The 288,358-nt window shown below is 42.8% G+C and overlaps 1 protein-coding gene and 1 non-coding gene across 4 annotated transcripts; one reads left to right on the top strand and one right to left on the bottom strand.

Moving 5' to 3' along the window:
• Nucleotides 1-106,458: 106,458 nt before the first annotated feature.
• On the top strand, nt 106,459-274,763 carry NCK2 (NCK adaptor protein 2). Of its 3 annotated transcripts, XM_066267858.1 has the most exons (6): nt 106,459-106,777; nt 193,052-193,262; nt 193,863-193,992; nt 217,471-217,712; nt 237,787-238,508; nt 274,472-274,763. In XM_066267858.1, exons 4-6 carry the CDS (start codon nt 217,487-217,489, stop codon nt 274,664-274,666), a joined length of 1,143 nt encoding a protein of 380 aa, XP_066123955.1. In that variant the 5' UTR covers nt 106,459-106,777; nt 193,052-193,262; nt 193,863-193,992; nt 217,471-217,486; the 3' UTR covers nt 274,667-274,763. The 3 variants fall into 3 exon arrangements, with proteins under 3 accessions (XP_066123955.1, XP_066123954.1, XP_066123956.1); XM_066267857.1 differs by lacking the exon at nt 193,863-193,992; XM_066267859.1 differs by lacking the exons at nt 193,052-193,262; nt 193,863-193,992.
• Nucleotides 141,085-141,160, bottom strand: TRNAG-GCC (transfer RNA glycine (anticodon GCC)). The gene has a single exon. It is a non-coding gene; the product is annotated as a tRNA-Gly (tRNA).
• Nucleotides 274,764-288,358: the final 13,595 nt, after the last annotated feature.

Here is a 288,358-nt window from a genome sequence, read left to right as displayed (position 1 = left end):
TAAAACCAGGTTCTGTATCCATCAGTTGACCAGATGCTCACAGGAACCTAATCATGTATTTCTCCTAAGAGCAATTGTTCCATATTCACTAAATCTATGTCTGCAGCAACTTTATAGAAGGCAACTTCTATGAATAATGAAATTAGACTATATCTATTCTTATATTCTTGTTCTTCAAGAATAAATTATTAGAGAGGTAGGCATAGCCTTCCTCAAAGAGCTATCAAGAGCCTACCCACCAGGTTTAAAAGATGACTACCTTTCTTCCATGTGAGGCAAGCAGTCAGTTCAGCTCACACTAATACTATATTCCCCTTGCTGATGAGCTTAAGCACCAGTTTTTTTTATGACTTTCCTCCTAGCTAGAGTGAGCTTCTTTCCATGGTTCTATGTCCCTGCTGAGAATTATCTCAGCCCTAAATTATGTCCTTATCTATAATCACATTTAATTATTGTGAAGCCAGTATCCATGACCACCATCACAGCCCTCTAGCCCATGCAGGTTCACATTGGATTCGGACAGTTGGAAAAGAAACAATGGAGCCAAAAACTGGTGGGCCATCATTTTTAATCCTAGCTTGCACCCGGTGGGCAAGTAAAAACACACACTGGGCTCCAAAACCCACTCATTCAGTGCTCACGAAGCTACTGACTTTATCCAAGTTTCCTAGAATCAAAAGTTTCTAGCTCACCAGACTTATTCACCTCTGTTCCCCATCTCTTTCCTTCTCCCTGCACAAACTGGCTTCTCACTCAGCCTCCTCCCCATGGCCTTTCCCTGCTCTGCTCTCTAATGCTAATCTCAGGAACGGAGAGAGCAAGCTCCCAATCTGCCCCACTTTATAGTGCAGAAATCAAAACCTTTAATCCAATATACAAAATAGGGAAGTCTCTAATACAAAGTTACTTATCTGAGGCATGATGAGATTGCACCACCCCACATCAAAAAGGATGGGAAAGGCTTAGTCCTAAAACCAAGCCCCAGGCTACAATGATTCTGCCTGCCCACAGCTCTCCCCCAACACAAATTAATATCACCTGGGCGATGGGCATCCACGTGGGCAGTGCCATCTTTAACAAAGTGAGCATAATATATTTTATCTGCTCAACAATTATGAAACTTGCCATGAGGTTATGTGAATCCATTGGAAGGAGTTATCTGGCCCAGTGAGATTTCTCTCATCAAAATATCTATTCTGGATTTACAGAAAAAATTTTTTTTTTATTAAATGAGAGGTGAGGAGGCAGAGAGACAGATCCAACTGGGATCCACCCTGCAAGCCCCCTACCAGGTGGTGCGCTGCCCATTTGGAGCCCTTACTCCATTGCTCCCCAACGGAGCTATTTTAGCCCGTGAGATAAAAGCCATGGAGCCAACCTCAGTGCCTGAGGCCAAGTTTGCTTGAACCAATTTAACCATGGTTGTGGGAGGGGAAAAGAAAGATACAGAAAGAGAAAAGGGGGAGGGGAGAAGAAGGGGTAGAGAAGTAGATGGTTGCTCTCCTGTGTGCCTTGACAGAGAATCAAACCTGGGACTTCCACAAGCCAGGCCGATGCTCTACTACTGAGCCAACTGTCCAGGGCAGAAAATATTTTTTTACATATTTTATTTACCTTCAATATTAACTATACTAATGCCAGCCATATAATTACTAAGAAATATTATCAAGTACTTGGCTTAAACTACAATCAAAACCAAAAATCCAAAAGTTCTGAGTCCATTATCTCTTGATGATATCGGGTAACTTAATTATTAATAATACAATCTGAACATACACTTTTATACAGAGTAGCCCATTTGCTTAGGGAAAATTTTCCTGCAATTATATTGCTATAAAATTTATTTTAGCTTGACCAGGTGGTGGCGCAGTGGATAGAGCGTCGGACTGGGATGAGGAAGACCCGGGTTCGAGACCCCGAGGTCGCCAGCTTGAGCACGAGCTCATCTAGTTTGAGCAAAAGCTAACCAGCATGAACCCAAGGTCGCTGGCTTGAGCAAGGGGTTACTCGGCCTGCTGAAGACCCACGGTCAAGGCACATATGAGAAAGCAATCAATGAACAACTAAGGTGTTGCAATGCACAATGAAAAACTAATGATTGATGCTTCTCATCTCTCCATTCCTGTCTGTCTGTCCCTGTCTATCCCTCTCTCTGACTCTTTCTCTGTCTCTGTAAAAAAAAAAAAAAATTTAAATTATAGTATTTTCAAAGTTCAAGTATCTCATTCTATAGACACTCAATATAAAAACAGGTAATAAGAATGTATTATAATTTCCAAAACAGGAAATAGGAATAAATAATCAATAAACATATAAAAACAAGACCAAATTCAGCAATAAGGAAGTAACATGTGAATTTAAACTAGTTATAGTCATTCATCTATTATATTGATAATTCTGCTTATGACATAATATTAAACTATTTTATGGAAAGTATGGGCAAAAGTTGGTGAATAATGGGCCCATCCTTCTGAGGGAATTTAGCAACATGTGTAAGTACTTTGAGTAATGTAGACTTTCATAAATGTATTCTGAAGAAATAGCCATCAGTCATTTGGCTAAAGAATTATATACAAGAATATGCAAGGAAGCATTGTTTATATAATGAAAAATTGGAAACACTTTTATGTTCAATAATAAGGGAAAAATGAACAAATTATGGCCTCATTTTTGGATGGAATATTATTATGCATCCATCAAAAATTGTTTTTGAAAAATGGGCAAGGTTAATTAAAATCATAGTGATATTCCATTTTATACACATCATACTGGGAAAAATCTAAAAGTCTAATAATCTTGTGCATGAATAAGGACATGAGGCAACCTGAATTCTATGCATTGCTTGTGAGAATAAAACTGTTGCAACCACTTCGGAAATCAATTTGGCAATATCCAGGCAGGTGGAACATGCATGTGACAAACAATGCTACTCCAGGTATATTCCCTAGGACATGCTCACATATGTGAAAAAAAGACATGGCCAAAAACATCAACAGCAATGACGTTTACAACAGAAGAAATGCTGGAAACAATGAAAGTGTTGTGAGTAGGATACTGGATACATTGCATCACCTTCCTGCAATGGTGCAAAGAAATGTATAGAACAGTGATCACATCAATCTTAGTGGGAAAATGAATTAAAACTAGGAGGAGGACACAAGGGTATCCAGTTCCATTAAGATATTTTATTCTTTGACCAGGGGATGGCTACATTGATGTTCTTTCTATCTCTTTGTAAATAATGCATGATTTTTAAAAAGAGTATGTGACGGTATGAGAAGATGCAATATAATATCACCCAAAAAGAGAAAATATGAAAGTACATTCAATAGAATTTTACATATGTGTGTGTGTATATATCACATGCACATACATACACAATACCATAATGTTCATCGGCATTATTACCTCTATATATTGAGATTATGAGTGATGTTTATTTACTTTTTACATTGACGCCTTTCTATATTGAATATATATATACTATTTCCATCTCCAGAAAAATTAATTTTTCAAAAAATTTTAAATTTAAAACTTGTATCCTATTGGCCTTTGATTGGCGTATGTCTTAATCACAGTTTGGAGTTACATTGCAACCTTCCTAGGAGCTCTCAGTAAATGTCTGTTAAAGTTAGGCTTCCATATTGCAGACAGGTCCTTGGAAGGCTCTCCACTACAAAGGAGTAGTCCCCATGGAGACAAAAGTAATTATAGCAGTTAGAATTGGTGGAAGACCCCTACTAGCAGTTATCAGTCTTGGAAAAGCCATTCGTTGTGAGAAGGAACAAGTACGTTGGAGGGAGAGAAAAGAACTCTGATTTCGCATATTTTGCATTCCTGCACATATCTCCTGGGAAGGAGAGGGAGCAGCTTCTGAAAGCGTGCCTGTGCTGTTTGCACTTGGTACTCTGTGCATTGAAGACAACACTCAAAATGCCTTTCGGTCTTTTTTCCCATTGTTCTTTAGCATCTTTTTTAAAAAAGCTTTCACATAGAAGAGGATTGAAAAAAGAGAGGAGTTATTCAAGGCCAAGCGTTATCTAGGAGTGAGAAGAAAAGGTCAGAATCTTATCTCCTGAGTAGCATTTGAGATTGGATGTGGGGAGCTGGGGTAGTTGGACACACAGCAGAAAGATGAAGCGGTCTCTTGCACATGCTTGTTCAGCACTGGATAGAAGCCTCCTTCAGAATTCTGTTTCAGAATATGTGGGCCATGCCAACAAGCAGAATGATAGGGTTCAGTTCACTCTGCTTCTGACCTGCAAATGTTTCCAGCAAGCTAAAAATGTATCAGAAAGAATGGAGTGAGTGCTTGCTTGGTTTTCAAATCCCTGTAGTGAAATCTGAGATTTACATTCTTGGGAAAGCAACAGTATTTGCCTTTAATTTCTCTGAGTGCTGGTATTTCTAATGGTGAAAAATGGCACCCATAGCACAGGTCCTCACCTCTCCCAGCCTCCCCCTCACTTATCTCAGTAACGATGGTCAATTAGAAATCCACGACACCCCAGAACAGTAGATTGGATGATGGTTGCGGTGGTTATGTGGTTGCTGGTAATGGCGATCACAGGGCCCCCAGAGATGCGTCCCCAGCAGCATTCCGCTGCTCCCTGCTCCGCTGGCCAGAAGTGAGGTCAAAGACCCCCTAACGGCATAACTAGAAGTCCCAGAACTAAATGCTCTGTGCCAGAGTTCTGTTGTTTTGGCCTACAGACCTGCTACACTACAGCAAATGTTTTATCCTCGGCTACTGCACCTAGCTATGTAGGTGCTGAGGATGAAATGTCCTTCTCGGCATGTGACCCCATACTTCTCTGGTATGCAGCTGCATGCGGCCGCGTGTCATCGAAAATAGCTCCACGTGTCAGTGCTGACACGCATGTCATAGGTTCGCCATCACGGGCCTAAGGCTTAGTTTTAAGACTAAGCTTTTCCCTACACCCTTGACTGATTGCATGATGTGGGGTGGTGCACTCTCATGAGGAATCCCATTATGCCTCAGATAAGTGACTTTGTATCAGAGACTTCCTTGTTTGTATATTGGATTAAAGGTTTGGATTTCTACACTATAAAGTAGGGCACTGGGAGCTTGCTCTCTTGGTTCCTAAGATTAGCATTAGAGAGCAGAGAGCAGATAAAGGCCACGTGGAGGAGAGGAGAAGCAGCCAAGATGGCAGAATGCTGAAAGAGAAGCCAGTTTGTGCAGGATTTGTGCAGAGAGAAGAAGATGGGGAACAGAGGAGAATGAGGCTGATGAGCTAGAAACCTTTGATTCTAGGAAACTCGGATAAGTCAGTAGCTTTGTGAGCACTGAATGAGTGGGTTTTAGAGGCCAGTGTGTGTTTTTACTTGCCTGCTGGGTGCAAGCTAGGATTAAAGCTAATGGCCCACCAGTTCTTGGCTCCATTGTTTCATTACCATCTGTCCAAATCAAATGCAAACCTGCATGGGCCAAGGGACTGTGATGGTAGCCATGGCTACTGGCTTAACAGCCACCAAGGCTCAGGGTTGGCCTATTAGAGCAGCTAGTTTTACTGTAATACCCAGGCATTTCCTTTCTCAGGAGATTTTAGCTTCCCTACATATTTTAGCCATTTCAGCAAGAGAAACATTTCTGGACAATCTCACTGAAGACAGAATCTGTGAAGACGAGCAAAGATCTATACCTAGAGTCAAGTCTAGCTGCTCAAAGAATGGTCCACAGGTGGGCAGTATGAGCATTGCCTGGGAGCTTCCAGAAGTGCTGAGTGTCTGGACACACTTCAGAACTACTGAACAGCATCTGCCTTTTCATGAGAGCCTCAGGTGATTGGTGTGCACATCGAAGTCAAAGTGTGGTCCTGAGCACCAAGCTTGTGCTCTTTGCCAGCTGAGGAATCTCCTTACTCTTCAGATATCTCCTACCATATGAACGAAAGTGAGCCAGAAAGTCTGTCTAGCTCTAGGAGCATTAGAAGTGGATGTCCTATTCCTCACTTTATTTATAAGTGAGATCATTCATAGAAACCTGGAGAGAAATGGCAATTGTAAGGGAAGCAACATTTTAGAGGCTATAAGGTGTGCTTTACTAAACAAGTAATGCCTGCTGTCATGATTGTATGCTTGAATTTTTTCTGTTAAGTTTTTGAAACTTAGGCTTTGTGATGTAACCACTTGCCACAGAGTATATGTGACACTTTCCTTCATATCTCCTAAAAGTTGATTTTTTGAGAGTAAACCCTTCTCAAAGGTAGAGTGTCATGAAGAACATCTCCATCACACACACTTATGCTGGGAGGTGCCTCTTCCACCTGATTGACAGTGGGTGGAAGGGTCCTATAAATATCTGGTGGCGTGTTGTACTTGAGAAGTATTTGTTTTGCCTTTTGTTTTTAAAATATGTCTCTGGTATACAAAGTCCTCTTCATTTTAAAAGTACATGAACATACAACCCGAAATATGGACCACCAACCTTGTGCCTCTTTCAACCACCAAGTGCTATAGTGACAGGGCTATTGCTTCATGGCCCTTTGTGGAAAAAATTCCCTCGTCATCATTCTGTAGACTATCAAGGGCTCTCTGAGAAACATGTTCCTCTATAAGGATAATATTTTATGCTGCTGTAATATAACCTGTATATCAGTTCTTAGATAGTGGTTGGTGTGGTTTTTGTGATGAACGTGTGTGGCAGCTCACCCAGTTATTTATTTGCTTACTTATTCATGCAGCAGAACTTACAAGTTTGCTGCCTGTCATTATTAGAATTTACTACTAATGGCTGTCAAAATTGCAAGAACTCTTGCTGAAGTATGGCATCAGAGAGCTGATAAAAAACTAAAAGAGAATGTAAAAATCACCTTCCTAATGCTTAGGGGTGAAGCAAAGAGTTAGAGAGAGAAGAAGGAAAACAGAGAAACCTGGGGTCAAATTCCTCTTTATGTGTGAAATACAAGAGACCCTCTGAGCCTATCAGCACCTAACAGGCTGACCGGCTGGGTCAGATCGCACTCTCCCCCTCCCCATAAACCAGGGATCGGGAATCTTTTTGGCTGAGAGAGCCATGAACTCCACATATTTTTAAATGTAATTCTGTGAGAGCCATACAACGACCCATGTACCTTATGCATTATCCAATAAAAATTTGGTGGTGTCCCAGAGGACAGCTGTGATTGGCTCCAGCCATCCGCAATCATGAACATGAGTGGTAGGAAATGAATGGATTGTAATACATGAGAATGTTTTATATTTTTAACGTTATTATTTTTTTATTAAAGATTTATCTGCGAGCCAGATGCAGCCGTTAAAAGAGCCACATCTGCAAATTCAGTAACTGCAAATCTTTATCTGCAAAGCTCGTAATTAATTTTGTCTCCAGTTATGCAGCCCAGAAATCAGCTGAGTGTTCAACTCAATCAACATCACTTAATTACTCATAGTTTTCTTTGTTCAAGTAATCCTGGATTTCCAAAACCATAGTCAGATATAGTTGGAATAATCTACATACTAGAGAATGAGAAATGGGTGACTAAAATATAGATTCATCTTTCTTTTTTATTTTTATTTTTTAGATTTTATTTATTTATTTTTAGAGAGGGGAGAAAGAGAGAGAGAAGGGGGGAGAAGCAAGAAGCATCAACTCCCATATGTGCCTTGACCAGGCAAGCCCAAGGTTTCGAATTGGTGACCTCAGCATTCCAGGTCGAAGTTTTATTCACTGCACCACCACAGGTCAGAATATAGATCCATCTTTAATTCAGAGTTCCCAAGATCATAACTCTCACTTTCCACATAAAAAAATACCTTGTTTTTAGAAAAAATAATTCTTTTTTTCATTAAAATATTACTCAAGCAATATAATATCCAACAGTATAAAATTCTTAACAAAATTTTCTATTACATGTGTAACTATGGATCAGAAGCTAGTAAATTTAATTTAATAAAAAATTAAATGAGAATAAATGTCTGTTCACAGAACTGGGGAAACACAACTTTGCTTTTTCTCTGAAGAGGGCACAGGGTTTTAGATAACCATATGTTTATTTGTAGCTAAAAATAGGACATGGCTGCCAAATAAAGCTAGTGTAATCTAAGCTGTATTAACAAACGTACAGTGTCCAGTAGAAGGGTGATAATGGTCTCACTGTTCTGTGTGCTTGCAGGAGCACAGCCCATCTGGGGTACTGAAGCCAGCTCTGACCACTGAGGCTGCCAGGCGTGGGCCCCGGTGTAGAACCCGGCGTGCTAGGAGGCCCGAAAGCATGTCAAGCAATGAGTAGATGTGTGCACTGGCATGTGGGGTGGCATGTGACATTCACACTCCAGCATCTGCAGAGTTGTGTGAGACACAGCTTCCACTGAATGTGTGGCTTCAAAAGACAAAATTTAAAATAAAACCAAAGGATAGAATTTTAAAGGAAGAAAATTTCAGTTCCAGTAACCAGGCCTTTTGGCCTTAGAGTGAAGGGGAGGCTAAGCCTTCCATTGGTCATGGGTGGTAGGGCTTCAGTACTGTAATTTTGAGGTGCTTAAATTCCTTAAGAGCATCTTTCTTAAATTCTTGTATTTTTTCTTTCTTTCTTTCCTTTTTTTTTTTTTTACAAGAAAGGAAACACAAGTGTTTACTAGGAGAATTTTAGTGTTGGAGAAGACCTTTACAGGTCATCTGAAACAATGTCTTCCCTTTCCCAATAGGAGCAGTGAGGCCTAGGGCAGTTACAACAAACACACACACTGGAGGAGTGACGTCATGGAAATGGCGCCGTGAGCAGCGCGTCCGACAGATCTCCCCAAAATCACAACAAATTTATCAACTAGAAACAGAAAAATTTATCCTCGGAGCATTCCGGAGTTCCTCACAAACTGAAAGCGAAAGGATTGTTATCACTTAAATCTGAGAGACGAGGGTGTGGAGGAAGCTAACTACCGCAGGGACGTTCATTCAAGCCGTGGAGGGAGTGCACCTGTGTGCTATCAACAAGACCACCCTCAGATGCCAATAAGAAAGAGGAAATCGAATATTATGGATATAAAAGAAAGAGAGGTAACACAAATAGATGTGGAAAAATCTATGGAGAAAAGACTTAACATATTGGAAGCCTTGGAGCTAAATGACAGAGAATTTAAAATAGAAATCTTAAAAATACTCAGAGATATACAAGAAAACACAGAAAGGCAATTTAGGGAGATCAGAAAACAACTCAATGAACACAAAGAATATATTACCAAGGAAATTGAAACTATAAAAACAAATCAAACAGAAATGAAAAACTCAACTCACGAGCTGAAAAACGAGGTAACAAGCTTAGCTAACAGAACAGCCCAGATAGAAGATAGGATTAGTGAAATAGAAGACAAACAACTTGAGGCACAACAGAGAGAAGAAGAAAGAGACTCAAAAATAATAAAAAACGAGAAAGCCCTACAGGAATTGTCTGACTCCATCAGAAAGAATAACATAAGAATAATAGGTATATCAGAGGGAGAAGAGAAAGAAAATGGAATGGAGAATATACTCAAACAAATAATAGACGAGAACTTCCCAAGCCTGTGGAAAGAACTAAAGCCTCAAATTCAAGAAGCAAACAGAACACCGAGTTTTCTTAACTCCAACAAACCCACTCCAAGGCACATCATAATAAAGATGACACAAACCAATGACAAAGAAAAAATTCTCAAGGCAGCCAGGGAAAAGAAGAGTACAACATATAAAGGAAGGCCTATTAGATTATCATCAGATTTCTCAGCAGAAACTCTACAAGCTAGAAGAGAGTGGACCCCAATATTTAAAGCCCTGAAAGAGAGGAACTTTCAGCTAAGAATACTATACCCATCAAAGCTATCCTTCAAGTACGAAGGAGATATAAAAACATTCACAAATACAGAAAAGATGAGAGAATTTATCAGCAGAAAGCCCCCACTCCAGGAAAACAAACACACACACTGGTAATCACATAGGTAGAGTGGAGCCTGGTCTTCTTTCCTGATCGCTAAGGCAGTGGCCTGCTGATCCCACAGCTTGACTGCTTTGTTTCACTGGAATGGACACTGTCTGTATCTCTACCTTCATGTTGAAGTGGAAGGAGGGTTAAATGGGAAGATGAATGAATTCAATTGAAGTTCCTGATATTTTCAAAGCATGATGACTCAGACATAAAAGAAAAATGATACCAACTCCTAGCACTGAAGAGTTTATAATCTGGTTGAAAAGAAAAGCAATTACATATGAGAAGGTAGAGTCCCATTGCAAGACAATCTGTAAGAGTCAGACAGTTGGTTTGGAAGCCACACTTCTAAGAACTCTGAGAAAGAGGCTGGGCTGGAGCAGTAAAGATAGGACTTGAAGGTCAAGTATGACACAAAGACTAAGTGAGGGAGAGGAGTTTACAGATAAGAGGGGTGAAGGGGGGCAGCCATGTCAGCAGCATTGCAAGTGTCTCCTTGGCCCACCATTAAACAGCCCTGAAGTCATTAGTTAGAAGTGTTCATGAGCAAGTAGCTAATTCGTGGTGTAGAGAGCTGTGTGGGCGTACTTCACTACACATTTCCACATCAGCCCCCTTCCCAGGGTTGCTCTGATAAGATCCTGGACATTTCACTAGGATAGTTTGACATCCTGGGTACCCTGTGCAGCTAGGCCCACGTAGCCCAGGTGAGTCAAACTGGACAAAGGGCTGACAAAGTAAAAACATTCACCTTCCCCCCTACTCCGTGCATGTGAGAAATAGGGGTTTGAGGCCCTCTGAAAATAGATTTTTGCAGGATTTTTCAAGGGGCTTCAGAAACTCAAATTTACAACTTTGGCTATTCCCAGCAAAAATGTGGAGCCTATTGAACATGAAGCACAGTGAAAGGAAGGCAATTAATCTGCCTTAGCTAGAAAGAGATTTTTTTTTATCTTCAAGGCAAAGTAGAGCATAAATACATCTGAAAATTAAGGCAAATAGAATGATCAGGAACTACTAGATTTGATCTTTGCCAGTGTGTTTCTCTTTCTCTAAATAGCTAGAATGAGAGCAGAGAGAGTATGTTGGAGACTACCGAAGTGGCCTCTCCTTTGTGTGACACTTTCTTTTTTCCAAACTGAGGGGACAATATTCATGAAGTAATGGCTGGAAATATCGTTCCATGCCAGCATTTTAGCTGATTTTCAGAACAGATAATCTGGTGTCTGTAAAATAGCTGTGAGCTAGAAGGAAATTCTAAAAGGCAATGGATCAACAAACTCCAGGTGAACAAACAAGGAATTCCACTCAGATGCTACTGCCCAGAGGAGTTAGGGGTTTTTCTCTAGGCAAAGTTGGTATTTTTAGTTCTGGGAACAAACTTTTGTTTATTCCTTCACATGGGTCTTCATAGGACCCTGAAAGGGGTGACTGTAGCCGTTGCACGTTTAATCCTTTGAGCTCCTTGAAGAGGACACTTTCCTCTATGTTTTAGTGCACTTGTTTCTATTTATCCCCAAGTGACACAGTACTGGCCTATTCACTGACAATCAAAATTGTAGTTTCTAAAAGGTCCCCATTCCAGGGAGAGAGAGCTCTATTGTAGTCCCTGTCCACATGCTGGACGCTCTGACAGGAAATTAATGACTTTGGAGACTGACATTTCTGCAACCCGAGGAAAAGGAAATTTCCAGTTTTTGCTGATCAGAAAGCTCTGGTGTGAGGTGTCTCTATCACCAATGAAACTGTCCTGCCACCAGGCCACCCCTTGACCAGGCACATGTTTGGTACAGGCCTGGGATGGTGGGTGACAAAGAGGCTCGGAAGAGAGCTTTCCTTGGTGATCATTCTCTGCATTTTCCCCTAAGGAGGCACTCACAGGGACTCCGTGTCCTGGGAGACAGGTCAGTCAGACTCCATGTCAGAGTCGCACTGCGACAAAATCATGTCAACGAAGGTGGCATAAAAAGTCACTTTTCTAGAGAAAAACAAAGTCTCAAACCAGGTGACTGTTAGATCCAGCTGCCTTCTTGAAAGAAGGGTCCTTTCTGTTCAACTTTTCCCAGAGGGGCGCACACAGTGATACACACACACACACACACACACACATACACACACACTTCCCAGGCTCTGGCTGTGCCCTGGCTCCTGGCTTTGGTGTCGCTTGCTGTTCTTAGGAACAAACCTGTGTTCCAAGCCACTCGTCAGCTGTGCTGACTCAACTGTCTGGACTCAGTTTCCTCCTGACTGAAATGGGAATCAACTCCCACCACACAGGCCCATGAGGGGCCATGGTGCCATGAAAGGCACCGTGCTTTCTAAGCTCTGACATGTTGGCACATCTGAGCAACTATTCTGGGAAATGCAGACCTGTGGGGTCAAAAAAGAAGATACCGGCCCTCCTGTCCAGGGCTGCCTAGCTCACACAGTCACCTTCAGCAGAAGAAAAGCCATATATTATGCTCGTCCTGTGGGCCTCTCAAGAGGCCGGGCCAGCCAAGGGCTAGGTCTCTTCTCAGCCTCCTGCACCTTTATACTGAGGTCACCTGTTTGCCGTGCTTTCTTGTGCAAATCGACCTTGCCCTGTGTGCAAGGGCATGAGGACACAAGGGCCACTGTCAAAAGAAGTCTCCAGGATGGTTTCTAGGCTCCCTGCTCTCACAACCACATGGACTGCAGGGAGTGAGGGGCTGCTGCTCCCCACTCCTCGACTCAGGCATCACCTGGAACATTTAGCTCCTCCTGTTTTCATCATCTGCTTTAGTAGAAGCCATGATATAGCTTCTGTGTCTTGACGGGTTCTGTTTGGAAAGCAGAAAGCCTGTCTTGATGGTTAACACATTCAGTCAGCCACTCCAAAGAGCACGTTTGTCACCACCATACCTGAGAGTGTCTTCAAGGACGTGCATTTTATCAAGCAACTCTTGGGCAGAGGGAAAAGGAAAAAAATTGCTCAGAAAACAACACTCTGTCATCACAATCTGTGCAAACTGCTGGTGAGATCTTATTTTGAGAAATTGTCTTTTAATCAGAAAGCCTTCCATTTCTCCTTGTCTGTAATTCAGCATCACAGTCTTGACTGTCTCCCTCACAAGAAATCATCAGTGCCAAATGGGGGGCTCCAGTGAGCTCTAGAAACTGCAAGGCATCTGCAGGCGGCCATTCCTCTGCTTGCCGTGTGAAGCCAGGGTTACTGGTCAAGATTCCTCTCTGGATAACCAGTTCCTAGAAGGCGAGTGGAGTGGTGGAGTCTTGTTCCTCTCTGGACGTCCATTGTCTAGCACATGTTTGGTACAGAGGAATGCACACACGAATAGGACTGTTGTTATGAAATAAAGGCAGAATCCAAACAGTAGCAAGCTGACGTCCTTGCCAATCAAAAGAGGCAGGATGCAAATGCAGCAGTCAACATGCCTCTTTAATTGTGTACCTACTATGTGCAGAACATGTTGCCAAAAAATGAGGGGGGGGGCTTTGAATAGTTCAGACATAAGTTTCACCAAAATATTGTAGTTTTCCTAAAGCATTTCTCTCACATCGGTTTCTCGCTGTGGCCTGGGAGAATGACCTGCTATAACGTGTGACTGATGTGAGCGAGGCAGCAAGCAGAGAGAAAGCACTGCGCAGCTACTCACCTGCTGCAGGGTCTAGTTTAAGACTCGTCGCACTGAACAAGTCTGCGTCATTCCTCAAGCTCTCAGCACACCTGGTTTGCTATGTGATGGGAATAGGACCTGCTCTTTTCCTCTCGTTGTGAGGGTGTTAGGGTGTGTTTTGTTTCCTCAGCAACCGGTAGGTAAACAGATCAAGAGCATGACCAACACTGCGGTAAGCTGTGTGTCTTCAGTCGGCCTACTTAGGGCCAGAGTGAGCTTCAACATCTCTCCACACCTAGGCGCTCACTGATCTCCAGTGCCCAGATAATGGACAAAAGGTGGAATGTTTAACATGGGCAGAAAGGATTCTGCAGCTTGGCTAAAATAGAAGAACTGGCAGTGTGACCTGTTCCCAGTCTGCTCAGAGAGAGTGTGGCTCTCATTTATTCTAGGACCTTAGCTATCTATCTTCAGGCCTGGTGCAGGGCCAGAAAGAGAGGCACAGATACCTCATGATTAGAAAAATTACTTGAAGTGAGGGCTTCTGGGGTCTGTCCCATGCTTGGCCTCTCCACCTTCTGTTTGCATGCCTGAAAGTCTCTCAAAGCTACAGATTTATAGTTAGAAAATGGGAAGGGAAAAGTGCTTTGCACAAAGGACAGGTTGGTTGAACTGATCACTTGCAATGATCCTGGGGTATCCAGCATCCCTGGGCCAGCTGTTCAGTCCAATGCAGTGGTTCTTGGACTTCAGCATGAATTCATCTCAATCACAAGAGGGCTTGTAAAGACACAATGTGTCAGCCCCTCACCCTCAGATTTCTGATGCAGCAAGCATAGGGCGAAGCTGAGAACCTGCATTTCTAACAAGTTCCTAAGTGATGTCATTGCCGCTGGCCCAGGACCTCACTTAGGTGCCCGTGTCTGGTAGGAGAGTGGCAGGAGTGGGGTAATCACTAGTTGAAATCCAGCTCCTCTGCTTTCTGGTGATGTGATCTGGGCCAACTTTTTTCTCTTCTCCCAGTTTCTTTATCTGTGGAATAAAGATAATTATCCACTTCATTCATGAGGAGTTTGTGAGAATTGAATAAAGGATTGTGAGTAGAGTCTGACCAGTGGTTGCTTAGTGGCTAGAGCGTCAACCTGGAATGCTGAGGTCACAGGTCAAAACCCCAAGGTTGCTGGCTAGAGCATGGGCTCACCAACTTGAGCACAGGGTCCCTGGCTTGAGCGTGAGGTCATCAACATGATCCCAAGGTTGCTGGCTTGAATAAGGGGTTACTGGCTCAAGTTGAGCTCTCTGGCAAGGCACATATGAGCAACAATCAATGAACAACTACAGTGCTGCAAGTTCAAGTTGATGCTACTCATCTCTCTCCCTTCCTGCCTCTCTCTCTCTTTCTCTCAAAAGAAAAACAAATTGTGAGCAGAGCCCAGAGCCTAGCACATGTTCAGAAGTCAATACCATTTATGACTCTTGTCTACCACCTTAGCTAAGAGTTAGAATCTGAGAAATTTTAACAACTTTCATGCTCACAACTGAGTTCAAATGTTACACAAGAATTTTGTGCTTAAGGAGTGAGTGTGAAGGAACCCAAGTTGGGGTCTCTGTGTTTGGTGAGGCTTATGATAAGGAGGACATCATTTGCCTAGAGAATGACAAAAACAAGGAAGGTCTAATTCCCCAGGAGCCCAGGAAGTTACAGGTGGGAGTCAGAAACCATGTCATGTCTTCTACTAAGCAGATGAGGAACTTGAGTATATATAGTTGAGATTATCCATAGGCAAAACTTTTCATACCTGTCCACTTATTTGCAAACCCTTTTTCATGCATTCCAAAGAGGGACCTGTCAGGGGAGCCAGCTGTGAACCACAGCTGTGCCGTAAACCCTGGGGTGGGGCATGGGGAGGGAGTGGGAAGCATATAAAAAAGTAAATAAATCATCACCTTTACTTAAGCATCTGCCTGCACTGGTTGCTTTACAGAGAAAATTACAGAGCGAGGCTTAATGAGTAGCAAAGACCACTAAGGAGCCTTAATTTGCCCTGATGCTGGGCTAACCTTCAGGAGGCAGGAAGGTCAAGAACCCAGTGGGATAGAATGTGACAACACATGGGGATGGATGTGCTGCAGTGCCATCGAGTGTGGCCCAGAGCTCCTCACACTGCAGTCTCAGCCTGCACAGAAGCACCACAATTGTCATCTCCTCGTTAGGTTTCATCATCAGCCTGCCTTCCCATGAAAGCACCTGGTGCGTGTGTGTGTGTGTGTGTGTGTATCAAATATCGATCCTCTACCTATATTTCTGTATGTATCTGTCTGAGGTGGGGGCCCCTCCCCACCTTTTCCTTCTTTTCTTGTTTTTTCAGGAGCACCAATTCCTATATTTATAAATACTTCAGACTAATTTGTCATGACCAAAGAGTCTAAAACTAAATCTTATTAATTTTTTTTCCTAACATGTTCATCCAACTCCTGTCCCATTTCCACTTTTTTTTGCATTCTGGAATAAACATAGTTCACCTCCCACCTGAAATGGGCTCTCACTCCCTCCTCAGGCCTCGGGGTTGGTGGTAGGATTCAGCCAGTTCACACCAATTGGTTCGGCAGAACCGATTCCTAATTTTTTGTTGAGTTTGGCAAACTGGTCAGTAAAATGGCACTTGTAATCAGGGTTCTCTCTAAGGTGGGCACCTGGGCAGCCAATGTCGAAATCACAAATTTACATTCCTTACTCTTTTTTAATGTTCATCTGTACAACAGCGCATTCTAAGCGCCCGTAGTAATGTTCATTCTATCCATAGGTGAAACAAATTACAAGTGAGGGCGCCAATCAAGAAGCAATATAGAAATGTCTTATAACAGTTTCATTGGTTTTTATCAGGTATTATTTAATATTTTTTATTAATATTTTAAAATTCTTATAACACAATCTAGTTTTGTGTACCTGTTTTATTGTTCTTAAGTATTAAATGCATGAAATAATAAACTACCTTTTGGTATATATTTTTTTATACTTAAAACGGTCATTAGGGCAGAGAACTGGTTGTTAAATTATTTGATTCCCACCACTGCTCGGGGGCCTGCCCCTCCACCACCCCAGCTCCGTACAAGATCTGATATGGCATTCCCCATGGATCTCCTGTCCTTCTTTGGTAGCACCACATACATAACTCTTTCCTGACTCACTGTCACCTACTCCTGAACCAGATTGTCTGTCTCCTGTGCAGGACCCCTCCTCTGACTCCTGTCTCTCGGTCTCCTAATCTCCTCTATCATCTGCCTACACTGGCTGCACTTCTCAGCTGGTTCCATGCCTCAGTTTCATGCCTGTCTACTCTGCCTGGACATTTTCTTTGCCCCTAGTCCTCCCAGAGCCCAGTGTTCCCTGGGAAGAAGCTCTCCTTGGTGGTGGCAGCCAGGGCCACCTCTCCCTCCTCCTGCATTTGTCCTCCAGAGCCACCGTTGGCTCTCTGTGGTGTGTGCCCCATTCCTTCTGCACCGCTCAGTGGAGCATGCGCTCACATGTACAGTTACGTCCAGGCAGGTAGACCTTTACTATCTCATTTCATGCATGCATATGTCTTTCTCAACCAACTGCTTTATCAGTCCCTCCAGAGCTGCACTTTCTAAGAGTTAGCACAATTGTGAAAAAAATAACAATCACGAGATAGAGATATGTGGCACATTCAGGCAATGGAATATTAGTCTGGGCTGGAGGAACCTTAAAGACATATTACAGGAAGTGAAAGGAGTCAATCTAAAAAGGTTACCTACTCTGTGAGTCCAACTGTATGACATTCTTGAAAAGGCTGAAATATGGAGACAGTGCAAAGAGTTGAGGTTACCAGAGATGGGGGCAGGGAGGGATGAATAGGCAAGGCCCAGAGAAATGTTAGGGTGGTAGAACTAATCTGTATGATACTATAATAGTGGGTATATGTTATTACACGTTAGTCAAAACCCATAGACTAGACCACAAGGGAACCTTAACGTAAATATGGACTTTGGGTAACAATGATGTTTTTACTGACCCTTCCAAGTCAGAGACCTAAACCAAGGTCCTACTGCCCTGTGGGGCAGCTGTGTTAGGCTTATCAAGGGTTTACAGGCTGCAAGCACTTTGCTCATTAGTGCGTGAGCACAGCAGAGGCACATATGCACAGCCTGTATAAGGCTATGGGTGCTTCTCCCGGGCAGCCATTCTCCCAGATCACTCTCAGCCACTGTGAGGTGTGGTTTTCTTGCTCCCTTCCCCTTACTGTGAATAGCAGATTTTCCTTTGTTTATTACCTTTTCCCCTTTTGTTGTTTATTTGCTCACCTATCCTTGCAAGCCTCCAGTAAATGGGTATGGCTCAATGCTTTCTGGCTCCACAGTTCCTCTACCGTCTGCCCTAATCCAATGTGAACCCGCCTGGCCTCAACCATTGGCATTACATGCCCAGTGCTGTCCACACCAATAGAATGAAACTGTGTTTGGTAAAGCAGAGCTGAAATTTTATTTTTTCATCAATGAATGGAGGAGGGTGAGTTTATGCCTAAAGCACCTATTCCCGACTGTGAAGAAGCCTCTGGGCTTGTAGGCTGTGGTGTGGAGTGATTACATTCTTCTAGGCACGAGTGGTTATTCAGCTGTTGCATTCAGCCCTTTGACACAGACCTATCTGCCCCATTGTTATCTTGGCTTTTGTAGTCGGCACATCCTTTTCAGTTCCCATAGGCAAGCATGACTTGTGACATACTCTAGGTATTGAGAAACATTAGGGTCGCTTCAATGGTAGCCTGGTGACAATGTGTCAATATAGGCAATAGAGTCTAGCAAATGTGCCACTCTGTTGGGACTGTGCACAAAATCTGCACCTTCTACTCAATTTACTGTGAAACTAAATCCACTATAGAAAATACATATTTTTAAAAATAATATAATAGCTGACATGTTTTGAGGACTTCCCTATGTCCTCATATAAGCCAATCTCCATATATTACCTCATTTAATCACAGCAATGGCTCTGTTAGGTGGATACCATTATTAGTCCTATTTTACAAATATGGAAACTGAGGCTCAGAGGAATTTAGAAACTTCTTTAAGTTCACTCAGAGAGTATCAGCTCCACTAGCTAGAAAAAGTGACCTTTTTTAAAGACCCCTGGGCCAGGGTTGAGACAGCAGAAGGTTCTGGAAGCATTTGCTGCTACTCTGTGTGTGTGACCAGTGCCCAAATGTGCTGTCTCCGTGGGCTGTAGCTGAGGTTTATTAACAGAAAGCTCAAAGTATCTGGTACTCACTGTCGGTAAACAAACAGTGAGTCCCTGACGACAGAATGGTGGAAATGAGAGCAGCAGCCACCATCCGGTAAACAAGCATGTCTCATCCGGCCATGACAGTGGTTCAGTCTGAGCAGAGAGCTAGAATTTCTATTCCCACCAGACCTAACCTGTATTTTCTGCACTGTCTGCTTCTCCCTGTGGTTTAGGGTAAACAGCTTCTGAGGTGGATTAGCCTGCTCATGATTACTGTTGACAGGTATGTTATCTGGTATATTTGGCATTCGGATTTTCTCTCAAGTTTTACTGGAAAGTTCTTTTCCAGCTTTTTTAGTTATTAAAACCTAGTGAGTAAAGTGCACCACCCCAGTCAGTCCTTCAACTTGTCAAATTTGGGCATACAGCCAAGCTCAAGGCCCAAGAAGGGCATAGCCAGGAGTGTAGAGGGAGGACCAGATGCATCCGGTTGGCCCTCACAGGCCCGGGATGGAAGGTACTTAGACCTGCCTGGTCTGTGGTTCTCACTTCTTAAAAGAGACCAAGGGCCCGGGAGGCTTTCTGACTTTCATGTGCCCTCTGCTCGGTTAGAATACAGAGACAGGTTTAGAACCCAGAGCTCTAACTCAGTCTAGCTCAAATTATCCTCTGAATTGGTCCCACCTTCTAAGGGGCGAGTTTGAACGCTAAGCCCGTTAACTCACCTGGGCAGCTTACCTGGTGCAGCCAGTGGTACCTGCCCCTCCCCCACTTGTCTCAGCTTCCTGTTCCCCAGCTGTCTGGGGAACAGTACAAGTTTCTTAGCCCTGAGAAATGTGGTCTCACCAACTGCTGAATGAGCCCCCAGAAGGGGAGTCCACCTCCACCACACACAGGTGAAATGGAGGAGTAGAAAGGCCTGGCTGGCTGACCCAGATGTTTGCTCCTGGTCTTCCTTCTTCCTTTGCATCGTAAAGCCAAGGAGAGAGGAGTTTATTCTACTCAGCATAGAAACAAGCTCCTATAAAGTGTCAGCACAAAAATATCTCTGTGCCACAAAGAAGCACCGAAATTGCCCTCTCTTCACTAGGTTTCATCATCAGCCTGCCTTCCCTATGGAAGCACCTGGATGTGTGTGTGTGTGTGTGTTGTGTGTGTGTGTGTGTCTCACTTGATGGGAAATTTCTTCTTTCTGTGAGAAACTAAGCACCAGGAAGGAGCTGGTCAGCTAAGGGTGTGGGCTGGGACGGCTATACCCCAAGAATTACAGGACTAAGAGAGATGCCTCTTTAAATGGAAGCATCAGCTAAAAGGCAGAGACAATGTTGCCTGGATGTTCAGACTGTTGGGGGCTTCTAGTTCCTAGAAATGGTTTGATCTTAGATGAATCCAAAGGAATTTTCTGCTCCCCCTTGGAGGCAGCTGGAAGAGGAAGTTCACCCACTAAGGGACTTGATTTGGGTTGGTTCCACAGCTCCTTTCCCCTCCCCCAATTCCATCCCAACATCTCAAGGGTGGGCATCCCTCTGACAGTTTGAGTCTTTCCATGGCAAAAATATAAATTCTTTAAAGACTCCTCTAGCCACCTCCCTGTACCTTTGTCACCAAAGATTTGCCATGTGGCTTCTATCACCTTCTGTCACCGTATCCCTCACCTCTCCTGCCTCCTGCTGCCCCAGAAGTTCTCATCCTGTTTTTCTTTTCCTCCAGGTTTCTTACTGTGGAATGAGACATGGTAGAAGCCTCATGGCCCATTAAATAAGGATGACAGTTCTTGACTCATTAACTCTGAGTTGCCTTTAAATACTATTTATTTATTTGTTTGTTTGTTTATTTTTAAATTAAAAAGGCTGAAGATGAGTAGGAGAAGATTCTAAATTACATTCCAAAAGTAAGTAGAGGATGACTACTTTGTGTTGTGATTGTGGAATTTAAGAAGTATGAGCTACAGATGGGTCTTAATTTTATGTACCGTGTGTACATGTGTGTACATGGTATAGTTTATGTAGTGTGCATAGTGTGTGTGTTATGTAGTTTATATAGCGTGTGTATGCATCTATAGGTGTATGTATGTGATTGTATAATATGTTTATATATGTGTCATAGTTTGTACAGTATGTGTATGTATAGTATGTGTAATATAGCTTATATAATGTGTGTATTTGTGTGAATCATGTGTATATATATGTGTGTTATACAGTGTATACAATGTATATATATGTATGTATATACCGTATGGTTTAGATAGTGCGTGTGTGTGTGTGTGTGTGTGTGTGTGTGTGTGTGGTGCAGATGGTTGGGTGGTGGGTCATTCTGTAGGGGCTGTAAGATTGAGTCACAGCCTCCTGGGAAATGGATTTCTCTAACTGAGAGCAGGTTCTCTACTGGAACCTGAGACTTCTGTCTGCCAGAAGTTGCATGTCCTGAGGCCCAGAAAGATAAGGTGTCAAATGAAAATATGCTCTGGGGAGCCAATCGCATGGAAGCAGATGTGGTTTCTGTAGATAAATGAAACCATGTCCTCTGACCTGTGGTGGCACAGTGGATAAAGCATCAACCTGGAAACACTGAGGTTGCTAGTTCAAAACCCTGGGCTTGCCTGGTCAAGGCACATATGGGAGTTGATGCTTCCTGCTCCTCCCCCTTCTCTGTCTCTGTGTGTGTGTGTGTGTGTGTGTCTTTCTCTCCTTCTCTCCTCTCTAAAATGAATAAATAAATTAAAAAAAAAAAAAACCATGTCCTGGCAAGATGACCTCCATGAGATTATCTGCAGAATAGGGAGATGAGTTGGCTTAAGAAATAAATAAAGGCGAAGGTGTCCTGAGTTTGTAACCCCCTGCCAAGGCGATAGTAAAGTATCTGAACCTTGTTTTCTCTTCAAGTCAAGTTTTTGGTGGTATTCTCATTATCCTAAAATATAATATTATCAAAAACAAGACTTCTCAGTTAGATTGAGGAAATATGTCTGCAATGATAGAAGGTCAGTGATGGAGAAAGGGTATTTTGTTTATGACTGTTTACTTTTTTTTTTTTGCTAACATTTATCTGTAGATTCCTCTTGATTTCCAAATGGCATTCTGCAAATGCCAAATCTATTCTTGGTGACTAATATCAGAACACTCTGGCTGCTGAAACTAGTATTGGTTGGGGAGTGACAGGACAGGCCTTAAAGAAAACTTAGGTAAAACCCAGCTTTCTTTTGTGATTTTTGTTTGTTTGTTTTTGTTTTTGTTTTAAGTGAAAGGAATGAAAATAGTGATACAGACTTCTACATGTACCCCGACTGGGATCCACTCAGCAACCCCTGTCTGGGGCTGGTGCTCTAATCAACCGAGCTATCCTCAGTGCCTGGAGCCAATGCTCAAGCCAATCTAGCCATTTACTGTGTAGATGGCTACACAGGGGAAGAGGGAGAAAAGGGGGAGAAGAGGGGAAAGAGAAGCAGATGGTCACTTCTCACGTATGCCCTGACCAGGGATTGAATCTAGGACACCCTCGCACCAGGCTGATGCTATATCCACTGAGCCAACTGACCAGGGCTTTTTCTTTTTTTAAAATTGATTTTAGAGAGACAAGGAAAGAGAGAGAGGGAGCAAGATCATAGTTGCTTCACTTTAGTTGTTCATTGATTGCTTTTCATTTGTGCATTGACAGAGGAAGCCTGGAGATTTGAACTGCCATCCTCAGTGTTCAAGGTCAGTGCTCTACTCACTGAGCAACCAGAGGTCAGGCAGAAACCCAACTTTCTTTACACAAATCCAGTTGACTTTTGAGACACTTATGTGGCATTATGACCAGAAGCTATAAACTAAATTTTTAAGATTTATACTTTTGTGCAAATCTTAATGTTTAGAGAAGGTCTTTGTGGAGACACTTTGTTTTTCTTATGGATATGAGAATTTTGACATCAAATTTCCATTCCCGTTTAACATGCTCCTATGTGTGGGGCAAAGGCTCATCTTAGTCTGACTACCTTCTTCTCTGACATAGAGGCCTAAGCCTTTGTCCTAAAGCTGTATTGCATTTTAGCTAAGTATTTGATAAATAATGTTTTCTATAGCATGTTTTCTTTCTTGTCTGAAATTTAACATATGCTTTTAAAATCAATTAAATATGGAGTTTTTCTTGTATAAGCATATGCTTAAATATTTGGAAATATGTATAACTCATAAAAATAACTAATATAATTGTCTTTATAAATTTCCTGCCACATTTTTTGAAGGGTACTTTAAAAAAGAATTCCATGTTATAATTCAATAAGGGAATAAATATAGAATGCACTTTAATAAAATAAATCTCTGAGATTCATAGTAATATATTTTTTAAAAAGCAACTTCTCAAATCTACTTTACATGAGTTTCATGCTAGTAAAATATCATAATTACATGGATAGTCTAGTCCTTTTTCCATCTCACTGAAAAATAATACTTACCTTAACATTGTAATTAAAACTCCTAGGAAGCAAATATCATATAATTACAGAAAAGTATTGCCTCAGAAAGAATGACTAACACTTTCAGAAACAAACAAAAAAAAATTGAATGAGCCTGACCAGGCGGTGGCGCAGTGGATAGAGCGTCGAACTGGGATGCAGAAGACCCAAGTTCGAGACCCTGAGGTCGCCAGCTTGAGCGCAGGCTCATCTGGTTTGAGCAAAAAGCCCACCAGCTTGAACCCAAGGTTTCTGGCTCCAGCAAGGGGCTACTCGGTCTGCTGAAGGCCCGCAGTCAAGGCATATATGAGAAAGCAATCAATGAACAACTAAGGTGTTGTGACGCACAATGAAAAACTAATGATTGATGCTTCTCATCTCTCTCTGTTCCTGTCTGTCTGTCCCTGTCTATCCCTCTCTCTGACTCACTCTGTCTCTGTAAAAAAAAAAGAAAGAAAGAAAAAAAATTGAATGACTCAAGGAATTGTATGTATTATAAATTGTACTTACAAATGGACTGTTTGTGGTTCCCTAAAATTTATATGTTGAAATCCTAAAGTTCAATGTAATAGTGTCTAGAGATGAGACCCTTGGGAGGTGATTACGTCCTGAGGATAAAGACCCTCATGAATGAGATGGGTACCCTCATAAAGAAACCCCTGAGAGTTCCCTCTCACTTCGTCATATGAGGACACCCTGAGAAGACAGCCATCTCTAAACCAGAAAGTGGGCTCTCACCAGACTCTGAAACTTCTGGCCCTTTGATCTGGGACTTTGAGCCTCCAGAAGTGTGAGAAATACATTTCTGTTGTTTATGAGCTACCTGGTTTATCGTGTTTTGTTTCAGGAGCTTGATGAACTAAAACAGTATTTTAATTTCACATTTTTCCATGACATCATGCAAATAAAGGTATGGTAAGTCCTAGTGTTTTTCTTGGGTTGTGAGAGGAGAGAAGATACAGGTCCAAATTCTCTGCAATGACTTGTTTGAAAGACCTGTGTCTTATAGGAAAAGGTTGGAAAATGATTGTGTGTAGGATGACATCAGACAGCATCATCCTCAATCTCTCTGCCCCCAAATATGAACTTGGAAGTTCTCTCTAATGAGATGAGGGCACACAACAATCATCAGCAAGGTGCTGACTGTGTGTGTCATTGCTGAGCTCTGGGCTGTGGCAGAGGCATGTAGATACTATGTGGTTTTCTGCCAATGCAGAAGGCAGGGAGTAGCATCAATGGAGCTGGTTTGACCAGAATCCCAAACCTCTGCAAATCTTGCAGTCTTAGCCAGCTTCTCCTGCCATTACAGAAGGGAGCTTACACTGAAACTGCATGTGTAAAGGGGCCAGCTGCCAACAGCAGTGCAGTAGGAGGCAGAAGACCTTGTCTCCAAAGCCTTTTCCAGTACTTTGGGCAAGAACTTTACTCTTGGGAATCTTGGCTTTTTAATCTGTAAATTAGTCCCTGAGGGTCTTTCCAGTGGTAAAATTCAACTCTACTTTAAAAGAAACAAAATCTGAAATTAGACAGTAACTAGAAAGGACCTAGTTGCTGACTGATCACTTACTGGACAATAAGTTCTAAGCTATTAATTTATATCTATGTTAAACTTGTTAGATGTTAACTTTCCTCACCTAAGGTGAAAGCTGGAAGGCCAAGAGTTAATTCAAGGAGGCGTAAGTTCTACAAAGAAAGATAAAGGGGTCAGTTATTCACCCCAGGAGCAGAGGCACCACATCCCGCATTTGGGGGATAGAATATATGTGTTCTTTTTGTTTTGTTTTGTTTTGTTTTGTTTTGGTATTTTTCTGAAGTTGGAAATGAGGAGGCAGTCAGACAGACTCCCGCATGCGCCCGACCGGGATCCACCCGGCACGCCCACCAGGGGGCAATGCTCTGCCCACCTGGGGCATTGCTCTGTTGTAACCAGAGCCATTCTAGCGCCTGAGGCAGAGGCCACAGAGCCACCCTCAGCGCCAGGGCCAACTTTGCTCCAATGGAGCCTCGGCTGTGGAAGGGGAAGAGAGAGACAGAGAGGAAGGAGAGGGGGAGGGATGGAGAAGCAGATGGGCACTTCTCTTGTGTGCCCTGGCCAGGAATCAAACCCGGGACTCTTACACGCCAGGCCGATGCTCTACCACTGAGCCAACTGGCCAGGGCCAAATATATGTTTTTATTGTAGGATTCATTGCAGTCTTTCAGTTAGAAGGGTAGTAGTTTTATTATTGTTCCAAGATCTGTTATCTCATTAACCATTGTCTTCAGCAAATAATTTTTCTGTTTAAAAAATGTAAGTTTAAAAGAATTATATATCATAGCTATGTGAGATTTATTCCTGGAATGTAAAGCTAGTTTAACATATAAAAATTAATTCATGTAATATGCCCTAATAACAGAATGAAGGAAAAAATCCACACAATCATTTCAATTGATGCAGAAAAAACATTTGACAAAATTCAATATACTTTCATGATGATAAAAACAAACAAACTAGGAATAGAAGGAAACTACTTCAATATATTAAAGGCCATCTATCAAAAGCCCAGAGCTGAGTTCTTTATATATTATACATATAACTTAACAACAACAACCCCCTCCATATAACCCAATTAAAAAATGAGCAAAGTGCTTGTATAGACGTCTCCCCAAAGAACCCATACAAAAGACCAATAAACATATGAAAAGATGCTCAGCATCATTGTCATTAGGAAAATGCAAATCAAAACCACAACTATTTCACACCCTCTAGGTTGGCTAGTATAAAAAATATTAAAACAAGAAAAACAGAAAATAACATGCATTGGTAAGGATGTGGAGAAATTGGAGCCCTTGTGTGCTGCTGGTGGGAATATAAAATAGTGCAGCCACTATGGCGAACAGTCATAATGGTGCCTCAAAAAATTAAAAGCATAATTACCACATGATCAGCAATTTCATTCCTAGGTATATACCTGCAAGAATTAAAAACAAGGTCTCAAAGAAGTATCTGTACACACCTGGTCATAGCCACATTAGTCACAATAGTTAAAAGGTGGAACTAACTTAAGCATCTATAGAAAAATGAATGCAGTCTATACATACAATGGAATATTATTCAAAATTAAAAAGAAAAGAAACTGCCCTGGCCTGTTGAATCAGTGGTAGAGCATTGCCCCAGCGTGTGGATGTCCCGGGTTTGATTCCCAGTCAGGACACACAGGAGAAGAGATCATCTATTTCTTTACTCCTCCCCCTCCTGTCTCTCTCTCTCTCTCTCTCTCTCTTTCTCTGAGTGTCTCTCTCTCTCACTTCCTGCATTTATTCGAGTGAGTTAACCCCAAGTGCTGAGCATGGCTCCCTGGCCTCTGCCTCAGGCACTAAAAATAGCTTGGTTGTGGAGCAACAGAGCAATGCTCCAGATGGGCAGAGTATCACCGCATAAGGGATCGCATGCAGGAGTCTGTCTCTCTGCCTCTCCTGCTCTCACTTAATTAAAAAGAAAGGAGAGAAGAGAAGAGAAAAAAGAAAAGAGAAAAGAAACTCTGACACATGTTACAACATGGATGAACCTTGAGGATATCATGCAACGTGAAACACTGTATAATTCCACTGATATGAGGTCCCTAGATTAGTCAAATTCAGAGACAGAAAGTAAAATGATGGTTGCCAGAGGCTGGGGGAAGAGAAAATAAGTTATTGTTTATTGAGTATAGAGTCTCAGTTTTGCAAGATGAAAACAGTTCTGGAAGTGGGTTCCAAAACAATGTGAATATACTTAACACTACTGAACTGTACACTTAAAAAGGGTTAGGATGGTAAAATTTATAATATGTGTATTTTGCCCTAATTTTGAAAAATGTAACTTTCAAATATGTACTGTACATATATTATAGATTTTCAAATATGAAAAATCAGTCATCCCAGATTTTATTTTTTACATATTTTCTCCCAGTATTTTTGGCTGTATGTATATAACTTAGAGATAATCATAAAACGTTGCCATTGTGATTTTTTTTATTAACAATTTATCAGAATTTGTGTGTGTGTGTGTGTGTGTGTGTATAGTAGTGGTGGGATGTTTGGGTTGGGTTCTGTCTAGTAATCCAGGGATGGGATCTTAAAGATGCAGCTGGGAGAATACAGGTAACCAAACCTGATGAACAGTGAGGTAGGAATTACCAAGACATGGCCATCTGGCCATTCCGCTTAGAGCCAGTGTTTATTTAAAGTCACTAAATAAAGGGGTATGACGAAGAAAGCTTGAAGTCCATCCATCTTGGTTCTCAAAGAAAATGAATGTTGGTTATGGTGAAAAATTGGTTATGTAGTGGTGTGCTAAAACAATGGTCCTCAGGGGCCCAGAGTGATGTTTATCCCAAAGGCCAGCGTTTCATTATGAATTGGGGGTGTCTGTCTCAGACAAAGTGCTCCTTCCCGTGGCCCCATCACGTGGGCTCTCAAGGTTAAGGAGCAACTCCAAAGATGGCGACATGCAAAACCAGTGAGGAGGAAATGAGATTCCGGGTACTCCAGCATCTGCAACCAGAGAGCCTGTCCAGACAGCGCTGCCCAGAAATGTCCTATATCACTTGAAAGTCTATCTCAGGAGGAATTGTGTCTAATTTTAAACCTCCTACTTATTAAAAGGTCAGTTCCTTTATAAGATCCCTACTACTCTTCCTAACCCACTTCTACCAGACTCCCTAGGCTGCCAAAGAAATTTTTGAGAAAGTTAAGTGCAGAAATTATGGCAGCGAGGAAAACACTGACTAGAAACAGTGGACTCAAGGGAACTTTGAGGCATGAAGTAGCTTGTGGTCTATGGTAGGCTTGGGGTGGGGACAGTGGAGAGCATCATGGAGGTTTTCTGAAAAAGAGAGGCATGCAGGAGCGCAGCAGGAGAAACATTTTTTAAAAGACAACTCCATGCCTGCGTTGTTCCCTGCTTCTGCGGTTGTTTTCCAATGGCCAAACTACTAGTTAAGACATCCTGGAATTCAGTGAAATTGTATGTTTAATAGAATTTTTGTAACTTACTATATCCCCTTCCAGTAAATCCTAATCTATGACAGAAAGCAGATCAGTGGTTGCGAATTCATTCATTGATTAGTTTTGCCTGTACTTGAACATCATGTAAGTAGAAACACAGTATTTACATTTTGGTGTCTAGCTCCTTTTCCTCAACAGAATTATTTTGAGATTCATTCTTGCTGTTGCATGAATTAGTAATTCACTCTTTAACATTACTGAGGGGGAGTTTGCTATAACTTGTTTATCTATTTATCTATTGATATTTGAATTGTTACCAGTCTTTAGCTATTGTGAATAAATTGCTGTAAACATTCTAGTACAAGCCTTTCTGTAGAAGTGTGTTTTCCTTTCCTTTAGACAAACACCTAGGAGTAGATTACTGAGTCTTGGTATAGGTATATGTTTTACTTTGTCAGAAACTCTTTACCTTTACCATTTTAGCCTGGTACAAGCAAAGCATGAGACTCATAGTTGCTCCACATCCTCACTGCTAGTGTGGCCAGGCCTTCCAGTTTTAGCCATACAAATAGTAGGTATGAAAAAGTGGTTTTCATTGACATTTCCTTGGTGCTAAGCATCTTTTCATGAGCTTATTGTCCATGCATGTCTTCTTTAGTGAGGTATCTCTTCAAAGCTTTGGCTTGTTTCTTTTTGAGTTGTTAGTCTTTTTTTGTATTATTAATTTGAAAAAGCTCTTTATATACTCTAGATCTCCTTTGTCAAATATAGATATAGTGAATATTTTTTCTCAGTCTGTCACTTGCATTTTACCTTCTCAATGGTCTTATAAAGAGATCTTTAATTTTTATGAAGCTCGATTTATTATTTTTCTCTCCTTTACGGTTAATGCTTTTAGTGCCCTTTCTAAAAAATGTTTGCCAATACCAAGGTCATAAAATATTTTCTTTTTTTTCTTCTAGAAGCTTTAGAGTTTTAGATTTTAGGTCCAGACCTATACTTCTGCTCAAATAAAGTTTTGTGTGTGGTGTGAGGTAGGGCCAAGTCACCCCTATTCCTCTCTGTATCCATAACCACACACACACACACACACACACACTTTTATCCAGTTATTCCAGCATCATTCTTCTCCATTAAATTGTTTTGGCACATTTGTCAAAAATTATTTGACTACTATATACCAATATAACAGTCTTCTTTTTTTTTTTTTACTTCAATGACAGCTTTTATTTGTATATTTTAATTGATTTTAATTAATTGTGTTTACATAGATTATAGTGTCCTCCCGAAATGCATCACACCCACCCACCCCCGGTGTTCCCCTCAACATCTCCCTTGCCCTCCTCCCCACAACACCCTTCCCCTTTCCCTCCAGAATGATCTCATCCTATCATCCCTCTTCCTTCTGTTCGCTTTCTCTCTGGTTCCTTTGATCCCTTCTATGTCTCTATTTCATTCCTCTCAGTTCACATTGTTCATTGGATTCCTCAAATGAGTGAGGTCATATGATATTTTTCTTTCTCTGCGTAGCTTATTTTACTTAACATCATAGTTTCATCCATGTTGTCGCAAAAGGTAAGATTTCCTTCTTTTGCATGGTCCCATAGTATTCCATTGTGTATATGTACCACCGCTTTTTAATCCACTCGTCTAATAACGAAAATTGGGGTTGTTTCAATATCATGGTGATTGTAAACAATGCTGCCATAAACATGGGGGTGCATTTCTTCTTTTGAATCAGTGATGTGGTGTTCTTGGCATATATTCCTATAAGTGGGATGGCTGGGTCAAAAGGCAGTTCCATTTTTAATTTTTTGAGGAATCTACATACTGTTTTCCACAGTGGCTGAACCGGTCTGCATTCCCACCAGCAGTTCAGGAGGGTTCCCTTTTCTCCACATCCTCGCCAGCACTTATTATGTATTGTTTAGTTAATGAGTGCCATTCTGACTGGTATGAGGTGATATCTCATTGTGGTTTTAATTTGCACTAATCTAATTATTGATAGTGATGTTGAGCATTTTTTCATCTGTATTTCCTCTTTTTTTTTTTTTTTAATAGATTTTTATTAATGGTAATGGGATGACATTAATAAATCAGGGTACATATATTCAAAGAAAACATGTCTAGGTTATTTTGTCATCAAATTATGTTGCAAACCCCTCGCCCAAAGTCAGATTGTCCTCCGTCACCCTCTATCTAGTTCTCTGTGCCCATCCCCCTCCCCCTAACTCTCTCCCTCCCTCCCTCCCATGTCCTCCCTCCCCCCCCCACCCTTGGTAACCACCACACTCTTGTCCATGTCTCTTAGTCTCATTTTTATGTTCCACCAATGTATGGAATCATGTAGTTCTTGTTTTTTTCTGATTTACTTATTTCACTCCTTATAATGTTATCAAGATCCCACCATTTTGCTGTAAATGATCTGATGTCATCATTTCTTATGGCTGAGTAGTATTCCATAGTGTATATGTGCCATATCTTCTTTATCCAGTCTTCTATTGAAGGGCTTTTTGGTTGTTTCCATGTCTTGGCCACTGTGAACAGTGCTGCAATGAACATGGGGCTACATGTGTCTTCACGTATCAATGTTTCTGAGGTTTTGGGGTATATACCCAGTAGAGGGATTGCTGGGTCATAAGGTAGTTCTATTTTCAGTTTTTTGAGGAACCACCATACTTTCCTCCATAATGGTTGTACTACTTTACAGTCCCACCAACAGTGAATGAGGGTTCCTTTTTCTCCACAGCCTCTCCAACATTTGCTATTACCCGTCTTGTTGATAATAGCTAATCTAACAGGAGTGAGGTGGTATCTCATTGTAGTTTTGATTTGCATTTCTCTAATAACTAATGAAGCTGAGCATCTTTTCATATATCTGTTGGCCATTTGTATCTCTTCCTGGGAGAAGTGTCTGTTCATGTCCTCTTCCCATTTTTTTATGGGATTGTTTGTTTGTTTGTTGTTGAGTTTTATGAGTTCTTTGTAAATTTTGGATATTAGGCCCTTATCTGAGCTGTAGTTTGAAAATATCATTTTCCATTTAGTTGGCTGTCTGTTTATTTTTATATCAGTTTCTCTTGCTGAGCAAAAACTTTTTATTCTGATGTAGTCCCATTCATTTATCTTTGCCTTCACTTCTCTTGCCATTGGAGTCAAGTTCATAAAATGTTCTTTAAAACCCAGGTCCATGAGTTTAGTACCTATGTCTTCTTCTATGTACTTTATTGTTTCAGGTCTTATATTTAGGTCTTTGATCCATTTTGAATTAATTTTAGTACACGGGGACAGGCTGTAGTCGAGTTTCATTCTTTTGCATGTGGCTTTCCAGTTTTCCCAACACCATTTGTTGAAGAGGCTTTCTTTTCTCCATTGTGTGTTGTTGGCCCCTTTATCAAAGATTATTTGACCATATATATGTGGTTTTATTTCTGGGCTTTCTATTCTGTTCCATTGGTCTGAGTGTCTATTTTTTTGCCAATACCATGCTGTTTTGATTATCGTGGCCCTATAATAGAGTTTGAAGTCAGGTATTGTAATGCCCCCAGCTTCATTCTTTTTCCTTAGGATTGTTTTGGCTATTCGGGGTTTTTTATAGTTCCATATAAATCTGATGATTTTTTGTTCCATTTCTTTAAAAAATCTCATAGGGATTTTGATGGGAATTGCATTAAATTTGTATATTGCTTTGGGTAATATGGCCATTTTGATTATATTTATTCTTCCTATCCGAGAACAAGGAATATTTTTCCATCTCATTGTATCTTTTTCGATTTCCCTTAACAATGCTTTGTAATTTTCATTATATAGGTCCTTTACGTTCTTTGTTATGTTTATTCCTAGGTATTTTATTTTTTTGGTTGCAATCGTGAAGGGGATTATTTTTTTGAGTTCGTTTTCTAATATTTCATTGTTGGCATATAGAAAGGCTATGGACTTTTGTATGTTAATTTTGTATCCTGCGACCTTACTGTATTGGTTTATTGTTTCTAATAATCTTTTTGTGGAGTCCTTCGGGTTCTCGATGTATAGGATCATATCATCAGCAAAAAGTGATAGCTTTACTTCTTCTTTTCCGATATGGATGCCTTTTATTTCTTTGTCTTGTCTGATTGCTCTGGCCAGAACTTCTAGCACCACGTTGAATAAGAGTGGAGAGAGTGGACAACCCTGTCTTGTTCCTGATTTAAGGTAGAAAGTCCTCAGTTTTATGCCGTTTAATAGGATGTTGGCTGATGGTTTATCATATATGGCCTTTATCATGTTGAGATATTTTCCTTCTATACCCATTTTGTTGAGAGTCTTAAACATAAAATTGTGTTGTATTTTATCAAAAGCCTTTTCTGCATCTATTGATAAGATCATGTGGATTTTGTTCTTTGTTTTGTTGATATGGTGTATTACGTTAACCGTTTTGCGTATGTTGAACCATCCTTGAGATTCTGGGATGAATCCCACTTGATCATGATGTATTATTTTTTTAATATGTTGTTGTATTCGGTTTGCCAGTATTTTGTTTAGTATTTTAGCATCTGTATTCATTAGAGATATTGGTCTGTAGTTTTCCTTCTTTGTGCCATCCTTGCCAGGTTTTGGTATGAGGGTTATGTTGGCCTCATAAAATGTGTTTGGAAGTATTGCTTCTTCTTCAATTTTTTGGAAGACTTTGAGTAGAATAGGAACCAAGTCTTCTTTGAATGTTTGATAGAATTCACTAGTATAACCGTCTGGGCCTGGACTTTTATTTTTGGGGAGATTTTTAATAGTTTTTTCTATTTCCTCCCTGCTGATTGGTCTGTTTAGGCTTTCTGCTTCTTCATGACTCAGTCTAGGAAGGTTGTATTGTTCTAGGAATTTATCCATTTCTTCTAGATTGTTGAATTTAGTGGCATATAGTTTTTCATAGTATTCTACAATAATTCTTTGTATTTCTATGATGTCTGTGGTGATCTCTCCTCTTTCATTTTGGATTTTATTTATTTGAGTCCTGTGTCTTTTTTCCTTGGTGAGTCTTGCCAAGGGTTTGTCAATTTTGTTGATCTTTTCAAAGAACCAGCTCCTTGTTTTATTGATTTTTTCTATAGTTTTTCTGTTCTCTATTTCATTTATTTCTGCTCTGATTTTTATTATCTCCTTTCTTCGGCTGGTTTTGGGTTGTCTTTGTTCTTCTTTTTCTAGTTCCTTAAGGTGTGAAGTTAAGTGGTTTACTTCGGCTCTCTCTTGTTTGTTCATATAGGCCTGAAGTGATATGAACTTTCCTCTTATTACTGCTTTTGCTGCATCCCAGAGATTCTGATATGTCGTACTTTCATTTTCATTTGTCTGTATATATCTTTTGATTTCTGCGCTTATTTCTTCTTTGACCCATTCAGTTTTTAGAAGTATGTTGTTTAGTTTCCACATTTTTGTGGGTTTTTCCCCCTCTTTTTTGCAGTTGAATTCTAGTTTCAAGGCTTTATGATCAGAAAATATGCTTGGTACAATTTCAATTTTTCTAAATTTGCTGATATTGTCTTTGTGGCCCAACATATGGTCAATTCTTGAGAATGTTCCATGTACACTAGAGAAAAATGTATACTCTGTCGCTTTGGGATGAAGTGTCCTGTAGATGTCTATCATATCCAGGTGTTCTAGTATTTCGTTTAAGGCCACTATATCTTTATTGATTCTCTGTTTGGATGACCGATCTAGAGCCGTCAGCGGTGTATTGAGGTCTCCAAGTATGATTGTATTTTTGTTAGTTTTTGTTTTAAGGTCAATAAGTAGCTGTCTTATATATTTTGGTGCTCCTTGGTTTGGTGCATATATATTAAGGATTGTTATGTCTTCTTGATTCAACTTCCCCTTAATCATTATGAAATGACCATTTTTGTCTCTGAGTACTTTTTCTGTCTTGTAGTCAGCATTATTAGATATGAGTATTGCTACGCCTGCTTTTTTTTGGGTGTTGTTTGCTTGGAGTATTGTTTTCCAGCCTTTCACTTTGAATTTGTTTTTATCCTTGTTGCTTAGATGTGTTTCTTGTAGGCAGCATATAGTTGGATTTTCTTTTTTAATCCATTCTGCTACTCTGTGTCTTTTTATTGGTAAGTTTAATCCATTTACATTTAGTGTAATTATTGACACTTGTGGGTTCCCTACTGCCATTTTATAAATTGCTTTCTGTTAGTTTTGTATCTAGTTTGATTCTTCTCTTTTGTTTTTCTATCATTTGTTTTTGTTTGTTTGTGTTCCATACTTCTTTCCTCTGTTGCTACCTTTTTTAAGTCAAGTGTTTTTGTGGTGGTTTTTTTAAGGGTGGTTACCATTAAGTAATGAAAAGGGTACCTACCATATTCATTGTAGTACCCTATCTTATAAGTATTTCTGCACTTCATCATCCTTTGCTACTGTTAATCTCCATCCTCTCCCCCCTTTTTTTCCTTTGTTGTCACAGTTTAAGTTTGGTTTTATTGTGTTCTTGGTGGAGCTGTTACTTGTGGTGTTGTTTTCTTTTGTTCTTTGAATCTGGTTGGAAAACCCCCTTTAGTATTTCCTGGAGTGGGGGCTTTCTGTTGATAAATTCTCTCATCTTTTCTGTATTTGTGAATGTTTTTATATCTCCTTCATACTTGAAGGATAGCTTTGATGGGTATAGTATTCTTGGCTGAAAGTTCCTCTCTTTCAGGGCTTTAAATATTGGGGTCCACTCTCTTCTAGCTTGTAGAGTTTCTGCTGAGAAATCTGATGATAATCTAATAGGCCTTCCTTTATATGTTGTACTCTTCTTTTCCCTGGCTGCCTTGAGAATTTTTTCTTTGTCATTGGTTTGTGTCATCTTTATTATGATGTTCCTTGGAGTGGGTTTGTTGGGGTTAAGAAAACTTGGTGTTCTGTTTGCTTCTTGAATTTGAGGCTTTAGTTCCTTCCACAGGCTTGGGAAGTTCTCATCTATTATTTGTTTGAGTATATTCTCCATTCCATTTTCTTTCTCTTCTCCCTCTGATATACCTATTATTCTTATGTTATTCTTTCTGATGGAGTCAGACAATTCCTGTAGGGCTTTCTCGTTTTTTATTATTTTTGAGTCTCTTTCTTCTTCTCTCTGTTGTGCCTCAAGTTGTTTGTCTTCTATTTCACTAATCCTATCTTCAATCTGGGCTGTTCTGTTAGCTAAGCTTGTTACCTCGTTTTTCAGCTCGTGGATTGAGTTTTTCATTTCTGTTTGATTTGTTTTTATAGTTTCAATTTCCTTGGTAATATATTCTTTGTGTTCATTGAGTTGTTTTCTGATCTCCCTATATTGCCTTTCTGTGTTTTCTTGTATATCTCTGAGTATTTTTAAGATTTCTATTTTAAATTCTCTGTCATTTAGCTCCAAGGCTTCCAATATGTTAAGTCTTTTCTCCATAGATTTTTCCCCATCTATTTGTGTTACCTCTCTTTCTTTTGTATCCATAATATTCGATTTCCTCTTTCTTATCGGCATCTGAGGGTGGTCTTATTGATAGCACTAATTAGAATTAATAAAGAGTAAAAAGTAAAAAAAAAAAAAAAAAGAAAAAAAAAAAAGGGTAAAATACCCCACAAAAAAAAACAGTAATAATTTATTATTTCCCCCTTTTTTTCTCTCTTCTCTTTCCCTCCTCTCCCCTCCTCAGGGAAATATCGTGCCTATAATGGAGGGCCTGATTTGGGGTGAAGAGTTCAAGGGGCAAAAAAAAGGGAGTAGGTACCTACTAAATGCAAAAAAAAAAAAAGGAAGAAAATCTTAGACAAGCATAAGATGATTTGCTTGTAAGTGATGGTCAACTAAGAGATATAATGAGAGGGATAAGAGGGAACCAGAAAAAAGGACCAAAAAAGAATAATAAAGAAGAAAAAATAAAAATAATAAGTAAAAATCTGTTGTATTAAGTGGAGCGAAGACTAAATACAATGGAGACCTTGGGTTGGGAGGACCCAAAATGCCACAAAAATAAACAAACAAGAAAAAAAAATAAAAACAAAAGCAAAAAAGAGAAATAAAGCCAAAAAAAAGTCTTGAGTCCCAAATTAACTAATTTGTTCTTGATTGAGGATTATATGGGAGGAAAGTAAAATGAGAAAAGAAAAAACGAATAGAAAGGAAAAAATAAGAAAAAGAGAAAAACGAAGGAAGAAATAAAATAGGAAGAGAAAAAAACAAAGTAAAGCAAGACAAAAAAAAAAAAAGCAAAAGAGGAGAGAGTGAGAGTTAAGTGTTTTGGAGTATAACCTTAAAGGAGGGTGAGGATGAAGAAGAAAAATAAAATGCAACACTCATGGGTAGTGTAGTTCAAGAAAGGGGAAGCATAAGATGGGCAGAGAATAGAAGGACCGAGGTGGAGGAAATAAAGGCAAAAAGATAGAAGAAACAAACAACAACAACAACAACAAAAAATTAATGGATCAAGTTGTAAAGTCTGTGGGTTTTTCTTGATTTTGAGAGGTTAACTTCTTCCTTTTTCTTTTCTCTCCCTCTTCCTGGTCGGTGACTCTGTACCCCAGGCTCTGCCCCTGTGTCACTCTTAGGTAGGGATTTGCAGTTGATGGGATTCTATGGCAATGTCATATATTTGGCTTTAGTCTTGCTGGAAGTAAAGGCTTGTTGGCGTTTGCAGGGTCCAACGATGAGAGAGTTTGCTTTCCTGGATTCCCTCTCCTAGTCCCCCCTTTCTGAATTAGCAGCCTGGTGATCCAGCTATAAGGCTGCAACTGCTTCTGCCTGGGGAGTAAGAGGCTCAAAGAGCTGGGAAATCCCCACTCTATCCCCACTCAGTGCAAGGCTTTGGGAAAGGCTCTGGCAGTCAGGGCCCCAGTGTAATCAGGCGGGGGTGGGAGTCAATTGTTGTCAAGGTGACTGTTCAGCGCCTATCATTTAGTTGGACCTCTCAACCCAGGCTTTCCACACTTTGTAGCCTGTTTTTGCAGGGTAGAAGAGGCACTAGTCTCTGCTTACGACTAGTGTAGTATAGACCTTATTATCTGCCAAGTCCTTCTTGTTAGCGTTTATCCCTGAATATGGAGGCTCTATCAATCAGAAGTTGCCCCCGCCCCTTTAGCGAGAGGCACTAAAAAATATCACGCCTCTTGTCTTGGATCGCTGAACTGAGAGATCTTATCAATTAGAACCGAGGGTGCGCAGATTTCATGGGTTAAGCTAATTTCAGTGATTGGGTCGCAGCTGTGCTTCCGAAGGTATTTTAGGCTGCCTGCGCGTGCCCCTCCCCCAACGCTTGATTGTTAGCTTGAATGGCTGGGTGAGGTGCCCCGCCCACGGAGAGAATCTCCCAAGCCTCTCCCGCTCGCCCCGCCGCTGGCAGCTGGACCGCACCAGGCGCAGGATAATGGGGCCCCCTGGGTGTGCGGGCCAGCAGGGCGCCCTGGGCGCGTGGAATGCCCAAGGCACGCGCGTGAATGGGGCGCTCCGGGCACCGGTGGCTGGCGACCCCCACTCGCAGTGTGCGGGCCGCTGGGAACGTCAGCGGTGCTCAACCGGCCCGGGCGTGCGCGCGGCTGCTCGTGGCGGCCGCTCGTGGTGGCGGTTCGCTGCGGCCACTCGCGGCGGCGGCTCGCGGGGGCTCGCGGCGGCCGCTCGCGGTGGCTCACGGTTCCCAAGTATATGGGCTGACTCACCACAGGCGCACTTCCTTGCGGTTTGAAAGAACGTCCCTGTGGTAGATTCCTCCACACCCTCGTCTCTCAGATTCAAGTGATAACAGTCCTTTCGCTATCAGTTTGTGTGGAACTCCGGAATGCTCCGAGGATAAATTTTTCTGTTTCTAGTTGATAAATTTGTTGTGATTTAGGGGAGAGCTGTCGGACGCGCTGCTCACGGCGCCATTTCCGTGACGTCACTCCTGTATTTCCTCTTTGGAGAAGTGTCTTTTCATTTCTTTTGCCCATTTTTTTGATTGGATTGTTTATCTTCCTGCTGTTGAGTTTTACACGTTCTATATAAATTTTGGTTATCAACCCCTTATCAGACATATTGTCGAATATGTTCTCCCATTGTGTAGTTTGTCTTTTTATTTATTCTGTTCTTATTGTCTTTAGCTGTGTAAAGCTTTTTAGTTGAATATAGTCCCATTTATTTATCCTGTCCTTTATTTCACTTGCCTGTAGAGTTAAATCAGCAAATATATTGCTGTGAGAGATGTTGGAGAGCTTACTGCCTATGCTTTCTTCTAGATGCTTATGGTTTCACAACTTACATTAAAGTCTTTTATCCATTTTGAGTTTATTTTTGTGAATGGTGTAAGTTGGTGGTCTAGTTTCATATTTTTTGCAGGTGGCTGTCCAATTTTCCCAACACCATTTGTTAAAGAGACTGTCTTTAATCTATTGTATGCTATTATCTCCTTTGTCAAATATCAATTGTCCATAAAGGTGTGGGTTTATTTTGGGGTTCTCTATTCTGTTCCATTGACCTATATGCCTGTTCTTAGGCCAGTATCTAGCTGTTTTGAGTACAATGGCCTTGTAATATAACTTGATATCAGGACGTGTGATACCACCCACTTTATTCCTCTTTATCAAGATTGCTGAGGCTATTCATTTTCTTTTTTGGTTCCATGTAAATTTTTAAAATATTTGTTCTATATCTTTGAAGTATATTATTGATATTTTAATAGAAATTGCATTGAATTTATAAATTGCTTTGGGTAATATAGACATTTTAATGATGTTTATTCTTCCTATCCATGAACATGGTATATGCTTCCACTTATTTGTATCTTCCTTGATTTCTTTTATCAATGTTTTATAACTTTCCGAGTACAAGTCTTTAACCTCTTTGGTTAAATTTACTCCTAGGTACTTAATTTTTGTTATTTCAATAGTAAAGGGGATTGTTTTCTTAATTTCTTTTTTAACAGCTCAGTGTTGGTGTATAAAAATGCCTCTGATTTCTGAATATTAATTTTATATCCTGCTACCTTGCCAAATTCATTTATCAGGTTTAGTAGTTTTTGACTGAGACTTTAGGGTTTTCTATGTACAATATCATATCATCAGCAAATAATGATAGTTTTACTTCTTCTTTTCCAATTTGGATGCCTCTTATTTCTTTTTCTTGTCTGATTTCTGTGGCTAGGACTTCCAGAACTATATTGAATAAGAGTGGTAAAAGAAGGCAGCCCTACCTTGTTCCTCATCTTAAGGGAATTGCTTTTAATTTTTGCCCACTGAGTATGATGTTGGCTGTGGGTTTGTTATAAATGGCCTTTGTAGTTGAGGCATACTCTCTGTATTCCCACTTTGCTGAGAGTTTTGATCATTAATGGGTGCTGGATCTTATCAAATGCTTTTTATGCATCTATTGATATTATCATGTTGTTTTTCTCCTTCCTTTTATTTATGTGATGAATCATATTTATTGATTTGCAAATATTGTACCATCTTTGCCTCCCCAGAATAAATCCCACTTGATCATGATGTATGATTTTCTTCATATATTTCTGGATCCGGTTTGCTAATATTTTGTTGAGAATTTTAGCATCTAAATTCATCAAGGATATTGGCCTATAGTTTTCTTTCTTTGTGTTGGCTTTGCCTGGCTTTGGAATCAAAATTATACTCGCCTCATAAAAGGAGCTTGGAAGTCTTCCCTCACTTGAAAATTTTGAAATAGCTTGAGAAGGATAGGAGTTAGTTCTTCTTGGAATATTTGGTAGAATTCACCTGTGAAGCCATCTGGCTTATGACTTTTGTTTGTTGGGAGTTTTTTGATAACTGTTTCAGTCTCATTTGTTGTAATCAGTTTGTTTAGGTTTTCTGATTCTTCCAGATTGATTTTTGAAAGATTATATGTTTCAAGGAGTTTGTCCATTTCTTCTAGGTTGTCTAATTTTTGGCATACAGTTCTTCATAGTATTTTCTTACAATCCTTTGTATTTCTGCTGTGTCAGTTGTTACTTCACTCTCATTTCTAATTTTAGTTATTTGAGTCTTCTCTCTTTTTTTCTTGATGAGTCTGGTTAATGGTTCATTGATCTTGCTTACTTTTTCAAAGAACCAGCTCTTGGATTCATTGATCCTCTGTATTGTTTATTAGCCTCTATATTATTTATTTTTGCTTTGATCTTTATTATTTCCTTCCTTCTACTTCCTCTGAGCTTTACTTGATGTTCTTTTCCTAGTTCTTTTAGATGCAGGGTCAAGTTGTTTATTTGAGCTTTTTCTAGCTTCTTAAGGTATGCCTGTAGCTATGAACTTCCCTCTCAGTACTGCTTTTGCTATGTCCCATAAATTTTGAGTTGTTGCATGCTCATTTTTATTTGTTTCAAGGAAATTTTTTATTTTTTTCTTGATCTCATTGTTAACTCATTTGTTATTTAATAACATGCTATTTAGTTTCCAAGTGTTTGAGTGTTTTTTAGTTTTTCCATTGTAGTTGATTTGTAGTTTCATGCCATTGTGATCAGAAAAGAGGCTTGATATAATTTAAATCTTCTTAAATTGGTTGAGACTCATTTTGTGCCCTAACATGTGGTCTATCCTAGAGAATGTACCATGAACACTTGAAAAGAATTTATATTCTGCTGCTTTAGGATAAAAAGTTCTGAAGATATTTATTAAATCCAGTGGATCTAGTGCAGGGGTTAGGAACCTATGGCTCACAAGCCAGATGTGGCTCTTTTGATGGCTGCATCTGGCTCACAGACAAATTTTTAATAAAAAATATAATAACATTAAAATATAAAACATTCTCATGTATCACAATCTATTCATTTCCTACTGCTCAGGTTCATGGTTGTGGGTGGCTGGAGCCAATCACAGCTGTCCTCTGGGACAACACCAAATTTTTATCGGATAATGCATAATGTACATGGGTTGTTGTATGGCTCTCATGGTATTACATTTTAAAATATATGGCATTCCTGGCTCTCTCTGCCAAAAAGGTTCTCGACCCCTGACCTAGTGTCTGCTTTAAGTCTGCTGTTTCTTTGTTAATTTTTTTTTCTTGAGGATCTATCCAGTGATGTTAGTGGGGTATTGAAATCCCCTACTATTATAGTATTGCTGTTGATCTTACCCTTTATGTCCACCAAAGTCTGCTTTATATATTTAGGTGCTCCTATATTAGGTGCATAGATATTTATAGTGATTATATCTTCCTGTTGGATTGCTCCTTTTATCATTATGTAGTGACTTTCTTTACCCCTTACTGTAGACTTTGTTTAAAGTCCATTTTGTCTGATATAAGTATTGCTATCCCAGCTTTATTTTCCATTTCCATTTGCATGAAATATTTTTTCCCATCCTTTTACCTTCAGTCTATGTGTATCTTTTGTTTTGGGTGTGTCTTTCATAGACAGCATATGTATGAGTCCTGTTTTCTTATTTATGCAGCAACCCTATGACTTTTGATTGGAGCTTTTAATCCACTAACATTTAAGGTTATTATTGATATGTAGTTGTTTATTGCCATTTTATTCTTTAAATCTACATTTCTCTTTTACTAGATTGTTTCCCCCTTTGTTCTGTTTACAATAGGGCCCTTAACATTTCTTGCAGCATTGGTTTGGTTGTAATAAATTCCTTGAGTTTTTTTTGTTTGTTTTGTTTTGTTTTATTTTGTCTGGGAAGCTTTTTATTTCTCCTTCAATTTTAAATGAAATACTTGCTGGATAAAGAAGTCTTGGTTGTAGGCTCTTGTTCTACATTACTTTGAATATTTCTTGCCATTCCCTTCTGGTCTCAAGTGTTTCTGTTGAGAAGTCAGATGTCATCCATATGGGGGCTCCTTTGTAGGTGATTGACTGTTTTTCATTACAGCTTTTAGTATTCTTTCTTTATCTCTTAGCTTTGGTATTTTAATTATGATGTGTCTTGGTGTAAGTCTCTTTGGGTTCCTCTTTAGTGGGATTCTCTGTGTTTCTTGAACTTGTGTGACTTTTTCCTGCATTACTTTGGGAAGTTTTCAGTTATGATTTCTTCAATCAGGTTCTCTATCCCTTGTTCTTTCTCTTTTTCTTCAGGAACCCCTGTGATGTGGATGTTATTTCTCTTCGTGTTGTCACAGAGCTCTCTTAAAGTTTCCTCAGACTTTCTGAGCCTCTTTTCTTTTTGATGCTCTGTTTCTATGCTTTTGTTTATCTTGTCTTCTAAATCACTGATTTGATCCTCTCCTTTATCCAGCCTGCTTTTAATTCCTTCTAGTGTAGTCTTCATTTCTGATATTTTATTTGTTATTTCTGAGTGGTTCTTTTTTATGATTTCAATGTCTTTTTTGATGCTTGTTATCATTTTATTTAGGTGTTTATTATGTCCATTCATTGTTGCTCTAAGATCTTTGAGCATCCTAACGATCATTATTTTAAACTCTGCATCCGGTAATTTGGTTATTTCCATCTCATTCAGTTATTTTTCTGGGGATTTCTCTTGTTGATTCATTTGGATTACATTTCTTTGTCTTCCCGTTTTGTCTGTGTATACACTCTTCCTTTGGGTGTATTGTTTGTATAGCTAGCTGAGTCTAGGGTTGGTATTGTCTGCCTCCAATTTTCAGTTGTATTGTTTCTAGGTCTTCTTGGGTTGGCATCAGCTCTTGTTTGTAATCTGCTGTGGGCTACTTATCTGCTATCACTATTCTTTTTGCTATTTGTGTTAGCATTTTCTATGTCTTAGCTGGGTTAGGTGTGAGGAGTCCTTCCTTAAGCTACCACTCTAACAATGATTGTTAGGTCCTGAACTGGAGCTCTCCGTATCTGGCCACTGAATGTGCCTGCCCTGGACTTCCCTGGCCAGGGCCTGGTGCAGATCAGTGGGGTCACTGCCTATTACTGACTCTTATCAACCTTTTTGAAGCTACAGGAGATCCAGATCTTGTGGCTGCCTCTGTTGGGCCCAGGTGCCATTGTAAATATCAGCTGCATTCCTAGGCTAGCTTTTATCTACTATTGACCTGGGGGAAGTTCCTTTAAAAGTTCAAGTTCCCCTGAGATCTGCTTTCTGCTGCTTCTTATTGCTGGCTACTTGTTGGACTCAGTACTGTAATTCAGTGATTAGGTATGGTATTGGATATGGCTTGCTCCTTAGCCTCAGATGTCATTTTATCCAGACTTTTTATTTATTTTACTTTGTTTTTTTCTTCTTTTTTCAACACTCAGAAGGGTGTTGTCACAGGAGTCCAGTGGGTGTGGCCTCTGTGCTTCCAATGTGTGGTCTGTCTGCTGGCCCTCTGCAGCCGCTGTTTCCACCTCGGATGTTTGGGCTCAGGCACTGCCGGTGCCAGCCCACCTCCACAGCTGCCACAGCTTCTGACACCTTTGGTTGGCCTGCGTGCCCACTTGGACCACCTCCAATGTCACCTGGGCCCCCTCCACCTCCAAGGGCAGGCTCATGCCTAGGGCTGGACTTTCTGCGAGCTCGGACCTCCACAGGAGCCACTGTAGCTCCTGCCTCCACTCAGACTGCCTCCGCAATTGTCCAGGCTCAAGCTGTGGGCAGTCTTGAGCACTAGCTCTGGGGCTGAGGGTCCACAACTCACTGTTCCCACCTTCTGGGTGGGCCCATGCATGCTTGCTCAGACTGCCCTGTCTCCTGCTGCCTGCCCCACTGCCGCCATCCCGCCCACCCCCAGCCAGCACTTAGCAGCGTGGGGGGGCAGTGTAGCTCAGACCTCAGCACTCACTACCTGTGTCCCTAATGTGCTGCCTGACTCCAAGCATCTTCTTGTTCTTACTGGAGAAGGAGAGCCTCTGGTGTGCAGGGTAATTTCTTCCCTTTGCTGGTGTTGCTGCTTTGAGGGAAAATGTTCACTTTAGATTTGGGAAGTGATTCAGCCAGGGGTTAGGGTATCCATCCCTCAAAGTGTCTCCCCCTGTGTCTCCAAGACCATACTCTCCCCTGGCAACTCCAGTCTTCCTAGGACTCCTTGTTCTCAGAGCCCCAGGCAGGTGGCTGTGAGTGAGGCTCTCCGTGTGGTCCCTTTACTATGGAGCCTGGGTCTAAGAGTTCTGTCTCCTTCTCTCAAATAATATCTAAACTCCTTTCTTATCCAAAAACAGTCTGTTCACCCCTTCCAGGCTCCAGGGTTCGAGGCTGGGACTCCAGTTCTGGGGCTAAGGGCCCACAACCCACAACTTGCAGGGCAATCCTCCCCACCATGAGAGTCCTTCAAGGTCGCTGCTCACTCCCAGGAGCAGGGCAGCCCTTTCTGCATCTCCACCTTTCCTATCAGTCTCAGTGTGGGTTCTTTGGTGGTCCTTGGCTATAGAATCCTCTTAGTTTAGTCCAAAGTTGGTCTTTCAAGATGACTGTTCTCAAAATTAAGTTGTAATCCACTTTGGTTCTGGGATGTGGGAGTTGGAACATCTGCCTACTCCGTGGCCATCTTGTCTCCTCCCAATATAACAGTCTTAATCAATGTTGCTTTATAGAAAGTTTTGAGTTCAGATAGTGTAAGACCTCCAAGACCTCCAATGTTCATTCTTGTATTCAATAATTTGCTTACTCTAATCCTTATGCTTAGAACCAACTTGTCAAATTGTACAATAAAGTCTATGATATTTTGATTGGTATTGAGTTGAATTTATGGATCAACATGGAAATAATGATCATCTTATCAATTGTGAGTCTTGAATAAGCATGTTATACCTTTCTATTCATTTAGGTCATCTTTAATTTTTTTTTTTTTTTTTTTGTATTTTTCTGAAGCTGGAAACGGGGAGAGACAGTCAGACAGACTCCCGCATGTGCCCAACCAGGATCCACCCGGCACGCCCACCAGGGGCGACGCTCTGCCCACCAGGGGGCGATGCTCTGCCCCTCCGGGGCGTCGCTCTGCCATGACCAGAGCCACTCTAGCGCCTGGGGCAGAGGCCAAAGAGCCATCCCCAGCGCCCGGGCCATCTTTGCTCCATTGGAGCCTTGGCTGCGGGAGGGGAAGAGAGAGACAGAGAGGAAGGAGGGGTGGGGGTGGAGAAGCAAATGGGCGCTTCTCCTATGTGCCATGGCTGGGAATCGAACCCGGGTCCCCTGCACGCCAGGCCAATGCTCTACTGCTGAGCCAACCAGCCAGGGCCATCTTTAATTTTTTTAACCATATATTACTGTTTGCAGTATAAAGATCTTATATGTCTTTTGTTTAATCTAGTCTAAAGTATTGTACGGGTTTTTGGATGAAATTTAATATAGAAATAAAACAGAATCTTTATAATGAATAAAATTACAAAATAAATAAAATTGATTTTTGTATATTAACTTTGTATATTATGACATTATTATATTTATTAGTTTTTATAGTTGTTTTGTAGATTTCATAAGATTATTTTTTTACATAATCACTCAGCTGTGATTAGTCAGCTTCATATTTCCTTTTCAATTTTGTCTCATTTATTTTTCTTACCTTCTCACATTGACCAACAGCACAATGTTGGCTTGTTTCCTAGCACTTAATATTTTATCATTAAATATGATAGCTATAGTACATTTTTAGGTGTCCTTTATGAGTTTAAGTTACCTTCTACTCCTTACTTGCTGAGAAGTTTTTATCATGAATGATATTAGATTTTATTCAGTGCTTTTTCTGCATCTATTTGAAATGAGTATGTTTTTGTTCTCTAGTCTGGTAATATAATAAATTACATTGATTAACCTCCTGATGCTAAACCCTGATGGGACAAACCCCACTTGATCATGATAAATTTTCTTTTTATGTAAAGCCAAATTTGATTCATTAGTATTTTGTTAATGAGTTTCACATCAATATTCATAGGGAATATTGGTCTGCAATATTCTTTTCATATAATCTTTGCATAAAGTTTAGTATTAGGGATGTACAGGCCCATAAAGAGTTAGAAAATATTTCTTTGTCTTCTATTTTCTTAAGTTTTGTGTAAGATTGGCATTATTTATCTTTAACTGTCTGGTAGAATTCATCATTAAAATTATCTAAGCCTGGTAGTTTGGGGGTGCAAGTTTTTTATTATAAATTTGAATTGTTGACTTGAGTTATATCACTATTCAGATTTTTCTATTTCTTCATATACCAGTCATTTTAAGTTGTGTTTTCAAGAAATTTGACTATTTCATCCATGTTATCAAATATATTTGCATAAAGCTGTTTATAATATTCCCTTATTATCCTTAAAATGCCTGCATGCCTGTGAAGATAATATTTCTGATATTCATAATTTGTGTTTTATATAATTTCATCATGATTGTTCTTGTTAGGAGCTTATCAAGCTCATAAAATATTTAAAGAATTAATTTATGGCCTTATTATATTCATTATTGTTTAATTATGGTTTCTACTTCATTGACTTATGCTCTTTCCTTCCCTCAGTTGATTTTATATACTATATAATAACAGTTCTACAGCCTTTTGCTGCTAACTCCACTGTCTGAACCATTCCAGGCTTTCTTTCTGTTGAATATTTTTGTCCTTGGCTATGGTTTACATTTTTCTGTTTCTTCATATGCTGAGTAGTTTTTTTTAATTTATACTGAACATTATAGAGAATATCATATAGAAATTCTGCTTTCTGTGCTCTTCCTTTATAGAATATTTGTTTTGTTGTAATAGGCAATGAAAGTAGGCTGATTCCCTTGAATTTGCCAAGACTTGGTTCCATGTTTTGTCAGAGTAGACCTAGTATAGTTTTTCCCCTGGTATTAGGGTGAACCCTTCAGTCTTGGGACACAAAGTTTTCTCCTAACACATGACTTTCTTGGATTTCATTGGAGAACTCAAGTTGTTTGCCAGACTTCTCCAACTTGTCAGAACTTGTATCCCAAACTGTCAGTTCTAGAGGTTCACAGGTAAAATCTCTGGTCAGTTCGGTCAGCCTTCTAGCTCTTGTTTTCTACTGGACTTTTGGGAAATGCCTACAAGTGTGTACAGGTCAATAATCAGCCAAGGATTAGAAGGGAGTTTATGGGCAGAATTTAAGCCTTTTCCTTTTCCAGGGTTCTTTGTTCAATTCTAGCTGCTCTAGCAACCCTGATAAATTAAGCTGATCTGTTAGCAAGACTAGGATTTTGCCACTCCCAACTCATGGGCTGGAATGCTCTTGAAAAGAATCTTTATAAAAATGAATTTCACGAAGTGTGAATCTCTTCTTTGAAAACTCCAATCCCCTCTAGTTTCTCTTTGTTATTGGTTACTTTCTAATGCCTTCAAATAGTTATTGTCTTTAATATTTTGTTCAGAGTTTGTAACTGTTACCTGCAGGAGGGTTCGTCCAGTGTAAGCTACAGCACCACTTAATCATATTACTGAATTTTAAGGCATTCCGTCATGCAATGTGCATGGAAGAACTCCAGAAACAAAATACCATGGAATTTACAGAGAATTAATTTACACACACATTTCAAATAGAATTATATTCCCAAAACTTAGGTACATCTTATCATTTGAAAATTAATTTGGGTTTCCTTATAAAACTGCCTAAATATGTGTCAAGATAGCTAGATAAAAATACATGGATGTTCGTACTAGTTTATCATTACTGTACGACAAGTTACCACAAATTTAGCCACTTAATACAACACCCATTTGTTGTCTCATGATCTATGTGTTACAAGTCTGGGTATGCTATAACTGGGTCCTGTGCTTTGGGTCTCAATCAAAGTATTAGCAAGGCTGCAACTCTCCTCAGGGGCTTATGTCTCTTCGAAGTTTATTCAGATCATTCTGATAGCACTTCCATCTTCATTGAGGCCAACAGGAAGTATCTGTCTGAAGCTTCATCTTCTTTAACAGGGCTCACCTGATTGGGTCAGGCTTATGCAGGACTATCTCCCTTTCCCTTTTTTTTTTTTTTTTTTTTTTCTGAAGCTGGAAACGGGGAGAGACAGTCAGACAGACTCCCGCATGCACCCAACCGGGATCCACCCAGCACGCCCACCAGAGGCGATGCTCTGCCCACCAGGGGGCGATGCTCTGCCCCTCCAGGGCGTCGCTCTGCCACGACCAGAGCCACTCCAGCACCTGGGGCAGAGGCCAAGGAGCCATCCCCAGCGCCCGGGCCATCTTTGCTCCTATGGAGCCTTGGCTGCAGGAGGGGAAGAGAGAGACAGAGAGGAAGGAGGGTGGGTGGAGAAGCAACTGGGCGCTTCCCCTATGTACCCTGGCTGGGAATCGAACCCGGGTCCCCCGCACACCAGGCCGACGCTCTACCGCTGAGCCAACCGGCCAGGGCCTATCTCCCTTTCAATTAAGTCAAAGTTGGTCCTAGCCTGTTGGCTCAGTGAATACAGCATCGTCCTAGTATGCAGACATGCCAGGTTCAATCCCTGGTCAAGGCATACACAAAAAGTGACCGTTTCTCTCCCCCTCCTTCTCCTCCTTCTCTCTCTCTCTTCCCCTCCCACAGCCAGTGGCTCAATTGGCTCCAGCTTAGGCCCCGGGTGCTGAGGATGGCTTAGCTGATTTGAGCATCAATCCTAAATGGAGGGTTGCCAGTGGAACCCTGTCGGGGTGCATGTGGGAATCTGTCTCTCTATCTCCCCTTCTCTCACTTAAAAATAAAAGTTAAGTCAAAGTCAACTGATAAGTAACCTAAGTAGGCGGATTTACACAGTGTAGATGCCAGAAATATATCCTTCTTTTTTTTCCCCCCCTTCTTTTCCAAGTGAGAAGAGGGGAGATAGAGAGACAGGCTCCCACATGTGCGGTCTGGGACCAATGCTCTGCCCATCTGGGGCCATGCTCACAACCGAGTTATTTTTAGCACCTAAGGCAGGGAGAGACATCCTCAGCACACAAGACAATGTGCTTGAACCAATCGAACCATGGCTATGGGAGGAGAAGAAGAGAAAGAGAGAGAGGGGAGGGGGAGAGATGGAAAAGCAGATGGTTGTTTCTCCTCTGTGCCCTGACTGGGAATCGAACCGGAGACATCCTCAGGCTGCCCCGAGGATGTCTACCACTGAGCCAACCAGCCAGGGCCGAAATATATCCTTCTCTACATCTCAACACTGGGCCCAGTTTAGCTCACAAACCCTCATTTCTGCTGATGGCAAAAGAAAAATCTGCCTATTTTGGATGTGGCAATTTCAGGTTTCAGTTGAAATTAAGTCATGGTTCTGCCATCCCCTTGTTCTCTGCTTCCTTCTCCCTGAGGCAGAGGAAGTTCCTGGAGTGTTGTGTGTGCCTGGGCATCAGAGGATGGCAATGGTGCATGTTCTGCCTGGCCTACCAGCACTGTGACAGCTGTCACTCCTGACCTTGGCACTGACCTGCACTGGCCCTCACAGCACTCCTGACTCAGGCCTTATCAGGTCCTCAGGAATGGCACACTTAGCTTTTCCATTGTCCCCAGGAAGGAAGAGTCTGGGAGGCTGCCCTAGGAAACTTCTGTTCTGATGGAAACTTAGCAAGTGTTATACTAGGTACAGGACATTCCTCTGAAAGTCACAGCCTCCCAGTTTTCACCCAGAGAAACCAGTCCCTCCAGCTTCTCTAGACTTTCCACATCCTCCCAGGGGAGGAGCAAGGTCTGGAGGCTGCAGTCTGGTGCCCTAGCTGCTTGCTACCTCAGCATATCACCCCCATCTTATTCTTCCTATGGCCATGCTTTCCTCATTTTCTTTTCAGAGAGGACTTGATTGTTACCTGTCCTCATTTTTCTCCTTCCCGTCACTTTGGCTGTAAACATCCTGGTTTCCACGTAGAAAGAAACGAAAACCAACGAGCACTATGTATTCAGAGCAAGCTATAGCAAAGGAGTTGGCCTCTATCACTTAGCTTTGACAGAGGCTCAAAGACAGAGAGTGGGAAAGCATTGTGGTGGAAAAAGGGAAGGCTCAGCTGTGTCCTAAGTGGAGGCTGTTGGGGAAGCTGGAGGGGAGACCAGAGTAGGGTGTCCTATGGGATTAGTTAAGGGCATATTGGGCTTTCCCTGGATGGTCTTGAGCTGGACACAGGAGCAGAATCAGTCAGCTGCCAGTTATTAATTCAGCCCTGGCCATTTGGGGCTAGATATCTTAGGGGATATTATTTGGCTTTCCGGACATTACTAGAGGAGTCCTCTGACTTGCCTGGCTTGTGTAGGTTGTGGATCAGAGTTCTGATTTTATATGTGGTCTGGCCATTGCCCATTTCTAGATTCTGTCTTTCATAGCCTTCATTCTCTACACTCAAGGGCCTCTTTCTCAGAGCAAAGCCTGGCTCGTGCAAAATAAACTATCTTATTTGTTTTGACTTTACAAAATCTGCTTATCAGCATCACTCAGAACCATTCAGGAAAACAAAAAACAGCACTAGACATTTCAAACCTGCAGAATGTACAATAATACAAGGATTTGGTTATACAAGTGTTGGAAGGCTGACAAAGCAACCAGAGAGTGTAACCTAGGAAGCAGCTCTCAGCCCTACAACGGAGGGAATGTGTGGGAGAGGCGGTGCTGGCAGAAGGCGGGGCCCAGGCTCTGAGCCTGAAGTCCAGGCGGCTGGTGGTTCTGAGGAAGGGGCGTGACCTGAGAGAGAGGGAGCGGGACAGCTGTCTGGGCAGCTCTGCGGATGCAGCAAGGCTGGTGCTGGCAGTGCTGAGAGAAGCTTGAGGCTGGAGCCCTGCTCTCTGTCTTGCTGCCAGGCAGAGTTAGTAACACCAGTAGGAGGGAAGTCCCTTCTCCCACCACCAAGTTCACTCTAGACTAGAGCTTCACTGGCAGAAACCACCAGGAAGCTACTAGGAAAGAAGTCTGGGGACTGTAGTTTCCTGGGTCCCAGCCCCAGCCTCAGCCTCAAAGGCAGTGGTTGGAGCTGAAGGGCATTTGGTAAAGAAACCTGCATGGTAGTCAAGAGGGCAACTTAGATGGGAAGCAACTGTGATGGTCTTCGTAAGAGTGCCTGCAAGGGGCAGGGAGAAGCATTCTTCTCCATTCTCAAAACCTCCCCTATACATTTACATATGTATAAGCTGGTTGTATGTACACAGATTCCTATATACATAGAAAACAACTTGAAGAATATGCACATGATGCTAAGGGCGTCTGCCTGTGGACATCAGAGAAGAAAGGACGAAGATGTAATGTAGCTAATTAATATCATTCTGCATTGCTTGATTGATTTACAATAAGCATATTACTAGTACAACTGTTTAAAAACCTTAACAATGCACATAGCACTGCACATAGTGTTCCTCTCTGACTAGTGCCGCTACTGACCACTCCAGGCTGCCAGGGAGGATGTGCAGCACACCTGTGTGCAAGTGTTTGGAGCCAGAGCTCCCAGTGCATCCTACCCCTCAGCTCAGTTGTGCGGCGGTGTGTGCATCCCAGTGAGGAGAGGAAGGGGAACCAGGCTGCAAGCCCACATGCAGCGTGCCTAGAATATCCCAGAATAACCACAAGCCCTATGCATCTGCAGCTGACCAGAGGAAATTATGCATGTCTAGAGGGTTTGTTCTGCCGTGGCCAATTGCCTCAGTGGTAGAGTGTTGGCCCAGTGTGTGGATGTCTGGGGTTCAATTCCCGGTCAGAAGACACATAAGAAACGCCCATCTGCTTCCCCACCCTTCACCCTCTTGCTTCTCTTTCTCCCTCTCTCTTTCTCTTCGCCTCCCCTCCTGCAGCCAAGGCTCAATTAGAATGAGTTGATTCTGGACGCTAACAATGGCTCTACGGCCTCCACCTCAGGCACTAAAAAATGGCTCCAGTTGCAACAGAGCATCACCCCCTAGTGGGCTTGCCAGGTAGATCCCAGTCGGGGTGCATGTGGGTGTCTGTCTCTGTCTCCCCTTCTCTCACTAAAAAAAAAAAATTAAAAATTAAAAAAAAAGAAAAAGTGATCTGTTTGAAAGGAAATGTTTGTGAGAGATTTGATTTCTCTTTCTTCGGTTTTCCTCATTGTCCAGCTTTTCCCATTGCAATGTCGGTGGCTGAGGCCAGGCAAATCCACATTGGATTCGGGCAGACAGTAGAAAAACTGCAGAGCCAGAAAGGGTTGAGCCATTACCGTTTAATAAAGTTTCACATGCAAATCAAAACAGCAATGAGATACCACCTCACACCTGTTAGATTAGCTATTATTAACAAGACAGGTAATAGCAAATGTTGGAGAGGCTGTGGAGAAAAAGGAACCCTCATTCACTGTTGGTGGGAATGTAAAGTAGTACAACCATTATGGAAGAAAGTATAGTGGTTCCTCAAAAAACTGAAAATAGAACTACCTTATGACCCAGCAATCCCTCTACTGGGTATATACCCCCAAAACTCAGAAACATTGATACGTAAAGACACATGCAGCCCCATGTTCCTTGCAGCATTGTTCACCGTGGCCACGACATGGAAACAACCAAAAAGCCCTTCAATAGAAGACTGGATAAAGAAGATGTGGCACATATACACTATGGAATACTACTCAGCCATAAGAAATGACTACATCGGATCATTTACAACAAAATGGTGGGATCTTGATAACATTATAAGAAGTGAAATAAGTAAATCAGAAAAAAACAAGAACTGCATTATTCCATACGTAGGTGGGACATAAAAAGGAGACTAAGAGACATTGACAAGAGTGTTGGTGGTTATGGGGGGGGGAAGGGGAGGGGCACAAAGAAAACTAGATAGAAGATGATGGAGGACAATCTGATTTTGAGTGATGGGTATATGACATAATTGATTGACAAGATAATCTGGACATGTTTTCTTTGAACATATGTACCTTGATTTATTGATGTCACCCCATTAAAATTAATAAAAAAAAAGAATACTGAGAAGCCCTTTGTTGGATTTCTTGGGCCAGTATGTGTAAAGAATAAAACGCACTAGGCTTTTTGACAAAAAATAAATAAAAATAAAGTTTCACAATGGTGGACAAGCACACAGGCAGGGGAACCGCCTCCCAAGCAACCAAACAGTAAAATGGCCCCTCACAGTGGCAGGCAAGCAATCCATGCACATCCGCTATGCCCCATCTCTCTCGAGCACAAGCACCCATAGCCTTATATCGGCTGTGCACATGGGCCTCTGCCAGGTGCTCACATACTAATCAAGCAAAGTGCTTGTAGCTAGTACACCAGCGAGCAAGCCTAACACAGCTGGCCCACACCTATTCCACCCCCTTTCCTGTCCTCTTAGGCTCCCGATGTTCTCTTTTACTTTATGTCACTAAATAAACTCAGAAGCCAGGAAGTACATACCTGGAGAAGTGTTTCTCCAATGTGACTGTGTTTGACTGTCCCCTCCCAATGATTTGTTTATAAATACACATTCCTGGGCCTCCCCATTAGAGACCCCATAAAGGAGGGGTGGATGGGCTCAGGTATCAGCGCTTCAAACACCCTAAGTAATTATAAGGCAAATGCCCCCAACCACAATAGGAGAAAACTTCAGAGAGAAACATCAAAGTCCAGTTTGGGGCTCACCATGTTCCAACACATGACCAACATGGTTAAAACAGCCATCCCGAAGTTGTTGCCTCCTTCTCATTGTGAAAAGAGAGGTTATTTAATGTATTTTACCCTAAAACTCATGACTTGTCACTATATTTGAGCTACCTGAAGACACTACCACATGGGTTTGTGGTTGTGGCCCAGCTGTGTTAGGCTTGCTTGCTGGTGTACCAGCTGCAAGCACTTTCTTTGCTTGATTAGTGCATGACATGGCAGAGAAGGCTATATAAGGCTATGGGTGCTTGCTCTCGAGAGAGATGGGGGATTGTGGATGTGTGATTGCCTGCCTGCTTGTTGCTGTGAGGGACCATTTTGCTGTTTGACTGAGAAATGGTTTCCCTTGCCTGTGTGCTTGTCCGCCATTATGAAACTTTATTAAGCGGGTATGGCCCGATGCTTTCTGGCTCCACAGTTCCTCTACCATCTGCCCTTAATCCCATGTGGACCTGCCTGGCCTCGGCCACTGGCATTACACTAAGTCACCCCAGGGCAAGCAATTTTTGTGTGAAAGAGAAGATAATGAAATCCACTCTTTGACAAGTTGAGTTTAGATGACTATTTAACCCGGGTAGCCTCTAGGGCGTGAGGGGCCCTGGGCATTTTCTGCATGTGTGTGTACAGAGTCCATCTCCATCTCATCATGTGAGCCCCATCTGCCTGATTACGCATCCACCATAAGCCACGCTTCCTAGGGTCTGTTAGTGTAGAACACCATGCACCATCTTGCCCCTGTGGTTCCCTCACACCGTTTATTTACACTGGTTCCATGGTGACCTAGGGTGCTGCCTCATTGGCCTGCCATTGCCCATCATGTCCCCCTGACCCCCACCGCTGTGACCTCTCACAGGTTTTACTGCTTTTCAAGGATGATGGCCACATGAGGTTTGCCGGATATTGTGAGTGCTCACTCAATATCTGGTCATGTGGAATTTGCCACTCAGCATTTTATACTGTAAATGTGGAGCAACACGTCTCCCAATCTGGTCTTGTCTTGAATTCTTGAGGCCTCCATTGCAGCGTCCCAGAACAGGGTCTCCCTGGCGGGCCACAGCCTGCCTCTATGGGGCCACCAATGAGAGGAGGGTGGGCTGCTCTCCTGGGTCACCAGGCACTGCCCCCCCCCCACAGAAGCATTGGCAGCCAAATGTTCTTGTTCTTGCCATGTAAAAGGAGAGATATTTTTTTTATTTATTTATTTTATTTTTTTTGTATTTTTCTGAAGCTGGAAACGGGGAGAGACAGTCAGACAGACTCCCGCATGCGCCCGACCGGGATCCATCCGGCACGCCCACCAGGGGCGATGCTCTGCCCACCAGGGGGCGATGCTCTGCCCCTCCGGGGCGTCACTCTGCCGCAACCAGAGCCACTCTAGCGCCTGGGGCAGAGGCCAAGGAGCCATCCCCAGCGCCTGGGCCATCTTTGCTCCGGGAGAGATATTTTTAAATGGCTTTTTCTAGAACATAAATAAATGGTAATAGCCTGCTCAGTCCTGCAATTGTTTTCCCCAATCCTCTGAGGCATTTTAAAAAACACATTTCCATTTAACTTTAGCTCACTCTTGAATATTCAACTGATCATTTTCTAAGTGCCAGGGAAAGGAGTGCAAATAAGCCCTATTCCTCATCACCAGCATCAATCAACTTAAAACCCAGCTATTCATGTTCTGCCTACTCTTCCTTTCAGAGGCCGCAGAAGACAATCAGCTCTGAGTGCCACCAGCCGGGACTCCTGGGGCATTTGGGGCACGTTCCCACTCTCTGACGGTCTGCCACCCTTTAGCTTGAGTTCCAGCCTCTAAACGATAGGGCAGTGATTTTCAACTGGTATGCCCCAGGATTTTTACAACATGCAATATCTGATTATCTACTCAGGGGCACTGACCTCTTTTCCCTTAGATCATTAAATTAAAAAAGTGACAACAGCCAATACAATAGCCATCTGGTGTGAATGAATGAAAATTACACCTATTTTTTTTGTCAGATCTGCAAAAAATATATTTTTTTGTTGTGCCTCCAAATTGTAGCAATTAGTTTATGTGCCATTAGATGAAAAATGTTGAAAAGTGCTGCTCTAAGTTAATATGAGTACAAGCTGACCCCACCATCCAGTGCGAGGAGCTGGGCTCCAGCTATGAAAGCTGTGCCCTTGTCAGCTGCTGACTTCTAGCCCCACCGCAGTGAATAAATGCTTTCTGTGCAGGCAGTTGCAGACCTCTCCCCTTTCTTTCTTCTTGGTAAGAACTCAGTCCTTTAGGGATTGCACTTAAGTGCTCTATTGGGAAGCATCTCTCCCCTGCTGCCAAGCATCAAAGGACACATATGCAGCCACATGTCAGCTCAGTTGCTTCTTTTGTTTGTTGTAAACCTAAATAAATCACGCCAACTTTCCAGCCAATGGAAACATCCTGTGTCTCAATAGAACTCATCTTCAGTTTCACGTGAAGGAAAGTGTGATGTGGACAGGGAACATATTGTGCAAATGCTGTCTCCGCAGTGTTGACATCACTCTGAGAAGAGCAGGTCCTGGAAGATCTGCAAACAGGGTCCTGGGTCTCTCACTTCAGAACTCAGGAAATCTGACTCAGGGGTCTGACTGCTAAACACCAGCAGCATTTCCTGAGCCCATGTGTTACTGGGGGCTTCCAGTGTTAGCCTGGCCACTGTGGCTGGGAGTAACCCTCAGCACCTCCACTGAGCCAGCTTTCTTCCCCCTTTGGAACCCAGTGCCCTTGGCTCCATGATGAGTTTTGCTGCACAGCCTTCTTGAACATATCGTTCAAACAACTCTTAGGCTCTTCCTTTACAAAAGTTCTCCACTAACTATCCTGTAACTTGATTAATTTGTAGGTAATGGACCTCATGGTATTTGGTTTTATGAAATCTTGTTTTATCATTGTTAAAGAGCAAAGCATCTAACTAAAACATGGCCTTTTACATTTGAGCATTTTTCCTGGATCCCTGATCTCTGTAAATGGAAGCCTGGAAGTCTTATTGGGATTTCCCCAGAGCAGACTCTCAGAGAAGGAGGCTAGGACCAGTAGTTTATTTGCAAGACAGTGCCAGGGAAGGACCATGGAAATGGGACAGGGAGAACAGGAAGCCAACAAAGGGTGTGTGCAGTGGACTAAATGTGTGTGTCCTCTCCTTAATTCATCTGTGGAAACCCTAATCCCCAGTGTGCTGGTGTTTGGAGGTGGAACTTTTGAGAAGTAATTAGGTCATAAGGGTGGATGCCCCCTGATGGAATTTGTGCCCTTATAAGGAGAGTCATATCAGGGATGATCTCTCTCTTTCTTTCTGCCATGTGAAGATACAGAAAGAAGGCATTTGTCTACAAACCAGATAAAAGGCTTTTACCTGGATGACTCAAATTGGTTAGCACCTTGGTCTTGGACTCCCAGCCTCCTGAACTTTGAGTAATAAGTGTCTATTGTTTAAGTACATAGTCTATAATATTTTTGTCACAGTAGCCCCGGCTGACTGAGACAGTATGTTGTTATTAAGCAAGTTGCCATTGATGGCAACTGGTGCTCAAGTCATCGAAGGACTTTGGAGAGACATTCTGGAACATGTGCCTCTCATGAGAGTTAGGGAGCTGGAGTATTTCTCTACTAGTTCAAGTCAGTGGTTGAAAGTCGCTGGGTGCTGAGGTGTCCATTCTCTAGCTCTTCCAATCATTGGGGCTCTGAGTCCAGAGCAAGTCATCAGGCAGAGAGATGGAGGTGTTGAAGCTGGTGTCTAATGCTCCCACTGCAAGACCTGAGGGGATGGGGCAGGCCGACTGAGCTGTCTGCTACATTTCCATGTAGGTGTCGGTGTAACTGGTCAGTTCTGGGAGAGCAAGGACAACAGTGCGTGTGGGGTCTGGTGAGCAAGGGTGAGAGTCATAGGAAGTGAGGTCAAGTGGAACCAGCAGACTGGATCAACAGAGTCTTGTAGGTCATGGAAAGAACTTTGTACTGTTATAAAGTACCCAATTTACAATTCCGTGGGTTGTTGTAGAGGCACCAAGTCCAAATAAGTTTTTGAAGAGTTTTATTAAAGGAGGAAAGTTATTAAATATGTCAGCCACATATATCTTACATGGAGCAGCAGTCCCAAATCGTGTGTCTCATTAATATTCTAGGGGCTGGTTATATAGTCTTAATTATATATGGGTCGGGGAAAAGCCTGCCACCACGGCATAAGCTTATAACCTTTGTTTTCACCTATACAGGTTTGGGAAAAGGATGAAGGGAGGAATGGGACACAATTCATTAGCAAGTTTATAACATTTGTCTATAGGATCATAAAAAGGTGTTTCTTCATATTAAAACTTACAAGGTAACACAATAGTAAAAATGTCACTCTACATATTAAAAGATATTCCTTTATTTTCCAGTGCTCACCTGCCATTCCTTTGTTCAGAAGTACATACATTAACTACATGCTTTCAGGATGGGAGAGGTAGTTTCCATGGGGACAAATGCCTGTAAATGGCCCATTAATATAAGAAAAGGTTTAATTTAATCTTTTTCTGCCTGCACCTGGCTAGCTATTCACCCTATTTCCCCACAGGTGTGGTGGAAGGTCAGAGAATCCAATTCTCCTTCCCTTTTGCATTTACAACACAATGCCATCAGCCATCTTGGCTTTATGCTAATTACACAAGTACAAAGATCATTTACAAAATCTTTCTGCACACCTTGCTCAAATTAATAAAATGTTCTTTAAGCTTCCTAAAATATTAATATTAATTCTGTAACCTTTGATACCTTACAGCAGTACTCTGTGTGAAGTCACTGCAGGACTCTGAGCAAAGCAGGGGCATGCTCTGATGCACAATTTAAAGGTCCACTTGCATTGAAAATATACCTTAGGGAGCAAGGTTTAAAGCAAGGAGACCACTTAGAAAGTTATCGGACAGCAAAGATGGCTTGCCCTGAGTATAGCTGGAAAGGTCAGAAAAAAAGTGGTCCCATTGTGGTTGTGTTCTGAAGGACAATTGCTTCAGAAAATGCATCACAATATGCATGATAAGCTAACCATGGGGAAGGGAAGGATGGGACTGGGGGTTATTACAACTGGCTTATTATTAGTAGTAGTATTAGTATTAGTATTAGTATTAGTAGTAGTAGTAGTAGTAGTAGTAGTAGTTTAGAGAGGAGAGAGAGAGGGAGAGAAAGGGGGAGAGGTAGGAAGCATCAACTCCCATTGGTGCCTTGACCAGGCAAGTCCAGGGTTTCAAACCAGTGACCTCAGAGTTCCAGGTCAATGTTTTATCCACTGCACCAGCACAGGTCAGGCTATTACAACTAGTTTTTAGGAGACATGGTGTTAAGCCCCAAGTCAGCTCTCATTGATTTTTTGTTACATCATTTGGGTCAAATCAATTTATTGCTTTGAACTTCAGTCTTCTCATCTATAAGGCGAAAATGATCACTTCTGCTTCTAAAAGTGCATGGTTCTTTCTTATTAGTAGCTTTGCTCAAAGGTGAAACCAACTTCTGAATTCATCTCTGCTACTGAGATTGCCCACGGGAGAGAGCACTGTCCTGTAGCCCTTCTTCATGATTCCTGGTTATCTCTCATCTCATCTCATACACTCACTGGTGGCTTGGCCTCATTCTGACATAGGTACAGTTGAAATGAAATGTACACTGCTTTGTTGAAAGGTAAAACATCAGCTAGTCATACAAAAACCCACAGTTAGCCTCTAAGACATCACCCTTGGGGAGAGAGTAAAGTATTGGAGAAGAAATGGTGGGAGCACAGCACCAATGCCATGTCTTACAAGGTGGGCAATAGGAGATAGTGCTTGTGTTAGGTGGAACAAGAAACACACCAACAGAAGAAAGGAAATATGGACAAACCCTCCTGGGGGAACAGGAGAGGGAGACAGCTTGTGTAAGTGAACAAAATCCTTGGTAATCCTAGGAATTAACAGTGAAGTCTCAACTTGGAAAATAAAGAAAGCTTGGCTCAAGCTTATAACTCAGAGATGTGTTGGTGGCCACATGAATAACCCAAGGCAGAACAGTTATAGGAGGGGTGAGCCTGCGGCAGAGGGAGGGCAGCCTCGGGCTCTCAGGGACCTAGGAAGAACAGCAGCAGGAGCTACCCCCACAGGACAGCCACAAGGCCGGCTGTGCACGGGCAGCACTGAGCACTCTCCTTACCGGATACTTCTGGGGCAAGTAAATTCTGAAATTCAGAATTTTTCTGATTTTAGAACAGAAATAGGGTACCTACAGCATCTATTACCCAAAACGCTTAGCAGAGTATAGAGCTGCACCTCATCAACCGTGGGATATTATATTCAAAGCAATAAACAAAGAACAACTAGCCTCATGCTGAGTCAGGCCAGATTTTGCCTGAAAACTCTGTTTTCAAACACTTTGGATTTCAAAATTACAGATGAGAAATTGAAGAATATTAGTATCCCCATTTTACAAATTATGACATAGAGATGCAGAGAAGGTATGCAAGTGCCCAAGGTCGTGATCATAGGCAGAGCAGGAATGGGGATTTGAGTCCAGGCTGTTGGACTCAGACCCTAAGCTATGCTTTCAAACAAAACAAAACAAAAATTAAAAAACCAGCCAAATTAACATCTATAAATGATTCATTAAGTGTCTACAAAACATCCCATTGTGTTAACTTCATTAATTATTGAATTCAACATGCATAAAAATTTTAATACACTAAAAAACAATTTACACCTTTTTCACTTTGCAAAACTCCCCTAACAGGTATTATGATTGCTGAGTCACTTGAACATAAATCATTTCAAAAGTAGAATGATAAAAATTATTTTAATTTTTAGAGCCAAAAATTACATTTAATAGAATGTGGATGCATTTCAATATTTTTGACTATGGTACATGTCAAGAATTCCAAAAATAATTGTACCTAAAATCTATAAATGTCTTAAAACTTCTTTTGGAAAAAGTGGAGCAGGGAAATATTACATTTTATAAGTTTTTTATTCTATTTTATTTAAAAATTATGTACTATACTGAGGTTTTTCTTAAATCAAACTACTCTAACCTTTATATATTCCATGATGACTCAAAGGTGCAACTATGTCAGTGGAATAAATATTTTATTATATATGTATTTTTTTTCTTGCTGATTTTTTTTAGAGAGACAGAGAGAGGAAGGGGGGGCATTTATTTGTTGTTCCACTTAGTTGTGCAATCATTGGTTGCTTCCAGTGTGTGCCCTGACTGGAGATTGAACCTGCAACCTTGTTGTTTCAGGACAATGCTCTAAGCTAACCGGCCAGGGCATGATATATTTTTGATAGAATATTTTTAATTGCCTTATTGAATAACTCATACTGAATCTGTGAAAAATGATGGACTTTTTTTTGTCCCAGAAATATCCTGGTCACAGCACTCACGATATGCCTTAGATTAGTCTGGTCACTCACATTTCTTTCTAATTAACCTTAAAGCTTACACCAGCTGGAATATTAAATTCATTCCATAAAAACTGAAAAAATCAAACTTTTGTTGCCTGATAGACATTTGCTTGAGTCCCTTAAAGTAGAAATTGGGTTTTAACTATCATGGTATGACAGAAACAATGTTAATATTTCCAAGTACCTATGAAATCATCGATTGCATATTGAATTTGTCTCATGTCTCTCAAAACTATCTAACATGAAGGACAAATGTCAAATAAGCAACTTTGTCAGTGGAAACAGTGCGTGTGTTTTAGAGTACTTGACAGAGCTCCCATGCTACGACACAGCGTATCCTGAGTAACACTGTGGGTTCAATTTTGTACATAGCAAAATAGATCTGAAATCCATTTTCAGATCACCTCACTGGACACTTTTTGGGGCAAGTACATTCTGAAATTCAGAATTAATAGATCTGAAATCTATTTTGCTGAAATGAGGCAACTGGCATTCTGAAGTACGGAAGTCAAATGTGTCGACTAAGAGGTGAATAACTTCATACTGGCTTTCCAGACCAGATTTTGCTTAGAATCAAGTGTCCTTCTATTCTGGAAAAAGAGCTGCTGTCTTAGGGCATCTTTATAGGATGCTGCTGTGCGTCCCCTTTTACAAGCACCAGCTGAGTGTCTGGGACTAACCTCCATGTCTGAAATGCAGACAGAAAATCCCTGACGTTCATGGAGCTTTCCTTTTGGCTGGAAAGGGGACAAACAACCATAGTAAATATAACAAATAAAAACCACATTTGAGGTTTTCTGTTAGATGGAGATGGTGTGAAAAGAACATCTTAAAAAGTGGGTCAGAGAGATTAGGAATGGAGAGACCAATGTGAGCTGTAAGTGTTAAAGGAGGAGGACAGTCTTCCGAGTGGCATTGCAGCAGCGGCATGAATGAGGCGAGCCATGTGGGCATTTAAGGGAAGGATGGGCCAGGCAGAGGGACTGGCCAGAGCAAAAGCCCTGAAATCAGAAGTGAGGACATCATGGGGTGAAGGACAATGAGAGGCTGTTAGAATAAGGGATGGAGGGTCCTGGTGGGCTCAGAGGGTTTCTGGAATTTTTTAAGGAGTAGCGGGAGAAGGCTGGAAAGACAGGAGGTAGTAGTCAGAGTCTGGAGTGAATGCCCCAAGCTTCTCTGTGAAGAACTGTCAGCCTTTGGTTACCGCCTCTGTCCACTCATCTGCTTTAGCAGGACCCAGAGTTGTGTTTAGTGCTTGGTCTACATTGCTTAGAGCAGAGCCCAGAGAGATGACCTTCTCTTTGGGGTGAGAACAGCAAGGACCTGCGGCCTGAGGAACAGGAGGCTGGCTGTGGTGGGGCTGGAGGCTCAAAGGAGCACTCAGCTTCTCAAAGACACAAACCTTTTCCCCAAAAAACACTTCACTTGTTACCAAACTGGTTACTAGAGGCTTGACATTTTAGGGTTACCCTCAGCACCCTCTTCACTTGTTGGCCAAAACAAAGCAAAACAAAACACCAACTCAGGGTGAGCAATAGAAAGGTACAACTGGTATCTACTTTACTGGTCAGGTGAACTTCCGGATAAACAGGGTACTTTCTGTGCACTTCACTTGTCCTTCCTGATTCTGACACAGTGCCTTTAGTTCAATCGCAACTTATTTTCAATAAGTCATCTCCCAAAAAATGCAGGGGGCTCTGCTCCAAGTGAATAAGAGTTAATAGCAATTATTTCATAGTACTGTACTACAATAAATCATCCTTTCAAAGAAAATTCAATTATGGCATCTCTTCATGACTTGACATAGCCTAGGCTTGTCTGTTCACTTGATGTAATGCAACAAGGTCACCCTATTGGACTTCGGAAGTCCTCACCCCTAATTTCCATCAACATCACACCATGTACCAGTGGGTCTCCGCTATTGGCTTTGCAAGTTTCTAATATTTTTTAAATTGCTCTACCAGGCTGACCAAATAAATGTCACTATTGCCTGAGATGTGTTAGTCTCCATGGAATCAGGAGGAGAAACAGGGCTGGAGAAGATCTAAATTTCAAGAAATTTAAAATAATGCTGCAGATTTGGTGACAATTTTTATTCTTATTTAAATTCTCTGAGCTATAGGCTTTTCACTACTGAAGATTCTGCTTTGTATTTTATTAGGAGAAATTTCTGAATTTCCTGACATGATCTCTAATTGAGATACTGAAATTCTAAAATCAAGAGCTTTGTGCCCCATTACCGTGTTACATTGTCCCTTGAACCTTCTGGCTTTTGATCCTAGAAACAGAAAATATAAGTTTGTGGGTTGGTGTGTCAGCGCATGGACAGACACTTGGTCAGACGGGCCCAGGACAGAGTCCTGTGAAATAGTCTCTCTCTCTCTCTCTCTCTTTTCTGACAATCCCATCTGCATTTTCCTTTTAACCTTCAAAGAAGATGTGCAGACTTGAGGATTCTGAATGAATTTTGACTTTCAAATTGTTAAATCTGATCAGCCCAGCACAGAATTGAGGCTTTTCCCTTATCCACAGACCTGCTAAAGCGTAAAGGTGATCCTGTAGGCTTCTCTGGGCTAAAGTACCATCCATTTAAAAAGCTGCTTTTTATATAAAAACAACAAAAACTTACACATTAAATTTGGTTAGAAAACAATTATTTTTTTTATGTGCAGGGTTATTTATTTGGCTATGTTTATTGATTTGAGAGAGATCGTGACAGGAACATCCATCTGCTCCTGTATATGCCCTGACCGGAGATTGAATTGGCAACCTCCACGCTTCAGGATAATGCCCTAACTGAGCTAGAGCAGAATTTTTTTTTTAATTGAAGTGGTTGTATAAGAAAATCACTCATCTGGCCCTGGCCAGGTGGCTCAGTGGATAAAGCGTTGACCTGGCATACTGGAGGCTGTGGATTTGGCCCCCAGTCAGGACACCTATGAGAAGCAATCAATGAGTGCACAACTAGATGGAACTTAAGTGAAACAAAGAGTTGATGCTTCTCTGTCTCTCTTTATGTGTGTCTCTCCCAAACCAATTGTAAATTTTTTCAAAAATAGTCATATGTGTCTCAATTGTCTATGTTTTTTAAATAAAAGGAAAGATTAATTAGTATGTTTAAAAACCTTGTTAATTTTCTCTAAGCAATTAGTTCAGAGAGAAGAACTGGTGCTTCAGAGAACAGTAGAAATTATGAAACTGTGTAGCCCAAGCCCTCCTTTCCAGGGAAGCAGCCCAGTGAGGCACATCCAAAGGGGCCAGTGTTCAGGAAGAGGCCTGACCCTGCCTCCGTGCTCCAGTGTGATTCCAAACTAAGCTCTCTGCAGATCAAAGACTGCTCATAGATCCTGTGAGGACACTGGGCCATTAGCATCTCACTCCTGCCTAGCGGCCTGTAGTGGGACTCACATAGCTCTCCTCTAGCACATCAGAAACTCTTTTGAAACCACCATTCTGTTGGGAAAAAAGTACTGCACAGACAAAAAGAATGAAATGAGCAGACCTTCAACCACTGGAGGCTCCCTGGGTTCTCCATCCCCAAACCTGCCACACAAACTCACTCTTGTGGAGCGGCTGTGTCTGTTGCTGCCCGGTGGCAAACTCCCCCCTTGACCTCCATGGTGCATAGTCTTGTATCTCATAAAACAAAAACATTTATTTATTTTTTTATAAATCACAAATCTCATTTTGAACCAAACAATTCCAACTACTCTAAGATTCTTGACATTGTCCTTGAATGGTTGTTGGAGTGTTTCTGCTTCGCCCACACTTCAGGTCTGCCTTCCAATTAGTTTTCAATTTCATCTGGCTTCCTCACCGAGGGCAGCTGCCTGCAGGACAGATGCTGTTTAACACGCCCACATAAGCAGGGTAACTCGGTTCCTTAGAGACGTCGAGAGCATATTTTACCCAAGTGTCTGTTCTAGAGGATGCTCTGGGGGTCTTGATGCTCACTTTGGGGTTGTCTTAAAAACAATCATTTGCTTCCAGGCTCTTACAGTCTTGGTAGACATGTCTGAGTAGCTTTATCTGACAGCATTTTCATGAAGATGCAGGTAGAGCTAACATTCCCGGCCCTCCCCACACCACTTTTTCAACCTACCTTGACCCTAAAAAATAGAAAAAGAAGTGGAAATTTGGCAATTATCCAACTAATTTGATTCATATAGAGAGACCATCTGAATAACTTAGATGGCCAAGTGGATTTTTTTAGACACTCCACATTGTTAGAAGTATACATTCATCAAATTAAATGGAAAAATGCCATGACTCCATTGGATGTTGTACTGCACAGTTACAGCCCAAAATATGGGCTATACCCTGGATGGCTTCAGGTCTGTGGCAAGGATTGAAAGAGAACTTCAATTTTTGATCTATGCTTAAAATTAGCTGATCATTTTTATTTTTCCCAGAGGTTTTCAAAGTGAGTCTGAGTTGTGAAATTTTTTCTACAAAGGAAATTTTCAGGAAGTCTGGGAGGTAAAGATGGCTGCTCTGGTTGGCCACACAAAGCACTTTCTCCACCCTTAAAGTGCATTTGGAAATACACTGGCTTACAGAAAATTTATCATTGATGAAATCCAGTTATGCTATTTTTGAGGGTCAGGGAAAAGAAGAAAGGAAATAGATGGCACACTCAAATTAGGAGACTCCGAGGAGGTTTTGCTCACAAAAGTGTGGCACAGTGTGGGGAACCAGGTGGAAGGAGGACCAGGGAATAAATACTTTGATTCCTCTCTTCCTCCCTTCTTCCAGTCTCCTGCTGGGCCCCCCATTGGACAGCCAACCAGACTCCAGAGGGCAAGGAAACTCACAAATGCACTTCAAAAAGAGCAGCTTTGTGGGGAGAGAGCAGGGCAAGTGTAGAGATGGACCCGGAGCAGCAGACAGAAATTTTCTGTCAGCCTTGTCTTCACTACATCTGCTCTTCCTCTCCAGTCCCTTGCTGCAGCCTTGTGATGTAGGCTGTCACTACTGAATCGTTTCAATGGCTTCTTAACAGGCTTTCACACGTCAGTCTTTCTATCATACTACTGTGAAACTAATTTTCCTAAAACACATGGAAGGTCAAGGTTGGAAAGCTCCTTATGCTGGTCTAGATGATCTCAGTTATATGCTTGAACCCTGCTGGACCATTCCCACAAATGATGGCAAAGCCAATGCATAGGGACCTCTTTACTCTGCATGGAGACTATTTCAGCTTGGTGAAACTTGACAGTTTGATAGGTCTCCTGATGCTGTACTAAAATCTACTTCTCAGAAATCTCCACCCTCAACTCTTAGTTACAGGAATGCAGAGAGAATTGCTTCTCTTTTCTACATGAGGCCATTTCCTCCTGCATTCTAATACCCAGCTATCCAGCTATCTGGATGCCTTCTACCTGCCCAGCTGCTAGACAAGCCCCCAGGTGCCTCTCTGCAGTAGCCCTGCATGCTGCAACCAGACCAGCTGATTGTTCATAACTTTGACTTAATGTTCTTGGCACACAAAGAGCTTTCAACAGGTACTCATGAACAAATGAACACATCCTCCATGTGAACTCCCCTCTGCGGTATCCTCCTATTTCAATTATTTAAGTTAAGTAATGTGCAATTGCCACGTGAGGTTCCTGCTATTTTACCAGAGACCAAGATTGTTATCCTGAGTGTTATTCTGGACTCTAGTGATTTTTTCTTTAAATTTGAAGTCAAATAGCAGAATCTTTTTTTTTTTTTTTCATTTTTCTGAAGCTGGAAACAGGGAGAGACAGTCAGACAGACTCCCGCATGCGCCCGACCGGGATCCACCCGGCACGCCCACCAGGGGCGACGCTCTGCCCACCAGGGGGCGATGCTCTGCCCATCCTGGGCGTCGCCATGTTGCGACCAGAGCCACTCTAGCGCCTGGGGCAGAGGCCACAAAGCCATCCCCAGCGCCCGGGCCATCTTTGCTCCAATGGAGCCTCGGCTGCGGGAGGGGAAGAGAGAGACAGAGAGGGAAAGCGCGGCGGAGGGGTGGAGAAGCAAATGGGCGCTTCTCCTGTGTGCCCTGGCCGGGAATCGAACCCAGGTCCTCCGCACGCTAGGCCGACACTCTACCGCTGAGCCAACCGGCCAGGGCCAAATAGCAGAATCTTTTTTTTTTTTTTTTATATAAATAAATTTTTATTTTAATGGGGTGACATCAATAAATCAGGGTACATACATTCAAAGAAAACATTTCCAGGTTATCTTGACATTTAGTTATGTTGCATACCCATCACCCAAAGAGAGATCGTCCTCTGCCACCCTCCATCCAGTTCTCTCTGTACCCCTCCCCCTCCCCTCCCCCTTTCCCTCCTTCCCTCCCCCCACCCCCCATAGCCACCACACTCCTGTTCATGCCTCTCAGTCTCGCTTTTATGTCCCACTAATGTATGGAATCCTGCAGTTCCTGTTTTTTTCTGATTCGCTTATTTCACTCCGCACAATGCTACCAAGACTCCACCATTCCGCTATAAGTGATCCAATGTCACCATTTCTCCTAGCTGAATAATATACCATGGTGTATATGTGCCCCATCTTCTTCATCTAGTCCTCTATTTTTTTTACAGTGATTAAAAGCCTTTAAGCAAACTCTTGGCCAATACAGCAAGAATCCATAAATGAGTAGTGTCCTTAACATGTTCCCCAAGTCCAAGTTGGCTCCCTCACCATGCCAAATCCCTGAAAAATGCAACCCAATCACAGTTCAGTCTGTTAGGAGCTGTCACAGGGAGCAGGAGTCCAGGAAAGTTCCCCACAGGAAAAGTCCGTATGGCACTGGAATTGTTGTCACCATTCTATACTTTGCAGCTCATGTCCAAGTCCCAATGACCGCTGCTTCTAGCTGGTAATGATTCAGGTAGACTGGAAAAAGCCATTTGCAGCATGCGTGGATATGGAGCTTCTGTTCTCCTCTGCCTGGAGAGTTGAGACCAGGTTGCTTTTCCCTGGAGCTCTGTGACTGTGGCCTGGTAAAGAGAACCTTGGGATACACTAAGCTGGGTGGCAAAGGTAAATTCATAATACAAGTTGGCAAAAGGAGGAAAGAGAGCTCTAAGTTAAGAGTAGGTCCCAGCCTGAAATATGAGTGGGGCATTGAGGTAGGAGGAATAAAGGAAACACTATATATTAAGCAAAGCAGCAGAAAATAGGACTATCAACACCCACAACAGAGATCTTTGAGGGAAGAATAGAAAACCTGACTATTCAGGCAAAACATAGTTAAGTGGCCCTTGTGCAAATGAGATCAGTTTACCTGCTTCTTGGAAGAAATACCCTAGGCTCGTCCACAGTGTCGTAGATGGGGTCGACGGCCCTGGGCACCTTCAGCCTTCAGTGGCAAACCCCAGCATTCTGGGCAAGGTTAGGTCATAGGTGGCTGGAGCAGGCCTGGAAGAGACTGAACCCTCCCTTAGAGGAGCGAGGGGGAAGCCCACCTTCCAGTGTCCCTGTTTCCTCACAGCAGAGGTGTGTAAGCCTGGCAGGCTTTAGCTCAATGACCTTCCTTTCCACTATTGAAGCAGGACCCAGATGGCATCCTATGAGACCCCTTTGGGGTGCTGGAGCCTTTAAGGGTGTATCCTAAAAGCTGGTAGTTCCCCCTGATCTCTATTGGGCTTTTTCTGCCTCTAGGTATCTTAAAAGCCATTCTCAGAAGATCTCGCTGAGGGGTTTGAGGATCCCCATCCGTCTATATAAATCTTTTCCATATATCTGGAGCTATTTGGAAAAAAGACAGAACAGTGTTATTAGCTAGATCTAATAAAGAAGGTAGATTTGGTGTCTCCTGTTCATCAGCTTTCAAAAGAAATGTAAATTTTTTTTTTTTAAGTAAAAAGCATGATATGGTAGACCCGTCGGAGTCATTGGCCTGGTGTGCAGGATTCCCGGGTTCGATTCCCGGCCAGAGCACACAGGAGAAGCGCCCATCTACCTCTCCACCCCTCCCCCTCTCCCCCCTCCCGGTCCCTCTCCTCCCGCCCACAGCCAAGGCTCCACCGGAGCAAATCCACCCTGGGCACTAAGGATGGCCCCATGGCCTCCGCCCCAGTTGCTAGAATGACTCCGGTTGCAACAGAGCAACATCCCAGATGGGCAGAGCATTCCCCCCGGTAGGCATGCCAGGTGGATCCCAGTCAGGCGCATGCAGGAGTCTGTCTGCTTGCCTCCCCATCCCCATCCTCAGAAATATACAAAAAATAAATAAATAAAAGAAAAAATACAAAAAAAAATACAAAAAAAAAAAAAAAAAGGGAGGGGGGGCATTCCCTTGTGCTAAAGCACCAGGAAGCCTTGAGTGAGCTTGAGTATGTCCTATGAAACATGGAGCTCTATGTTTACATATAAGTCTTTGAAGAAGGAGGAACTGCTGAAATAGTTTGTCAGCATTTGTCCCTAAGACAGCAGTCTTTATAGTGGGAACACCATATGTAAATATTTGCTGTCTGTCTATAGATTAAGGGGGGAATATGGCCAATGCTGAAAAGCCATGATCTTTGTGCCCCTCCCCTCCCCCAACCCCCTCCCTCTCCTCCCCCCACCCTGTAACCCCAACACTGTTGTTCATGTCTCTGAGTCTCATCTTTATGTCCCACCTATGTGTGGAAACATATAGTTCTTAGTTTTTTCTGATTTACTTCTTTCGCTCAGTATAATGTTATCAAGGCCCATCCATGTTGTTGTAAAAGATCCTATGTCATCATTTCTTATGGCTGAGTAGTATTCCATAGTATATATATACCAAAGCTTTTTAATCCACTCATCCTCTGATGGACACTTGGGCTGTTTCCAAATCTTTGCTATTGTGAACAATGCTGCCATACACATGGGGGTGCATTTCTTCTTTTCAAACAGTGCTATGGTGTTCTTGGGGTATATTCCTAACAGTGGTATAGCTGGGTCAAAAGGTAGTTCGATTTTTAATTTCTTGAGGTATCTCCATATTGTTTTCCACAGTGGCTGCACCAGTCTGCATTCCCACCAGCAGTGCAGGAGGGTTCCCTTTTCTCCACATCCTCGCCAGCACTTATTCTGTGTTGTTTTATTGATGAGCGCCATTCTGACTGGTGTGAGGTGATATCTCATTGTGGTTTTAATTTGCATTTCTCTAATCATTAATGATGTTGAACATTTTTTCATATGCCTATTGGTCATCTGTGTGTCCTCTTTGGAGAAGTGTCCATTCATTTCTTTTGCCCATTTTTGGATTGGATTGTTTGTCTTCCTGGTATTAAGTTTTACAAGTTCTTTATAAATTTTGGTTATTAACCCCTTATCAGACGCTATGTCAAATATATTCTCCCATTGTGTAGTTTGTCTTTTTATTCTGTTCTTATTGTCTTTAGCTGTGCAGAAGCTTTTTAGTTTGATAAAGTCCCATTTGTTTATCCTGTCTTTTATTTCACTTGCCTGTGGAGACAAATCGGCAAATATATTGCTGCGAGAGATGTCAGAGAGCTTACTGCCTATGTTTTCTTCTAAAATGCTTATGGTTTCATGGCTTACATTCAAGTCTTTTATCCATTTTGAGTTTATTTTTGTGAGTGGTGTAAGTTGGTGGTCTAGTTTCATTTTTTTGCAGGTAGCTGTCCAGTTTTCCCAACACCATTTGTTGAAGAGGCTGTCTTTACTCCATTGTATTGTCTTACCTCCTTTGTCAAATATCAGTTGTCCATAGAGCTGTGGGTTTATTTCTGAGTTCTCTGTTCTGTTCCATTGATCTATGTGCCTGTTCTTATGCCAGTACCATGCTGTTTTGAGTACAATGGCCTTATAATATAACTTGATATCTGGAAGTGTGATACCTCCCGCTTTTTTCTTCCTTTTCAGGATTGCTGAGGCTATTCGTGTTCTTTTTTGGTTCCATATAAATTTTTGGAATATGTGTTCTATGTCTTTGAAGTAAGTCATTGGTATTTTCATTGGTATTGCATTGTATTTATAAATTGCTTTGGGTAATATAGACATTTTAATGATATTTATTCTTCCTAACCATGAGCACGGTATATGCCTCCACTTATTCGTATCTTCCCTGATTTCTTTTATCAATGTTTTATAATTTTCTGAGTACAAGTCTTTAATCTCCTTGGTTAGATTTATTCCTAGGTACTTTATTTTTTTGGTTGCAATGGTAAAGGGGATTGATTCCCTGATTTCTCTTTCTGACAGTTCATTATTAGTGTATAAAAATGCCTCTGATTTCTGAGTATTGATTTTATATCCTGCCACCTTGCCAAATTCTTTTATCAGGTCTAGTAGTTTTTTGACTGAAACTTTAGGGTTTTCTATATACAATATCATGTCATCTGCAAATAATGATAGTTTTACTTCTTCTTTTCCAATTTGGATGCCTTTTATTTCTTTTTCTTGTCTGATTGCTGTGGCGAGGACTTCCAGAACTATGTTGAATAAGAGTGGTGAAAGGGGGCAACCCTGCCTTGTTCCTGATCTTAAGGGGATAGCTTTTAATTTTTGCCCATTGAGTATTATGTTGGCTGTGGGTTTGTCATAGATGGCCTTTATCATGTTGAGGTATGTTCCCTGTATTTCCACTTTGCTGAGAGTTTTGATCATTAATGGGTGCTGGACTTTATCAAATGCTTTTTCTGCATCTATTGAAATTATCATGTGGTTTTTCTCCTTTCTTTTGTTTATGTGATGAATCACATTGATTGATTTGCGAATATTGTACCAGCCTTGCCTCCCAAGAATAAATCCTACTTGATCATGGTGTATGATTTTTTTCCATATATTGCTGGATCTGGTTTGCTAATATTTTATTGAGGATTTTTGCATCTAAGTTCATCAGGGATATTGGCCTATAATTTTCTTTTTTTGTGTTGTCTTTGCCTGGTTTTGGAATCAGAATTATGCTTGCCTCATAAAAGGAGTTTGGAAGTCTTCCTTCCTCTTGAATTTTTTGAAATAGCTTGAGAAGGATAGGAGTTAGTTCTCCTTTGAATATTTGGTAGAATTCACTTGTGAAGCCATCAGGCCCAGGACTTTTCTTTTTGGGGAGTTTTTTGATAGCTGTTTCAATCTCATTTGTTGTAATTGGTCTGTTTAGGTTTTCTGATTCTTCCAGATTGATTTTTGGAAGATTATATGATTCAAGGAATTTGTCCATTTCATCTAGGTTGTCTAGTTTTTTGGCGTACAGTTCTTCATAGTATTTTCTTACAATATTTTGTATTTCTGTTGTGTCAGTTGTTATTTCTCCACTCTCGTTTCTAATTTTATTTATTTGAGTCCTCTCTCTTTTTTTCTTGGTGAGTCTTGTTAAAGGTTCATCGATCTTGTTTACCTTTTCAAAGAACCAGCTCCTGGTTTCATTGATCCTCTGTATTGTTTCTTTAGCCTCTATGTCACTTATTTCTGCTCTGATCTTTATTATTTCCTTCCTTCTACTAGCTCTGGGCTTTACTTGCTGTTCTTTTTCTAGTTCTTTTAGATGCAGGGTTAAGTTGTTAATTTGAGCTTTTTCTAGCTTCTTGAGGTATGCCTGTAATGCTATAAACTTCCCTCTCAGGACTGCTTTTGCTGTGTCCCATAAATTTTGAGTTGATGTATGCTCATTATCGTTTGTTTCTAGGAATTTTTAAATTTCTTCTTTGATCTCAATGTTAACCCATTCATTGTTTATTAACGTGCTATTTAGTTTCCAAGTGTTTTAATGTTTTTCAATTTTTCTATTGTGGTTGATTTCTAGTTTAATGCCATTGTGATCAGAGAAAGTGTTCGATATGATTTCAATCTTCTTAAATTTGTTGAGCCCGCTTTTGTGCCCTAACATGTGGTCTATTCTAGAGAATGTCCCATGAGCGCTTGAAAAGAATGTATATTCTGCTCTTTTAGGGTGAAAGGTTCTGAAGATATCTATTAAATCGAGTTCATCTAATATGTCCTTTAAGTCTGCTGTTTCTTTGTTAATTTTCTTTCTTGCGGATCTATCTAATGATGTTAATGGGGTATTGAAATCTCCTACTATTATAGTATTGCTGTTGATCTCGCCCTTTAAGTCTATCAAAGTCTGCTTTATATATTTAGGTGCTCCTATATTAGGTGCGTAGATATTTATAATGGTTATATCTTCCTTTTGTATTGCTCCCTTTATCATTATGTAGTGACCTTCTTTATCTCTAACTATGGTCTTTGTTCTAAAGTCCATTTTGTCTGATATAAGTATTGCTACCCCAGCTTTTTTTTCATTTCCATTTGCATGAAATATTTTTTTCCATCCTTTTATCTTCAGTCTGTGTGCATCTTTTGATTTAAGGTGTGTCTCTTGTAGACAGCATATGTATGGGTCCTGTTTTCTTATCCACGCAGCTACCCTATGTCTCTTGATCGGATCATTTAATCCATTAATATTTAAGGTTATTACTGATATGTAATTGTTTATTGCCATTTTTTTTCTTTAAAACTGTTTTTCTCTTTTGCTATATTCTTTTTTTCCTTTGATCTGTTTACAACAGGTCCCTTAGCATTTCTTGCAGCCTTGGTTTGGTTGTAGTGAAATCCTTTAGTTTTTTTTTGTCTGTAAAGCTTTTTATTTCTCCTTCAATTTTAAATGATAGCCTTGCTGGATAGAGTAGTCTTGGTTGTAGGTTCTTGTTCTGCATTACTTTGAATATTTCTTGCCATTCCCTTCTGGCCTCAAGTGTTTCTGTTGAGATGTCAGAAGTCATCCTTATGGGGGCTCCTTTGTAGGTGATTGTCTTTTTTTCTCTAGCAGCTTTTAATATTTTCTCTTTATCTTTTAGCTTTGGTAATTTAATTATGATGTGTCTTGGTGTTGGTTTCTTTGGATTTCTCCTTAATGGAGTTCTCTGTGCTTCCTGAACATGTGAAATATTTTCCTGCCTTAATTGGGGGAAGTTTTCCGCTATAATATGTTTGAACAAAGTCTCTATCCCTTGTTCTTTCTCTTCTTCTTCAGGAATCCCTATGATGCGGATGTTATTTCTCTTCATGTTGTCACAGAGCTCTCTTAGAGTTTCCTCAGACTTTTTGAGTCTCTTTTCTTTTTTCTGCTCTGCTTCCATGCCTTTATTTATTGTGTCCTCTAACTCACTGATTCGATTCTCTGCTTCATCCATCCTGCTTTTAATTCCTTCCATTGTATTCTTTATTTCAGATATTGTATTTGTCATTTCTGTCTGATTCTTTTTTATTATTTCAATGTCCTTTTTTATATTTGTTATCTCTTTATTTAGGTTTTTCTAATGGCCATCTATGGTGGTTCTAATATCTTTGAGCATCCTAACAATCGTTATTTTAAACTCTGCATCTGGTAATTTGGTTATATCTGATTCACTTAGGTCCTTTTCTGGGGATTTCTCTTGGTTTATTTGTGTTGTATTTCTCTGCCTCCGCATTTTCTCTTCACGAGAGTGGCTGTGATCACGTGCTCGGGTGCACAAGGGTTGGTGGCCTTGGCCTTTGCCCCGCCCCCATGTGTGATGTTATGCTCGGTCCTGAGTGCACTGGCGAGCACCTTTGCTCAGCTGCGGGTCTCCGCCTGTTTCCGAGATTTCGCCCTGCCTTTGCAGGATGATCCCACTCAAGGAACAGCTGCTAGCCTTGGCTCTACCACCAGGAAAGGCTGCGTGCCCAAGCTCAGCTTCGTAGCGGAACTCCGCCTCTTCTGGGCTTTTGGCTCCACCCCCGCAGGAGGAGCCTGCTACCAAGTCAGACCGCAAGCCTGGGTTGCACAGGCGAGGCAGGGATGTGCTCCTCTGCCCTTGCTCCGGGGCTGGTTTCTACCCTTTCTGGGTTTCCCGCCCTTCTCCCGGAGGCTGGATTACAGGCTGCCGGCAGCTGAGCTTAGCCGCTTTTGTACGCCCCCTTCTCCCTAGCCGGGCAAGATTGAGCTCACATCTGAGCCCAGTGGTGGCCAGCCGGCTTCCGCCCCTGCCAGCAGAACCGCGCTTTTGTCTCCCGCTGCCGCCCGCTCTCCGGTGCGCCCTCAGCCGTGTGGGTGGGGGCGTTGCAGCTCGGACCCTAAGACTCACTACCGTAGACCCGAAAGCTCCCTCCTTCTATGCGACTCTGCTCTGAATGCCGCGGGGGAGCTTGTTTGGCTGCTCTCCTGCTTCCCTTTGCTGGTATTGCTGTTTCCGGGGGAAATATTCACTTCAGCTTTTGGGGAGTGACTCGTCCCAGGGGTTAGAGTGGCTATCTCCCAAAAATGTTTCTCCCTATGCCTCCTAGATTGCACTCTCTTCCTGTTACTGTGGTTCTCTCCCCTCTCCCTCCGTCTCCAGGAGCCCCGGGTGAGTGTTTGTGAGAGAGATGTTCTGCGTGGTCCCTTTAAGAGGGATCCTGGGTCTGAGAAATCAGACTCTCTCACAAACAGTATCCTGACTTGTTTCCAGCTAAATACTGTCCTTATGCTTCTTCTGGGCTCTGGGGCTGCAGGCTGGGGCTTTGTTCCTGGGGCTCAGGGCCCTTTCCCCTCTGCTAAACTCACTTCCCGCCACGCGAGTCTCTCCCTGCTGCCGTTCGCTCCAAGAAGCTGGGCAGCCCTCTCCGCGTTTCCGCTTTTCCTACCAGTCTCTGGGTGGCTTCTTCAGCGTTCCTGGGTTGAAGAGTCCTTTTAGTTTAGTCCAAAGTTGGTTTTTCCAGTTGATAGTTCATAAAATTAGTTTGTAATCCACATTGGTTCTGGGAGGTAGATGCTGGTACGTTCGCCTACTCCAGCGCCATCTTGTCTCTCCCCCAAATAGCAGAATCTTAGAAAGATTAAGGGTGTATCAGTTGGCTTAGGCTGCCATAATCCAATGCTGCAGATTGGGTGGCTTAAACAATTGAAATGTACTTTTTCACAGTACTGGAGGCTAGCAGTCCAAGACCAAGGAGTTGTCTGGGCCAGTGTCTCCTGAGACCTCTCTTCTTGGCTTGCAGATGGCCACCTTCATGCTGTGCCTTCCCATGGGCTTTCTCTCTATGTGTGCATGTTTGTGGTCAAATTTTCTTATAAAGATGCTAGCTATATTGGTCATTGAAATTGACTCATCACTGGGTTGGTCCCAGATTTCTCTTGGAAATAATTATAGGAGGGAATTATCTGGGGGAGGCTTAATCCCAGGTCTACTCATGAGGCTGCCACACAGCTTTGCGCAACACTAGCAAATACCAGCATTACCTGGAAACAAATGTGACAGCATGATCACCTTCGCCACCAATGAGATACTGAAAATGTTCAGACCAAACTTTTAGCAGGTGACATAGTTGATAGGAAATTCTCAGTGTATCTGTAACTGTGATTCTAGGCCATTTACCATTGTGGTTTCGGTGGTGTTCTCTTATATAAGACAGTCAATTACAGAACTATAACCTCCCATGTTGCATTCTGGTCAAACAGGAACCAAAACGAAAAGGCAATATTAATATAAATAATAAGGCAACATGTCCCAGAAAACACATTCCTGTTTACTGGGGTATGAATTAATGCTTTGAAGGTTAGTGTTTTGGAACATTTTATTGGTTTATACAGAGATCCAAGCCTGGGGTCACAGAGATCTTCTTAGCTAATTTGTAGACACTATGTAGCCTTGGTATTCTTGAAGCAACTCTGCCAGGTAGAATTTTGTTATCTATATCCTGCAGGTGAAGAAACTGAAGTTCCTGACAGTTCATTTCTCCAAGTCCATACTGCTGGCAATTAGCAGAGCTGTGACTCCAGCCCAGATTTGTCTTAATTCAAAACCAATTCTCTTCCCACCCTTCATCCAGCTCTACTGGATCTACAGAAATTAGGGAAAATTAGTATTCCATATTCCATGGCCCATTGGCTCTCAAAGGTAACCTATGGAGCAGCAGCATTGGCATCACCTGGGAAATATCAAGAAATATAAATTCTCAGGCCCACTTCAAGTTTTGATTCAGACATTCTTGGTGGTGGTTGTGGTGGTAGTGGGATGACCAAGCAATCTATGCTTGAATAAGCTGCCTGCCCTCAGGGAATTCCAATGCTCCCTCGAGAGTGAAAGCCCATAGACAGAAGGTTCCTTCCAATGCAGAGCAATGGATTGTCTGTTATTTCACTTCATCCAGGTAACAGAACACCCAGTGCATGAAAATGGCAAGGATTACAAATGGATAGTGAAATTCAAATATAGGCCTGGGAGTATTTTACCACAAAGAATTTTAACTTGTTTAAGATTGCATGGTGAGCCTGACCAGGCAGTGACACAAGTGGATAGAGTCAGCCTGGGATGCAGAGGTTCAAAACCCCGAGGTCACCAGCTTGAGCACGGGCTTATTTGGCTTGAGCATGGGCTCACTGGCTTGAGTGTGGGGTCGTTGATTTGAGTGTGGGATCATAGATATGACTTCATGGTCACTGGCTTGAGCCCAAGGTTGCTGGCTTGAACAAGGGGTCACTGGCTCGGCTCTAGCTCTATGATCAAGGCACTTATGAGAAAGCAATCAATGAATAACTAAGGTGCCGCAATGAAGAATTCATGCTTCTCATCTCTCTCCCTTCCTGTCTGTCTGTCCCTCTCTGTCTCTCTCTCTGTGTCTCTCTTGCTAAAAAAAACAAAACAAAAAAATTGCATGGTGAGTTTCACATGTGTAAGAGGGTTGACTCTGATCTAACTTTTAATTTTTTGTTTTTTGTTTTTTTGGGTTTTTTTGTATTTCTCCGAAGCTGGAAACGGGGAGAGACAGCCAGACAGACTCCCGCATGCGCCCGACCGGGATCCACCCGGCACGCCCACCAGGGGGCGATGCTCTGCCCCTCTGGGGCGTCGCTCTGCCGCGACCAGAGCCACTCCAGCGCCTGGGGCAGAGGCCAAGGAGCCATCCCCAGCGCCCGGGCCATCGTCGTTCCAATGGAGCCTCGGCTGCGGGAGGGGAAGAGAGAGACAGAGAGGAAGAAGGGGGGGTGGAGAAGCAAATGGGTGCTTCTCCTATGTGCCCTGGCCGGGAATCGAACCCGGGTCCCCACACACCAGGCCGACGCTCTACCGCTGAGCCAACCGGCTAGGGCCTGATCTAACTTTTAATTTAGCCAATTACCCTCTTTTCCCTTCCACACCCCCCACTGTCCTTTCCTGGAGTACATTACTCAGGCATCTGGCATTTACTTAGTGAATACTACCTTCCAACTCAGAGGAATGTCAATTTCATCAACAAACACTCCCCTGCCAGCTACTGTGCTCAGGCAAACTGGAATTTTGTCCAGAGATTTCGGTTCTGTCTATGCACTGAGTTCTAGGTGGATTCCTAGCAAAGAAGATGATTCACAGGAATTGACAACATAGCCATTGGATTTTCACTATTTGTTGACATTCTCTTGAGCACCACAAACAATAAGATGGAGTTCAGATGTTTAAACAAGACTCAAAGGCAATTTTTAGTCAGTCAGATGTCAACAATGGTAAAACAGATGAATATGGGAACTTGACATTTCATTGAAAAATGCACTGAAATTTTACACCTCCCAACCTCAGTAGGGGGCTGCAATACCCTGACACACCTCTATTAAGGATCCAAGGTATTAACTTGCTTATGTTGATTGAGCCAAAGTGGCAGAACATGAGTTGGTGAGATGGTTGGCAGAGTATCGATAATGAAATTTGAAGGAAATTATTTTCTGGAGTTATTCACAAACAGCTGGGGATTTCTAGGGGAGATGAGAGGAAGCTGGGAGACAGTAGCAGTTTTGCTGCTAATCTAGCTTCCAGGAATACTTTGTTTCATTTCATGTCAGGTTTTGACAGTGTCACTGGAGCATCATAATCACACAGGAAGAGTGTAAATAGCAATGAGGGAGTCACAGTTAATTAAGACCTGCCGGTTCAACAGGACTGACTCAGCAGGAGCCACTCTGTGTGTATGTAGGAAATGAGAGCCCTTTGATAGGGACGTTCACACCCTGCATGAGTAGGACTAGACAGACACTTGCAGAAAGGTAATGTGGTATGGTGGCTATAGGCCTGGACAGCCTGGGTTCAAAGCCAGCCTCTCTCGGTTACTGCCTGTGACCTGAAGGATGTTTGCCTCCCCTTTCAGTGACACATTTCTCACTGGAAGAGGGGATGATAGTCACAGTGCTGCCTCATAGGGCTGTGTTTAAATATACATTACATGCCTAGACCTAGGCTGGCCCTTTATCACCGTCAGCTATTATTATACAAATATTCAGCTGTATCATTTGAGAACCAGGCTAAGTGTTAAGACATCTTTGATATTGACAAAATCTTTACAAGCCACCTCAGTGTGTGGATTTATGAGATCAATAATACCTCAAATGTTATAATATTCCAGTGAAAAGAAGAAGGAAAATTAATATTTGCTGAGAACAGAGCAATGCAGGTACATGTGTGTTCCAAACTTTTAAATTCCTAAAGAAACAGAAACGTCAAATATTAAGAAATCTGTCTAGGTTCACAGAGGCAAGACTTTGAAGCCAGGACGCCAGCCTTCCTATTCAATGCCACAGCCTCCTCATGCTAGACATCTCCAAGTTCTGGCACATTTCCTTACAATGTTCTCATACCCACCTTCCCCTTGCCCTATCCCAGGTCCACCCAGTTACCTGATATGTAAACGAACTAGAGCTCAGAACTCTTTCCACCGTGTGCCCAAAAGCAAATACATCAATGACCTCTTAGGTTTGACTTGGAACTGAGATTCTTATCTAAATGTCCCAGTGCAGGCATAGTTTTTACTTGGCAGAAAATATACTTCTATCACTTTGGATTAACTTGTGAACTGGCTCATTCCAAAGGCAATGAGCATGTAAGTAAAGATTGGATGACAATCACAGCAGTACTTTTATGATAAAGCATCACTAGCAGTTGCATGCAAACTAAAAAAGGCAACATTCATGTCTTATATTGATAGCCAATTTTTTTGAAGTGAATTTTAAGAAAAAAAATGGACTTCAAAAATTTAAAAGTTGTTCAAACAGTGTAACACAACTATAGAATTTCTCAAAAACTTAACCCTAGCACAGCTCTTATTATTTTGGGATAGTTGCCTCCTTGAGTCTTTAGTAATTCAATCAAGAAACATAATAAGAACAGGGAGATAGGACTCAGCATTAGGGGCAGCCTGAGCAGTGGAATCAAAGGTACAGAGTGTGGGGCTATTTAGAGGAAGACGGGTTTGGATGAGCTGCAGAGATTGTGATGGGGACAGGGGCAGAAATCGAGCTAAAGAGGTAGCTCAGAGCTCACTGTCCACTCTGCCAGCCTATTTAATGCACCAAGGTCAGAGACATATTGCCCAGTACCTTAAGATTTTTCAGGGCCTCTGAATCCTGAAAGAAAATTATTAGCTCCAAAACAGGGGGAAAACTTCAATGAAAGTGAATAAGATCATTCTAAGTGGTCAATAGCAACTCAACTCAATCTTCAACAGGTCAATATCCATATTTACTTTTATTCACAATGCAGTATGGCCCTATGTTCCATGCTGCAGATGCCTGCATGCCCCTGTCTACTCAGCACAATACTGGATGTCTAGTAGGTGGATCAAATTCACATGTCCACCACAGTTGGTAGCAATTACATCCTTCTAGTTCTCACGACCGAAGACTTGAAGTTATCCTTGCCTTTTTTCTCCCACTCACAGATGTCACTAGGAAATTCAGTAGTACTACCCTTTAAAAGATATTTGGGATCTGATTACTTCTTACCACCCTGGTGTGAGCCACTCTCATCTGTCACCTGCATGACTGTAGGGTCCCATAATTGGTCTCCCTGTTTCTACTATTGCCTCTTCATTCCATTCTTAGCCCAGGAGAGAAACTCTTCTGGAACTCAAATCAGAGCATGCCCCTTCCCTACTCAAACACTGCGGTGCTGCCCCTCTCACTCAGCTCAGAGTCAGGATCCTTACAAGAGGGGGCATTCTCTGGCCCCCTCTCTCACTGCATCCCCTCACCCAATCTGGTCCATCACAGCCGCCACTGTGGGCCTTCAATGTGGCACGTGTAATCCCAGCTCACAGCATCTGCTGCAGCTGTTCCCTCTGCTTGAAGTGTTTTGTCCCAAATATTCACTTGGTGAACTCCATCCTTTCCTCTAAGTCTTTGTTCAGATCTCTCCTTCTCCTTGAGTTCCGGTTCTGGGCATCCTATTTCACACTGCTTCCTGCCCCATCTCACAGCCAACTGCCCTTGCAGTGTTCTGTTTCCCTTCCCCCTACCCCCACGCCCCCAGCACTGACCACCTTCTAATACACTGTATAGTTTAGTGACTTATATTTACGGTTGGTCTCCACTAACTAGAACACAAGCTCTGCAAGACCAAGGTTCTTTGTTCTGTTCAGAGGAGTAGGCCATGCTTCTAGAACTATTCCTGGATAGTGATTAACACTCAGTAAGTATTTCTAAAATCAACAATGAATGAATTAATCTGGCAAAAGTGTAGGTGATTTCCTGGAGAAGTATAAGGAGTATACAGGTAGGGATAGCCCGCTAAAATTCAGGACTGTACTGAAAAGACAGATCTGGGCTGAGATACAAGGGCCCGAATAAAACAGCAAAAGTAATGTAGATCTAGTTTGAATCTTCCTTTTTCCACTTAAAAAACATATCAGTCTTCTTGTTACTCAATGCAGTTTTCATAATAGCATTTAAAATAATGGCGTACTTACCTGGCAGGGGAGATACCATGATCACAAAAATAATGGCGTTATTCCAGTGAGTGGTTACAGAATAACTATCTCACTTTTGTTGGGCACCTTGATTCTAATTTTTCACTATTATTAATGATATTGCTATAAATATCTTTATGTGCATAGCCTTTGCTGTACTTTGTATTATTTCATTAGAATAGATTGACAAAGGCTAGCAAAATAGCATTCTAGATTCTCCAAAGGGCTGTGCCTAGTTTCATCATCTAATATTGTAGGAACGTACACATCTTACCATTATATTGGCAACATTGCCAATTAATATGGAAAAATATTGGCTTGTTATTTTCAATATATATTTCCTTTTCTGTATAATTTTTATGGGCATCCTTTCTTCACTTCTTCAGTTGAAGCTTATAATTTTTGTTTTATAGTTTGCTGCTGGGAACGATTTGTTGCAAGGTTCAGAAAACCTTGCTATATAGGCTGGCATGGCCAGCACGCTGGGACTGAGATGGCCAAAGCTTTGAAGGCACCTGTCTGTGTCCTGAGATGAACTAAGTAACATTTTTGAAAGTGTAACTCTTTGGGCTTTCTCCACAGTTTTGTTTCTAGTCTAGACACATGACTTTTGGTATCTCAAAATCACTCCTTTAGAAAGACTCCAATTCATCTTGCTGCCATAGGGCAGGACAATAATTAAACTCTCTCAGAGAAATACCATCTCTTTTCTTTTTAAAGTGCTTCAGAGAAGAATAGTTTGTGAGAATGTTACTGACTGGTAGAGGACTACACACTCAGGGAGGCATAAAGTTCCAGGCAGTTGGAATGGGAGAAAGGCTGAGAAGGGATTTACAGGGAAAGCTCTGAGGCATCTGAATGGCCTCAGAAGGACTTTGTGACTGTGGCCTTCTCTCAAGTTGCGGGAGCACCCCCGGTTGGAGAGCTGTGATCAGAGGAGGGTGATGTGACACCCACAGCATACAGCAGATGTTTCTACCATGCAGAGTCAGAAGGTAATTTCTAGGCTTGATGCATTTCAGCGGCTGCAACTTCCCTCATCTCTCTATCCATAGTCTATGGATGACTGTGCCAGAATGTTCTGGTGGTTGCTGCAGAAACGAGGCAAAGGTGAGCAGCTTTAATAGAGCACAAAGAAGGCCAAAGGAAGGCTTGATGCACCCACAAACCCTTTTCTTTGCCTGCCACAAGTTGTCCCCATTTGTGCTCAAAAAAGCAGATGACACAAAGAGCAGGGCCCCATGGGTGGGGGAGCGCAGGAATTGGGATTAGAGTCCGTGAAAGAATAATTGTGTTTTCACTTACCTTTAGATTTTATTTGAAATTTTGGAAAATTTAAACAGCTGAACACAAGAGAACAGTACATGTAATACATATAACAGTATTCATCAAAACACTAGGGGAGGAAGTTTCTTAAGCACAGAAATGACAGAGTAGTAAAACAAAAAGACCTGAATATATAATCATTTAGCACTTTTATTACAAACACAAGAAGGAAAACTATAGACTGAGACCAATTTGATAGAAAAATGCTTAATAATATATTTGTAAAGAGATTGTACAAGTAAGCAAGAACATTGAAACGTTGATAGGCAAATGCGAAGGAACACAAGAAGGGAATGTATGGGCAGGGACACAGGGTTAAAGATGGAAATATGAGGGAAACACAGCGATTCTCGATTGTAATTGAAATTAGGTCAATGAAAACAACAAAATGGCCACATTTTCCACTTTTCCAATTGAATTTTCAAACAGATATTACCCAGTTCTGATCAAAGTGTATATGCAATGCCACTGTATTGCATTTTTTAAAGGACTCTGGAAATGTGTATAAAGAGTAAAAAGATATCCATGTTCTCCATTCCAATAATCCCATTTGTAAAGTTCAAATTTAAGGAAATATTTTCAAATAGGAAAAAATGTATATACACAAAGATAATTACAAAAGAGTTTATGAAAAAGCCATGAGAAGCTCCAACAGCTGGATTCTGGCATCGTACATTAGTGGTGCACTGTAGATTGTAAGAAATATTATAAAAGTTATAATATGGCACAGAGAAAATGTTATTGAGTAAAACAAGTTGTGAAAAAGTGTATAGACAATAAAAAGTGCATCCAACTATGCAAATAAAATATATATTTGTAAAAAGCCTAGAAGATAATATGCCAAAAAATTGAAAATGGCTGGGTTGTGGCCATAAGATGATGTGAGAATTACTTCATTTTCAATATTTTTAGTATAAGGTTTATAAGATATCTAAATTTTTAAAACACACTTGTATAGTAAATGCCTCGAAAAATGGAAATCCCAGAAAGTGGAGGCACTAGTCATTCAGGTCACAAGAGTGTGTTCAGGTGGGGAGGGACCACCTTGTTAGACATCTCAGTGACTCTAAACCCATTTCTTTGGTCCATTTTTCTTCAGATCTAATCTAATTGCTATAAAATTGTTATTTCAGATGTATCAGGATATACCTGTATTAGTTTTCCACGAATGCTGCAATGAGTACCATGAATTTAGTGGTGTCAAACAACAGAAATGTATTTCGTTATAGTTCTGGAGGCCAGCAGTTGCAAAGTAGTCTCATGGGGCTGTCACCAGGGCTGAGTCCCCTTGGGGGGCTCTAGGAGAGAAGCTGTTTCCTCGCGTTTTCCAGCATCTAGAGTGTTCTTTGCGTTCCTTGGCTCCTGGTCCCTTCCTCCGTCTTCAAAGCCAGCATGCAGCATCCTTTCTGATGGCTTCCATCACAAGGCCTTCCTTTCTGTCTGTGGTCAAATCACCCTCTGCCTCCTTTTTATAAGGATACATGTGATTGCATTTAAGTCACTCTAAAAACCCAAGGTAATCTGCCCTTCCTCAATCCTTAATTTAATCACATTTATAAAGACCCTTTCCATATAAGGTAGTAGCCCCTGGGGCCATGATTCCACTACCACTCTTAGTCATTACAAATGTTGAAGACTTTTCTTGATAGTGGTGGATCTTTGGGTATATAAATGTGTCAGAACTTATCACATTGTACAGTTTAGACAGTTAAAATTTATAAAATGTAAATTATACCTCAACAAAGCTATTACTAAATAAAGTACTATTTCACACTCCGTGATAATCTCTGAGTAAATATGAAAACATTCTTTTGGAATCAGGTTTGTATTGTTTTAGGAAGTTGGAGAACTTGTAAGTATAACTTAAGACAGATGTCTATAGGAACAGCAGGTTAAAACCTGCATCTAGAAACCCACGGGAGTCCTAATTATTCTTTAACATAAACTTAAATCTCTTTGGGGGGGTTATAGTCCCACAGGTGACAGAAACTTAACCTTAATGGCTTCAGTATCCTCTCAGACAAACACATTATTTTCTGAAGTTTGTCTGCATATATAGTGTCAGGGCATGGTGACAGACCAGGGGAAGGGATAGATGACCTCTCTGGGTAGTGACTTCTATCCTGGCTGTCACTCAACCTGGAGTCAGGTTGCTGTGGAGTCCCCACCTCGAGTTTCACAGGGCCTTGCTGGGTCAGTCATCTGTTTATGTTATCTATTCATGCCATCCTTGTTGTGTAGGCTAACAGGCTGTTCCTTCACTGCTTTGGACTCTAAAGAGTATCTAAAAGTGATCTAGGGCTCCAGCCAGTACGCCCTAGATGGAAAGTCTTGGCACCTCTGGAGCTCTACCCAGGAAAGGGGGCTCATGACCTTTTTAATCTCCAAATCCTTGAACTTCTATGGGGTTTTCTTTCTGGTGCTGGGCCAAGCTCAGGAGAAGAGCAGGAGTCTTCCTCTCTCACTCTTTTCTCAACCTCCTTCTCTTTCCTGGGAGCCAAAAGCTACCGTATAAACTTCCAAGTCTATTGAGTTTGTTCAGGTGGCCTCAGATTTTGACATTTATTCCTGTGCTCAGCCCTCTGATCCTTCCCAGAGGCCATAAATGTGGAGAACCCTACAGCACATATGGGGACACAAGGAAAACAGGAGAATGGTTGGGGGCACCCTCGTTAGCATTTCACAATATTATTGACTTGTGATAGACAGTTGCAGGCACTCATCTGCACCTTCCTTTTACCCCATGAGATAGATAAATTTGAACTCAGTAGCTTGTAGAACAAGTGTCCATTAACTTTAAACTATACATCTATTGATCTCCACCAAAAAGCCAGAGATGATTCCATGGAAAGACAGGCCTTCAGAAATATTGAGTGGAAGACATCTGTAAACACAGTTTAGAACACAACAGTTGTAAACACATAATAGATTACACTCTTAAAAATTAGGCAAGTTGAAGGTGTCAGTTAAAAAACATTAATTCCTTATTTTGTCAATCCTGAAAATTTAAAGTTTGGCACTCATATTTACCTAAAAAGGAGTATAATTTTTTTTTTAAATCCTGTGTCTTTACTATTTTTGAGTAATAGTTTGCAATCTGGAGATAGAACATGGAGACACTTGGGAAGGGTTTTAATCATAAAGAGCGCAACACCAGCTCTGTGTCTCTTCTGGGTGCCCTGACTACTTGATCACAGGTCTGACCTTCATTCTCTCTGTGGTTTTACCACTAAGTTTTCTTCTTGATTTTTGTCTACAGCCTTCATTCAAAGTCTAAAGTAAATCTCCTGAGTTTATAACCAGGAGTAGGAGAGCTGAGTGTCTGCTATGCACTGGCAAAGTTTAGAAGTCAATAAGAATGCACATTTGAGGAATTGCTTGGAGAAGAATTCTAATATCTCTGATGCTTCATACTGAGGATCTGATTGAGGATATGCTGCCTGTTGTTTGCGTTAGAAACAGCTTATTACCTTTTTTCAGAATTCATGGATGTCTACGTCAAGATAGTTTCTAAAGACTGATAAAATGCTTAAAATGGAAGAGAAGGGCCCACCAAATTACTCTCAGCTTTAGTTTTAGGTTAAAGGTGAGATGAGTTTATAAATTTGGGCTAAAAATACGTATCCCTCTTCAGTCAATGTACAGTCTTAAAACACGTAGCTCTTGGCCAAGTCCTTCGTCCTCTGCAGTATGTATAATAGAAAGGGGGGCAGGTCCTGGCCGGTTGGCTCAGTGGTAGAGCGTCGGCCTGGCGTGCAGGAGTCCCGGGTTCGATTCCCAGCCAGGGCACACAGGAGAAGCGCCCATCTGCTTCTCCACCCCTCCCCCTCTCCTTCCTCTCTGTCTCTCTCTTCCCCTCCCGCAGTCAAGGCTCCATTGGAGCAAAGATGGCCTGGGTGCTGGGGATGGCTCCTTGGCCTCTTCCCCAGGCGCTAGAGTGGCTCTGGTCACGGCAGAGCGACGCCCCAGAGGGGCAGAGCATCGCCCCCTGGTGGGCAAAGCGTCGCCCCCTGGTGGGTGTGCAGGGTGGATCCCGGTAGGGCACATGCGGGAGTCTGTCTGACTGTGTCTCCCCGTTTCCAGCTTCAGAAAAAAAAAGAAAGGGGGGCAGATGAAACCTTAGGAAATCAAACTGCTGTTGCCACTACAGTCATTGATGTTCCTACCAAACATGGAAAGGTCCAATGTGTAGGTTTGTGAAGGCTGGAGAGACTGCGGTCCTAACTGAGCTTGTCAGCAAGAATCACCTGCTCTTGGAACAAGTCTGGAACCATACCTGTTTGAGTTATAATGCTGATTGATGAACTCCAGAGTTCTGCTTGCTCATTGTTCTCTGTCACCCTCCTTGAGTGCTGCTTCTCAGGAGGAGTGCCATTCCACATTGTCCCCAACTTGAGACTGTCATCTCCTCAGTCCCCTCTGCATTTCAGGATATGAGTTAACCTATCACATAAGTCTTTCCTTGTGAATAAACATTTTCCACACATATAGCCAGAGCTGTATTTAATCCCATGGTGAGGATGCTATTTTTATTAGCAGAGCAGCTGACAGGTCGTTGAGCTTCACCCAGGTGGCTCTGCATGCAGCTGCTGCTTATGGGTGAGGCAGGGGTTTGGGCTGTGCAGGGATCCTGGCACTGTCAGCTGCTGCTCTCAGTAGCAGCAGAAGCAGGCACTGCAGGAAACTGAGGCACACCAATTAGCAGGCCCAGAAACTGCCACAGCAAGGCACAGAAACAGGGCAGCCAAGGCTCAGCTGCAGTGCACCCGCTGTATGTCAACCCCAATTTGGGTAAAGAATTCTTCCAACCTTAAAAAGTCACTTTCTATGCAGTGGGCCATAATAACAACCTAATAGGCAGGGACCAGGCACAATTACAGAGGAAGAAAGGCACTCTGGGCCTCATGGGGTGTGCCCTGCCGTGTTCACAGAGCAGAACTGGCTTGTCATCCTGGTTCTGGTGGGGTACCCTGGGAGACATTGATGTCGGAGATGGCAAGAGAGGCTACATCCTCCTTCACTGCCACCATCTCCATGTTCTGACTTGGATGACTACAAAAAGGCTGGCAAGATGAGGACAGGGAAGCTGCCAGTTCCTTTTGATTTCAGAAACAGTGATTTCAGCCCCATAGACCTGCTTTTATGTGATCAGGCTCACTCAGGCTGCTCTCCGCTGTGCAGGAGCTGGATTTTGTGGGAACGTGGTGCCTGTGAAAGAAGTATGCATTTCCAACATAGCACCCTGTGGTGGGCAGACTCTGAAGTGACCTCCAATGACCGGTACCTGCTGCTGTTAGTACCTTTGGGTGCTGGTGGGATTTAATCACTTGCTCCTAATAAAGAGGAAATGACAAAAGTGATAGGATGTCAGTTTCAAGATTAGGAACAAACAGGCTATGGCTTTTGTCTTGTGCACTCTTTCTTGGTCCCCCTCTTGCTCATACTGAGGAAATTCAGCTGCCACCCTGTGAGTTGCATAGGGAGAGACCCTGTGGAAGGGGACTGAGGGAGGCTCCTAGCCAGTAGCCGGTGAGCACCCTGGGCCCTCAGTCCAGCAGCCTGCATGGAATTGAATCCTGACGGCCACCACACAGGTCAGTGCGGGAGCAGATCCTTCTCTCCCGCAGAGCCTCAAGCAATGCCACAGCTCTGGATGACAGCAAGACTGTAACCTCATTAGAGTCCTCGACTCAGAAGTGCCCAGCTAACCTGCACCAGGAATTCCACCCCGCTGTCACTGTGAGAGCATACATGTATGTTGCTCTAGGTGTAAATGTTGGGGCAATTTGTTACACAGCAAGAGATAATTAATACACCACCATGATCAGAGATACAGAGTAATTCAATTGTGTGATAAAGGTTTGCCCAAACTTTTCTCTCCCATGGGTAGTTTCATGTGGCAACATGAAAAATGAAAATATTGTCCCAGCCAATAATTCTAAGGATTCACTCCGCTAAGAACTTTTTATTAGAGTAACCAAAAAATTACCTGTTTTCAATTTTTGTTGTTATTCATAAATTATTCCATCTACCCTTCAGCGAAAGTCTAGATGAGCACTGAACTAGCCCAAAAGCAACTAGCTTGAGGGAAGAGAAATGAGGACCCCCAAACTGAATAGTCAGAAATGTTAGTATATCTGATTCAGATATTGACTGAGGAATGCAATTGGATAGTATTAGAGAAGGTAATAGTAAAACAATAAGACAAGAATGTGTATATGTGTATCTTTTGATTACATCTAATTTAGACAATGTTTCAGTCTTCAGGTTCAATGTCTTTTTTTAAAGAAAAGAGAAGTTTAAGTTCAAATTATAGGAATACAGTCTTTAGAAATGAAAGAACCTTAAAAATCAGTTAGTCTAAGGATTGTCAAAAAAAAAAAATTTAACCCCAGAGTGTATTACAAAAAATAAAATCTTAGAATTTTAATATGTAAAAGAGAAAATATGGTGTTTTGCTAGCATAAATTTATTTTACACATTCAAATCCATAACTCTTACTAATAAAGTAAATCACAGATAATAATCACATGAAAACAAAAGTTAGGAATTGGGACGCATGGATCACGGGTGCAGGCTTGTGTCCTCCACCCCTGGCAGTTCAGCTGCACAAGATGAAAACAATTTAATTCACACAGACAAGTATACTGCTCAGAAAAATTAGGGGATGTTTCAAAATGAATATGAAGCAATAAAAAAAAGCATTTGATTTTTTTTTACTAAACAAGAACATCAGAAAAGCAAATGACAAGTCAAAGAAAGTTGTTTGATTATGCAAATGAGATATAAAACCAACTTTTATTTCATTGGTCAGAATACACTATACAAGAGGCTGAAAGTACTGGAGTATCTGCAAGTTCCCTGATCCCCTAATTTTTGTGAGCAGTGTACTTCTAAATGTTAAAAAAAAAATTAAGATTTTCAACAATCTAGGATACACATCAGTTAAGCTAATTCAGAAATTTGACAGAGAAAAAGTAAGGTAATTTTTGTATAATAATATTATATAAGTGCTATTATGTCTTGATAGTTCTTAAATTTGGAGACAATCAGCCTGACCAGGCAGTGGCACAGTGGATTGAGCATCAGCCTGGGACACTGAGAACCCAGGTTCAAAACGCCAAGGTCGTTGGCTTAAGTACTGGCTCACCAGCTTGAGTGTGGGATTATAGACATGACCCCATGGTCACTGGCTTGAGCCCAAGGGGTCACTGGCTCAGCTGCAGCCCTGGTCAAGGCACATATGAGAAAGCAATCAATTAACAACTAAGATGCCGCAACGAAGAATTGATGCTTCTCATCTCTCTTCTTTCCTGTCTGTCTGTCCTTGTCTGTCTTCAACCCCCCTTGTTAAGAAATAAAAAAGAGAGTAAAGGACAAGCATAGCTAGAACAAAACAACTATGGGTATGAGCAATTCTTATTAAGGAAACTAATCAAGGGACAAAGGGGTTATGAACAGGAAGTAGATTACAGATTCTCTTCTTAGGCCCTGTTCGTGGAAGGTCAGCTGAGTTAGAAACATCTCTTTGCTACAAATTAGAACAATGACTGCAAATTTTTGAGTAAAGGAGGATCCCTTTTTACAGAAACATAATTTCTTCAATTATCTTCACATTAGTGTAGTAGTTTAAATATCCTTCAATTAGAAAACCACATGACTAAAAGCCACAATGAATTCAGTAACACTGCAGAATGAATTTGTACTATATTCATCACCACAGTATCTGCACATATTTGAAAAAGAGTAGTTTATGCATACGTGAGATGTGCAAGGTGTGTGGTTTGCTCAGCCCAAAGGCTGGGAGACTGCACTGCTTCAGGGACGCAACACAGTGATTCTTGGATGGAGAAGAACCTGAAAGCCGTCTGAAAGGTGGTTGATAGGAGGACCCTGACACTGCTTTAGATGTGTGCCCAGAAAATAAATCCCATGAGGCCTCCCTGAGATGAACTCCCTGGGATGTCTGTCTCCTGAATTCCTGCCAATCAGTTGGGATTAGTTGTGCACCCAGCTTGCCTTTGTGTAGAACAATGGTGAGCAGTTTGGTAGAAAGGAACTGGGTGTAGAAACAGCAAAGTCCTTTGTATTCACAGATGCGTTCTTTTAAGGAGAACGGCTCCCCACCCCACACCCGCACCCTCTAACCCAATGCTCCCCCACTCTGCCTCAACTTGATTCTCAAATTATGCAATCTAAGCCTTCAAGGAATTGGACCTTGAGTGCTGAGTGGCATTCTCTGATGTCAAGAATCCTTGCTTTGTCAAACCTGGGTGTATGTGTGTGTGTGTGTGTGTGTGTGTGTGTGCGCGCGCGCGTGCGGGTGCATTCTTTATAACAACTTTGAATTGGTCCATGACTGTCTTAATTTAGGTCCATAGATAAGGATTTGAGTGTAAGTAATTTGTTTGGTATCATTGACCAAATTGCCCATCCCGAATTCACATGTTGAAGTCCTAACGCCAGTGTACCTGTATTTGGAGACAGGGCCTTTAAAGGTCTACTTAAGGTTAAATGAGGCCAGAGGGTAGGGCTCTAACTCAACATGACTAGTGTCCTTATAAAAAGAAGAAGAGACACCACGGATGTAAATGTAGAGGAAAGGTCATGTGAGGGTTTGCAAGCCAAGGGGAGAGGCCTGAAGGAAATCATCCCTGTGGGCACCTTGATCTTGGACTTTTGGTCTCCAAAACTGTGAGAAAATAAGTATCTGGTGTTTAAGCCCCCTTGCCTGTGATGTTTTGTTATGGTGGCCCTAACAGACTAAGGCAGTAGGTGTTCCCAAGAAGTGCCAGGAAGGAGTAAGGATGTGAGGTGGGAAGGGAAAAAAGTAACCAGAGGGCCACTGCTACCGGGAACTGAGGCTCAGACCTGCTAGACTAGAAACCTCCCCCACTCAGAGTTGAGGAAGCCAGGGAATCTAGCTACAGACGCACCTCCCTGTTGGTTGGGTTGTTGAGGGTAGGCATTAATGCCCTATGTTCTGCCCTGCCCTCACATGAGGGCCAGGCCCACTCCCATGCCCAGAGAGGAAGAAGGGAGTTGCCGGTGTCCCCCAGGGAGGACACGGGCAGGGCACTTACAGCATCTGCTACAATCATCTGGATGAAACAATAATATCTACCTTTAGGTTACTTTGTGTTTATTAAATTATTAGAGGATTTAGACCAGTTTCTTCAATATCACATTTCCCCCCTTCTGCTTATACAGATTGGATAGAAAGGTGGTTTATTGGAGAACAACCAATGCTTCTGCTTGCTTCTACTCTACCTTGGGAATAAATTTACAAAGAACATAGGGATTTAGAGGTTGAAAGGTCTAAGGCAAATCACACTGGGAATATGTGTGTATTGGTAACATCAGGTTTAAACGGTACTCAAGGGCAGCTTGGATGAGAAGTTACAGAGGGGCAGCCTCGGCCTTAGGTGAGGCCTGAGATAGAGCGTTGTGGGCTTTGAGGTGGGAGCTGAGGGCCCTGGTTGGGAGGGGCATGGGAAGTATTGTAGGGTGTCACACGGGGAGCCCAGTGCTGCTGACCTACAGAATGGCTCACTGCTTAGCACCAGCAGCACTGGGGTGCTCAGACATGGTGTGAGCACCTCACATAAACCATCTTCAAAAGGCCTCCACAAAAGTTTTACAAGACCACCCTCTTTAGCCAGTCCCATGCTCCCTCCTTCAATACATTTGAGGAGTGACAGAAGGTTAAACCTGCAAATTTGATGGCTAACAGACACTGGAGTTCCCCTTGGTTGAGGAGATTCAATTCCTCTTTACTTCAGCTAACACCCACGTTGTTTCTGGACCAACTTAGACCAAGTACAAAAAGTCAGGAAAAATATGCCTTTTGTCCAAAGGCGTCGAGAGCTATGAAGTCAGTGAGACATTATGAGCCAATATCTGGGTGGAAATATTCTTAAAATTCTCAATTTTCATCCTTCCATTGCCTAACCTTACCAGATTCTTCAACTCCTATGTAGGCATCATTTCCCAAATAATCCAGCTGCTACGCAAACCTTTGTCATGGTTCTCCTCTTTTGAAATCCATGTCAGGACATCTGAGAAAGCTGCTGATGAGTCATAAGGAGGCAGAGCTGGGAGTCAGAACTCATTAGGTCAGAGTAGCTCTGCTTCTGACACTTTCATGGGGAGAGCAGGACAACAGAATACATACCCCTCTGTTTGAACCCAGCACGTAGCCAGTCACTGCATCTGCTCAAGTGACCTCCTCTGGACAGTACATGGCCCTTTTTTCCTGGTTCTCTCTACTATGACCATCACGGGCAGGCTTCCACCCATCACACCACTCTCCACACGGCAACCTCCACAGCTATAGTCTGTCCCCCGTCCACTGGTATGCTGCTACTGCCTGGCCAGTCTTCCAAAAATACTTGATCAAAATTAATATTTCTACTGATAAATCTAACCCACATACAGAAAACCACATAAAGGAATAGCTTAATTCATGATTATAAAGCAAACACTATTGTACCCACAGGCCTGGCTGCCATCCCAAAGCCCACCATATGCCCCCTCCCAAACACCATCTCCTCCCTTTAAGTTCTCTCTTTTCTTCCTTTTTAGTGTACAATATGCATCCCTAGATCCTATGGTTTGCCAGTTTCTTTTTAAAGAAATGTATTTTGAGTCTTTTAAAATACAAGTTGACAGTCTGTCTTTATTTTTCTCAGCAACATACGTGGAAGAAGCCAGATCTTTGGTCCTGCAGGGTATCTGTAATATGAATTTTACTGATTGCATTCTTGATACAGTTGGACATGTTCTCTGTCTCTTCTAATTCCTGTAATCTGGTTGCTGGATGCAAAACATCTTTTTACTCACGTTATGTCCTTGCTCAGGAAACCATCGGCTTCCCCAAATGCCTTCACCTGGCTCTACAGTGGAGCATGCAACTTCTGAATGCAGGTGGGCTTTGCCTTAGTGGGCCAAGAAAGTGTCTTAACTTCTGCTAACACATGATGCTCGTTTGGGGAAAGGAGCTCAGGGAATACAGGCAGGAAGGGGTTTCTACTTCCAGGTATATGACACACTCATTCCCTCTCCATGCCCCCTCTTCCAATGGCTCCTGAAATGAGAGTATCCTCCCTCCCTTCTTTATTCAGCACATGGCATCCTCATTCAGCCCCAAGCTCCATGGAACCCTCACAGGGATCACTCCTCTCTGTACTTACTTCTACATGACTTAAAGTCTGTTCCAGAATAACGGCCACTCAAAGATGCCCCCTCCCTGCCCCCCCAGATCCTGAGAATATATTACTTTACCCAGAAAAGAGACTTTGCAGAGGTGATTAAGAGCATGCAGAGATGATACTGGACTCTTCCGGTGGGCCCAATGTAGTCACATGAGTCTTTAAGAGAGGACAGCCTTTCCTGGAGAGAGAGAGAGAGATTCAAAAATGCACAAAGGGTCAGAAAGATGCATGATGGCTAGCTTGGAAGATGGAGGAAGGGTCCATAAGCCAAGCAATGTGGGCAGCCTCTAGAAGCTGGAAAAGAGAGTGGCTTGTTCCCTAGCCTCCAAGAGGTAACATAACCCTGCCTTGATTTTTAGCCCAAGGCTAACTGTGTTGGATTTCTGACTCACAGAACTACAAAAATAAATCTGTGTTGTTAAAGTCTCTGATCTTCTAGTAATTTGTTGTGGCAGCTCTAGGAAATTAACATTGAATCCAGTTGGCTCTGAGACCCACCTCAAAAGCTGTGAGTTTTCCTACAGGCTGCGTTTACATAGGTGAAGGTGTGAGAGACATTTTACTTCACCCTATACCCCATGACCCTGGTCATTAGAGTGAAATGAGAGACTCTCAGGAACTCTGTTAAGGAATCAATATAAAGGTGATTTAATGACAAAACACACACAATGTATTCACCTTGGTTATATTTCTCAGGCACCTTGTGAACCAGTATTTGTATGTGAGATCATAAGCTTTTGGGGCTTTTTAAGCCTCAGTCTCCTTACCTATGTAATGGGTGTCCTCATGTGTCCTTCACTGAATTGTGTGAATCAGATAATGTGCTTGCTAAGCAGTAAGAACACAATGAATGAATAACTATAGAATTAATAATAATTCACAACATTCGTAGCTAACTATGTTTGCATTAACAAAACTACTTCTAAACAATTTATTTTTAAATCTCACAGCATTCCTTCAAAAAGAAAAACATTATTAACTGCCAACTTTATATGAGATACTCTGGGGAATTCCAAGAAATTATTCTTCCTTGTAATTGGTTTGTGATCTTTAAATATCATATGGGCCTGACCTGTGGTGGCGCAGTGGATAAAGCGTCGACCTGGAATGCTGAGGTCGCTGGTTCGAAACCTGCACTTGTCTGGTCATGGCAAATATGGGAGTTGATGCTTCCTGCTCCTCCCTTCTCTCTCTCTCTCTCCTCTCTAAAATGAATCAATCAATCAATAAATAAATAAATAAAAATTTTTAAAATAAATATAAAAAAATATCATATGGACATATGTTACTATAAATCAGTGCACTTTGGGCTGAGTCCCCCAGCAGAAGTGTGGAGAAGGAGAAGAACTTCAGAAGAGAGCCTTGCTGAACACTGTGTGGGGGATACCATTTGGAAGAGAGGGCGCCCCAGACTACTAGGTATTACACTGCACAGGGTCATTCTTCAAACACAGCCAATTTCCAGTTAAACAATTTCCATCACATTCACAAACTGTAGAGCTGTTCCAGGCAGTGCCCCACAAACAACAAAGTGAGAAAGGTATCACATCACAGCGTTCTAAAACGTACTTTCTTGTTAACTTATTTGTCCCTTAGTAAAGAGTGTATTTATTAAAGAAGCATTCTACTCTTTACCTCAGGTTGACAATCTCTTTATATCTTAGAAGACTTTCTTTTTAAAACATGACTTTAAAACATTGAAGAACTTAGACTTTAAGTAATTTGGAGCTCTCATTAACTGGAAATCTCGTGACTCAGCACTCTCCTTTTGGAAAAAGAGAGCAAATGCAGGAAAACGCATTCGTTTTATTAACTTATAAAATACTTTTAGCACATGACTCTGATGTAGTGCAGATTGTACCCAATCTTCTACACACTTAGCTACCAGAAATGAAGATGTACAGAATGATGACTCTGAGCCATTATGGCTGCATTGTTTAAGGTGAAATATCAGCTTGCAAGGTATATATATGTGTGTGTGTGTGTGTGTGTGTGTGTATGTGTGTGTGTGTGTGTGTGTGTGTATTTTTTTGGTGAGAGGAGGAGACGCAGAGAGACAGACTCCCACAGGTGCCCTGGCTGAAATCCACCTGGCAACCCCACTAGGGGCGATGCTCTGCCCACTGAGGTCGTTGCTCCTTTGCAACTGGAGCCATTTCTTTTAACTTTTTTATTTTTATTAATTTTTAATTTATTGTGTTTACATGGATTCAAGCATCCCACTGAATATAACTCCCTCACCCCCACCCCTGTGTCCTTTTATACCCCGTTTGCCTCCCCTCCCCCTAAGTCCCTTCCCCTTTCCCTCTAAAATTTGCTGTCCTGTTATCTATATCTCTGTGTTATGTATATATAGTTTCACTAATCACTTTTACCTTCTATGATCCCATCCCCTCATCGCCCTTCCTCTGACTGCTGTCTTTCTGGTCCCTGTGACCCCTACTTCTGCCTCTATTCCATTCCTCAGTTCACTTTGTTCATTAAACTCCACATATATGTGACATCATATGATACTTTTCTTTCTCTGCCTGGCTTATTTCACTTAGCATAATAATCTCCAAGTCCATCCATGCTGTCACAAAAGATAAGATTTCCTTCCTTTTCACAGCTGTAGTATTCCACTGTGTATATGTACCACAGCTTTTTTTTTTTTTTTTTCATTTTTCTGAAGCTGGAAACAGGGAGAGACAGTCAGACAGACTCCTGCATGCGCCCAACCGGGATCCACCCGGCACGCCCACCATGGGGCCACGCTCCGCCCACCAGGGGACGATGCTCTGCCCATCCTGGGCTTCGTCATGTTGTGACCAGAGCCACTCTAGCACCTGGGGCAGCGGCCAAGGAGCCATCCCCAGCGCCCGGGCTATCTTTGCTCCAATGGAGCCTTGGCTGCGGGAGGGGAAGAGAGAGACAGAGAGGAAAGCGTGGCAGAGGGGTGGAGAAGCAAATGGGCGCTTCTCCTGTGTGCCCTGGCCGGGAATCGAACCCGGGTCCTCCGCACGCTAGGCCAACGCTCTACCGCTGAGCCAACCGGCCAGGGCTCATTATGGTTTTAATGTGCATTTCTCTGATGGTTAGTGACATTGAACATTTTTTTCATATGCCTATTGGCCATCTGTATGTCCTCTTTGGAGAAGTGTCTATTCAGTTCTTTTGCCCATTTCTTTTTTTTTTTTTTTTTGTATTTTTCTGAAGCTGGAAACGGGGAGAGACAGACAGACACCCGCATGCGCCCGACCGGGATCCACCCAGCACGCCCACCAGGGTTGCCCATTTCTTAATTAGATTGTTTACCTTCCTGGTGTTGAGTTTCAGAAGTACTTTATAAATTTTGATTATTAACCCCTTATCAGATGTATTGACAAATATGTTCTCCCATTGTGTGGGTTGTCTTTTTATTTTGTTCACGGTGTCTTTTGCTGTGTAAAAGCTTTTTAGTTTGATATAGTCCCATTTATTTATCCTGTCCTTTATTTGTTTATTTCCATCTCATTTCATTCTTTTTCGGGGACTTAGAGATGACAATAGCTCCTCAAAAGCCCCAAGCTCTGTAAGATTTGTCTCGACTTTTCAGCTTCTCCTCCTCTTCTTGCAGCTGCCTGGTCTTCCCACAGTCTTCTGTAGTAAGATTGTAGTGTGGGCTCAGATTGGCCTCACCCAACCAACCCCTCTACAGGTTGCACACTTGGTGGGTTAGGGCAGCTGAGGTTGTGAATGCAATATTTGTTGGACCCCCTACTTCAAGAGTTTCTTGGTCAGGGAATGTGGCCCCTACTCCAGGGCTTGATCCCTCAGCCACTGCTGGATACTCAAATTTTATTTCTCCCCAACAAGGTGAGCAGCAGGTGCAGACCAAGTGTGGCTGACAGTCCCCTCTGCAGAAGTTCTTTCAACTGGTGAGACCCCAGTCTCAGGGAGGAAGACTGAGAGAGTCCTCTCCTGGGGCTGATTGTGCCCCTCCCGAAGGTAGCTAAGCCCCTCGACCAGATCTAACAATAGACTCACAGGAATCCACACTTTAAATGTCCATGCTCCAAGCCTCTCTCCCTTCCCCCTGTGGAATCTAGCCCAGCAGGACAGAATGTCCAATGCCCTGGCCAGCTTCTGTGAAGCTCCACCCTATCCAATGCACATGGGCCTCTGTGCCAGTGCTGATCACAGAGAGTGAAATTCACCTCAGCTGGGCCTGGTGTGAGGAGCTTTTCCTTGGGATACCACTCCAGCAAAAGTTGTTAGGTCCTGACCCAATTCTTTCCACAGCTGACGCCTGGATGTGCCAGCCCTGGGCTTCCCAAGCAGGAACCCAGGGCAGATCTGTGGGAGACACTGCCCATGACTGGCCCTCAGCAACCTTCTTGGAGCTACAAGCAATCCAGAGTTTGTGGCTGCCTTTGCTGAGCCCAGGTGTATATGGAAAGACCAGCTGCACACCTAGGCTGGCTTTATCCTCTCTGGGCCTGGGGAAAGTTCCCTCAAATGGCCAAGTTTCCCTGAGTCTCGCCTTCTGCAGCCTGTATGCTGGCTGCTTCTTGAGCTCAGCCACTGCAAAAACCTCTGCTAGAGTCTAGAGCCTGTGGCAATTTAGCAATTAGGAAGGGTGGTGGGTGTGGCTCTGCCCCTTGGCCCCAGGTGTCAGTCTGTCCAGACTATTTTCACAGACCTCAGTAGGGTGTAGCCCCAGGAGTCTGGTGGGTGTGGCCTCTGAGACTCAGAGGTGCGGTCTTCCTCCTCTCCAGATAGTTTCTGCTGAGTCTCTTGTGAGGTGGGAGCACCAGTCATAGACTCAGGAGAGTGTGGAGGGGAGCTCCAGTCTCAACACCAGAAAACTGAGTCACTGACATGCCTGCCCCCGGCTTCCTGGCCTCTCAGAACAACCCGTTGCCATCCCTGGGGTAGGAGAGAGTCCTGAGGGTGGGGCAGCTGCTTTCCCCAGGCTGATGCCACTCAGAGGGCATTTCTCAACCCAATAAAGATGGCAACTGCAGTACTTGAGAATGATTCAGCACAGGGGTTCCAGTGGCTGTCCCCCACAGTGTCTCTCCCTGGGCCTGCAACTTTACACTCTCCTCCTGCAACTCCATTCCTCTCAGCTCTCCCCCACCAGAGCCCCGGGTAAGTGGCTGTGAATGAGATTTTCTGGGGGCCTTTTAAAACGAAGTCCACATCTGATAGGTGTATCTATTTCTTGTTAACGGAAACCCGGCTCTTTTCACTGCTAAATGCTGTCTGGGCACCTCTTCTAGGCTCTGGGGCTCTAGGCTGGGGCTCCGGGCCTGGGGCTGAGGACCCACACCATTCAGGGCAACCCACCCGCCGTGAGAGTCCCTCTAGGCCGCCGCTCACTCCTGGGAGCGGAGCAGCCCTATCTGCATCTCTGTCCTTCCTACTAGTCTCGGTGTGGTATCTTCTGTGACCCTTGGTTATAGACTCCTCTTGGTTTAATCCAAAGTTTGTATTTCAAGATGATTGTTCTTAAATTAAGTTGTAATCCAATTTGGTCCTGGGAGGTGGCAGTTGGAATGTTCACCTACTCCTTTGTGGTCTTTCAGACCCCTAGAGCCATTTTTTAGTACCTGAGATAGAGGCTGTGGAGCCATCCTCAGTGCCTGGGGCCAACTCATTCTAATTGAGCCTTGGATACAGGAGTGGAGGAGGAGGAGGAGGAGAGAGAGAGAAGAGAAAGAGAAAGAGAGGGGTGGAGAAGCAGATGGGTGCTTCTCCTGTGTGCCCTGACTGAGAATTGATCCTGGGATATCCGTATGCTGGGCCAATGTTCTATCACTGAGCCAACCAGCCAGGGCCTATGTATATATTTTAATTTCAAGTTATGTTTCTGCTGACAGGGCTTTCTTCTTAATCCTTGACCAAAATGAAAATTTAATTTAATAGAACAGCTCTTTCCTTAGGCATCCTGATTAATTGAGGGTTAATTGTATCTAATAGAAATATTTCATGTGATGTTCACTTAAAGGCAGACTTCAAAATGAAAATTTGAGTAAAATCCTCTTAGGTTTTCTAAAGTTATGGAGCTGTCTTAGTTTTTTTTCTATCTGAAATCAATTCTACCCTGCTACTTATAATAAAAAACTATGTAAAGTGTGATTGTTTTTATATTTCAGTGCATGGTTCTATTTCTTCAAATTTTAAAATTATGATGTATTCCTATCACCATAGCAAGTGTTTCCTGACAAAATGCATGCTAAAGATGGGATAGTGTTTGAGCACACTTTCTTTTCCCTAATTTTCTTTTTACCCTAAATTGGACCCAACATTATAGTATCTGAGGGAATGTATAAACTTTACCCTTTATTTGTGGTTAAAAAAAAACCTTAATCCTGTCAGCCACTGAGAGATGGAGTCTGTAGGTTTCTAGCTTGTTCCTTTTTTAATCTCAAGAAGTAATTGAAAAAGAACTTACGGCTTTGAGTAAGAAATTATCATGCCATCTCAAGACTCCTGTTTCTATCCCTTATCCTTAAGTAATGTATATAAAATTAAACACTGAAACCTGCAAGTTCACCACTATTTGGTTTAAAATTTTTATAGTGTGTTCATAAAGACCTCATTTTAGGTCTCTTCACTAATGCTTGCAGTTCCCCTTGGCAACTCATACATTGCTAAAGATTTGTTAAGTGGTTGCTCCCATACTGGGTGTGTAGGAAAAGAAGCCCAGGCTGCAGAGTAAAATCAGACTGGTTTCCTGCCTTCAGGGTGTTTATATCATGCTCAGATGGATGACTCAATGAAGGAGCAATAAGGCTCATTACTCTAATGAAATATTTAGAGCACTAATAGCTACTTTCCTAGCAGAAAGTCACCTGAGAGCAGGAACAGTAACTTGCCCCTTTCTGTACCTCCTGTAGAGTATTCTCTGTGTAGTAAGTTGGCAAGAGTCATTAAATTTAACTGCATATACAAAATCAGAACTGTTTATACCTCACAAACCAGTTAACCCCATTTTTGTATTTCTGATGTTGGCATCATCATCCACACCCTCCAATTATATTTGATGTCTGTTCTCTTTTTCTCTCCACAGCCAATCAGCTGTAAATTCCTTGTGAGCCTTTTATCTCAGTTTCTCCTAAACCATCTTCCATCCTAGTTTTGGTTGTTGCCTAAGTAATGCAAACTTCTATCTGCTCTTCCTCCCTCCAGGTGTGTCTGGTGAGTGTACCCAGTGAGTTCTGCTGCCAAGCCCAAACAATGTTCACACTTTATATCTCTCCCCAGGACCCCCTCCCAGCATCCTCTGCTTCATTTAGGCAAACGGGGCATTTTATATTTCCATGGAGTCCTCCCACAACCCCATTCTCTGGCCTCAGGATTCTAAGCTCCTTCCACTGGGAATTTCCTTCTTGTCTGTCTCCACATTTCAAAATCCTATAGTCTGTATCATTCAGGGGTTTTTGTTGCAAGAAGAGAAAGTGTGTCTGGCTACCTTGAACAGAACAAAAATTTACTGGAAGGATATCAAGAATCCTGCAAGGGGACTGGAAAAGCTGGGAGAAGAGAGGAGATCCAAGCAGGTTAATGACCTCTGTAGGAAGGTTCTGGGACTCTTCTAGCAACAGCCAAGTGAATCTAATCCTCCCTTCTTTTTGCCACCATCTTTGGTTTCAAAGTCCTGAGTGGGAGGGTTTTATTGGCCGATTCTAGGTCGTTCACTCTCAAGGGGCCTCTGAGAGTGGAGAGATGGAGGACTCCTCTGCCTTTAAATAAGGTTAGTCAGAGGTCCCCCTAAAACAGGGGTCGGGAAACTTTTTGGCTGAGAGAGCCATGAACGCCACATATTTTTAAATATAATTCCGTGAGAGCCATACAACGACCCACATACCTTATGCATTATCCCATAAAAATTTGGTGTTGTCCCGGAGGACAGCTGTGATGGGCTCTAGCCACCTGCTGCCATGAACATGAGCGGTAGGAAATGAATAAATTGTAATACATGAGAATGTTTTATATTTTTAATGTTATTATTTTTTTTTATTAAAGATTTGTCTGCAAGCCAGATGCAGCCATCAAAAGAGCCACATCTGGCTTGCGAGCCATAGGTTCCCGACCCCTGCTAAAATCAGGAATGAGGCTGAATGCCAGGAAGTCAAATTAGGGTCACTCCCCACCCTGTCATCTTTAAAGGTCCATTTCTAAGGCCACTGCCTAAAAACTAAAGCCATCTCTAATGTTCAGACACGTTTTGTTTGGTACTTTTCATATTTAGCTTTATGTTATCGTTATTTGTATACTGGTCCTATCCTTCCTCTAAAATTAAAAACTCAATTTATCTTTATTTCTCCTGAATTGATTCTTATGCCTTACAAAGAGAAATGTACTGAATATGTTTAATTGAATGGAGGGTTAAGGTAGAAGTTCATGGAAGAGCTGATGTGCTTACCATGTGGCATGTGACTTATCTCATGTAATCTTCACAACTCTCTGTACTTTGCTATCCGAGGCCCAGAGAGGTTAAGTGATCTGGAGTTGCAGGCTTGTAGGCAGGCTGTGAGCCTGTTACATCTGACTGATCTCACCTTGAGTCTAAGAAGAGTCTAAGGAGAGGTGAGAGGGGGGCTTGAGTGGACTCTGAAGGAAGAGGAGGGGGACAGGGAATTGCTCACTGTGTCTGCACTGTTGGAGGTGGAAGTCAGTGTGACTGCATAGGGCACAGTGGGGAGAGAAGAGTGCCTGAAGCAGATGGCTTATGTTGGGACAGGATAAACAGAAAGAGGTGATGCAGGACTAAGTTTGCGAGGCCATTGAAAGAGAAAGGTTAGAATTTAATTCTGATGTGGTTGATGTGATTTTGGGGAAAGGTTTATGGTTTATGTACTTTCAATACTTCATTGTTTTCTTTTTGTTTTTTTTTGTTTTTTGTATTTTTCTGAAGCTGGAAACGGGGAGAGAGTCAGACAGACTCCCGCATGTGCCCGACCGGGATCCACCCGGCACGCCCACCAGCGGCGATGCTCTGCCCCTCTGGGGCGTCACTCTGCCGTGACCAGAGCCACTCTAGCGCCTGGGGCAGAGGCCAAGGAGCCATCCCCAGAGCCCGGGCCATCTTTGCTCCAATGGAGCCTTGGCTGCGGGAGGGGAAGAGAGAGACAGAGAGGAAGGAGGGGGGGTGGAGAAGCAAATGGGCGCTTCTCCTATGTGCCCTGGCCGGGAATTGAACCCAGGTCCCCTGCACGCCAGGCCGATGCTCTACCGCTGAGCCAACCGGCCAGGGCCCAATACTTCATTGTTGAAGACATTTTAATGGTAAAACAAACATAGCTTATATTAATGGAATAGAATGCAGAAACACACTTTTACATAAAAAATAATCTTCAAAGAAATGTCTCCCCACACTGGGTCTTGTAGTAAGTTGAATGGTGGCCCCAAAAGATGTGTTCACCTGGAACCTGTGAAATATTATCTTATTTGGAAAATGGGTCTTTGTAGATGTTACAAGGCAAGGGTCTAGGGATGTGATCATCCTGGATTTGTGTGGGCCCTTAATGTAATAAGTGTCCTTAAAAGAAGAGAGAAAGGGAGAGGACACACAGGGGACCAGTCCATATGAAGACAAAGGTAGAGATTGGAGAAATGTTAACACAGTCAAGGAACACTTGGAGCCACAGAAGCTGTAAGCGGAAGGAAGGATTGTTCTGTAGAGACCTCAGAGAGAAGGTCCTGCTGACACACTGATTTCAGACATTGCAGACCCTGGCCTCCAGCTCTTGGAGGGAATACATTTATCTGTTTTAAGTCAGACAATTGGAGATAATTTGTTAAAGTGGCCATAGGAAATGAATGAATATATAGTAGGTCTCTTAGGGCTCAATTCCTCAGCCTTCCTAGAAGTACATGCTCAAGTCTTCTGCTGTCAGAGAACTTTTGAGGAACTGTGTGGGCAATGGGAGCCACAGGAAGTTCTTGAACAGAGGAGGTGCAAGATAAAAGCAACTTTTAAGAAGGATAGGGTGACACTGATATCCAGCATAAATTTGAGGGATGGAAAGAAGTGAGTAAACAGGAGACCAGGTGGAAGGCAATGGGGACCAGCGTTTACAAATTGAGTACGTATGTGCAATTCTGGTTCCAGCTCCTTCACTTACTGTTTTTTGTTTTTGTTTTATGTGTAAAATGAGGATAATACTATTATGTGTGAGTTAGAGCTCACATATGTAAAGAATTCAAAAAAAGGACCTTTAAATATTGTTAGTAATTATGTAAAAATTAGGATGTGGCATTGGAGATGAAAAGGAAAGTGCAAAAAGATGTTTAAGAATCACCGAGACTCAGAATCTTAAAGGCTTAGATTGATAGGGATTCCAAAGTCATCTAGATCCCTCTCCTCACTGTCTTTGGGGAGAGCTTGGAGAGAGGGAAGGACGACGTGAAGTGTAATGAGGTTTCTCCCAGGACATGAGGTGCCTGGCGGACTGTTGGCCAACCCGAGACTGAGAAGAGGACGTAGTTTAGAAAGGAGATTAAGTTTCATTTTGAATGTGGTGAGTTTGAAGAGGTGATGAGCCAGGCAGGGGTATTGTGGATAAGCTTGGAAGTTCTCTAAGACTATAAACCTAGGAAGTAATAAATAAACATCCAGTCTGGAAGCTTATAAAACATGATCGACTCTTAAAAACAACAACAATAAGACCACATATCAGAATAAAAACAAAGGATCAAAGTCTGCTTTGAGATATTACTGTTAGGGGTAGGGAGGACAACATGCCCTACAAAAGACAGAAATGGGTGGATCAGAAAGGTAGGTAAATGGAAAAAGAACCAAGTTTCAGGAAATAGCAGAACTGTCTGTCATGTGCTTCAAAAATTTTTTGTGGGATAAAGATTGAAAAAGAGACATTGGGTTTTTGATAGAGATGGTCTTTGGGGGCTTTACAAAGAATCAGAATGAAGAGGAGTTCAAGAACTATGATTCAATGAAAGTCTGTGTTGTTACATCTGTTTTGAGTAAACTAGTTTAAAATTGGGCCAGACATTGACTACACTTCTGATTTCCTTATCAATAAGAAAAGTTTTCACAAAAAGATGGACCAAGGTAGCTTCTTTCGCAAGGGAACAACAGAGAAGGAGACTGTCCCAATTTCCTGATCTTGGACCCATCCAATCCCTGCTCAGGACAATGCACTTCCTTCTAGCTAATGACTTAGTGAGTGCTGCCTATTGCCAGGGAGTGTGCCAGGGACTTGCAGAGGAGAAAGATCAATATTATCTTTCCATTTGAAAGGTTTTAGATAGGTTAAGAAACACCTGGGCAAGGTTTCGTAGTTGAAGAAGTAGTCAACCATTCAACTGTGACTTCAAAGTTATACTGGTGGCTCTAGTTACCATCTTCTGGTACTTCCTTATGGGAGTAAGGCAGGGGATAAGTGATTTCAATGATACTGTGATGTCACCTTGGGTATATTATTATTGCCTTAATAATAGTGACAAGCCAGGAGCCTAAGAAAGAAATCTCATTAACATGAACCCAGGCTATTTTGCCAGGAAATCAGAATCATTTGAATGGCAGGATTTCCTTTTGGGAAGCCATATGGGAAGGAGATTGGAGAACAGACATCTGGATGCATATGCCTGTGAAAACTCTTGGGGTTAATATTCCAAGTCTGTTCATAGGTAAGCCATTTCATGTAGCCAAGGTGACTGGACTAGTCCCAGTACTAGTGACAATACTCTCGGGGACCACATTCCTGCAGCTGCTTACAGGAATCTAACCCATGGTTGTACTTGAGCCATACTCAACCCATGGGAGGCAGCAGAGGTTGGGTTTCCTTTCCTCTTCAAAAGTGCTTCCGACGAGAATGGAGTGAGAAAGTGTCTGCTTGGGAAAGTAAATAGATAGAAGGCAAATAAATAAAGATGCCCACAAGCAATTAGAGAGGAAGAGACATTTTCATGGAAGTCACTTTTCTGATAGAAAGCAGGCCTGGCTTGCTGCGAGTGCCGTGGGAATACTTCCGTCAGGAGGGCGCTCGCCAACTAGAGCATCGTGATTAAAAAATAATAAAACAAACAAAAAGAGGATGGGAAGATCACCCACCGGAGGATGGAAGTTGTGGCCTTTATCTCCTCTCGTCCCTCAACCCTACTCCTGCCCCCACTCCCCCTGCAAGTCGTTTTAGGAATAGGGACCCTCTCCTCCCCTCGGCCCGGGCCCGCTTGGCGCTCTGGAGGCTGGACAGCCGCGCGCCCTGCGAACCGGGTGTCCCCCAGCACGGTCCTGTCCCGGTGTGGTTCCCAGAACGACCGCGCGTGGGCTCCAGAGCAGCCCACCGCCCCCAGGAGGGTCTGGGCCCCACGCGCCTCCGGAGCTGGGCCGGCCCCTAGGCGGTGTCACCGCGTGGCGGGGAGGAGCGGTGGGAGGTGGGGGAGGAGCACGGAGGGCGGGCGCCGCGCCGGGGGAGGGGTCGCCGCCGCCGCCGCCGCCTCTGCCGCAGCCGCCGCCGTCGCCGCCGCCGCCGCCGCAGCCGCCGCAGCGGAGAGGATAGTCAGGCCGGAGGCGCGCGGCTGAGCGGGGGGCGGGAGGCTTGGCGGCAGGGAGCTCGCGGCGCCCAGGCCGGCAAGGTCCGGCCGGGCGGGCAGCGTCCGCCAAGCGGAGCGGCGGGAAGACGGAGCGGCGCAGACAAAGAGCGGCGCCTGGGCGGGCGCGGCCGCCGCCCCGGGACCCGCGCCGCTGCCCTCCGGCCTCGGCGGGCGGCGGGCGGCGAGGTAAGCCCGGCTGGCGGGCTCGGAGTGGGGGCCGCAAACTTGGGCCGCTCGGTGGAGTTGGAGTGCGGCGGGCTCGTGGGGCGGAACGCACCCGGAAAGGGGTCAGGGGACCGGTCCTCTCCGCTCCCCACCGGTGCCCTCTGCCCGCCGCGGCCTGGTCCCGTGGCCGCGGGCTACCGGCACCTCCCGACTCCGCACCTTCCCCCTGCGGGACCGGCGCTCAGCTCTGGAGACCGGTACCGGGGCGAGGGGCGCCGCCAAGGCCGCGGGCGGGGGCAGGGTCCTGGGCGGCGGGTGTCCGGGACCGGAGAGCACCGTGCCTGCGGGCTGGCGGCGGGCCCGAAACCGGGGGCCTGTATGGGACGTGCAGTAGCCAGGGTCGCCGGGGCGCGAGTCTCCGGGAAGAATAGCTGCGAATCGCCGGTCCCGGCGCAGGTATGCGGGAGGCCGAGTGCGGCCGGCCCGCGGAACTTACTGTTTTTATTGGAACTATTTACGATCTCTCACAAAGCTGTTGTCACCTCGCATAAAGGAGGTCTTCGCCTGGGCGAGGGCGCTTTGTGCCGGGACTCAGGCTCTGCACCCTGTCCCACATTTACAAGACTCATACAGCCACCTGAAACAAAGTTTCTCATTACTCATTGTCCTCTCTGTTTATTCAGGATTATTTAACCACTGAGTGGTTCTGGGAGAAATTGGTGTGTGACTTTTAAGACGTTGACTGTAACTCCCGCGTAAGTGCGGTTAGCGCGTCATTTTGTGGAGGGATTTAATTTGCAAAACACTTTAATTTGTAGATGATCGCATTGAAAAGTCTACGAGGGATGCTGCCGGTCACTGGCTGATGAATTTTAACTAGCGTTGTAACAGCTTGAGGGACAAAGCGGCAACGTGTGTGGAGTCTGCGCCTGTCTCTTAAAGACAGTTCAGTTGGCAATTTCCTCTTTTTTTGGCTTTGTTTATTTTGCCAACAGGTGTAAGGCTGAATCTGCCAAGTTTGCATCTGTCTGCATGATGGGGTGAGCAGGCCCCAGTGCTAGGGCCAAGGACCCTAAACCCTTGAGCAGGCCCATTCCTTCTATTGACCCAAAAGGAAACTGAAGGAAGGGAGGCCCGTGGGCGTGGCTTCTCTAGGTGGCACAGGTAGGCGAGGCCCTTCCTGGCCCAGGCCCAGCCCTTGCTTCTCTCTGTTCTCTGGTTTCTCCGAAGGGATATTGGTAGGAATGAGAGTAATTCTGAGTGCCTTTCATAGCACGGCATTTGATTTCATTAGCAATAGTCCTTTTCCTTAAAATGACTGAAAATGAAGTTAATCTGGGCTACTTTAATTTATCACAACAGGTCTAAGATTTGCTCCTGAGCACTCCCTTAATTCACTTACCCATTGTTCATAATCTGGTAAGTTAGTAACGGGATTCAAACACCTGTGTATTTATATAAAGAGAATGGCAGTCGCTGGACATGTGGAGTAGAAATGGACTTACCATGAAGATTGGGCTGGAGTTGCAGTTTTTAGGTTTTGGAAAAGGAATTTCCTGGAAACAGGTGCTAACCATGCTTGTGAAGCAGTGACTACAAGGGAAGATCCTACCTTAATATTTTCTCCTTGAGGTTGGTTAGATGTAGCTTTGACCAGAAAACGTGGTAGGATCTCAGTGGTCTTCTGGCTGCACCTACATGAGACTGAAATTGAGAACTTTAAGCAGTGAGCTGGTTCTGCTGATTAGAGCATCGTCCTGATGTGCAGACATTGCTGATTGGATCCCTGTTTGGGAAATATACAGGAACAGATCGATGAGTCTGTGTGTCTGTCTGTGTGTCTCTCTTCTTACCCCCCAAATCAATTAAAAAAAAAACCCAAAGCAGTGATAAGTTCCTCCAGACCCCACCTGGGCTCTGAGCTTCCCAGTTGCCCCATAAACACTCACCAGGACCAATCATGGAACAAAGGATGAAATTGGGTGGCAGATTGCCTTTGGGAGAACTGCCTACTGCATCACTCCCGTGCCCACTTGTGAAGAAACTGTCCCTTGTTAAGTGGGTGGGGCTGGGTTAGGGTACTTTACAGGTAGCTAATGCTCAGTTTTCAGTCTTTGAGTTCTGCTTTATTATGTGCTACATATTTAAATTCTCTTCATCCTGATCTCTTGGACCCTGCCACATTACCAACCTCTTATTTCCATTGGGGGGATTATTTGAGTTTTCCAACAAATAGATCTTATGCATACAGTGTTTGAGAAATGTGTTAATATCCATGTTAAATACACCAGAAACTTCCCTTGCATGTGTACAAAATGGATAACATTTTAAAATACCCTGAAGACTACCTGAGTACCTAGAATGGCCTGAGTCCTTTACTTGCTCACTTGCATTAGGTTAGTTTGCCCTGGTGAGATAAGGCTGTGTTGCTCTCTGGGCCCACATGCTCTTAGCTGCCCCGACTAACTGGGGGACAGGGCTGTGAACATGGTTCCCTTAAAAAATGAGGCTGACCGGCTGAAAAGTTGTAGATTGTTTTCTGGAACTGGCAGGGCAGTGAGTGATGTTTGGGAAAACTAGTAAGCTAACTTTTTTTCACAAATGAAGTGGAAACTCCCCAGAACTCACCCCAGAGGCTTAGGAAATTAGTTTTCCCATCTGGAGGATTGCAAATGGGACTTTGAAATTGTTTCTCTTTCCTTTTTCTATTTTTTATTTTTTTTTATCTTTAGTGAGAGGAGGAGAGACAGAGAGACAGACTCCTGCATGTGCCCCAACAGGGATCAACCTGGCAAACCCACTAGGGGGCGATGTTCTGCCCATCTGGGGCCATTGCTCCATTGCTCTGCAATGGAGCCATTATTTTAGCACCTGAGGTGGAGGCCACAAAGCCATCCTCAGAGCAGGGCCATCTTCAGAGCCTGAGGCCAACTCTCTAGAGCAAATCGAGCCATATCTGCAGGAGAGGAGAGAGCGAGAAGAGAGAGGGGGAGGAGTGGAGAAGCAGATGGGCACTTCTCCTGTGTGCGCTGACCAGGAATTGAAGCCAGGACATCCACACACCAGGCTGATGCTCTACTGCTGAGCCAACTGTCCATGGCTGATGGAAACCCTTTAAGGCATGTTTTCAAAGGGCCTAACCTAAAAACTATATCATGTAGCATGTTGTTGGATGTTTGAGTTAAGGAAATTTAGAAGGAGGCCATGACAGCCTTTCAGCTGGTTATCGAAAATATGCAGCTAAAGTAAAAATAGTTTCTTAATTCTTTAGGCCACTACAGTAATACAATTTAAAAAACTGGTTTTTCTTTTCCTGCATTTCATATTGAACAGATCCCAAAATTTGTATATTTATTACCCCCCCCCCACACACACACACATTCAAACACGTAAGCCTTTCTCACAGTCTGCTCTAAGGTCTCTTTGTGTTTGTATCTTATACATGTGGATGCCCAACAAATACTGATTGAATTAATGAATATTCAATTATTTTATTTTTTAAATGAGCACTGGGAAAATAGAGAAACAGACTTCCACATGCACTCTGACCAGGATCCACCCGGCAACCCCTATCTTGGGCCGATGCTCAAATCAGGCCAGCTATCCTCAGTGCCTGAGGCTGATGCTTCAATAAAATGGGGAGGGGAAGAGGAGGTGGAAGGTGGAGAGAAGCAGATGGTCGCTTCTCTGTGTGCCTTGACAGGGAATCCAATCTGGGAGGTCCATATGCCAGGGTGACGCTCTATCCACTGAGCAACTGGCCAAGGCCATCAATATTAAATTTCTGAGCTTGTTGAATTATTAGGGCTATAGGTTCCCACTGAGAAGGAGTACTAAGTGGTCTCCAGAATCCTTACACCTCTGCTCACAACCTCTTTGACATGGTGAAATTCTTTTTCCCCCGGGATGTCCAGACAGTGGGAGAATTTGCTCTGGTAGCTTCTCTATTTGGTAAGTTCTCTGTCAAATGAAGTACTTATAGTCCTTAAGCTAAACTTAAAAATAAAAACAAAAACAAAAGCAAAACAACAAACCAAAGCAACTATATAATCAGCTGGTGGTACTGCTAAATACTTTACTTTCCAGTAGATGGTCTGTCTATGCCAACCTGAACTAGAAAGCTCTGGTCAGAATATTGTTATCCTTGCCTTTTACATTAGTTATTTGGTGCCACCTTACTTCTTCCTACCATTTGTATTTTTATTTATTTTTCTTTTTAAAAATAAGCTTCAAGTGCACTCAGAATTTAAATATTGCAATTTCCTCTTTTGAGGCAGTTTTGGAAAATGGACTGGTTTTGATGGTCAGTTGTTAATTAAGATCTAAAATGCCATTGATAAAAATTAAAGAGACTAATGCTTATATGGTAATTTATAGTTTACAAATTGCTTTTCACATATGCCATCATGTTTAATATTTGAAATAACATGGTAATATGGGCTTGAGGCCTTATTTTGGTGTGAAAAGACTGGAACTCAAGGAGAGTAATAAGGATGACAATTTTTTTTTTAATTCAGTGAGAGCAAGGGAGGCAGAGAGACAGACTCCCACATGCACCCTGACCAGGATTTACCCAACAAGCCCCTAGGGGATGATGCTCTGCCCATCTGGGGTGTTGTTCCATTGTTCAGTGATTGAGCTCTTTTTAGTGCCTGAGGCAGAGGCCACGGAACCATCCTCAGCACCCAGAGCCAACTCGCTCCAATTAAGCCAAGGCTGCAGGAAAGGAAGAGAGAGTGAAGTGAGAGAGAGAGGGGTGGAGAAGCAGATGGGTGCTTCTCCTGTGTGCCCTGACTGGGAATTGAACCCAGGACATCCACATGCTGGGCTGACGCTCTATCACTGAGCCAACCTGCCAGGGCTAGAGAAATCTTGAACTTGGGTGTAAGTCCTTTTCTTCTACACCCTGACCCCTCATTGAGCAGTCAGCAGCTAAAGAACACCAAATGGTGCTAGGTAGAGTTGTTTTTCTGAGGCTCCTGACCCACAGGCATGCCCTGATGGCATGGAGTGTCGTGAGCCTGGAGCAGTGCCATGTTGCACATGTGAGCAAATGTTGGCAGGGGTTGATTCTACATGTGAGTTGACTCTTTGAAGATGAGCGGTTTTCAGGGAGCAGACAGGAACAGTTTCAGTGAACTTTTATCCTTGCTTCACTATTAGGGGCCAGCAAGTTGAAGAGTACTTGTTTCTGTTTAGTGTGCCTATTGATGTGCTTGGGTTGCCATCACAGAACACCACAGACTGGGGATGAAACAGGCACTTGTTTCTCACAGTCTGGAGGCTGGGAAGTCCAGGATCAGGGTGCTGGCAGATTCAGTTCTTGGTAAGGCTCTTCCAAACTTGTACATGGCCACCTTCTTGGAGTGTCCTCACAGGTGCTTTTTTCTCTGGTGTTTCTTTCTCTTATGAAGGTCACCAGTCCTATTGGATTAGAGTCCCACCTTTATAACCGCATTTAACCTTAATTACCCCCTTAAAGGCCTTATCTCCAAATACAGCCACATCAGAGTTTAGGGCTTCAAAATGTGAATATTGGGAGGGGGCAGTCCAGTTCATAACAGTGTTTAAGTTTGTGTTCAAAAACAAAGCTGATTGTTTTTAGCAAGTCCTGTTACTTCCTTCATCCAGATCTGAGTCTGTGTATTTGAGGACACTTGCCAGAATCGTGACAGGGCAATCAGGAGTGAAGAGGAAACAGCAGCTTACTGCTAATTGGAGAACCTTGAAATAGGAAGAAGCCCTGGCATGGGGCTTCCGGACACTGGTCAGTTTTCTAGTAGAATGATGGAGAGGAGACAGCGTTGACTTGTTCATTTATGGATGCTGCCCCTCAGGGTAGGGGGTTCAACTACAGGCAATTTTTTTAGATAAGGGTCATAATAAAATATTGGATCAATAGAAAGTGTTGGACTTTGTGTGGAAGTGAAAGTGCATCCTGGCCCTAGATGGAGGGAGAGAGCTAAGGGAGAGGGTGAGGTTGGTTGCAACCCTAGGCAGAAAGGCCATGAAGGCTGGGCCTTCCTTCTGTTGCTTTGACTGCAATCTTTGCCATGTGAGGTAGTGTCCCTGACAGTGCTCACTGATGTCCACCTGGAGCAGTACGTAAACGTGTCCAAGCTGGGCCAGTTTGAGTTGGCCATGATGATTACTTAAGGTTGGGGATGTCTGTGTGACTGGCAGCTCTCCAGCTCCAAATCTTGTATATTTATTCATGATTCATTCATTCAGTCACTCACTCAGTCCATATAAATTATATAACTTTCTACTGATCATTTCCACCCAACAGTCTGAATGTCACAAGCTGTATGCACTGTCTCCTGATTTGCCTGTCTTCTCAGCTACTGTCCCATCATTGACTCAACTTGGTCATCCTTGAATTCTTGCTCACTCCCCCAAGTATAAATGGTATTGATTTTACCTCCTAAAGGTCTCTTACATCTCAGTCCTGTTGTACATTTTATTTTCCCCTCACCTGGACTGTCAGAATACCTTTCTAACCACTCTTGCCAGTTCATTCTGCTCACCGCACCCTCATATTCAAGTCTGGCTGCAATCCACATTGGTGGCTCTCCATTGACTTTGAATCAGTGTCCCAAGTCCTTAGTGTTCCCTGAGTCACTACAGTCACCTGTGGCTTCACGCTAAACGACAGTTTGCTAATTGTGATAACAAAATGCCAAAGTTTATAATCAGGGTATTTTTGAAAGACTTCCTTACAAATGGCACCATGATGCATCTACAGCTTTGCATCTGGAAACTGTGCGTGGCCCTTGTGGGAGGAGAGAGGTGGAGTGCAGTAAGCGCTATGTGTTTCTCAGTGTGGAGTGTCCGCCAGCAAATGCCCTTGAAGTGCTAGTTTGTTGAGAGCAGGGCTGTCCTGCTAAAAGAGAATGAGAGTCACAAATGGGGGCCACAAATATGACTTTAAGTGTCCCAGTAGCCACATTAAAAATGTAAAAAGAAACAAGTGGAATTAATTTTCATAATGTTTTATTTTACCCAGTATCTGAAATATAATTATTTCTACATGTAACCTATATGAAACACTACTAATGAGATGAGACACTTCACATTGTTTTCCTTGTGTGAAGTCTTTGAAATGGCACACGTCCCCATGCATGGCACACCCGCTCCCTGCCCTTCCACATGCAGGGTCAGGTGCCACACGGCCTCAGGGGTCGCTGCACTTGCAATCGCTGGTCTGCACATTTATGTGATTTAAATTTCTTAATTTAGTCTGTATTTTCTAAAGTTGGGATAGCTGAAAAGGCATAGAGGAAACAACTTAGAATAATGGTGATTCCCCACTATTTTTATTCTTTAGTGGAAAAGGTATAATCTATATAGTTGTAAAAATAATATTTCATGTACTCATAATTTTAGAATACTAAAATCGGATTTGGTTACATATAATGAAAATTCCTTGTACATTTTACAAATATTTTAAAATGGGTTTTGAATTCTTGGGGTTAAATTACTCCTAGAAGTAAGTCTTTAGTAAAATAACTCCTTTGGGCATTGGTATTCAGCACCTTTCTGATATATGTTAAGTATACTTAATTTTTAAGTACAAAAGATAAAATCATATTTTCTTTAGTGATCATTAGCTTTTCCCTTAACACACACCCATAAGCACACATTTTAATTACCATTCTAAGCACTGTATACAAAATAATAACTCATTGAATCCTCTAAAAAAATTAGTGTGGTTACTTTCTGTTTTTATAGATCGATATGGTAGAGACATAGCAGGTTATTTTGCCTAAGGTCACATAACTAGTAAGGTTATGTAGTAGATCTTAATTCAAACTCAGACCGCCTGAGTACTGAATTTCATCTTATCACTAAGCTGTGCCACTATCTCTTCATTAAGATAATGTCTGAAAAGATATAAACAGAACCATATCTTTTATTATGGTACAAGATTTGAGAAATGTTGATGGAAAGTCATTGATCAGAACTGGAGCCCCTCCTCTCAGCCCAGTGGTAGGGGACACACCCTGAACTTTAGAAGGACATAACAAGTAATTAAGAGCTGAATCAGTGGTCCTGGAGGAGTCGCTCTGGAGGGTCACAGAGGAGCATCACTGAGCACCAGTGGCCTTGCTGCTTGTCTCTCCCAGGGCCTCCTTACTCTCTACCATAAGCCGGTGGTCCTCACGGAGATGAATGCGCCAGCTCTGAGATGGGTATTGGCACCCCTGAAGAGCCACTTAAACCTCAGGTGGCTGGGCCCACCCACGTGTGTTGCAGAGGTGTGGGAATGTGCCTTTCTGATGAGTTCTCAGGTGACTTCTGTGCGATGGGCCCCAACCGTTGAGAACTGCTGCACAGGGGTTTGCATGATGATGGGGGAGGGGGAGGTTTTCTGTTTTGTAGTAACAGCATTTAATTTAATAATGTGCTGCAAGCCTGCTGTTCAGGCATTATCGCACAGGTCTGTATGATTGTGCCCCTTCATAAAGAGCCATGTGATAGATCCCCACCCTATCTTTACCACCACGGGGACTGGGCAAGCAGGAGTGACTGACTGTTGGAGATCCTTTGGGAGGCCATTTTTAGCTGCAGCTGTATTTCTTAATGAGTTTCCTGTTAGTGACACAAATGTGAGTAGGTAGGTGCTTGCAGAGAACCCCAGGTGCAACATACCAAATGCGTTTCCTTTGTGCTCTTACAACATCTGTGCAGGCATGGAAGCATCTCCCCCATGGCTTTGACCTGTGCTTCTCAGGTCATGAGAGGGGCCAGGTGAGGTCTTAGCCTGGATTTTTGGAAGATTGCTGTTACCACCTGAGCATTGGGCAGCCTTGCCCCAGAGCAGGTGGACCTGAGGAACAACCAGGAGTCTGGAGCCTCTGTTGGCAGAGGCTGCTGTATGTTCCAAGACTCAGGGACACTGACTTTCAGATGGGCTACTACTTGGGCAGCTTATTTCAGTTTGCAAGCCTAGATTTGCAGTCAGGCTGCTCTAGTGTGGCCAGCGCTGTCTATGTAGCATGTTCCAGGAGGAGGAGAAGCAAGGATTTATTTACTTAAAATAAGTTTAATAACTTCCCCAGCAATGGTGAGGCGACCAGCTAGTGAGAAGTGTTAGAAGTTGCCCATAGCCATCTTATAGGACAAAGCCCATCAGTGTCCACATCAATTTTCCTTAAAGGATGTGCTCCAGTTTAATATTTTCTGAATTTTGGCTGAGTATTAAAAGATGTCTGCAAGTCAACAAATATTTGAATTATGTCACTTGCAAGGCGGCTATAGAGGAGAAGCTGTCTCTCTCTTTCCCTCTTGCCAGCTGTGTTCACTTTAAGGACAATCACTTTAAAAGCTGTATTCCTGTTGCCGAGTCTGTGTGTTGAGGGAGGTCTGGATGGGTGGTAAACAGCTCTCTCATTGCTCTGAGTGATGGATGCCAGTGTGGGGACCCTGACACCTGACATAGAACCTGTAGCTGCTTAAGTATTTTTAAGAGAGCAAGAAATAACAGGGAATCGGTTATTTTAGAGACAGTTTCAGGAAATTTGATGTAAGTGAATAATGAATTTTCATCAAACTTTTTTTAAAGAAACATATTTAAGAGCAGAATCTGGTGAGACATATGAAAACAGATTTTTCTTTTGGGTCTCCCTTCTGGGTTTCACATTTGTCTGTGACTCACTTAATGTCCCCCCTACGCCCCACCCTTTGTCTTAAAGTCGTCTGTTTCCCATCTGTCTTCATTACCTGCACTCCCGTGGTTTCCCTCCACATGTTTTAGTTACTGCCTTCTTTAGACAGACCTAGCTTGAGTTTAGAAGTTCTCCTTTCCCTATTAAGCCATCTATCTTGCTTAATTTCCTTCTCGTAGTTTTTTTAATTGTTCTGTTTTATATGGTTCATTAGATAGGACCCAATGACAGCTGTAAAGAAACATGCCATTATTCTCTACAAAATGGGGAGCAGGGATAACAGACACTGCTGTTAGGATTCTCATTTTGATGTGTGGCTAAATGTATTTAATACTTTGCTACTTAAACTTGACTGTGCCATGCACCTACTGTACTCAACCCTGGTCAGGAAAGCTGAGCCTGCCTTCCAGAAAAGAAAAGTCGATTCTCTTTTCCTTCAAGTCTCAGGTTGGAGAGTGTTACATGTTGAAGGAAGAAAATATGTTTTCAACATACTGCTCATTAATACTTGCAAAATTCCCATTTGTTTTTGGATCTTACTAGCTTTTAGGTTTGGATTAAGGACTAAAATTAGTTCACTTTCTACAAATACAGAAGTACCTTTTTAAATGCTAGCATTAAAAAAAACTTAATTGAAACTTGAACCTTCACTTTTATATATTGATTAGTGGTTCTCAACTGGGGGCAATTTTGCCCATAAGGACACGGGGCGATGTCTGGAGATAGTTTCTGATTGTCCTGACTGGGAAGTACTCCTGGCATCTAGTTGAGGATAGGCCAGGGATGCTGCTAAACACCCTGCAATACACAGGGCTGCCCCACCACAGAGAACAACCTGATCCCAAATCACTGTGCCAGCAGCCTTGATATAACTAAATGCTGCTCTACTTAGCTTAAACATTGAAGTTAATGGCAAATGTATTCTTTCTTACTGTTTCCCCTTTGGAGATGGTCCTCCCACCCAGTTTTATAAACATGAAGAATAATACCTCTTAACATTACTAAATAGACCTGGCCAGTTGGCTCCGCGGTAGAGCAGCCCAGCACAGAGAAGTCCTGGGGTTGATTCCTGGTCAGGGCACACAAGAGAAAAGACCATCTGCTTTTTCACCTCTTCTCTCTCTCACTCTCTCCCTCTTTTCTCCTCCCGCAGCCATGGTTCAAATGGTTCGAGCAAGTTGGCTCTGGGCGCTGAGGGTTGCTCCATGGCCTTACCTCAGGTGCTGAAATATCCTTTGCTGAGCAGCGGAGCAGCAGCCCCAGATGGGCAGAGTATCGACATCACCCCCTAGTGAGCTTGCCAGTGGGTCCCAGTTGGGGTGCGTGCAGGAGTCTGTCTCTCTGCCTCCCTGCCTCTCACTTAATAAAAAGAAAGAGAGAGAGAGAGCTAAACACTTCAATTAACATCTCTGCAGTTAAGTGCATAAAGGAGACTCTTTATAACGGACATAACCATGGTTTTTTGGTGATATGGTTACCTATAGATTATGGCACACCTTGCTTTGTTTTCCACTTCACATTTGGATGATATAAATATGAAATGTTGATTTGTAAGGATTCTGTTGATCCCTGGCTGAACTGTGATAAAAATTCATTTCTCTTAGAATGTTCACTTACAAGGAAGTAATGGGGGTCTTTTGTAAATTGCTTTTAATAACTAATTGATCTTCAGAGTTCAGTCTAATCAAAGACATCTGTTTATTTAGCACAGAAACCTTATAAGTGGTGCTTGTCTTTAGAAAAATTTTTTTGTTATTACTAAAGCTCATGGGTCTAGGTTCATCCTGATTATCTTTGAGCTGGTCACATCTGTGTTAGCTTTCAAATGTGTTTCCTTCTTTGTATAGTTCTAAAAAATAAACTCTTTGGAAGAGAGAGAACAAAAATACCACAAATTAGACTTTCTCCAGGGAACAGGGAAAGGAAAATGACAGTTTGGCTGAGTCTGACTCCCAGTGACTAGCTCAGTGGCACAGTTGCTGGTTAGCCTGCCTGGAATAGGACGTTGATGCCCACACTTCTTTTCTTACAAGCTGGCTCTTTCTTACCCAGTGGGAGAAGCCTCAACATTCGGAGGGTTGTCAATTAGACATTTCCTTGGCTTTATCTTGATCTTTGTGTAAATCGTTTCCTGTTGTATTGCCCTTCCTTTTTACTTGGTTGCTTCTTATCTCTTCTCTTCCTATTCTGTTACTAGGATAAACACAAAACCAACACTTTGTAATTTTTGAACTAATCTTGCTGGAGATAGTTAAAAGTACATCACTCTTCTTTTTCTCAATCCTGCCATCCACAAGGGGACTAAGAAAGATCTTTTTTAAAAAAATTTTTCTGAAATGAGAAGCAGGGAGACAGAGAGACAGACTCCTGCATGCACCGAACCAGGATCCACCCACCAAGCCCACTAGGGGGTGATGCTCTGCCATCAGGGCCATTGCTCCATTGCAACCAGAGCCATTCTAGCGCCTGAAGCGGAGGCCATGGAGCCATCCTCAGTGCCTGGGCCAACTTTGCTCTAATGGAGCCTTGGCTGTGGGAGGAGAAGAGAGAGGTAGATAGAAGAGGGGAGGATGGAGAAGCAGATGGGCACTTCTCCTCTGTGCCTTGGCCAAAAATTGAACCCAGGACTTCCACATGCTGGGCCGACACTCTACTGCTGAGCCAACCGGCCAGGGCTGAGAAAGATCTTTAAAAAATTAATGGTAACTCTTTGGACAGACTTAAAATTCTGAAGTTTTATGTTGTAAAACAGTGCATACAACTAATTGTCATATCTGTCTATATCTTACAGCATTTTTTCTATAGAAACAAGTGTTGTTAGTTCGCCATTGTGTAGATGAGAACAGGGTAGGTCACAGGGCACACTGACTGACCACAAGGGGTCTTGTTGGTGCCTGGCCGAGGAGCAGCCTCAGGCCCATGAGCTCAGTGGTACACCAGGCCTGGGGTATGTGTGAGACGCCCAGATCAAAAGCTGCAGACACTGGACCTCATTAGGGCCTTGAACTTGTTATTAAAATCTCCTTCCTTAAAATAAAATATTTGCCTTTCACTGCAGTAACTTCCTGACTTTTAATTAGAATAAGGAGATAGATTAAAACACGCCCATTCTGAGCTTCATTAAAAGCTACTCTAAATTGGAACTTCCAACATCTTGCATCACGCGAGGGCTAGAGAGGTAGATTCTCCTTTTCACCTGCTGCTCATTTGGCTCAAGTTGCACAGCGCATTTTGTCCTTTCTTGACCTCCGTTTTGTCTTCTGTGAAACAAGGGCTTAGTTTTGTTTTGTTTTGTTTTTAAAAGGGGCAGAAATTATTTTTATTAATAAAATATACAATCCAAAATTAAGGCATTATAGTCATGAACATCAACGGGGCTTAGTTCCAGTGTTTTAAAAGGCCTTCATTGCTTCGCCATTCTGCATGTAAAAACTTGAACTGCACAGTTCTGTGTTAGAGGAGTTTCTTTGAAGCAGAGTGGCATGACGTGACTTCATCAGTAAATCGATGTTGCTCTTAACTTTTTGTGAATCTAGTTAGAGGGCCAAACAAGCCTGTGTGTGGAGATGTGGAAAAAATTGCACTGTTGTGTTCCTCCTATCTGACCTATAAGTCAGACTGCTGTCTCAGTTTTGCTATAACTAAATTGTCACACTGTTAATACCTTGGGGTGCCAGCTATGTGAGAGCAAACCTGCCAGGTACTACAGAAATGCACCAAAGTCCTACCCTCAGGGAGCTTATAGACCAATGTGGAAACATTGTACAGGTTCACAATCAAGTGTCATCTCAGTTAACAAGTGCACAGAGTGACTGCTGCTCGGTGTGAGGTCCTGGGAGACACAAGGGAAAACTCTTGGACAGTCCCCAAGGCCAGGTAGAATTTATTTCAGATTTTCCAAAGGAGGATAACATTTTCTTCAAGATCTGTGGAAACTCTTCAGTGTCCATGTACCCTGGAGACAGTGGGACACCAGCTGAGGGCAAATGTGCCCCCCACCCATGATTATAGACTGTGATCTTCATACAACTTCAGGTGCTTGACTCTTTGCGGACGGGCACGAAATTTCTGGTGGACCAGCACCAGTCACAGACCAGCAGTTGAAAAACATTGAACTAGCCCATAATTTTAAAACAGTGTAAACTTGATTTACATGTTAATTGCTTAAGTCCTGTAGGTTTTAAAAACTAGTAAAACTCCTGTCAGTACTCTTAATGGAGCGATACAGCAGGGAGCACACCCGTGCTTCCTTAGTCCTTTTTAAATTGATAATGACATCAATGTGTTAGGCCTTTACGTTTTAATCTAAAAGAGGCTTATTTTGTCAAATTATTACTTTGCCTGGATTTAATGAATATTGTAAATCAATCCTACCCAGGAATTTTACAGGTTTTTTATACTAATTGTCTAGTTTGAAGGGTTTCCTTTGAAACTTAAACTTTGTCTTAATTCATTATAGATGTTCTTTTTTGTATATTTTAAATGCAGTTGTTTCATATTGTCGATTTCTGCTTAATCTAGCACCCACATCATTGTGCCATTTGGCCAGTGAGTTGGTACAAAACTGTTTTCTGCAGGTGACTGATTTTGTTTTAGCTCCGTTTAGTATGTGGCAGCGACCTAATGCTGGCGTTCAAACAGTTAGGGTCATAATTAGCTGTTTGTTGTCCATTTACCATTAAATCAATCAGTTTCCATTTTCTTTACCATTTGATGTGGATTCATTTAAACTAGTTTTTGTGATGAACTGTAATTAATGCTTAGTGTTTAAATTAATTTGAGAATAATGAGCATTTAATATGTTTTGTGATGTGTTGTTAAAGATTGATTGGAATTCATTGATTCCTGGCTCTTGGGGACCTTGGTAGGAGGGAATTTAATATGGATTAAATAAGTTTGTGTTGGGTCTCATTCAGGAGAATAAGATCTCCTTTTTGTTTACAAACTCATGCAGTATTTTTATCATATTACATGCTAAAGTACACATATATGTTCTCTGAAGAACAGCAAAAATTGTACTGTTGCAACCATTGCAATAACCTTATCATGTTGTGTTAAGCTAGTCAGTAAGTGTGTAGCTCCTTTTGTTGAATATATTTTCTACTTACATTTCCAAAGTACAGTTTGTAAATGTTGAAAGTCATTCCTATTATGTTTTGCATATATGTATTTATGTATAAATAGGATATATATATATTTTTAAATCTGTAATTTTAGAATAGTTTTAGATTTACAGAACAATTTCAAAATTAGTATTAATAGTTCCCATATACCCCGCATTCAGTTTTCCTTATTATTAGCATTTACATTACAATAGTACATTGGTTATAATTTAGTATTGTTAACTAAAGTCCATACTTTATTTGATTTTTAAAAATTTCTGTCTAGTGTCCTGTCTCTGCCCTGGGACCCCAATCCTGGACACATTACATTCAGTCGTCCTGTCTCCTTTGGCTTCTCTTGGCTCTGCAGTTTCTCAGACCTTCCTTGTCTCTAAGACCTTTACATTATGGAGGAATGCCAGTCAGCTATTGTATGCGATGTCCCTTGGTTGGGATTTGTCTGGTATTTTCCTCTGGATTATACTGGGGTTACCGGTTTGGGGAGAAAGACCACAGAGATAAAGTGTCATTTCCTTGCATCATGTCAAGAGTACATGCTGTCAGCATGGTTATATCACTGTTGACAACCTTGACCACCTGGCTGAAGCAGTGTTTGTAAGGATTCTCCACTGTAAAGCTAGTTGGTTTTCCCTTTGTCTCTATTGCAGTCTTTGGAAGGAAGTCACTTAAAGAGCAAGGAGTTATGCTTTGATTCCTCAAGGAGGATGAATATAGTATACATTAGTTACAGTCATGCCGCCTTATCAACAGAGGATACTTCAAAACCCCCAGTGGATGCCTGAAACCACGGATAGTACTGAACCCTGTACATACTATGTTTTTTCATATATATACATACCTATGATAAAGTTTAATTTGTAAATTAGACACAGGAAGAGATTAACAACAATTACTAATCATAAAATAAACCAATTTTAACAATATACTATAATAAAAGTTATGCGAATGTGGTCTCCGTATCAAAATATCTCACTGTATTGTACTCACCTGTTCCCATCAAGGAAGCCTTTACGGCTTCTCTTTGGCATGTCTGAATTGGCAGCATCACTGTTCTAGCACTTGGGACCAATATTAAGTTATATAAGGGTCACTTAAACACAAGCACTGTGAGACAGTGACAGTGAATCTGATAGCTCAGACGGCTCCCGGTGACTGACAGCATCTGCAGTGTGGAGATGCTGAACAGAAACATGATTCATGTTCTGGGTGGGATGGAGTGGGAGGGCGTGAGATTTCGTTGTGCTATTCAGAACAGGTTGCACTTTTAAACTCATGAATTGTTTATTTTGGGAATTTTCTATTTTATGTTTTTGGTCCACAGCTGAATGGATGTAACTGAAACCGTGGGAGGTGGAACCATGGATAAGAGAGAACTGCTGCATTTGGACCACATGGGAGATTAGCTACTCCCCATATAGGCAGGAGATTTTCAGTGGTCAGCAAAGGCTCTGCAGTATGGCCCTGGCACTGCTCCTGAGGAGGGAAGCTGGGGGCCCATCTAGCCCCACTTGCTGTCCACAGCTCCTCCCTGCCAGTCATACTTCATCTCTGGTCTCCCCTGTAGAAGGCCTCTGTGCTGACCAGCCTGCCCACACTTCTAACCCCCACTTGTCTGAGTGGCTTACTTTGTGTAAACCCAAGGTCATTCTTTGCTTTCTGGGTAACCGCTTCCTTTATGCAACACCCTCAGAGTTCTAGCCAAGGGGGAAACCATGAGGTTACAGCTGTGAAACCTGCTGTGTAACCAGCCTGGTCCAGATACCAGGCTTGTCTGAAAATGATTTTGTCACACGTGTTAGTGTGAAAGAAAGCAAGTGAGTGTGTTACAGAGTGTCCTGTGGACTCTTCAAGTTTGGGCAAGTAAAAACCACCAGCAAGTTCTTATGGTTTCCATGTGTGCCCAATGCCACCAGCTTTGATGTGGCTGTTTGGCTCCTAGGCAGATCCCTGGTGAAAGTAGGAAGGCAGTGGCCTGGGCGCTGTCTCCAGCTAGAGGAAGCTGAGCCTAGGGGAGCCTGTCCTGCATGGTGTTATCCCAGGATAGGGTACTGCCTGCTAGACACAGGGCTAGTCTGCTGGCCTGAGTGCACTTTGCTGGCACTCAAGACCTGCCCAGGCACTATGACCCAGCTCCAGGTGTGCCTGTGAGTGGCACTCTGGGCCAGGTGGGAGTTAGCTCAGAAGCTGGTTCGGGGAGGTGCTCAGGAGAGCCCCTTTTTCTCCAGTGGTTGAACAGGATGCAGGTTGAAGGTTCCAGAGAGTCTTTCTGCAGAGGGATAAGAGTTACTGACCTTTCTCTTGGGGTACAGGAAGGGTGAGAGTGAAGCCAGTAGCCTATTTCACTTTACTATTTGTACTTCTCCCCAACAATGGTGTGCTTTGCAGGTGGGGGCAGGTGGGCCATGTGGGGAGACTGCGTCCTGTTCCACCTCCCCTGAACTACACAGATGAGTCAGCGCATTTGTTCATTATATGAATATAATTTGTATCAGTGCATTTTCTTTATTAAAACTGACTGAACACAAACATCTGCAGTGCCTTTTTGAACAGTTTTCTTTAAATCTGTAATTTATGATTTCTATTTTGACCTTCAGAGGCCTGATAATTTTTTTAATCTTGTTTTTTTTTTAAATTTTTGTTTTGACTAATTTGTTATGTGAGTTTTGATGGCTTTGCATGAAAACGAAGACTCCCACTTTGCTGGAAAACACAGTTTGAGGGCAGCATCTCTGGATGGGCTGGTCTGGGGTTTCTTTGTAGCAAGTCTGCTGGAGCATAGGTTTCCTGTGAGAATGGGGTTGAGCACAGTGATCCCTCTCTCTAGCTCTCTGCCAGCTCTCAAGATAGAGGAGACTTGCCCAAGGAAACAGCAAGTAACAAGCAGAGCATCAGACCAGGGGAAGGAGGTCCAGGTCTGGGCAACTCCCTCGCCTCAACAGGTGGTCCTGTTATTCGCAGCAACAGACAAGCCCTCCTGCTGTAAAAGGTGCCCTCTTCAGCCCTCTGCCCCAAGTCTGGACCCTAGGAATTTATTCAATCTGATGGCCTGGGTTCGTGACCTAATGTGACCTAAAGTTCTGAGTGATTCCCTAAACTCAGAGTCCTTAACCCAGGGGCCCTGCTATGAATGGATGGATTTCAGAGGGGTCCATTAACTTGGTGTGGCCCCCAAAATTACATTTTTATTTCATTAGCCTCTACCTGAAATTTAGTATTTCCTCCCATTGTGAACATAGGCAGCACACCTGTGGCAGGCATCAGGGAAGTAACCAGTAACATCACATCACATCGCTGTGGTTACAGATATCCATAACTTCATTACTTTGAAGTTATGGTTGTTATTAGGCCTGGTGTGCTCATAGCATAAAGGAGCATAGATTACTCTGTATCCTGGCTCAGGAGGGCAGGACCACGGTGGGGGCTGGGTATTGTCTTTTTGAAGAGCTGTTGAGACCTAGACCTTCCACCACAGGAAGTCTACACGGGCATTACGGAAAAGTCATTTAGTTTTGCTGCCTAACAGAATTATTCCTAGCAGCACAGTGATGACAAGACATCCCCAAAGTGGATAAAACAAAATTTGTTCTCTAAAAGAAAACTCTAAAAAGAATTTTTAAAAATTGAATAGAAAGCCTAATCATTGTTTCTGTAAATTTAACTTAATTATTTAAATTGTCATAATGGGAAAATATATATTCAGTTTAATAGCTAAAAAACAACTCTCATGTAAACAGTGTTCTGGGATCTGTGATTATTAATAGTGTAGTGACTCAATTAGGTTGTGGATTTGGCACATAGGTGTTTATACATAATAACTTCAGTATCAAGAAACTGACAGTGACTTTTAAAACTCTCTATATAAAAGAGTTTGACTTTTTGATTCTCAAGGGCATTATGGCAAAGTAGTCCCTGGAGTTTTTGACTACATATTTAACAAAAATGAGTTATAAAAAAAAAAAAGTGGAAAAAAATTGACATTCTCCTTGCTTGCAATGTGCTTCTCTATACATAAAATTATAAATACCAGCGACAGCAAATTTTCTTCCAATGATGGATGGTGTGGAGGAACATTCCTAAAGTATTAGTGTGACACTAATAATATCTTATTTATTGAGCACTTGACGTCTCACATGCATTGTCTAATTTGATCTTCACCACAGGTCTAGAGGCTGCCCTTATCCCCGGTTAACAGAATGAGCTAAGTGATTTGAGAACCTAACTGATGTATTCAAGTGATAGTTGTGGCAGTGTCTCCCTGGAGAGCTTTCATGTTGGTGTGTTATATTTACACACTTGTGCAGACACTTGGAATGGGCTGGCTTTGCATCTTCACTGTGCAGGTCAATGGGAGTGCACGGGCAGACTCCCACATCCCTAATTATTTCAGTGCTGAGCTTGGGTGTGCATGCCTCCTAATGGGTGTCTGAGTACTCTGAGTACTACGTCCCGGCAAAGCCTGCTACCTGCAGCTGCTTTGTAGTTGCAGCTCAAAGCAGCCTCCAGACTCAGTGACTGTCTCATCTGATTGAGGAACATAGGAAGGAAAATGACTCTTTTCTTCTGCTAAATCCTTTCCTTAATAGATTCCTCCAGAAGAGGTTGCAGAGTTACATGGTATGGACATCGTTATGTTTCTTGAGATATGTTGCCATAATGATTTCTATAAGGTTGCTCCAATTTTACATCTGAACTACACTGCTTCTGAAAGTCAGGGTCTCATTGGCCCCCCTAATAAAGGTATTCCCTAGAGGACTTTATCTCACAGTGATTATAAAACAGTGTCATTGCTGTTGTAACAACAGACTGACTAAATTTGTACATGCTGTGCACACTTCCATGTCCTTTAAAACAATCCTTGAATTTTAGGGACGCTGCCAGTGCTCACTGATTTTAGGACACCCTCCCAGTCCCAAGTCTGGGCCCTGCTTCCAATTCTTAAAGAGTTTATTTTTCTAGTGGGTGGTCTGTTTGTTCTCTGAAGGGATTCTGATAGCACATGGAGTACCCTCAGCCATAGTATGCTACTTTTCCTTTCAAGGGTGAGTTTAGTTTTTGTTCATAAGAGATTGTTGTTTGGAGCCATATTTGGGGACATAAAATGGCTGATAGAACTGGACTATCTCTTTTAGGTCACTGACCAAGTGAGACAGAGGTAATGGGACTACTACTCTTTAAATTGGTAATCTGATCTTTAAAGGCATTTTCAGAAAGACTTGCAAATATTTTTAGTAAATTTACCACACCTATAATAGGTAGAGGATCTCCCGAAGGTACTGCTCAGAATGGGTGAGTGTATAAGTCGCTATCTAGTTATGTATGTGAGCTCTCTCTGGCTGAGTCCCCAAGTTAGGAGCCCAAACTTCAGACCCACAAACACTGAGATGCTCAGTTTGTGATTGGACACCAAGTGGTAGATGACTTACTACAGTCTGCTAGTTTAACTTGTTCTTAATGCTCGTTGGTTAGACTTTGCTGCCAAGCAGAGCCCCTTGAAATTATAAACCTAATACTTTATTAGATTTTTATAAATCTGTTTGGCTCAAGATATAGTAGAAATCACATTGTTGTATACCCTTTAGAAAAGATTTTTAAAGGAAGTGGAAATAATTTTCTGGGTTAAATAAGGTGAAGGGATTAAGCAAAACAAAAAGATAAACAAATTATAGACACAGACAACAGTATAGCAGTTACCAGAGGGAAAGGGGGTAAGGGGAGAAAAAAGAAGAAAAGATATGATAGAATGTAGGGAGACAGTGGGGTAAAGTGGGGACGGTGAACATGGTGAGCCCCGTGACAGAATGAGGCAGAATGTGGGCATGCTTCCTGATGGGGAAGTGTCTGCATTGTAAAGTGAACCTGATGTTCTTTCTCTCTCTTACTTCACTTAGGTGTTCTTTTCCAGTATTCTGTTCCCTTTGTATTTATCCACCAGCCCCTTTTGGGGTGGTCTCTGTAATACAAACCAGGAAGCATTGTCTCCAGATGCACAGCCTGGCCAGCCCCCATTAAACCCCCCAACATGTCCTTTACTAGGCCTTCCCTACATCTGGTTTTGTCCCCCAAACTATTTCCATCTGTACTCAGCAATGTTAGTTAGATTTATGAGTTGTTGTTTTTTTCTTTAATTGAGAGCAGGGTAGGCAGAGAGATAGACTCCCCATGACCCACGGGGTAAGCCCCCTATGGGAAAATGCTCTGCCCATCTGGGGCGTTGTGCTGTATATCAGCAACTGAGCTATTTTTAGCACCTGAGGAAGAGGGCACAGAGCCATCCTCAGTGGAGGGGGGGTACACTCCAGGGGACAACTCACTTGAGCCAATCGAACCATGGCTGTGGGAGGGACGAAAAAGAGAGAGAGAAAGAGAAAGATGAGAGGGTGGGGTGTAGAAGAAAATGGGCGCTTTGCCTTTGTGTCTGACTGGGAATTGAATCTGGGACATCCACATGCCAGGCTGATGCTCTACCACTGAGCCAACTGGCCAGGGTCATAAGTTAATATTTTTAAAAGTTTTCAAATTATACTGCTTACAGAAATTAAGGGATATTTCAAAATGAATATAAAGTGATAAAATATCCCCTAACTTTTGTTAGCATAATAGTTTAATAACTGACCAGAGCCTTGCTCCATTTTCCTGCTGCCTATAGTATTGGTCAAAATTGGGAGTTGAGAGAAGGGTTGGGGTTGGTCACAAAGAGAACCACCCCAGTCTATCAGAAAAGATCTTCAATCTATATGCAAAAAATTGGACAACCTAGGTGAAATGGAAACATACAGTCTTCCAGAACTCAATCTGGAAGAATCAGAAAACCTAAACAGACCAATTACAACAAATGAAATTGAAACAGTTTTCAAAAAACTCTCAGCTAACAAAAGTCCTGGATTGGATGGCTTTACAGGTGAATTTTACCAAACATTCAAAGAAGAATTAACAGCTATCTTTCTCAAGCTATTTCAAAAAATTCAAGAGGAGGGAAGACTTCCAAGTTCCTTTTATGAGAGGCAAACATTATCCTCATTCCAAAACGAGGTAAAGACACTACAAAGAAACTATAGGCCAATATCCCTGATGCTAAAATTCCCCCCAAAACATTAGCAAACTAGATCCAGCAATACATCAAAAAGATCATCCATCATGATCAAGTGGGATTTATTCTGGGGAGCCAGGGCTGGTACAATATTTGCAAATCAATAAATGTGATTCATCACATAAACAAAAGGAAGGAGAAAAATCACGTGATTATATTAATAAATGCAGAAAAAGCATTTGATAAAATCCAGCACCATTTATGATCAAAACTCTCAGCAAAGTGTGAATACAGGGAACATACCTCAACATAATAAAGGCCATTAATGACAAACTGACAGCCAACATACTCAATGGGCAAAAATTAAAAGCAATTCCCTTAAGATCAGGAACAAGACAGGGGTGCCCCCTTTCACCACTCTTATTCAATATAGTTCTGGAAATTCTAGCCACAGCAATCAGTCAAAAAGAAGAAATAAAAGGCATCCAAATTGGAAAAGAAGAAGTAAAACTGTCATTTGCTGATGACATGATACTGTACATAGAAAACCCTAAAGGCTCAGTCAAAAAACTACTGGACCTGATAAATGAAATTAACAAAGTGGCAGGATATAAAATTAATATTCAGAAATCAGCAGCATTTTTATACACCAACAATAAACTATCAGAAAGAGAAATTAAGGAAGCAATTCCCTTCACTATCGCAACAAAAAAATTAAAGTGTTTAGGAGTAAATTTAACCAAGGAGGTAAAGACTTAGACATTGAAAAAAGAAATCAGGGAAGATACAAACAAGTGGAAACATATACTGTGCTCATGGATAGGAAGAATAAACATCATTAAAATGTCTATATTACCCAAAGCAATCTATAACTTCAATGCAATTCTTATTAAAATACCAATAGCATACTTCAAAGATACAGAACAAATATTCTAAAAATTGATATGGAACCAAAAAAAGGACACGAATATCCTCAGCAATCCTCAAAATGAAGAATAAAGCGGGGGGGGGGGGTATCACACTTCCTGATATCAATTTATTCTTCAAAGCCATAGTAATCAAAACAGCTTGGTACTGCCATAAGAACAGGCATACAGATAAATGGAACAGAATAGAGAACCCAGAAATAAACTCATGCCTTTATGGTCAATTAATAATTGACAAAAGAGGTAAGAGCATACAATGGAGTAGAGACAGTCTCTTTAATAAGGGGTGTTGGGAAAATTGGACAGGTACATGCAAAAAAAATGAAACTAGACCACCAACTTACACCACTCACAAAAACAAAATGGATAAAAGACTTAAATGTTAAGTCACAAAAACATAAACATCTTGGAAGAAAACAAAGACAGTAAACTTTCTAGTACCTCTCATATCAATATTTTTGCTGATTTATGTCCACAGGCAAGTGAAATAAAGGACAAAATAAACAAATGGGACTATATCAAACAAAAGCTTTTGCACAGCAAAAGACACCATGAACAAAATAAAAAGACAACCCACACAGTGGGAGAACATATTTTTTAATATGTCTGATATGGAGTTGATAACCAAAATTTATAAAAAACTTCTAAAACTTAACACCAGGAAGGTAAATAATCCAAATAAAAAAACGAGCAAAAGAACTGAATAGACACTTCTCCAAAGAGGACATACAGATGACCAGGCATATGAAAAATGTTCAACATCACTAATCATCAGAAAAATGCAAATTAAAACCACAATGAGATACCACTTCACACCTGTCAGAATGGCGCTCATTAACAAATCAACACACAATTAGTGCTCACAGGGTGTGGAGAAAAGGGAACCCTCCTGCACTGCTGGTGGGAATGCAGACTGGTGCAGCCACTGTGGAAAACACTATGGTGTTTCCTCAAAAAATAAAAAATAGAATTACCATTTGACCCAGCCATCCCACTTTTAGGAATATATCCCAAGAACACCATATCACCAACTGAAAAAAAGAAATGCACCCCCATGTTTATTGCAGCATTGTTTACAATAGCCAAGATCTGGAAACAACCTAAGTGTCCATCAGTGGACGAGTGGATTAAAAAGCAATGGTACATATACACAATGGAATACTATGCAGCCGTGAAAAGAAGGAAATCTTTTGTAACAGCGTGGATGGACTTGGAGATTATTATGCTAAGTGAAATAAACCAGGCAGAGAAAGAAAAGTATCATATGATGTCATGTATATGTGGAATCTAATGAACACAGTGAACTGAAGAACAGAATGGAGGCAGAGGTGGGGTCACAGGGAGCGGAGGGACAGCTGTCAGAGGGAAGGGAGATGAGGGGATAGGATCAGAGAAGGTGATGGGATTAGTGAAGTTATATATATATATCACAGAGATACAGATAACAGGACAGCAAATCCCAGAGGGAAGGGGGGAGGGAGTTAAGGGTAAAGGAGGGGGTTAATGGGGGACAAGGTGGTGGGGTGAGGGAGTTATATTGAGTGGGACACTTGAATCCATGTTAACAATAAATTAAAAATAATAATAAAAAAAGATCTTCAAGGAGCTGTACAAAAGGAAAGACTTCAGATAGAAGGCAGCAGGACAAGAAAGTTACACTAGGTGGGAAAAGTGTGTTGATTACTGCAAGGTCACATTCCTTTAGTGGATGGTAGGGAGTCCGTCAGGCAAATTCCCTAAGTAGTGCTGTTCAGGTGATTACTGATTGACTGGTTTAAAATTCCATTTCAGGGAGAAGCTGAACTGTAATTAAGTCTTGGTTTGGTGACCTGGGCTTAGCCTAAGTAACTCCATTTTGGGAACTGTTGTATTGTCTTTGTTTATATATAAGGCAGGGGTTGACAAACTACAGCCTATAGGCCAAACCCGGCTCCCAGGCTGTTGGAATAGAAATACAGCCAGGCTTTTTAGTTACATATAATCTGTGGTAGCCCTCAGACTACAAGGACAAGGTTGAGTCATTGCATCGGAGGGTTTGTGGCTCAAAAATCCTCAAATATTGACCTGGCCGGCTGGCTCAGAGGTAGAGTGTTGGCCAGGCATGTGGAAGTCCCATGTTCAATTCCCAGCCAGGGTATACAGGAGATGTAACCATCTGCTTCTCTACCCTTCCCCCTTTCCTTTCTCTCTGTCTCTCTCTTCCCCTCCCGCAGCTAAACTCCATGGGAGCAAAGTTGGCCCGGATGCTGAGGATGGCTCCATGGCCTCTGCTTCAGGCTCTAGAATGACTCCGGTTGCAACAGAGCAACTCCCAAGATGGGCAGAGCATCGCCCCCGGTGGGCATGCTGGGTGGATCCTGGTCGGGCATATGCGAAGTCTGTCTGTCTCTCAGCCTCCCCACTTCTCACTTCAGAAAAAAAAAACTCAAATATTTACCTGGCCGTTTCCAGAAAAAGCTGGCTGACCCAGGTGTGCAGAAAAGAATGGGATTAAGTTGAAAGCTGCTTTATATGCCTTTGCTGCTTCAGTGGCGGGAGGTTGGGTGCCTTCTGTGATAGGAGGAGGAGGTGTTCCCCTGTGAGGGTGAAACTATGCCGGTACTGGGTGGTTCCCAGCATGTAATCAACGGGCAAGAAATATTAATACTTTCTCCCCTTTATTACTCAACATCCCTTGCCCCCATTCTCAAGTAGTGGCTTGCTTTTTCTGCATGTGAAAATTTGAGTTGCAAAGTGGGTTTCAGTCCCTAAATTTTTTTAAATGATACCATCCAGTAGAAGTAGAACACAAGCTACAGTGTGAGCTAAATGTATAAATGTAATTTTTTTTAGTAATCACATTAAAAAAGTAGAAAGAAGTAGGTGAAATAAATATTAGTAATGTACTTTTTTTATTCCACTATAATGTCAACTTAAAATCAATATAAAAAATGACTAGTGAGATATTTGATTTTTTTTTTTTTTTTGACACAAGTGTCTGGAATCCTGTGTGTGTCTAACCCTTGTTGTAGGGCATGGTTGGACTTTCTCCATCTCCGATTCTCTGACACCAACTGGGAGTCATATAATTCAGTTCAATTCTGATCCCACTGCTGGGAGTTAGCACAGAGGTGAAGGGCTCAGTCCATCAGAATATCTTTATCTTTAGATACCAGTTACAAGTCCTGGCAGGCTTGTACTTTTGACTGGTTAGAAATTATCACATTATCATGTTTGATTATTTGCTAGAATGACTCACAGAATTGGGAAAGCACTTTACTATCTATCAGTGGTTTATTACAAAGGATGCATCTTGGGAACAAAGGATGGTTCTCAGGAAGCAAATGTAGGAAAAATATAGTAACATTTCTCAGGGAGCTTAGAGATACAAACTTTAAATGTAGCAAAAAAATTGTGACTTACAGATAGAAGAGATCGGTAACAGTGGTCGGCAAACTGTGGCTTTGAGAGCCACATGCGGCTCTTTGGCCCCTTGAGTGAGGGTGCAAAGGCCAGTTTAGGAGTATCCTAATTAAGTTAATAACAATGTACCTACCTATATAGTTTAAGTTAAAAACTTTGGCTATCAAGAGAAATTCCAATGGTTGTACTGTTGATATTTGGCTCTGCTGACTAATGAGTTTGCCGACCACTGCCTAGGACAAGGTACGGGGAGAGAGGGGTACCAAGCCTCTCAGCACATCCCTGAATATAGTTTTTACAACCCAATCTCCAACCCTCTCCTTCCCTGAAGTTGAGGGTTAGGGTTGAAAGTTTTGACCTTCTAATTATATGCCTGGACTTTCCTTGGCTAGCCCCATTCTGAAGCTATCCTAGGGCCAACCCTGTTACTTCATTAGCATAAACTTGGGCTGGTTATGGGTAACAAAAGCAGCTCCTATCACTCAGGAAATTCCAAGGGTGTTAGGAGCTCTGTGCCAATAACTGGGGACCAAGACAAAATATATATTTTTTATTATACCACATCAGGACAGCCCTAGACTGCGTCCCCTCCCTTCTCCCTCCCCAGCTGGCTGTACCCTATTTAAGAACATTCCTGTTCTGTAAAACAACTGATGCATTATTATTGTACATTCTTCTCTACCCTCTGTTGACTAATCATAACTCTAACTGTGCTGATAACTCCTCTAGTTCTTGGTTCTCAGGAAGCAAATGTAGGAAAAATATAGTAACATTTCTTGGGAAGCTTAGACATACAAACTGTTTAAATGTAGCACAAAAAATTGTGACTTACAGAAGAATAATTCAAGTGTAGAAGACAGGCCTCTGTGGCTGCAGGTTTCTAAGAAATGGGGTATGTGAATGAACTGCCACACCATCCCTTATCTTGTGAACTCATGGGGTAAATTAGACCTGGCTGAGGAGACCCCATAGGTCATTGCACCTCCAGCTCTCAGGAGTCGGGTGTCCATGTATCTCTAAAGCATTGAACATGTGAATCAAGGTATTGCCAATAAAACTAATTTAAAAGGAAAACTGAGAAAAATGAGGATTTTTATTCCTTACCTAGTCTTTGGTCTCCCTTCCTTACATGACATTCCTGTGTTTTATTTTTATTTTTTTTCTTTTATTTTTTTCGTTGGTTTTATTTATTGATTTTTAGAGAGAGAGAGAGAGAGAGAGAGAGAGAAGGGGGAGGAGAAGGAAGCATCAACTCCCATATGTGCCTTGACCAGGCAAGCCCAAGGTTTTGAACTGGCAACCTCAGTGTTTCAGGTCAATGCTTTATCCCACTGTGCCACCATAGGTCAGGCTTATTTTATTATTTTTAGATGAGAGGAGGAGAGATAGGCTGACTCCTGCATGCACCCCGACTGGGATCCACCAGGCAACCCCATCAGGGGCCAATACTCAAGTTCCGAGGTATTTTTAGTGCCTGAGGCTAATGTGCTCAGATCAGCCAAGCCATCCTCAGCACCCAGGGCCATGCTCAAAGCAATTAAGCCACTGACTGTGGGAGGGAAGAGGGAGCAGAGAGGGAGGGAAGGTGTGAAGCTAACAGTCGCTTCTCCTTTGTGCCCTGACCAGGAATTGAACCCAGGACGTCCATACTCCAGGCCAATATGCTATCCACTGAACCAGTTGGCCAGGGCTGATATATTTCTGTATTGTTTTTAGCATCTTCTTATAATTTTAAATTCAAGTTTCTACAATAGAACCTGAGGGCTTGAGTTCAGATCTTGGCCCACCTCTAGGACTGTGAGCCAGCCTGGTTAGCTTATTACCTCTTGGTGTCTTGGTTGCCCTCACTGGAAAATGGGTTGTTCTGAAGATTAAAATGAGTAAAAAACATTGAGAATGGTGCCTAGCATTAGACAGCATTTGTTTTATTACATCCTGTAAAGCACTACTGAAAATGTGTGGGGATAAGAGGGAGTTGATGGAATGTCCAGGAGCTGTGTGAGTGCGCTGTGGTCATGAAAGGAAATCCGAAGAATCAGAATTTTTAAAAATGTGATCTCTTGCACATGGGTTACTCAAAATTCTTTAAACTTTAAGGGCATGATGAAAACTTCTGTTAGTGTTACTAACTTCAGTTAGAAGTGACTTACTGGCTCTGTCTTATGTTAAAGATCTTTTTAAAGAGTGGTGTTTGTATCTGGCTTTTATCTTTCTGAGGTATATACATCAGTGATAAAATAGTGTTTTTCTGCAACTAGGAACTGCCGAAACTTCCTGTCTAGTGTGTGTGTAGGATCGGCTATGGTCACATTTAAAGTGATTTTCTTAGGAATAGAAGGCTATAGAGTATCTATCATTTCTAAAGGATATAGCTGTGCTCCAGAAACAGGCCATTGATTTGTAAGATGATAAGGTCAGGACTGAGAGTTTGGTTCATGTACTGAGTCATAGCAGGCTATATTACCTAGAATGTTGATATTCAGTAGTCTGAGTTATTTTTCATTATTTAACATCAGATGTCTTTATTTTAACAGGTCAAGAAAAACATTTTTAAAAATGTTTTTAGCCTTTTAATATTTCAGATATTCAAGGAAGTCATTTTGGGGAAGTAGGCTACATTGCATTAGTTTTTTTTAAACTGCTTATAATTCCAGTTTTCAGTGTTGACAATCCTGATATTATTATTACTATTTCTATCCTTTCATATTTTTCATTCTGACTTTATAGTAAGAAACATGAAACTAATTTATATCTTGGACATGTATTTCAAGAGAAGTTTCTCATTCTTTGCCATCATATAGCATAGGTGAAACTTTTTTTCTCATGATTAAAGGATACTTATTTTTAAAGCTAATATGTTTTAAATAGAGGCTGTCTTAGCTCCAGTTGTTATAACATAATCCCATGGGCTGAGTGTTTTAAACAACATTTATTTATTTCTCGTGGTTCTGGAGGCTGGGAAGTTCAAGATCAAGGTTCCTGCTGGTTGAGTTTTTGGTGAGGGTCTGCCTTCTGGGTTGGAGACAACTGTCATCTCATGGTGCTATCCTCATCAGGCAGAGAACCTGTCTCTTCCTCTTCTTATAAGGACATCTGTCACATCACGGGGGCCGTACTCTCCTGATCTCAAGCAGACCTATAATTACCTACCAAAGACCTTACCACCAGATATCATCGGCTCAGGGTTTCAACATACAGATTGTGGCAAAACAAACATTCTGTCAGTAATGAGACTTGCTCTGCCTTCATAATTCTTTCTAAAGAAAGTGCATGCCTGGTGTAGCACTGCTTGCCACTACTTCTAGCTTCCATTTTTCTGTTTGGAGTAAACACCTTCCAGGTGTCCCAGCCTCTGTGCCTTTGTCAGACCTGCTCATCATTCATACCTCTGCTTTTCCTCACAGCTGTCTAAGAAGCTTTCTTGGGCTGACTTTCTCGTTCCCAGGGAAGTTTGAGGGCCTTGACTTTCTCTTCTTCTCAACCACCCTCCAAAAATTAGGTGTTGTAGACATGTGCAACAGCTCTTCGGCATGACGTTTTTGGGAAGTACAGCGTGGAAGCGGCCCCCTTTTGGCAGCCTGCCTGCCACCCGCCATTAGCTGGCAGGGCAAGGAGTCCTGCACCTGGAGCAGGTGGTCTCAGACGGTGGGAGGGTGGTGTGTGAAAGAAGTAGCGAGTACTGCTTTTTCTTATCAGAATCTTCCTAACAGCCTCTTGGAGCTTCTTGCAAACTCTTGACCTTTCTGGCCCTGAGTTTATGAACCACAGATTCAGACTGTTGATTTTAACTTTCTCAAGGCCAGACTCAAACACTCAGCTTGCTTACTTAGTCCCCAGAGAGAGCCTTCGAACCTGTTGGAATGAATAGAATTAAGCGTCAGCCTCATCTGCCTGTGTTTTAGTTAACTTCTTTCTTCCTAGTGACTGCGGGCATTGTCCTGGTTCTCACTTGAGCCCCTGTCCACCATCCATCCCATCCTTTAGCTAGCTGGTGCTGTCTCAGATTCTCCCAGTGACTGCGTCTCTGGGCATGGGTCCCCGCCCCTGCAGTGGAGTCATAGCTGCACTGAGCTGGGGCGTGATTGTCACAGTGGGCCTAGCACTGAGCCATCCTTGTAGAGGATGCAGCAGGAAAACAGCTGCATCCTCTGCTAATTGCCAGGTGCTTGGAAGCATTCTGATTCTCTCCTAGAGTTTTGTTTTCTTCATTCTTCTCTCTGGAATTGGCATCTTCTCCCTTCCCATGTCACAGCGAGAACCCCGTAGTGTCATCTTGGAGCCAGTGTCCCTTCTAGCTATTACCCTGCACCTTGAGCTCCTGGTTCAACACATGCCCTTTTCTCCTGTCGTCTGATTCTGGGTCCCGGCTGCCTGGTCCCACAGACCTTTCTCACTATCGCACTTCCCACTGAGCATGCCAGTTTCCATCTGCCTGCTCATGCCACGTGCCCCCTTGTTTCCCGTGCTCTGCTGTGACCACCCAGAGTGTAACTTCAAGTTCTGTAGAAAGACTCCTGCAGTGCCCCCTCACACTTAAAATCTCTAAAATCTCTCATCTCCCTCCCCAAGCCCTATAGTGCTCAGATACCACAGACCAGGGCCCTGGTCAGCAAACTGCGGCTCGCGAGCCACTTGTGGCTCTTTGGCCCCTTGAGTGTGGCTCGTCTACAAAATACCAGGTGCAGGCGCTACCTCGATAAGGAATTACCACCTATATAGTTTAAGTTTAAAAAATTTGACTCTCAAAAGAAATTTCAGTCGTTGTATTGTTGATATTTAGCTCTGTTGACTAACTAGCAGCTTGTAAACAACTGAAACTTGTCATTCAGTTTTAGAGCCTGGAAGTCTGAGATCAGCAAGCCAGTCTAGTCAGGTGGGGGGCATCTTCCTGTTGTAGACCTCTTGTGTTCTCACATGGAAAGGGGCTAGGGAGCTCTGTAGGGTCACTTTTATGAGGGCTCTTCCCTTGTGACCTAATCACCCCAAAGGCCGCACTTACTAATACCATCACCCCGGGGGTTAGAATTTCAACCTGAATTTTGGGGGGACAGAAACATTCAGACTGTAGCAGAGTCCCTTGACATACTGTACCTCATCACATAAATACTGTAGCTTTTTAATGTGCAGTAGATTTTCCTTGAACGATTGGAAGCTTCAGTCACCCATTCAGCAAATATCTGAGCGCATGCTCTGCCAAGCACTGTTTTAGGCTCTTGCGACCCTGCAGTGGAAAGGCAGCCTAGCCCAGTGGCTCCTTGGGGAATGGGCAGGACTGTGGCTCCTATTTTCACTTTTATGTATTCTTTTGGGTAGCATGGTAATCATTTCTTTAAGTGATTTAGTTGGTTTGGGGGAAAAAGAGCCTCCATTTTGATCATAAGAAAAATATTAGAGATACCAAATGAAATACACATCTAGAAACCCTAAGTCTAGAGCAGTGTTTCCCAACCTTTTTTGTGCCATGCACCACCTTAATTTTTCTAAAATTTTTATGTCCCCCCTATGTAACATACATAATTTTTAACATTAAAAAATTGATTTGTTCACTTAATAAACATAAATGATAGGTTCTAGGAAGAAATCACTATGAAATTGTTAACAAAACACAGTAAGTAAAATTTCAAAACATATAATGAAAAACAGAAATTTAAATTCCAAATAATTTTAATACAGATTTTTCTATATTAATTTATTATTTTAATTTAGTGTGATCCTTGCACTTGATGCTTGCTGCACAGAGATTTTATATTAGGTTCCAATTTGGTTAGCTTTAGTCTCAAGTCTCCACGTTGTGTTATATCCAGCCGATTTCTTTTTTTTACCAGTAAATCATTTACAGCACTAAATCCACATTCAGCTAAAAATGAAGATGGAAATGGTAGCAATAGTTTTCTTGCACATTTGGTTGAATTTGGGTATTTCATTTCTGTTTCCTCACAAAGCCATGCCATCGCTCCTTTGATATTAAATAAAGCTTTAACTGACTCATCATTTTGCAGTTCTGCGAGTTCTTCTTGATACTGCATATTTGATATATCAGACAAATCCACGAACATTGGCTGCATCATCCATGTTGGGAAATCAATTTGTTTTAAATCAGAAACTCTTTCTTTTAAATCAGCCGATAGAATATTCAAATGATTGACAATAACAAGTAAAGCGGTATCAGTTACTTCACATTTTTGGAGCCAAAGAAACTGTTTAAAGTTTTTGTTGTTAATATGTTTCTGACATAACTCAATATTGGTAATGAAACCAAATATCTTTGCTTTTGCATCGACAAGAGTTTTATTTGTTCCTTGAAGTTGCTTATTTAATATATTTAGTTTTTCAAAGATATCGGCTAAATAACTCACAAATGCTTTACCATCTATTGTTAACAGATACTTCATTTCAGGTTTGTCGCTTAAAAAATCACTAAGAGTATCAACCAGTCCCATAAATCTTTTCAAACAGTTTCCTTTAGATAGCCATCTTACTTCAGTATGAAGTAAAAGTCTCACATGGTCTTCATTTTGTTCTTCACAAAATAGCTTGAAAAGACGCTCACATTTGGCACTAGCTTTAAAAGCATTAACACACTTTATTACTGCATGTAATACTTCATTCAGAACAGGCGAGATGTTTTTAGCTACCAAGTTTTCCCTATGAATAACACAATGCACAAGAATCATTTCTGGATTTGCATCTTTCATCAATTTTAAGCAGCCATTTTTCTTGCCCATCATATTGGGAGCACCATCTGCAGCACAAGATGTTATAGTTTTCATTGGTATATCATTGACATCTAAGTAGTTTTTTAGCTTATTATATATATCTTTGGAGGTAGTGGTGGTTTCTAATCTTTTACAGAACAACATTTCTTCAGCAAAATGTCCTTTATCAATATATCTTACATAAGTTATCAATACTGCCTCACTGTCTCTCAAAGTTGATTCATCCATTTGCAAGGAGAATTTTCTTGTTTTCAGCTTTCAATAAGTTGTTTTTCAATATCCTCACTCATTTCATCTATTCTTCTGCTAACAGTATTGTCACTGAGTGGCATAGCTTTTACAACTTTGTCATCTTTTTCAAGAACCGTTTTAAGAAATGCTGATATTGACGGTTTTATTAAATTCTCTCCTATAGTGTGATTTTCTCCAGTTTTAGCGATGAATAAAGAAATTTGATAACTAGCCTCAAGAACACGATTATTAGTTGAAGTATGAGCAGTAAATAGAGACTTTAATGTTGTTCTTTTTTCAAAATTTTTCTTTAAAGTTCTAAAGTAACTCAGATATGAATTAATATGAGCACTATGTTTTGCCTTCAAATGCGCCTCAAGACGACCTCGTTTCATTGATTCGTTGGTCAAGCATTGCTGGCATAAAAGACAAAAAGGAATCTGCTCATTGTGAACAGCGGGTATGAATCCAAATTTTAAATATTCCTCTGAATATTGACGAGTTTTTTTCTTGCTTGCACCACTCATTTTACTATGGGCTATAAGAAATAAAAATAAGATCAATTAAAAACTAATATTAAAATATGTGTTAAAATATATTCAATGTGACATAGAGTAAACGTATACTAAAAATTCATATTTATTTAAATATATATAACACAGTTACTACACTACCACTGCAAATCAAAAGGTATCTATATTTTTTCCACTTGACAAAATTTTCTGGAAAGTTATGCTTCTAAAATTAAAATTGTCGTGCATGCACTATTATAGCCCCAATAATATTTATAAAATATTAGTGCTTTCTAGCCCCGATGCAAGAAGTACTTAATAAAGAGTTTAATATTGATAAAAATAAAATCAAATACTTACCAATTATATCTATACAATATATATATGTATATTTATTAAATCAACGAGTTGGGATTTTTTTTGTAATATTCTGAAGCTAGAAACGGGGAGAGAGTCAGACAGACTCCTGCATGCACCCGACCGGGATCCACCCGGCACGCCCACCAGGGGCAACGCTCTGCCCACCAGGGGGCGATGCTCTGCCCCTCCGGGGCGTCGCTCTGCCGCGACCAGAGCCACTCTAGCGCCTGGGGCAGAGGCCAAGAAGCCATCCCCAGCGCCCGGGCCATCTTTGCTCCAATGGAGCCTTGGCTGCGGGAGGGGAAGAGAGAGACAGAGAGGAAGGAGGGGAGGGGTAGAGAAGCAAATGGGCCTTCTCCTATGTGCCCTGGCCGGGAATCGAACCCGGGTCCCCCGCACGGCAGGCCGGCGCTCTACCGCTGAGCCAACCGACCAGGGCTCAACGAGCTTTTACAACAGTTTTGACTGACACTTCTTTCAAATTAACACCAACTGAATGATGTGAAACACTACAGAAGTTGCAATGGGCCAATTAGGTGAGAATAACTGCGTTGTTTAGTGAGTTTTTAAAACGTCCGGGGTTCCCCGCGGCAGACGGCACGCTCTGCGGTGAACCCAAGATGAAGTTTACTTGACGACGCCAATCACCCAGTTGATATTTTGGTCTCGTCAAACGAAATTATACTTAATAATTATTTACCGCAATTATTTAAGAATTGCATTTTTTGTTAAATTTGGCACCGATATCTAGCATTACATTTAAATGGCCCGGGGCGAAAGAGTTAAAGTCGTGTCGAGTCCATTTTCAAATTGCCCCCCTTACTATCGAATTGTCCCCCTGTGGGGCGTGGGCCCCGCATTGGGAAACACCGGTAGAGGTATCTTAGTGAAGGATGCTTTAGGTCACCTGAGCCCTCGGTAGGCCGTTACTCTGCCCTATGTGATGATGGTTCTGCTGAATTTCAGTTTTTTGTTTGATTGACAACAAAACTGACTGGTCAGAATTGGGTAGCCCACCTGTGAAGAATATAGGGGTCCATTTTGTGTCTTGGTATGTGAGTCCTAGATTGGTATGTCGGGTCCCAGAGCCTGATACTATTGTCTGTTAGGGCAGGTGTCCAGGGTTGGTCTGGTCAGCTGTGGCCATGGGTAGTGATGCAATAACACACCTGACTGCCAGGCATGTCCACCATGGCCTGGGGGAAGGTAGGTGGTGGGTCTCAGGTTGTCTGGGGCTCCCTGGGCATCACAAATGTGTGCACAAGCACATCCTGTTTAAACTTACGTTTATTTAGCAATAAATAATATATCATCTAATAAAATATGTCTTAAGACACTTTATATGATGTCTGTAAGGTATTTTTCCCCGCGGAGAAGGAAGGAAGGAAGGGGCCGGAGCCACGAAGTGTGGAATAACAAAAGGCTTTATTGAGTACAGCGCATCCTGCTGGGCGAGGTTCCCTGGCCCAAAGGAAAGATGGAGGCCAAGGAAGTCGCAAGTGGTGACCCGCGTGGGAAATATTTAAAGGGTCCCTAGGGTGGTCGAGCTAATATGACGTGGTGAAATCTCACTGGCTGGCAGATGGTCGCTTTTCTCCAAAGGGCTCCTAGGAATTTTCTTTTGGCGTGCTTGGTTGTGGGCAGTCCTAGCCAAAGTTCCCGGGTCTGATCTTTCCCATTATCCACCAACCTTACAATGTCTAATTGAAAAAAAATGCTTTCTAAAATTGTCATCAGATTGATCCATTTAAAAATTGTCATGCCCTGTCATCTGAATACCTTGTGATCTGATTTTGACTTACCTTTATTTTGTAAAAAATAGTAAATGGCATTCATTGAGTGGTGGTGTTTACATGTCAGTCCTATGCTTAGTAATTTGCACTGTGTGTGGTACAGGAGTGCATATGTTGTGGGAATTTGCTTGTTTTTATATGGATTTTAAATTTTCCGTAATGGGAAACTTGGAAGTGTGAGGACGGTGTTGAGAGCTGGGGCTGCGCACTGTCTGCTCGGCAGGCTTGTTCATACGACAACCCTGGAGTTAATACTATAAAGCAAATTCCACATAGGTAGCATTTCTGGGTGTTCTATTTAATCAGAATGTAATTTTTTAATTTCACTTCAGATTGGTTTGTTTAAACTTATTTCTCCTCCGACTTGCTTAGTTTTCTCAGTTGTCGTTGTGGCACCCTTTATTTGCTTTCTCATCTCCCTGGGGACGCAACATTACTTATGAGTTTGTGGCTTACCTTAAATAGCGTTTGCTACGGGCAACAGAGCCATCTACCTCCTACTGCCTATCAAGGGAAAAATAACCAGCTAATTATATACCCTTTTGAAAATGAGTTGTTGAGTTTTTTCCTTTTAACCTCAGTGCCTGGTTTGCACACCCACCTCCGGATGTGTGTTTCAGGATCTACATCAATTCACTTAGATCCTCCTTTAATGTGAATTTTTTCTTTGTACTTTAATCGCACTCCTAATCTCATCTCTAAACTAGAGGCTTGGAATCACTAGTTGTCAAAGTTCCCTTTGGTTTTGTGGTTACAAAAACCATATAAAATAAAAGAGTATTAGGTATAATTGGTCATCAGTTGCTCAGGGAGATAATGCCTTCCACTGAGGGAGTAATTTGAAGCAAGTGGTCCCATTGTATTTTGGTTTGGGCCATTTGGGCCTAGCACTAAGTGCGTCCCTAACTGCAGGCCACCCTGGGGAGAAGTGGGTGTGGAGAAGGCCCCTGCAGCTGCCTGCCACAGGAGTGCCGCTCCTGGACCCTCCCCAGGAAGACTGGGAGGCCCGCTCTGCTATCTTTGTCACCTGCAGTGCTCACTTCCGTTCAGTGTCCTGGGTGGGAGCGAAAGAACCCAGCTTCTGTTCCAGGTATCACAGTCACACAGCCTGGATTTTCTCTGGCACACACTGCTTCTTCCTACCTTTCATCCATTCTTTCCATAAGCATTCTAAATAGCTTGAAATTTCAACATCATGTGGAAGTAGCCAAAGAAAGTCTGGGGCAGGGTTCAGGACTCTGTCAGTGAGTATATGCCAGGAGGACCATCTGTCTGCCTGGTGCAGGGTCATTCAGCTGCGGTCCAGGGCTGCTGCATGGTCACTGCCATCTGCTGGCCTCCCTGCCCACAGAGGACTGCTGCACTGTGAGTATCCGGGTTTGTCCTCTGGCACAGCAAGGACCTTTATGACATTGAGAGCATGTCTAGGAAAAGCAATTTGGGAATGTTCTTCTAGATTTGGATACTAAGTGGCTGATGCGGGCTAGCTAGCTGTGTTCCTTCTCTAGGGGCCACACTAGTCCTAGCTCCTTGGTCCTAGCAGGGTGTTGTCAGCTCTGCCCGGGCTTCAGGGACCTTCAGCAGCCGGACCACAGGTGGCAGGTGGTGAGGACTAGAACATCCCTCTGGTTTATGGTTGATTTCTGTTTTGCTTGACTGAAAGTCACCACTGCTGACCTCATTTTCAGAGGACCTCCGCTTTACTCCAGCCTAGGAGCCTGTTGCTGCCACACCCCCAGCCCCGGCCCCAGGCCCAGCCCCTGCCCCAGGCCCAGCCCCAGGCCCTGTCCCTGCCCCTGTCCCAGCCCCAACCCCAGCCCCTCTCCCTGCCCCTGTCCCTGTCCCAGCCCCAGGCCCAGCCCCAGCCCCTGCTCCTGCCCCTGCCCCTGCCCCAGCCCCTGCCCCTGCCCCTGCCCCTGCCCCTGCCCCTGCCCCTGCCCCAGGCTCTGCCCCTGCCCCTGCCCCTGCCCTGGTCCCCATTTCCAGGGCCTCTCTGCAAGGAAAATAAGTACATCTTAGGTATTTCAGACAGGTAGGATCTAATACACCGTGTGGCTACAGAGGTGTGAGAAGGGTGGGAGTAGCCATAGGGAGAAAACGTTGTTACTCAAATATTAGACACTCAGAGAGCTGCTGCTGTCCTGGGTGGGGAGAAGCAGGACAAGAACATGAGAGTTCCCCAGAGCCCAAGCAGGCACTCCCCAGCCTGCTGCCCCCCCTGCAGAAAGCCCAAGCTGAGGGTCCTGCCCCTGCCCCGCTTCATGGCAGCTGGAGCCGGCAGCCTCTTGCTGCAGCAGCAGCTGCCTGGCCATGAGCTGTTTCGGGAAAAGGCAAGGTTTGCCCTTCCTTGTGCCTTTTGATGTTGCACCAGGGAGTCCAACCAAGAATCCAGCTGGCAAAGGTCTGGGAAATTTAGCTTTCTGGTTTCCGGCCCCAGCAGTGCAGAAGAGAGCGTTGCTGGCAATGGTTCTAACACCGCTGGGCCACATCTAGTACAGGGACTCTCAGGAGTGTGGGTAGCATGAAATGACCCAGTACCATCTGGTATGTGGTGGGAACATTGGTGGCTGCTGTCAGTCCTCCCCACATGGATCAATAGAAATGGATCATGGGCAGATAACAAGCTCACCATGAAGTCTGTACCCACCTGCTAGGTATGGAAAACACAACAAATAAAATGTTTAACATGACCAGCCCTGGCTAATGGAGATGAGTGGGAATTGTTTCATTGCAGCTGGGTGGGTAATAGTGAGTGCACACCCATAAGAGTGTTCACATCTGGGGGCTCAGTGAGGGGCTGTGGTTCCCTCTGGCATGGAATGTCATAGATGGAGGGACAAAACCACTCTGTGGAGCCCTGGAGCAAATGCTCTCACTACTGTCCAGCAGTAGTCGATCACATGCTTTAGAAAATGCTGAGCTTTATGTCATAGCTTGCTATTGAAGGGAAGACTGACATTGGGGCAATAACCACGATTCAGGCAATAGCCATGGTTTCACTGGTCCATTCAGTCCCTGCTCCTCCTCTTCCAGTAACAGGAAGCTTTCTTGTCCTAGACCTGGGCTTGGTGCATCTCTCTAACTTCCTTTGCATCTGTTTTCTTCATCTTCTCCCATTGTGCTTGGAGGAATTGCCAGGGTGGCAGGTAACAGCAACCCTCTTGAGCTCCCTGAAGCCAGAGGTGAAGTTGTCCTGGGGAAAGGGCGTGGACAGGCCTGTGGGACTAGGCCTAGGGCTTAGAGGGTGTGGAAGGGCCCTGGAAAGCCCCCACCTCCCTTGCCTCTCACCTAGCCTCTCTGCCCTTTGCAGACTGGCTGTGTCTCCAACACCTGTAGTAGGAAGTGGCCTCCAGCAGCAGCATGGTGGGCGTGCCTCCAGCAGGGGCGCTGCGCTGTGTTCGACCTCTGAGGAGGGCCTTCTTTGGCCTGGTGTGGTCAGATGCCCACTTTGAGCCAGTCAGTGGGCCATCTTTGTGGGGAGGAAGTGGTGTTCATAACCATGTGCCTGGGGCTGGGGGGAAAGGCAGCTGAGGGCACAGGGGAAGTGGTTGGCCCAGCCTCCCAGTGGGGTTTTCCACAGCCCGCTTCTGTGAAGTCAGGAAAGGGCTGCGGGAGTCCCCATGCTTTCTCCTCAGGCTGCAGGCTGTGATGCCCTCATAACTGCATATACAGTGGGATGATGGTTATTTTCAAAAGAGCTTTACAAATATGCTCTAAACACGTATTCCTTTAAACTCATAAATTGGTTTTGTTATAATATTAAAAATTGAGAAATTATTGAGAAGAATTTTTGTTAGGAATGGTTAATAAAATTTGCTTATAAGAATCACTTCTGGGCTCTGGCCGGTTGGCTCAGCGGTAGAGCGTCGGCCTGGCGTGCGGGGGACCCGGGTTCGATTCCCGGCCAGGGCACATAGGAGAAGCGCCCATTTGCTTCTCCACCCCCCCCCTTCCTCTCTGTCTCTCTCTTCCCCTCCCGCAGCCAAGGCTCCATTGGAGCAAAGATGGCCCGGGCGCTGGGGATGGCTTCTTGGCCTCTGCCCCAGGCGCTAGAGTGGCTCTGGTCTTGGTACAGCGATGCCCCGGAGGGGCAGAGCATTGCCCCCTGGTGGGCAGAGCGTTGCCCCTGGTGGGCGTGCCAGGTGGATCCCGGTCGGGCGCATGCAGGAGTCTGTCTGACTGTCTCTCCCCGTTTCCAGCTTCAGAAAAATACAAAAAAAAAAAAAAAGAATCACTTCTGAAAGAACAAAAAAAAAATCAACACTCCGAGCATTTATTTATTTATTTATTTATTTATTTATTTATTTATTGTGACAGAGACAGAGAGTCAGAGAGAGGGACAGATAGGGACAGACAGACAGGAAGGGAGAGAGATGAGAAACATCATTAGTTTTTCGTTGAGGTTCCTTAGTTGTTCATTGACTGCTTTCTCATATGTGCCTTGACCGGGGGCTACAGCAGACTGAGTGACCCCTTGCTCCAGCCAGCGACCTTGGGCTCAAGCTGGTGAGCCTTGCTCAAACAAGATGAGCCTGCGCTCAAGCTGGTGACCTGGGGGTTTTGAATCGGGATCCTCTGCATCCCAGTCCAACGCTCTATCCACTGTGACACCGCATGGTCAGGCTTTTATTTATTTATTTAATTTTATTAATTAATATTAATGAGGTAACATTGATAAATCAGGGTACATATGTTCAGAGAAAACATCTCCAGGTTATTTTGACATTTGATTATGCTGCATTCCCATCACCCAAAGTTCAATTGTCTTCCGTCACCTTCTAACTGGTTTTCTTTGTGCCCCTCCCCTCACCCAATCCCCTCCCCCCCTCCCCCCCCCCCGTACATAACCACCATGCTCCTGTCCATGTCTCTGAGTCTCATTTTTATGTCCCACCTATGTATGGGATCATATAGTTCTTAGTTTTTTCTGATTTACTTATTTTGCTCAGTATAATGTTATCAAGGTCCATCCATGTTGTTGTAAATGATCCGATGTCATCATTTCTTATGGCTGAGTAGTATTCCATAGTACATATGTACCAAAGCTTTTTAATCCACTCGTCCACTGATGGACACTTGGGCTGTTTCCAGATCTTCGCTATTGTGAACAATGCTGCCATAAACAAGGGGATGCATTTCTTCTTTTGAAACAGTGATGTGGTGTTCTTGGGGTATATTCCTAACAGTGGGATAGCTGGGTCAAAAGGCAGTTCGATTTTTAATTTCTTGAGGAATCTCCATACTGTTTTCCACAGTGGCTGCACCAGTCTGCATTCCCACCAGCAGTGTAGGAGGGTTCCCTTTTCTCCACAGCACTTATTCTGTGTTGTTTTGTTGATGAGCACCATTCTGACTGGTGTGAGGTGATATCTCATTGTGGTTTTAATTTGCACTTCTCTAATGATTAGTGATGTTGAGCATTTTTTCATATGCCTATTGGCCATCTGTATGTCCTCTCTGGAGAAGTGTCTATTCATTTCTTTTGCCCATTTTTGGATTGGATTGTTTGTCTTCCTGGTATTGAGTTTTACAAGTTCTTTATAAATTTTGGTTATTAATCCCTTATCAGACATATTGTCAAATATGTTCTTCCATTGTGTAGTTTGTCTTTTTATTCTGTTCTTATTGTCTTTAGCTGTGCAAAAGATTTTTAGTTTGATATAGTCCCATTTGTTTATCCTGTCTTTTATTTCACTTGCCCTTGGAGATAAATTGGCAAATGTATTGCTGCGAGAGATGTCAGGGAGCTTACTGCCTATGTTTTCTTCTAAGATGCTTATGGTTTTACAGCTTACATTTAAGTCTTTTATTCATTTTGAGTTTATTTTTGTGAATGGTGTAAGTTGGTGGTCTAGTTTCATTTTTTCTAGGCTGTCTTTATGATCTTATGATCTTACCTTCTTTGTCAAATATCAGTTGTCCATAAAAGTGTGGGTTTATTTCTGGGTTCTCAGTTCTGTTCCATTGATCTAATGCCTATTCTCATGCCAGTACCAAGCTGTTTTGAGTACAATGGCCTTGTAGTATAACTTGATATCTGGAAGTGTGATACCTCTCACTTTATTCTTCCTTTTCAAGATAGCTGAGGCTATTCATATTCTCTTTTGGTTCCATATAAATTTTTGGAATATGTGTTCTATATCTTTGAAGTATGTCATTGGTATTTTAATTGGTATTACATTGAATTTATAAATTGCTTTGGGTAATATAGACATTTTGATGATGTTTATTCTTCCTAACCATGATCATGGTATATGCTTCCACTTGTTTGTATCTTCCCTGGTTTCTTTTATCAATGTTTTATAATTTACCAAGTACACGTCTTTAATCTCCTAGGTACTTCATTTTTTGGGTTGCAATGGTGAAGGGGATTGTTTCCTTAATTTCTCTTTCTGACAGTTCTTTGTTAGTGTATAAAAATGCCTCTGATTTCTGAGTATTGATTTTATATCTTACCACCTTAATGAATTCATTTATCAGGTCCAGTAGTTTTTTGACTGAGACTTTAGGGTTTTCTGTATACAGTATCATATCATCTGCAAATAATGATAGTTTTACTTCTTCTTTTCCAATTTGGATGGATGCTTTTTATTTCTCTTTCTTGTCTGATTGCTGTGGCTAGGACTTCCAGAACTATGTTGAATAAGAGTGGTGAAAGGGGGCACCCCTGCCTTGTTCCTGATCTTAAGGGTATTGCTTTTAATTTTTGCCCATTGAGTATGATGTTGGCTGTGGGTTTGTCATAGATGGCCTTTATCATGTTGAGGTATGTTCCCTGTATTCCCTCTTTGCTGAGAGTTTTGATCATGAATGAGTGCTGGATTTTATCAAATGCTTTTTCTGCATCTATGGAAATGATCATGTGGTTTTTCTCCTTCCTTTTGTTTTTGTGATGAATCACATTGATTGATTTGCAAATATTGTATCAGCCTTGCCTCCCAAGAATAAATCCCACTTGATCATGGTGTATGATTTTTTTTTTCACATATTGCTGGATCCGGTTTGCAAATATTTTGTTGAGGATTTTAGCATCTAAATTCATCAGGGATATTGGCCTATAATTTTCTTTCTTTGTGTTGTCTTTGCCTGGTTTTTGGAATCAGAATTATGCTCACCTCATAAAAGAAGCTTGGAAGTCTTCCTTCCTCTTGAACTTTTTGAAATAGCTTGAGAAGAATGGGAGTTAGTTCAGGACTTTTCTTTTTTGGGAGTTTTTTGATGACTGTTTCGATCTCATTTGTTGTAATCAGTTTGTTTAGGTTTTCTGATTCTTCCAGATTAATTTTTGGAGGATTATATTTTTCAAGGAATTTGTCCATTTCATCTAGGTTTTCTAGTTTTTTGGCATACAGTTGTCAGTTGTTATTTCTCCATTCTCATTTCTAATTTTATTTGAGTCTTCTCTCTTTTTTTCTTGGTGAGTCTGGTTACAGTTTCATCGATCTTGTTTACCTTTTCAGAGAACCAGCTCATGGTTTCATTGATCCTCTGTATTGTTTCTTTAGCCTCTCTGTCATTTATTTCTGCTCTGATCTTTATTATTTCCTTCCTTCTACTACCTCTGGGCTTTACTAGCTGTTCTTTTTCTAGTTCTTTTAGATGCAGGGTCAAGTTGTTTATTTGAGCTTTTTCTAGCTTCTTAAGGCATGCCTGTAATGCTATGAACTTCCCTCTCAGTATTGCTTTTGCTGTGTCCCATAAATTTTGAGTTGATGTATGCTCATTATACTTCGTTTCTAGGAATTTTTTATTTCTTCTTTGATCTCATTGTTAACTCATTCGTTATTTAATAACATGCTATTTAGTTTCCAAGTGTCTGAGTATTTTTCAGTTTTTCTGTTGTGGTTGATTTCTAGTTTCATGCCATTGTGATCAGAGAAAGTGTTCAATATGATTTCAATCTTCTTAAATTTGTTGAGACTGCTTTTGTGCCCTAATATGTGGTCTATCCTAGAGAATGTACTGTGGGCACTTGAAAGGAATGTATATTCTACTGCTTTAGATTGAAAGGTTCTGAAGATATCTATTAAATCGAGTTGATATAGTGTGTCCTTTCAGTCTGCTGTTTTTTGTTAATTTTATTTCTTGAGGATCTATCTAGTGATGTTAGTGGGGTATTGAAATCCCCTACTATTATAATATTGCTGTTGATATTGCCCTTTAAATCCATCAAAGTCTGTTTTATATATTTAGGTGCTCGTATGTTAGGTGCATAGATATTTATAACGGTTATATCTTCCTGTTGGATCTCTCCCTTTATCATTATGTAGTGACCTTCTTTATCTCTTACTATAGCCTTTGTTTTAAAGTCTATTTTGTCTGATATAAGTATTGCTACCCCAGCTTTTTTTTCATTTCCATTTGTGTGAAATATTTTTTCCATCCTTTTATCTTCAGTCTGTATGAATCTTTTGTTTTAAGATGTTTCTCTTGTAGACAGCATATGTATGGGTCCTGTTTTCTTATCCACACAGCTACCCTATGTCTTTTGATTGGATCATTTAAACCATTTACATTTAAGATTATTATTGATATGTAGTTGTTTATTGCCATTTTATTCTTTAAAACTGTATTCCTCTTTTGCTATATTCTTTTCCCCCTTTGATCTGTTTACAACAGGCCCCTTAGCATTTCTTGCAGCATTGGTTAGGTTGTAGTGAATTCCTTGAGTTGTTTTTTTTTTTTTTTGTTTTTTTTTTTTTTTTTTTTGTCTGTAAAGCTTTTTATTTCTCCTTCAATTTTAAACGATAGCCTTGCAGGATAAAGTAGTCTTGGTTGTAGGCTCTTGTTCTGCATTACTTTGATTATTTCTTGCCATTCCCTTCTGGCCTCAAGTGTTTCTGTTGACAAGTCAGAAGTCATCCTTATGGGGGCTCCTTTGTAGGTGATAGCCTTTTTTTCTCTAGCAGCTTTTAATATTTTCTCTGTATCACTTAGCTTTGGTGTTTTAATTATGATGTGTCTTGGTGTAGATTTCTTTGGGTTTCTCTTTAATGGAATTCTCTGTGCTTCTTGGATTTGTGAGACATTTTCCTGCCTTAATTGAGGGAAGTTTTCAGCTATGATATGTTTGAACAAAGTCTCTATCCCTTGTTCTTTCTCTTCTTCTTCAGGAACCCCTATGATGCAGATGCTATTTCTCTTCATGTTGTAACAAAGCTCTCTTAGAGTTTCCTCAGGCTTTTTGAGTCTCTTTTGTTTTTTCTGCTCTGCTTCCATGCCTTTATTTATCTTGTCCTCTAACTTGCTGATTCGATTCTCAGCTTCATTCATCCTGTTTTTAATTCCTTCCATTGTGGTCTTCATTTCCGATATTCTATTTGTCATTTCTGACTGATTCTTTTTTATTATTTCAATGTCCTTTTTTATATTTGCTATCTCTTTACTTAGGTGATCATAATGACCATCTATTGTTGTTCTAAGATCTTTGTGCATCCTGACAATCATTATTTTAAACTCTGCATCTGGTAATTTGGTTATATCTGACTCATTCAAGTCCTTTTCTGGGGGTTTCTCTTGATTCCTTTGTGTTGCATTTCTCTGCCTTCTCATTTTGTCTGTGTATAAGAAGGTTTTGGCTTCTGGGGTCCAATGGGTGTGTCCTCAGTGTTCCCTAGGTATAGTCTGTCTGCAGGCCCTCCAACCCCTCTGCCGCTGCTGCCTAAGGCATGTTGGTATGGGCGTTGCCGGTGCCTGCCCACTGGGGCTGTTGCTGTGGTTTCCTCCTCCTTCACAGGAGGGGCTGTGATTACGTGCTTGAGTGTACAAGCCTCAGTGGCTTCAGCCTTCGCCCTGCCCCCACGGGTGGTTTTATGCGCTGTGCCAGTCTGCAAGCCTTGGCCCTGAGGGCAGGGGTGAGCACCTTTGCTCAGCTGCGGGTCTCCACCTGATTTCAGGCTTTCGCCCTGCCCCTGCAGGAGGAGCCCACTGGTAGGATGGCTGTAAGCCTTGGCTCCACGGGCCAGGCAGGGCTGTGTGCCACGCTCAGTTGTGGGACTTTGCCTGTTCTGGGCTTCACTCCACCCCTGTGGGAGGAGCCAGCTCCCGCGTCAGGCCGCAAGCCTTGGTTTTGTGGGCTCCTGCGCCCTTGCTCAAGGGAGGGTCTCTGCCCCTTCCGGGGCTCCTGCCCTTCCCCCACAGTCTGTATTGCAGGTCAAGCTGGGCTTGACCACTTTCACACGTCCCCTCCTCCCCAGCCTGGTAAGACTGAGCTCACACCTGTGCCTCAGTGGTGGCCAGCCGGCTCCCGCCCTTGCCTACAGAACTGCGCTTCCATGTCCTGCCGCCGTCCACTCTCGGAGGAACCCTCAGCCGTGTGGGTGGGGGGCGCTGCACTTCAGACCCTAACACTCACTACTGTAGTCCTGAAAGCTCCCTCCTTCTAAGCGACTCTGCTCTGAGTGCCGCGCGAGAGCTTGTTTGGCTGGTGTCCTGCTTCCTTTTCCTGGTATTGCTGTTTCCAGGGGAAATATTCACTTCAGATTTGGGGAGTGACTCAGCCCAAGGGTTAGGGTGGCTGTCCCTCAAAGTGTTTCTCCCTGTGCCTCCCAGATTACACTCTCTTCCTGCTGCTCCGGTCCTCTCCTCTCTCCCCATCCCCTGGAGCCCTGGGTGAGTGGTTGTGAAAGAGGTTTTCTGCGCTGTCTCTTTAAGAAGAATCCTGGGTCTGAGAAAACTGTCTCTTTCTCACAAATAGTATCCTGACTTGTTTCCAGCTAAATACTGTCCATACGCCTCTTCAAGGTTCTGGGGCTGCAGGCTGGGCCTCTGTTCCTGGGGCTCAGGACCATCCCCTCTCTGCTAAACTCACTTCCCGCCACGCGAGTCTCTCCCGGCTGCCATTCGCTCTGGGGAGCTGGGCAACCCTCTCCACGTTTCTGCTTTTCCTACCAGTCTTGGTGTGGCTTCTTCAGTGTTCCTTGGTTGAAGAGTCCTCTTAGTTTAGTCCAAAGTTGGTTTTTCCAGATGGTTCTAAAAATTAAGTTGTAATCCACTTTGGTTCTGAGAGGTGGAAGTTGGTACGTCTGCCTACTCCATCACCATCTTGTCCTTTCCCTCATGAATGATTTTTGAGCAGGAATGTTCAATAGTAATTTCATACCTTACAAATACAGTCAGGGCCGTAGGAGGTGCTTCTTCCAGCTGGGCTCTCATCTTCTGGAGACTGCGGATTGCCTATTTATTTTTTATTTGCCTTTATTTTTAATTTTTTTTAATTTAAGTGTAGTTGGTATAGAACAGGGGTCCCCAAACTACGGCCCGTGGGCCGCATGCGGCCCCCTGAGGCCATTTATCCAGCCCCCACCGCACTTCCGGAAGGGGCACCTCTTTCATTGGTGGTCAGTGAGAGAAGCACATTGACCATCTCATTAGCCAAAAGCAGGCCCATAGTTCCCATTGAAATACTGGTTTGTTGATTTTAATTTACTTGTTCTTTATTTTAAATATTGTATTTGTTCCTGTTTTGTTTTTTTACTTTATAATAAGATATGTGCAGTGTGCACAGGGATTTGTTCATAGTTTTTTTTATAGTCCAGCCCTCCAATGGTCTGAGGGACAGTGAATTGGCCCCCTGTGTAAAAACTTTGGGGACCCCTGGTATAGAATATTATATTTGTTTCAGGTGTACAATATAGTGATTTGATATTTATGTACCTTATGATGTGCTCCTGATTCTAGGATCCATCTGTTATTGTGCAAAGTTATCACACTATTATTGACTATATTCTTTCCCCTTTACCTTTTTCACCCATTCCCCCATCTCCTCCTTCCTGGCAGCCATCAGTTTGATGTCTTTAAAATATCTCTTATATTAATTTAATTAAAGGAGATATGTTTAGTCAGTTGCCTTTTAATCATTAGGTAGTCCTTTTTTCAGAGTATATGGCGGTTCACCTTCTACTAAGTGAGATATGGCAACATCAGAGCTCAGCTTGGTTTCCAGGGACAGAACACGGTACCCTGAAGCCAGACATGGCAGAGGACCCAATCGTGCTCAGCCGTGTGACCAACATGGTGCACTGAGGGAAGAGACCACATACCTTCCGCCAATGATTGTGGCACAGGTAGAGAGGAAGGGAATAAAGAACTTAATTCCACTCATAGTGCAGTTTTTGACTTGTACCTTTTGAGAAGACTAGCCTGTAGTTTAAAATGCACACTCACACATATGTACCCGTATGTGGAGTCCATGTTCTGGAGGATGGGGTTAATCTTAACTGTGCAGAAGGACAAATGGACTTGAGGATACTGCCGCCTGCACAGACTGTGTGATCAGACCCCCACTATCTCATGTGACATTATATATGCCCCCAATACTTCACAGCTATGCAAGTTCTCTGCATCAGTATGTTTGCTTTTCCTCTATTACCTATTTGCATAAACCTCTCCTCCTCTTCCCCTTTATTTAGTTTGCCTTTTCCTTATGATATGGCATGATTCTAAATAAGCATAGTTTGGATGCATAAGAAATGAGGTATACACTTTTTATAGAAAAAAATTTTTGATTGCAAGGTTAACCAAAAATAATAAATATTTAGTGTAGAGATTTCAAAAAAAATGTGGCCCTGGCTGGTTAGTTCAGTGGTAAGAGCATCGGCCCAGTTTATGGATGTCCCAGCTTTGATTCCCAGTCAGGGCACACAGGAGAAGTGCCCATCTGCTTCTCCATCCCTCCCCCTCTTGCCTCTCTCTCTCTCCTCCTCCCCTTCTGCAGTCATGGCTTAATTAGAGCAAGTTGGCTCCAGGCACTGAGGATGGCTCCATGGCCTCTGCCTCATGTGCTAAAAAATGGCTCCTGTTGCAACTGAGCAAGGGCCCCAGATGGGCAGAGCATTGCCCCCTAGTGGGCTTGCCTGATGGATTGGTTGAGGTGCATGCAGGAGTCTGTCTCTGCCTCCCCTCCTTTCACTAAATAAATTTAAAAAATTTTTAAGGTAAAATTTTCAGTGTTAAGCCTTTGCTTCTCAGCACCTAGATTAAGTTGGGGCCTGACAGTCATAAATATTCAGTTATTTATGGACACATTTAATATGGTTTTCATATATGTAAATGCATCTAAAAGGCATAGAATTTCCAACCAGATATCTTATTTTTATGTGGTGATTATCTGGGTTAAAATTCTAATGGTATCCTCAAGTCCAGCTTCTACATCATGTCCAAAAGGGTATGGGATAGGTGACCAGACTTTTGTTATTTACACCAGGATACCTTTGAGTTTGTAAAGGGGTGCTGTTAATGATTATGCTGGAACATTCATCACAGATCAGAGTGTGGCCGATGGTCACTGTGGCCTTGACCGTCTGCCCTCTCTCCCCTGATTGCCTTTGTCTCAGCTGGCTGTAGTTGTCTTTCTGCTTGCAGACTTTTCTCCCTCCCATCAAACTCTTTTATCGTGGCAATGGTTGATTTTCTAAATTACAGATCAAATTGTTTCACTTCTTTCCCTAACAACACCTGATCCCCATCTCATCAAGGATCAATTCTAGGCTCTTTGTGTAGTTAAAAGGCATCAAAAATCTGACTTTTGCTTCATCTTTGAACACTTAGCCCTTGTAAATTTCATGGATACTGTCACACTGATTATTCCCAACTAGGTAGGCTGTGTACATCACCCCTCTGTGCCTTTGCACATACTTTCCCTGAGGCCTGGTCACCTCCCCCACCTCCACCACTGCTCACCTCCTTACCACAGTGCAGGACTGACAGGTTATCTTCCCTTTGAAGCAAGAACTAGTAGCTCCCTCCTAGGCCTCTTCTAGTTCATGCCCATCCATCTCTTAACCCTCATGCACTTCATTCTGGGAGGCGTCCGCTGGGGTGTGCTGCCTTACCCACACCCTGCAGCCACAGTGATGGGGACGGTACGGGGATGCCGAGCTTGCCGTGCATTGCGCATAGTCTCTCCTCTCTCACGGCGGCAACACCTGGAGAAATACATACTGGCTTCTTTGCCTTCAGCCCTCTGTTCTTCTTCTTCTTCTTCTTCTTCTTCTTATTATTATTATTATTATTATTAATTCATTTTAGAGAGGAGAGAGAGAGAGAGAGAGAGAGAGAGAGAGAGAGGGAGAAAGGGGCAGAAAGCATCAACTCCCATATGTGCCTTGACCAGGGAAGCCTAGGGTTTTGAACTGGCGGCCTCAGTGTTCCAGGCCGACACTTTTATCTACTGCACCACCACAGGCCAGGTCAGCCCTCTGTTCTTAAAGCCACCCTGTTCTCACAAATGTGAGATGGCCTTTCTGAGCATTCTTACAGGAGCAATTAAACTGACAATGTGTATTGGCTCAGGGATCCTGACCTCCCATAGCTCAGGGTCACAGGCAGCCTGTCCCCATGACTCTCCCACCACATTCCTCACAGGTGCTGGTGGGAACAGGCCTGAGGGTGGTGGGCTGAGAAAAGTCACCTTGAATATATGTGGGGACAACTCCTGCCTTGGGGGATGGAATAGAAGAGATTTAGATCATTGAAGATAGTCTTGGACAGCACTGAGCTTGGCTACAGAGAGAGGTCTCCCAAACAGGCTAGGGAAGGAGCCCCTGAACCGTCTCCACATTGATGGGTGTCCTCTGAGCATACAGTGTAACTGGTGTGCATTTTCTCCATGTGGTCTTTGTGGCCTGCCTGTGCATGCCATTGCTCTCTTCCCATTGTCTGTACCTGGGTAGGAACACTCAGCCACTGGCATCAAGACCCGTGTGCACTTTGTGGTCCCAGCTGTGCAGAAAGAAGCTCTTCAGAAAAGGTGGAGGTGGGTGGGTGGGCTGAGTCAGTGCACCCACCTGCGAGCAGTTGCCTGGCCGGACCTGGATGTCAGGGTGGGGAAATGGAAGCAGAAGTGGGAGACGGGGTAAGGGAGGGTCCACAGGGACACCTCCAGGCCTTGATTTGGTGGCCTCAGGGGGACTGACAGCTTGGATTGCTTCAGAGTGAGGGCACTAGACCCAGATGCCTGCTGGGCTCTCCTCACCCTCCACCACTGATCACCACTGGAGCCTTGCTTTTCCCGTCAGGACCAACATGGGTCAGTGACAGCAGGAAGTGCAGTAGTTCATTCATAAAGCACTCAGAGCACTGTTTGACCAGCACCGAGCACACGGACATTGGCTGATGTGCTTCTTAAGTTTTTGGTAAATGAGGTTGACACTAGGAATGTAGGGGACAGGATGAACCCCCAAAGACATTTTGAAAGAAGAACATGCTATAATGAGGGACTGGATGAGTGGATGTGAGGGAGAAGAACAAGGTTTTAAATGGACTTTTAAAACTCTAGTCTAGAAGATGGGAAGGATGGGCATGGTTGGCAATCTCTATATTAATTTGTTCCTGCTTAGCTGTTACCTACATGTTAGCTGTTCTGCAGGTTGATTTGAGTTATTTATGATATAATTTAAGGTGAAAGCCAGAGTGAATAAATGGGGCCCCTGATCTGGGATTCTGCCATGTAGCTCATCTTTAACATGTTTTTTATTTAGGGGAAAAATAGTGTGGTGCAGTTGACTATGAGCTGGCCTGCCTTGCTGGTTGTGAACTTCCCATACCTAAATGGCATGTGTTAATATTTAGTAGTTCTACAGTGGGTGGAATCACTAGGAAGGCAATCATTAGTGGAGAATAATGGTGTATTTTTTTCACCTTGCTCCTTTGAGGATTGTAAAATGCGCCTACACAAAGAAACCCAATAAATAGTGCAAGTAATGGTCCTACATAAATATGTTTGGATTACATTTTCTAGTAAAAGACTAAAAGTGAACCCCCTCCCTTTTTGTATAGTGAGCCAGTCAGGGGCTTTCACACAGAAGCGAATTCAGTAACAAGGATTTTTCTTTCCAGAAAGGACTCATTTCTCTTCTCCTTTTGTATTATAGCCTTGTAACGGCCAGAAATGTGAATATATTTGGAATTTCCAGGACAAGATGAAATCCCTGTCTCTCTATAGGACATAGAGCACCACTGAGTTAGGGTCACCTGGTAATTATCTCGATGCCCTTCAGCTCAGCTGTAATCCCCGCCTATAGCATGTGCCAAAATTCATTGGATGGTGTTTGACAGTGCTGTAATCTATCTTTATTCAGGAAAGTGTTTACTATGTTATTTTTAGTAGAAATTTGCCATCCCTGTTCCCAGTCCACTTGCGGTCACAGTGAGAAGTATTTCTACTTGCTGATAGAGTGTGGGATGGAGGGGAGAGGAGGGATTAATTTGCTAACATAGCAAGCTGATTAAAACAGCCTCCTCAGGCCCTGGCTGGTTAGCTCAGTGGATAGAGCATCAGCCCGGTCTGTGGATGTTTCAGGTTCAATTCCCAACCAAGGCACACAGGAGAAGCACCCATCTGCTTCTCCACTGCCCCCCCTTCTCTCCTTTCTCTCTCTATCTCTGTCTTCTCCTCTCCTCCTGCAGCCACGGCTCAGCTGGATTGAGTGAGTTGGCCCCAGGCACTGAGGATGGCTCCATGCCTCCGCCTCAGGAGCTAAAAAAAAAAATGGCTCTGGTTGCAACAAAGCAAGGGCCCCAGATGGGCAGAGCACTGCCCCCTAGTGAACTTGCCGGCTGGATCCCAGTCGGGGCCCATGCAGGATTCTGGAGTCTGTCTCTGCCTCCTCTCATCTCATGTAAATTAAATACATAAATAAATAAATACCCAGCCTCGTCATGCAGTAAGTGCTGTACTGGTTTTATTGAGTGTAGGGGCATGTTAAATTGAAGAAACACTGGTGTTGCTACTGTTTACCAGCCACTGTGCCAGGACTGCGTGCAGCAATGATAGGTCACTCCTGCCTTCCCACATTCCAACGGGGAAGGGTTGAGGGGCATGCAATGTAAAGAGGGATTCAGGTTTTCACAACATAGGTGAGCGTAATGTACTCTTATTCCTATGATGATGATGATGATGATAATTACTAATACTTAAATTGCACATTTATGTGTCTGGCCATTATGATTTCCATAGAAGATTCTCAGTTAGTATAGGGGAAACTATAGGACTGTCAAAATTGTAAACAAAGGGAAAGCGAAGTTTGGCCCCTGGAAGGGATGCCTGTCAACCTGTTTCAGGACCTAAAGAGTCTGCTGGGTGAGTGATCCCAGGTCCCCAGTGCTCTGACCTTTTCCATTTCAGGGTTCTTACAGTACACACAAGTATTTCATCCTAAATGCTAATTGTATAGGCACCTGGGTGAAGTTAGGAAACTACATGCGGTTGGGCATCCTCACAACACAACAGCTTTCTGGAACTGGCACTGGTTGTCGTGTCATTGGGAACCCAAGACGTGCGTGATGCTTGTCTCCAATCAGGAAAGAATCAGAGGAGGTCTCCCTTTCCCCACCAAAGAGCCTGTTTGAAAAGTTCCTTCTGAGACATCAGTAATTCTAGGAAAAAATAGTCATGATGTTGTCATGTAGAGGAACATATGAGAGAAATCCCTTTTACTCAAGAGATAAAATTAAAACAGTCAAAAACCATTCAATCCAAAGCAACCAATAGAAAACCATACTTTACTGCTGCCTGTTTTAGTTCTTATCACCTGAATGGACCCACAGATAGGGTTTCCTGCCATGAACGTAGGAAAGAAGATAAATTTAAAGCAGCACAATAGAGTAGAAGTTGTTTGATCTCATCTGACCAACCTCAGTGTCATTCAGGTGTGTCCTGTCATCTGAAGCAGCCCTCCTGGCCAGCACTGGGGTCTGCTGTCCCAGGGAGTGTGAGTGAAGCCCTCCCGGCCAGCACTGGGGTCTTCTGTCCCAGGGAGTGTGGGATACAGCCCTCCCGGCCAGCACTGGGGTCTGCTGTCCCAGGGAGTGTGAGTGCAGCCCTCCTGGCCAGCACTGGGGTCTGCTGTCCCAGGGAGTGTGGGATACAGCCCTCCTGCCCAGCATTGAGGTCTGCTGTGCCAGGGAGTGTGAGTGCAGCCCTCCTGGCCAGCACTGGGGTCTGCTGTCCCAGGGAGTGTGAGTGCAGCCCTCCTGCCCAGCACTGGGGTCTGCTGTCCCAGGAAGTGTGAGTGCAGCCCTCCTGGCCAGCACTGGGGTCTGCTGTCCCAGGGAGTGTGAGTGCAGCCCTCCTGGCCAGCACTGGGGTCTGCTGTCCCAGGGAGTGTGGGGTACAGCCCTCCTGGCCAGCATTGAGGTCTGCTGTCCCAGGGAGTATGAGTGCAGCCCTCCTGCCCAGCATTGAGGACTGCTGTCCCAGGGAGTATGGGTACAGCCCTCCTGCCCAGCATTGAGGTCTGCTGTGCCAGGGAGTGTGAGTGCAGCCCTTCTTGCCAGCACTGAAGTCTGCTGCCCCAGAGAGTGTGGGGTGCAGCCCTCCTGCCCAACATTGGGATCTGCCTCCCTAGTGAGGCTGGGGTCACCCTACCCCCACAGGTGATGTTTGCTTTGCATTTTGTATGCAAAAGCCTGGAAGAACTTGGTCACAAGCAAAATGTCACTCCTTGTGTTAGCAGAGCTTGGGTGTAGAATGCTTGATTCACAGTAAAGGATATGTCTTTTTCTTTTTTCTTTTTTTTTTATTTGGTGTGCTAGAGAAAATAAATGGTTGTAGTTGGTAGTGGTGAGATACTTCTGGTCCAGGGAGACACAAGTGATTTAAGCCCTGCCACCCTTTTTTCTGCATCCACTATCTTGTCTATTTTTTTTGTATGTTTTCATATATGTGGGTATTTGTTTACTCTTTGCCCATCTGTCAATTTTCTCATTTACCTTCTGCCTTATTTGCTTTATTTTCATGTCCCTTCCATTGTACATTTCTTTATCAGTTAACCCATTCATCCAGCCTTTAATTGATCACTTCTTCTGTCTAAGGCATCATGATAAGTGCTGTGGATGGAACAGTAAATTTCAGCCTCAGCACTCAATATAGAGAAGGAAGACAGATGTAAACAAACGGTTCTGATACCAAAGAAATAATATTTATTCTGAGTCTGTATGATGACAAGAGACATCACTAACTGAGCACTTGCTACCTGCCAGGCCTGGCTCTAAGCCTCATTTCATCTGGCTTCGAAACAGCAAATAGACGGGCTGGGTACAGAGTGGGTAGTGCTGACTCGGGCCTGTCCAGAAAAGTCTCTGGGTCTGGAGACTTTGTCTCCAGGCTTGGTGTTGACCTTGACCTCACTGGGGTCTTCTATTTCTTTGTAGGCACAAGATGCTAGGGAGTCCCTTCAGCTTAGGGTTGTGAACATTAAATAAATCCTTTTATAAAGGACCTAGTTTTGCCAGCTCCTAGTGAGGCTTACGGAGTGCTGTCTGCCTGGTCTGACCCACCTAGGTCTCATCTCAACTGCTACCTTATTTTTCTGCCTTCAGTCCTGGCCTCTTCCACCTTTGGTTTGCACCCTCCCCATTTTCCATCACTCACTTCTCCCCTGGGCTCTGGCCTGCTCCCTCCTGGTTGTTCCCATCCCACCTCGTAAAGAAGGCCAACAGTGAGTGCTGCCTTCTGGCTCAGGAAGGCCAGGTCAGTGAGGGGAAATGGTGGGACTCTGACCCAGGTCTGGTGCAGTTGCTTATGCTTCCTCAGGCCAACTCCCCATCTGGGAACGTTATGGCTTGAAAAGTGTCTTTCTCAGATTCACATGTTGAAGCCCTAATACCCAGGGTGGCTTATTTTGGGGACAGAGCCTCTAAGGAAGTAAAGAAAGTTAAGTAAGAACATAAAGGTGGGGCCTTAACCAAGTAGGATTGATTAGTGTCATGAGAAGAGCACTGGAAAGCCTGTTCTCTTTCTGCTATGTAAGGGTGTACAAGCCAGGAGCCGAGCCCTCATCAGGAATCAAATCAGCAACCCCTTGATGTGGGACTATGAGGAATTAAATTTCTGTTCTTTAAGCCACTCAGTCTGCAGTTTCTTATGGCAGATGGAGCAGACTAATGCAGTGAGCCTCACTGGCCTATCACTACAGGGGAGACGCCTCTTACGGGGAGCCCCTCCATGAGGGCATCATGCCAGCCAGGTTCCTTCATGCGGGAAAGAAAGACCTGCTCTCTCCCCTCACCAAATAGAGTGGGAGGGATGGGAGCTGAGACCTGTACCTGTGCTGCGGGCATAACTCGTACTTCTGGGTGAGCCAGGCCCCTCTGCGACAAGAACCACACGTACAGTTCTGACTCTAGGTCGTAGGTTCCTGGGACTCCTGTGCTCCTTTATCCCCCTCAGGGGCGAATTCAGTTTGGCATGAACTTCTTCCTAGATTGGATCTGCTTGTACCTGGATGCAAAATCAAGGGCACTGGCTATGTAAAATGTTCTCATACAACTCGGCACCAAACCAAAATCCAATTAGAAAATGGACAGAGGACCTGAATAGACACTTCTCCAAGGAGGACACACAGATGACTAATAAACATATGCAAAGATTCTCAACATCACTAATCATCAGAAAATGCAAATTAAAACCACAGTGAGATATCACCTTATACCTGCTAGAATGGCTATCTTGGATAAATCAACAAACAAGTTGATTTATCACTTGCTGAGGATGTGGAGAAAAGGGAACTCATGCACTGTTGGTGGAAATACAGATTGGTGCAGCCAGTGGAAAACAGTGTGGAGTTACCTCAAAAAATTAAAAACGGGACTGCCTTATGACCTAGCGATTCCACTTCTGGGTATATATCAGAAGAATCCTGAAACACTAATTTGAAAGGATATATGCACTCTATGTTCAATATAGCACTATTTATCATAGCCAAGATATGGAAACAACCCAAGTGCCCATCATTAAATGAGTGGATGAAAAAAGTGGTGTACACACACACACACATACACACACACACAATGGAATATTCCTTGGCTATAAAAACTAAGGAAACTTACCCTTTGTGACAGCATGGATGGACCTAGAGAGTATTATACTCAGTGAAATACCAGTCAGAGAAAGACAAATTCCCTTTGATTCCATTCATATGTGGACTCTAAAGAACCAAATAAGTGAACAAACACAACAGAAACAGACTCATAGACCCAGAGAACAGACTGTTGTCAGAGGGATGGGGGATTAGGAGGCTGGGTGACAAAGGTGAAGGGATTAAGAAGTTGAATTTGCTACTTAAATAGTCACATGGATGTAAAGTACAGCCTAGGCAATACAATAATATTATAATAGGTGGGAATATCAGGGGGAACACTTTTTAAAGTGTCTTTTTAAAGTGATTGTCTAACCACTATCCTGTACACCTGAAAATAATACAAAAGAATATTGAATATAAGACAGTAATTGAAAAATAAAATTTTAAAAATGGTCTTAGTGTTGCCTTTTTTTCACCTTTATTTGAATTTGGGGGGTTGGCAGGAAGGAGACCATATCTGAGTAAGATGAGTCTCTAATCATTTGGTGGATTGGCGGTAAAGGTCAGAAGAGCAGGACTGTTGCTGTCATTGGTGTAAAGGACTTTTGTGCCCAGAGACCGCGCTTAGGCGCAGCGAAAGGAGAGGGCAGTTCTGTAGCCGCCGTCTCTCCACTCCGTTTGCATGGCGGCTTCTCAATCTTTCACTTTTGTGTAGGTTCCTTTTTTTCCCTTTGGTTTATATACTTGTAATTACATTCTATCTAAAAATTAACTTTTCTCATTAACAGGGTAGATATTCTGAAAACTATCATTGTTTGTGTTCATTGCCTCTTGATAAGAAATGGAATATGTACTTTTAATATCTACCCATATGTATGTATATATAGTTGTGCTGTGTATTATAGTGTTACGTAGGTTATGTAAGACTTGTTGGCCAATGCAGACTTACCTTCCCAAGGTGCCTTTTCCTAGGGTTTCCTACTTGTTTGTTTCATTTCTGCATTCCTTATCTATAGAATGCATACTTTTTTTCTAGTTTCTCTTCATTCTCTTTCTTCATTCTTAAAGAACTTAAATCAGTTATAACCCATTGTAATTCAGTACTCCATGCTGTAGGATGGAAAGTCTATATATTAACTCTGTGTTTTTGATGGAAGAAGCCTGTAGTCAGGGCAGTGGATCTCTGTATACTGATTTGAGTTCTTTAAAAATGTACTGTAGTTGCATTCATGTTTTCAGAATTCTAAATGGACATAGACAAATTCCTGTTTAAAATACATCCTGACTGTGATCCAGGGAATGCACATGTTCCTGCCAGTCTGCCCCACCTGATCCCGGAAGCTCAGGCACTCCAGGGCTGAGCTTGTCTCACCCACCTTCCTTAGCTGATTTACCAGGCCCTTGGCTCCCATGGGGGATGACTAGGCCAAGGTTGTGGTCATATGTACATTTCACATGAAGTATTTAATAATATTTTTCATTGAGAAAAAATTAACCTATTTAAAAATATTTTTATTGATTGATTTTAATGAGAGAGGAAGGGAGAGAGAGAGAGAGAGGGAGACAGAGATAGAGACAGGAACATCTATCTGTCAGGGCACAGGAAATCAAACCGGCAATCTCTGTTCTTTGGATGATGCTCTAACCAACAGAGCTATCTGGCCAGGGCTAACCTATTTCTTTTGATCCAAATGAGAGAGTTCTTTGCAATTGAAGAAATGTTTACCTGCATTTTTCTGATGAAGGGGCTATCTTGCTAGGTAACAGCCTGATGTGGGTGATAAAACTTGTCCGAGAAGTACTTGTAAAGTTTTTGCTGTCTGCCGTGCTCCCTGGGGATCTAGCCCTGTGGTTCCTGGTTCTCAAATTTGAACTTGCTCCACATTAACCCCGAGGGCTTTTTACAGACTGCTATCTCCAGTTTTATCCTCAGGAGTTTGGGGTGGACCCTTATAATTTGCATTTTTAATATGTTTCCAGACACTGATGCTGCTGGTTTGGGTGCAAGGTGGAGAATCCCAGCCCCAGCTGCCAGATAACAAAGAACAGATTGGCTATGAGTAGCAGATAACTGATTTCCACAAAGGGCTGTTGACTTGCCTTTACTCACTGCTGAGAGGAACAGGTGAATCAGAGCCCTGAAGGGTAGCTAGTACATGTAGTCATATGGTGAATGCAGAGGAGCAGTCTGGCTTCCTTTCAAAACATTTGAATGTTTATTGCTTCCGCTATGTGACATGTTGTTTCCTATTTGTAGAATGGATAGAAGTAAAAGTTGATCTGTGAGCTAAAAATACAGCATACTCTTTCTTCAGAGTCCATCAATAGACCTGCACTTTTAGACATCAGAGTGAGCCGTGAGGAAGCAGTGCTCCTGCCCTTAGGGTTGTTGATCCGATTACAATCACAGGCTCTCTCATTCCTTCACTTCCTATGGCTTGCATAATTGCTTACCACCTATTTTTAGGAGATCTTGCACTGCTGACTCAAAGTGATATCCCATACTGAGCTTCCACTCTCAGTACCATAGACTGGCAGGTGTCCAGGCACTTAAGGCAGGTAAGGTTATCTGCCTGGGCACTGTGCAAGGTGGCATGCTAGTAAGTGGATCCCCGGGCAGGCAGCCTGAAACCTGACCACCTCCTTTGTCTCCTTCTGCTACTCAAGAGAAGCCCGGCTGGAGCCCCTATTTCCCAGCCCTTTGAGAAGTGTGCAGCCTGTCCTCACTCTCAGGAGAAGGTACTCAGCACCACAATGGGCTGCTGGAGCCCCAGCCTTTGGCTTCTTCTCTCAGTGCACCTGGGGTTAGAAGGGAACTAGGGTGGAGCTTGTCATCAGTGGGCTCAGCCTCTATATTTAAGGCTTCTTACTCTAGGTGGGCCTCTCGTTGCCAGATGGTGTGCACAGCAAGACACGGTGGAGCGGTGGAGCGTTCGATCCTGTTGCTCTGACTTCTGAGTTGGTTGTGGCTGGTCAGCAGCCCATAGCATGTGCTCCTGCCCACAAGGGTTCATACAGAATCAGCCAGAACCCAGCCATCCTCCCTTCCACTCTACCAGTTACAAGCCACTAGTATCAAGCTGTTGGCTTTAGACATTGACAAGAATGGGACCGCACTGCTTGAGTCTCTCGCCTCCAGCTCAGGGAAACTCAGGCAAATACCCTGGAGTAGCCTAACTGGAAAAGCCTCAGGCCTGGGTGAGCCCTCTGGAAGTGGAGGGGAGGGGTGGGGGGGCTCCTTCCTCCTTCTGTGACTTCATTGTCTCATTTGTTAAATGAAAGCTTTAGAGCGGAAGATCTCTAAAGATCTCTAATTCTTCCCTTCAGGATTTAAATTCTAGTGATTTGCAAGAGAAGGTTGATTTCATCTGGAGAAGCCTGGGGAAGTGATAGAAATTAAAGCTACACTGATAAGAAATTGGTCCTTTTTCATCTCTTCTCCCATGTAGCCTCCTGTGTCGGCCTTTCTTTCTCTTCACCTCGGAATAGTGAACTGACAGGAGAAGTTTTGAATTTCAGGACCTCTGTTCTTTGGGTTTGGTAGGTGCAGGAGGGAGTTAAGGGAGGCAGGTGTTTATGGTAACAGTTTAGTGAATTCATTTTCTCCCTCTCAGCCTCACCAGGCAGCATGCACAGCAGTTGTATCTTTGCTCAGTCCTCGTGTTCTTTACGTATATCAGCATAGTTTATAGCATGTTTGTAGAGTACTGTGCATTAAGTGGTTTTAGATGGCCGACTTCTCTAAAGTCAGGAGCATTCCTAATGGACTCACTTTATGATACAACTAATCATAGTGACCTCTCTAAGTAAGCGCTTGATCCATTTTCTAATTTTTATAATTTTGCAACTTACATACATCAGTGCCACATCAGTGCTTTTTGTTGCAGCCTGTGGGCCGGGTGGGTGCCCATAGTCGGACCAGTGTACACGTGGCACAGCTGCCATTGGTAGTGGTCTTGATAGGACACTAAAGGTTTTAATATCTGTTGTATATTTAACCTCTGAATACATTTTCAAGATTTCATCAAATGAACTGATTATTCTTGTGTGTGTGTGTGGGGGGAGGGGTAGGTTCAAAGTACCGAAACAACTTTAAAATTTTCTTTGAAACGATATTCAGAGTAAAAGGAAGAGGCGGTTGATTTTAGAAAGCGAGCTCAGGGGCAGTGAGGAGCTCTGTCGGGGCCCTCGGTAACTGGAAGCCCCGGGGCCACCTCAGTTCATCTCAGGGCTCCCACTCTTCAATGGGTGGTGGTTGAAGCAGGTCCCAGATATCAGGTCCTTCCGTCTGTAAATATTATAGTAAATATTTCAATGACAGTAACTCCTTAATATTATCAGATACACCCGTGTTTACATTTCCCCACCTATTTTGAAAACCTTATTTAAAATTAGGTTGTGAACCCAAGATCCAAAAAGGTCCATATATTGTAGTTGGATGATCTATTTCTCTACCCTCTATTTTTTAAATTTTAATTTTTTTTATTTTTTGAGAGAGACAGGAAGGGAGAGAGACAAGAAGCATCAACTCATAGTTGTGTCACTTCAGTTATTCATTGATTGCTTCTCATATGTGCCTTGACTGGGGGACTCCAGCTGAACCAGTGACCCCTTGCCAAGCCAGCAACCTTGGAATCATTTCCATGATCTCACATTCAAGCTGGTGATCCTGTGTTCAAGCTGGATGAGTCCACGCTCAAGCTGCGACTTCAGGCTTTTGAACCAGGAACCTCAGTGTCCCGGGTTGACCCTCTATCCACTGTGCCACCAGTGGTCAGGCTCCACGCTCGTATTTATTTTGTTTTTTTATTATTTTAACTATTATTTATTTTTTTAAAGTTGCAGATTGATTTGTTGGGGTAACCACGTCTTTTGTCCCTTGGGTTCCCCACAGCTGAAGTTGGCTATTTAGACCCCATGTAGCACGCTCCTCTGTCCCTGTGTGTCCTGTAGATTCTGGTCAACTCTGGAGCTGATCTGATTTTATATTTTATATTCTGGAGGACTTCTCCCAGTGCTGCGTGTGCTCCCATCAGGAGGAGGACACAGGAGCCAGCAGCATTGACAATCACGGCCTGTACCCATTAATTCATCAGGGATGCACAGTGGTGACAGTTGGGTCCTCTCCGTCCTTCCACACTCGCCGGCCACACAGGAGAGTGTTGAGGAGCATTTACAAAGGGGGTCCTGTCCTTTGCTTGGCAGTTTTCAGAATAAATATACGGCTCACAAAAATTAGGGGATATTTTAAAATTCGCTTCATATTCATTTTGAAATATCCCCTAACTTTTGTGAGCAGTGTAGTTCTGGTTCTTCAACATCCTCCATAAGCTACCAGTGAGGCTTTTGTTTATGTGTTCTTAGAGCAATTATGCACTGATGATTTTAGATATTTCTGAAGGCACTTCATGCAGCTGACAATCTTGCTGCCCAGGCTGGCCACCGTAGTCAGTGCCAGTGTCCTGCGGTTGCCACCACCTTCTGCACACTCTGTGGTCTGTGACAGTGCCTCAGCCGCAAGCTGCAGTGCTTGACTCCTTTGGTTAGTGCCCACCCAGGCCTCCGGTCCCCACTGGGAATCTGGGTTTAGGAGTTAAGGAGCTCACTGTCTTTTGGTGGACAAAGGTGGTTTTGTTTTAGCATAATCTGTTGTCAATCACACTGATATTTCTAATTCAAAATTATAAGATAGTTTACTTTTTTTGATTTTATATTTGTATCTCTTTTCTCTTACACTGAAAACCTTTGTCTCTAGGAACATTAACAAATTTACATATTTACTTGATTATCCTATTTTATATACAACATACATAAATGTTTAGAATAACTCTACCAATATTATTACCACCAATTTCACTGCTGAAAATAGCTGAAGCTGTTTTGTCCTTAGAGTTTATCCCACTGAGGAAATACAGTCAACTTGCTGTGTTTTGAAATCTTTCTGAATGATTCCTCTCTGTATTTATGCCTCTAACTCAATACAGGGGGTCCTCAGGTTATAACACAGTTGCATTTCTACCACAGTGAAGTAACCCGAATTTTGTTGTAAGTCAAAACACATCCTAGCCTAATTCACTTACCTATCCTAACAGAGTTGTAAAGTCATAGTCTAGAACAAAAAACAGAACTAAGCCATGGAAAGGGAATAGAGTGTATTCTGCCGTGCATAGCCAAACTAGTTCACCCACGTAGTCCATAATAAGTACGACGCTGGCAGTGAAAGCCAAAACATGGATGTCTCAATTTTTTTTAAGTTTTTATGGGAATGAACATCATAAACTTTAAACGTCATATGTCAAGACTGTCGTAACCCGAGGACCCCTGTACATAATTCGGTTAATGCATTTCCATTCTTTTGGGAGTGGGGAAGGGTGGGAGGTGGTGACATTGGTTAATAAAATTACATAGTTTTCAGGTATACAACTCTACAGCACATCATCTGTACACCGTATTGTGGGTTCACCACTGCAAGTCACGTCTCCTTCCATCACTTACCCCTTTACCCTTCCCCACCTCCCCCTCACTCCCCACCCTGCAGTCACCACACTGTTGTTTGTGTCAGAGTTTTCCCTTCTTTGTTTAATCTCTTCACCTTTCTGCTTTCTGTTTTCCATTCTGCTTTTGATATTTTTAAACTTTGAAAAATTAACATGGTTTAGAATTATGTAAAGCATTCACATGGTTTCAGAGCCAAAGGAAATGTCCTAATAAGAGAAATCTTGTTGGGCATTTTTTTCCTCTTCTCTCCCCGCCCCCCTTTCAATCACCGTTTTCAAAAGGATTTTTTTATTCCTCCTTTTACTTACTACTTTTAATGCAAGCAAATACATATGTCCACAGTTATATACTTTCTTTTAAAATTTCTAATTTTCAAAAAATAAACAATAGCATACTTTATACACTTTTTAAAAACTAATTACATAGTATATTATAACTTAATCATGACATGAGTTAAACTGAATGTGCTTATTTATTCAGTTACTTTGGAAGGCATAATTATAACAACTGCCATCTAAACATTTTAATTATATTCCAAAATTGTTAGAAAATGCATTAGTAATCCTGTCTTATTTTTGCTGTTGAAGAAGTAAAATACAAAAACTTGGTCTGTTTACTTACATGTATTCTAGTTCCATTGTTCTCAAAGGATTGATTTCATCCCCCAGAGGACATTTGGCAGTATCTGCAGACATTTTTGATCGCCATAGTCCAAGGGAGGGTGGAGGAATTATGGGATCCCCAATATCAATACTGTATGTCACTGGTGAGAAGCCCTGCTCAATTTCAACCAGGCATTTGAGAGCTGGGGTCACCTCTCTCTCCCTCCTTCCTCTCTCCTTTCTTTCTTCATTCCTCCACTCTCCCTTTCTCTCACTCCTGTTCCAGTAGAACTATATATTTACATCTAGGACTTTAGGAAAACATGAGTCATCTAAAATAAAAAGACATGAACACATCAGTGAGGTGTCCTTTACCAGGCTTGTCTATAAAGAAAAATAATTCCACACTTGAAACCTCTACTCTGGTTGTACACTGGTGTAAATCGTGTGTAACCAAGTATTTTAGGGGAAGCAAGTGTTGCGTATTTCAGGTCTCAGGAAAACAGTATTTCTTGTTAGATGCATGCACATGGAACACCAGCTAGATGGTGACAGAGGTTGAATTCTGATGTGTTGAAGGCACAATGGCTTCACAGTCAATCTTGGCATACTGTCCATTTATGAAAGATTTTTAGTCAAAGGCACATGTGAGTATTAGGTGATCAGTGGGGAAGTGGGCAGCTTGCTGCTCTATAAAGTCATTTTGTCATTGATGGCATCCCAGGTAGCTCTGAGGATAGTGTCACTTTTTTTTTCTTATTTCTGTACTTTTCATTGCCTCCCTTTAGTATCTTATAAAATACTCAATTTCAACTATATATAAAAAAAGTGAATAATTTCATTGTGGTTTTAATGTGATATGGATAGACGAGGGGCATGCTCCTTTTTTCATGTGGGAACCACCTGATGGGTTGTCAGTAGTTTGCACTTGATCACCTGCAGAGAGAGGGCCTGGGAGGAAGCATGCAGCCTGGAGAGCACATGCTCAGGGTGGACAGTGTACGGTCCTGTGATGTGAGCTTGATGACTTCCAGCTCTTCATTTTCCTTTAGTGTTTGGTAATGAAGAGGCCCCAGTAGCTTAGTGTTATTCCAGAATTCCCAACAGCTCTGCGCTTTTTCTTCCCTTGTATTTCCTACACTTTCATCAAGTAAATTAAGTGAATTTGAAAAAAACTGATCAGCACTTCTCTTGACACAAGTAAACACATTACAAATTTGATTCCAAAGAAAGGGTCTACAGTGTATATAATGAGAATAGTTATAAAACATTAGTTGTGACAGTTCACAGGTTTGCTGGCCCTCTTAGGAATTGGTTTGATAGGATAAATTTTATTAAACATCTTACTTGTGAGCTTCGGCATGTACTTGTGGTTGCTTTGGTGCCATTAGTGGGAGTGTAAATGTGTTATGATGGCTACATGGATGGCCTTTCAGGAATAGATTTAGTCTTCAAAGTCCCTCTTTCATTTTAACTTTATGGCCCTAAGATGTAAAACTTTATCATCCTTTCTAGGTCTTTGGCTTGCATCTTCTATCACCAACCCTTTTCTTTTCAGCATCTTCCCCTGCTCCCTCAAGAGAAATGTTGACATTGATTTCTGTGCCTTTTTACCTCACTACAGACTGAACCTTTGAAAACACCCTGCCTCAGCCTTTACACTAGTTTGGGGCCGAGGCCCTTAAATATTGGCGGGGTTCTGAAGCCTGGTCACATTTTATTCTGCACGGAAATAAAGCACAGTTTGTGCTGCTGAGGTCAGAGCTCTAGGGGACACAGCAGAGCAGGTGCCGTGTGCAGAGCAGGGGCAACTAGTGCTTCCTTGTCCTTGTGAAGAGGAAAAGCGATGCCCTAGTGGCAAGCTGCCAGTCTGAGGGGGCAAGTGGGAGTTCTTACCCACTGCTACACCTGTGTGAGGGGACCCCGCTAAGGACTGACTGGTCTCAGGGTTGAGGACCGACGGGGGCCGCCTGGAGACTCATCTTGTTGGGACTCCCATCTGGGCTGTGGTAGTAATGGAAAGAGGAGTCACTGATCTGCAGGAATTCCAAGCCAAGATGAGACTCGGGATTCTACCCCAGTCTTTCTTAACTGTAGTCGTGAAGACAAATCGCCCTAAATGCAGACCCCCTCAGCTTTTGCCATCTTGTGGGAACAGGATGCTTCTAGAAAAGAAAATAAGGTCACAAATTTGGCACTGAAACACTCAGAAATTTGGCATGAACTCATTAATTTGTAGTTTCATAGGTTTCTGGAGCTGCTGGTGCTAACTGCAGCTTTTTAGTCACTGTGGACCACCTAGGTAAGGTTGGTCTGTAGGGTGACAAGCGGTGTTTATCTGGTTCAGTTCATTTCCTAGAAGAACAAAGTTATACCTACGTTTCCATTAACTTATAGTTATGATCCATCGACTTCAGAGCCAACATTAAATTATCTTTTACCTCCACAAGATACGTTTTTAAACATAAGTGTGTATAGGATTTAATATTTGAGTTAAGATTAGCTTGTTTTAAAATGTGTTTTCTTCTATCTGTTATTTGGTGGGAAAAAAATTTTATTTGAAAGAGTAATGCATAGTTTTGTTTTGTGGAGGATTTTTTGTTTGTTTGTTTTTTTAAAGGCAGCTGAATTAACCATGAATGGAAGCCTTCCCCTGTCCAAGGCCCAAGAGGCCCCAGAGGCAAGGCTCACCACTTCGCAGGTGCATAGCCAGATTGCTCTGGAAATATCCAAGGAATAGGGTGCTCAAATCATTCTGTTTTTTTTTCTTTTTTCCTCCCTTTCTCTTATTATATGAAGAGCTCTCTCTGTTACTTTTTTTCTAAATAAGCAGAACCACTGAATTGTACACTTCAATTGGTGAATTTTTATGGTATGTAAATTATATCTAAATTTTAAAAAAGTTAACTGTAGGGTTTGCAGACTGATTTAGAGAGAGAAGAAACGAAGGGTGAAATGCTTTTATATTTATATCATCAGCTGTGAATAATGAGGTTGCCCAAAGATCTGTGTGGCTTGGATTAAAAATGTATTTTTATGAATTATCGAGATGAAGAAGCCTGTGGTGAGCCCACCAAGTTTCCTGATAGTTAACTTCATGTGGGTCATGAACCTCAAATGACAATAAACTTGGAGGCAGTTTAAGTAGATAGCAAAGTAGTAGTAAAACTTCTTCATAGAACAGATTATATTCAATCTGAAGTGTTCTTACCTTATTTTTCTGAGTTTGAAATTTGAAAAAATTTAGAATTTAGAGATATTTCTTCTGTCTTACAAGTAAAAAGCACTTTCAGTAGAGAGAGGTGACTTATTGAACTGTTTATTTTGATAGACATTTAGGCTCTTCTCATCTTGATGTCATACCAAATTGCTCTCCACAGAGCTGCGCAGTTTCGCAGTGTGTGAGAGGACCTGCTACCTCACCGCCTCAAAATATGCTGCTTTATCACACCTAACGTGTTTGGTTCATTTTTTTTTAAACTTTCATTTTTGAAATAAATTTTGCCTTACAAATCGTTGCCAAAACAGTGCAAAGGATTCCTCTAGTCTAGACCTTTCATCTAGTTTCCTCAGATGTTAATACCTTAAATTACCACTAAGGTCAAACAAGATGTTAACGTGGATAGCATGCTATCACCATACTTTCTCATCTCTGACAGTCTGATGGGTGGGGGTGAAAGTTTACAATGATTTTAGTTTACATTTATGTTAATATGAGAGAAGTCCAGCACCTGTTTCTATGTTTAAAAACCAGGTGTTTTCTTTCCCTTTTCCTTTTCCTATTATTATTATTATTTTGATTTGCTGGCCTTCTAATCAGTTTTAAGGAAGAGAGTAGCCATTTTTTCCTAACTTTTAATTTGTCTTTTAATTTGCCTGGGGGATGTTGTGCCATGTAAAAAAGTTTTTGTATTTATATAATTGAATTCATCCATCTTTTGTGGTGTCTGGATTTTTTAAAAAAATGTTATTTAGAGAATTAAATTTAATGGCTGACAGTGATCAAGTAGCATACACAGGTTTCAGGTAAATGTTTCTATAGCATTTGAACTGTTGATTATGTTGTGTACCCATCACCTAAAGTCAAATTCTTTCCATCACTGTTTGTTTGTCCTTCTTTACTCCCTTCCCCCCCCTCCCCCATATCCCCAGTGTCTAGATTTTGAGAAGTTCTTCTTTCAAGGTTATAAAGGATTGCTTCCATATATCCTTTTATACTTTTATTTTTCACATAAATCTTAGATGCACTTGGGATTTATCCTGTTGTAGGATATGAAACATGGCTCTGATTTCCTTTTTTTTTTTTTTAATTCAGTGAGAGGAGGGGAGGCAGAGAGACAGACTCTAACACAGTGTTTCCCAATCTTTTTTGTGCCATGCCCCACCTTAACCTTTCTAAAATAATTATGTCCCCCCATGTAACATACATAATTTTTAACATTAAAAAATTGATTTGTTCACTTAATAAACATAAATGATAGGTTCTAGGAAGAAATCACTATGAAATTGTTAACAAAACACAGTAAGTAAAATTTCAAAACATATAATGAAAAACAGAAATTTAAATTCCAAATAATTTTAATACAGATTTTTCTATATTAATTTATTATTTTAATTTAGTGTGATCCTTGCACTTGATGCTTGCTGCACAGAGATTTTATATTAGGTTCCGATTTGGTTAGCTTTAGTCTCAAGTCTCCACATTGTGTTATATCCAGCCGATTTCTTTTTTTTACCAGTAAATCATTTACAGCACTAAATCCACATTCAGCTAAAAATGAAGATGGAAATGGTAGCAATAGTTTTCTTGCACATTTGGTTGAATTTGGGTATTTCATTTCTGTTTCCTCACAAAGCCATGCCATCGCTCCTTTGATATTAAATAAAGCTTTAACTGACTCATCATTTTGCAGTTCTGCGAGTTCTTCTTGATACTGCATATTTGATATATCAGACAAATCCACGAACATTGGCTGCATCATCCATGTTGGGAAATCAGTTTGTTTTAAATCAGAAACTCTTTCTTTTAAATCAGCCGATAGAATATTCAAATGATTGACAATAACAAGTAAAGCGGTATCAGTTACTTCACATTTTTGGAGCCAATGAAACTGTTTAAAGTTTTTGTTGTTAATATGTTTCTGACATAACTCAATATTGGTAATGAAACCAAATATCTTTGCTTTTGCATCGACAAGAGTTTTATTTGTTCCTTGAAGTTGCTTATTTAATATATTTAGTTTTTCAAAGATATCGGCTAAATAACTCACAAATGCTTTACCATCTATTGTTAACAGATACTTCATTTCAGGTTTGTCGCTTAAAAAATCACTAAGAGTATCAACCAGTCCCATAAATCTTTTCAAACAGTTTCCTTTAGATAGCTATCTTACTTCAGTATGAAGTAAAAGTCTCACATGGTCTTCATTTTGTTCTTCACAAAATAGCTTGAAAAGACGCTCACATTTGGCACTAGCTTTAAAAGCATTAACACACTTTATTACTGCATGTAATACTTCATTCAGAACAGGCGAGATGTTTTTAGCTACCAAGTTTTCCCTATGAATAACACAATGCACAAGAATCATTTCTGGATTTGCATCTTTCATCAATTTTAAGCAGCCATTTTTCTTGCCCATCATATTGGGAGCACCATCTGCAGCACAAGATGTTATAGTTTTCATTGGTATATCATTGACATCTAAGTAGTTTTTTAGCTTATTATATATATCTTTGGAGGTAGTGGTGGTTTCTAATCTTTTACAGAACAACATTTCTTCAGCAAAATGTCCTTTATCAATATATCTTATGTAAGTTATCAATACTGCCTCACTGTCTCTCAAAGTTGATTCATCCATTTGCAAGGAGAATTTTCTTGTTTTCAGCTTTCAATAAGTTGTTTTTCAATATCCTCACTCATTTCATCTATTCTTCTGCTAACAGTATTGTCACTGAGTGGCATAGCTTTTACAACTTTGTCATCTTTTTCAAGAACCGTTTTAAGAAATGCTGATATTGACGGTTTTATTAAATTCTCTCCTATAGTGTGATTTTCTCCAGTTTTAGCGATGAATAAAGAAATTTGATAACTAGCCTCAAGAACACGATTATTAGTTGAAGTATGAGCAGTAAATAGAGACTTTAATGTTGTTCTTTTTTCAAAATTTTTCTTTAAAGTTCTAAAGTAACTCAGATATGAATTAATATGAGCACTATGTTTTGCCTTCAAATGCGCCTCAAGACGACCTCGTTTCATTGATTCGTTGGTCAAGCATTGCTGGCATAAAAGACAAAAAGGAATCCGCTCATCGTGAACAGCAGGTATGAATCCAAATTTTAAATATTCCTCTGAATATTGACGAGTTTTTTTCTTGCTTGCACCACTCATTTTACTATGGGCTATAAGAAATAAAAATAAGATCAATTAAAAACTAATATTAAAATATGTGTTAAAATATATTCAATGTGACATAGAGTAAACATATACTAAAAATTCATATTTATTTAAATATATATAACACAGTTACTACACTACCACTGCAAATCAAAAGGTATCTATATTTTTTCCACTTGACAAAATTTTCTGGAAAGTTATGCTTCTAAAATTAAAATTGTCGTGCATGCACTATTATAGCCCCAATAATATTTATAAAATATTAGTGCTTTCTAGCCCCGATGCAAGAAGTACTTAATAAAGAGTTTAATATTGATAAAAATAAAATCAAATACTTACCAATTATATCTATACAATATGTATATTTATTAAATCAACTAGCTTTTACAACAGTTTTGACTGACACTTATTTCAAATTAACACCAACTGAATGATTTGAAACACTACAGAAGTTGCGATGGGCCAGTAATGTGAGAATAACTGCGTTGTTTAGCGAGTTTTTAAAACATCCAGGGTTCCCCGCGGCAGACGGCACGCTCCGCGGTGAACCCAGGATGAAGTTTACTTGACGACGCCAATCACCCAGTTGATATTTTGGTCTCATCAAACGAAATTATACTTAATAATTATTTACCGCAATTATTTAAGAATTGCATTTTTTGTTAAATTTGGCACCGATATCTAGCATTGCATTTAAATGGCCCAGGGCGAAAGATTTAAAGTCGTGTCGAGTCCGTTTTCAAATTGCCCCCCTTAACTATCGAATTGCCCCTCTGTGGGGCGTGGGCCCCACGTTGGGAAACACCGCTCTAGCATGTGCCCTGACCAGGATCCACCCAGAAAGTCCACTAGGGGGCAGTGCTCTGCCCATCTGGCTGTTGCTCCATTGCTTAGCAACTGAGCTCTTCTTAGTGCTTGTACAGGCTGAGGCCATGGAGTCATCCTCAGTGCCCAGAGCCAGCTTGCTTCTATCAAGCCATGGCTGCAGGAGGGGAAGAGAAGAGAAGCAAGAGGGGGAGGGTTAGAGAAGCAGATGGATGCTTCTCCTATGTGTCCTGACCAGGAATCGAACCTGGGACATCCATATGCCAGCTGATGCTCTACCACTGAGCCAACCAGCCAGGGCCCATTTTTTCACATAAATCTTAGATGCACTTGGGATTTATCCTGAATGTGAAACATGGCTCTGGTTTTCTTTGTGTGGTCACCAACCTATACCTTCGCCATTTATTAAGAAGTCTTATCTTTTCTCTAGTGACTTGGATGAGCGCCCTTTAGCATGTACTAAATTCCCAGACATATTTAGGTCTCCTTCCTCATGTTCTGTTTGCCTGTCCCAATATATGTCATACCAAACTTGAACGGATGAGTTCTTTGAAAGCTTTCTATTATTTTAAAGAAAATAAAACAAATTAGTGTTATTATATCAAAGTCTACTAAGAAGCTAATGATTGTGCTTACAGATAAGTAAACAAGCCTGGAGTAGCCCAAAGGTCACTTGTGTGTTCAGGCATGGAGTGGAAGGCAGAGGGTCCCTCCATTGCAGGTCCAAACATGAGTAAATATATGTTGCAAAAAGTCATTTTGATAATCCTTACCTGGACTGCCCCTCTGCCATCTTGCTAGCTGTGTTCTCAGATGTGGGAGACAGGTTATGGATGCCTGGTGGGAAATTTAATTGAAAATAGTAACCATTTTTTTTTTCAAATACGGGGAGGGGGAACCACATTTTGAGAAGTGTGTAAGAATTCTCTGAAGCATTTTCTTAGCAGATTTAGCTTCTAGTATTTAGGAAATCGGTATCACTCAGAAACACTGTCTGTACTCACATGACAGTGTGAGCATCTCTTTTCACCAGTGTTGGACAGAGATCATCGCTAGTTTCTCCTGAAGCACGTGCTCCTTTGGAACAGTCAGGGTATCTGTTCAGCCAGCTGTACTGTGCAGTCTGGCACTCGTTGGTCTCTGGCACAAGGGGCAGCTTACACAGGATCAAGGCCAAGGCTTCCCAAGCCAGTAGCCTCCAATTTCTCACTGTACCTATGCACTCAACCCATCTGTGCATAGTCCCCAACTTCTTTGCTGTGAATGGGGATACTGAAACTCATCCTCGTGTTAGGACCAAAGATGATAACACATGAGAAGTGGTCACCTAGTCTGTGGTACCCAGTCAGTGCTGAGAGAATGATTGCCATTTATTTATATATTCATTCATTCATTCAGTTTATAGGTGACAGGAGGGAGATAGTGAGGCAGGGACCAATACTTGAGACCAAGCTATTTTTAGCACCTGAGGCGGATGCACTCCAACAGAGCTATCCCCAGCATCCAGGACCATGCCTGAACCAATCAAGCCACTGCCTGTGGGAGGAAAAGAGGGAGATAAGGGGGAGAGGAAGGGAGGGAGAAGCAGATGGTTGCTTTTCTTGTGTGCCCTGACCAGGCATAGAACCCAGGATGTCCATATACTGGGTTGACGCCCTATCCACTGAGCCACCAGCCAGGGCCTAATGATTGCCATTTCATTGGTCTGTTTCCTTTACTCTTTAGTGTGGGAAACTCCGAGGCCCATAGTCCCTGAATTTGTATGCTGATGGTGAGGAAGTATAAAGGCTGTAATTAAGTTAGGATTAAATAAGAAAGAGAAATGCATGTGTGTGAGTAGCACAGAGAAGGCTGAAGCTCAGGCAGGGTAAAGTTGGCCTTAATGTTCTAAGAGCTAAGAAAAAAAAGTGTCCTTTCTGTTTTTGGTCTGTTTAAGAAGATGGGCCAAGAATGTGGGTTTGGTGCTCAGTGTCAGCTAAGACGAGTTACAAGCACAGGATTGATCAACTTTTATGTACGTCAATTTTTTTGTTTTGTTTTTTGTCAAAAAGAATAATCTTCAAGATAGAATATATAGAACAAATGTCAACAAGAGGAACTGAAACTGAAATGGGAGAATAATGAGTAGAAGAGCATCTTGCCACTTTGTGTTCAAAGCTCTAAATTCAGGTGAGTTAAGAGCATTTCCAGGTAGAGAGCAGAGTCCCTGTGGATAGTCTTCAAATGGCCTTGAAGGAGAGGAGACATGCCAGGAGGTTGGAGACGGGCAAATGTTTGCATTTCCTAAATGGAGAAAGCAGAATCAAGAAAGCGACTACTAAACAGATCACTCAGTGGAGCTGAGAGCTGGGCCTCCAGCCTGTCGGCATCTCCCTTGCATTCAGTGCGGCTACGTGTCAGCAGGGTCTGAGTTTATAATGCTGCTCCACTTACATATGTGTCCCTTAAGCATATGTGTCCCTTAAGCCGATAGCGCTAATATACCTTCTCTCCTTGGGCCCTCCTGCTCCCTGATCATTCTGAGAAGCCTCTGCGCCACTGTCTCCTTGGGAACAAGTCTATGGTCATCAGCTCTCACCATGCTGTACTGGGACCCCGCCTACAACCTTGTCCATTGACCAGCTCGCCTGACTTGCCTCTGCTTGCCCTGAATCATCTGTACACGCAGCACTTAGAGGGGGACAACTTTGCCTTCTATGGTCTTTACACAGAAAACAGTGTGCAAACATGAACTGAAAGAGGAGGGAATGACACACAGAGACCTAAGTCCTCTGCTGGCTCTAGCTGAGCAGAGGGCAAGTGGCCAGAGGCACAAAGGAAGGCTAGTTGAGTGCCAAGTGGGTGGAAGGGGCGTTTCTTGCCTCTACCCTTGTCCTCTTATCTCCCACTTGGCTTCTCATCTAGTCTGTGGTAAGAGCCGGTAGTGCTGGTCTTCCCTGGCAGGTTAGGTGTTCGGGGCAGGATGGCCCTCAGCTCACTCCCCTTTATAATGAGAAGATAGTTGAAGCAACAACGTTGTGTTTTCTCCCATCCAAGTACTAACCAGGCCCGACCCTGCTTAGCTTCCGAGATCAGACGAGATCGGGCGCGTTCAGGGTGGTATGGCCGTAGACAACGTTGTGTTTTCTTTGAGCATCAGTTACATACTTGGAACTTACGTGGGTGCTTTTTATACTATTTGGTGTATATAGCACTTCTTCAAAATAATCCTTTACTCTTTCTCTTCCATTCTGGGGGTGAGGAAACAGCTGTAGAGATGGTAAGCCAGTTACTGAAAGGCTGAGCCAGTGAGAGGTGAAGCAGGCATCTCGTTCCAAAGCCAGTGCTGTTCACTGCTCCAGGAAGCAGCCCACTGCGGGCGGGTGGCCAGCCCTCTGATCCTCCCTGGGCTGGCCCTCTGATACGTACCGCCCTTGGCCATGATTTGTATAGCAGTTTGGATGAAAACCTGGAGACCTGCACATCAGATTCACAAGTGGCAAGTGGTAGGGTTGGAGTGACTGAATCCAGAACTTGGAACTCTTGAGAAGCAGAATGATGGACAGAAACTGGCATGGTTAAGTGGGACTGGATGGTCAGGGAGGTGCTCAGGCCCTCCGCTTCAGTCAGAAGTCACCTGCCTGGATACAGTATGCGAGGCCGGGACCTACTGTGCAGATGTGATGCTGCCTTAAAGGTATGGCAGCATAGGTGTCCTGAACGTGCATTTCCGTTTTCTGGGGTGGGCATCCTGTCTGATTACAGGTGTCACCTGCAGAGGTCATAGCATCCCCAATTCCTGTACTCGGCTGTTACTGTCTTATTGTCTGTTTTGTCTGCTTTGTGGGGGTGAAGCATCTATCTGTCTTGTCTGTTGTGTGTCTAGCATGCAGCACAGTGCTAGTAGGGACTCAAAACATATTTGTTGGATATCTAGACGAGATAAAAGTATTAGGATGATGAGGTTTAGGAAACCTTGTCATTTTTTAAGTAAGGGAGGTTTTGCTTGGGGACACTGGTTTCTCTGTTAGGTTAGTCTCAGGAAAGTATGGTTAGACCTGCTTTCTATTTTGTCAAAAATTATTGTTTTTATCTAAAACTATTGTATATTGTGTGTATATATATGTGTGTGTGTATATATATATATATATATATTGTTTCAGGATTTTTAAATTCTAAGGCAAATATTTGATATTTTGGAGGCACACATCTGTTTTAGAAGTTACCTAGAAAAATTTTGTTTTGTTTATTGCTTTTCCAAGTTGGGTAAGTTTTCTTATAGCAAATCCAATAACACAGCACTTCTGTATCCTCTCGTATTGGACTCAGCCCCTCATTAGACTGAGCTACTCGGGAAGGACAGCATCTGGCTGGGCCTCATTTAGGTCCAGCAGTGTGCCTCACATTTTCATTGAATAGGTGAGACTTCCATTTTATTCTACAAACAAGGTGATTGATAGTGTCTCAATGGAAACTTAGTCTCTGAGCTTAAGTAGCAGCTTCCACATCGTTTGAGAGTAAGTTGGAGGAGTGGGACTTGTGTCCGGTTTAAGCCAAAGTCCTTGTGTCCTTTATGTCACATGCAGAGACATAGCCAACTTTGCTACCTGGTTCTTTCAGATAACCTTGTATTGGAAGATGATAGGCCTTTCTTTATTTCCTCTTCTTTTCTCCACAGTAGTGGTTCACCATGGCTGGCATTACAAACCTCACTCACTGAGTCTGTCCCATTCCTCACCCTCACCATGAACTTTTGGCTTTGCTTGCCCAGTTTTGGGACACTAGAGGTATTTGTGGATTTCAGGGTTTACTCATGTCAAGCTGTATTCTGCACAGGGTTGGTTGAGTATAATGAACTCAGAGAAAGCTTTAAATATCCCCCTGACTCTTTTAACCCTGCACACAGACTTGCATTGTGAAGCCAAAGTTCATCATTTCATGTGTGTGAGTGATTGGATCAAAGCTTCCCTTGATACTTCTGCTGGGCGAGGGTTATCTGTGAAGATCTGGCTGGGCAAGGAGATGGGTTTGGCTTACTGCCAGACGGTCATTGAAATGTTTGTGTGTGTGCGCGCCCAGTTAAAAGGCTGGGCATATAGATTTTTATGCTCTTGTCCGGTTTTGGCTTTGGAAGTGCTTACACAGCTAATCTGGCATTTATGATTATTTCCGCTCTGAGCTCAGCAGGAGGCTCTTTGGGGATATTCAAACAGAAATGACTTAATTGGATTTCAGCCCAGACACAGTATATGAATGGCTTTATGGATGGCATTGATTGGGCTCTGCCATAGGAAGTCATATATATGTTTCTGAGCTTTGAAATTTTAAAGTGGTCTTTGATTCAGTCCCTCTCATTGGCTCATTGCTAATTTATTCAACAAAGGAAGTACTTGTAGAAAAATTAAGGAATGTGGTTTGTGAACGGAACCGTCATTTGGTTTCAGCATAGTTACGTTACTTTCTGGATTTAAGACCTTCACATTGACTCCTGTGGGCTGGCTTGGGCACAGTCTTGTGAGGATTCTTGGGATCTCTTGGATTAAAATTTGGGAAAAGAATTCTTGGCCCTTTGGCACTGGAGGCTGTAGGACTTTGGACAATTGCAACGCGTTTTATCTATAATTATGGAAGTAAAAGTTTACTGGATGGTAAATGTCTGATAGGAGCCATTATACCGAGAGCCTGCCATGTGCCAAGGGGTCATTTGAGTTCCCTTCTGAATGACTAGTGGGCTTTGGCTGCAAGGGCAAAGCTGTTCCCACTGTAGGGGAAATAGTGGGCATGAGGACACGGAGCTGTCAAAGGATCTGGCATTTGAGGAAAATGTGGGCAAACACACTTTGACCATTTTTGGAATACTAAAAACAGCTAGTCTTTAAAGACAGTGATATTAAAATTTCTGTTTAAATGCAATAATCATAAATTTGATATCTATAAGTTAAATTTTTATGATAGCCTTTTTAATGGAAAAGTTGAATTTATTCAACACTTTAATTCCACATTCTATGGAATTTTATGGAGTACATGTGTGTGATCCTACAAATGTGTATGAGCATCATCCCTACTAAAAAACAGGAGAAACAAATCAAGGTGGTTCAGCACCCGTCAGAAGCAAAGCAGAATAATATGCAGTAGGATTTCTTTTCACAGTTTCTTAGAAGCCAGTGCTTCTGTAGGACGCTTCTCAGCTACTAGTAATTTACAAAATTAAAATGAACAGACACCCTTTCACAAAATCTTTATCAGTCCTTTTCTCCAGAGCTTGATTGTTTCCTGGGCTCCCAGGGGCTTCTCAAATGCTGAAGGTCATAGACAACTCCCAGGCCTTTTTAACCTGTTACCTTCTTCTAATTGCCATAAAAATTGTATCCCCTCCCCCCATACATAGCTTTATCTTGGCTTCTTGAAGACCAGGACATGATCTAGAACTGAGGTGGGGTCCGAGTCACCTTTCAAATCCCTGGAATACTCAAACCTGCTCCCATTCATATAGCCTGCTCACTTTGGGACAAGACCCCTGGATCTCAGGCCCTGAATAACTGGAACAACTAACTCTGGAAGGTTCTATACTGTGGCTGACATACAAGTCAGCAGCAGGCTTAGCAGATTTAGTGTCCTTCTTCCTAAAGTTAATGTGTGACTCCAAAGTAACAGGTGCTATGCCTGACCCGTGGTGGTGCACTGGATAGAGAACATCAACCTGGGACACTGAGGACCCAGGTTTGAAACCCTGAGGTAGTTGGCTTAAGCACAGGCTCACCAGCGTGAGTGCGGGATCATCAACATGACCCCATGGTCGCTAGCTTGAAGCCCAAGGTTTCTGACTTGAGCAAGGGGTCAATGGCTTAGCTGGAGCCCCCTGGTCAAGGCACGTATGAGAAGCAATCAGTGAACAACTAAAGTGTTGCAACTATGAGGTGATGTTTCTCATCTCTCTCCTTTCTCTATCTCTTCCTTTCTCTAGCTCTCTAAAAAATTAATTAATTAATTTAAAAAATAACAAGTGTTATACTTGAAGGACAAGGAAAATAAAGGTTTCTGATATGACTAACTGCTATGAGAAAATCTGTCTATAAAACAATAGTAATGTTCTTTGTAGGAAAAAGCACAACTTTCATAGGAAAAGATTGCTTAGTACCATACAATTAACATCTGTATATAATTAGTGTCAAATGATGGCATTGTTTTTCTCAATAGGGTGGTCTGGAGCATGAAATAGTACTTTCTCATGCCACCTAGAACCCCTGTACAGCTCTCACCTGCCCCATGAGATGACTGTGTTCTTTAAACATTTTAGAAAGCACAAGAGCCCTGGCCAAGTGACTCAGTGGATAAAGCATTGACCCAGTGCTCCAGAGGTCACAGGTTCAGCTCCCAGTCAGAACACCTATGAGAAGCAATCACTGAGTACACAACTAAATGGAACAACTAAGTGAAACAATGAGTTGAAACCTCTCTCTTCCCCCCATCTCTTTCCCTTTCCCTCTTTCTCTTCCTTTCTCCCCCTATATCCCCATTTCTCTCTCTTCCTCCCCCCTTTCTTCCTCTATCTTCCCCTCTCTCCCCCTCTCCCCCCCCCAAACACTTTGAAATCAATGGGGGAAAAAGCAGAAGAACATTTTCATAGCAGTATTTTTTCTGCTGGATCTCCTTGGGCAAGGGAAACAAAAGAAAAAATAAACAAATGGGACTACATCAAACTAAAAAGGTTTTGGACAGCAAAGGAAACCATCAACAAATTGAGAGGACAATCCACTGAATGGAGGAACATATTTGCCAATGATACATCAGGTTGATGTCCAAAATCTATAACAACTTGTAAAATTCAACACCAAAAACTCCCCAAACAATTCAATTAAAAATGAGCAAAGGACTCAAATAGATACTTCTCCAAAGATGGTGAATAGACATATGAAAAGATGCTCAATGTCACTAATCATCAGAGAAATGCAAGTTAAAACTACAATGAGATACCACCTCACACCTTTCGTCAATAAGTCAACAAACAAGTGTGGAGAAAAGGGAACCCTCATACACTGTTGGTAGGAATGCAAACCGGTACAACCACTATGAAAAACAGTATGGAGTTACCTCAAAAAATTAAAAATGGATCTGCCTTATGACTCAGCAGTCCCACTTCTGGGAATTTATCCAAAGAAGCTCAAGACACTGATTTGAAAGAATATATGAACCCTTATATTCACTGCAGCATTAATTACAATAACCAAGATTTGGAAGCAGCCCAACTGTCCATCAGTAGATGAGTGGATAAAAAAGCTGTGGTCCATTTATACAATGGAATAAATACTACTCAGCTGAAAAAATAAGGAAAACTTACCCCTTGCGACTGGATGGATGGACCAAACCCGGAAAAAGACAAGGACCATATAATTACACTTATATGTGGAATGTAATGAACAAAAAAACTAACAAACAAAATAGAAACAGACTCAAAGAGAGAACAGACTGACAGGTGTAAGAGGGGAGGGGAGTTGGGAGGGTGTGAGAAAAACAAAAGGATTAGGCAAAAAAGAAACTCATAGACAGATTACTAGATGATAAGAGGGGTGGGGGGGAGGTGGAAGAGGGTAAAGGGAGTAGATGGTGATGGAAGGAGACTTGACTTGGGGTGCTGAACATACAATATAATACACAGATAATGTATTTTAGAATTATATACCTGAAAGCTATATAATTTTATTAAACAATATCACCTCAAATTCAATAAAAAAGCAGAAGAACATGACATCATTCAATGCTTAGATTATAACTTTTAGTCTTAAATTTATGTACCTTTTCCCAGTTGGAAGGCTAAGTGAAAGGAAGCACCATGCTCTGGACCCCAGGACAGATCCTGTTTAAAAGTGGGAGTAATGGAAGGGGATGGGGGGGGGGCTGCATCTGCTGATACTTCAGCACCTCCAGCTTGTTTGACATTTACTAAATCATTGATTAATTGGGTTGCTTCTCAGTACCAAGCCTATGGTCAGTGCTGGGTCCCTGCCCTTGAGAAAATCTCCCACTTAGGAGTCCCTGGTACTAACTGCCCCTTTACTGGATTTCCTTAAAAGTGACAGCTGGGTGTTGCTGGGAGTTGGCTGTAGGTCTATAATTGTTGAAGTTGAGTGTTAAGGTGCCTGGGAAGATGTAGCCTCTCTGTTTTGCATGTGGTTAACTCTCCACTAAAATGTAAAATACAATGATTATGTTACAGTTTGATGAATGCTCTTTGCACAATGGAGAGAAGCCAGACTTTCTGTGTAGAAAACTCAGGAGCTTGTTCCTAGAGATGATAGTATCTAAACTGGGTTTTAAAGAAAGAATAGGTGTGCAAAACTGGAGAAAGAAGGATGCACAAAGAGTCACCGTGGGTTTTCTGGGGGTTTTGTTACTGTTCCCCCCATTCATTCCTTCTTGCACCCATTTAGGAAGTTTTCAAGTTCCTATTGTATGCATTGTGGTGAAAACTCATGGGCTGATGGTCCAGTGAAGGACACGATGTGTTAGTAGCGAAGACTGCCATATCCAAATACCACAGACTGGGTAACTTAGTAGCAGATGTCATATCTCATAGTTCTGCAGGCTAGAAATCCAAGATCAAGGTGTTAGCAGCTTTGGTTTCTCCTGAGGCTTTTCTCCTTGGTTTACAGATAGGTGGTCACCCTCTTATTGCCAGTCCTCTGTGCTGTGCATTCCTGGTATCTCTTCCTCTTCTTCTTAAGGACATCAGTCATACTGGATTAGCAACAGCCTCATTTTAATTGAATCACCACTTTACAGATTGTGTCTCTAAATACTGCTGCATTCTGAAGTCCTGGGATTGGGGTTTCAACATTTGATGTTGTGGGGACATAGTTCTGACTGTAACAGATGGGATATACACAACTATATGATGGAATAAAGTGTTCCACATTGCTGAGGGAGTCCAGAAGGAAAAGCGTTTAAGGGACATTCTGGGAGGCATTGTAGGAATTCTCAGAGTCTGGAACAGCCTCTTGAAGGGGGTAGGATTTCACCCACCCACTGAGCACTAGGCATGGGATGGGTAGGGAGTAGAGAGAATTTGAAGGGAGTTCCCAAAGATGAATGGGTGAAGACAGGGTGGACTTTCCAGATGCCACGGTGAGCAGCCATTGTGGTGGAGGTCTGAGCTGAAGATGGACAAGGGAGGTTGAAAGACTCAGGGACAGTGGGGGTAGGACAAGAGGAAGGGAGGGAGGAAGGAAGGGGAGAGGGAGGGTAGGAAGGGAGAGAGAGAGAGGTGGATGAGAGAGAGGAGGCCCCAAAACAGGATTTGCTCTTCCCGTCCTGGTGCTGACTTCGGCCTTCTTGCCGTTTCCCTCATCCTTTCAGTTCTTTCTCTCCCAAAGGTATGGGACACAGATTCCAGCAAAATAATCTAGATGAGGCTTACATCCATAATGAGGCGAGACCTTTGGGTACCTAGTTTGCCTAAATGATCTCACCTAAGAATTCAGTCTCCTCTGATCTCACCTAAGAATTCAAACTTCTCTGTGTGTCTTCCTTTTTTGTCTGTTTTTCCTTCTGTCTTTTTCAAAAAAAGGAGTTTGCACCATTTTTATTCAATACACGCAGTTTAGTGTTTAAGATTTCTTTTTGTCACTGTGCTTTTTGTTGTTGTACAATAGTTACCTGAATGACAACTAAGTCCTCTGGATACTTAGTGAAAAAGGTTGGTGGACTTTAAAAAATGTTCTGTGTAATTAGGTTGTCTTGTTATGGTGTTGAAATGTGCAGCAAGGTGTCTATGCTGATTCCAAAAACTACAGTTTGGACTATTGGGAAGATCGTAAGAGTGACACCTTATTGGACCTTTGGAGACTGGAGTACTGTTGTATTTAAGAGTCTAGCATCAAATAGTTTACAAACATTATATACAAAAATTGTACAAAGCATTAGAAATTGTGTTACTAATCAAATACCTATCTCTTAGAATTTTTAGACGGCAGATTCTAAAATTTAAGTTCCTGCTAAGATTTGCATTATGACTTTCTTGTCATGGTATTTTAGATAAGCTTTAGTAAATTTTTAGCACCACATCATCCATTTTTGATCATTTTCAAATCTATTTCATGTGCCTCAAAGCTACAGAATTGGAGCTGAGGGAGCCTGGTTACAGATGAGGACACGGAGGCCTGTGGGCATCTGGGGCTGAGCCGGGGCTGAGCCAAGCCTGGGCCCTGTCTGCAGGACCCCGTCTCCTGGGGTGGGGCCTACTGCCACCGCTTCTCATCTCATGATGTTTGGCTAGCTCACCGCCTGCAGTTTGTTCAGTCCTGAAACACCTGAAGGCAGAATCGCCCTTGTTTCAGAACATAGAACCCTCAGAGAGCATTTGACCAGTTACTTCCCCAAACACCCTCCTCAACCACAGGTGACTTCTCTTGAGGCTGTTCAGAGAGTTAGAAATTAGTATCCTCTCCCTGTTATTATTAATTAATTTCTTATCAACTGATATAGTCAATGATAACTAGCTTTCTCATTTGGGACTGATACCATTCTAGCCTATTGCTGGAAAATGTGGTATTTTTCCTATTTGGGGCAGCTTTATCTTGAGTAAAAATCCTAATTTCAGTGGGACTTTCTGAACTTGGGACACTAGCCTGTGGCCTTCAGTATTCTCTGAGCTCTGGTCACTATGGACGGGATGATAAAAGGTAGCTGAGGTCATGTGCCCGGAAGCTTTTGAATGTCAGATTTATAAGCATTTGTAAACTGCAGGTATCATCAGTCCATATGGAGGAGGAAACCAGAGTTGAACTTGGCCAAACCATTCAGGGAAACTCTTGTGTAACTTTGTTCAGTGTCTGAAACCAGCATTTTTCTGCTTGAATAAAGTTTTCTATCAAGTAGTTGAGTAGGAATGAAATTTAGCCAGAGGACAGCCCTGGACCCATGATGCTATCTGGTCAGGCACGGACCTTCCATGTTCATTCTGAACTGGACACCCCACAGGTGATTGTGTGTCATGGGGGAGAGGTAAGACTAGCATTTGTGAGCTCAGAGGCCTACAATACAACCACATGGGTTCTTTTTAAATATAAGGAGAAAGACAGTTAGCTTAGATCTGTCTACAGATTAGGGGTCTGGGTGGTCCTCTCGATGTCTTTTGCAAGTATAAGATTCAGGTAAGATGCACACCTGACGTAACCTGCAAGTCTCAAGGCTATGTGCAGTAATAACCCAGTCAAATAATGTTACTTAGTAATTATTTTTTGCTGCGTTAGCATCTATGGGAAATGGTCCCTTTGGAAATCAAGGCATATGTGTGTTCCTGGGCTAAGCTCTGTGTCACAGCACACAGCCCAGCTTGGGCTGAGAGGCTCAGTGAAGCCGGCCTCCCTGTGTAGTGAGTCCCAGTCCCGACGGAAGTGGCAGCTGATCTTTGCCTGAGACTCAGGACTAAAGTCACCTTGAGTGAAGATCTTTGTGGGAGAAAGAGCACAACGTGACTTTGGCATCACAAAAATGTGGGTTCAAATAGTGGCTGTGGGACATCTGGTGGTGTGGCCTCTGAGCTGAACAGTAAATTATCTCCCAGGGTGGCTTGAGGACAGGTGAGGCTACAGGGACAGTGGAGCCCCAGTATGGTGTCTCTCTGTGACCAGGGCACGCTCTTCTCTCTGGCTGTTGCTCTGCATCTCTGACTTAGGAAGGACAGGTGGGATTAGCTGAGCTCTCTGAAAGTGAGCCTTTTGGCAATTCAGGTCATCTGGATAAATCTGCCAACTCTAAAGTAGATGGAGCAGATTGCCCAGTGATATTGTACCCAGAAGGCCTACTGTGTTGAGTCAGCAGCAGAATGAGGCGCCTACCCTCTTATTAGCCTTTATGGGTTCCGCTGGAGTAAAGCACGTTAGTGGTGGGTGTCAACCCTGGCCCCCTAGGCAGACAAAGGCCAGCACCACCCAGACGCTGTGTCCAGGTCTGTGGCCGGCACTGGGGATCTGGACTCGGACAGCTCTCCTCCTGATGCCAGGCACTGGGCCTGGGCAGGGAGTGCTACTGGGTGTATAGACCAAGGCACCAAGGCCCTCAGGCCCATAGCCACCCTCATGGTTGAGGTAGTCACTGCAGCTCAACGCCCCTAGAAAGCTGAGGGAAAGCCCATGTTTGTGGCTCAGGTGTTTTAAAGCACAGTTGAGAAAAAGATAATCTCAGTGTTACAGAGAATTTATGTAGATTAATCCCATGGATTTTGCAGTAGTAAATTTGGGTTATTAAGGGTCCAAATAAATGTGGACAGAGATGTGTTCCTTTCCACCCCACCCTCCTCCTCTTCAGTATCTACAGGGAGAGGCACATGGTGCTAGGGGAGAAATGTTTCTAAAGGAAAACATGCACCCCTGTTATTTATTGCCATTTGCCTGGAGCGGGCTGCGCAGAACGTTTTGAATTCTTGGACGAAGGCCTTCTCCAGTCTGAGTGATGTTGACCCAATCATGCTTGTCTCTCAGCCTGAGGTGGTTTTTTGCGAAGCAGTGTATGTTCTTCCAAAGAGTTTAGATCACTTCTTGTACGTAAGACCTGATTTGAAATGCTCGCCTTTACCAGAGGCTTTGAAGAAGCTAATAGCCCCACATAGTACATAGGCAGTGCGCAGACTCCATCCTATTATCTTCTATTTGATGTGTGAGCTCAGTGCCTTGGCAGCTTGCCAGGGAAATGCTGTTCTCAAGGAAAACACTGCAACCTTCAGTTTTCACACTTGAATCCCAGGTGGCCATCAGCAGTTTTAAATGAACTTAAAAGGATGTCAGTCTGATTGGCTCTCTGCTCCTGAGTTCAGAGCCTGCCCTTGCCACCCCTGTTCCACCTTGCCCCCCCACATCCGGTGCAGGGGCACTGAGCCAGAGATACGAGCCATTGTTCTTTCACTTTGAGCCAATAGATCATTGCTCCCAGGAGATTTGCTGTTGGTGTGGTGGATGTAGTGTTTTGAAGGCCTGTGTTCTTAACTCTATAGCCTATTAAGGAAAACCTGTAACGTCCCTTGGTAATTAACTCTTGTAAAAATGGATATTAATATCTGTCCTGGCAGGTTATTGGGAGAATTAAACATAGCACTCCTGAGAGCACAGCGTATGCAGTGGGAGGCCCATATCAGGACAACCCAAACACACACTAACAACCCCAAGCCTTGGGCTTGGTAGATTTGACATCAGGCAAATTCACTTTTCTGTTAAACATTTAAAAATACAACTTATGTCTAAAAGAACTACTGAATATACTAATACAAAGGTGACATTTGTGGGCATGGCTATATTTATTGGGTGGTTTTCTGTAATAAGTGGCATATATGAGGCCAGAAGGGAGAAGTAGGAACCCTTGGTCAGGGTATCAATCAGTCCAGATACCAAAACTCCTGTTTTGAAAGAACATGTCATTTTATTATAAACACTTAGCAGAGAGAGGGGTGTAATCCTCCTGGTATATAGTTAACATCTTGCCCAAAGCTAGTCTTTGGCAAGACTTTGGTTCGGTTATCACCTTTTCCTTGCCTGAAATTCTGTTCTTTTTAAAAAATCATGCACCCTTTAAAATAATGCTGGAGAATACATAAAAAGGATGAAGTTGTTAATAAAAATTTATGAACTTGCCTTATAACATTTTTATGATAGCCCTACTTGAGTTATTTTTTTCTACTTGGCTAAAATAGAATTCAGTTTTTCTATGAGGTATTTAACATTTGGGGTCGTAATCAAGCTAGGGATGAATTGATAGTTCCTCTGAGTGAACTGTCAGGACAGATCCTCTCTGGGTTTGAAATTAATTAAAAGTGTCAGTGAATTCACTTGGAGGTCCACAGACCTTCAGGGTCCCCTCAAAAATGTTAGGCAGAACTGAAAGTAGTTACCCCAGTGTAAGGGACACATGGTGAAAGCCAGCTTCACAGCCAGGAGGGAGAGGGTTTTAGTCCCCTCTGCCGGGCTTCTCAGTTTGGGGATGATGTTATTCTCAGATTTCACGAAGGGATATTTTTAGCACGAGGCTGTGTGTCTAGTAGGTGACCTCTCTCATTATATGGCCCTTTCAAGAGACCCAAGACAGGAACAAGCCTCTGAATGATTTTAGTGCTCTCTATAGTCCATCTCCCTGATGAGACTTCTTCCCTTGTGGCAGCTTCTGTTCTGTTTTCGGCTGTTTCTGAAGGGTGTGGGTGGGGAGTGGTGGGGTAGGAAGTCTGAAGAGGCTTGGGAACTTGGGGTCCCTGCTTTATGGCCTGCTCTCCCCACTCTCCCTGTCCCTTCCATCCACAAAGTGTGTGGCTGGCTTCCCTGGCCATTGCCTAGGAGCTGGTTCTGGGGTAGAAGGTGGAGAGGGGCATTTTGTTTCAGGAAAATAAAGTTATTTCTTAAGCAGTTTCTTAAAATCAAACAAGCAGGCGTCCTCATATGATTTTCTGTTTCTTTGCAGATTTCCTATGTTCCTTTTCAACAAGTGATTTCCCAGACCATAATTCTCCATGAGATTTGAGTTGGATTTGAGAACTTAAAGAATTCCTGTAGTTTTTTAACTTCAGAGGTGTAATCAGCTGAAAAATTCACCTTTTGAGGAGTCTGCATTCACCAGTCCTTCCTCGTAACTGAGCACCAAAGTTAGTCTGTGATTTTCTGCTTTGAAATAGGTGGGTGAAGTTGCTGCCTTTTCCTGAAATACTCGATTTGCACAGAAGGTTTTACGTTAGTAAAATGGCAAGAAATGAACCTCAGATTTGATGAGCCACATAATATTTCCATTTTCAAGGACTTGATTCAAAAATCATGTTCACTGTTCCTGTTTCAGGATGTGAGGGCGTTGAGCAGCTGGGAAACATGGCGCGGGCACCTCCAGTCTGGTGCCCTCGTGCGCTCTTCAGCCCAGCAGCTCATTCTTGAGTCTGTACAGTTGGGGCCTTCCACGTGCGGCGTTGGGAGCCCCAAGATAAGAAAAAATTGCCTTCAGGATGCTTTTAGTCTAACAGAGGTTTCACTCCAACTTTGATGCTGAGAAGTCTATATCAAAACATGAGAATAGGTAAAGGATTCCAAGGAAAAGTTTAACTGTTTGTGTTAGGAATCTACTTGTGTGCATGGTTCTGGCTGGTTGGCTCAGTGGTAGAGTGTCAGCCCACTGTGTAGAAGTCCTGGGTTCAATCCTGGCCAAGGCACACAGGAGAAGCGCCCATCTACTTCTCCACCCTTCCCCCTCTCCTTTATTTCTGTCTCCCTCTCTTCTCTTCCCGCAGCCAAGGCTCCATTGGAGCAGAGTTGGCCCCGGCTGAGAATGGCACCATGACCTCCACCTCCACCTCAGGCCCTAGAATGCCTCTGGTTGCAATTGAGCAACACCCCAGATAAGCAGAGCATTGTCCCTTGGTGAGCATGCCCAGTGGATCCCGGTTGGGCGCATGCGGGAATCTGTCTTTCTGCTTCCTTGCTTCTCACTTTAGAAAAAAAAAGAAAAGAAATCTACTTGTGTGCATTAAAAGAAAACTGCATTTTTTTTTAGATTTATTTGTTTTTTTTATTAGAGAGGTGAGAGAGAGAGGAAAGAGCTAGAACAGGGGGAGAAGCAGGAAGCATCAACTCTCATATGTGCCTTGACCAGGTAAGTCCAAGGCTTTGAACTGGTGACCTCAGCATTCCAGGTCAACACTTTATCCACTGCGCCATCACAGGTCAGGCTAGAACCACATTTATAATATAGCATGTGGATTCTGAGATCGGGGGCCCTAGAATAACAGATACTAGACAGAATCGTACTTCAGTATAACAAAAGTAGATCTTAGCCCCGACAGAGTGTTTGGGACATTTGATTTAGAGTGTAAGAAATGCTGTATGCACTCTGGCTAATCTACTGTTCCATCCCTGGCTGGGGAGGAAGAGATGCTTTATGAGGAGCACAATTCCACCCCCACATCACTGCTCACAACAGTACACATAACAAGTTAGCTTTTCTCTAAATAATAGAAGCTTGTTTTGCTTCTATTATTCATAAATTGTTTTAAACTGTTCTAGAATCTATAACTTTGCACTATTAAAATCTCTTGGTATGATTTCTATAAATTTATTAGTTTAGTATAAATTAGAATTTTCCATTTGGTCTAAAACAACTATTAAAAACTTTATAAATGGATTTTTTCTCCTTGACTACTTTTTTGGGGGGTGAGGCAGTGATTCTTAATTTCAATTTGTTCCCCTCTAATATGTGTTAACCAGAATGATACAGAATTAATATGCAGTATTTTATATTTTATAAGGGTACTAAGTGTCTGAACCTGTCCCTTATTTTCCTTTGTTGATTTTTTTTTTTGGAGAAAATGACACCTTGTCTGTTTATTTACGGTGTTGTTCACTGTGAGTTCCAGGTCTAGGCCCTGGTTGGAATGGAGAGCTTGGAGCTCCCTTTTGTAGGGCCTGACTCCAAGTCCTCCTCCTTTCTCCCTGACCCTGAACTTGCACTATTCTGACCACACCCTCCCAGGATGTTGTTGGCTCTAATTGAATTGACAGGGAACTCCCAGCTGCCTCCTCCAGACCTTATGTGAAACGAACACTTACTGGGGTGTTTCACATCTAACCCCAGGAAATTTCCATTCCTTACATTAAAAAAAAAAAAGAAAAAACTCCTACCAATGGGAACTCAATCTTTCTAATAGTCATTGCAGTGGAACTTTTAAAACTTGGTCATTTATAAATGCAGTCATATATTTCGTGGCAATATAAGGTAGAAATTAGTGCAAATCCTCAAATCCTATCATGAGAACTCATTACTAATTCATTAGTAACAGATTGACATTTCTTCTTTTTTTTAGGTGAGAGGAGGGAGACAGTGAGGCAGACTCCCACATGCACCCCAACCAGGATCCACCTGGCAACCCTGTCTGGGGCTGATGGTCGAGTACTGAGCTATTTTTTGTGCCTGAGGCTGTTGCACTCCCCATTTTACTCTCTCCAGCAGAATGCGGAGATTCCCTTTGCTTCACACCTTCCCAGCACTGACCATATTTTTCATTTTTTCCTCTAGTATAAAGGGTATCTCATTGTGATCTCAGTTATTAATGCAGTTGAGCTTTGCTGTGTTTTATGCCATTGTGCTGCCCTTCTGTGTAATGACATTGTCTTTTGCTTGCTTTTCAACTGAGTTGTGGGTCTCTTTCTTCTTGAATTGTAAAGGTGTTTATGTATTATAGATACCAGCACTTCATGAGCACATGTGCTGTTTACAGTGGTTTTTTGCAAGTATATCTTACTATGTTTTCATCTGTGAAAATTGATAACTCCTACGTGAGAATCCAGACTATATTTTAACTAGAACAGTCTTTTACTCTGCCAACAATGGATACTGCTGTTTATAAACTTGAATGTTTCATGTAAAAGGGATTCTTGTATTCTTATAGCTCTGCTGAAAGAGCCATATCTACTTTGGGGTTCAGTGTTCAACAACCTTTTTTTTTTTTTAATTTGGGGTTGAAAAAGATAAATACAAAGTTTTTATTTTATTTATTATTTTGTAATATTTATTGACTTTTAGGAGGGGAAGAGAGAGAGACAGAAACATCAATTTGTTGTTCCACTTATTTTGGCATTTATTGGTTGATTCTTGTATGTGCCCTGATCAGGTATTGAACCCACAAACTTGGTGTGTCGGGATGATGTTTTAACCAACTGAGCTACCCAGCCAGGGAAAATTCTGGAATTGTATTGACAGTACTTAAGTTATTTTTGACAGGTAAATAATCTAGTCTTAGACTGTGCTTCTCAGTGGTTTAATGAGCTTTTGCTAACCTTTTATCTTTTCATTATGTGTTGCTGTGCTAGTCAGTTGCTAGAAAGAGCAAGAACATTCACTTTTCATTATTGATCTGCATTTTATGAATATTTATATATATTCCACATACTTTGACCCTTTTACTTAAAGTAGTTGAACATTATAAAATTAAAATTTTTTTTTTTGTATTTTTTTTTTTTCTGAAGCTGGAAACAGGGAGAGACAGTCAGACTCCCGCATGCGCCCGACCGGGATCCACCCGGCACGCCCACCAGGGGCAAAGCTCTGCCCACCAGGGGGCGATGTTCTGCCCCTCCGGGGCATCGCTCTGCCGCAACCAGAGCCACTCTAGCGCCTGGGGCAGAGGCCAAGGAGCCATCCCCAGCGCCCGGGCCATCTTTGCTCCAATGGAGCCTTGGCTGCAGGAGGGGAAGAGAGAGACAGAGAGGAAGGGGGAGGTGGAGAAGCAGATGGGCGCTTCTCCTATGTGCCCTGGCCAGGAATCGAACCCGGGTCCCCTGCACGCCAGGCGACTCTCTACCACTGAGCAAACTGGCCAGGGCCTATAAAATTTAAATTTTTAATTGGAATTTTTCTATGGCTTCCATCATGAGTAAGGAGCCCTTATTATGTATAACAACAATGACTATAGCCAAAGGGGAGATAGTGTTAGGTGAAGCCTCTGACACTTGAATGTATCTGCAGTGAGGACTTCAGTAGGGGACATCAGCCCCCACGATGGGTTCTTGTGGAGGTAGCCTGGACAGCTACGCACAGGGCGTCTGTGGGCCCTCATCCACTTGTTCCTGCACGTCCTTGCTGCACACATCATAGGCTCAGGTCCTTCTAAGTGCTCTGTTCATGAGGAGACAAAGTGCTCATCCTCAAAGAATTACATCAGGTGAGAGAACATGGATGATCGATCGGTAAAATATGTAAGAAGTACTGGTCATGTTGTTGTGGGGGCAAGATGTGGAAGAGAGGCAGCCGCCACTGTAGACCCTGCAGGCAGGTGGGGCTGGGTGGGAAGGGTAGGATTTAGTCAGGAATGGGACCTGAGAGGGAGGGAGGAGCAAGAGATGTGACATTTGGCTGGAGGCCTGACGAAGTGAAGGGAAGTGAGGGGACCGGGACCTGTGTAAATGTTGAGGGGAAGAGCATTCCAGCAGCGTGAGTGCAGATTTTGTTCTAGAGTGATGGGAAGCTAGAGCAAGGTTCGAACAGCGCAGTAGCACAGATCACTGTCCATTTTCCAGCTGTCACAGGCTGCTGTTAAGGAAGCAGACTGGAGCCATGTGGAGGATGGAAATAGCGACCAGGCCAGGCTCCACTGAATAGCGTGGAGCTGGTCAGTGTACAAGTGAGGACTGGTTTGGTTCCAGATGTGTTCTGAAGGCAAGCGTCTAAGGTTTGCTGATGAAATGGATGGGGAGTGAAAGGGAGGGAGTCTTAAGGTTTTTGGCCTGATGACAACTGGGTGGTTGGCTATCTTCTATGTCTTGCTCAGAAAGAAATGCTGTGGGAGACAGGAGGTTTCTGCTGTGGTTATTTATTTGATTTGCTTTCTTTTGTTTTTGGTGGAGAGAGTGAAGAGTTCTGTTCGGACATGTTAAGTCTGAAGTGCACATTGGACACCCAGGTGGAGGTGTGGAACAGGCCATTGGGAGTAGCAGTCTGGCGTTCAGGCAGGAGTAGAGACCTACCTTTGGGAGCACCCTGCACAGAGATGGTACCCAGAGCCAAAAGAATGGACATACTCATCAAGGGAGTGAAAGGGGAAGTAGGCCCCCAGACAGCCCAGCTGCTCCTGCATCTGAAAGTCAGAAACACAGGTAGGACCCAGCAAGGACCCTGAGAAGGAACAGTCGGGGAGGAAGAACAGGGCTGTGTGAGCCTGGAGCCAAGTGAAGGGCGTGTTCGGGAAGGGACTGATGGACAGTGTCAGCTGTCAACTGGCAGGTACAATGATCTGCAAAGGGAAATATTCGTGACAAGTAGAGTGGGCGATAACTACAGGAGCAGATTCCTTCAGGAGGCAGCAGGGGTGGCATTCAGGGCACAGAAGACAGGCCTTGGCAGGGCATCCAGGCACAAAAGGGGCAGTGCAGGGTTTCCAGGTGTGGACAGATGTTTCCTTCTGACTGCTTCTGGTTTTCACAGTGAAACAAGAAGCAAAGTCATTCCTCAATGGAAACTGCAGGAAAGGGGAGGAGACATTAGCAGGTGGAAAAGAAAGATCCGAAGTAGACCCCTCACAGAGGGAGAAAAGGATGTGGAGCCCCTGACAGAGGGGCTGGCCAGAGGGGCTGAGCCAGTGATCAGACGTCTAAAACGGGACTGGTCAGCAGGTATTGAGAGCTTCCGTTGCATATTCAGGTGTAAATGCCCCCTTGGAACTTCTGGTACCCTTGTCAGACTCCTGATTTAGAGCGACTGAGATCTCTGTAAGTGCTCTTGACAGGTGTTACTTAGCTTTGGCTCACCTAAATCAAGAGTAAAAATAAGTAGGTAAGCTTGGAGTCATGTGAAGTGCATATAGCAAAGACCGCAGGTAGGATCAGGTCTGGCGCAGATTTCTGAGGAGGCAGGGATGGGACCAACTCTCGAGAAATAGGCTGCAGGAGGAATGGGTGGTGGGAGAAGGTGGCCATGGTTATGATGGGGGTGGGCTCGTCAGCAGGGTAGACCCTGAGCAAGTAAGTTAGGTCACCAGTGCAAGGTATTACTTAAAAGCAGCAGTAGGAAAGGCTACTCAGAATCAAATACCATCATTCTCATAGAGTAGCAATGTGACCCAGGAGGTGGACTAATATTGACATAGAACTCTCGTGTGCAAAATGTACCAAAAGTGAAATGTATTGTAGATAACCGCTGTTTATTGTAACATCAGCCATATTGATCCTGAGACTGACAGAAGATACAAGGTGAGCCTGGAGTACCTTGTGGTGCCAGAAGTAAGGAAGTGCTCAGAACACACACACACACACACACACACTCACAGAACTCACAGTGATGGTGCTATGTCAAAGGGACTCAGAACCCAACTGAAAGAGCACTCAATAGCCAATGTTAAAACAACTCGAGCAACAAAATAAGTATCAGATTATAGCCTAAAGAGTAAAGTAAATATAGTTCATACTGATATAAATAAGTGATTGAGTAAATTAAAAACGAAGAAAGATAGACAAATCTCTTGTGCAGAATTCTAGAAAATGTTGTAGGTAGTCTCCCTCAAGGTGACGAGGCATAGCTCTTAAGTGTAGGCTATGCTTGGATACGTCCTTCCAAAAAGCACAGTGTGAAAAAGGGGGAAAGAATGACTTCACAGTGGAAAGACCTTGCCAACACTACCTCAGTCAGGCAGTCCAGGTAGACATCAGCAGTGATAGTTATATAGGTGCTACACACCCTTGACAGGATGCATTGACAATGCCACTTCACATGTGGCTTCCTCTCCCCAAACCCATGGCTTCAGTCCTATGAGGAGAAAAACACCAGACAAATCCAACCCCTAAGGAGATACTCTGCAAAATATCTGACAAATAGTCCTCATAAAGGTCATCGAAACAAGGAAAGTCTGAAAAACTGCCATAGCCAAAAAGGGCTTGAAGAGACATGATGACCAAATGTAATATGGTGTCCTGGATGGGATCCTGGGTTTTACAAAAGGGGCATTAGATAAGAAACTACGGACACCTGAATAAAATATGGACTCTAGTTAATAATCTATCAATCTTGGTTTATTAATTGTAACAAATATACCATACTGATATAAGATGTTAATAATAGGGGAAACTAAAACAGTTCTAAAAAAAATGTATTGTAAAAAATCAGTACATATGCTAGAAATCTTTTTTTTTAATTGAGAGGCAGGGAAGCAGAGAGACAGACTCCCACATGTACCCCAATGGGGATCCATCCAGTAAGCCCCCTACTGGGATGATGCTCTGCCCATCTGGGGCCACTGCGCCACTGCTCAGTAACGGAGCTATTTTAGCGCCTGAGGCAAGACCATGGAGCCATCCTCAGTGCCCTGGCCAACTTGCTAGAACCAATCGAACCATAGCTGCAGAAGAAGAAGAAAGAGAGAGAGAAGAGGGAGGAGGGGTAGAGAAGCAGATGGTAGCTTCTCCTGTGTGCCCTGACTAGGAATTGAACCCAGGACTTCCACACACAGGGCTGATGCTCTACCGGCCAAGGCCATATGCTAGAAATCTTTATTTCCTCATTCTGTTTTCTTGGATGAGAGGGAAGATATCCTTAAAAAATTGTATGCTTGGGATAAATATTAGCATTTCTTTTTCCAAAAGCATCTGTAGAGGTACTTGTGTAGTGATTTGACCCAGAGTAACTCTTGTCCCCTCCCACTTCCTGGGTCCCTGCCACCCTGGTTCAGGCTCCCTGCTGAGATAGTGGCTGAGGGTGCCACCCCAGGTCAGTGTGCAGAGGGGCTTTCTGTAATTTCCCATTCTGTTAAATAGGGAAATCTAAAACATAGAATGCTTAGGAACATGGACATAAGCCATGTAGATCTGAAGAACTAAAATGATCTTGGTAGCTAATCGTGTGTGAAAAGGACGAGACCCAGATGATACAGAATGTGTGATTTTGATCTCTGCTTTTCATTTCACCCTTGTGTGTTTCAGAATTAGACAGAGAACCATGGCTAACAGGTGGTAAGGAGAAGATCAGGTATTAATTAATGTAGCTGAGTTCATTTGAAAGGATTGAGGAAGCTCATGACATTTCTATTTTGATGTGTTTAGGAACTAAATACTTAAGTTATAAAAGTTACAACTCCTTTTCTGGTTTTGGAAAAAAAATAGGCCTAATAAACACCTAAAAATGGTGACTGTTTCTCTACTTTGTGAGCAGTGGGTATGCATTTTAAAGGGGGTCAAGTTTCACCAGAGAGATCACTGTTTATTTTTAAAGATGGGTATTTTTTTTCCTTCATTTTCTTTTTTTTAAAGTTCAACTTTAAAAAAAACTTTTTAAAAAACCTTGTAAGGTATTTAAAGGGTACATCGTGGTGATTTGATGTATGTATACATGGTGAAAGAATCCTCCCCGTCTAGTTAATTAACACATCCATCACCTCACATATTTATCCTCTTTTTCAGTGAAAACATTTTAGTTCTATTCTCTTAGTAAATTTTAATGCTAAATAACCATGGTATCAACTACATAGTCACCATGTTTTACCCTGGGTCCTCAGATCTTACAGTTGAGAGCTAGTCCCTTTACCAACCTTTCCCTATTTCCCCCACAACCCTTGGCAACAAGGGCCACTGCTCAGCAACTGAGCTACTTCAGCACTTTTCTAGTCTGTTTCTATGAATTTGATTTTGGGGGGTATTTTTCCATTGTTGATATTTGTCTCTTCACTTCATTACTGTGATGTGTTCTAGGCTGGCATAAGACAATGTTGATTCCAACTTCAGTGTGGTTGAGTTTTAAATTGGCTTATTAAACTGACAGTGATTCTCCAAAATGATGGTGCTCAAATCACTTAACTTTCACAGCCTCCTTCCGAGTGCAGTGAAAGTCTAAGATGCCCATATGGAAACTGAGGAAGCTAACAAAGTTCAGCAACATGGACACTCTCATGGCTTGAGTGGTAAATTATGTGTAAAAATAGCATTTCCCAGATTCTAGCTGAAGCAGCATAGTTCCCAGTTTTATTTTTCTGTAAAATGTCCTAGGCATGAATGAGTTGTGTGGACTTGTAGTCTAGTCTCTGGAATACTGGTTGTGTCCTGACATTTCATTTAGTATTACTTAGTAAAATGAATTGCTTGGTGATTAACTTTGTTTTATTATTATTAAGTGAGAGGTGTGGAGGCAGAGAGATAAACTCCTGCATGCCCCTCCTCCCCTGACTGGGATCTACCCAGCAAGCCCCTTATAAGGTGTTGTTCTGCCCATCTGGGGCCACTGCTCAGCAACTGAGCTACTTCAGCACCTGATGTGAGGCCAGGGAGTCATCCTCAGTGCCCAGGGCCAGCTCACCTGAACCATTTGAGCCCTGGCTGCGGAGGGGAAGAGAGATAGAGAGAAAGAGAGAAGAGGGAGAAGTGGAGGAACAGATGGTGGCTTCTTCTGTGTGCCCTGACCAGGAATCGAACTTGGGATATCACATGCCAGGCTGATTCTCTACCACTGAGCCAACTGACCAGGGCTGATGATTAACTCTTAAAAACTGGTTGATAAACTCACATTTTAGGGTATTTTTATTAATGTGGTTTAATGGGGAAAGAGAGGTGATTGATCCCAGCATAAAGGATGAAAAATAATAGATGTTCACTTAAAAAAGTGGCCAAAGGAGTAGAGCAGAGGAGAAAACTCTAGATTTATTTTAAAGTATAAAATTTTATTTTTCTTGAGAATTGACATCTGCTAACAAATATTGTTCAGGACCCAGTAAAAGGAAGGTTCACTTAAGAAATTACGTGTGCGCCTGACCTGTGGTGGCGCAGTGGATAAAGTGTCGACCTGGAAATGCTGAGGTCGCCAGTTTGAAACCCTGGGCTTGCCTGGTCAAGGCACATATGGGAGTTGATGCTTCCAGCTCCTCCCCCTCTTCTCTCTCTCTCTCTCTCTCTCTCTCTCTTTCTCTGTCTCTCCCTCTCCTCTCTAAAATGAATAAATAAAATAAAAATTAAAAAAAAAGAAATTATGTGTGCCTCACACCCAGTCGGATGACTGCTGTCAAAAAAACAGAATCACACACATTGGTGAGGGTGTGGAGAAATTGTGTACTGCTGGTGGAAATGTAAAATTGTGCAGTTGTTACAGAAAATAGTTTAGTGGTTCTTCAAAAACTTAAAACTGGAACTACCACATGATCCAGCAATTTCACTTTTGGGTATAGACCCCCAAAGATTGAAAGCAGAGTCTTGAAGAGATTTGCACACCCATGTTCATAGCACATTGTTCACAAAGGCCAAAAGGCACAGCAACCCGTGTGTCCATCGATGGACAAATGGATAAACAAAACGTGGTCTATACTTATAATGGAATATTTTTCAGGCTTTTTAAAAAGGAAGGAAATTCTGACACAGGCTACAACTCAGATGAACCTTGAGGACATTATGCTAAGTGAGATAAGCCCATCACAACAGGGGAAATACTGTATGATTCTACTTACACAGCATCAGAATTAGAGACAGAAATGTGGGATGGTGGCCCTGGCCGGTTGGCTCAGTGGTAGAGCGTCGGCCTGGCATGCAGAAGTCCCGGATTCGATTCCCGGCCAGGGCACACAGGAGAAGCGCCCATCTGCTTCTCCACCCCACCCCCCCTTTCCTCTCTGTCTCTCTCTTCCCCTCCCGCAGCCAAGGCTCCATTGGAGCAAAGATGGCCTGGGTACTAGGGATGGCTCCTTGGCCTCTTCCCCAGGCGCTAGAGTGGCTCTGGTCGCAACAGAGCGATGCCCCGGAGGGGCAGAGCATTGCCCCCTGGTGGGCAGAGCGTCGCCCCCTGGTGGGCGTGCCGGGTGGATCCCGGTCGGGCGCATGCGGGAGTCTATCTGACTATCTCTCCCTGTTTCCAGCTTCAGAAAATTACCAAAAAAAAAAAAAAAAAAAAAAGAAATGTGGGATGGTGGTTGCTAGGGAGAGGAGGTTGAGGAGCTAGTTTGTAATGAATACAGAGTTACAGTTTTAGAAGATGAAAATTTCCAAAGAAGGATGGTGGTGCTGGTTATACAGCAATGTAAAAATATTTAATACTACTCAACTGTACACTTAAAATTTACCATTTTAACCAATTTTAAGTATTTTAGCACAATCTAAAAAGGAAATCCTGTGGTATATACTGATACTTCCTATAATCACTCTTTAAAAAGTGAATGTTGCCGTTAGGGAACTGGGGAGTGTCTGGAGGGGGCTTGTCTGGAGGGGGTGTGTCTGCTGGGGGCGTGTCTGGAGGGGGTATGTCTACTGGGATGTGTCTGCTGGGGGCGTGTCTGGCTGCCTGGAGCCAGCAGCCTGAGGAGTAGAGGCCTGGACACAATGGTCCTGCAGCCAGCTGGGGAGTGAGCTTCAGAGCTCCCAGTAAGGAGGGCTAGGAGGGGCCTGGGAAGGGCAGACATCAGAGGCAGAGGGCAGAAAGCCAATGACCCCCCTCACCCCTATACTGGGTACTTAAGTGTCTTTTTCACTTGCTGGTTCTCTGGAATAAACATTAATAGATATTTAAATTTTTATTTTGAAAATAACTTCTTTGTCTTTAAAATATATTCTAGTAAATACTATGGACACATGAAAATCTCTCTAGGCTGAAAAGCTGGTATCATTAGTATTCACTCCAGTGGGAGCGGGGATATACCCAGAAAGCCCGGGGCTCTCCTTATAACCCTTTCTAAGTAGGATTCACAGTACATTTTATGGCACTGCCTTGGAGCATTAGTCTTCCCGTGATTTTAGGTTTTCTCTCTCTTTGTTTTTTGGCTCTATGTAATCTACTGCAGATCTATTTTTGAATCCCTGTCAAAGCTTCATTCAAATCCCAACTCAGCATTACACAAATGTAGGAAGAGCAGGAATGTCTGACATTTATCCTACATGGACCGGGTATCAGGTACTTGATCTAGCCCTTGTCACATTTCATCCTCACCGAAGCCTTGACCCCATTTACAAAAAAAGAAATTGTGGTCAGTGAGGTTAAAACAACTTCCCCCCAAGGTCACTAGCCTCCATGCTGAGACTGAGTTTCAAACCCTGGCCATTTACTAGAGAGGAACACTTAGAGGAATGGGTCACCTCAGTGGCCACAAAGGGCACCTTCACAAATTCAAAGACCTAATAGAGATTTCACAGGCCACAGGCTATAACTATAATCCAATAAAGTTACAAAACCATAGAAAGACTTTCTTCAAAATAACTCATGGGGCAAAGTTCGCAGGAGTCCTAGTGATTCGAGCCTGTACCATTCAGCTGCCCTTTCAGCAGCGGCTGCAGGAAAGTGGCTGTCTCCCCACACACCCTGCAGTTTAGAATTAGGAAACTTTTACCTTTAAATCAGTCCAGTCTTCTTTTACCCTTTCTCTAATATTTAAAAACCAGCAATACGAACAAGTATATGCCAACAAATTGGAAAATCTGGAAGAAATGGATAACTTTCTAGAAATATACAATCTTCCAAAACTGAATGAAAAAGAATCAGAGAAAGACAACAGTGTGGGGGTTACAGGAGGGAGAAGGTGGTAAGGGAGGTGGAGGACGGTAGAGGGGAGGTAGGTCGTGATGGAAGAAGATTTGACTTGGGGCAAACACACAATGCAGTGTACAGATGATGTGTTACAGAATTGGGCACCTGAAACCTGTGTAATTTTTTAACCAGCGTCACCCCAACAACCTCAATAAAAATTAAAAAGAAAACAAAACAGATTACAACTAGTGAACTTAATGCAATTATCAAAAAAAATCCCAACAAAGAAAAGTTCTGGAATCAGTGGCTTCACAGGGAAATTTTACCAAACATTCAAAGAAGAACTAACACTTATCCTTCTCAAACTATTTCAAAAAATTTAAGAGGAGGAAAGACTCCCAAGCTTATTTTACAAGGCCAGCATTATCCTAATTCCAAAACCAGGTAAAAACACTACAAAGAAAGAAAACTATAGGCCAAAATCCCTGATGAACATAAGATTATAAAACCCTCAACAAAATACTAGCAAAGTGATCCAGCAGTACATTAAAAAAATCATACAGCATGATCGATTGGGATTTACTTCTGGGATGCAAGATTGGTACAATATTCACAAATCAGTAAATGTGATACACCCCATAAACAAAATAAAGGATAAAAACCACCTGATTATATCAATAGATGCAGAAAATCTAGCACCTATTTGTGATAAAAACTTTCAGCAAAGTAAGAATAGAGGGAACATACCTCAACGTAATAAAGACCATATATGATAAACCCACAGCCAACATCATACTCAACAGGCAAAAAAAGACGAGTGTTTCCTTTATGCTCTCAAGACAGGATTACCGCTATCACCACTCTTATTCAATATAGTACTGAAAGTCCTAGCCACAGCAGTCAGACAGAATGAAGAAAAAAGTCATCCAAATTGGAAAGGAAGAAGTAAAACTGCCATTATTTACAGATGACATGAACCCTAAAGATTCCACAAAAAAACTACCAGAACTGGTAAATGAATTCAATAAAGTAGCAGGAAACAAAATAAATATTTAGAAATCGGTTGCATTTTTTTACACCAATAATGAACTATAGGCTGTCCCGAGGTTACAAATGAGATAGGTTCCATAGGTTTGTTCTTAAGTTGAATTTGTATGTAAGTTGGAACAGGTGCATTTATCTATCACATGTGACTTAGATGTTTATCTTAACATAGCATTCATTTTTACCTTTCTGTGCATATAAATACTTAAACATTTTCAAATGCAACCTTAAACAATCTTGGTTAAAATAGAAGATGATGGACCTGTTGGAGAGGAGGGAACTGGTGTTAAGAGATTCTGCTGCTGCAGTCAGTTTCTTGAAGTAGGCATCAGGGAGGTTTATACACAGGTTTTCTTTTTCCCATCATAAATGGCCTTGTAACATCTCAGGCCTTTGGTAAATATACAGTAAGTTTTAGTGAACCTCTCTGTATAGGATCTTGCTCCTCTAATTTTGCCATTTCTGCTTCAACAAGCAGTTAACTCCTTTACAGAAAACTTTTTCAGTTCTGGAGTTTCTAGGTCCCTGTTTTCTTCATTAAATGCTATGTATCATCTGCTGCTCTAGTTCCAGGTCTTCATTGTTTAGTGCTTTCTCATGGGAGTTGAGTAACTCTATGATATCATTTTCACCAATGTCCAACTGCAGTTGATTACCAATATCCCTTATGGCACCTGGTTCATAAGTGTGAGTTGCACATAAGTCAGATATTTTTAACTCAGGGACTTACTGTATCAGAAAGGGAAACTAAGAAAACAGCCATATTCAAAATTGCTTCAAAAGAATAAAATACCTAGGAATAAATTGAACCAAGGATGTAAAAGAACTGTACTCAGAAAATTGTAAGTCACTGAAGAAAGAAATGGAAGAAGATACAAATCTTCTACAGAACATGGAACTGTATACCATGTTCATAGATAAGAAGAATTATCATTAAAATGTCCATACTACCCAAAGCAATCTATAGATTCAACACAATTCTTATCAAGATACCATGGTGTATTTCACAGAACTAGAATAAATATCTCCAAAATTTATATGGAACCACAAAAGACCCCAAATAGCAACAGCAATTTTGAGAAAGAAGAACAAAGTTGGAGGACTCACACTACCCGATATCAAACTCTTTTATAAAGCCATAATAACCAAAACAGCTTGATACTGGGCATAAAAACAGACATTGAAAAAAAAACAGACATTGAGATCAATGGAACAGAACAGAGAACCCAGAAATAAACCCATGCTCTGATAGTAATTTATTTTTAAGCTAGGGAGATGGTGAAGGGAGAGAGATGAGAAACATCAACTCAGAGTTGGAGCACTTAGTTGTTCATTGATTGCTTCTCATATGTGCCTTGATTGGGGGGGGGGGGCTCCAGCCGAGCCAGGACCCCTTGCTCAAGCCAAGCACCTTTGGGCTCAAGCCAGCAACCATGAGATCATGTCAGTTATCCCACAGTCAAGCTGGTGAGCCTGTACTCAAGCCAGATGAGCCCACGCCCAAGCCTGCAACCTTAAGTTTTCGAACCTGGGTCCTCAGCATCCCAGGTCAAAACTATTCATTGCACCATCATCATTCAGGCTATAGTCAATTAATATAGTGGTCCCTCATCTATCCTGGGTTAGGTTCTAGAACCCCTGCCATAGGCGAAAATCTTTGAAGCAGTGACCTTATATTTATTTTATTACTGTATTTGTATATATTTTAAGGCTTTATGAACCCTCCCCACACTTCTATAAACCTTTCCCAAACTCTTTTTATATTTTCAATTTTTTAGGCTAGAAAATGCTTATTTTACCGCAGAAATAATTAAAATAATAAATATATAAAAATACATACATACTGCAAAATCCTGTGATATAGTGAAAAATCCACAATACAAAATTAGATATACACAATTTAAAAATCCACAATACAGTGAGACTGCAAAAAATGAACCACAGTATGGCGAGGGATGACTATTTGACAAAGGAGGTAAAAACATACAATGAGATAAAGACAGTCTCTTCAATAAATGGTGTTGGGAAAATTGGACAGATAATGTGGGGAAAAAAAGAAACTAAACTACATTCTTACACCATACATGAGGATAAACTCAAAATGGAATAAAGATTTAAATATTAGATTCAAAACCATAAAACTCATGGAAGAAAACATAGGCAATGAAATCTCAGACATTTCTCATAGGAGTCTTTTTTTGATATTTCTTCTCAAACAAGGAAAACAAAAGAAAAAATAAACATCTGGGGCTACAGCAAACTAAAAGTTTTTGCACAGCAAAGAAAACTCAGCAAAATGAAAAGACAACCCATTGAATGGGGAAAATATCTTTGCCGGTACATCTGATAAGGGATTAATATTCAAAATTTATAGAGGACTTATAATACCAAAAAATTAAACAATTCAATTAAAAAATGGGCAAAGGACCTGAATGAACATTTCTCTAAAGAGGACATCCAGAGGGCCAATAGACATGAAAAGATACTCAACATCACTAATCCTCAGTGAAATGCAAATTAAAAGCACAGTGAGATATCCCCTGACACCTGTCAGAATGGTTATCATCAATAAATCCATAAACAACAAGTGTTGACGAGGGTGTGGAGAAGAAGGAACTCTCCTACTCTGCTGGTGGAAATGCACGTTGGTACAGCCACTGTGAAAAGCAGTGGGAGTTACTTCAAAAAAAATTTTTTTAATAATTTTATTTTTAATGGGGTGACATCAATAAATCAGGATACATATATTCAAAGATAACAAGTCCAGGTTATCTTGTCGTTCACTTATGTTGCATACCCATCACCCAAAGTCAGATTGTCCTCCCTCACCTTCTATCTAGTTTTCTTTGTGCCCCTCCCCCTCCCCCTTTCCCTCTCCCTCTCCTCCTCCCCCTGTAACCACCACACTCTTATCAATGTCTCTTAGTTTCACTTTTATGTTCCACCTACGTATGGAATAATGCAGTTCCTGGTTTTTCTGATTTACTTATTTCACTTCGTATCATGTTATCAAGATCCCACCATTTTGCTGTAAATGATCCGATGTCATCATTTCTTATGGCTGAGTAGTATTCCATAGTGTATATGTGCCACATCTTCTTTATCCAGTCATCTATTGATGGACTTTTTGGTTGTTTCCATGTCCTGGCCATTGTGAACAATGCTGCAATGAACATGGGGCTGCATGTGTCTTTACGTATCAATGTTTCTGAGTTTTTGGGGTATATACCCAGTGGAGGGATTGCTGCGTCATAAGGTAATTCTATTTTCAGTTTTTTGAGGAACCACCATACTTTCTTCCATAATGGTTGTACTACTTTACATTCCCACCAACAGTGTATGAGGGTTCCTTTTTCTCCACAGCCTCTCCAACATTTGCTATTACCTGTCTTGTTAATAATAGCTAATCTAACAGGTGTGAGGTGGTATCGCATTGCAGTTTTGATTTGCATTTCTCTAATAACTAAAGAAGATGAGCCCGACCTGTGGTGGTGCAGTGTCACTTGTCTGAAACCCTAGGTTTGCCCAGTCAAGACACATAGAAGCAACTACTATGAGTTGATGCTTCCCACTCCTACCCACCCTTCTCTCTCTCTCTCTCTCTCTCTCTCTCTCTCTTTCTCTCTCTCTCCTCTCCCTAAAATCAATAAATAAAATCTTTTTAAAAAATTAAAAATGGAACTGCCTTATGACCAGGGGTTTATCTGAAGAAACCTGAAACATTAATTCGAAAGAAAATTTGTATTCCTATGTTCATTGCAGTATTATTTACAATAGTAAGACTTAGAAGAAGTAGCCTGAGTGCCCATCAGTAGCTGAGTGGATAAAAAAAGCTGTGCTACACAGCTGGAATACTACTAAGCCATAAGAAAGAAGGAGATCTTACCATTTGTGACAGCAAGGATGGACTGGAGAGCATTATGCTAAGTGAAATAAGCCAGTCAGAGAAAGACAAGTGCCATATGATTTCACTCTTATATGGAATCTCATGAACAAAATAAACTAACAAAATAGAGACAGATTCATAGATAAGAGAGCAGGCTGACAGCTGTTGAGGGTGGCTTGGAAGGGATAGAGGGATTGAGCAAAAAATAGTTTTAAAAAAGGAAATCATGGACACAGACAACAGCATGGTGAATGCTGGGGGGGGAGAGGGTGTGGGGGTAAACGGTGATGGACGGAGACTTGGCTTGAGGCAGTAAACACACAGAACAGTGTACGTGATGTGTTGTAGAACTGTCCACCTGAAACTTGTATAATTTTTTTAACTGGTGTCACCCCAGTAAATTTAATAAAAGGACAAAAATGGGAAAAATACCCAAAAAGGTGCTTCCCAGATCATACCTGGAGAATCGGGGGCTCCAACCGTTGTTTCTCATTTAGTATTTTCACTTTCCCGCTTATCAAAATGAAGTTGAAACTCAGTTCTTGTTTATCAGCATCTACCTTACCCTGGGGATTCCTTTTTTTAGCTATGCTACAAAATTCTGCCCCCGAGGAATGCTACCAGGCAGGAGAGGGTAGCAGGTGAAGCCTGGGCTTGGTGATAAGACACTTCTAGTGGGTTTGGATCTCAGCTCAGGCCCTTTGTATGATAGTTTTGTGGGTTTGGACAGGCAGTCCCCTGAATTACAAAAGACAGATTTTGTAGGTTTGAAAATGGTTTAAGTATTTAGATGCACAGAAAGGTAAAAATAAATACTAAGACAAAAATCTCTCTAAGTTGCATTTACTAGGTAAACAAATGTACCTGCTCCAACTTACAAATTCAACTTCAGAAGAAACCTGTGGAACCTCTTGTTCATAACCTAGGGACAGCCTGTGTTTAACATCTCTTCGCCCGGTTTCCCCAGTTGTTAAATGTCTCTGTAGGTAATTCTGTTTCAGAGGTGTGCTGTGACCAGTTGGTGAGCAGGTACTGAGTGAGTGTTCGTGTCCCACACTATAGCCACATGCTCCTCACCCACTTCGGCGGCATCTGTGCTGGCTATGGGAAGAGGTGTGTTGAGCCTAGCACTGTGTTCATTTCCTCTTTTACATGTAGTGTATCTTTGTACCTTCGGGAAGTAGTAAGAATGACTCTTGTCACAGCTTAATGAACTTCCTCAGAATAGGGACAGCCGCTAGATTCCATATTGTATTCTACTTACAGCTGAAGTGAATTAGTTGTGATTAGTGACACTGCTTGTGAAAAGCCACCAATGGGTATTCTGTTGCCCAACAGGATGCCACAGATTCCTGCCAATCCCTAGTAGATTCTTTGGCATCTGACAAGTCTTTTATCTACAACACAACTTGAAACTTTAATAAAGAATGTATAAGGTAGCCTGATCAGGCAGACGCTGAGGACCCAGGTTCAAAACTCTGAGGTTGCTGGCTTGAGCGTGGGATCATAGACATGACCCTATGGTCACTGGCTTGAAGCCCAAGGTCGCTTGCTTGAGCCCAAGGTCACTAGCTTGAGCCCAAACTCACTGGCTTGAGCCCAAGGTTGCTAGCTTGAGCAAGGGGTCACTGGCTTGGCTGGAACACCCGCCCCCCAGTCAAGGCACATATGAGAAAGCAATTAATGAACAACTAAAGTGATGCTTCTCATCTCTCTACCCTCCTGTCTGTCTGTTCCTGTTTGTCTCTTTCTCTCTCATATGCGAGTGCTTAAAAAAAAAGTATAAAGTGTTTTAGTTGTTTCTGAGACTGCTTCTTTGAGGTAGGTCTCCTTAATGCAGATGTACTATTTTTAACTGTTTGCAAATATGCACCAAGAGAGGAAACATTGTAATGCATGAGGGAAAACATAGGGCTTCTTGACTGGCCTTGGCATCATTATTCCCACATTAGTTTCCTGCAGCAATGTGCTACAAGTCTGTCTCCAAGGAGGTGCTCCTTGTGCCCAGGGCCTGAGTCACAAAAAACCAGACACCTAGTCAGTCTTGCTCACCAAGGAATCCTACCTAGTGCCTTGGAAGACTGTGCTCTCTCTCTCTCTCTCTCTCTCTCTCTCTCTCTCTCTCTCTCTCTTTCTCTCTGTGTGTGTGTGTGTGTAAAGTGCTTAGTAAATCCCAACTAAATGAAGGAAGGAGGCTAGTCCAAGCCCCACCTTAAATTTATAAAGTGTGCTGTAGTGGACAGAGGGTTCTCATCCTTGTTTCCCTCCTGTGCTGGGTGGTGTGCTCAGAGCTGTCTCACAAGCTCCTGTGAAAGAGCAGGCAGTGGGCTAAGGCAGGACTCTGTTACACTCAGTTCCACCTTCTGAAATACTGCACTGTCACACTTATCCTGGGCACCTTGCGAGGCTAAGCGGTGATTGTTACTCCCATTGTGCAGAATAAGCTGGAGTCCGAGGTGGACATACAGATGTCTGAGCTAAGCTTTGAGTCCCAGATTTGCCATTATGACCAAGTGGTTCAACTTGATCCCCAAGGCCTCTTGGGAAATATCGGTGACCATTTGGTATTGTAGGAACACAGGATATCATGAGGAGTATGTCACCCAGCCATAACCCACTAGATACAGTTAACAGTATCATTTTTAGACAGAAAGCAGGGTTCTAAAAACAGTTTCCCAAGGTCTCAGGGGTCAAATCTGCACTCTTGCCCAACATGCAGTTCCCTCCAGAATGGGTCTCCAGCCTGCCTTTCCAGCCACTGTTGGCAAAGAGAAGAAAGATTAGGTGTTGGCAGGAATATAGGCTGATGGCTTGGGGTGAGGGGAGGGCACTTCACATTGAAATGGCTTGAAAAAAGAGAACATCCAGAAATCCATATCCTGTTTATACTTTTTATTTTAAATTATTCTCTGGAGTCCTGCGTTCTTCATTCTTCTGCTTAGCAGTGTGTTACCTCCCTGGTTCTTGCTGATCCCTTTTTGGCCTGCAGTGCCCTCCTTTGACTGTGTCCCGTCTTTCAAGACTGAAATCCGTTTCCTTTCCTTGTCCCTTTCCCCTAAGGCCACCTCTCTGTCCCCTCCATTCATCTGGTGGTTGTCCAGCATCACCTCCCTTCAGAGCACCTTCATTTGCTCCCTTCCACATAGACTAGACACCTTTCCCATGTCCTCAGGGTCGCTGAGGGTGGCAGCCCTGGCATGAAACAGCAGGAGCAATGAGCGCAACTCTCCACAGCCACGACTCTGCTTCTGAAAGAGCTGACCGTGTTCCTGGTCGACTAAGGAGGGTGTGGTTCCAACTCAGTCTCCCGTGCAAAGCTCCTTTGGTGAAGGTTTTTGGAAAATATGGGATCGGGTATTCGTTGAGTTTCAGAAGCAGAGATGTTCAAGGGTTGGCTGACCTTCAGCTGTATATGCTGATTACTCCAATGAGATTGCTATCGATTGGCTGACAATCAAAAGCACTCAGGTTGTTGTTTGGTGACTTTATCAGGGACAGATATCGTAGTTTATTGCTGGCCTTCTGTAATACTGGACTGAAGCACTTTCTGATAGGCCAACTTCTTGGAGTAAGTTGGTTGTTGATTGGCTGTCCCCTGAAGCTTTTATATTGATGGGAAGCTGTCATAAATCAATTAGAATTGGTTTAAAACCCATGCTGTGACTAAGGAAGTACCAGTCCTTTTGTTGGTACATAGGAACTTTCTGTTTTCACCTGTCATAGTATCGTAGATTTCCTGGGTTGGAATAAGTCCATCAGAACACAGACCATGCAGTAGGCCTTCACCCAACCAACCACCCCCAGAAGTGAGCACACAAACACAGATTTGGGAGTCAACAGACCTAGGCTTAAATCCTGACCCTGTCATTTAGCAAGTCACTTCATCTCTGTGATCTTTTGCATCCTGAAGGATAACAGCTCCCTCCCTGCAAGGGCAGTCCCAGACGTTCATTCAGTGAGTTCATGCATGTCAGGTGCCCACCATGCACTCAACATTTACCTTAGTAAACTCAACCTTTGAGTTTTGATCACAGTCCATAGGTCTGGTGACCAGGAATGCAGCCTGGGGACGCCATTTGGTGACTCTGTTCCATCTTTGTGGTTTTTCCCTTCTCAGGCTTGTCAGAAACACAAGCTGTAAATAGCTGATGCTCAGCCCTCCCTCCTAGAGACTCTGATGTAGCTGACCTCTGCGAGGCCTCAGGCACTGGTGTTGTTTGAACTCACGTGTTATGTTCAGTGTTCATTGAAGTACACTGTGCCTGGCCAGCTCCTCACCTAAAGCCATGCAGAAAATTAATAAGTTGCTTTGATCATTAAAAAACAAACAAACCATCTTTATGACTTTAAAAATCTATTCTGACAGAAAGGTCAGTTAGGATAAAGAGGCATGTGGTATGGACTTGAGATTTTCTGAAAGTAGATTACAAAACTGTCTACCTTTAGGAAATGAGCTTTGTGTAAACTCTGCCCTATTGGTCATTGTATACACTATACAAAAGCTTTATTAAACATTGCCTCCTTCCCAAAAGGTTCATTATCTCAATTTTGATTAATTTATGGAAGTGAACATGCATTCTTTATAAATTTTTATAGCATCAAGTAGAAAGTGTCATGTTATTTAAAAATTATATTCATGCCTTTGTGGCATCTGTGTGCATAGGCTACCTCTGTAATCCTGGAGTCATCCCTATAAAATCATGAGAACTCCTTTTTGTCAGACAGGAAGTGGGTTTTAGTCAGTGGTCTTTATATTTTTCCTTTTTTTCTAGTTTTGAGGAAACTTCTAGTCAGTTGAAGGACTGAATACAGAATTTTCTCGCTGAAAAAATCCTGGCCTATATTCTACCTAAGAGCATGTAGCTGCTAGAGTAAGTGACAGTTGTATTCATTTTAGTCATTCAGATGTGACTTTGCCACTTAATACTTCCAAAACTGATGTCTCTAGATATATAATATGCTATATTTATTTATTTATGTTAATAAACTTTTTATTTTGGACTAGTTGTATATTACAGGTCACCCTTTATATTGTACATGTTGTGGGTCTTGACAAATGTATATTGACATATCCCCACTATTAAAGTACCATGCAGCCTGACCAGGTGGTGGCGCAGTGGATAGAGCGTCGACTAGGATGCAGAGGACCCAGGTTTGAAACCCTGAGGTCACCAGCTTGAGCATGGGATCATAGACGTGACCCCATGGTCACTGGCTTGAGCCCAAAGGTCACTGGCTTGAAGCCCAAGGTCCCTGGCTTGATCCCAAGGTCTCTGGCTTGAGCAAGGGATCACTTGCTCTGCTGTTGCTACCCTGTCAAAGCACATGTGAGAAAGCAATCAGTGAACAACTAAGGTGCTGCAACAAAGAATTGATGCTTCTCATCTCTCTCCCTTCCTGTCTGTCTCTATCTGTCCCTCCCTCTGTCACAAAAAAATAATAATAATAATAATAAAGTACCACACAGAGCAGTCTCACTGACCTAAAGGTTATTTGTGTCCTTCCAGTTCATCCTTTCCTCCCTCATGTCCATGGAAATCAGAGGTCTTTTTACTGTCTCCATAGTTTTGCCTTTTCCAGAACATCTACTGTTCGAATTGTTAAAGAAAAAATATTGTCACTTATTAAAAGACAATAGGGCACACTTGCAGGGGCTGCAGCATGGGAGTTTGGCAGCGGGGAGAGAGGCCGGGCTCAACTCTAAACACAGGAAGGCAAAGTAGGAGTTTACTGTAGGAACAGATAGGGGTGGATGACTGGAGAAGTCCTAAAAGGAAACTTTAAAGGGGGTGTTCTGGCTAGGTTGACCTCACAGGAGGTCAAGGTGATCTTCACCTGGGTGAGGGTGGAGGATTCTGGGATAAACCACCTGAGCATGATTCTAATTAAAATTGAGCAATGCAGAGTCTGGTATAGAAGTACGAAAGTTGAGGCCTCATCGGGGGACAGGATTCAGAGGAGCCTGACTTAAGTGGTGAAAGAGAGCCTTTGTGAGAATCAGACAACATACGGCCTTTTCAGTTGGGTTTCTTTCCCTTAGGAACATGCATTGAAGGTTTCTCCATGGGTTTTCATGGCTTGAAAGCTCATTTCGTTTTATCACTAATATTCCATTATCTGGATATGCCACAGTTTATTTATCTGTTCATCTCCTGAAGGACATCTACATTGTTCCCAAATTTTGGCAATGATGAATGAAGCTTCTATAAACATCCGTGTGCAGGTTTCAAGAATAATTTTATATTTATAGAAATATCACAAAAGTAGCACAAAACATTCCTATATATTTTTAACTCAGTTTCCCCTAGTATAAACCGTGGCACCTTTGTCAAAACTAAGAGAGTGACATTGGTACCTTCCCATTAACTAGACTTTTTTGCGTTTGACTGGTGTTTCACTAATTTTTTTTTCTATTTGAGGATTCACTGTAGGATACCACATTGGAAGCCTGGTAGGTGCCTTTTGAGGAGAGAGTGTTCATCTTTTTAGTTTGTATTTTAAATGTTAACATTGTAACATTGTGCTAGTTGTTGGTTGTTGTTTTTTTAATCTCTGTAATTTTAATTTATAGGAAGAGTTTTGGGTGTGTTTTTTTATTATTATTAAATACGTTCATGAAATTCAGCATATAGTAAGAAAGTGGATGTAAACATACCAGCTCTAAGGACCTGGTGTTGCTTAATTGGACGAACATATTCATGGTGAACACATTCATGATATTATTGTTGCTTAGAATTTTTTGAAAGTTTGTTTTTGTATTTGGCAGAGCATGAAGAATTCCCAGTGCACAAAATTAAGATTTGTTTTAAAAGGCTGCAGTTTTTAAACAAAAAACTTATTGAAAGAAGGTCATGTTAAGGTTGAGTATTTCAGGACCCAGGAGAAAACCAGTTGCCAAGCTGTAATAAAAGCTGTCAATTGCATAATATTTCAAGTTGATGCAAAGGATGAAATGTTTGGTTGGTTCTTTAATGAGCATCTCCAAATGTTTTGCTGGCAGGAGGACTCCATGAAAGATGACAGAAGAAGTTATTGTGATAGCGAAGTGGGACTACACTGCCCAACAGGACCAGGAGCTGGACATTAAGAAGAACGAACGCCTATGGCTGCTTGATGACTCTAAGACATGGTGGCGGGTTAGGAACGCTGCCAATAGGACGGGCTACGTGCCATCCAACTACGTGGAGAGAAAGAACAGTCTGAAGAAGGGCTCTCTGGTGAAGAACCTGAAGGACACACTAGGTGAGTGTTTGTGGCACTGGGACCCAGGTTAGAGCTGAGCTACTTTCTGTTATGAAGAGTGAGGAAGCCTGGTAGGTGCCTTTTGAGGAGAGAGTGTTCATCTTTTTAGTTTGTATTTTAAATGTTAACATTGTAACATTGTGCTAGTTGTTGGTTGTTGTTTTTTTAATCTCTGTAAATTAAGAGACCGAGATGGAGAAATGTTGTGTTTGTCATTTCGTAGAGATTAGAGTTTGGAACCTTGTGCACATTGACACTTCTATGTGTTTCCAGTGCCTGCACGTGTTTCTCTCTCCTGGCGTCAGCATTCAAGAAGGTTCTGTGGTGGAGTCACCACTTCCAAAAATACCAACAGCTCTGCCTGTGACATTCCGTTTGATCTTCTCTCTTACAAAATCCTGTCCATTTAGCCTCTAATGCACAGAGAAGGAAATAGTGAGAAGCACTTTGAACCTGGATGAATTTCATACCACAGCCCTCGACAGTGTAACTGAGCGAGCACCAGTGTGATGTTGGAGGCTGTCTAAAGCCACTCCGGTGGGGGCTTCTGGGGGCTCAGCTCTGCTGGCGCGTCCAGCTTCCTTCCCACGTGCCTGTCTCTTCTCCAGTGTCGGGAGTTAATGGTGGCCAGCCTTGCCTTTGTATTTGTATGCATATCAGACTCACAGCAGTTACTGCTTCATGAGAAGATAACTTTAAGGGCCTTTTGAAAGAATAACGGAACTGCCCTGCCATTTAAAAATTTATTGCCTCCTTAGATGAGTATCATGTGGTTGTATATGAGGCTGCTGGTTATCACTTAAGAGTTTGCTATTGAGATAAGTCAATATTATCACCTATGTTATATTTACTTAAGTTTCTTCTTTTTATTTCTGACAAAAGGATTTTTTTTCATTTAGGAGAGAAGATGGGGAAACTAAAAAGAAAATTATACACCAAATGTAGTAGGTGTTGCAAAATATTTGTCTGTCATTCTTGAAATCTTGAGAAGTCTACTAACTCTTCAAAATAGTTGGGTAGTATTTTCGTGTGATTTTCATGTTATGTCCATGATTTGGAGAGGGAAGTGAAACACAGCCCTGTGTATGAATCACTCACCAGCTCTACAAGATTCTGAGCCTAATGTACAAATTCCATTTTTCATGAGCGGTCTGATCCTTTTTCCACTACACTCCATCCCTTTATCTTTGTTTTCCAAGCAAGTCACTATAAAGAAACATTGTCGAATGCTTATAACTCTTACTTAACTGTGGTAAAGAAATGTGGGTAAGATGAATAGATAAATACCTTAAGCCTGACCTGTGGTGGCGCAGTGGATAAAGCGTCGACCTGGAAATGCTGAGGTCGCCGGTTCGAAACCCTGGGCTTGCCTGGTCAAGGCACATATGGGAGTTGATGCTTTCCAGCTCCTCCCCCCTCCTCTCTCTCTCCCTCTCTGTTTCTCTCTCTCCTTCTCTCTCTCCTCTCTAAAAATGAATAAATAAAATTAAAAAAAAAAAGATTTAGATAAATACCTTAAGTGCCTAAGCTGAATTATTTTTTTCCAATTTTAGCTTTTCACATACCAGAGTGCTTTTCTTCCTTTTTTTTTTAGCTACTAAACACTGTTGACTTGTTTTGTTTCTTATCCATTTTTAAAAATATATTTGTGAGATTCTAGTAAAGAATGAAATGCCCAGAAACTGATTGAAATACTGGGAAGCAAAATAAGGTAAAACAAACACTCTGAATTATCTGAAAATTCCCTGAATACCTTGTCGTTTTTTCCTTCAGTTTTAGCAGGAGAGAAGACAAAGCCTCAGATTGAAACTGTTGTCCATATCTTTCCTGCTTAGTTTTTTACGAGCTCTGATCAGAGCTGTGACCAGTTAGTTCAGTATGCTAGTGTGCCAGGGGCCTCCGTGCAGAGGGTGCAGAGGAAACCAGCTTAGCCAGCACCCTTGTGCTGGGTGCTCGCCGCCACGCCCCGCCCCTGACAGATGGCCACCCAGCGCTGCTGGAACCCTTCTGCTTCTAAGGCAACCAGTTCCATTTTTGGAAAACACAAATTGTTAGAAAGCTCTTCCTTAAATAGAGTCCAAGTTTGCTTTTCTTTCCCTCTCCCCTGGGCTCCCATGTCCTAGGAGCTGCACTGAGTGCCTGATGCTCTTGTAGGGTGACAGCTGTCCTCCCAGCTTCAGTCTCCATTCAGGCACACACTGCCTTGGATGCTTGGTACTGAGTATTGGGTGTTGAAAAAATACAGATACAATTATACTTCTAACATCCATTTCTGTTAGGAGCAGTTGCTGTTCACAGTCTGAAGGTCGGTACTTCTATCACCGTAGAACACTGCCCCCTTTGTTGTGTGTCTTTCTGATTTGGTGTATCTGTCATGCTGTCCCACAGCCCTGCTTTTCCTGGACAAAGAGAGACTGTGTTACCTCAGCACGAGGTTTTCATTGCCTTCTTGAGTAGTATCAAAGAGAAGAGAGGTGCCCTGCCAGAATCACAGTGGTGGAGAGACTTCTTATATCTCCACGGCCAGACTTGACATGGCATCATTGTCAAGAAGGAACGTGAAGACTTTCTGCAGCCTCTCAAGGGTCTCTGTTGCTAAAAAAAAAATGGAGCTAAAGTGTTCATGGCTTTCCGTCTATGTTACTGTCACCAGTGTGCCTTCTGAATTACAGTATGATTTTAGATCAATTATGCAGTCAGCAGAACTGATCTCCACTGTGCATTAGAAGGAGTGAAAGCAAATCAGAAACTACAGTGCATATGTTAAGCTTCTAGTAGCTACTTATGGTGTCATCCACATTTGTAATTTGTATTGCTCTAGAAATCTACCTAACTCCTAAATACATGGTAAGATTTCCCTGGCAAATGTCTGGTTTGGAAAAATGTGCCAGGACTCCCCAGGAAAGTCATAAGTGTTATAAATGTGTGTTTGTATCTCTAATTGCTTGTAGATAACTCTATCAAGTAATCTCCTGCTTCCTTATACTCACTTGGTATGTTAATTTACTGATTTTGATGGTTGTGTTCTGGTTCTGGAGGATAATGCCCTTGTTTGTGAAGTAAATTAAATTAATTGCATATAATAATTGGTTAGAGTGACTTCGATGAAAAGATCTATCTGTTAGGAAAGGATGGCCATTCTTTCTTTCTCTTTAATAACTTATAATTGAATAAAACAATATGTACTCTTATTTACCCATGGGCTAAACACTTATATATACTGGATCTCCTCTCATATTCAACTTATGATCATGAACAAGAGAAGTTCTGCATAGACAACAAGGCGCAGTTGTTAGGAGCCCTTTCTGCTGGCTGAGCCCAGCTGATGCCCTGAAGGACTTCAGCTGCACAGCCCTGCAGCTTAGCTGGAAGACCATTCCTGGGCTACAATCTGGCCTTGACATTGCAGCCTGACTTATAAAATCAGAATGGTTAGATGTTTTAAAGCATTGTGCTAAATCTTTAGCTGTGGAGAAGCTGCTCCCAGAGTGGTGTTTTTCAAAGATTTGTTGCCACTTTATATAACAGCTAGAACCCACCCAAAGCCCTAAAGGTTAACTCTTCTCATGGCTAAGTCCAGGTGCCGACTTCTTTACATGAAATGATACAGTTTCATCTATAATCTCTGTTCCAAGGCACCATGCCCATTGCTAACCACTTCGAGCATCTAGAGCTAAAAGTGATGTGCCTCAGGGTTTGCTCCTTGAGCATTTGTCCCAGTGTGACCATCCCTAAGGTAGTTAGAAACCTGGAGTCATTGGAATCCCACCTCTGTGATTCCAACCAGACCTGGGGGCAGAGTGGAGCTGCCCTAGGGATTCCACAATGCCAGCTAACTGTAAAATAGCTCTGACACTGGTTTGAGCTAATGCTTTTGGATGAGGGGTGGGGGTTCCTATGAATGAAATTTACAGCCTTCTTAAAGGCATAGCCATGCTAGGGTTGACTTTAGAGTGGCTAAGTGACTTGCCCAAGAACACACTACTAGTCATAGATTTGAGACAGAGATGGGACTTCAACTCAAATTTGAGAGTTCTTTTGTTTTATTTTGTTTTTACTATACCAAGTTAAATATCAAGATTTAATAGATGGGCATTTGCTAGGAATCTGTGGCAGAGACAGGCACTTAGAATGTTAGAGGAAATTGTAGTGATAACAAGTTTTTGTATTTTAGAGCTAAAATACTTAGCAAAACTTGAGTGGGGTCCCAGACATAACTGGTAATTATGTATCAATGTTAATTTCCAGATGATGGTTGTATTGTAGTTCTGGAGAATAATGTCCTTGTTTGTGAAAATACACACAAAATGTTCAGGTGATGGAACCTCCTGTTGGCAGCTTATTCTCAAATGGCTCAGGGAAAATAATGTTCTTGTGCTGTTCTCATAACTTTTCTGTACATTAAAACAGATGGACAGACACATGAGTGGTTTGAAGACCACCTTAGGATATGAAGTTGGCACATAGCAGAGGGAAAGTAACTGGGGCTTCCGAGCTCTGTCCATGTGTTTATTAGATTTGGCATAACCCTTTCCGAGACCAGAGGGTGTCACTGAGAACCTGTTGAGATTGCACCTGAAACAGGAGAGTGATGCACCAGGCGTAAACATGTCCAACTGATTCTACATCGGAACGGTTTCCCCCAATTCTTGGCTCAGAACTTTTTCTAATCATCCAGTAGGTTCCATCCATATCACCAGCTTCCATGTGAGGAAGTGCCTGCTTCTTGTCAGGTCAGCCCAGACAGCTTTGAGCCAGTTCAAGACATGCTTTTTCGTTGTCACAGAGATAGGGAGAGTGATCATCCGACACGGTCTTCCGGGCTTACGGGCTCTGTGGTTGTGCAGGATGTGGGGGTTTCATTCAGACACTGCAGGATTGTGGATCTACTGTGACTATAAATATCCTTAGCAGACCTGAATCTGGGCAGGGTATTCGTTATGAATGAAATGTGGGTAACAAAACCATAGCCTGTGACTATGGGAACCAATGAGTTTCAGCTGTCCCTTGGCAATTCCTTGTAAGCCACTTCATTCCCTGCTGAGCGACCTTTGCAAGCAATAACCGAAGGCTTTAAAATAGAGGTGCACACATTATGTGGGGATCAGCACAGTGTAACAGGGTATGTTTGGATCAGAAGTGGGAGCCTGGCCAGACTTTATTTCATCTGGTGGGATATAGAGACAACACAAGGTTTAGTGCCTGGCTTTCTGAAGCTTGTCTGGGAAATGGCACAGGCACAAGCAAGCAGTCCTCACTTGAACAGTGGCACTGTTCCTGCCGGTCCCACTGGAACTGGTGCTGTATTGTGCAGGTCAGGCCTCTCTCCTGTCCTTTCAGAAGCAGCATAGTATGGTGAGGTGGGGGACCTATGTTCAAATGCAGGCTTTGCCATGTACTAACGGAGCGGCTATGGGCAAGCTGCTGAAAGCCAAGCTTCAACTGCATCATTTATCATGTAGGGTAAATGATTACTTGTCTCATGGAATGGGTGAGAATTGAATGTCGTCATTCATGAAAGAAAGACTACTTGGGGGGCTGAGTTGAGACTTGTGAGAGGAGGTGCGGCTTTCACCGAGGGAGGAATAACGCAAGCGAAGAAAGACGCTGGATGTCATGGGCCTGTTGAAGGACACAGAGCCAGCTGATGGAGGTAGATGAAAATGTTGGGGAGTCCTGAGTGGTTGGGGCGCACCACACTGGGAATGCCCTGACCTTTGATAATGGCATTTGGAAAGGGAACTCTCCCGCACAGGTGTCCCACATGGTGACAAAGGAGAGGACCTTCAGGGTGTCTGGTAGGTTTTCTGATTGTGGTCTTGCAGAAGGCTTGGAGGGAGCCAGTTGATCAGCAGGAGGCTCATAGCAACTCAGGCTGATGCTGCAAGTCCTGAGCTCAGCAGTGGGAATGAGGGTGACGGATCAGAGGGACTTTGAAGGAAGAGCCCAGGCTGTGTGTTGACTGGCTGTGGAATGAGTGACGCCATGGTTTGAGCTTGAGTGAATGACCAACACAATGAGTAAGAGAATTAGGGAAGTGGGAAGAGAAACTGGACCCTGAGGACAGACCCATTTGAGTTTGAGGTGATGGGCAGGGCAGTTGGTGAAAATGTTCATGACTCTCAAGTTTAGGACAGAAAATTTAGATTTTTGTTATAATGTACTTCCTATTTTTAAGTGAATTTTAGTGTTTGGACTTGTATGGGAGTAATTTTCTGTGGGGCTTGCAGCAGCAGAGACCTCACCTCTCTGAAGCAGCTGTGATGAAGCAGCCGAGGCTCCTGTCTCTGTGCTGTCCTGAGGGGCCCTGGTCTTCTGTCCACTTCCGAGGGCTGTCACCATAACCCTCTCCTGGCGGAAGGCCTACAGAGTCCACAGGCTTCCCAGCCAGCAGTCCCCGCGAAGCATGGCGCCCCACACCCCAGATCCAAACAAAGGCTAATGAAACAGAAAAAGTCAAATCAAAGCCTCAAAACTGATTTTCTTTGGATTTTCCCAGAGTGAACAGTATTAATGATTTTTCTTTGAGTGCCCGATTTGTGTCAGATACTGTTCCGGGAGTCAGTGCACATTTTTGTTTAATCTTCACAATAACCCTAAAGGGAACATAATCATTTTTCATGTAAAAAAAGTAATTGAAACTCAGAAGTTAAATAACACACAGTAAGTGATGGGCTTGAAATTCAAACCAGGTCTGCTTGACTTCAATCTCTGTTGTAGTTGATGGCTTCAGGAACTGGGGACTCAGATTGGGGGGTGGGGATGACCCCTGCTTGGCATTGATGTTGGCAAACTCAGTCACTCCCAGGCTTCCATGCACATAGCTGCTTATGTTTCCATCCTTTCTGTGGCCCCTCAAATTCTAGGGGACCAGCTCCTTCCATGAGTATTGTTTGCTCCCTGGCCCCATGGGAGTCCCTTAATAACTTTACCTGGTTTCTTCATGTGGAGGTGAGCAAGAGCCATTAGTTAAAATAACTCCGAAGCTGACATCTCGGGAACGTAGCTCCTTTTTCGTAAATTGATGTTCACTGTGGGACAGCAAACACGTACTGCAGGCTGCTGTGTGCACTCTATTTCAGGCACCTTTGTCACTCAAGCTTTCTCTGTAAGACACAGGCTTTTGCACACAGCTATTCCTCAAAATGCCTGGGTTTTTATTCATTTTAGACAGGTATACCTATAAAAAATTGAGGAGAATAAAAAAAGAAAAAACCAAATCATTTATGATCTTATCATCCAGAAATATTCCCTGTGTCTAAACATTTGTGTCTGTTTATTCAAAATCGCACTAATGCAATGTGGAAGCAACTTCTTGCTGTTATCAGTACTAGCTGTCCCAGGGCATTTAGTGAGGAAAATATCAAGCTCGTTCTACAGGTGCCGGACCTTGACACAAGCTGGAAATGCGATTTAGTGAGCAAGCTTGCATGCACCTCCTGGCTCATCAGAGGCTCGCATGTTTTGTGTATTTTATAAACCATGTAAGAGGAGATGCTGATTCTTTAGGGTTCATCTGACTTAGATGTGGTTTGTCTTCCTGGGTTGAATGTTCTTCAAGAACAGAAAAGTACTGTTAATCATCCTGCATGTTAATCATCCTTAAACAAACTTCCTAAACTGAGTCACTCTCTTAGCAACGTTCATCATTTCAAAAAAGAATACAAAGCCAGACCATTCTTCATGAAAAGTTTGTATGGAACACGTGAGAAGATTAAGAGACAGCAATTTGATTCATTGATGGATTGATTTTTTTTTTTTTTTGCCTAACAAATATGTGAAAAGGGCCTTGACAGTGTCTGACCCTTATTAGGGTGTTCTTATAACTGTAAATTAAAAAGACAATTTTACTTTGAACTAAAGAAAGGTATGTGGCTATTAATCATAGTTCGTACCACATTGCAGCTCTGTAGGTTGACACATTTAAAAGCAAAGCTTCAGCCCTGGCCGGTTGGCTCAGCAGTAGAGCGTCGGCCTAGCGTGCGAGGACCCGGGTTCGATTCCCGGCCAGGGCACACAGGAGAAGCGCCCATTTGCTTCTCCACCCCTCCTCCGCACTTTCCTCTCTGTCTCTCTCTTCCCCTCCCGCAGCCAAGGCTCCATTGGAGCAAAGATGGCCCGTGCGCTGGGGATGGCTCTGTGGCCTCTGCCTCAGGCGCTAGAGTGGCTCTGGTTGCAACATGGCGACGCCCAGGATGGGCAGAGCATCTCCCCCTGGTGGGCGTGCCGGGTGGATCCCGGTCGGGCGCATGCGGGAGTCTGTCTGACTGTCTCTCCCTGTTGCCAGCTTCAGAAAAATGAAAAAAAAAAAAAAAAAAAAGCTTCATGACTTGCTCACAATTTGATTTTAAACTTTAACTTCGACAATTTATCATCTCTTCACCACATTAAGAGAGGGACTCTGTGGGTCCTGGAGTTGCATTTAACACATCAGGTTTACCTTATTATTCTCTGTCATATAATCTACCATTATATGAACATGGATTACATGTTGGGTCTCATAATTCTTTAGAATTCTGACTGGGGAGATTGTTCACAGGAAAAATGACATGCCAAATATATTGCCCACATATTATAGAAACCTTTATAGTAATTGTGGTGGTGCCAGCCACCTAAAATAGACTTGATTTGTTTTTGTACATCACAAGCTTCCAAATGTTTAGAAACCAAAACTGTAAAACAACTGACAACAGCTTAGAGGAGGATAACTAGAAAACAGAGTCAGATTGTCAAAAAGGACACTCATGGGAGAGAATCCAGGGAGCCTGGGAAAGGATGAGGGTCTGTCTGCCCGTAGATGAAAGGAAGCGGTGTGCAGTTTCTGTGGTGCATGAAACCAAATTGCTCTGTTCCCTGGGCCACACGGTACCCCCTCGTGTCCTGTAGAAGGACAAGAACATCAGATCAAGTATTTCCCAGCAATTGGTATGTCATTTGCTTGTTACTAAAATGCTCGTACTTCCATTTTCTAAAAAGCACAGAAAACACCATCTCCTGATGAAGGAGTTACACAGGCGGAGCCTTCAATTTTAGAATAGGGAAACATGAATTCAAAATGTCTAGTAACCAAAGTAAAATCTTCTTACCAATGTCATTGCTGACTGCGTTTCCCCAGGTGGCGTGCTCTATTTTTTAAGCTCGATCCATATGTCTTGAATATTCCTTTTCTCTATTACATTTTCATGTCTGTCCCCTAGGGATAGGCCTGGAGGGCCAAGGGGATGTTTGTTTACTGGCATGTGCTGTAATGCTCCCTGCTGAGCCCCAGAACTCCATCAGGCCAGCACTGCACCTCCTGGTATTCTCCCCTCCGACCCCCATGCCTGGTGCTTACCCGGTGCTCACCCCTGCTCTTCCGACAGTAGGGCAGGTAGGCACCTACATGTCTCCTACCTGATCCATGATAGGCCAGGTCCAATCGGTGGACTAGCGGGGCAGGCCAGGTATTTCTCTGCATGTCAGCATGCATTTACTCCCTTACTCTTTTGTCTAGAAGTTTGTCCCTGTGATCAGACCCTTAGCTGCCAGTGCTTTCTCTTTAAATCCCGTCACTGCCCTTGCTGCTTCTGAGAATGCCCCAGATGGTTCCTTCTGGTTTTCACAGCCTGGGAAGTCACCTGAGGCAGCTCTTTGTAATATTTTAAGGAGGTGGCCACCCTTTTTTCTTGTTGAAGCAGGCCATCCTGTGGTGGCTGTTGGCCGGGCATCTCACTTGATTTTGTGTTTTTGGTTTTTTAAGAAGTAAAGCAGATGATGGCCTAAGTTGGAAATTTTACAAGTGGGTGTTTAGAAGTAGAGCATGGTTTCATAATGAAACTGTAGCTGTTCTTATTCTACAAATTTAGATTGACTCAATCTAAAATGCTTAATCTAATGTGCTAAGGAAAACCATGTGACAAAGGGTCCCTTGGTCTCCTGTGGTTCTTCTATGGTTGCTTTCATAGCCTTGTATGGACAGTTAAGTGACGCTCACTTGATAGTTTGGGCTATATGTAGAATTTTAGAATACTGGGAAGGGCCCTGCAGATAACCTGATCCAAAGGTTTTCTCTGAAAATTGGGCAAATTGAGTGACTTGTCCAAGGTTGCAAGGATTTTTCACAGCATAACCAGGAGTAGGCCTCTCAGTCCCAGGTGGGGTGCTGTCCACAAAGCCAGCTTATTAACAACCAGGAGCTGGAGGCAGAAGCCCAGTTACCTCCAAGACCTCCTCCTGGAGCAAAGGAAGGGAACACACCTATGACCCCTGTAGGGTGTGCATCTCAGTAACACTGTTTGCCTGTGAAAGCAGTGTGTGATCTCCAAGCCTTTCTGCCTACTCTGACTTGGAAAACGGGGCTTTTTTAATTCCCCCTGTGAGGCCCATTTTGCGTTATTGAACATCCTCTCTGTGCCTTTCCATAGGGATCCTCATGCCTTAACCCAAAGAGCAGAAGTGAGGTGAGACCTGCCCCTAGGAACCTTTTAGGGAAAAACAGATGTGTGTGCATCTCTGTTGAAAAATCACCACCTGTTCTTGTCTCCTGCCTTTGCCCTCAAGGGGCAAGGAAGACAACTAGATGATATACTAAAGGCAATAAATACAACAGCTATCACTTAGGTTTATGCTGTATACTAGACATTATGCTAAGTGTGATCCTCAGTTATTGGACACTCATACCAGCCCCATAAAGTGCCACCAATAGCCTAATATTGCAAATGAAGAAACTGAGAAATGGAAGTATTCGACAGCTGCCAAGGTCTAATGCTAGTAGGTGCAGAAGCTGAGCATGGAGTGCGGTCTAAGAAAGTGGGCTGGCGTCTGGATCAGCTGTCTTTGCTAACCACTTGCCACCTGCATGAATAGGCTGTTCCTTTGCTCGTTCTCATTTGTTTATCACGTTTCATTCTACTTAGGTATGGTCTTGGAAAGATGCATGTGTGCTGAACTTTTGCCAGTGGGTTGACACATTCAGTAATGTTGCAGAATGTCGTATCCTTGCCACATCTCATGCACTTTTTACATATTCAAAAATGCTTGTGCTGATATATCGGGTACATGTGTTGACAGGTACTAAATATGTATTGTTAATTAAAAATTTTAATTAAAATTTCTAAAAATTATTTTTATTGGCATCTGTGTTACCATTTGACTTTCACATCTGATAGAGAATTCTGTACCTCTAAGCCATTTTGTTCAGGCTTCAACATTCAGTCATGTTATTGGCTGCTTGCTCACAAGTGAATGTTCTTTCTCCTGAGCAAAAGGAAGCTCCTGAACACAAGGCCCCGTGTGGTGGCAGCCCTTTGTCCCTGATGCCTGTCCCTCTGAGCTGGCTCTTCCTATGTCTCCCCGCTGGACAGGAACGCAGGGATGGTGACCAGTTCCCTTGTCCGTCCTTTAGCTGGAGCCCCTCCCCAGTCAGTGTTGTCTCCTCAGGATGGCAGCTGCTCCTACCTCAGAAGTCTCCTTCCCCCTCTCTGTGGGGACTAGCCCTCTGCCTATAGCTGAGAACTTCGTGTGGCACAGTACTCGCCACAGGGTGAGGGGAGCACTCAAGGTGCACATGCATAGGAATGGTGAAAGTTGCTCTCGATTCATTCTAGTTTGGGGATGAGCAGAGTAAGCCAGGAGCTGGTATACCTCGGAGCCCTCAGACAGTACCAGAGCACTGCCTTCTGCCCGAGCCACGGCCTTGAGAGTGTGTGAGTGCCCAGCACATGGCAGGTCTCAAACTTTTGTTGAAGGGTGCCAGGAAGAAAGAGATGTGGGGAGGGCTTGGCATGGCATGTATTTGGGAGGTTTGCTAATTGCAATATTAGTGTGCTCCTAAGTGATCTTATCAGCACTCTTGGCCACATATGGTTATCAATGGGAAGGTCAGTCTGGAAGGATGGAGGCATGCACAGGAAGTGGATTTATTAACTGAGCAAACACTTACTGGGTACCAGGTCCTGAGGCCACAAAATGACCAAACGCGGTCTCTCTGAGGGTCTCTCTCTCATAGTGCAGTGGGGTGGGTGAGCACTCTGAGGCTGTGGGTGGGGAAAGCTGAGTTTCTTAAGAGAAAGTGACATCGCATAATTTTAGTGCCATTCATGAATCTTAGTGCTGAGCAGATCTTGGGATAGACCCTTGTTTTACTGTGAGGAAAAGGCCTCCAGTGGGTGAGTGACTCCCTGACACTGGAGTCCTGCTCATGAGCCCATGTGATTGCCTCTGGTCTGATCAGGGATGTGCAGATTGACTAAGCTTTTGGAAAAGACGTTGGTTTTCATTTTTAAAAGCTAGATTTAAACTACTAGAGGAAGAAAGTTTCCAGGCCCAACTAGATCACTCACACATCCTGGCCATCTACAGGATATATTCTCCCGCCTCGTTGCCAGGACCTTACCATGTGTGGGTGGCACCCAACAAAAGGAACCCTAAGGCTGGGGGTTTTGTGAACAAATTTGGTGCCCAAGTGGAAACATGGAAGACCCAGAAAGCTGTAACAGGCAATATTTGGTCCTTTATCTCAGAAGTGGTTAGGGACTCAGGATTACTTCTTTTTTAAGCATATCCAGTTAGTTCCTAATGGGAGAATCCATGGTGCCAAGTAAAGAGTGTTTTCTACCAACAGGACACTCAGAAGAGAGCTTTTTGCTTTGCCTGAGACAGCTCTCCCCTGCCCTGCTCACCAGCCTGGGCCCCCCTCTGCAGAGCGCAGCCCCAGCGTCTTTGACAGGGAACACTTGCTGCCGTAGCCTGCCTTCTCCCTGCGCACACCTGCCCTCCTCTGCCGAGCCAATTCGCACCCAGCAGTTAGTATCTTGAGCCTCCATGAGACAAAAGGAATAGATGCTGACCGAAGCAGCTGAGATGGCATTAGTGCCTGAGTCTGCTTTGCCCTAGATCCGGCCTCGTCTGAACTGTTTTCTACTGAGGAGCCTGGCCCGCTCTCGCCAGCTGCCCTTGGGTCTCTCTGACAACCGTGCCTCGGAAACCAGCCACAGTGAACTCATTTGGGAGCACCCTCCATCAAATCTGACTACCTCCAGAACAGAACCTGGAGGTTAAGTGGTATTGGTCAGTTAGGCCCAAGATCTCTGGTCATCCAGTGTCACGGATTTCTCATTATGGCTCCTGTGGTGGTAAATGTTTTACACCCAAGATTCTGTGGGTATAAGAAACACATCCACCAGCCCTGCGGTCAGTCATGGCGTGGTAGTGATGGCTGTCCCTCTCCCACCACCCCACCCTCACTCTCACCCCCAAACCTGCTGCTCACAAAGGATGACTGTGTTCTTTTCAGCTTACCCAAATGCTATAGTTCCCCCTACCCCACCGTGTTTTCATCTTCCACATTTTCAATTACCTGGGGTCAACTGTGGTCTGAAAATTAAATGGAAAATTTCAGAAATAAACAATTCATAACTTTCAAATTGCACACTGCTCTGAGTAGGGTGGTGAAGTCTTGTGCCGTCCTGCTCTGTCCCGGCAGAATGTACAGTTCACCCACACTGTACTGCCACCCGCCTGCCAGTCCCTTAGCAGCCATCTCAGTTCCACTGAGACCGTATCATGGTGCTTGTGTTTATTATTGTATAACCCTTATTTTACTTAATAATGGCCCCAGTGCCATTCACATAACTCTTATTACAGTATATTGTTAAAATTAGACTATTTAGTTATTCGTTATTGCTGTTAATCTCTTACTGCGCCTCATGTATAAATTCAACTTTACCTTAGGTATGTATGTGTGGAAGAAAAGCAATATATCTAGGGTTCGGTACTGTCTGGTTTAAGTCAACTGATGGACATCTTGAGACGAATCCCTCTGTGGATAAGAGGGGACAGCCATATACCACTTTTCTAAGTGAGAATAAAGTTTGTATATTTCAGGAGCTGGAATAAGAGAGGAGAAGTGAGAGTAGAGGGAGGGTAGTTTTGTTTTGTTTTTCAGAGCTCTTAATTGAAGTGACAGTTAATTTAAAAGTAGATAGAGTAAAAACAAAAAGGAGGAGGAGAAAGTTTTTTTAAGTGAGAGGAAGGGAGATAGAGAGACAGACTCCAGCATGTGCCTCAACCCAGGTTCCACCCAGCAACCCCCATCTTGAGCCAATGCTCTGCCCATCTGGGGCCATGCTCTCAGCCGAGCTATTTTTAGCACCTGAGGTGGAGGCTCCATGGAGCCATCCTCAGCTCCTGAGGCTGACTTGCTTGAATCAATCGAGCCATGGCTATAGGAGCAGAAGAGAGAGGGAATGGGAGGGGTGGAGAAGCAGATGGTCACTTGTCCTGTGTGCCCTGGCCAGGAATCAAACCCAGGACCACATGCTGGGCCGATGTTCTACCACTGAGCCAACAAGCCAGGCTTAGAAAATTTAAAGAGGGATTTATCTCACATCATTGGGAATTGCAGTTGGATTAAGGGACTCAACTCCTATCATCTGGGTTCTGTCTTTCTTCCTGCCTGGGCCTCGTCCCTGTTCTCGCCTTCATTCTCCACATTGACTCCTACAAGTGGCGGGCAGTGAGAGATGGTGTCCTCCAGGGCTGCAGCACTCGTGCCGAGGAGGGCTCTGACCACAGGACTGGGTCCGGTCTTCCCCATGTTCCAGCGGGGGTGCGAGGAGCCCTGCCCAAGCCACCCACCAGAAGAGAGGAGTTTTGTTAAATAAGAGAAGGCTGTTGAGATTAAAACAGCAGAAAACCATGGCATTAATCTTAAATGACCATCGTAGAGAATCCTAAATTTAGTAAATGAGTTTTTTCTATTTATATATTGAAATATTTTGATCAGAAATGTTAGAACTGGGTAGTCTCTGAATAAAGAAAGCTAACCTTACCAGTATATCTAATTTTTACTAAATACAAATTATATGCATATATGAAAAGCTGTTAAAAGTCAAACATTATGTACTAACTCTGATATGAAAACTTATTTTGATTACTTTTAATCAAATCTTGTCAGGTCTCCTTGTCATTTAATAATAAAGCCTTTTGTAATATTTAGTGGACTTTAATAATAGATTCTCACTCTAATAGGGGAAACCCTTACAAATTAATAAGCTCAATTCCTAACATAGTACATAAATGGCATTTTAAGTACAAGAAAGCTTTCTAGTTAAATCTGGTTTATGTTACAGATCTGATCAGTAGCTAAAATACAATGGCTTTGCCATAGATCTCCTAAAACTTGGGTACTGCTAATGTAAATCTACCGTAGAAAATTTTTCAGTTAATTTGAACCGAACTGCCAACAATTTCTGGGAAGCAAAATCTCAACAGATTGAGAAAATGCTCCGGAGAAGAGCAGTTTCACAGCTTGTTTTATACATGAGACTCAAAGGAGGAGGCGTGAGGGGCTACGTGAAAACCGAGGTGGTAGATTGGGAGGTGGGAGAAAGCCGAGTGGGGAAACCTCTGGGGTTGGATAAAAAGTCAGACAGAGACACTTACTTCTTTCCTCTGAGTGGGCACAGGAAGGTTCATAGTTCACCTTTACAGCACACAGAGATGGTATGTGGGGAGAGATAACAGCAAGGAGCCTGTGGTCACCTGCTCGGGGGGCCTGAGGTTGTGTCCTGAGGGAGGTGAAGAGATTACTCTGACATTCCAAAGACGTTATCTTAGATGCAGTAAGACGCGAGGCAGGCTCAGGTAAGAGTGAAGATTGACCTTTGTCAAGGAAGCTATGGTCAGAGGGCATGACTACCCACCATGACCATCCTGTGTGGCTACTTACAGTCTCTGAGTTTGTAAGGCTGCCACACAGGCCTCCTCTGAGCTTGTCAGGTTTAGTATGTGGCCCCATTTTTGTCCACAGTACATTATGTCTAAACGAATTACTGATAGCTTGAATATATATATTTCCAAATGACCGAATTTGTTTGATTTTTTTGTTTTGTTTGATTGATTTTAGAGAGATAGAGAAAGGGATGGAGAGGAAGCATTCTTTTGTTGTTGTACTTAGTTGTACATTCATTGGTCACTTCCCATATGTTCTCTGACCGGGGACCAAACCCACAACCTTGGAGTTTCAGGACAACACTAACCAGCCAGGGCCTGTTCAACGTTTATCATAAACCTCCAGAACTCCAGTTGGAAGATGACAGAGCATATTTTAAAGTCATTTAACATTCCTTTATCTTAAAAGGAGTATGTAAAAGATTTTGACTTTAAAATCCCTAATGTTAATAATACATAACATATTCAGACTTTCATTAGAACTGTCCTTAAGGTATGTAATTTTATTCAAGAAAGTTAAAATCTGCTTATTATTGTTGATGAAAATGTAACTCAGGATCAGAGATTGAGTTACTTCACCCCACAAAATTGTCACAAAAGCTGAAAAGTGTACAGGCACACCTCAGAGATATTGCCGGTTTGGTTCCAGACCACCACAATAAAGCAAGAACCACAGTGAAACTAGTAGTCGTGGTCTTTTAACTGGTGGAGGGATTGGACTTCGGTGTGCAAAAATGCCACACCTGTGAAGTGCACTAAAGCAAAAGCACAATAAAATGAGATGTGCCTGTAGTTTTAAATCCAACTCAGCTATTTGCCACTTCAAATTGTGCTCTCTGTTTCAGAGTAAGAAATGCCATTCCTAATGGTGCACATGTTATTTATTATTAGTAGTAGTAGTATTACATGCAAATAAAGTTCAGTGCACAAATTGCAGCTGGTCTTTATGTGGCAGCTGTGGAGGTAGCTCCATCAAGGAACTTGTTTATACCCTCCCTTGGCTGCACACCTAGTCCATTCCAGGCAGCCCCTCCTCAGGGGTCTGCGTCCTGCTGTACCTGCTCACTAGCCTGAGACCTGGGGTGAGTGCTTGGCCTCTCCAATGCTTTTACCCACCTCATCTGTGGAGCACATTGTCCAGCATCCTTCTGCCCTGGACCCCTGGTGGTAGCACAGAGAGAGCATGGGAGCTGCTGGGGAGGGCAGGGAACATGTTGGAGGCAGAGGATTGGGTTCTCCTGACCCACCAGTCTCCTGGGCAGCACGCCACAGAACCCCAGGCCACCCTCTATAGCAGCGGTTCTCAACCTGTGGGTCGCAACCCCGGCGGGGGTCGAACGACCAAAACACAGGGGTCGCCTAAAGCCATCGGAGAATGGCTGTGTTTTGGTCGTTCGACCCCCGGCGGGGTCGCAACCCACAGGTTGAGAACCACTGCTCTTTAGCAACAGCCTAAAACAACTGAGCAGGCTAAGATTTCTTTTAGATCTTAAATACCACAATTTTATGATTATAGATTTATGAAATGTTTTCAGAGCCTAGTCTTCAATATAGAAGTTAAAAATCCTGGTTCTCCTGAGTTTATACCACATGAGACAGCATCTTTTTTTTTTTTAAAGGTGATTTCCATTGCTTCTTTGTTCCTCTTTCTTCATGCAAAGCTGTTGCAGTTTATACTTTATTGAACAAGCTACAGAGGAAATCATCACTTCGCAAAAAGAGTTACTTACCACCAGCTAATACAGCATGTCAGCAATTGGAAAGGTTTCCTAATGGTCACATTCTAGAGATTCTCATTCATAATATGATTTATCCTAAGCACACTGCAGCAAAAGCTCCAACTTGGCAGTTGGACTTTATGATTAATTAAGAACTGAAAGGAAAGCACATCATTTGAAGTCCCAAATCTTGCTAAAACACACTACTATTCCCCTGTGCTGACTAATGCAACATGGCAAGGATTGGAACCAACATATACCTTGCATGATTCGGCTCCTGTACCTAAGAGACAGGAGAGGGCGTACGCAAAGGGTACGACTAGGTCAATTTTCCCAGGTGTGGTTGCTATGCAGAATGTTCCAGTCTTGGCAGAAAATAAAATTCCATACAGGCAGGGAGAGTGGCTGCATCATTTGTCTGACTCTCCCCAAAGTCTAGGATGGCATCTGGTAGGAACTCAGTGGCTGAAGTAATTAAATTATTTTGTGTTCGGAAAAAAATCAGCAAAGTAGCATACTCATTCACCAATCAGTTGTTAAGTATCTACAACAGTATATTATGCTAAGGTCTAATGACTGCTTGGCTGATCTTGGCACCTTTATGTCCAAGTAAATATTCTAAGACTTGATCTTTCTGAGGTATTTTTTCTAAGTGGCTTTTGTTATACACTTGAAAAGGTATATTAAGAAGTTACTTTTAAATGTTATTTCTTGAAATCTTTGTTACCAATAAAAATTGGATTCTGCCTGACCATTGCTGCTGATATGTGAACTACTTTTTGAGCTTTGCGATACCTGAGTTTTCTGGGTGGAAGTTTCCTCTCATGAGCTGCCCACCTTCTGGATTTTGAAGCTGTGGAGTCTTGACAATGCTCTGTCATTACATAAACTGTCCTCAGTTGGAAATCACATGAAAGGATTCATTCTAAGATTTAGAGGTTAATGTTGGCCCTGGCCAGTTGGCTCAGTAGATAGAGCCTCAGCCTGGTTTACAAAACATCCTAGGTTCAATCCCCAGTCAGGGCACCCAAGAGAAGTGACCATCTGCTTCTCCCTCCCCCTTTTCTCTCTCTTCCCCTCTCACAGCCAGTGACTCAGTTGGTCCAAGTGTCAGCCTCAGACACTGAAGATAGCTCAGTTGGTTCGAGCATCAGCCCCAGATGGGGCTTGCTGGGTGGATTCCAATCCAGGGCCTGTGGGAGCCTGTCTCACTACCTTCCCTTCTCTCACTTAAAAAATAAATAAGTAAATAAAAGAGGTTAATGTTTTCGTGTAAAGAAAGGTAACTCTTAAGTAGAAGTCTAAATGTTTAACTTGGCATACTTTCGAGGCTTGCTTTTGTGTTTCCCATGCACTTGAATGTACTTGCCATGGCACAGAAAGGAGCGGTAAGCGCTGCTAGCTGAGGAACCAGTGTATTTCCTTGGAAACCACTTCAAGTCCATGTGTGTCTCCTCATTGTGCAACCCAAATCCCAGGGCAGCAGAATGATAGACCTGGGGTGAGTCTGCCTTAGAGGATGGTGCGCAGCTGCCCACAGAAGAGGATGACCATGATGCAACACTTGATTCCTCTTGGCCTGCTGCCTGCTCAGCCAAGGGGCAGAAGCAGTCAGTTCTTAGGATCATCCTGACTTTGCTCCAGTTTCAGGAATAAAAGCAGAGAGAGGTACAAGCTACCCATTAAAGTGTCTTTGTGTCATTTTGGAAAATAAAGTTCTGCAAATAGCTGCAGTTTCCATCCCATCATAACCTATATGTTGACTGAATTAGGATGTCGGTGAGCAGCCATCTGTCATGAGAGACTAAGGAGCAGGGCCAGCCCCAGTGGTCCAGTGGCACACCTCAGCCCTGGGGGCCAACATGCCTTCCCCACTAGGCTCACTTCTTAAGAAGCTTCCAGAAGTCTATACATTGTAGCCAGGTTAAAGCATTTTTAGTTTGAGTTTTTCAAAGTTTTTCTCTGCAGGGAAAGAAGTGTTTCACGTTACAACTCACTCACGCAATAGGAATCTGAAGCTACAGTACTGTGTGTGACACACTTTGAGATTTTGTATGATTCCCCTAAAAAATACAGCTGCTTACAACCCACTAAATTGATTTCATCATACACTAGTGCATTTTTAGTCACAATAAGGAAAATTCTGCCTTAGAGTTAATGTATCACCTAACTTTTGCACTCATCACAACCTGTTGGAAACGATGAGATATGAACCCTCTTAGAAAGCATCTTCTGAGTTCACTTAGTCCAGCTTCTGGCCCAGTACAAAAATGGGAAGACACTTTGTATTTTCTACCCTACTTTTCTGAGCAGCACAGCGATTCTCTAATCATTTCAGAAGGAAGCTAACTTTCTGCTATTTTATCTTTTGTGCTACTGATACTCTGGCATTTTTTTAAAAGTAAAAGAAAAAAAAGTTTTAGTAATTCTCAGCTTTTAGACACTTGGCAACTGCACATTGCAGCCATTAATTACCATGTGATTTTTCTGACAGTGACCAGAGTGGATTTTTCTGATTTGTCACCAGAGTGGATTTTTCCCCCTTGAATCATTTGGGCAGGGAGGTGGCGGCAGGATCCTAACGATGCCCAGTGGCGTCTGGCTGCCTTTGTGGCGCCCACTGAGCCCTTGTTGTGTCCCCACAGGCCTCGGCAAGACCAAGAGGAAGACGAGCGCGAGGGATGCGTCCCCAACTCCCAGCACGGATGCCGAGTACCCCGCCAATGGGGGCGGCGCAGACCGCATCTATGACCTCAACATCCCAGCCTTCGTCAAGTTTGCCTACATAGCAGAGAGGGAGGACGAGTTATCCCTGGTGAAGGGGTCGCATGTCACCGTCATGGAGAAGTGCAGCGACGGCTGGTGGCGTGGCAGCTACAATGGGCAGATCGGCTGGTTCCCCTCCAACTACGTTCTGGAAGAGGTGGACGAGGCAGCGGCAGAGGCCCCCAGCTTCCTGAGCCTGCGGAAGGGCACGTCCCTGAGCAATGGCCAGGGCGCCCGTGTCCTGCATGTGGTCCAGACTCTGTACCCCTTCAGCTCGGTTACTGAGGAGGAGCTCAACTTTGAGAAGGGAGAGACTATGGAGGTGATCGAAAAGCCGGAGAACGACCCAGAGTGGTGGAAATGCAAAAACGCCCAGGGGCAGGTCGGCCTTGTCCCCAAAAACTACGTGGTGGTCCTCAGCGATGGGCCTGCCCTGCCCCCGTCGCACGCCCCACAGATCAGCTATCCGGGGCCCGCTGGTAGCGGACGCTTCGCGGGCAGAGAGTGGTACTATGGGAATGTGACGCGCCACCAGGCCGAATGTGCCCTGAATGAGCGGGGCCGCGAGGGTGACTTCCTTATTAGGGACAGCGAGTCCTCGGTAAGTGACCTAGGGTCGCAAGGTCTGCCTAGTCCCTGGGGGGTTCCAGGAGAAAACAGTGAATGTGTGTGTATGTGTGCATTTGCATAGTGCGGCAGGCGTGTGCCATCCTTTTTCAATTGTGTGAACAGACTGGACATTAAAGAATGCTTGGGACTCACAGTAAGGTAGATGGACACGCTTAGTCTACATCACCTGTATAAGGTGCGGTGCTGTGGTGTACCAGAGTCTGCTTTGAGTGTCATGGTTAGCTATCTTATTGCCCAGATGATGTGTTCTTGCAGAGGTAAGGGTAAGAAAATGTTTCTACTTTGTGAAAGTTGTTTTGCCTCTTTACGAAGGTTTTCCCTTTCCTCTTCTGCAGACCTACATGTCGTTATCTGCCCGTTTCCCATCCTGTTAACGACCCCTCCTAGGCTGCTGGTTAACTTTGTTTCCACCATGGGTCCCAGGCATGTCAGTCGTTCTCAGACAAGTGACACCTGCTTCCTGACACAGCCTTTTGTTGGTTGGTTAATTTTTTTCTTTGTAAATCACATATATGATACTAAGGTCACCTCTGCCACAGGCAGCACCACTGAGTTCATCTATGAAAAGCTTTTGAAACACTTATAAAAAGAATTGAAAAGAGAGAGGCAGCTCTAGAGAAATGAGTCTGCATGTGTGCGTGGACTGAATCACAAGTCTGAGGCCAACTAACTTGCAGCAGGCCCATTTCCAGCAGTAGGCTAATTTCAGCGTTGTATTTTGGGGACATGACTGAGCCTATGTGGAGGAAGTGGGCCAGAATCACATGAAGTAACGTGTGTGTATATGTGTGTGTGTTATGGAAATACTCAACCAGATTTGCAGGTTTCTTTACAAACACACTTTCAATATAGTGTGACCTCCCAGCTCCCCCAAAAAACAAAAACAGTAGTTCTGTAGAGCTCATTGTGATTACATTGCATTGATTCGGGCAGACTTCAGTTTAATTTTTTAAATGCAAACTGTGCAACTAGTAAGTGTGTCCTGTGTGTTGTAATTGTTGTCCTCTGAGAAGGTTGATGTCCCAATAAGCAAATGCGTATTCAAGGCTCGTGTTGATTGATGCGTGAGGAATGAAGGCCACAGAAATGTTTATTCCCTTCAGAGACTAGAGAGACAGCTATGCTGTGTTCTTTTTTGAGGCAGGAGGAGCCCCACAGTGGTGGGAATCAGACTCCATAATGGTGTGGGCAGCTGTGGCGTTAGTGGCCGCGTTGGGTGTGCTTGGGCAAGCACACCAGGCTTGAGCGTTAACTACGTCTGAAATCTGAACTCTGAGATTTTCTTATCCAGCTGCCAGAGTTTATCATTCCTGGCAAGACATCACATTAAATTGTTCTCATGTGACATCAGCTTTGTGCATAGCTTTCTTTAGATCACATTTGAGACTTAAGAGAATTAAATCCAGCAGCATGTTTAACTTTTCTGAGCACAAATTCAGAGGAAGTGCTGGAAAACCAATTACAATGTAAAGTGATTGATCCAGAGCCCTTTAAGAGATAAAGAGATAAGAGACTCAGAAAGTATAATTTTGATTTTAAAAATTTGAATTGAAAGAGACTTCTTAGAATGAAGAGAGACTTCTCCCCACCATGTGGAGACATTAGCCCCTTCATTATTGCTTCTGTTTATGCCTTGGGTTCTGACCCAGAGTCCTCAGAAAGAGGGCAGGAGAACAGTGTTCTCGGGTTGCTGGCCTTAGGAGGACCTACTGCTTTTCTGTGGGACAAGCACATGCAGGCGGTCATCACTGTCTGAATGCAGAGACCAAGTCCTTCTGGACCGGGAGGGGTACTTGCATTAATTAGGTTCCATCCCAGAGCTTGAATATGCTCCAGTGTCTTGTCTCACATCATGAGAGAATAAGCTAACTTTCTACATAATTGAAACACTTAATTTTTTACATCTTATTTTAACCTTTTTTATGAGGGCCTACCCAGATTTTTTGCATTCTGTCTTAACTTACAGCCCACTAATAATGTGCCGGAGCCTGAGGGTGTGGGGAGCAAAGAGGGCTTCACTGGGATGTGCACCAGCTCTGCCCCCACAGTGGCACCGTTGGCCTGAAGACTGCCATGTGCCCCGATTTTGTGCAGGGATGCTTTCCTGATGGATCTTGCTGTGACATGTGGTGTTTTCTGCTGTTGCATGCCTGCCCTGTGCCAAGGGGATGCTGCTAGGGGTTCTAAGGCATGTTGCTACTTTCCTCCCAACAGCAGAAGTAGGCCAGGCTGGGTGCTTTTCTTGCTCATAACCAGGTCTCTTCTCAACTGTCATCTGTGGCTGTTGCAGAACGTGCAGACAGACAAGTGGACAGATCCATTGCTTATTTCTTTCCCGCCGTCACTGCCTCTGCCTCTGCCTCTCACCAGTTTCTCCCCATATCCTTTCTCCTCCTCTGCCTTTGCCCTCTTCGTTTGGCATTTCTAAGATGAGAGCCTGGCCTTCAAAGTCATTATGTGAGAGCTTGGGTCATAATTTAACACAGCATGTTGCAGTGTGCAAGGCTCGGAACGGTTTTGGATGGCTTCAAAATTTCTGTGGGACTCAGAGGCATCTTCATTCAATGTCCTTTTCCTTTCTTGCAGGCTTTGGGCCTGGAACATTCCTTTGTTTGAGATTGTCACAGGATCCCTGACTTCTGAATAAGTTTAGTAGCTTTTCTTTTATAAATAAATTTTTATTATAATGGGGTGACATTAATAAATCAGGGTACATATATTCAAAGAAAACATTCCAGGTTATCTTGTCATTTAGTTCTGTTGCATACCCATCACCCAAAGAGAGATCATCCTCCGTCACCCTCTATCCAGTTTTCTTTGTACCACTCCCCCTCCCCCTCCCCCCACCCCCGTAACCTCCCCACTCCTGTCCATGTCTTTTAGTCTCATTTTTATGTCCCACCAATGTATGGAATCCTGCAGTTCTTGTTTTATTCTGATTCACTTATTTCACTCTGCATACTGTTATCAAGTTTCTACCATTCTGCTGTAAGTGATTCGATGTCATCATTTCTTCTAGCTGAATAGTATATCATGGTATATATGTTAAAAGCCTTTAAGCAAACTCTCGGCCAATACAGCAAGAATCCATAAAAGAGTACTGTCCTTAACATGTTCACCAAGTCCAAGTTGGCCCCATCACCATGCCAAATCCCTGAAAAATGCAACCCAACCACAGTTCAGTCTGTTAGGAGCTGTCACAGGGAGCAGGAGTCCAGAAAAGTTCACATCCAGGAAAAGTCCTCATGGTACTGGAATGGTTGTCACCATTCTATACTTTGCAGCTCATGTCCAAGTCCCAATGACCGCTGCTTCTAGCTGGTAATGATTCAGGTAGACTGGAAAAGCCATTTGCAGCATGCGTGGATATGGAGCTTCTGTTCTCCTCTGCCTGGAGAGATGAGACCAGGTTGCTCTTACCTGGAGCTCTGCGACTGTGGCATGGTAAGAGAACCTTGGGATACACTAAGCTGTATCCAGGTAGATTCATAATAGAAGTTGGCAAAAGGGGGAAAGAGAGCTCTAAATTAGGAGTAGGTCCCAGCCTGAAATATGAGTGGGGCATTGAGGTAGGAGGGATAAAGGAAACACTATATATTAAGCAAAGCAGCAGAAAATAGGACTATCAACACCCACAACAGAGATCTTTGAGGGAAGAATAAAAAACCTGACTATTCAGGCAAAACATAGTTAACTGGCCCTTGTGCAAATGAGATCAGTTTACCTGCTTCTTGGAAGAAATACCCTAGGCTCGTCCACAGTGTCGTAGATGGGGCCGATGGCCCTGGGCACCTTCAGCCTTCAGCGGCAAACCACAGCATTCTGGGCAAGGTTAGGTTATAGGTGGCTGGAGCAGGGCTGGAAGAGACTGAACCCTCCCTTAGAGGAGCAAGGGGGAAGCCTACCTTCCAGTGTCCCTGTTTCCTCACAGCAGGGGAATGTAAGTCTGGCAGGCTTTAGCTCAATGACCTTCCTTTTCACTATTGAAGCAGGCCCCAGATGGCATCCTATGAGACCCCTTTGGGGCGTTGGAGCCTTTAAGGGTGTATCCTAAAAGCTGGTAGTTCCCCTGATCTCTATTGGGCTTTTTCTGCCTCTAGGTTTCTTAAAAGCCATGCTCAGAAGATCTCGCTGAGGGGTTTGAGGATCCCCATCCGCCTATATAAATTTTTTCCATATATCTAGAGCTATTTGGAAGAAGACAAAACAGTGTTATTAGCTGGATCTAATAAAGAAGGTAGTAGTTTGCAGGCAAAAAAGATTTGGTGTCTCCTGTTCTTCAGCATTCAAAAGAAATGTAAATTTCTTTTTTTAAGTAAGAAGAATGATATTGTAGATCCATAGGAGTTCCAGGATATGACTACCCTCTTTTAAATTTTTTTTTTAAATTGACCTTAAAATGTTTGCTGAGTACATTTTAATAATACCTTAACTTTAAAGATTGTAAGCATGACAAAATACAGTAAATGCTTTTGCTCCATATGCAGGAGCATTTTCAGTTTAGCCAGTTTAGGAAATCCAATAATAGAACAATGCATACAGACAATGAGCTATAACATGCTCAGCAGCCTCTCTTGTTCTGACAGAGGTTACTATAGATCCGGAATATATATCTACTGTAATGTGGACATACAGCTGTTTGCCAAATGAAGGTATATGAGTAACATCCACCTGCTTACGTTGTCCTGGTAGGGGTCCTTGAGGGTTAACTCCAAATGAAGGGGCAGTATAGGACCCCTTGGACAGGATTTCCCAATCTGCCGTGCTGCTTCCCGAGAAAGTTGAAGCTGTTTACACCAGGCTGCAGCGTTCTGGTGATGAATAGTATGAGACCGACTTGCTCGGTCTGTCATGGTTCCTTCATATAATTTTCTTTTGGGTAGCTTGCTCAACAAGGGCATTCCTAGGCCCTGGCCGGTTGGCTCAGTGGTAGAGCATTGGCCTGGTGTGCAGGATTCCCGGGTTTGATTCCCAGTCAGAGCACACAGAAGAAGCACCCATCTACTTCTCCACCCCTCCCCCTCTCCTTCCTCTCTGTCTCTCTCTTCCCTCCCGCAGCCAAGGCTCCACTAGAGCAAAGCCACCCCGGGCACTAAGGATAGCCCCATGGCCTCTGCCTCAGGCACTAGAATGGCTCTGGTTGCAACAGAGCAACACCCCAGATGGGCAGAGCATTCCCCCCCCCCCGTAGGCATGCCATGCGGATCCCAGTCAGGCGCATGCGGGAGTCTGTCTGACTGCCTCCCCATTTCCATCTTCAGAAAAATACAATAAATAAATAAATAAATAAAAGAAAAAATACAACAACAACAAAAAAAGGGCACTCCTTTGTGCTAAAGCTCCAGGGAGCATGGAGTGAGCTTGAGTATGTCCTATGAAACATGGAGCTCTATGTTGACATATAAGTCTTTGAAGAAGGAGGAACTGCTGAAATAGTTCATCAGCATTTGTCCCTAAGACAGCAGTCTTTATAGTGGAAACACCGTAAGTAAATATTTGCTGTCTGTCTATAGATTAAAGGGGGAATATGGCAAATGCTGAAAAGCCATGATCTTTGTGCCCCTCCCCTCCCCCAACCCCCTCCCTCTCCTCCCCACACCCTGTAACCCCAACACTGTTGTCCGTGTCTCTGAGTCTCATCTTTATGTCCCACCTATGTATGGAATCATATAGTTCTTAGTTTTTTCTGATTTACTTCTTTCGCTCAGTATAATGTTATCAAGGCCCATCCATGTTGTTGTAAAAGATCCTATGTCATCATTTCTTATGGCTGAGTAGTATTCCATAGTATATATATACCAAAACTTTTTAATCCACTTGTCCTCTGATTGACACTTGGGCTGTTTCCAGATCTTTGCTATTGTGAACAATGCTGCCTTAAACATGGGGGTGCATTTCTTTTCAAACAGTGCTATGGTGTTCTTGGGGTATATTGCTAACTAACAGTGGTATAGCTGGGTCAAAAGGCAGTTCGATTTTTAATTTCTTGAGGAATCTCCATACTGTTTTCCACAGTGGCTGCACCAATCTGCATTCCCACCAGCAGTGCAGGAGGGTTCCCTTTTCTCCACATCCTCGCCAGCACTTATTCTGTGTTGTTTTACTGATGAACACCATTCTGACTGGTGTGAGGTGATATCTCATTGTGGTTTTAATTTGCATTTCTCTAATCATTAGTGATGTTGAACATTTTTTCATATGCCTATTGGCCATCTGTGTGTCCTCTTTGGAGAAGTGTCCATTCATTTCTTTTGCCCATTTTTGGATTGGATTGTTTGTCTTCCTGGTATTAAGTTTTACAAGTTCTTTATAAATTTTGGTTATTAACCCCTTATCAGACGCTATGTCAAATATATTCTCCCATTGTGTAGTTTGTCTTTTTATTCTGTTCTTATTGTCTTTAGCTGTGCAGAAGCTTTTTAGTTTGATAAAGTCCCATTTGTTTATCCTGTCTTTTATTTCACTTGCCTGTGGAGACAAATCAGCAAATATATTGCTGCGAGAGATGTCAGAGAGCTTACTGCCTGTTTTCTTCTAAGATGCTTATGGTTTCACGGCTTACATTTAAGTATTTTATCCATTTTGAGTTTATTTTTGTGAGTGGTGTAAGTTGGTGGTCTAGTTTCATTTTTTTGCAGGTAGTTGTCCAATTTTCCCAACACCATTTGTTGAAGAGGCTGTCTTTACTCCATTGTATGCCCTTACCTCCTTTGTCAAATATCAGTTGTTTATACAGCTGTGGGTTTATTTCTGGGTTCTCTGTTCTGTTCCATTGATCTATGTGCCTGTTCTTATGCCAATACCATGCTGTTTTGAGCACAATGGCCTCATAATATAACTTGATATCCGGAAGTGTGATACCTCCCGCTTTATTCTTCCTTTTCAAGATTGCTGAGGCTATTCTTGTTCTCTTTTGGTTCCATATAAATTTTTGGAATATGTGTTCTATATCTTTGAAGTAAGTCATTGGTATTTTAATCGGTATTGCATTGAATTTATAAATTGCTTTGGGTAATATAGACATTTTAATGATGTTTATTCTTCCTAACCATGAGCACGGTATATGCCTCCACTTATTCATATCTTCCCTGATTTCTTTTATCACTGTTTTATAATTTTCCGAGTACAAGTCTTTGATCTCCTTGGTTAGATTTATTCCTAGGTACTTTATTTTTTTGGTTGCAATGGTAAAGGGGATTGATTCCTTGATTTCTCTTTCTGACAGTTCATTACTAGTGTATAAAAATGCCTCTGATTTCTGAGTATTGATTTTATATCCTGCCACCTTGCCGAATTCATTTATCAGGTCTAGTAGTTTTTTGACTGAGACTTTAGGGTTTTCTATATATAATATTATATCATTGCAAATAATGATAGTTTTACTTCTTCTTTTCCAATTCGGATGCGTTTTATTTCTATTTCTTGTCTGATTGCTGTGGCTAGGACTTCCAGAACTATGTTGAATAAGAGTGGTGAAAGGGGGCACCCCTGCCTTGTTCCTGATCTTAAGGGGATTGCTTTTAATTTTTTCCCATTGAGTATGATGTTGGCTGTGGGTTTGTCATAGATGACCTTTATTATGTTGAGGTATGTTCCCTGTATTCTCACTTTGCTGAGAGTTTTGATCATGAATGGATGCTGTATTTTATCAAATGCTTTTTCTGCATCTATTGAAATTATTATGTGGTTTTTCTCCTTTCTTTTGTTTTTGTGATGAATCACATTGATTGATTTGCAAATATTGTACCAGCCTTGCCTACCAAGAATAAATCCCACTTGATCATGGTGTATGATTTTTTTCATATATTGCTGGATCCGGTTTGCTAATATTTTGTTGAGGATTTTTGCATCTAAGTTCATCAGGGATATTGGCCTATAATTTTCTTTTTTTGTGTTGTCTTTGCCTGGTTTTGGAAGCAGAATTATGCTTGCCTCATAAAAGGAGTTTGGAAGTCTTCCTTCCTCTTGAATTTTTTGAAATAGCTTGAGAAGGATAGGAGTTAGTTCTTCTTTGAATATTTGGTAGAATTCACTTGTGAAGCCATCAGGCCCAGGACTTTTCTTTTTTGGGAGTTTTTGATAGCTGTTTCAATCTCATTTGTTGTAATTGGTCTGTTTAGGTTTTCTGATTCTTCCAGATTGATTTTTGGAAGATTATATGATTCAAGGAATTTGTCCATTTATCTAGGTTGTCTAGTTTTTTGGCGTACAGTTCTTCATAGTATTTTCTTACAGTATTTTGTATTTCTGTTGTGTCAGTTATTTCTCCACTCTCGTTTCTAATTTTATTTATTTGAGTCCTCTCTCTTTTTTTCTTGGTGAGTCTCGTTAAAGGTTCATCGATCTTGTTTACCTTTTCAAAGAACCAGCTCCTGGTTTCATTGATCCTCTGTATTGTTTCTTTAGCCTCTATGTCATTTATTTCTGCTTTGATCTTTATTATTTCCTTCCTTCTACTAGCTCTGGGCTTTACTTGCTGTTCTTTTTTCTAGTTCTTTTAGATGCAAGATTAAGTTGTTTATTTGAGCTTTTTCTAGCTTCTTGAGATATGCCTGTAATGCTATAAACTTCCCTCTCAGGACTGCTTTTGCTGTGTCCCATAAATTTTGAGTTGATGTATGCTCATTATCGTTTGTTTCTAGGAATTTTTAAATTTCTTCTTTGATCTCAATGTTAACCCATTCATTATTTAATAACGTGCTATTTAGTTTCCAAGTGTTTGAATGTTTTTCAATTTTTCTATTGTGGTTGATTTCTAGTTTAATGCCATTGTGATCAGAGAAAGTGCTCGATGTGATTTCAATCTTCTTAAATTTGTTGAGACCACTTTTGTGCCCTAACATGTGGTCTATTTTAGTGAATGTACCATGAGCACTTGAAAAGAATGTATATTCTGCTGTTTTAGGGTGAAAGGTTCTGAAGATATCTATTAAATCGAGTTGATCTAATATATCCTTTAAGTCTGCTGTTTCTTTGTTAATTTTCTTTCTTGAGGATCTATCTAATGATGTTAATGAGGTATTGAAATCCCCTTCTATTATAGTATTGCTGTTGATCTCACCCTTTAAGTCCATCAAAGTCTGCTTTATATATTTAGGTGCTCCTATATTAGGTGCATAGATATTTATAATGGTTATATCTTCCTTTTGGATTGCTCCCTTTATCATTATGTAGTGACCTTCTTTATCTCTAACTATGGTCTTTGTTCTAAAGTCCATTTTGTCTGATATAAGTATTGCTACCCCAGCTTTTTTTTTCATTTCCATTTGCATGAAATATTTTTTTCCATCCTTTTATCTTCAGTCTGTGTGCATTTTTTGATTTAAGGTGTGTCTCTTGTAGACAGCATATGTATGGGTCCTGTTTTCTTATCCACGCAGCTACCCTATGTCTCTTGATCGGATCATTTAATCCATTAACGTTTAAGGTTATTACTGATATGTAATTGTTTATTGCCATTTTTTTTCTTTAAAACTGTATTCCTCTTTTGCTATATTCTTTTTTTCCTTTGATCTGTTTACAACAGGTCCTTTAGCATTTCTTGCAGCCTTGGTTTGGTTGCAGTGAATTCCTAGAGTTTTGTTGTTGTTGTTTTTTTGTCTGTAAAGCTTTTTATTTCTCCTTCAATTTTAAAGGATAGCCTTGCTGGATAAAGTAGTCTTGATTGTAGGTTCTTGTTCTGCATTACTTTGAATATTTCTTGCCATTCCCTTCTGGCCTCAAGTGTTTCTGTTGAGAAGTCAGAAGTCATCCTTATGGGGGTTCCTTTGTAGGTGATAATCTTTTTTTCTCTAGCAGCTTTTAATATTTTCTCTTTATCATTTAGCTTTGGTATTTTAATTATGATGTGTCTTGGTGTTGGTTTCTTTGGGTTTCTCCTTAATGGAGTTCTCTGTGCTTCCTGAACATGTGAGATGTTTTCCTGCCTTAATTGGGGGAAGTTTTCCGCTATGATATGTTTGAACAAAGTCTCTATCCCTTGTTCTTTCTCTTCTTCTTCAGGAATCCCTATGATGCGGATGTTATTTCTCTTCATGTTGTCACAGAGCTCTCTTAGAGTTTCCTCAGACTTTTTGAGTCTCTTTTCTTTTTTCTGCTCTGCTTCAGTGCCTTTATCGTGTCCTCTAACTCACTGATTCGATTCTCTGCTTCATCCATCCTGCTTTTAATTCCTTCCATTGTATTCTTTATTTCAGATATTCTATTTGTCATTTCTGACTGATTTTTTTTATTATTTCAATGTCCTTTTTTATATTTGTTATCTCTTTATTTAGGTTTTTATAATGGCCATCTATGGTTGTTCTAATATCTTTGGGCATCCTAACAATCGTTATTTTAAACTCTGCATCTGGTAATTTGGTTATATCTGATTCACTTAGGTCCTTTTCTGGGGATTTCTCTAGGTTTATTTGTGTTGTATTTCTCTGCCTCCGCATTTTGTCTTCACGGGAGTGGCTGTGTTCTCGCGCTCGGGTGCACAAGCGTTGGTGGCCTTGGCCTTGGCCCCGCCCCATTGTGTGACGTTATTCTTGGTCCTGAGGGCACTGGCAAGCACCTTTGCTCAGCTGCGGGTCTCCGCCTATTTCTAGGCTTTCGCCCTGCTCTTGCAGGAGGAGCCCACTCAAGGAACAGCTGCTAGCCTTGGCTCTACTGCTGGGCAGGGCTGCGTGCCCAAGCTCAGCTCAGTAGCGGAACTCCGCCTCTTCTGGGCTTTTGGCTCTACCCCCGCGGGAGGAGCCGGCTACCAAGTCAGACCACAAGCCCGGGTTGCACAGGTGGGGCAAGACTGTGCTCCTCTGCCCTTGCCCAGGGACTGGTCTCCACCCTTTCCCGGGTTCCCACCCTTCTCCCGCAGGCTGGATTACAGGCTGCCGGCAGCTGAGCTTGACCGCTTTTGCACGCCCCCTTTTCCCCAGCCGGGCATGTTTGAGCTCACACCTGAGCCCAGTGGTGGCCAGCTGGCTTCCGCCCCTGCCAGCAGAACCGTGCTTTTGTCTCCCACTGCTGCCGCCGCCCTCCAGCATGCCCTCAGCCGCGTGGGTGGGGGCGTTGCAGCTCGGACCCTAAGACTCATTACTATAGACCCAAAAGCTCCCTCCTTCTATGCGACTCTGCTCTGAGTGCCACGGGGGAGCTTGTTTGGCTGCTCTCCTGCTTCCCTTTGCTGGTATTGCTGTTTCTGGGGGAAATATTCACTTCAGCTTTGGGGAGTGACTCGTCCCAGGGGTTAGGGTGGCTATCTCCCAAAATGTTTCTCCCTGTGCCTCCTAGATTACACTCTCTTCCTGTTACTTTGGTCCTCTCCTCTCTCCCCGTCCCCAGGAGCCCCAGGTGAGTGGTTGTGAGAGAGATGTTCTGCACGGTCCCTTTAAGAAGGATCCTGGGTCGCGTAGTATTCCATTGTGTATAGGTACCACAGCTTTTTAATCTACTTGTCCACTGATGGACACTTGGGCTGTTTCCAGATATTGGCTATTGTAAACAATGCTGTAATAAACATGGGAGTGCATTTCTCCTTTTGAATCAGTGATTTGGTGTTCTTAGGATATATTCCTAAAAGTGGGATAGTTGGGTCAAAAGGCAGTTGCATTTTTTAATTTTTTGAGGAAACCACATACAGTTCTCCACAGTGGCTGCACCAGTCTGCATTCCCACCAGCAGTGCAGGAGGGTTCCCTTTTCTCCACATCCTTGCCAGCACTTATTGATTGTGTGTTGTTTTGTTGATGAGCGCCATTCTGACAGGTGTGAGGTGGTATCTCATTGTGGTTTTAATTTGCATTTCTTTGATGATTAGTGACCTTGAACATTTTTTTCATATGCCTATTGGCCATTTGTATGTCCACTTTGGAGAAGTGTCTTTTCAGATCTTTCTCCCATTTTTAATTGGTTTACCTTCCCTATGTTTAGTTTTAGAAGTTCTTTATAAATTTCGGTTATAACCCCTTATCAGACATATTGGTGAATATGTTCTCCCATTGTGTGGTTTGTCTTTTTATTTTGTTCATGGTGTCTTTTGCTGTGCAAGAGCCTTTTAGTTTGATATAGCCCTATTTGTTCATCCTTTCTTTTCTTTCACTTGCCTGTGGAGATAAAAAACCAAAAATATTACTATGAGAGATATCAGAGAGTTTACTGCTTATGTTTTCTTCCAAGATGTTTATGGTTTCATGACTTACATTTAAGTCTTTTATCCATTTTGAGTTTATTTTTGTGAATGGTGTAAGTTGGTGGTCTAGTTTCATTTTATTGCCAGTACCTGTCCAATTTTCCCCACACCATTTTTAAAGAGACTGTCTTTACTCTATTGTATGCTGTTATCTCTTTTTCCAATATCAATTGACCATAAGGCTTTATTTCTGGGTTCTCTGTTCTGTTCCATTTATCTGTATGCCTGTTCTTATGCCAGTACCAAACTGTTTTGAGTACAATGGCTTTGTACTATAACTTGATATCAGGAAGTGTGATACCTCCCACTTTATTTCTCTTTTTCAAAATTGCTGTGGCTATTTGTGTTCTTTTTTTGTTCTGTATAAATTTTTGGAATATTTGTTTTATATCTTTGAAGTATGTTATTGGTATTTTAATAGGAATTGCATTGAATTTATAAATTGCTTTTGGTAATATAGACATTTTAATGATGTTCATTTTTCCTATCCATGAACATGGTATATGCTTTCACTTGTTTGTATCTTCCTTGATTTCTTTTATTAGTATTTTATAATTTTCCAACTCTTTTACAAGTCTTTTACCTCCTTGGTTAAACTTACTCCTAGGTACCTTATTTATTATTACTATTTTTTGCAATAGTGAAGGGGATTGTTTCCTTAATTTCTATTTTAGACAGTTCATTGTTGGTATATAAAAATGCCATTGATTCCTGAATATTAATATTACATCCTGCAACCTTGCTGAATTCATTTATTAGGTCCAGTAGTTTTTTTACTGAGACTTTAGGGTTTTCAAAGTACAGTATCATGTCATCAACAAAAAATGATAGTTTTACTTTTTCTTTTCCAGTTTGGATGCCTTTTATTTCTTTTTCTTTTCTGATTTCTGTGGCTAGGACTTCCAGAACTATGTTGAATAAGAGTGATGAAAGGGGGAACCCCTCCCTTGTTCCTGATCTTAAGGGGATTGCTTTTAATTTTTGCCCATTGAGTATGATGTTGGCAGTGGGACTGTCATGTTGAGATATGTTTCCTGTATTTCCACTTTGCTGAGAATTTTGATCATAAATGAGTGCTGCATTTTATTAAATGCTTTTTCTGCATCTATTGATAGTATCATGTGATATCTATCCTTCCTTTTGTTTATGTGATGAATTATATTTATTTACTTGTGAATATTGTACCAGCCTTGCCTCCCCAGAATAAATCTCACTTGATCATGGTGTATGATTTTTTTCATGTATTGCTGGATCTGGTTTGCTAATATTTTGTTGAGAATTTTAGCATCTAAGTTCATCCAGGGATATTGGCCTATAATTTTCTTTCTTTGTAGTGTCTTTACCTGGCTTTGAAATGAGGATTAATGCTTGCCTCATAAAAGGAGCTTGGAAGTCTTCCCTCCTCTTGAATTTTTTGAAATAGCTTGAGAAGGATAGGAGTTAGTTCTTCTTTGAATGTTTGATAGAATTCGCCTGTGAAGCCATCTGGCCCAGAGCTTTTGTTTGTTGGGAGTTTATTGATAACTGTTTTGATCTCATTTATTGTAATCCATCGATTTAGGGTTTCTGATTCTTCCAGATTGATTTTTGAAAAATTACATTTTTCAAGGAATTTGTTCATTTCACCTAGGTTGTCTAAGTTTTTGGCATACAGTTCTTCATAGTATTTTCTTACAATCCTTTGTATTTCTGCTGTGTCCGTTGTTACTTCTCCACCCTCATTTCTAATTTTATTTATTTGAGTCCTTTCTCTTTTTTTCTTGGTGAGTCTGGCTAAGGGTTCATTGATCTTGTTTACTTTTTCAAAAAAACAGCTCTTGTTTTCATTGATCCTGTGTATTGTGTTTTTTTAGTCTCTTTGTCATTTATTTCTGCTCTGATCTTCATTATTTTCTTCCTTCTACTTCTTCTAGGCTTTATTTGCTGTTCTTTTTCTAGTCCTTTTAGTTGTAGGATTAAGGGTTGTTGTTTTTTTTTTTTTTTTAGCTTTTTCTAGCTTCTTAAGGTATACCTGTAATGCTATGAACTTCCCTCTCAGGACTACTTTTGCTGTGTTCCACAGATTTTGAGTTGTATGCTCATTTTCATTTGTTTCAAGGAAATTTTTTATTTCTTCCTTGATCTGATTGTTGACCCAGTCATTGTTTAATAACATGCTGTTTAGTTTCCAAGTGTTTGAGTGTTCAGTTTTTCTGTTGTAGTTGATTTCTAGTTTCATGTGGTCAGAGAAGATGCTTGATATGGTTTCAATCTTCTTAAATTTGTTGACACTCGTTTTATGCCCTAATATGTGGTCTATCCTTTAGAATGTACCATGAGCACTTGAAAATAATGTATTTTCTGCTGCTTTATGGTGGAAGGTTCTGAAGATATCTATTAAATCCAGTTGATCTAATGTATCCCTTAATTCTATTGTTTCTTTGTTAATTTCTTTTCTTGAGGATCTATCCATTGATTTTAGTGGGGTATTGAACCTACTGTTATAGTATTGCTGTTGATCTCTCCCTTTATGTCCATCAAAATCTGCTTTATATATTTAGTTGCTCCTATATTAGGTGCAAATATAAATATATTTATAATGGTTATCTCTTCCTGTTGGATTGCTCCCTTTATTATTATATAGTGTCCTTCTTTATCCCTTACTACAGTCTGTTTTAAAGTCTATTTTGTCAGATATAAGTATTGCTACCCCAGATTTTTTTTTCATTTCCATTTGCATGAAATATTTTTTTTCCATCCTTTTACTTTTAGTCTATGTGTATCTTTTGTTTTGAGTTGCGTCTCCTGTAGACAGCATATGTACCAGTCCTGTTTTCTTATCCATTCAGCTACCCTATGTCTTTTGATTGGAGCATTTAATCCATTTACATTTAAGGTTATTATTGATATGTAGTTGTTTATTGCCATTTTATTCTTTAAAGTTATATTTCTCTTTTACTATATTCTTTTCCCCCTTTGTTCTGTTTACAACAGGCCCCTTAACATTTTTTGCAGCATTGGTTTGGTTGTAATGAATTCCTTGAGTATTTTTTTTTCTGGGAAGCTTTTTATTTCTCCTTCAATTTTAAATGATAGCCTTGCTGGATAAAGTAGTCTTGGTTGTAGGCTCTTGTTCTGCATTACTTTGAATATGTCTTGTCATTCCCTTCTGGCCTCAAGTGTTTCTGTTGAGAAGTCAGATATCATTCTTATGGGGGCTCCTTTGTAGGTGATAGCCTTTTTTTCTCTAGCAGCTTTTAATATTTTCCCTTTATCTCTTAGCTTTGGTATTTTAATTATGATGTGTCTTGGTGTAGATTTTTTTCGGTTTCTCTTTAGTGGAGTTCTCTGTGGTTGAACTTGTGTGACTTTTTCCTGCATTAATTTAGAGAAGATTTTAGCTATGACTTCATTGAACAAGGTCTCTAATCCTTGTTCTTTCTCTTTTACTTCAGGAACCTCTATGATGCAGATGTTGTTTCTTTTAGGTTGTCATAGAGTTCTCTTAGTGTTTCCTTAGATTTTTTCAGTCTCTTTTCTTTTTGCTGCTCTGCTTCCATGCTTTCACTTATCTTGTCCTCTAAGTCGCTGATTTGATCCTCTGCTTCATCCAGCCTGCTTTTAATTCCTTCCAGTGTAGTCTTCATTTCTTATAATATTGTGTTTGTCATTTCTGTCTGATTCTTCTTTATGTTTTCCGTGTCCTTTTTGATGCTTTCAATTTCTTTACTGAATTTTTCATTAAGGCCATCCATTGTAGCTTTGAGATCTTTAAGTATCCTAAAAATCATTGTTTTAGACTCTGCATCCGGTAATTTGATTACTTCTGACTTGTCCAAGACTTTAGCAGAGAATTTATCTTGTTGAAGCACATGACTTATGATTCTCTGCCTACCCATTATTCTCTATGACTTGTAGGCTTCTTCCAGCTGTGATCTCCTTACCTAGTAGAGCCTCTTTGAAGTCTTGATTTGTTTTCTATTCAGTTTTCTTAACTCAGTGGTAGTCTTGTTTATTGATCTTAGTAGGGGGCTTATTTGGAGCTGTATCCAAGAATGCAGTGGGTGTAACCTGAGACTCTGAAGGCCCAATCTGCACCAGCTTCTCTCCAGGGGTGGGGTGTATTCTCTGTTTCAGTAGGGGGAGGTGTATCTCAGATCTCCATGGAGACCTGAGTTTCTGCCCCTCCTCCCCACTTCCCATTTTTAGCTGTGTCTTGTTGCTCTGATTGGAGCTGGAGAGCTTTCTGGACATGGGTCACCTGGAACCAGTTTAGGCTTGTGCTTTGTTGAAGGCTCAACCCCTCCCCCAGCTATGGCTGCCTCCGCACTGGATGAGTCAGCTTCTCAGGTCATCTCATGCATTCCTCTTCCCATCACTGTCTTTCTCTCTCTCTCCACTTTCCTTTTAGAAGACAAGCCAGCCCTCTCAGCTCACCTCGTTCCCAGGTCCCCAGGCAAGTGGCTGTGAGTGATATACTCTGCTCTTCTCCTTGTATGAGAGCCCTTCTGGGCTCTCAGTCTCACCCCACCTTCGTTCCTGGAAGCAGGGGAGACCAACCACAGCTCGGCACTCCCACCAGGCTTGGTGTGGCTTCTTCTTTGCTCCTTACTTTTCGAGACCTGTTCTTTTAATCCAGTTGGTTTTTCATGCTGATTGTTTCTAAATTAATTTGTAAACCAGCTCTTGGTTTCATTGATCTTCTGTATTTTTTTTAGCCTCTATGTCATTTATTTCCATTCTGATTTTTAATATTTCCTTCCTTCTACTCTCTCTGGGCTTTATTTGTTGTTCTTTTTATAATTCTTCTAGATGCAGAGTTGTTTATTTGAGCCTTTTCTTGCTTCTTAGGGTATGCCTGTAATGCTATGAACTTCCCTCTCAGGACTGCTTTTGCTGTGTCCCATAAATTTTGAGTTGTTGTATGCTCATTTTCATTTGTTTCAAGGAAATTTTTTATTTCTTCCTTGATCTCATTGTTAACCCATTCGTTATTTATAACATGCTATTTAGCCTCCAAGTGTTTGATTGTTTTTCAGTTTTTCTATTGTAGTTAATTTCTATTTTCATGCCATTGTGGTCAGAGAAGATGCTTGATATGATTTTAATCTTCTTAAATTTATTGAGACTCATTTTATATACTAACATGTGGTCTATCCTAAAGATGTACCATGAGTACTTGAAAAGAATATATATTCTGCTGCTTTGGGGTAAAAGGTCTGAAGATATCTATTAAATCCAGTTGATCTAGTGTGTCATTTAAGGCCGCTGTTGTTGTTGTTTTTTTAATTTTCTGTCTGGAGGATCTATCCATTGATGTTTTTGAGGTATTAAAATCCCCTACTATTATAGTATTGCTCTTGATCTCACCCTTTATGTCCATCAAAATCTGCTTTATATATTTAGGTGCTCCTACATTAGATGCATAGATATTTACAATAGCTATATCCTCAACTTGGATTGCTCTCTTTATTATTATGTAGTGATCCTCTTTATCCCTTACTATAACCTTTGTTTTAAAGTCTATTTTGTCAGATATAACTATTGCTACCCTAGCTTTTTTTTCATTTCCATTTGCATGAAATACATTTTTCTATCCCTTCACTTTTAGTCTATGTGTATCTTTTGTTCCAAGGTAGGTCTCTTATAGACAGCATATGTACGGGTCCTGTTTTCTTATCTTCACAGCTACCCTAAGTGTTTTGATTGGAATATTTAATTCATTTACCTTTAAGGTTATTATTGATATGTACTTGTTTATTGCCATTTTATTATTTAAATCTACAATTCTCTTTTTCTAGATTTTTTTTTCTTTGTTCTTTTTACAGCAGGCCCCTTAACATTTCTTACATTACTGGTTTGGTTGTAATGAATTCCTTTAGTTTTGGGGTTTCTTTTTTTGTTTTTTGTTTTTGTTTTTGTTTTTTGTCTGTGAAGCTTTTAATTTCTCCTTCAATTTTAAATGATAACCTTGCTGGATAAAGAAGTCTTGGTTGTAGGTTCTTGCTTTGCATCACTTTGAATATTTTTTGACAATCCCTTCTGGCCTCAAGTGTTTCTATTGAGAAGTCAATATCATTCTTATGGGGGCTCCTCTGTAGGTAATTAACTGCTTTTCTCTTGCAGCTTTTAGTATTCTTTCTTTGTCTCTTAACATTTGCACTTTAATTATGATGTGTCTTGGTGTAGGCCTCATTGGGTTTCTCTTTAATGGGACTCCCTGTGCTTCTTGAACATCTGTGACTTTTTCCTTCATCAATTTAGGGAAGTTTATAGCTATGATTTCTTCAAACAGGTTGTCAATCCCTTATTCATTTGCTTCTCCTTCAGGAACCCCTGTGATGCAGATTGTTTCTCATCATGTTGTCACAGAGCTCTCTTTAGAGTTTCCACAGACTTTTTGAGCCTCTTTTCTTTTTACTGCTCTGCTTCTGTGCTTTTGTTTATCTTGTCCTCTAAATCGCTGATTTGGCACTCTGCTTCATCGAGCTTGTTAGTTCCTTCTAGTGCAGTCTTCACAACTGATATTGTATTTTTCATTTCTGACTGGTTCTTATTTATGATTTTAATGTCGTTTTTGATGCTTGCTGTCTCTTTATTTAGGTGCTCATTATGTCCATCCACTGTAGCTCTATGATCCTTGAGCATCCTAAAAATCATTATTTTAAACTCTGCATCTGGTAGTTTGGTTACTTCCATCTCATTCAGTCCTTTTTCTGGGAATTTCTCTTGTTGATTCATTTGGGTCGCACATCTCTGTGTGCCCATTTTGTCTATGTATTAGGTAGCACTGTCTGACTGAAATTTTTGTGGGGTCTTAATGAAGAAGATGGACTCAGTGGTACTGTCCTCCAGGCCACTTGTTTTCCTTGTTCTAGGAATGCTTCTAGAGGATACTATTTTCCCTCTTGTAATATGTAAGTATTAGATGCAGTTGGTCCTTTCGTGGGTACAGTTATCCCTTCAGATTGGCAGCTCTAAGGGTCAACCTTGATCATGTGTATTACGCACTTTGCAATGTCTGTCCTGTTGGGTGTATTTATTCTCCACAGTTTCTGGTGCCCAGACTCCTCCTTTGGGTGTGCTGATTCTGTAGGTAGTTGAGTCTAGGGTTGTTGCTGTCTGCCACCCACTACCAGTATTGTTGGCTCTAGAACTTCTTGGGTTGGCATTGGCTGTTGTTTGTAACCCACTGTGGGCTACCAGTCTGTAGCTACTGCACTTTTCACTGTTTGTGTCTGTGTTTTCTGTGCCTGGGTACTGTGGAAGGGGCCAACCTTTGTATAGGGATCAGCTTCCTCCTGCTTAGAGATTACAGCAGCTCCATAAAAACCCCAAACTCTGTAAGATTTGTCTCGACTTTTCAACTGTTCCTCCTCTTGTAGCTGCCTGGTCTTCCCACAGAGTCTTCTGCGGTAAGACTGTAGTGTGGGCTCAGACTAGCTTCACCCAACCAACCCCTCTACAGGTTGCATGTTTGGTGGGTTAAGGCAGCTGAGGTTGTGAATACAACATTTGTGGGACCCTTTATTTCATGTGTCTCTTGGTCAGGAGCTCAGTACAGGGAATGTGGCCCCCTACTATAGAACCTAATCCCTCAGCCACTGCTGGATACTCAAATTTTATTTCTCCCTAACAAGGTGAGCAGCAGGTGCAGACCAAGTGTGGCCGACAGTCCCCTCTGCAGAGGTTCTTTCAACTGGTGAGACCCCAGTCTCAGGGAGGAAGACTGAAAGAGGAGGGTCCTTTCCTGGGGCTGACTGTCTCTCCTGAAGGTGGCTAAGCCCCTTGACCAGATCCAACAATAGAATTACAGGGACCCACATTTTAAATGTCCATGCTCCAAGCCTCTCTCCCTTCTCCCTGTAGAATCTAGCCTAGCAGGAGAGAATATACAGCGCCTAGGCCAGCTGACTGTGATGCTCCACCCTATCCAATGCACATGGGCCTCTGTACCAGTGCTGATCACAGAGAGTGGAACTCACCTCAGCTGGGCCAGTGTGAAGAGTTTTTTCTTAGGATACCACTCTAGCAAGGGTTGTTAGTTCCTGAACTGATGTTTTCCGCAGCTGGCCCCTAGATGTACCAGCCCTGGGCCTCCCAAGCAGGAACCTAGCACAGAGCATTGAGAGACACTGCCCGTGACTGGCCCTCAGCAACCTTCTTGGAGCTACTAGCAATTCAGAGTTTGTGGCTGCCTCTCCTAGGCCCATGTATACATAGAAGTTTTAAGTTGCACTCCTAGGCTGGTTTTTACCTACTCTGGTCCTGGGGGAAAGTCCGCTCAAATGGCCAAATTTCTCTGAGTCCCGCCTCCTGCGGCCTCAGTCTGCTGGCTGCTCATTGGGATCAGATGCTGAAAAAGCCTCTTCTAGATTCTAGAGCCTGCAGCAATTCAGGGATTAGGAGGGGTGGTGGATGTGGCTCTGCCCCTTGGCCCCAGGTGTCAGTCTGTCTCGACTTTTTTCACAGACCTCAGTAGGGTGTGGGCCCAGGAGTCTGGTAGGTGTGGCCTCTGAGACCCAGAGGTGTGGTCTGCCTGCTCTCTGGACAGATTCCACTGAGTCTCTTGTGAGGTGGAAGCACCAGTCATAGACTCAGGAGAGTGTAGTGGGGAGCTCTGGTCTCAACACCAGAAAACTGAGTCACTGAAATGCCCCTTGCTTCCTGGCCTCTCATAACGACCCGTCGCCATCCCTGGGGTAGGAGAGACTCCTGAGGGAGTCTGCTTTTCCCCAGGCTGATGCCACTCAGAGGGGATTGCTCCACCCTAGAAAGACAGCGACTGCAGTCCTGGAGATTGACTCAGCACGAGGGTTCCAGTGTTCGTCCCCCACAGTGTCTGTGTCCAGGCCTCCAACTTTACACTCTCCTCCTGCAACTCCAGTCCTCTCAGCTCTCCCCCACCAGAGCCCTGGGTAAGTGGCTGTGAACAAAGTTTTCTGCGCGGGCCCTTTAAAATGGAGTCTGCATCTGAGAGGTGTGTCTCTTTCTGGCAGACAGAAACCCGACTCTTTTCACAGCTAAATGCTTTCTGGGCACCTCTTTTAGGCTCTTGGGCTCCAGGCTGAGGATCTGGGCCTGGGGCTGAGCACCCACACCTCTCAGGGCAACGCACCCAACAGTGAGAGTCCCTCCGATCCTTAGCCGCTGCTCACTCCTGGGAGCGGAGCAGCCCTTTCTGCATCTCTGCCCTTCCTACCAGTCTCGGTGTGGCTTTTTTGGTGATCCTTGGTTATAGACTCCTCTTGGTTTAGTCCAAAGTTTGTTTTTCAAGATGATTGTTCTTAAATTAAGTTGTAATCCGATTTGGTCCTGGGAGGTGGCAGTTGGAACGTCCACCTAACTCTGTCACCATCTTTGTTTGCCCCTAACAGAAGTTTTAAGCCTAGACTTTTATATCTTATTATGTTGATCTGCTGAATCCCTGACATCTTGGTGACACTCCAAGAAATGTTCTTCATATCTGCTGATGAGTAAGTTATCCAGAATGTGTATGTAGGTTTGATTTGTGCACCAGCAGCCAATGGAAGCAGAGTGCCAGGAATCCCAAGTCAGCTTCCTGTGCCTCGTCCCTCCCTGGGCTGTGCCGATGCACTAGTTAGCTTGGGTCAGACACAGTGGCCTCTGGCTTATTGCTGCCACAACAAGGTCCAGACACCCCCGCTTTAGGCCTGCAAATATAAGGGGAAAGAAGTGCTCATCAGGTAACCACAGGCAACCCTTGTTTGAAGAACAATCTTTTCAAACTGAAAAAGGAAATATGTCAAAGTAAATAATTTATTTTTAGAAATACTTTAATAAAAACTCCTTAGATCACTACCTACCCTTTACCTAAGTATTTATATTGCTCTTGTGTAAAATTGCTAGTACCTATTAGAAATGTTTTACGAAAAAAATATTTAAAGCTGAAATGGACATTTGTGGCAAATGGGTCAGATCAGTGTTTTGCAGTTAATTTATTGGAAAGGCTATATGGCTGGCAGAGGGGGCACCAGTGCACTGGAGTATTACTCTGCTTGACTTCTCGGCTGTGGTTGTGGGCATGGCTGTGACTGTGCTCTCTGGTTTAAGACTCTCTCCCTTTGGTTCATAAAAGAGGCAGTAAAAGAAAATTATAGAAATTGGTAGGGTTTCTTTGGACTGTGCTTTCTGCTTTACAATATGTTCAAGAACATGCAGGCGCAGATAGAGTGAAGGGAGGAGCTACAGCCCCCCAGGCAGGCGCACAGGGGTTTTGCTGTGAGTGTGCTTCCCCAGCTGATGAAGGAAGCCATCTCCAGCCTTCAGGAGGATGGAGTGAGAGATGTGAGGGACCTGAGCAGAAGGGTGTTTAAGTTCAGCTGCAGTTCACACTTGGTAAGCATTTTCTATACATGGGCATGTACCTGGAAGGCAAGCACACATCCCCTAATGGAGGACCATTCACCCCTACCAGGGGTCTCAACCAGGTGTCCTTTGAAGACAGTTACTTAGCAACTTGTAGAAGAAACTTAGAAGGAAATGTTTACATTTTGGTCTTAATATGTGTGCAAGGAAAGTATGTGTCCAGCGCATGTTTTTGTTTTGTTTTGTTTTTGTTTTTTTTAAGTGGGAGGTGGGAGGCTGAGAGACAGGCTCCCTCGTGTACCCCACTAGGATCTACCTGGCAAGCCCCCCACAGGGTGATGCTCTGCCCACCTGGGGCCACTGCTCTGTTGCTCAGCAGCCGAGCCACATCAGTACCTCAGGCAAGGCTATGGAGCCATCCTCAATGCCCGGGGCCAAATTGCTCAAATTATTTGAACCATGGCTGTGGGAGGATAAGAGAGAGGGAGGGAAAGAGAGAAGGGGGAGGGGTGGAAAAGCAGATGGCCGCTTCTCCTGTGTCCCCTGACTGGGAATCGAACCCGGGACTTCCACACACTGGTCCAACGCTCTACCACTGAGCAAACCGGCCAGGACCAGTGGTGGTTCTAAGATGTATTACTAACCAATATTCCAATGTCTGAAGAAGCTCAGTGGGTATATCAGCCAGAGCCAGTCGGTATTATTGTAGCATTTTTGGAAGGTGGATAAAAATGTAATGGTTCATAGAAGAATGTAAAATTCAGGGATCATTGTTGCCTAAAACCCAGCCAAAGGAAAGTAAGCTTTTTTGGTTCAGGAGCTGAATCTGAGCCTGTCTCCGACTGCCATAGGCTCCCCAGGGAAAACAGCTAACCTAGTCGTCAGGTATCTCGAGTGACCAGAAGAAAATGATGAGTTCTTCTGTACCATTGCTGTGGACTCACTAGGAGGCGCTGCACTGGAGCTTTGCAGGAAGTTAAGCATCTGTGGCAGGAAGGCCCAGGTGTCCTCACCCACCCTGAGGCTTTGGTTTCCTCTATCATGATTCTGATGTTTCCACCAGAATTTCACATATCTTTTTAGACTAACACATAAACTTTTTTGAAAAAGTGTGTTTTTTTATTGTGACAAAATATATATAACATAAAATTTACCACTTTAACCATTTTTAAGTATAAGTTCAGTGGCATTAAGAACATTCACATTGTTTTACCACCATCACTACCTTCCATCTCTAGAACTTTTTTATCTTCCCTAATTGTAACCCTATACCCATTAAATACTCACCAAAATACTCACCATTTCCCCCTCCTGCCAGCCCCTGGCAAATTTTTACTTTCTATCTCTATGAATTTGACTACTCTAAATACCTCGTGGGGGTAGAATCATACAGTATTTATCCTTTTAGTCTGGCTTAAGTTCATGTAACATAATCTTCTCAAGGTTCATTTTTATTGTAGTATGTGTCAGAATTTGCTTCCTTTTTAAGGCTGAATGATATTCCTTCCATTGTGTGCATGGACCACGTTTTGTTTATCTGCTCCTCCTTCCATGGACACTGGTAGCTCCCATCCTTGGGCTACTACGTGTAATGCTGCTGTGAACATGGGTGTGCAAATACCAGTCCAGTCCCTGCCTTCGGTTCTTAAAGGTGTCTACCAAGATGTGGAATTGCTGGATCAAATGATAATTCATTGTGTAATTTTTTGAGGCACTGCCATCTGTTTCCCACAGTGGCTGTAACGCAGGGGTCTCAAACTCGCGGCCCGCGGGCCACATGTGGCCCGCCGAACAATTTTGTGCGGCCCGCAGACTAATCCACGGGCTTACTTAATTTTATCCAAAATATTTTGAACTTCGTGGATTAGTCTGCGGGCCGCATGTGGCCCCTGCTGTAACGGTTTACATTCCCACAGGGCTCCAATCTCCTCCCATCCACACCAACAGTTTTTGCTTTAGTTTTTTGTTTTGTCTTTTAAGTAACCAGAATATGGAGTGGTATCTGATTGTGGGCTTTTTGGGGTTTTTTTTGTTTTTTACCATATGCTTCATTTTCTTAACATTCTAGAAATGACCGAGTTATAAAGATGGAGAATAGAATAATGGTTTCTAGGAATACAGCTGGGGTAGGGGGATGAGTGTGACTATGAAATGAAGTAGAAAGGAGTTCTGTGTAGTGAGGGGCAGACCCTGGGGTTTTGATTTGCAGCAACACAAAACCTTTTTATCTCAGCTTTACTTTCTGCTTGTTTGGGGATGATTCCTGTGCTGTTAGTGAGCGGCTTCTTAACCTGGCTTCAGTAGCACAGCATGAGCGACAGAGAGTCATAAAGTAGAGTTACCCACGTGGACTTTGTAACACAGAAAGCAGCCCATTGTAAATTAGGTCAGTGAGTAGTAGCCAGTAGTGGAATTCTATGCATACTGGCCTGCTCACTGCCTTCTCCTTTACCACAGTCCAGTTTACCTTTCTGAAAGTTTCCACGGTACTACAGTCATTGGGAATGAACAAAGTCAAGCACAGATGGTTCCACAAACTAATGGGGGAACACTCTTATAAAATGTTTCTCAGCCTCTGTGGCCATAATTCTCAAAATGTGGTTCCTGGGCCAGCAGCGTCAGCGTCACCGTCACCAGAGGACTTACTGGAAACACATACTATTGGGCCCACCCAGAGCTGCTGAATCTGAATCTTGGGGGGAGAACCCTACAACCTCAGTTTGAACAAGCCTTCCAAGGGCTTCTGGTGCTTGGATCTGAACCCCACTGACATATGGCAAGTGAAATTGGTTCAAGCCCTTTTGAACAGCATGTGTTACGTGGTAAAATTCTGAATTGAATATGATTTATCATTGGTCAATCACACCAGTTATGATGTGGCAAAAAGACAAAGAATGACAAGGACAATATTCTAAAACTATCTTCTGAGGTATTTAAATTTAAATTTAAATTTAATTTTAAGACTGTATGTTGGGAGGCTGAGAGGGATACGCACATACACATACGAACCTGAAAATGGGTGGTAAGCACATTATCGTTTAGAGTTAGGTAAACAGGACTTTGGGGGCTTTTCTGCACTTGGTGATTGATATTCCTTCATATAAATAAGTTTACTTCAAACACTAATGAGAATGATAGCATTTGATCATGTCACATGTAGATTGGTGTTTGACCTATATGGAGTAAATATTTCAGAGATATATTTATAGGAGAATAGAAAATGCCAGTGAATAGATAATCTGAAGTGAAAACAGAATGGTATCAGTTGGCAGCTGGTGGCTTAAGTATAAACTAAGTCTATTTTGATTGAGAGAAGGCAATACTGGACAACTAGAAAGGGTGATCTAACGGAATGATAAAACTCCAAGGGCAGCTTTTGGAGATAAGAACAGAGAGAATATTGATCAATGAATACAGTTGCCTCTGTCCCAGTGGTTCTCAAACTGTTCGGGTAAAGGAACTACTTCTTTGAATGATAGAGCATCTTCCTTAAAGAAGTAAAAAATTTAGAAAAAATACCTATTTACCAAACTAAAAGGAAAGAATAATACAACTTTTGATAAGAAATGAACAAGGTGACCTCTCTTTGTGGTTGGAAAGAGTGTTAAATACATGTAAAAATTGTTGATCAAAGAGCATGACCAGAAATGGGTCCAGAATTCACCTGGGTGGCTTGGTGAACCACACAAAGGGCATTTCTACTCTCATCTTTCTATAAAGTCTAAAGTAAAAGATAAATAGAAGTTATAAGGTTGTTAAGTAATCAGGACTGCCTGAGAGCAAAGTCCTCCCTCCCCTGCTACTTCTTCACAGCCATGTGCTTTGAAGAAAGTCACATTAATACTTAGGTTTTCAGGGGTGGCTGGAGTTAGAAATGAAGGATATTACATACAGTCCTAGGCATCCCTTTTTTCCATCAATGAGAAAATTGTGGTTAAATCCTGAGTAAAGGAGAGAAATGTTTGAACAGGGTATCTATTTTAAAAATAGATAGTATAGAAGATGGTATTCTTTGGTTTTCTTTTCTAAAAGTACTCACTAGTGAGCAGAAAGTGCAAAGAAGTAAGACGTAAGAATTACCTAAAGGGATGAATAGTGGAAGACGTGGTCAGATTGGGAGTGCATAAGTCAGTGCATCTATTGATGCCTACTCTGCTCCCACGTGGGGATGTGGAGTTATGTCAGGCTGTCGTCCTGTCAGGAATTATATACTCAAACAGAGGACTAAAACCTAAACAAAAATAATGTTAACACTATAGTAGAAACCCTGAGAGAGGCTGGTTTTCTACCTATTAACTGTCTTCACATTCCTCTTGGAAAATGACTTCCTAAGAAAAAGGCTGAATTGAATGGCTTATACTAACTGATAATTCTTCAGAAACTCTGATTTAAAAACTGTGAGAATAGAAATCATTTCTGAGAAGAATAGTCAGAGAGAAGGAGATAACAAGAAGTAATGATCTGATGTTAGAATATTTGAAAAGTTAGCACAGTTTTCAGCAAAGAGAAATTACACTAATTAAGTATAGTGTTTAGAGAAAGGAAAGGTAGGAAAATTTGACAGTTGGATGAAACTTTACAAAGATAGGAGTTGAAGGGCAGATAGGAAGCAGATGTTTCAAAGCCAAAAAGGATTGAGTCTAGTTGGATTTTAGTCCAGCTAAGGAACATTTAAGCAAGTATGGTGCCTGTGATGGCTTAAAATCCTGTCCACAAGTTCTTTGATACCCTCCCCTTCTAAGGATGGAGCCTGGTCACCTCCCTTTCAGCAGGGGCTGTACTTAATGGCTCAACTACTGATGAATAGATTGTGGTGGAAGTCATGATGGGTGACTTTCTTCTTATTTTTTTTTTTATTAAGTGAGAGGTGAAGAGGCAGGGAGATAGAAAGAGTCAGCCTCCTGCATGCTCCCCAACCCAGATCCACCCAGGAAGCCCCCTACAGGGCAATGTTTTGCCCATCTGGGACTGCTACTCTCTGTTGCTTGGTGGAACCGAGGTATTTCAGTGCCTGAGATGAGGCCATGGAGCTGTCCTCAGCATCCAGGGCCAACTTGCTTAAACCATTTGAGTCATGGCTGCAGGAGATGAGAGAGAGAAGAAGGAGGGGTAGAGAAGCAATGGTCACTTCTTTTGTGTGCCCTGACCAGGAATCGAATCTGGGACATCCACACACTGGGCCGACATTCTACTGCTGAGCCAACCAGCCAGGGCTTGATAGGTGACTTTCAAGGTGACCTTCAAGACCGGATCATAAAAGGCATGTGGCATCATTCTCTTGGATCACTTGCTGTGTATGGGGAGCCAGCTGCCATGTGCGAAGACCCTCAGGCAGCCCAAGGGAGAGGTCCACAAGACTAAGGAAGAGGCCTCCTGAGTGGCCCATGTAAGCAAACTACTTCCGAAGCACATCCTCTGTCCCCAGTAGAGCCCTCAAATGACTGCAGCCTCAGCCAATGTTTGATGACAGCTCAGTGGGAGTTAAGTGGTTCTATTCCAGGTTTAGGGCATGCTCGAATTCCTGAGTTACAGAAACTACAGTTATAAATGTTGTTTAAGCCACTGAGTTTTGGGTGATTTGTTACGTGCAACAGACAAATACTATAGTATAGTACTCCAAATAGAAACTAGGACTATAAAGAAAGCCGACAATAGTGGGAGGTAAAGCTTAAGTTCAAGAGAGCCTGCTTCCCCATGTTGTTTAAAGAGAGAGCAAACAAGTACTATCACACTGGTGATATTCATTTCCTACGGAAAATCAGAAATCCGCAAGCGTACTAAGTGGCACACAGGAAGGGAACTACAGCCTCTCCGGCCTTCCTTTGCCAGTTAGTTGAATAACCATGTATTACGCGCTTGTTCTGTAGCAGGCCCTGATTTTTCTCCAGATGTATAAAAATGAGAGAGAAATGAACCTCAAGAAGCTTTGAACCGAATAGGAGAAACAGAGATAAACAAGTAATGGCGATAGCCCGATCACAAATGGAGTAGAATGTGGTGCTTCTGCAAAAGGATGTGGACACCTCTTGGTTAGTTCGGAAAGTATGTATTTCCTAGAGATTTTAATGGAAAGAAATCTTTCTAAAATTTGATGAGATGCTGTTTGCTGTCTTTATAGTTTCATAAAAGGGACTCAAAGAAGGGCCACTAACTGACATGGTTTGCTTACTATTCCCCAAAGACATTGTACTGCTGACATTACTGTTGCTTATGACACTGTATCCCAGTCTCTTTCCAATTTCAGAAATGATCTCTGCTTTGCAGTTGTGAAAACTGAGGCAGACAACTGTTGGGAAGTTTGCACAAGGTCTTAAAGCTAGTAAACAAAGGAGCCAGAATATGAACCCAGGCAGCCTAGTTCCAGAGCCTGGAATCCAACCAACAATCCCGCTTCTCAGTCAAATGACTGTGGCAGACACCTGGACTGTGGGCAAGTTACAGCCTGTCCAAAGTCACATGACCACTTCCACTTCTGGTGATGGTGGACTAACACTTCTGCTGAAAACAGCTAGAAAAGCTGGACAAAACATTGGAACAAACAAAAAGCAACAAGGAAGTAGCCCTATCAGTGGTCTACAGTGACAAGGGACAAAAATTGGAAGTCAGGGCCCCCAAAGAGACAAGACCCTGGGAAAAGATGCAGGCCTTTAGTATGGACCGTGAAACATCTGTGTATCAGGAACCAAGGCAAGCTGTAGGTACACCAGGCTGTAACCAGCTCTTGTTTCCATTGAATTAAGGTGCCCCCTCATACTGAGTGCAGAAGCCAAAGCAGATCCTTTCTGGGGGACAGTGGTTCTATTGAGAACCTCAGAGTAGCTATTCAATTTTTCATACGCAATGTGCAGCATTCAAAAACAATTACCAGCAGACAGGACTATATGACCAAAAACAAAGAGTGGAAAATACAACAGAAGCAAGCCCATAGAAGTCCAGGTTTTGAGTTTTTTAATGCAGTCTTTAAGGTATATAGATAAATAGGTTCAAGAAGTTCAGCAATATGAATTTGAACAGAAAATCAAATGATAAAAAAAAGAATCAAGTAAAAAATATTAAAAATACAATAATGGAAATTAAGACTCAGATTTAATAGCTGATGAAGCAACTGCAAAAATGATTAGTGAACAGAAAGATAGCTCAGAGGAAAAAAAATATTAGGATAAACACACACAAAAGACATAAAAGGGTAGAAGATTTGAAAAAAGAGCAGAAGAGATTTTGCTATAGACTAAATATTTGTGTCCCCCCCTCCCAGATTCCTATGCAAAAACCTAGTCCCCAGTGTGCTATTATTAGGTCAGTGCTGCCCTCATGAATGGAATTAGTGCCATTATAAAAGAGACCCCCAAAGAGCTCTCTTGCCCTTTCTGCCATGTGGGGACACAGCAAGAAGATGGCCATTTATCAGCCAGGAAGCAGGTCCTCACCAGGTACCAAATCTGCCAGCAACTTGATTTTGGACTTATCTGCCTCCAGACCTGTGAGAAATAAGTATCTGTCATTTTTAAAACACCCACTTCATGGTATTCTGCCATAGTAGCCTGAACTAAGATTGACAGGACCAGTGAAGGTTTAACATACATATAATCGCTGTCCCAAAGGAGTGGCTAGGGTAGTGGGGAAAGTAGACAAGAGCGTGGGAGCAGTATTTGAAGGGATGAGTGCCAGCCATGTGACTTAGCGAATCACCAAGCCAGGTCTTCTAGATTCAGCTTTAGCACCTTTCAAACATTTTTTGTTGTGACACATAACACACAGAAAATTTCACTTAAAAAGTACCTGGTTAGTCCCTGGTCAGTTGGCTCAGTGGTAGAGCATCAGGCTGGCATGTGGAAGTTCTGGGTTCAATTCCTGGCCAGGGCACACAGGAGAAGCACTCATCTGCTTCTCCACCTTCTCCCCTCTCCTTTCTCTCTCTTCCCTTCCCACAGCCATGGCTCCATTATAGCAAAGTTGGCCCAGGCACTGAGGATGGCTCCATGGCCTCTGCCTCAGGAGCTAGAATGGCTCCAGTTGCAATGGAGCAACACCTCAGATAGGCAGAGCATCGCCCCCTAGTGGGCATGCCTGGTGGATTCCTTTCAGGCACATGTGGGAGTCTATCTCTGCCTCCAGGATTCTCACTTCAAAAAAATACAAAAAAAAAAAAGTGCTTGGTTAACCCAGGTCCAAGAGCTAGGACATTTCTGGCACTCTGGGAGCTGCTGCTCACACCGTTTCCTGATTGCATCACACTTCCCACTAGAGATAATTGCTACCTTTAATTTTATGGTAATTTTCTTTACTGTTTTTAACCTATGTATGTATCCCTAAACAGTACTTTTAGTGTTGCCTGTTTGGGAATTTTATAGATGATAAAATACTATAGCTATTCTTTTCTGACTTTCTTCCTTTGGTCCACATTCTTTGTGAGATGTTTTAGTCCATGTTGCTGCATCCACTTCGTTTTTTGATGAAATGTGCATCTCATCTACTTACCATCGCTCTTTTGGTGGACACGAGGAGTGTCTGCACCAGGGGTCCCCAAACTGCAGCCCCCAGAAGCCATTTATCCGGCCCCCGCCGCACTTCCGGAAGGGGCACCTCTTTCATTGGTGGTCAGTGAGAGGAGCCTAGTTCCCATTGAAATACTGGTCAGTTGGTTGATTTAAATTTACTTGTTCTTTATTTTAAATATTGTATTTGTTCCCGTTTTGTTTTTTTTACTTTAAGATCTGTGCAGTGCGCATAGGGATTTGTTTATAGTTTTTTTTATAGTCTGGCCCTCCAATGGTCTGAGGGACAGTGAACTGGCCCCCTGTGTAAAAAGTTTGGGGACCCCTGGTCTGCATCGTGGGGCCACTGTACATAGTCCATGTGGGACATTGTCACACACATGCCATGGGGCATGTGCACGTGCATCTCTCCACCATATGCAAATCTGGGATGAAACTGCTGCGTTCCTGAATGCACCCATCTTCCAGCTTATCAGTAATGCAAAAACTCTCTAACAAAGCAGTAATTCTGGGCTATATTCCCACCAACTGCAAAGAGTTTCCAAGTCCAGCACTCTCCACCTCAGGGATCACCATGGCACATTGGCCTCCTGAGGAGGGGCACTCACCAGGCTTCAGCTCTGTGCCTCATTGTGGAATGCTCTTCAGATTAGTAACACTCAACACCAATGCCTGTGTGGAGAGGGAGTGCTGGGCTGATGTTTATTTTAGTCTCCTTTCTCAATATAGATATTCAAGCAAAAAGGTGTTAGGGTTCTTTGACAGGCTTAATTTAAAGCCCTGAGTCTTACCCTTGGTACACCACTACTAGTCGATGTGTGTGAGCTTGGTCCAAAAACATCTGGTTCCTCTAAGTCTGTTTCAGGAAGCCAAGCCTCGAAGGACCATGCAGACATGAACCAAACTGGCACCGCCTTCTCCAGAACCAGCCCCTATCCCTGTCCCCGTCCCTATCCCTGTCCCTTTCCCCGTCCCTGTCCCTATCCCGTCCCGGTCCCTGTCCCCATCCTGGTCCCGGTCCCTGTCCTCGTCTCCATCCCCGTCCCGGTCCCTGTCCCCGTCCCCGTCCCCATTCCATGCTTCATCTCTGGAAACAGATTTGTTTCCAGGTCCAGGGACTGGCTCAGTTTGAAGGGAGGAGACAGTCTGCGCAGTGTCCCAGTAGTGCCACCAGGCGTTCCCCACCAGCACTGTCTAGTGCATGATGCAGAATCAGAAAGGCCTTCACAGCCTGGGAGTGAGGTTGGCAAGGGAACTCCTTTCGGGGGGCTGCATAGCCCATAAATCACACTCATGCTTTCTTGTGGCTTTTAGCATGTGAAAACACTGCTGCTGGTTGGCCCAGATTTCTTTTCTGTTCTGCAACTGTGTCAGGATACCCTGGAAGTCATTAAAACAGATTGCTGGAGGTTAAACACAGGTGGCCACACCCTACCCTGGAGTTGCAGATTGGATTGCATGGGTGTGAGGCAGGGACTGACCGTTTGCTGCTTCTGACAGGTTCCCAGGTGACTCCGATGCCACTGGTCTCCAGATTACACCTAGAGAACCACTGGTCATGTTCATCTTCAGGCTGAATTCACAGATAGCTATTTCGTGGAAACGTAATCATGCATGTTAGTGTATAGACTGGAAAATCTGCTCAGGTTGTAGTAGTAAATTCCCCAAATGTTCAGCACTCCTGCTTGACATTCACTTAGTTAGATCTATGTCCTTAACTTTAAGGTTTCTGCTCAGGAGCCCATGAAATTAAACATTACCTTCTCTGTTCCACCCGTTTTTACTGCCGTAGCACATATATGTAATGATGTAAAATTGAGCTTAAATTAAAAGCAAATTTCCTGTTCAGAAAGTCATCTGTTGATCATTTGACTTAATTAAAATTAGGTCTACCATAGACTTCTGACTCACATCACACTCTACTGCAGTGCCACTTTAGCTGTGAGTTAATTAAAGCATCTAGAAAACTAGCACAGTGCCTGACTTGTGCCAGCTGTGATGTGGGATTGCCCTCTATGTTGATCTAAGACAGAAGCTTCTGGCACAGAATGGATAGATATATTATAAAGAATACTAACAGCTTGAAACTAAAAATTGCTTTAAGGAACACCTAAAGCCCTGAGTAGTTCATAACTTGTATACATTGTTGTACATGAATGTGGCGTGATTGACTGGGGCGGTTCTTCTAGTCACTACAGTGACAATGAGGCCACCAGCATCTCTCCCGCCTTGTTCCTGTGTGGAGGGAGCACCTATCAGTATGCTGTTTTCAGAACCATACTCAGCCACCAGCTTGGATGGTAATACTGAGAACACTGGGGTCAGCTTGTTGTTCAGGCCTGTGAAAATAATCACAATTTGAGAATTGTGTAATCAAATAATTACTTAGAATATCATTTTGTGCTTAGAATGTATTTTGATAGGGTGGTCCACAGGATCATCTGTAGTGTCAGGCTTCATGATGATTCATTTCTAAGAGTTTGGGAAACAAATTTTCAAGATCGGTGTTGTCCTCCCCACTCCCTGCTCCCCCACCCCACCCTGCCTGGCCTTCTGGTGGCCATGATTCTAAAAATAAGATACAGCCTGAGTGTAAGCAGAGATAAACCTCCCTATCTCTTCCTGAAGTGTATTCCCACCTGCGTACCTCAGAGGTTTGTTTCGGTTTTCTTCTTGGGCAGAGGGATATATGACTACAGACTGGGAATGTCATTGTCTCTCTAACTCTTTCATCTGACAGCTATGCTGATGGGCAAACCCAGCAGCCCTTTTCAGAGTGGAATCTTCTGAGATGCCGTCGCCTTGGGTTGTCTGTAGTTACCTCCTGCTCTGCACAAGTTCTGCACACTTTTAATCAAATGTTTGTTGCAATGCTAGTGGGTGAGGTCAGGCAGGTTCACACTGGATTCAGGCAGACAGTACAGGAACTGCAGAGCCAGAAAGTGTGGGCCATTCCCGTTTACTGGAGGCTCACAGAGACGGGCGAGCAAATAAGCAACGGAAAACCTGCTTTTTGCAGTGGAGGGCAAGGGATCAGAAAAACCAGCCCTCACAGTGGCAGCTGAGAGAATCAGGCAGCCACCCCTCACAGTGGTGAGAGAGCCATCTGGGAGAATCACCCCCGAGTGAAAGCACCCATAGCTTTTCATGCAGATACACACACGTGATTCTGCCACATGCTCACACACCAGTCATGCAAAGTGCTTGCAGCTGGGAAACCAGCGAGCAAGCCTAACACAACTGTTTACCCCATATTTGTAAACTCTGTGTAAAAACCAGTGGCCAGGATGCTTGTTAATTTTGTCCCTTTGGGAGGGAGGCCAGACAGGGGCAGAGCCGATGGGCCCAGTATGTTTCTGGACATTGGCAAAGGCCAACACCTGGTGCAGAGACTCAGCAAAAATCTACACTGGGCTGCCCCGTCTGCAGGGCTCTCTGTGGAGTGGATCAGGGAAGAAGATGCAGCCCCGCTTGCATGATGGATGTAGGTGTGGGTCATTTATGTAGAGCAGTTACTGCAGCACATTGGTTCTGCCACTGGAAGGCTGTTACCTGTGTGCTATCCCCCCAAGCAAAGGAGGAGAAGAGCTTACCTTGTTTGGGAACGAGGAGGCCTCTTCAGTAAACCTTTAAGCTGAGCTTTATAGAACGGCTGACCAAGGTGGAGGAATAGAAGGGCTCGAAGAACAACATGAACAGGAGTCAAAATGGAACTGGGGGCGGCACATCCTGTCATCTTATTGATTGTTTCTCAATGTAGGCAGGGGCTGGGTGACACAGCCATGGTGGGCCGTGGTAGGTGGTTGGGTTTTATGCTGAGGCCACTGAGGGAGGCCAGGGTCCCTGCACTCCACCTCTGCCACGCTGGCCACAGAGTGTCCGAGGAGAGGCAGGCCTTCCTCCCCTCCCTTTCTTCCCCAGTGGCCCCACTTCCTGGCACTCCCACTATCCCCACTGTGCTGGAAATTTAGTGAGGCTAGCCCGCCTCAGCATTCCCTCCTTTCTCTCCATAGAACCACCCATGGTTTGCAGCTGTGCACATACCTACCTGTTTGTGTGTATCTCTATTTCCCTGCCAGACGGTTACTTCTGTGGTACACCAGAGCACAGGTCCTGTGCAAGGCTCACACACACGTCCACACACCAGGGCATGGCCCATCTGGTGCGTGGTTTGTATTAAATAAATAATTGTTCATGATTGAATGAATCAATACTATTTTCCCTAAAGTACATTCCTCATTGAGTGCCTACTCTGCCTATTTTCCAATAAATGAAATAAAAGACAAAACTCAATAAAAATAATATCTTTCAAAAATATATTCAGTGATAAGCAAGGCACTGATGTACTCACAAATTTAAACATTTTTCTGTCAAATCTGTGCTTGAACCATTGTAACATCATAGATTTCATGAATCATGTTTAAAATGCAACCAGAATTTTTCACTACTCTTAAAGTTTTTCTTTTTAAATAACTTAGAATTAGAGAACTTTAATGGTCAAATGTCTGATTCTGGCTGCTGCCAATATACAAGCCTCTTTTTAAAAATTTCCAGTTTATGAAAATTAGCTTGAGAAGTGAAAAATTGAGGTTTCCTCGGCATCTAGGTACATCCAATCTTTCACGAGTCTCCAGTTTTGAAAGAGCTAAGACCCATTTTGCCCCTAGACTATGCGCAGCAAAATTTAATTTTTCTTTCATTCCGAACACCAGATCCATGGCCAGCCTCTGGGTCGTTCTAACATCAGAGGCCATTCTTTTTCCTGTCTTTAATCAGACATTAAAACAGAGAGCTGGCTGTTAGGGCTCTTTCAGTTTGGGTTTGGGCGAGTGGAAGATTCAGGCTTCCTACTGTCATTGCTCCCGGAGTCAAATTTCACCCTCAGACTGGGCTCTGCTGCACGTGGTTTGCAGAGACTCCTGTATGTAACCCAGTCATGATATGTGCTCTGTTTCCTCCTCAGCCCAGCGACTTCTCCGTGTCTCTCAAAGCATCAGGGAAGAACAAACATTTCAAGGTGCAGCTTGTGGACAATGTCTATTGCATCGGGCAGCGACGATTTCACACCATGGACGAGTTGGTGGAGCACTACAAAAAGGCCCCCATCTTCACCAGCGAGCATGGGGAGAAGCTCTACCTCATCCGAGCGCTTCAGTGATGCCTCCCCACAGCCCTGCCACCTCCAGGCTGGGTGCCTCACTCACTCCCCCAGGCCCAAGTGGCTGGCACCAAGAAGGCGTGGTCAGGCCGGGGCTCCTCTGTCCGGTGGCTCATCCCTGTTGGCTGCCTTTGCCTGGTTAATCTTTCTGTCAGGTTGTTTGTTTCCATCTGCCTCCCCTTTGCCATCCCAGGCCCTTCCTCCATGTTTAAGGCCACCCCTCTCTTGGCCAGTTTGAGAGAACAGGAGGTGGAAGAGGGGTGAACTGTTCACTTTATTTCTTCTCAGTGGGAAACAGCTTGAGTCTGTTCAACTTGTTCATGCTGTCAGCACCTCTCAGTCAGAAGACACTGTGTACCATGGAGACCGAAGCTTCCCTGATGAAGTGGCCCACAGTGTGCTCCTCGGTGCCTCCGGAGGGCACTGGGCTCGAATGCCAGGCCACACAGGTGAAGGTCCCCTGTCCCAGCCCTTATCTGGCTCCTAGACTCTCCAGGTAGTGAACATGTTTGCTGGTAGCAAATACTGGACCCACCGAGTGAGATAGTAGTGAGGAAGCTGTCCAGTGCCTTGGGGGCTGTGCTCGTAATAAGAAAGGACTTCCTTGAAGGTCAGTCTGCAAGAGGGACTGGTGACTTGGAAAGAGATGTTTTGGTAATTTACCCCCAAATGTGCCATCCACTTAGTGCTTTCTCCTCTTGCCCTTTGGCTTGTTTAAATTTCACAATTATGTATTTAATTCTCAAAGTAATATGTATCTGTAGCCATTTGTTGACACTAATACAGACGATTAAGGAAAACAGTTGATCTTTGGGGAAGGGGAGCTACCAACACTTTACAAACACACACAAATACATATATATTATATAATATATATATATATTACTTGCTTTACAGGGAAGTTGTTCAGGGTTTACAAAAAAATATGTCATTGGTAGTAAGAGACACAGAATGTTTTCTTTTTTCTTTACATTTGAACTTCTTTATAGTTTAAATATACTATCTTGAGATGGCACATTCCTGCAGTCAAAGAAGGGTCTTCAGACCTCCTAAACTTGCATACTCAGTTTTTTGGATATTGTAATAAAAAACAAAGTATTATGACAAGACTGTGTGTCTGTATCTTTGGGAAAACTGGCTCCGGGACAGGAGGGCAGCGCCTGCAGAATTTACTGCACTCTGAGTCCTGAAGGCGTTTAACACATTTATTAGCGTGTTTTCTTCTTCTACCACCACATTTTTGTATATCGAAATAATAAATTATAATTAGTGAAACTCAAAGAGAAACCAGAATCTCAAGCTTGGTCTTAACTTTGTATTCTTTGTTAAAAAATGTTTTTGCAAACTGCTGTCAGCAAGACCTTTGACCTCTCGCTTTCTGTCCTCACTCTTGTCTTACTTTCATCCGCTCAGGCAGGAAGCACTTATCAAAGACGCTCAGTATGCGGGGCACTGGGGACACACAGAACACAGGGTTTTGCCCCTGCTGGCTCATCACAACGAGTGCAATTGAGCTGTCCATGTGCCAGACACAGTGTCTTCACTTACTCCTCGTCACAACCCCATGAGGTGGGTGCTGCTATCATCCCCGTTGTACAGATGGAGGAAACGAGTCACAGACTAAATGCACAAGGGCACATGGCTGGCACCTGGGAGGGCAGGATTGCAAACCCAGGGACGTCCATGCACTTCCAACCCCAGCCTAGGGAGGCCTCCAGGGAAAGTAAGCATTGCACCCGCATTTGCACTTAATCTGTCATTTCTGCTTCCTGTGAGTTAATTGTATCTTTTTGTTGCCTTTGACATAAATTAGAAGTTTAATAATAAATTCAAAGATTGGTGTCTGGTACCAGTGGTTGGGGGGCATCAGTTGTATAAGAATAGACATCCAGGTGAATGAGACGGGTCATGACTAAGACAAGATGCATTGGTTCTATACTTTCTCCATGGAAGGAGCAATTCCTCCTGACTTTCAGATCTCTCTCTTCTGTATTCCATTTTAACCTTATGCTAGAATCCCTCTAATTGGTGATTTTTAACCAGTGCACTGCAAGAATTTTTTTTTTTTTGTATTTTTCTGAAGCTGGAAACGGGGAGAGACAGACAGACAGACTCCCGCATGCGCCCGACCGGGATGCACCCGGCATGCCCACCAGGGGCAATGCTCTGCCCACCAGGGGGCGATGCTCTGCCCCTCTGGGGCGTCGCTTTGTCGCGACCAGAGCCACTCTAGTGCCTGGGGCAGAGGCCAAGGAGCCATCCCCAGCGCCCGGGCCATCTTTGCTCCAATGGAGCCTTGGCTGCAGGAGGGGAAGAGAGAGACAGAGAGGAAGGGGGGTGGAGAAGCAAATGGGCGCTTCTCCTATGTGCCCTGGCTGGGAATCGAACCCTGGTCCCCTGCACGCCAGGCCGTCGCTCTACCACTGACCCAACCTGCCAGGGCCTGCAAGAATTTTTAAAACATGCAATACCTGACTATTTAGGAGCACTGTCTCCTTCTCCTTAGATTGTCAAATTAAAAATTGGCAACAGCCAACACAACAATAGCTGTGTGGTGTAAATGAACTAAAATCGTACCTATTTTCTTTTGTCTGATCAGCAAAAAATATATTTTTGGTGTGTCCCAGAATTCGTACTTTGTTTCTGTTGCCATGAGATGAAGAGAGGTTGAAGGTCACTGCTCTCGGTAGTGAGTGCTTGGACAGCCCATAGACTGATCTTACACATAGCAACTCAGGAAGAAACAAAGGACACAAGACAGGAGTGTGTTTTGGCTTCAGGAACTTCCTTATGGCTTATCATCGTAACAGTTATTTTCATTCTTCTCTCAAACTGCTAGGAGAGAGTCTGCCAGCTGCCTGGGGTGGGACAGCATTGCTATTCTGAAGGAGCGGGTTTCCTGGTGTGATGTCCGGCTCCAGGTGGACCAGTGCAGGGTGGATTGATGGCCGTGGGATGAAGCTGTCGGTAGATTGGAGGCAGGAGTGTGTCAAGGCAAGGGTCCCATGTGATTCACAGTGTGGACTGCCTGTGCTCTGCCCACGTGGCACTGAGGCCATCACCTTCCTGAATGTCCAGAGCTTTCCTGGGCAAATGTTGTCTTGCTGTCCCCTTGCCTCTGCATAGACAGCAAAGAATATTAAAGGTCAGTCATTTTTCAGTTGTGTGGCTACTCATTTACTTGCACTGAGCGTGCCTTCATTCTTCATAACAGCCCCCTGAATGGCAGTGCAGAACTAGCAGGCCCTTCGCACGTTACTTACGCCCAGACCATTAAATCATGTTTCTGGAAAGCTGAAACTGTCCGTCTATTTCCCCCAAGTACTCACAAACTAAAATCTTAAGTTAGAATTAAAATCTTTGTATCCACTGAAACTCTGACATTTCCAAAAACAAGCATTTGGCAATAGTGCAAATTTGTCTTTGGTTTCAGTGTGTGCTAACTGGCCTATCACTGACTTTTCTACCCCAGGTGATGTCCACTGCCCATGCCAGAAGGCCAAAATAATTTCTTAAGATCAAAAATCAGAACTGGGAGGATAGAAAAGCTTGAAAGAATTCTTAAAATTACTACTTTTCAATAAATTAATTTACTACTTTTCAAGTTCTGGCCGTTTTACTAGAACCAGCATTGTTCTGGTTTATTTGCTGTTAGTGTATGGCCAGTGTAAGAAATATGGTCATTTCATCTTAACACCTTGTCCCGGTGCTGGCTGCTGTCCTGGCTGCTGTCCAGCAAGTGGCATCCCTCCTCCAAACATTGGAGCTCCTGCCCGAAGTCGGGCGCGCTGGGAGTGCTGGGCTGTCAGTCCTGTGACTTCAGACCAATGTTTTAGCTTCTCTGAATGTTTGCTTGCAAACAAATGGGGCTGTCCTTTGTCTACATAATTCCCAGGGTTTGTGAGGATTAGCTGGGGTAGAGCACTCAATGGACTTTGTGTTGTACATGACAAACATCACCCATGCCAGTCAAGGCCCCCTGTGGGCCCAGTGACCTATTTGACCTTGTTCCCCCTTCGCTGGAGCTCATCAGAGCCTTATTCTCCACAGGCTTCCTTGGGGACCCCCTGCAGAGGTCCAGTTCCATCAGACTGCAGTGTGGCTCTTGCCTTGCAGTCTCAGAGCCAAACCACCCCCATTTCTTAAAAATTAGACTCCTCAGTATTTAAGAGATGTTGCTCCAAGAAACTGATTCTAAATATGCGCCATCATTCACTAGCACCCGGGCCCAGGAGCCATACTGGGCCTTACAAAGCACTCACCTACATTCTTATTTCAAGTAGTTGACAAACTCGCATAGTATCCCTAAAAATCATCCTCTCCTGAAGGAGAAGCATCTTTGGCAGGGGTGGGGTTGGGCGCTCTCCCTGTTTCAGGTGAGAAGTCCTTACATTTCTCACCCTGAACCAGCAACACCGCAGCCGTTAGGTATTGGGCAGTGTTGAGTAAGGCAGCTGACATCCAGAAAACTTTTGCCTGGTCTTAGCAGCTGTAACAACTGCCAGCTGGGCAGCTTATAAACAAAGGTTTATTTCCCACAGTCTGGTTCTGGTGAGGACCCTCTTCCATGCTGCAGACATCTGACATGGTGGAAAGAGCTGGCCCTCTGACCTTTTCTATGGGTACTAGTCTTATTTCTGAGGGCTCTACCCATTACCTCCCAAGGCCCAGCCTGCTGACACCATTGCATTATTGGTTAGATTTCCACATGAATTTGGAGGGAAGCAAGCATCAGTCCCCCACAGCTGTGGGGAAGCTGGCCATTGTTCTGAATCCAGTGCACTTGAACTGAGAGCAGTCATAGTTCCAGCTGTGAACAGAAACCCCGCCAGGCAGTTTCTCAGTCGCTTTGATTCTGACTGGGAAGGGCCCCAGGGCAGTCATCTGCTCACAGGCTCCCTGAGGACTGATGTAGCTTTCTGCACTGGGGTTGCTATTCTAGTCTACTTGAACCATTCGGGTAAATCACCTGCCCCCACTGCCTTGTGCACGCTGTCACATGACTGACAATATACACTTGCCATTGGGTTTCTCATATCACAGCTACCGGCCACCCAAGCTAACTGGAAAGACTCATCATATTCCATTGCTGGAAGAAGGTCCTGTTACTTGACTAAGTTATTACCGAAAATGGATGAGCCTGACAGCTGGTATAAAAACTAACTTTGAAGGCTTTTTAAAATGCATGGTGTCCTCCCTAGGGGTTGGGCATTCAGCCAGCTCTGCAGCGTGGGGACCAGGTGCTGCCAAGTCGGGGACCAGAGGACAAGAGCTCTTACTGATGAGTGAGGGCAAAAACAAATCAAAAGAGTTAGTGGTCCTACCTTCATGATCATCAAGCCTGTAGACTTTGGAGTCCACCCTTGCCAGCCCTGTGACCTCCACCAAGTTCTGAAATTTAATGACCTCAGAACATGAGTGCAAAGCTGCACTTTTCACACAGCTATTTAAGGACGATATTACAGTTGTTAGACATTATTATGCGTTTAGATAAGGTGAACTACTTTGCATACTAATGTCAAATGCTTAGAACCTTTTTGCAGCTTTAAATGCTCTTAATGAAAAGGGGAAAATATGTAGATTAATATGCTAATTTATCTAAGTGAAGCCTAGTGATCCAAATCTGCAGATTCCATCTGTCTGTAGCACCACAGAGACACTGGGTTCAAATAATCTTATTCTACAGCTCCATCTAGTCACAGATGGGATTTAGATACTAGCTGCTAGCAGGATCATTTCTGTAAGGACCAAGTTCCCTTCCAGTGCTGTGAATAGTGGAGAATAATAAAATAAGGCATAACCTGGAAATAATGGAATCAACTGCAAGGGGTCTTAGAGTTAAGACAGGCTCGACATAATGATGTTTTGAGTTTACAGTGCTCACTCCCAAGTGATCACAAAACTGTAGACTAGTCTCAAAAAGAAGTTGATTCTAGAAAATAACATTTAAAGTCAGCTACATTGTAAGCAATAAAGAGTAATTTTGTTCCAACAGTCACCACTGTCCCATCTACTTTCTCTCGATTCTAATGAACTGTTTCACTCGCATCAAAACCGACAACTCGGCCAAAAAAGGACAATTTGACTGCAGATGCATAGCTGTCTCTGCGCACCCTGGACACCTTGCTCATTCATACATATATGTAGCTCTTCATTCAACCAATGTGCAGATGCTGGTTCCTGTGTTAGTTTGTTTACATGCCAGTGCAAAGCTGATGGTGTGGGAAAAGGGACGCCCAAAGGAGGGGGCACAGACAGGGGGAGGGGAGACTGGACAGTGATGGAATGAGCAGGATTCTGTTGCTACCTGGAAGAAGGAGCGGTGAATAGAGCTGGCATGTAGAATTGGTAACCAGCTGGTGATGGGGGACCCGTCTGGTTGATGGTTCTATCTTTCCAAGAAGGATGAGGCTGTCCGTGGGAGATTTTGTGTCCTCAAGGACGGCATTTGAATATATAAAAGATCTAAAAGGAAGTTACTTGAATTGTTTTAAGAGTTGCCAATCCCTGGTTCTCCCCTAAATTTCTAAATTTAGTTTACCAATCTTATTCTATTTAGAAACTCAGTATCTACCAATTCCTTTTAATTAGTTTGATTAATATCTAGTTACATTTTAAGTGGATTAAATAACCTTCATTAAGTATTTTGTTACACTTATAAGTCTATTAATTCAATTTTCTTATTTAAGTACTTAAATTATCTAATTAACAAACATCTTTCTAAGTACTTAAGTAATCCTTGGAAATCTAATAAATTAAAGTTACAACTACAGTGAATCTTAAGCTCTCTTAAATGCTTTGATGTTTTTATGCATTTACTAAGATTACAACCTAAATTCAAAAGTCTAAATTTAATTATACATTTCAAATTAACATGCCAAATTCTCATAAATATTATAAGTACATAAACTACCCACTATGCACAGACATCTCAAAAACATTAATGTTATAGCTTAATTCTCTCAAATTTTTCTATATTTAATTCAAAATCTTCCCAGGATTAAGAAATATTTATTTACAAAAGAAATCATTATTACTCCAATAGTGTTGACATGACTTTCCCAAGAGGTTTCTGGTTTTGCCTTCTCAGCTGGGGGAATTTTTTATGATCAAAGAGGTCCCAGCTCTGACTTTGGGTTCTTGGCTGAGGCGGGCAGGTCTGATCTCTGCCTGTGGTCGCGTCGTCCCCTTCCGGTGGCCTAGCCCACACCCCTCCATCCCAGGGACCCAGTTACAGTCTCCCTCCTCAAGGTGGTCAGTAGTTGCTTCCACTCAATTAGCTGCACCGACTCTGTGTAGTGGCCCATTCTATCCAGGGTTCTTTTCACATTTGTCCTCCTGCTGCAGCCACACTCCTGAGTCAGTATCTAGCATCCAGTTGAATCCCTCCTAGTGTTGTCCAGTTCTAAGATCATTTCAGTGACAGGGGCAGAGCCATCAGCTGAAACAGACAGCCTGTGAAGGCCAAGAGGTGAGGGGTGGGAGGAGGGAAGAAGGACTGTGCTGTCATCTTTGGGATCACCAGTGTTCTAGTGACTTTATGGGCTATGCCGCATACCAGATGGAGAGTGCTGCTGACGGGCACCCGGGCGGGCACCCTCCCAGCCTGCTCTCCTCTGCTCTCGTCTATGTAACAGGAGGCAGTTTTATTTGTTCTGGGCTTACAGCTGTCTAAGCACCTGTCTATTCCAGGCTTACATGTTGTTATAAGAATACCATTTCACTCAACTCCTTTCTCAAATGTCCTTTGGTGTTCACTCAATTTTAAAGAAAACCAACCTGGTAATTGTAGAGGAAGCTTTATAGTGACTTATGCAAGACAAACAATGCAGAATTCCAATGAGCCAACCCATTCTCAAAGGAAAAGCAGGGGCTGAAATCAAACTGGTGAATTAACCAGTTCCAACCATGTAGATGTTGGAAGTTAAAATAACATATTCAAAAGTATGTATATCTTTGTTTTAGAACTCCCAACTTTAAATTATTTTTTTAACTTTTTAAACATTTGTTTATTTACTTAAATTACTCATTGCCAGACAAAATGACATGAGATAAAATACCCTCTACTATAGTATAAAGAGAAATTATGCTATCTAAATTGGGTAAAGGAGAAAGAGGAATTGAAGAAAGAGAGAAATCTGGGTATCTGAGTTGGGAGGTCTAGGTGACTTTGAAAGATCAAGTAAATGAATTGGAAGAATAGTTAGCTGTGGCTGAAAATGGGACTTATGAACTGCAAATTTGAAGTGGTGCTGTCAGTGCTCACGGAGAGGAGAAAGATGTCTTTGAATATTGGAGAGTAGTAAGTCAAGAAACTGGATTCATCAAGATGACCATGACCAATTCTTACTCTTTAAGAAAAATGTACCTCAGAGGTTCACACTCATATTGATGCTCAAACTCCACTGCTGCTTTTCTCTGGAAAGATGTGGAGGCACATTTATGGACCGTCTACCTAGAAGGAATCATAGATGTCACCTGAACCCATCACTGTCATTATAAGCAATGAAACTGAGGCTTAGAGAGATCGTGGGGGAGCAAAGGAAGAGGAATGTAAAGCACAGTACCAGGCCTCTTCAAAGTGATCACTCAGGTGGGGCACCTTTCAAATGGTGTGTGCCATGGGAAGGGGCTCTTGATCTTTTGAAGACTCAATCCTCCTGACATCAGGAAAAGGCCTGTGGCAGACTTGCCTGCCAACTTTCATAATGGGGTTAGGTAGAATTTCTTTTTGTGAACATGTACTTCCAAAGGTCTCAAAGATGGTAAAATTCTGCTGGTGGCCAGCTGAGTTGCAACACCCAGATAATGGGGTCCAAGCTACGGCCACAGGTCTGAGCCTACGGTGGACTTCTCATTCATTGCTGGTGGGAATGACAGATAAAGGCATCACCCTCCAAGAGGGAGAGCAGAGGTGTTGTCTGAAGTTGTGGAGAAGAAGATACATGCTGGTCAAAGAGTGAGAGATACATACACCATCATTTTTGGGAAAGAAGAGATGATGGGCTTCCCAATAATTATTCTCACTGTTCATAATCAGTCTGAACAGTATTACTTTTCACCTTTCATTTTCTGACCACTTGAAGATAAGTTTGAAGGTAAATTAGAAAATAAACACTTTCCCAAAAAGAATGTTGAATATTCTTTTTTTTTTTTTTTGGCAAAAGAGAGAAAGAGAAGGAAGAGAGATAAGAAGATGAACTCGTAGTTGCAGCACTTTAGTTATTCATTGATTGCTTCTCATACATGCCTTGATGTGTGTGTGTGGGGGGGGGGGGCACCAGCCAAACCAGTGACCCCTTGCTCAAGCAAGGGGATCATGTCAATGATTTCATGCTCAAGCCAGTGACCCCAGGGTTTCAAATGTGGGAACTCAGCATCCAGGTGAGTTCTACTGCTCAACCATCGGTGAAGTGAATGTTGAATAGTCTTGAACATTTTTGAATGTTATCTTGAATGTTCTTGGTCCTCAACTAAATGGATAGCCAGGCATTCAGAGGTTGGGGTCCTCTGCTCCCTACACAGGTCACCATCAGGAGTTCCCATGTTTTAAAAGTGGACCAGGCCCTGGTCAGTTAGATCAGCAGAGAGTCAACCCAGCATGTGAAAGTCCTAGGTTCAATTTCTGGTCAGGACATACAGGAGAGGCAACCATCTGCTTCTTCACCCCTCCCCTCCCCTTTCTCTCTCTCTTTCTTTCTTTCTCTCTCTCTCTCTCTCTCTCTCTCTCCCTCTCTTAAACCTCCTGCAACCATGGCTCGATTAATTCAAGCACATTGGCCCTGGGTGCTGAGGATGGCTCCCTCAAGCCTCTGCCTTGGGTACTAAAAATAGCTTGGTTGTGAGCATGGCCTCCAATTGGCAGAACACCAGCCCCAGATGGGGGTTGCCGGGTAGATCCTGGTCAAGGCGTGTGCGGGAGTCTGTCTCTCTATCTCCCTTCCTCTCAAAAGAAAAAAGAAAGTGAACCAGACCCTCTCATTTTCTCATGCAAAATCTCTCCCCTCCCCAAGCAGTGGCCTCTGGAGAAGACTGCTTCCTGTGGGCATTGCAAGCTGGGAGTCTCCCTATTGTCACTGTCAATCAGTGGCAACAGTAGAATTGAGTGAGTGGCACCCCAGGCTGCCTCAGGACCACAGAAACCTCAGCCTTGACTGATGTGGAGACAGCACACACAGACAACTCCTAGCTTCAGGTCAAGCCACTCTTCAGAGCAGAGCCGGACCTGAGGCTAGGAGACGAGCCCAGCCCACACAGACTGCACCTCCAAATGGCCAGGTGCCTGGTGGCCAGCTGCTGCTCCTTCATTACCGAGCTCCCCCTTTCTGACTTCCAGAGCCTAGAAGGTTCTGTAATACATCTTTGTTTCTCCACACTGCTCTTTCCTCACTCAAATAAGTGTCCTAATGGGTCTCCCTGCCTCAAGTCTCAACCCCTTACACTCTTTTCCATCAGGTGCTGCATATGGAAGATTGAATTTCTAAAATAGCTGATCCCATGCTCTTTTGGACCCTTGCCACACAACCACCAAGAGGCGGGCCTAGGTCTCCTCCCCTTGAAACTGGGTGGCCTTTGTGACTGTCTTGACCAATAGAATAAGGCAGAAGTGACACTACATGATTTTGGACATGAGATCATAAAAGGCCATGCAACTCCCACTTGGCTCTTTGTCTTGAGGTGCTCACCCTGCACACACAGCCACTACTGGGAGGGAGGCCAAGCCCATGGAGAGGCCATGTGGAGAAGAGCTAAGGTTCCTAGCCCTCAGCACTGGCCTGACTCCTAGCCGACCACCAGCACCAACTGGCAGCCGTATAAGGGAGTCTTGTGTTCTTGGGAGCAGACACACCTGCCCTTAGCCATCTAGCTGATCCCACATGGAGCAGAGATGAGCCTTCCCTGATGAACTCTGATCAAACTGCATCTTTATTAGCAAAATATATGGTTGTTATCATTTGAAGCCACTGTTTGGGGAGGTTTGTCATGTGATGGTGGAGACCAGAGCACTGGGAACCCAGCATGGTCCAGCTGTATTGCCCCAATTTCCCGTCTCTTTCTCTCAGCTTCCTCTTCTTCACCAGCCAGTCCTCCAGTCCTGGTCTTGCTGTGCTCTCTTGTGCCTCCTAACTTTTGGCCCTGATCTTCCCTCTGCCTGTAAAACTCACCTTTCCACCCCCGTTGCCACCCTCTCTTACCTAATTCTGGTTGTCTTCAAGACTCAGTTCTAGAATATCCCCCTCCAATATTTGGACCGGCTACTCCCAAGTAGGATCCCAGAGGGATCTGTGCTTATCTCCCTATGGCACTGACCACAATGTAGTTCAATGTGTTTGTGTCCTGCTCTCCCATGAGATAGTGAACTTCTTATGCAGAGTGTGTCTCATTTGTTCTTGTAACCTTGGATATTAATGCAGGATCTTATGTAGATTGAATGTGTGTGTTCTCGTCCCTCCTCCCCCACCCCCAGCCACATGTGGAAGCTAGCCATACCTAGCCTCCAATGTGGTATTAGGAGATGGGGCCTTGGGCAGTAATAAGGTCAAGAGGGTAGAGTCTCATAAAAGAGACCTTTCCCCTTCCATCATGTGAGGACACAGCGAAAGGACAGCCATCTGTGAAACAGGAAGACAGCCTTCACCAAACACGGAATCTGCCAGCACCAAGATCATGGGACTTCCAGCTTCCAACACTGTGAGAAATACATTTCTGATCTTTTGTGTGTGTGTGTGTGTGTGTGTGTGTGTGTGTGTGTGTATTTTTCTGAAGTTGGAAACGGGGAGGCAGTCAGACAGATTCCCACATGCGCCCGACCGGGATCCACCCGGCATGCCCACCAGGGGGCAATGCTCTGCCCATCTGGGGCATCGCTCTGTGCAACCAGAGCCATTCTAGCACCTGAGGCAGAGGCTATAGAGCCATCCTCAGAGCCTGGGCCAACTTTGCTCCAATTGAGCCTCAGCTGCAGGAGGGGAAGAGAAAGAGAGAGAGAAAGGAGAGGAGGAGGGGTGGAGAAGCAGATGGGCGCTTCTCCTTTGTGCCCTGGCCGGGAATCGAACCCGGGAGTCCTGCATGCTAGGCCAACGCTCCACCACTGAGCCAATCTGCCAGGGCCCATTTCTGATCTTTATAAGCCATCTGGTCTATGGTATTTTGTTATAGTAGTCCAAATGGACTACAACAGTGTCTGTCACAAAGCATATGCTCTATAAACACTTAATGAATGACCAATTCCAGAATGCAGTCTAATGGCATGGAGTCCTATTGGAGGGAGAAGAGTATATGGTATTTTCTGAGATAGGTCCCAATGAGGTTTCCAGGTTCTATTTTCTCTGGTGACTTGTGCCTGCTTTTATAAGGTCAAGTTCTTTCCTGAATGTCACCAACAGCCTTTCTTGGTTGCTTGCTCTTATATACAAAACTGACTCAGGCGAGGCCAGATTCTCAGCACATTCCATTCCTGATTCTAGAGGACCTGCCCCAGAGGCATCTGGTACATTGGTTCCCAAAGCATAGTGTGTAGAATACAGAGTAGTGACTTATGTATAAATGTACATGGGGATACCTGATATCATATCCCAAATCTGGAATGATAAGTGACAGGTATCCTACCTATCATCTTCGGTAGGAGAGGATGAACAAAATTAGCATTCAACAGACAGGTGGCTATTCAATCAATCAATCAAATCAATTAATAAAATAATGCCTAAAGGAAACATACATGATAAGAAACATTAAAGTACTAAAATAGAACTGACAACTGAAGAAGCAAAGCTAATTCAACATGGACTTTCAATTGAGCAAAATCAATACTCTCAGATGTGAAAGAATGCTGCTGTTATTAAAAGGAAAAAACTTGGACATTGAATTGGCTATTGACATCAGTGGACTGTTGTCAACTTTGACAATGTACAAGCAAACTTACAGATACCAAAGCTGACAGGTGAAAAGAGAAGAGCATAAGAGATCTGTCATTAGCTGATAGACAATGTTAATAAGAATAAATAAAATGTCTGAAATAAAAGTGGAGTTGCATGATATTCACATTTTACCACCTACATAAATTCAAGGATGTTCAGATAGAGAAGGAAGAAGAACAAGAGAGAATTGACACTTGAAGTCACAAAGTGTTAATGAACCGACAGTGGGGCAAGCATAGAGTTTGCCATGAAGCAGGTGTGAGATGAGAAATGGAAGCCAGCTCTCCTTGTGCCTGGTCCCAAATCCTGTGTGGTTTTCCACACCAGGATAGACTCTGATGCTCAGAGATAAGAATTTAGTAAAACATGATGTCCTAAGTATTAAACAGCACCCACAATCCTCAATATGCATATATTGAGCCAGTGAGGGAGGAAGGGGAGATCCCAATGAGTTGGAATTGGTGTCTTATTATAGAAGTACTGTGCAAACAGAAACATACTTTATTTACTCTTCCATGACTCCTTCAAAATTACTCTTTCCTTCTTTTCTATCTGTTTATGAAATCTTGAGCAATATTCATAACAGTTTTGGCCCTTTCAGTCACAAAACCAGTTTTGTTTCAATACTTCTTATCCATTGGGATTCTGAAACTGTGTCTGATTGAAAGCTACCCCAGGTTGGATATTCAACTGTGGTCACCTGTAGAGTAGAAGACAGTGTGGCAGCTTGTTTCTGTTCCTCTCACTCCACCTCCCCACCTCCTTTCTACTGCAG

The sequence above is a fragment of the Saccopteryx bilineata genome, chromosome 3 (assembly GCF_036850765.1).
Source record: "Saccopteryx bilineata isolate mSacBil1 chromosome 3, mSacBil1_pri_phased_curated, whole genome shotgun sequence".
In the NCBI taxonomy this organism is placed as follows: domain Eukaryota; kingdom Metazoa; phylum Chordata; class Mammalia; order Chiroptera; family Emballonuridae; genus Saccopteryx; species Saccopteryx bilineata.
The sequence above is the reverse complement of the archived record's forward strand: the minus strand, read 5'-3'. Positions and strand labels throughout refer to the sequence as shown.

Coding starts and splice junctions, on each gene's coding strand:
- NCK2 (XM_066267859.1), top strand. CDS start 217,487: ATGACAGAAGAAGTTATTGTGATAGCGAAGTGGGACTACACTGCCCAA. Junction 217,713..237,786: donor GAACCTGAAGGACACACTAG/GTGAGTGTTTGT, acceptor GTGTCCCCACAG/GCCTCGGCAAGACCAAGAGG. Junction 238,509..274,471: donor TTAGGGACAGCGAGTCCTCG/GTAAGTGACCTA, acceptor TTTCCTCCTCAG/CCCAGCGACTTCTCCGTGTC.